General features: G+C 48.0%; 6 protein-coding genes, 1 long non-coding RNA gene and 1 other non-coding gene across 22 annotated transcripts; 4 read left to right on the top strand and 4 right to left on the bottom strand.

Moving 5' to 3' along the window:
- Positions 1–45562: 45562 nt before the first annotated feature.
- On the bottom strand, positions 45563–95241 carry TBX19 (T-box transcription factor 19). 2 transcript variants are annotated; one of them, XM_059674152.1, is made up of 8 exons: positions 95119–95241; positions 58862–59126; positions 57450–57584; positions 54948–55009; positions 53324–53385; positions 51683–51871; positions 49520–49655; positions 45563–46877 (listed from the first exon to the last, which is right to left on the bottom strand). In XM_059674152.1, the coding sequence occupies exons 2-8, from the start codon at positions 59120–59122 to the stop codon at positions 46592–46594; spliced, it is 1131 nt and encodes a 376-aa protein (XP_059530135.1). In that variant the 5' UTR covers positions 59123–59126; positions 95119–95241; the 3' UTR covers positions 45563–46591. The 2 variants fall into 2 exon arrangements, with proteins under 2 accessions (XP_059530135.1, XP_059530136.1); XM_059674153.1 differs by lacking the exon at positions 95119–95241 and adding an exon at positions 66348–66624.
- Positions 76451–95251, bottom strand: SFT2D2 (SFT2 domain containing 2). The gene is made up of 8 exons (XM_059674155.1): positions 95119–95251; positions 89833–89919; positions 89523–89608; positions 86544–86625; positions 85119–85154; positions 84975–85033; positions 82426–82455; positions 76451–80876 (listed from the first exon to the last, which is right to left on the bottom strand). The coding sequence occupies exons 1-8, from the start codon at positions 95179–95181 to the stop codon at positions 80837–80839; spliced, it is 483 nt and encodes a 160-aa protein (XP_059530138.1). The 5' UTR covers positions 95182–95251; the 3' UTR covers positions 76451–80836.
- Positions 95252–100765: 5514 nt separating this feature from the next.
- Positions 100766–119271, bottom strand: TIPRL (TOR signaling pathway regulator). 3 transcript variants are annotated; one of them, XM_059674593.1, is made up of 7 exons: positions 119036–119265; positions 113387–113566; positions 112633–112732; positions 111039–111170; positions 106110–106205; positions 103863–103925; positions 100766–102920 (listed from the first exon to the last, which is right to left on the bottom strand). In XM_059674593.1, exons 1-7 carry the CDS (start codon positions 119239–119241, stop codon positions 102777–102779), a joined length of 921 nt encoding a protein of 306 aa, XP_059530576.1. In that variant the 5' UTR covers positions 119242–119265; the 3' UTR covers positions 100766–102776. The 3 variants fall into 3 exon arrangements, 2 of the variants coding, with proteins under 2 accessions (XP_059530576.1, XP_059530577.1); XR_009449887.1 differs by lacking the exon at positions 100766–102920 and adding an exon at positions 106752–106973 and having other exon boundaries at positions 103901–103925; positions 119036–119271; XM_059674594.1 differs by lacking the exon at positions 113387–113566 and having other exon boundaries at positions 119036–119267.
- Positions 114549–114655, top strand: LOC132221495 (U6 spliceosomal RNA). The gene has a single exon (XR_009450024.1). It is a non-coding gene; the product is annotated as a U6 spliceosomal RNA (small nuclear RNA).
- Positions 119272–128800: 9529 nt separating the features above from the next.
- Positions 128801–164934, top strand: GPR161 (G protein-coupled receptor 161). Of its 6 annotated transcripts, none has more exons than XM_059675542.1 (6): positions 128801–129006; positions 143927–144344; positions 147713–148437; positions 153760–153864; positions 163005–163124; positions 164037–164933. In XM_059675542.1, the coding sequence occupies exons 1-6, from the start codon at positions 129000–129002 to the stop codon at positions 164300–164302; spliced, it is 1641 nt and encodes a 546-aa protein (XP_059531525.1). In that variant the 5' UTR covers positions 128801–128999; the 3' UTR covers positions 164303–164933. The 6 variants fall into 6 exon arrangements, with proteins under 6 accessions (XP_059531525.1, XP_059531528.1, XP_059531527.1 ...); XM_059675545.1 differs by lacking the exon at positions 128801–129006 and adding an exon at positions 129067–129089; XM_059675544.1 differs by lacking the exon at positions 128801–129006 and adding an exon at positions 129077–129213.
- Positions 164935–166306: 1372 nt separating this feature from the next.
- Positions 166307–171992, top strand: LOC132221389 (uncharacterized). Its single transcript, XR_009449965.1, has 2 exons — positions 166307–167840; positions 167929–171992. It is a non-coding gene; the product is annotated as an uncharacterized LOC132221389 (long non-coding RNA).
- Positions 171051–260898, bottom strand: DCAF6 (DDB1 and CUL4 associated factor 6). Of its 7 annotated transcripts, none has more exons than XM_059675692.1 (22): positions 260572–260898; positions 250167–250228; positions 248185–248277; positions 244596–244781; positions 241223–241336; positions 238156–238291; positions 235681–235895; positions 229503–229596; positions 228151–228270; positions 223531–223779; positions 211394–211549; positions 203782–203841; positions 192666–192783; positions 188109–188224; positions 186274–186360; positions 185110–185437; positions 180435–180476; positions 177654–177792; positions 176072–176228; positions 175232–175320; positions 172367–172472; positions 171051–171458 (listed from the first exon to the last, which is right to left on the bottom strand). In XM_059675692.1, exons 1-22 carry the CDS (start codon positions 260666–260668, stop codon positions 171394–171396), a joined length of 2829 nt encoding a protein of 942 aa, XP_059531675.1. In that variant the 5' UTR covers positions 260669–260898; the 3' UTR covers positions 171051–171393. The 7 variants fall into 7 exon arrangements, with proteins under 7 accessions (XP_059531675.1, XP_059531676.1, XP_059531677.1 ...); XM_059675693.1 differs by having other exon boundaries at positions 186274–186357; XM_059675694.1 differs by lacking the exon at positions 180435–180476 and having other exon boundaries at positions 260572–260897.
- Positions 260899–261465: 567 nt separating this feature from the next.
- MPC2 (mitochondrial pyruvate carrier 2) lies at positions 261466–278848 on the top strand. The gene is made up of 5 exons (XM_059675700.1): positions 261466–261828; positions 266741–266781; positions 274061–274145; positions 274665–274776; positions 278529–278848. Exons 1-5 carry the CDS (start codon positions 261720–261722, stop codon positions 278563–278565), a joined length of 384 nt encoding a protein of 127 aa, XP_059531683.1. The 5' UTR covers positions 261466–261719; the 3' UTR covers positions 278566–278848.
- The last annotated feature ends 8558 nt before the right edge of the window (positions 278849–287406 follow it).

The following is a 287406-nucleotide window of genomic DNA, read 5'->3' as shown; positions in this document are numbered from 1 at the left end:
GGCCAGCAGCAAAGCAGGCCTGTCTCCCGTTGGAACTTGGTTTGTTTAAATTGTCCCCCACCCCCTGAAGCCAGAAGATCTGGGCTCTGAGGGGAGGCGCGTGGCCATCCCAGCCACTACGTGAAGGCCACAGGCACATGGATGTTGGCTCGGGCACTTCCGGGGGAGCTGCCTCAGTTCCCAGAGGACGAGGGTCCGGCCGTTTTCACCGGGTGTGGTCACTCTGAGCTTTAGTGATTGAAGCGGAAATCAGTGAGGGGGTCTCCTCAATCCCCAAGAACACGTGCTTCCATTCTGCCCTGTGTGCTGGCCCCTCTCTCCTCTCTCTCTCTCTCTCTCTCTATCTCTCTCTTTCTCTCTCTCTCTCTCTCTCTCTCTCTCTCTCTCTCTCTCTCCTCTCTCTCTCTCTCTCTCTCACACACACACACACACACACACAGGTTACATGCTATCGAACGTGGTGCTTAAAGAAGTCGGCAGGTCGTTACTACTGATGATCTAAGGGAGACTGAGGACCAGAGAGAAGCAGCAGCCTCAAGCCACACCACCAGGTCGCGTCCTCGAGTTCCAGCCCAATGGCTCCTCCCTTCATTACCAGGTTAGTGTGTGCTCTGCTTTGGGTTTTGTTTGCTTGCTCACTTATGTTTAAGACTCTTCAGAAGAAACCCAGGTCAGGGTCTTCTCTCTGAGCAGGTGCAGCTTTGCCCTGCGAAGCCCGGCTCCCCCAGCAGGGCTCTCCTCGAACCCTGTTCCCGGGGACAGTCTCCGCCCACAGGGCCCTGTGATAAGTGTCAGGCATGCTTGCCACACCCAGAGACCCAGAGACGTGCGACTCTCCCCTCTCATGCTCTGAAGCCCAGACGGGCAGCCAGCGTCTGGCACCTGGAGACACCCCGTTGCGGGTGCAGCCGCGGGCGTCAAGGTCATAGGGCGGGGCTGAGCACGTGCACGTGGTCAGTGCTGCAGCCTGCAGGGCGCGTCCGGAGCAGTTGTGACCAGCCATTCTGCTGCGGCCCCGTGGTGCCTGCGGACTGCAGAGGTCTCACTTGGTCTGTATCCCAGGTGCTGTGAGCCAAGCTGCAGACACCCACCTGTTCCAGGGGAAGGAGCGCCACCTGCTGGCCGCGACGCTCCCTGCCCGCAGAAACCATGTTTCCCGAAAACCGCAGTGCTGTCATTTCTCAGCAGCACAGCGCCTGAAGGGCGGCTCCCCCACCGGGAAGGGGGAGGGGCGCCTATGAAACTGGCGCCCATGTCCCAGGTCAGACGGGAACCCGTGACCTCTCCGGGGAAAACCCTGGTGGAGCCCCGCAGCCCAGTCTTTCCCCTGCCTGCTGCTCTGGCCCCTCCCTCGCAAAGAAGCCTTAGCGACTCTGTCTAGCTCCGCGGAGGACCCCGTGGCCAGGGTCCTGCGTGGCCCCATTCGATGCGCACACAGACTTTGCACCCAATAGAGCGCGGACTGGAGCCAGCGGCTCAGAGCCCATTCTCCGCTGCGGGAGGAATTCTGCAGCGAATGGCGCTCTGTGCGCTCTGCTGAGCTCAGCAGCGCGGCCCAGCCAGGCTCTCCCGTCTGCACAGGCTTCGCGCTGCAGCTGCCGATGTGATCTCCCCCATTGGAGCCCACGTCCCAGGAAGGGAGGCTCCATGTCTGAGTCCTGTGTCAGGAGGGCTTCCTGCCGTTAACACCCGGGTGAGCTCCCGCCTGCCTCTCTCCGGGGCCTCAGAAACTGAAGCCACACCCCTGGTCTGTGAAAGCTTCGGCAGTACATACGGTAATTTACAGATACGTGCAATATGTAAATGCACCAAACCAACAGATCATTTACAGACACGTGCAATATGTAAATGCACCAAACCAATAGATAATTTACAGACACGTGCAATATGTAAATGCACCAAACCAATAGATAATTTACAGATACGTGCAATATGTAAATGCACCAAACCAACAGATCATTTACAGACACGTGCAATATGTAAATGCACCAAACCAATAGATCATTTACAGATACGTGCAATATGTAAATGCATTAAACCAATAGGTAATGTACAGATACGTGCAATATGTAAATGCATTAAACCAATAGGTAATGTACAGATACGTGCAATATGTAAATGCACCAAACCAATAGATAATTTACAGATACGTGCAATATGTAAATGCACCAAACCAACAGATAATGACAGATACGTGCAATATGTAAATGCACCAAACCAATAGATCATTTACAGATACGTGCAATATGTAAATGCACCAAACCAACAGATCATTTACAGACACGTGCAATATGTAAATGCACCAAACCAATAGATCATTTACAGATACGTGCAATATGTAAATGCATTAAACCAATAGGTAATGTACAGATACGTGCAATATGTAAATGCACCAAACCAACAGATAATGACAGATACGTGCAATATGTAAATGCACCAAACCAATAGATAATTTACAGATACGTGCAATATGTAAATGCACCAAACCAACAGATAATGACAGATACATGCAATATGTAAATGCATCAAACCAATAGATAATTTACAGATACGTGCAATATGTAAATGCACCAAACCAATAGATAATGTACCGATACGTGCAATATGTAAATGCACCAAACCAATAGATAATTTACAGATACGTGCAATATGTAAATGCACCAAACCAATAGATCATTTACAGACACGTGCAATATGTAAATGCACCAAACCAATAGATCATTTACAGATACGTGCAATATGTAAATGCATTAAACCAATAGGTAATGTACAGATACGTGCAATATGTAAATGCACCAAACCAATAGATAATGTACCGATACGTGCAATATGTAAATGCACCAAACCAATAGATAATGTACCGATACGTGCAATATGTAAATGCACCAAACCAATAGATAATTTACAGATACGTGCAATATGTAAATGCACCAAACCAACAGATAATGACAGATACGTGCAATATGTAAATGCACCAAACCAATAGATCATTTACAGATACGTGCAATATGTAAATGCACCAAACCAACAGATCATTTACAGACACGTGCAATATGTAAATGCACCAAACCAATAGATCATTTACAGATACGTGCAATATGTAAATGCATTAAACCAATAGGTAATGTACAGATACGTGCAATATGTAAATGCACCAAACCAACAGATAATGACAGATACGTGCAATATGTAAATGCACCAAACCAACAGATCATTTACAGATACGTGCAATATGTAAATGCACCAAACCAATAGATAATGTACCGATACGTGCAATATGTAAATGCACCAAACCAATAGATCATTTACAGATACGTGCAATATGTAAATGCACCAAACCAACAGATCATTTACAGACACGTGCAATATGTAAATGCACCAAACCAATAGATCATTTACAGATACGTGCAATATGTAAATGCACCAAACCAATAGATAATGTACCGATACGTGCAATATGTAAATGCACCAAACCAACAGATAATGACAGATACGTGCAATATGTAAATGCACCAAACCAATAGATCATTTACAGATACGTGCAATATGTAAATGCACCAAACCAACAGATCATTTACAGACACGTGCAATATGTAAATGCACCAAACCAATAGATAATTTACAGACACGTGCAATATGTAAATGCACCAAACCAATAGATCATTTACAGATACGTGCAATATGTAAATGCATTAAACCAATAGGTAATGTACAGATACGTGCAATATGTAAATGCACCAAACCAACAGATCATTTACAGACACGTGCAATATGTAAATGCACCAAACCAACATGGTGTACACCTTGAACTTAGACAATGTCATATGTCAATTCTACCTCCAAAAAAAGCTTAAGCTGTCACCACCTACTGGTTCCCTGGGGGTCCCGTTTCTCCAGCTGACTGGGAGGGACACAGGCTCTGGGCCTCCCTTGGTCTCTCCTTTCCTACTCACTGCTCCCCCAAATCACATCAGCTTTCACTAAGAGTTTCTTTCCAATCACTCCAACACACAGATGAGAAAACAAATATGATTTTGCAATTAATAACGTTTCCCCGAGATGTTTCTGGATGGTCACACATTGAAATAAAGGAGGGAGACCTGGGGTGAACTATGCTTGTCTTTGCTCTCGGCTCACCCCCAGCAAAGCCTCTTGGAAGTGTGGCTGCCAGAGACGGGAGAGCGCCAAGTGCCGCATTCCCACCCAGGAGGCTCCACAGCCCACAGAGCCGCACACAGCCTCTGCCTCACTTTCCTCGCCTGTAAAATGGGCATAGTGAACGTGCTCACTGATGGCAAAAGGGCGGACGAACGGAGACAGTAGGTACTTGGGCCTCACACACGGGAAGCACCGAGCTACTCTCGACCCAACATCGAACAGCGGCCCTGAACCAGCCGTCCAGCAGGGCTGCGTTGTGGGCCACGTGTGTAGTTTGACATTTTCCGGGAGCAACATTACAAAACGGTCAGAAGAAACAGGTGGAATCAGTGTTAGTAACATATCCTGTCTAACTGAGGTCCAAATACCATCATTTCAACACGGACTCAACACTAAAATTTAATGAAATACTTTACATTTTCATCATCCTCAGCTTTGAACTCTGGCCTGCGGTCCATGTTGATAGCTCACCTCGGTTCGAACTAACCAGCCTCAGAGCTCAGCAGCCACACGCGTCCAGTGGCCACTCTGTGGGAAGCCAGCCCTCTAGACTCCACCCCGTTCTCCTCACTGTCCTTCCTGGAGTCTCCTGATTGGCGGGACCCAGAGCCTGGGAGGGAGGGAGATGCTCAGACAGCAATCCTGCCGTTCATAAAGCTTCCAGAACCCCCACTCCTTGGGCACATCTGCTGCTGCCCCATCAGCTTCCCCCGTGTCGCTACTGCCTCCAGAGAAGGTTCCATCTGAAAAGGAAAGAAGAAAGCAATGGCACACAAATGTTTGGCTCTGGCCCTGCATGTGCCCTGTAATTTAACGCTAAATCCAGCTCGGTTTGGTTTCCGTGGCAACTGAGAGAACCAGCTCTCTCCAGCTCATCTGTCAGCCTTCTAAATGCAGGGCCCACGACACACTTGTCCCCCAAACATCTGGGCTCTGACCTTCTCAGGAGCCTGAAACCAGGCTGACTGCACAGCGCAGCGATGCAGGCTGGCAGCTTCCGTTAAAGGCTGTGCCGCACACACAGAGCGCAGGAGCGGCAGGATTCCGGAGCTGTCGATCCCAGGCACCCGCCGAAATGGGGAGCCCTTGGTAGCCCCTGGGAAGCCGTGGGAGAGGGAGGCCTGAGGCAGATGTAGTCGCTGCGAAGCCAGGACGCTCAGCGGGTGCGCCTGTTCTGCAGGATGGGCCGGGGTGGCCGCGAGCCCTCACGGCCAGTCTCCCCCCGCTCAGCAAGCAGCTCGCGTGGGACCTGGGGCAGTGGGTTTACTTCTTGGCTCCCACAGTGACGTTGACGCTGAGATGCTTCTTTGCTTCTGGCTCGGAGATGTGGAACCATCTAGAAAACCCTCTGCCAGCCTGGCCGCGGCCCCGGGGACCGTGACCGCGTTCAGGATCCTCCGATAGTGTCAGCCCCTCCCCATCCGGTGCCGCGTTCCGTTGGCTCGGGATCGGGACAGACGTTCCTCCGAAGCCACACGCAGTGATGTCCAGCCCTTTACCGCCCCCGCAACTCCAAATGCGTCACATGACGTCCAGGACACCGGTCTCCCCTCTCCCCCCCCGCCCCCCCCCGGCCTGTGCCCACCCTCACTCTGTCCAGAAACGTCTTTTCAAAGCACACACTGACCTCCTCAAACCCCCGGTTGCCTCTCACGGCTCCTTATGTGGCTGAGGACCCACCTGCCACTGCGGCCTGGCCTTGCACTCGGCCCCCGCCCCCCACAACACGCCCCCTCCCTCCCACCCCAGGCGGGCACAGCCCCCCAGCCAACTCCTCTTCACCCTCAGACCCAGCTTCGCGGCTTCTCCGCCCTGATTTCCCGGCCAGGTGCCGCCTTGCGTTTACGAGCCTGGCTGCTCCCTTGCACACACGTGTCACCGAGCCTGGCTGTTCCCTTGCACACACATGTCACCGAGCCTGGCTGCTCCCTTGCACACACGTGTCACCGAGCCTGGCTGCTCCCTTGCACACACATGTCACCGAGCCTGGCTGTTCCCTTGCACACACGTGTCACCGAGCCTGGCTGTTCCCTTGCACACACGTGTCACCGAGCCTGGCTGTTCCCTTGCACACACGTGTCACCGAGCCTGGCTGTTCCCTTGCACACACGTGTCACTGAGTCACCATGCGGTCTTGCACTTGTTGGCAGGACACGGTAACGTCTAGCTCTCCCCCTGAACTTGACGCTCTGAGGAGCAGGAGGATCCTCTGCTCGCGCCCAGCACTGGATCCTGGGGCCATCAGAGGACGCCACAGAGCGGCTACATGCCTGTCAGTCCCACCCACTGAGTGACAGCCCAGACTCTCAGCCTCCTGGGCTCCTCGGCCTCAGCCGCCCCCCTGCCGATGCCTTCCTGCGGGGCTGCCCTCTGTGCTGTGGGTGTTCGGCGGCATCCCTGGCCGCTGCCACTAGAGCAGCGTCGCCAACCGGTGGTCCGCGGAAGACTGGTGGCCCGCGAGGTCCGAAAGGTTGGCGACCGCCGCCCAGATGACAATAACCTCCTGTCGCCACGTGCAGAAATGCCTCAGACAAAAGCGCCCCCTTGGAAACATGGCTCTACACTAAACTAAACTCCCAGGAGCCGGTCCAGAAACCACACTTTCATCTTCAGCTAAATGTAAACCAGACCCCCAGGAGCACCTTCTCAGGGGTCCTCCAGACGGGCCACGCGATGTCACCTCCGTCACACTCAGCAGTCACAGCTGAGCTGCGACTTCTCTCGCATCAAGACAGAAGTTTGCCTCCAGCAAAGCGCGTCCGACCCCTGCCCGCAACGTCATCTCTGGGGCTGGAGACCGTTCGAGCTCCGCCTTCGGAGTAAAGCTAAGTGTCCTTCTAGTGGAATGTGGTCCCACTCCCTCCCTGAACGGCTGATCTGAGTGCTGCAGAGGCTGGTGGGAAGGTCCCAGTTGCTCTCTCTGCCGTGCTGAGAGATCCCAGTGCTGAGGAGGCTGTGTGGAAACCATCGCGAGGCCGACAGACGCGTGTGTGGACTGCGAAGGACCTGCTCAGTGAATCAGACGCCTTTTCAAATCTAGGAAAGGAAGAGGCACGGAGAGCCCGTCCTCCCTCCAGACACTGAATCTCGAGAATGCACTAGGGCAGCGGTTCTCAACCTGTGGGTCGCGACCCCTTTGGCGGTCGAACGACCCTTTCACAGGGGTCGCCTAAGACCATCCTGCATATCAGATATTTACATTACGATTCATCACAGTAGCAACATTACAGTTATGAAGAAGCAACGAAAACAATTTTATGGCTGGGTCACAACATGAGGAACTGTATTTAAAGGGCCAGAAGGTTGAGAACCACTGCTCTAGGGCCAGGCCCCTCCCTTGGAGTCCTGATCGGTATTAACTTACAACGTGTCTGCTCCTCAGACGAGTCTCGACCTTCAGACCGGAGCTGGCAGACAGCGTGATTGACAGCGACAGCTCTGCAGAGGCAGGAAACCGCTGTGAACCGCGCTCCCCGCTCTCCAACCAACTCAAATGTTGCTCGGTCCTAATAGTGTTACTATGCAGGAGATGTTAATTCTTCTGAAACTAGGGCAGGCAGATCAGAATCTAGAACTGAACAAGGGAGCCAGCCCACGCTGCCTCACATCAAGGATCACAGCATCGTTATTAGCAACACAGGTAAGTGGAAATAGGGCTAGAAAGTAACGTCACCCAGATGAAAGGGACCTTCCCCGTTAAGACAGCGTCGCTTTCACCCGCGTTCTCAGCAGGTCTGAGCAGCTCCCACCATGAGCGGTGAGCACGTGGCTGTCTGCCTGGGGTGGCACCCACGGTGCTGCATCCACAGGACTTTAAAAAATACCTTTTCATCCTCTTGCTGGTCCCTGACATGCCCTTAAAGCAGGGGTGAGGAGCCTCTTTTCTGCCCGGGGCCATTTGGATATTTATAACATCATTTACGGGCCATACAGAATTATCACCTTCAAAATTAGCCTGCTGTATTTGGTCAAATGTTTACCTAGCTCACCCCTAATGCCTTGGCAGGGCCAGACCCAATGCTTTCTCGGGCCAGACGCTCCCACCCCTGCCTTACAGCATGCTGATTCCTTTGGCTTAGGCGTTGGTCTCTGGCAAAATGAACCAGAAAGCAGAGAAAAACGTTTGAAGTGTGTATTGGATATTAACACTCTAGTGTGAATAAGCTGCAGATACTGCAAATGGGTTTTGATAGAAGGAGATACATCAATGAGATACTGATAATATTTATCCATATCCCATAATACTTTGGGAGGAAATATCTACACCTGGCTTAAGACACATTGCAATCCATTCTTTCCACCTGAAAAAGAAAAATGGTTATGTAACAAAATAAAAAGTATATTTCGGCCTGGCTGGTATGGCTCAGCAGTTAGAGCATAGGCCCAAGCACCACAAGGTTGCAGGTCTGATTCTTGGTCAAGGGCATATACCTGGGTTGTGGGTTGGGTTAGATCCCTGCCCTCTGTTGGGGTCATGCGGGAGGCAACCAATCGATATGTCTCTCTCACATTGATGTTTCTCTCTCCTCCCCCACCTCCCTCCCTCTCTTCTCTCTCAAAAAAGCAAGGGAAAATATCCATAGGTGAGGATTTTTAAAAAATATTTTTAAGTATATCCCAGATCATTTTTGAAAGGAAAAAAGCCCTAGCTGGTTTTGCTCAATGGATAGAATGCTGACCTGTGGACTGAAGGGTCCTGGGTTCAATTCCAGTCAAGGGCACATGCCCGGGTTGCAGGCTAGATCCCCAGTAGAGGGCATGCAGGAGGCAGCTGATCAATGATATTCTCCCATCATTGGTGTTTCTATCTCTCCCTCTCCCTTCTCTCTGAAATCAATAAAAACCTATATATATAAAAGGCTAATATGCTAAGTGTCCCTCCTACTGTCTGACCGGTCGCTATGATGTGCACTGACCTACCTTTCCTGAACCCCACACCTGACCCCTCTCCTTATCCTGTCCCCCACCCCCTAGACCTCTCTGGCCCCTTCGCTGCCACCGGTCTAGCTGATGACCGACCTGCCCCAGTCCACTCTCCCGCAGCCTCCACCATCTCCATGAGGACGCGGGTCTGAATCTCTCGCCCCCTTGCTGAAAAGGCTTCCGAGGTTTCTGAAAGATCTCGGGGAAAGAACTCCAAATCCTTAAAATAGTGCAGGAGCAGGAACCCGGTTTCAGACAGACACACACCCACATACCCTTTTCTCATTTACCTTCACCAAAAGGCCACTTCTCCCCCTCAGGCCAGAGCAGCCACTTGTGGGGAAACAGGGGCTGTGAGGGAGGGGCGCCAAGGGGGAGGGGGTTCGCATACAGATTCCCACCTTCAAAATGGGGTTTTGCAGCCAGCGTGCGAGGGAGGCCTTTTCTTAATTCAGAATCGAGACTGGCTGCCTGGACCACCGGGCTCCACACAGTACAGAGAAGGTCCCGCTTGCAAAGGCCATTCGGGGGACAAAACAGAAGCAGGGCAGGGCTGGGGTGACCCGAAAGAGGCGAGGACAGTCCAGGTTCCTGCAGGGCCCGAGGCCCCGTTGTCCCTGATGCCACAAGTACCGGGTCAGCAGAAGCCTCCCCGGCCTCCTAGGAGCCGTCATGAAGAGTTGCGGTGGTGGGAGCTGAATCTAAGCATGTTTGCTCCAAAAGGACTGCTCATTTCCATTCACACTGAGCTTGGAAACTGCAAGTTTTGCTCCTCGGCAGATGGAGTTCCTGAGAAAGACCAAGTTAAATAATGAGCCCCCCACACCCCAAAAATATTGAGGAGGGGAGGGACAGGAAGGTGGGTGATGTGGGGAGGGGAGGAGCCTCAGAGGGGAGGAGAAGGGTCATTGCTGCCGTAGGAGCTGCACTCCGAGTCCTGGAAGCCACGGTCCATCTGCCAGCCCCGTTGGCCACTTCTCGTGCCCATGTCCCCTCACTGGACTCTCACGCCTCCTTCCCCACCCGGTCCCTCTCACCTCAGGCGCTTTCCTATGCGTTCTATTCCTTCTGCCCCTAATGCTGTTCCCTCTTGCCCCCCCCCCCCCACGCCTTCTCAGCCAACTAGACGCTTTGGTCCCTGCCTCCCTGGACTTCCATGGCCCCACCCGCACCGGACCAGAGTCCCCGCCTATGGCCTCGGGGCTCCCATCCCTCTGGTGAGCACGCTGCTGTCAGATTGTCCCAGGATCCTGCCACCCCCACAGAGGACAAGCTCCATGCTGGGAGGACCATCTGCTTTGCTCCCGATTGCAACTCCAGTGTCCAGCACTCCATCGGCGCTCACGTCCTCCTCACCGAATAGAGGAGCTGCCCAGTAAACAAATAAATTAATGAACAATACACTCTGTTCAGAAATGCCCGGGCTGCCTGGTGGGGAAGGCGGCTCCCACGCTGCACGTGGGGCCCGGCAGGATGACAGCGTCGTCGGGGACTGTCATGGCGGAGCCTCCTCAGAGGCTGTGCCTGCACCAGGCAGATGGCTGGCGGGCACCGTCCTGGGCTCCGGGCTCAGAAGACTGTTCTGCGCAGCACGCGTTCCGGGAGCTGGGAGGACAGGCGGGGGTCCCTCTGGGGCCGCGAGCTGGACCAGAGGAGCGCGTTCTCCAAAGCAGGATGCAGGACGGAGCGTGTCTGTGCCGGTGGCTCTGCAGCCTGGCGGCCCCCAAGGCGGAACATCAGTGAGGTGCGACGGCAAGACCTGGTGGGCCTGAGCCAGCTGAGCCAGGGACCCAGGCACAGGGCCCGGGGCAGCTCCAAGAGCAGCCGCACCAGCACCCTCTGCCCAGAGGATGGTCTGTCTGCCTGACTGCCTTCTGACTATAGGCTGTTCTGAGAGCGTGGGGCCCCCAGTCCACGGCCCACAGCACGTTCTGCACAGAGTGGAGGCCTGACGTGAGCCAACAGATAAAGGTGAGTAGAGCCCTAGCGGGTTTGGCTCAGTGGGTAGAGCACTGGCCCTCGGACTGAAGGGTCCTGGGGTCAATTCCAATCCAGGGCACGTACCTCAGTTGCAGGCTCGATCCCTGGCCCTGGTCAGGGTGCACGTCAGAGGCAACCAATGGATGTGTCTCTCTCACATTGATGTTTCTCTCTGTCTCTCCCCCTCCCCTTCCACTCTCTCTAAAAATCAATGGAAAAATATCCTCGGGAGAGGATTAACAAATAAAATAAAAGTGAGTAGACCCCCAGCCTTCATCACTGGGGGCAGGGGGTATTGTTTCCCATCAGCTGCTGCTGCTGCCTAGATGGTATGTGCATGTGTGTGATGTGTGCATGTGTGTGCAGGCATGTGTGTAATGCAGTGCATACGTATATGAATGGGGGTGGGACACAGAACTGAGGCGCCAATGCATCCGGCATTAATGTGTAAGCCGGCATCAGCAGGAACACAGTGCGCACAGGATGTGCAGAGAAAGACCCTCCCGCAGACACAGCCCAGGCTCTGCCTCAGCCGGCACCTGACAGGAGACGGGTTTTGTCCTGGGGTCACCCACACCCCTTCTTAAGATGAAGGTGCCTTTGGAAGAGGAGTGGTTTAAGCTTCTATTACTTTGCGTTACAGAGAGAATTGTGATGGACAATTAAGGTTCTGGAACACCAGACCCCAGGCTGTGAGTGGGGAAAGGATGAGCAAGAGGGAGAGAGGCTGCCAGAGGGGAGCATGGTCCTTTGAGCATCATTTGCGCAGCTTTGCTTGGAGGTCGGGATCCGACCCCCCTCCGCACAGCGCCGCTCCGCAGCCCGAGGCAGTGCTGCACCGGGTCAGCTCCTGAGAGGAGGCAGGTCTCGGGCTCAGGCCTCCGAGGCTGGTGCAGCCTGGCCATTTCCTGGTGTGGAGACCAGAAGCAGCCACCGATGCAGCCACAAAGCACCGGTAGGATGGGGTCTGCCTACCTGCTCCAGAGGGCCCGGGACCCCCCCCCTCCCCCCGGCGGGCCCCGCAGGGAGCCTGCAGGGTGCGGGGTCAGGTTGTGGGAGGGGCGGGAAGGTGGGTGCAGAGAGAGGAATGAAGGATGGAGACTGGGAAACAGAGAGAGGGAGGGAGAGGGCGGGGGGGGGGGGGGGGCAGGTTATGCATCTGGAAAATTACTGCAGTCTCATGGCTTCTGCAGCTTCAAAGCAGGATGAGTCATCAGCTGGTTGCCTAGGCAACGGCTATTTTCCTCCTGCTGCTGATCAATTTCATCTGCACAAATGTCCCATGGAACCGTGAGCTGTGAAGATAATACACCCGAGTCACAGAAAGCCTAGCCAACAGAGGGCTGCCTTGCAAGTGTTCGGAGCCAGACCGCGTGCGCCTGACCCTCCACCTCCCAGACCCCAGCCCCGCCCCACGTCCATGCTGCCAACAGCCAGGCCTTCCAACGCAGCAAGCACACCATTACGTTTCCGCTTCATCCTCACCACCACGGGGTGGTAGCTTCTCTTCCCCTTTCACAGCGGACGGCACGAGGCCGAGGGAGGGCAACGACAGGCCACGCTGTGCGCGCCTGTACCGCAGCCTCAGCTCCCACCCAGGTCTGGGCGCAGAGCCGCCTCCCAGTACCGCCCCTCTGCTCCCCACGCCCCTCCACCTGTCACACTGCCCTTCCGGGGACATGTCCAACCCCATTTTCTCCTTCCAGCAGCCAGATGTCAGTTGGAGCCGGAAGTGTCCTGCGCTGGGCTGTGCTCTCTCGCTCTCCAGGGCTCTTCATGGAAACGACATGGCGTGAGCCTCAGAGCCACCCTGTCTGAAACGCAGGCAGGGAGCCCAGCCCCACGTGAGAAAGAAAAGGTTAAGTGACTTGCCTGCCATTGGTGAGCTCCGCAGAGCTGGGCTGGCACATGGGTGCTCAGATGCTGTGCCCACTCCTGCCCAGCACAGTGGCATGGGCCTGACCACAGCCTGTCGGGCTCTGGGCCCTCCACTCCTCAGAGCTGTGCCCAGAAGCCTCAGGCTGCCAAACACCAACTCGCCTTGTCAGCTCATTCCAGGCGGAGCCTGCCTGCCCTGGGGCCTCAGGGACCACCGTCCGGAACCTGCAACCTAAGACTTCAGAGGGAATCTGGATGTCTGAGTCTGAACGTCACAGCTTAATTTTGAAAATGGTGCCAGATATTTCAACTAATTTTATCCTCACTCTTTTCTGGCCCTGACCCATCAGCCTCAGTGCCCTCCCCACGCACCTCTTGTTCCTTCAAAGAGAAGTGACCTTGCATCTCCCGCCACAAAATAAAAATGCTGTAAGTCGTAGCCTTACGGACATGCTTCTGGGAACGAGTTCACAAAAGGTCCTTGCCAGCTCTTCCTGCAAACAGTGCCAGGTGGGGTGGGAAGGAGGAATCCTAAGAACCAGAATTACGCATTTTCATCAAACTCTTATAGGATGTCGTGGCTGGCCCGCAGCCAACTAGCATATAAAATGAAATATACTGATGATCACCAAAAATGAGGAGTCTTGCCTTAAGCCCACCTGCCTGCCTGAGCCAGGATGGCATCATTTCCTGGTGAACTGCCTGACAGTTTTCCTGCCCCTGTGAAAGCCATGTTTCTCTCCCTGTGTCTGAGCCCACTTGTTTTGTGCACATGTCTGCATGTCTGCGTTAGCGGCAACGGGGCTGAGCAAGGACCTACACGTGCCAGGCATTCTCCTTGTGTAAACTCATTTACACCTCAGCAGCCTTGTAACAGGGGTGTGATTGCTAATATTGTCCTTTTATAGATGAAGAAGCTGCGGCTCAAAGAAGTTAAGAATTTTGCCTAAGACCATACAACTAATAAAAGTAACCCTAGCAATGGGCCTGGAATGGTAATTGGTATAGCCACACAGCCCTGGCCGCTGTGGCTCAGTGGTTGAGTGTCAATCCATGAACCAAGAGGTCACCTTCCGATTCCCAGTCAGGGCACATGCCCGGGTTGGGGGCTCGGTCCCCAGTAGGGGGTGTGTAGGAGGCAGCCCATCGATGATGTTTCTATCTCATTGATGTTTATATCTCTCTATCCCTCTCCCTTCCTCTCTCTCTGGAAATCAATAAAAACATATTTTTAAAATATCCACACATTCACCCAACACCTTTATTTCAGCATGGGACCACTTTTTCCAATGAATCTGATTGGGCGTTAATGCCATGTGACCAGAGAGGGGAAACTATGTTGAACCCTTGAAGACTTTCTTTCCCACTTACGAAATTATGAAAGACAGCGGAGGGTCTGTCTTAATTTTGTTTTAGCCAAAATTAATTCTCACCATTTAACCTCTCAAACGCACCATGTTATGAGTCAGAATTATTTACAAACCAAGTCAGAGACATTTTAGATTTTTTTAATCCATCCATCCCCTCAACAACAGGGGCTGGATGACAGCGATTAGTTCTTTTCTCCAGGAATAAGTCACTACGTTCATTCTAATGATTACACATGAAGCCATATTAGAGTATTCGAACAATGTGCTTATCTTCAATGATTGAGTTTAAGAAAAAAAATTCTGATTGAGTGAGTGAAAATTCAGTCTAATCTTTTTTTTTAAATATATTTTATTGATTTTTTAGAGAGAGGAAGGGAGAGAGATAGAGAGTCAGAAACATCGATGAGAGAGAAACATCGATCAGCTGCCTCCTGCACATCTCCCACTGGGGATGTGCCCGCAACCCAGGTACATGCCCTTGACCGGAATCGAACCTGGGACCCCTCAGTCCGCAGGCCGACGCTCTATCCACTGAGCCAAACCAGTTTCGGCAGTCTAATCTTAGTCAAGCTTTGCATACGAACATGTATCTGAAGAAAATGAGTCCAGGCCACAAAGAAACCACCATGCTGAGGTCTCCTGAATCACTTAAATATGGCCCCCAACTTGCACAGCACCTCTGTGACACTCCAAGGATGGTTCACAGTGGTTTTATGAGGAACAAAATATCCTCAAGTTACTCCATTTTTTCAATATTAAAATTCACGAGTAAAACTGTTTACTTTCTTAGAGCTGTGTGCTTTGCCTTACTCTATGATTGTGGTTAGAAAGTTAAGTATAAATCATGTTTTTGCAACCTAAGACACATTTCTCCATTCATTTTTTTTTTTCAGTATATGTTCCCATTCATTTGTGTGATTAATGTATATAGGCATTTTCCTGAAGGAAATGCAAATTTTATTAACTATAAATGGCATACGTTTGCTATCATTAAAATACTTGAGGCCCGGTGCGTGAAATTCGTGCACGGGGGGGGGAGGGTCCCTCAGCCTGGTCTGCGCCCTCTCACAGTCCAGGACCCCTCAGGGGATGTCTGCCTGCCAACTTGTGGCTGGATGGCCTTCTGCTGCTGCACAGCCTGCTGCTTGAGCTTCAGCAGCTGCTGCACGTGCACGGGCTGGGCCACCACGGTCTGTCCTGCGAACACCATCGAGTGGGTGAGTCAAGCACAGAGGCAGGCTCGCCCTGGGTTCCCTGCGCTTCCCTGAGTCACTGAGTTGTTCAAACTGACTGCCTTCTACAGAGAACGGCACCGGGATCAGGCCTAAGCCGGCAGTCGGACATCCCTCTCGCAGTCCAGGACCCCTGGGGGATGTAGCAGCGCACCAAGCAGCAGGCGTCCAGGGTGAAGCCCAAATCGGGGCCAGGCACCGCGCCGCTCATGCTCATTCCGGCCTACTGCGCCTGCTGCCGCTGCTTGGTAGTGCTGTCATAAAGTCAGGAGAGGCTCCCGCCATGGCAGCTGCACTCGCCAGCCGTGAGCCCAGCTTCTGACTGAGCGGCGCTCCCCCTGTGGGAGTGCACTGACCACCAGGGGCAGCTCCTGCATTGAGTGTCTGCCCCCTGGTGGTCAGTGCACATCATAGCAATCAGTAGTTCTGGTCATTCTGCCGTAAGGGTAGCTTAGGCTTTTGTTATATAGATTAGGATTTTAAACAAGGTCTGGGAAAGCTCGAAGACAAGATAGCAAGTTAGGACAAAAAGAACAAAAAGCCACTGGAAGCTGGGGCCTTGGCTAAGTACTGTGTGGAAGCAGAGGCCATCTGTGGCCGACCAGAGAGAAACGGGGCTGGGAGGTCAGCAAAGCCAGGCCTCGAAAGGCTTTACCTAGGACACATCCAGAAAAATCCACGAGGGAGTGACACGACCCATCTGCAGACGGACTTGAGGAAGATGACTGTCAGCGAGAAGGCAGGAAGGGGTATGGGAAGCCAGGCGGGAAGCATGGCAGGACTCACCCAAGGCCGCACCAGAGCGGGTGGGGAGCAGCGATGAACATGGAGAGGTTAGCGACGCGGAGGCTGCAGAGACTGTCTGATCCTGGAAGGTGAGGAAGCGCAAGTAAGTGACGGCCACCCTTGCAGAGGACAGCTAAGGGGACACGACGCCATTTAAGGGGAAGAAACAGGAGAAGGTGCGCGTTTCCCAAGGACGCAATACACTGAACTTCTGGTGCCTGCACTTCCGAGTGGAGCCACCCAGCGGGGAGCTCAGTGGGACCAGAACATGGGGGAGTCGGCTGGAAATAACCGGTACCCGGCGCTGGAGGCTGCCACTGGCTCCAGAGAAGGTCACTCGCCGTCAGCGCGTGGAGTGAGAAGGGAAACGCCGAGTGTACGTGGGGCGTGAAGAGCTGCCATGAGGAGGTAATGTCAGGAGGGACCGGAGGTAGCTGTGCCTCGGGAGTCGAAGGGAGAGAGACTTTCAGGAGGAAATGGTCCAACGGCCAAAATACGTCAAAATACAGATTCCATTCTGCCCTGTAACGCCTTTAGGGACGCCTACCAAATCTCATACCACACCCACCTCTCTCACCCTCGCCGTCCTCTCTCTCGACCATGCTGCTCTCGAAGATGAGTGCTGTGCGTTTAATCCAGGTCCCTAACTTCTCTGAGCTCCCACGTCCTCATTCACCCCCCAGGATGTCCGGGCATTAAACGAGGCGATGAGCGGAAGGTGCCTGTCGCAGGACCTGGCACAGAGCCATTCTCCAGAAACATCGGTTGTCATCATGACTATTATTTATTACTGTGATGGTGGCTGTCCCTTCCCGCAATGATATTACTTTTCACTGGGGTATTTGCATTCAAGAGGAGACAAAGAGCCTTTAAATCCAAATAGTTCAGTCCCTAAAGGTGGCATCTCCCTCCACCAGGGCCTCTCCCTCCACCAGGGGCCTCTCCCTCCACCAGGGGCATCTGCCTCCACCAGGGGCATCTGCCTCCACCAGGGGCATCTCCCTCCACCAGGGCCTCTCCCTCCACCAGGGGCCTCTCCCTCTACCAGGGGCCTCTCCCTCCACCAGGGGCCTCTCCCTCCACCAGGGGCCTCTGCCTCCGCCAGGGCCAACCCTCTCTGGCTGGTGACTAACTGAGCTTTGCTGGCTCTGCCTGGGTCCAGAGGAGCCCAAGGTCAAGCTCATCTGCAGGCTGTGAGGCCAGCAGAGCAGACTGCTGCAGTGAGTCAGCACAAAATGGCCTGCCAGCTCTCTGCAAGGCGCCGTGACTCAGCACCTGGTGCACCTCCTCACAGCTCTCCTTCCCACACCCTGCTCTCAATTCTGCAGCGGCTGCCTCACCAGGCTCCGGTCATCGCTCCCCAGGTAAACAACTAACATTTACCAAGTGCATATTACATGCCAAGAACTAGACACTGAAGTTTTTGCATGTAATTTCTCATCGAAACCTCAAAATAACCCTATGAGACGGAAATTATTTTCCCCATTGTATAGGTCGGGGAAAATGAGGATGCTCAGAGGAATTAGCTTGTCCACCGCATGACCCGCCTCCCCCACCCGTGTCCTCCCTCCTCCCCCACCCGTGTCCTCCCTCCTCCCCCACCCGTGTCCTCCCTCCTCCCCCACCCGTGTCCTCCCTCCTCCCCCACCCCTGTCCTCCCTCCTCCCCCACCCGTGTCCTCCTTCCTCCCCCACCCGTGTCCTCCCTCCTCCCCCACCCGTGTCCTCCCTCCTCCCCCACCCCTGTCCTCCTTCCTCCCCCACCCCTGTCCTCCCTCCTCCCCCACCCGTGTCCTCCCGCCTCCCCCACCCCTGTCCTCCCTCCTCCCCCACCCGTGTCCTCCTTCCTCCCCCACCCGTGTCCTCCCTCCTCCCCCACCCGTGTCCTCCCTCCTCCCCCACCCGTGTCCTCCTTCCTCCCCCACCCGTGTCCTCCCTCCTCCCCCACCCGTGTCCTCCCTCCTCCCCCACCCGTGTCCTCCTTCCTCCCCCACCCGTGTCCTCCCTCCTCCCCCACCCGTGTCCTCCCTCCTCCCCCACCCGTGTCCTCCTTCCTCCCCCACCCGTGTCCTCCCTCCTCCCCCACCCATGTCCTCCCTCCTCCCCCACCCGTGTCCTCCCGCCTCCCCCACCCCTGTCCTCCCTCCTCCCCCACCCGTGTCCTCCTTCCTCCCCCACCCGTGTCCTCCCTCCTCCCCCACCCGTGTCCTCCCTCCTCCCCCACCCGTGTCCTCCTTCCTCCCCCACCCGTGTCCTCCCTCCTCCCCCACCCGTGTCCTCCCTCCTCCCCCACCCGTGTCCTCCTTCCTCCCCCACCCGTGTCCTCCCTCCTCCCCCACCCGTGTCCTCCCTCCTCCCCCACCCGTGTCCTCCTTCCTCCCCCACCCGTGTCCTCCCTCCTCCCCCACCCATGTCCTCCTTCCTCCCCCACCCGTGTCCTCCCTCCTCCCCCACCCGTGTCCTCCTTCCTCCCCCACCCGTGTCCTCCCTCCTCCCCCACCCATGTCCTCCTTCCTCCCCCACCTGTGTCCTCCCTCCTCCCCCATCCGTGTCCTCCCTCATCCCCCACCTGTGTCCTCCCTCCTCCCCCACCCGTGTCCTCCCTCCTCCCCCACCCGTGTCCTCCCTCCTCCCCGCTGCCTCTCCCCAGGCCTGTAGCTGCCATTCAGAGTCTCCACCCTGAGTCCCACCCACTGCCATCCACCTACAGGAATCCTTCCTAAAACATGAGTCTGACCCTGTCACTCACTGAAATCCTTCAAAGGCCTCCATTAGGCCCCAGTAAAGTCAAGGCTCCCTAAGGTGGCATCGTAGACTTCCCTGCCCTCCCACAGGGTCCGCTCCTTGAAGTCACACCATCCATCAAAGGCTCCTGCGTTCACACCGACATCCTCCACACTCGGTAGGTCCCACGGCCCTGCGCCTGGGGGGGTGGCTATCCGCCTGGAAGACCCCACTCAAAGGTCACTTTCCCTGCGCCATCGCCCACACGTCTCTCCACCCTTCCCTCTGGGTCTCCCAGCCCTTGCCTCTCTGCTCGCTAACCTGTTCCTGATTGTTGGGAGGCCGCTGCCCTGAACAGGCTGGGAGCGCTCCCCCCTTTCTGTTGCTGCTGTTAATCCTCACCAGAGAGTATATTTTCCATCACTTTGCAGAGAGAGTGGAAGGGGCAGAAGGAGGGGATCGAGAGAGAAAGAGAGAGAGAGAGAGAGAGAGAGAGAGAGAGAGAGAGAGAGAGAGAGAGAGAGAGAGAGAGAGAGGGAGAGGGAGAGGAAGAGAGAGAGACATCAACTGGTTGCCTCCTGCATATGCCCCGAATGGGGGTGGGGGTGGGGGTGGGTGGGGGTGGGAGGGGAGAGCGAGAAGGGAACCTGAAACCCAGGTTCGTGGCCTTGGTTGGGAATCGAACCCTTGACCCATCGGTGCACGCTCTGACCACTGAGGCACCGCGGGTCCCTGGGCTTTTTCCCTTTTAGTCCTAGTACCTTCCACAGGGAATTTTATTGAACTTTATTGCACAGATGGATGGGTGAGTCATTTATTTATGCATTTAGTTAATCGGTTAGTTAGTTAGTCAGTCAGTCAGTTAGTTAATCATGGACTCTGAGCCAGGCACGATGCAAGGGCTCTTGAGGCAGAGACGAAGAGAAGAGAGGATTCCTAAGGGGTGAGTCCAGCCGAGGTCTGAGGCTTATGTAACTAAGGGCTTTTATTGCTTTTTTCTTGACTCCCTTCCCAGAAAACAAATTGAATTGCAGAGCCTGCAGAACACTACCTAATTCCATCCTATTTCATCTGGACACGGCTGCCATCCATCTAACGGCCACGCAGCTTACAAGAAAATCCATCGCCAGGCCTGAGCCAGCTCGTGCAAACAACCAGAGGCCGCCGCCAACTCCGCGGGGACCCTAATCCATCGCGATGCTAGCTCGCTAAGTTCTACAAATTCAATTAACTTTCCTGATTAATCATGGATTAATTACCCGCACTGCGCTGACAACAAAGTGTTGAGACAAACGGTGGCGATTTTCCTAGAGACAAGAGCTCATAGCCCTGGGCTGGGCCATTTCATTAGGTCCAAAGTGACACCTTTGCTCTCTGCCTCGCTGAACTGACAACGCGCTTCTCCGCTCCCCAGTTCTTTTCTACACAAGCAGACTGCGTCTCACCAACGTGATGTTGGCACTGGAAGCACCTCTGGGCGAGGACGCCACGTCTCTGGCCCCCGCCAACACCACCCTCACAGGGCTCTCCTGCACACAGGGGACTCCAGAGTTAGGGACCCCAGGAGCTGGGACAGGGGAGCAGTGGGAAGGCGGCGGGCCATGCGCCTGGGCTGGCTGGGCCAGCAGGACCTTGTCCCAGCGAGTCTGCCAGCGGGGCACTTCCTTCCCATTTGTGCAAAGGCCTAGCGGGCGCTGGGTCAGCCCTGCCCCAGGCACGGCTAAGAACGATCCGAAAGAGGAGGACGCACGTTTATTTCAGCCCCTGTCATGTGCCAGATACTGTGCTAAGCTCTTTCCCTGTTACGTCATTTATTCCTTAAAATGCCCTGGGGCAGGTGTTGCTAGCATTTTACAGACAAAGACACTGAAACTCAGTGGGGTTCGCTAATTGGGTTGAGATCACACAGCCAGAAAGTGGCGGAGCCTCTGGTCAGTGGGACACAAACGCCTGGGTGTGTCTTTGGCCACCACGAAATCCTGTCTCGCCCTCATTTGCTAGTTCTGGTGACTGGCATACTCCTTAGCCACTCATAATGTGAGCCTGGGGCAACAGGCTATATTCATTGAGAATTTCCCCTTCTCTACTGCACTGTCCCCTCAAGGTGTCCACCAGCCCCTCCGTCCTGCAGCAGGACTTGTGGGGCGTGGACAGGACTCGTGGGGGTGGACTGGACTCGTGGAGGATGGACGGGACTCGTGGGGGTGAACAGGACTCGTGGGGGTGGACAGGACTCGTGGGGGTGGACAGGACTCATGGAGGATGGGTGGGACTCATGGGGGGTGGACGGGACTCGTGGGGGTGGACAGGACTCATGGGGGTGGACAGGACTCCTGGAGGGTGGACGGGACTCATGGGGGGGTGGACGGGACTCGTGGAGGGTGGACGGGACTCGTGGGGGGTGGACAGGACTCGTGGGGGTGGACAGGATTCATGGAGGGTGGACAAGACTCCTGGAGGATGGACGGGACTCGTGGAGGATGGACAGGACTCGTGGGGGTGGACAGGACTCGTGGGGGGTGGACGGGACTCGTGGAGGATGGGCGGGACTCGTGGAGGGTGGACGGGACTCGTGGAGGATGGACAGGACTCGTGGGGGTGGACAGGACTCGTGGGGGGTGGACGGGACTCGTGGAGGATGGACAGGACTCGTGGGGGGTGGACGGGACTCGTGGAGGATGGACAGGACTCGTGGAGGGTGGACGGGACTCGTGGAGGATGGACAGGACTTGTGGGGGGTGGACGGGACTCGTGGGGGTGGACAGGACTCGTGGAGGGTGGACGGGACTCGTGGAGGATGGGCGGGACTCGTGGGGGGTGGACGGGACTCGTGGAGGATGGACAGGACTCATGGAGGGTGGACGGGACTCGTGGAGGATGGACAGGACTCGTGGGGGGTGGACGGGACTCGTGGGGGTGGACAGGACTCATGGAGGGTGGACGGGACTCGTGGAGGGTGGACGGGACTCGTGGAGGATGGACAGGACTCGTGGGGGTGGACAGGACTCGTGGGGGGTGGACGGGACTCGTGGAGGATGGACAGGACTCGTGGAGGGTGGACGGGACTCGTGGAGGATGGACAGGACTCGTGGAGGGTGGACGGGACTCGTGGGGGTGGACGGGACTCATGGAGGATGGGCGGGACTCGTGGAGGGTGGACGGGACTCGTGGGGGGTGGACAGGACTCATGGAGGATGGGCGGGACTCGTGGAGGGTGGACGGGACTCGTGGGGGGTGGACAGGACTCGTGGGGGGTGGACGGGACTCGTGGGGGTGGACAGGACTCGTGGGGGGTGGACGGGACTCGTGGGAGTGGACAGGACTCGTGGAGGATGGACAGGACTCATGGGGGTGGACGTGACTCTGGGGGTGGACAGGACTCGTGGGGGGTGGACGGGACTCGTGGAGGGTGGACGGGACTCGTGGAGGGTGGACAGGACTCCTGGAGGATGGACGGGACTCATGGGGGTGGACGTGACTCTGGGGGTGGACAGGACTCTTGGGGGGTGGACGGGACTCATGGGGGTGGACGTGACTCTGGGGGTGGACAGGACTCGTGGGGTGTGGACGGGACTCATGGGGGTGGACGTGACTCTGGGGGTGGACAGGACTGGTGGGGGGTGGACGGGACTCATGGGGGTGGACGTGACTCTGGGGGTGGACAGGACTCGTGGGGGGTGGACAGGACTCATGGAGGATGGACGGGACTCATGGGGGTGGACGTGACTCTGGGGGTGGACAGGACTCGTGGGGGGTAGACGGGACTCATGGAGAGTGGACAGGACTCCTGGATGATGGACGGGACTCATGGGGGTGGACGTGACTCTGGGGGTGGACAGGACTCGTGGGGGGTGGACGGGACTCATGGGGGTGGACGGGACTCTGGGGGTGGACAGGACTCGTGGGGGGTGGACGGGACTCGTGGAGGGTGGATGGGACTCGTGGGGGGTGGACGGGACTCGTGGAGGGTGGACGGGACTCGTGGGAGTGGACAGGACTCGTGGGGGTGGACAGGACTCCTGGAGGATGGACATGCCTCTACAAGACTTTCCATGTGAAACAGTTTGAAGGCAGGCTAACTGTCAGAGGGTGGTCAGCAGTTTGTTTTCTCTAGAACATACAGGTTTTGGGGTGAAAAGGAAGAGTTCTTGGCCCCCACGTGTCCCTGGATGCTTCCAACATTATGCTCTGCCTTGACCTGTCTTCCCCCCACCCCCCAGATGCATGGGCCCTGGAGAGGACCTCCCTAGGGTCCTGGCACATTTGGGGAGAGGGATTCATTGTTAGAGCTCCTCATTTAGAGCAGAGCCCTCAGAGCAGCCTGGGTGCCCAGGCTGAGTTGCCAAGGCAACAGCAGCTGCTCCTGACGTCACTGAGGGAAGCCACCCCCGCAGGGAAGCTGGCCCAGCTTCCCACCAAGCCTCGCTGGCCCGTGTCAGGTTTCATTAATCCGGAGCTGAGCTTCTGGAACCCTGAGAGCTGCCCCACCCCTCCCACCGCACCAACACGAGATGAAGGAGCTGCCTTAAGAAGGTCTCTCCTCTCCCTAGTCGCCCCCCAGCCAAACCCTGACAAACACGGGAAGGATGGGGGAGGGTGTCACCATGGTCCCCCCCCCCCTTTACCTGGGATCTGGCTGTGAGATTGGGGAGGGGGAAGTGCGCAGGCCAGAGCAACCAAGAGGCAGGCCAGGAGGTGCCCTTCGGGTGCCAGGAAGACAAGGACAAGCGACACGTGGGGTTCTCGCAGTGGGTCCCGCAGAGGACGAGCAGCGAGGCCCAGCAGGGGGACTCACGGAGGCCTGTAAGGAAATACCAGTGCTTCTTGCAAACATCATCCCTGCACAGGCACCGTCATTCACACTGACGGGAATTGTCCTGACTTAGGAGACTGGCACAACTTGTTCAATTTGGGTCTCCCTACAAATATTTAGGGAGATTTCCAACCCGCAGGGCCCCCCAAAAGGGGCTGGAAACTGATGTCCAGACAAAACCCTTTGATGTGGCCAGTCCACGCCTAGGAGCTCACTCAGGGGAACGCCCCGGAGCTGGCAGACACCTGCGAGGCACCCAGTGCTCCGACGTGCACTTCGGAGCTGTTACTCAGCCGCTGTTCACTTTCAGGCTCGTCACAAAGCCAGCACCTACCGGGCGCGAGAGCTGTGTGTTCGGGGAATGATTTAACGGGGCTCCGGTCAGATGCAGGCCCGGGCTCATTAGCAGAGTCCGCTCAGCTGTCCTCACTCCCTGCCCCGCGCACCTGCAGGGCCAGGAAGGGAAATGAAAGGAGAGCGTAGCTGGCAACTGACGTTCTCAAAATAGGCCACGCTGGGCTGTCAGCTTGTTGTCCCGACCTTGAACTTCCCAAGATTATATGCAGCCCTTTTGGGGGGAAGTGTGTATGGCTTTCATGAGCTTCTCAGAAAATTCAGGTCCATGACAGTCAAAAAAAGGATAAAAAACCACTGAACCAGGCCTGGCCTGTGTGGCTCAGTGGTTGAGCATCAACCTATGAACCAGGAGGTCATGGTTCGATTCCTGGTCAGGCCACATGCCCGGGTTGTGGGCTTGATCCCCAGTAGAGGGCATGCAGGAGGCAGCCGATCCTTGATTCTCTCTCGTCACTGATGTTTCTCTCTCTCTCTCTCCCTATCCCTTCCTCTCTGAAATCAATAAAACATAAGCATGAGTGTGTCCGGCACCATTCACTCTGATCATTGGAACATTGTCGGGCGGGCTGTCCGAAGCAGCCGCTGTGCCGTGACAGCACTTCATCACCAGCTCAGAATCATCCTAGAAGGGAGGCCAGTCACCCGCTTCCCAAATCCTCAGGACACTGGCTTCTCCCTGTCGAACACAATCACTATTATTTTACCCAAAGAGCAATCAGCTTAGCGCAAGTTATCTGCTTTCAGAAAGCTCCACTGCTTGCCAACTTGATTACCTCCCAAGTGTCTTTGGTGTTCCTGACATTTTTTAAAATATATTTTTATTGATTTCAGGGAGGAAGGAGAGGGAGAGATGGAAACATCAATGATGAGAGAGAATCCTCGATCAGCTGCCTCCCGCACGCCCCATGCTGGGGATTGAGCCTGCAACCATGGGCATGGGCCCTGATCGGGAATCGAACCGTGACTTCCTGGTTCATAGGTCGACGCTCAACCATTGAGCCACGCTGGCCAGGCCTGACATTTTTAAATGAAGCAACGTTAGATTTAACGGAAGGCATTTTCAGAAGTTTGCCACAATGTGCGGATGAGTGTGTATCCATAGTAAGTTCACTTCTGTGTTCCCCGCAGTCACTCACTGCTACACTCTCTCAGTCATTCACTGCTGCCTCCTACACTGCTACACATAATATGACTTTTCCTGGGGCAGAACGCCCTGCATCCCTCCACCATCCCATCAGCTCCCATCCGTCCTGCTGGCCCCCAGATCCACAAAGAGCTGTGTCTGAGGCCCCCTGGCCCTGTGTGCAGGGAGAGGACGGGGCCACCAAAACCACTGAGAAGCACTCTGCTGCCCGCTTCCTGGTGCCAGGCACTATGAAAAGCACAGACGCCCACCTGGTCTCCACACGCCCGCCCACCCAGCAGAGAAAAGCCCGCACATGCTCCGGACACATGTGGGCAGCACGAGAACTACCCTGGGGCTTGGTCTTTCAGGTCCAAGTCCTGGGCCTCTCGGCATCTCCACTTTTCCAGGCCCATCGTCTCCTGGCATCTTCCCAGCTGATGGAGGTGAGAAAGGCCACACCCCAAAGCAACTGCAGGCCACTAACAGGGGTTGGAAACGGATATCCAGACAAAACACTGCACGTGAGTGCTTACAGCCGCTTCAGTCATCCTTGGAAGCCACCAAGATGTCCTTCAATAGGTGAGTGGCTAAAGAAATCATAAATAGTCCAGATGGACCTGGAGGGTATAATGCCAAGTGAAATAAGCCAGGCACTGAAAGACAGGTATTATATGATTTCACCCACATGTGGAATCTGATAGGCAAGATAAATTAACAAACAACAACAAAAAAACAACAGCAGCAACAAAGTAAATATATAAATAAATAAATAACCCAGACAATGGAATTATCAGTGGTTAAAAGATGCTATCGAGCCACAAAAAGACACTAAAGAACCTTAAATGCGTGTTACTAAGTGAAAAGAGTCCACCTGAGAGGGCTGCGTGCTGTGTGAGCCCTCCTAATGTGATCCCACTGGTAAGTCTAGTCACCATCTGTCACCGTAATCGTATTACAGTGTTATTGACGATGTTCCCTGTGCTGGGCGCCACATCCCTGTGACATTCATTTTCTAACTGGACGTTGGTGCCTCTTATTCCTCTTCACCTTTTTCACTCATCCTCCACCCCGTTCCCTCTGGCAACCATCAGTTTGCTCTCTGTATCTATGAGTCTGTTTCTATTTAGTTTGGTTGGGTTATGTTTTTTGTTTTTGTTTTTGTCCTTTTAGATTACACATATAAGTGAAATCATGTGGTATTTGTCTTTCTCTGTCTGACTTTATTTCACTTAGCACAATACCCTCTAAGTCCATCCATGTTGTCACAAATGGCAAGGTTTTGTCCTTTTTCATGGCTGAGTCATATTCCATTGTAGGTAGGTAGGTGGGCAGATATCAAATCTTCACCCATTTATCTATCGATGGACACTTAGGTTGGTGCCATATATTAGCTACTGTAAATAATGCGCATGAACACAGGGGTGCCCTTAGGTTTTTATTACCTCCCTTTTATACATCAGGAAGCTGAGCTCTTGGCACTTTGGGGGGCCACTTGCTAGTCTGTAAGCTCAGGGAGCTGGGCCTGCCTTTCACTTTTGGCCCAGCCTCCAGCCAGCCCTCGGCACACAGCTGTTAATCCACTGGATTAGCAGGCCAGGGGTGCACTCTGTGCGATCGACTCCTGATAACATCCATAAAGAGCTCGCTGTTCTGAGGGCATCTCACCCAATAAAAACTTGCGTTACCAGTGGCCTCCTGACACTACCAGCACATTGCAAACTTGGGCTGGTTAGAAATATCGCTCTCTCCACGTCTCCCACGGAACAGAACCAAAAGCAATCGTCTAGGGTCACAGGGGATGGGGCGGGGGGTGCAACAAGCAGTGAGGGCACCTGCCAGCCAGGTCTCCGGAGAGGTGAGCTGTCAGCCTGGGCAGCTGAAAGCATAGTGCACACAATATCTGCTCCTTCAGATGGCCCCGGAGGCCTTGACAGCTGTGAGCAGTGGCCTGCCACATCCTGCAGCCTTGAGCAACAGGGCGGCTTCAGAGCCTTGCCAAGTTCTCGGATCCCTGGGTGCTGCCATCTGCTGGGGGAGGACGCCCCGAGACTCTGATCCCAGGGCAGCAGTCTGACGAAGGACATTAGCCCGGGACTCACACCAGGAGAAACACCAAAAGTTGGGCCCACCACACACTGCAGGGCTCAGAGCTCAGAGCCAGGAGAGCAGGGGCCCCAAGGAGAAAGGCAAAGGTTTGCTGAAGACTGTGGGGCCTGCTGTTCCTCTCAGGAAGCCATTAGTGCTGTGCTAATAAAAATAAAGTGTCATTGAAAGAACATATTTAGAGCGATTGTTCCCTCGGCAGGCTGTAATTCCTGTAACTCCCCGCCAACAGCTTTGAGCGCTGCCCAGAAGCTCCCACGCAAGACACAATCTGTGTGTCACGGCGAGTCCGCAGCACGGGGAGGGGGCCGGCAGCCACCAGCTCAGTGGGGGTTTCTTGCAAGATGAGATTTTAACCCAAAATACAGTTCACGTCTCTCTCTCTCTCAGGAGGAAGTGGAGCTCAGAGGCTTCCGAATCACGAGGAGTGTGGTCTGTCTCAGAGGCAACTGCCCCTCCAGGGCAGCAGGGATGCCCACCAGCTCTTCCCCATCTATTTACAAAATGCACAACTCTGTGTGAACCCTTGACCCCGCGTCTGCCAGGTGCTCATGTCTCCAATATCCCCAGCTTCACAGGACTTCCGATGAGGGGTGCAGGCAGGCAATGAGTGCATTCACTCATTGTTCACCAGTGCTTACTGAGCACCATCAGGTGCTGGAATTAGGCCTGAAGTCTGAACACAGCATCCTCCTGGGTCGGGCCCACTCAGCCACTGTTCTCTATCTTCCCTCCCCCAGCCACACCAAGGGGAGCCCGCCGGTGGCAAGGCAGGGCTGGCCACACACGACAGCCTGGCTGGAGAAGTGTCACCTTCTCAGGCCTGAGCAGCTCTCCAAGAAACCCTGCCCCAGGGGCCCAGTTGTGAGAGGGGCCAGCTGATCCGCGCTGCTGACCAGCCTTAGGCCAGCCGAGCTGTCTGCATCCAGCCTTAGGCCAGCCGAGCTGTCTGCATCCAGCCTTAGGCCAGCCGAGCTGTCTGCATCCAGCCTTAGGCCAGCCGAGCTGTCTGCATCCAGCCTTAGACCAGCCGAGCTGTCGGCTGACCACATTGGACGGCCTGGTGTGCACAGCACAGAGCCCACAGGGCACAGCAGGGCTGCTCCTTCCCTGGCCCTGCCAGCACCACACCAGACAGCAGCTAAGATCGTGGACCCTAAAGCTGGACAGCCTGGTCTCAGGTCCTGCCTGGCCCATTACTGCCTGGGTGACCCTAAGGAATGACTTCACTTCCCTGGGCCTTGGTCTCCTCATCTGTGAAATGGGACAATTGCAGTATCTATCTGTTGAGAGGTGCTTCTAGGACGGATTGCGGTTAAAATTGGGTTAGAACAATACCTGGCACAGGGGACGTGTTCTGTAAGGTCTTGTTGAAGGAAGCAATGCTCCCGACTACCTACCCCTTTCGATCCAAGTTCCCTAAATGGCCTAACACTGTCCTCACTACCTACTCCGCTGACCTTCCAGTTTCATCCCTCACCACCCCCACCCCGGCCAGCAGGCAGGGCCTCAGACACCCTGAGCCAGAGCAGACCTCCATCCCCATCTCCCTCTCTCTCCCTCCCACCTCTGCCTCTATTGGGCTTTTCTCCTGACTGGGAGGTTCTTCCCCATGAGCTCTTGGCTGAACTGCCCGTGACCCTGCTCTCCCAGCCCACACTGCGATCACTGGCCTCTCCGGCCCCATGGCTCCCGGCTTCCACCTCCCTCAAGGCACTTCCTAAGCTACATTCTCATTGCTTGTTTCCCTCCAGCCGGAAAAGCCCAGTGTCTCTCAGGATGCCGCATGGTGCTCACTCCCCGGTAGGTGCTCGATAAATAGCTGATGAAAGATCCATGTAGCCCTGACCGGTTTGGCTCAGTGGATAGAGTGCCGGCCTGCGGACTCAAGGGTCCCAGGTTCAATTCCGGTCAAGGGCATGTACCTTGGTTGTGGGCACATCCCCAGTAGGGGGTGTGCAGGAAGCAGCTGATTGATGTTTCTCTCTCATCGATGTTTCTAACTCTCTGTCCCTCTCCCTTCTGCTCTGTAAAAAATCAATAAAATATATATATATTTTTAAATATCCATATAGCTGCATGATGAATTAGTCATCGGCCATTCACCATTCCAACTCCCAGACACAACCTTTGTTTGGACTCAGCCCTCGGTGGGAAGAGGAAGGCTCTGCTCCGAGGAAATTCCAGTCCCAGATGGACAGGCCTGGTTCACCACGAGGAGGTGGCCAAGGGCGAGCTTGACCCTCATCTTCAAAACTGCAATGTTTTCCCAAAGAACACGGGCCCCGGATCACTGAGGGAGATGGGGTCAGAGACCAGGCCGTCCCTGGCTCGCTGCACAGCCTTCTTGCCCCTATAAAACGAGGGCCTGACCTCCGTTCTCTCTACGAAACCTTCTGGCTAAAACTATGTGAATCTATTCAAATACTGACTGTGACTGGAGTGCAGCCGCAGAATTCCTCCAGGCCAATGTCCCCGGTGGCGCCCCAGCGCCGTTAGGATCAAAAGTCAATGTCGCACCAGCCAACGGGACTGTGTGCTCTGCTCCTGCTGCTCCTACCACCTCCCATCTTCTCGCTCCGTGGAAACTCTCCCCTTCACCCGTACACAGCTCCACTCCCTTCTGATGGCTCTGCATCCACCCTCCTCTCTGCAAATCTGACGCCCTCCCCCTTCCCACAACCAACTCAAGTCCCAACTGCTTCCCACAGCTTTCCCAGCCACACAGGGGCCCGGACCTCCTGGTTGCCTACGAGGACGGGCTGTATGGGTGGCATCCCTGCATGACTCACTGCCTCAGACCCTGCCTCACTGACTCCTACATCTTAGTATCTCCGCCTCATTAGGAATGTGCACCCCGTCTCTTCCTCTCCCACTTTCTTCTCACCCCACCTCGTGCTGTTACCAAAGGATGGTATTTGGTGAACTCAGGCTGAATACGTAACTCACTGACCAGGTCACGCATCTTCTGAGTGCTCGTGGCGCTCAGAGAGCAATGCCAGGTGCAGTGGTGACATTTAGGGGCGCTGGTTTATCAACCACAGAGGAGCTCCCAAAACCAGAACCCTCTTCCCACAAAGGGCCACACAAGATCCACAGTTGGAACTCTCCGCCCCTGTCTCCCCACCTTGCCCCCATGCGCCCTTGCCCTCCACTGATGTCACGGAGAACGAATCAAAGCTGAAAGGAAATGCAAACAGAAGAAGCCATGACGCCGGCCACTCCCCTCGGGCTTCGTGGACACGTCACTTCTCGTGACTAATTGTTACCTGAAATGGACTTTCAGGACTGCTTTCCCTCTTTCTTTCCTTCCTTCCTTCCTTCCTTCCTTCCTTCCTTCCTTCCTTCCTTCCTTCCTTCCTTCATTTCTTTCTCCAAGGTCAGGAATCACGCTGCCCCACCCAATGGCATCTATTCTGAAGTCCCCAGGGCTGCTGTCCACTCCTGTGCATTCCAAGAACAGAAGGACTGAGCATGTACCTCCCTCCCTCCTTCTCCTGCACAGCTTTCTGGCTTGTGTGACACCATCATCAGAGCCACGCTCAACACCGTCACACAAGCCCATCCACAGCCCTCATCGCACTTCCCTGTCACAGGAGAGCCAACACGCCCAGGGCCCTGCTCCCAATGCTGCAGGGCCACACCCAATCCCAGGGCCCTGCTCCCCAAAGTCACCCCGGCCACACCCGTTCTGGGATCACACCTGACTTCTGTGGACAGAGAGGTAAAGGAAAGTGTCCCAGACAGACAAATGGTGGCAGGAGTCAGGAAGGTGGCAGGGAAGGGCCATGACAGAGGGACAGGCAGAAAACTGAACCCCAAAGACCAGGGTGAATGGTCGGTGAGGCTAACAGGAGCCATTTCGAAACCTGTCACTACCTCCCGGGGTGTCATTTCCAGGTCAGGGTTTGCTTTGTGTCATGATGAGGCCAAGGCTGGAATGAGCGCTGAGCCAGCACTTCCTTCCCCTAAACGTGAGATGGTGCCAGATCAGACCCCCTTCGCCCGGAGGGCTGCGCTGCGGTGTCCTCCGGGCGCTCGCGGGCTTTCCCCACAGAACCGCTTTTATAAAAGGTGCCCAGTTACCAAACCACGTGCAAAACCTGGTTTCCACCCAAACGCAGCGGAAACAGTGCACCTTTGCAACAAGAAAAGCCATTTCACCCTGGCTGGTTTGTCTCAGTGGATAGAGCGTCAGCCTGCGGACTCAGGGGTTCCAGGTTCGATTCCGGTCAAGGGCATGTGCCTGGGTTGTGGGCACATCCCCAGTGGGGGGCGTGCAGGAGGCAGCTAAATCGATGTTTCTCTCTCATCGATGTTTCTAACTCACTATCCCTCTCCCTCTCCCTTCCTCTCTGTAAAAAAATCAATGAAATATATTTAAAAAAAGAAAAGCCATTTCATTGAGGGCCAATGAGGAGCTGCAAGGAGTGAACACAAGGAAATGACTCCCAGTAACAACAGAAATAGCCGGGGAGCTACTTGGGGCGTGAGCTTTCCTTCTTCAGCCGCAAGCCTGCCCGCAGGCCTCGCTCCAGCCTCCACGAGCTCTGGGCGGGAGCACCGAGGGTAACGGCATGGCCGGCCCTTCTGTCCCACTCAGGGAAGACAGGAAGGGCAGGTGTCCAGCACGATGCCCGACGAGTCAGTCCACTCCGTATAAAGTCTCTTACATGACTCAAAAGTTGCTCGCGTGTCCTCTCACTGCTTTCCTCTCTTCCTTGAAACGCCCCGTTTTCTGTTTGTTTGCGGGAGGCCTGCTCTGAGCACCCCGCTGGGTCTCCGTGGCGTCCTCAGTGGCGAGTCCCCGGGCTCGGATGCGACGCACCCGCCATCCACACACACGAACGTTGTCGCCCGCCCCCAGACCCCGCGTAACTCTGAGCCCTCCTCACCCCCAGAGCTGCTGTGTTTTACGGCCCCAGACCTGTCCCGGCCACAGTCCCCGTGCTGTGCTCGGACAGACCTGGGATATTTCACTTCACTGGGTCCCTTCCAGCCTGTTATTCCCGGCCGCAGTCCCGCCATCCTTGTCGCTAGGGTCCCCTGAGCCCCTCTCCTCTGCTGCAGTGTCACAGGCTTCCTCCTCCAGTGGAGTCCGGGTAAGAGTCCAGCACAGGACAAAACCAAGGTCAAGGACGGCATCCTCCGCCTCAGCCAGAGACCACCCACAGGCTGGGCAAGGGCCCTGCTTGTTCCAACGGGGCTGCGTACGTCTGACAACAGCGTCCAGACAAACATTATACACTCGCCACCGAGAGGGCACGGAACACACGCTCCCAAACGCCGGGCCGAAATGGCAAGACGCTGGGTCCATAGCAGCCCCTGAGCTTGCAACGTAATTGCCCTTTCTTTTCTTTTTCTTTTTCTTTTTTTAAAAAATATATTCTTATTGGTTTCAGAGAGGAAGGGAGAGGGAGAGAGAGATAGAAACACCAATGATGAGAGAGAATCTTTGATCGGCTGCCTCCTGCACACCCCCTACTGGGGATCAAGCCCGCAACCCTGACATGTGCCCTTGACCGGAATGGAACCCAGGACCCTTCAGTCTCCAGGCAGACGCTCTGTCCACTGAGCCAAACCAGCCAGGGCTGCCCTTTCTTATATTTAGGAAGTGATCACTGCATCCATTTCAAAATGCTCAGAAGCTCGAAGGGGCTCTGCGCCTGCAGCTCTAACTCTTCCGAGTCTCTGCAGCAGCTCTGAGCTCGGTCCATGCGTTTCTCCAGCAGAGCTGGCTGCAGCCTGGCCCAGCCCGGGAGGCCAGCCTCTCAATACCTCTCCCCTCTTCTCCCCCCACCTCTCCCTTCTTCTCCTCCCCTCCCCCCTCTCCCCTCTTCCTTCTGCCTCCCTCCCCTCTCCCCTCTCCCCTCTGAGGAAAAGGGAATTTGCCCCAGACCCTTTCTGAAACACACTGGGGAACAAGTAAACATAAGAGAATCACATGAGAAGACGAATTTGTTCATCTTGAATCAACTTCTCTATAGAGTGAGGATTTCTGGATCCAAACGAGATTTCAAAGGCCTTTTCTGTTACGCCCCGCAGGTTTTAGAAGCCCGCCCTGCCCAAGGCCTTCTCCTGCCCTGCCTTCCCCTGGGTCTCACTTCTAATGTCCTTTCCTTTTCCGAGCTCCTCCTGCAGGCAGCACCCCGAGTGGGAGCGCCCATGGGGGAGCCACACACCAGGTGCCAGACCTGGCCTCGCCCTGACCTGGTTCTGGGCTGTCCTGAGTCACTCTGCAACTTCACGCCACCACCGCAACCCGCCCCAGCCCACCCTCCCTTCACATGGTCCGTCTTCAAGGAACTTGTTGGAGGTGTTAAAGCCAAGGGATGACACGAATCTGAGTCAGAGGCTGCACATTTCCCCAAACTAAAGGGGGAGGATGCATCGCGCAGTGAAAGTAACAAAGGCCCGCAGTATTCTGAGGAAGACCCCGGCCATTCTGTGAGCACAGCCTGAGAGCCGGTGACCCGGGGGGGAGGCCCGCTTTCTCCCAGCCACGTTAGAGTTTTGTGGGAAATGAAATGCCTTTGAAAAAACAATAAAAATGATAAGGCAGTGCTGGTGGGCGTATGGCAAAATTAGCATACTCATTTGCTGCCTGTCACAAATGAGCTGGAACAATCATTTTCAAGGGTCAATAAGAAACTCATAACGTTTGGCCCAATTGTCCACTCCAAGGAAGTTACCCTGAAGGAACAAAGAGAAGAAAAAAAAATATATATGGGCAGAAAGTTGTTCATTGCAGCATAACCATAACAGCCTTGCCCAGTCCCAGGCATATAGTATGCGTTCAAAACTATCTGTTGGAAGTTAAATAAACCCAATGGTCTGGTAATAATTTCATAAATTTGGTACATGAGCAAGATGAAATATTACAGAAGTTAAAATGATAATAGAAAGTCTATAAAAAATATGGGAGAGAGGGCACAGGATAAAATGAAGTAAATATACTACATTTCAAAATGGTCAAATTGATTGCAATAGATTCATGTAGACATAAGGAAAATAAAATGCTAAAATAAAAAGTTATGCAAAATGAGAGGGCTGAAAGCAATATTGATCATCTTATTAAATTCTCTCTAATCCTGTGGCATTTCCTTTGCCATTTCAGAAGAAAAACACGCTGCCTATTAAGGCAAGAGACTGTAAAGACCTGTGGGATTCCCTGTAAGTGATCGGTTTAAAAGCCATTTCCTGTGACTCGGAAGGTTAAACTGCCTGGCAAAGGTGGGGCTGCCCTAGTGGGAGACAGGCAAGCATCACTTAGAACTGCCCAGCTAGCTTCCTCCTGCTTCTTTTTTATTTTTAATATTAACCCCTTCTGTGCTTTTCTAACATATTTTTATTGACTTCAGAAAGGAAGGGAGAGAGAGATAGAAACATCAACGATGAGAAAGAACCACTGATGGGCCTCCTTCTAGCACGCCCCCAGCATGTGCCCTGACCAGGAATCGAACCTTGACCTCTTGGTTCATAGGTCAACGCTCAAACACGGAGCCACACCTGCGGGGGCTGACCCTGCCCATAAAAGGGATGCTGCGTATCTGCTTTGCCCCTGGTTGTCATGCTGTTTCTACAAATACAACCTCATGGGTGGCATATAAAACTGAAACTCATGAACTCACACAGCAGGGAGGTGGCTGCCAGAGGGAGTGGGCTGGGGGAAGGAAGGGGATCCTACTATGAGGTGACAGGAGGAGGCGTGACTTCGGGTGGTGGGCACACAGTTCTATATACAGATTTTGTAAATTAATAACCCACACATGTAACCTATATGTTCCTGTTGACTAATGTCACCCCAATAAATTTTTAAATCATTAAAAAAAATACAGCCGCTCTCTTTCCCTAACGTGTCCCCTGCCTCCTGGGCTAGTTCTGCAAGTGCCGGGCAGGCCTCCTCCTCCTTCCAGCCACAGGAAGGAGTGGCCATGATTGACCCTCCCCAAGCTCCCCAAGGCCGAGCCCCGGGGGGCCGGGAGGCCGAGAGCGGGTAGCCCTTGGGATTGTGGAGCTGGGTGAGTCGGGGCTCTGAGATGCCTTCTTTCACCAAAATACACGCCACAACCACCTGCTAAGCAGGCAACAACCAGGCTCCGTGAAACAGGGAGACTGCCGGGTCCAGAAGGGAAAGTGAGCGCAGATCTAGGAGCCCCGGAGAGTGTGGACCGGAGGAGGGAATTCTCCCCGGCTGGGCCTCGTGCTGCGGGAGGACAGGTGAGGAGGTGATGCAGGTGTGGGAGCCTCGGCTGGGGGAGAGCCAGGCTTCTCTGCCCAAGCCCTAGGAGCTCTGGATGCAGAAGGGCCTGATTCTCCCAAAACGCCCTCAGGGCCGGGTAACTGGGTGACATCCTAGCAACTGCTCTGAAGTCAGACGGAGACTGGGGCCACCTGCTTCCGTCTTCGAGGCTACCTGCAGAGTGTCAGGCGCCTGACAGGCTCCATCTCCTTTCATCTCACAACAGCCCTGCAAATGAGGCATTATTATCCCCCTCAACTCCTCTCCTCCCCCACCCCCCCACTCCCCCACCCCCCCCACCCCCCACCCCACCCCCCCAGCCAGCTTTACTAATGATGCCGCTGCTCATCACAGCAACCCAGGGCCAGAGTTTCAAACGAGGTCCGCCTTTCGCACACCCCGCCCCACTTACCACCAGACCCAGCAGACGCAGAGTCTGCCTGGGAGAAGACTTAGATCCCTGACAGCACCAGCAGTTTGCTCAGAGCCCCAGCAATGAACAGCATGCCCCGCGGCTTTGTGCTCGAGGCTCATCGCTCCCAGACTTCCTGGCGCCTTCACGGTGGGACCGTTTGTGCGGCTCTTCGTGGCTCAGGCCCCTTTGCTTGCACAGTGAGCCTGCGAGGCCTGGTACCAGGACGGGGAGCTACTAAACTACAGTCCAAAACCAGGACCCAGAGGAGACAGTGAGGGGAAACGTGAGGGCAGTGCACCACCATGCAGCTCAATTCTGAACTTGGTTTCTATCCTATCATAGCTCACAGCATCTCCGCCTCTTCACATCATGAGTGAGTATCCAGGACCCAAGTGTGTTAACCTTGAATCGTTTAAGCCAACCTGGACCTCAGTGCCCAAGGAACTGGAATGAGGCAGTTGCTTTGTTCATCCCAGACCCGCTCCTATGCCAGGGTTTTCTGCGGCCCTTTCCCAGTTCCAGATCCTGGCTCCCACCAACTGGGCTGCAGGCACCTGCGCTGTACACCCCTTCAGCCGGCCTCAGCGCTGGGTCCACCAGAAACCACCTGCATGGCCTCCAGGGAGGAGGGAGCCCGCCTACCCCACATCGCGGGGCAGCAGCTGCAAACTGGCCCCGGCAGGACCCCGTCTGGAGTTGATGCTTCTCCAGGCATCTCTCTGTGCAGGTCCCCCGCCAGCCCACCAGGCCCTCCGCACCGACCCTCAGGGGAAGTGAGCACCCCTGAGCAGGTGAGGGTTGCAGTTTGGAGATGCCGTGTCCACTGAGGAGACTGCCCCTGAGGCCGGGCCTCTGCTGGCCCAGGTCAGCTCCACCCAGGGTCCCACACCCCAACCTGGCTGCCCGCGCCCCACAGCGCTCACTGCCCACAGGCCTGCAGAGCAGGAGCCTGGTCTCAAAACCTCCCTGGTCCCTGGGACCGAGGAGCCCCCGCCTGCAACTGGCTCCCAGGTGGCAGCTGCAAATGGGAACAGTGGGTCCCCACGCGGACATGCAGCCTTGGGGTTCCCGGGTGCCTAGAGCAGAGGACACCCACTGGTGTCCCTGTCCGCTGCAAGGCCATGGGTCTCTCCCGCTGTCCTTCTGTGGGCGTGTGCACAGGGTGGTTTATGGCTGGGCCTTAGGGGGTGCCTGGTCCCCTGAGAGCCCGCTGCTGTGACCTACGCACAGTCAGTGACCTTGGGCCACTGGACCTCCAGTGCAGCCCGGTCCGTCCACACCCTGCGAGGCCTGCACAGTGGAGGGAGCCCGTCCCCCTCAAATCACTCCAGCTGCAGCTCTGAATGGCCGCGATCAGCCCCACACGGACTTGAGACACGATGGGGCCCGGGCTTCTCTGGCAACCAGGGCCCTCGGAGCCTGTAGGGAGGGCCAGCCCGCCCAGCATCCGGCCTCAGTGAGAGTAGGTGCCTTAGGGGAGGTTAGGGCTTGGGAGTAAGCAGATCCCTTGTTGCCCCAAGAGCCCGAAACTGTGGCCAAGACTCTCGTGACCTCTTGTGGGGTTCAGATCCTGGCACCCTAATCTGTGCTGAACCCATCAGTGGGCCGTGGGCAGCTGAGGCTCCAGGCCTGGGAAGCCTGGGCCCTGGCACCCACCTGCATGGTGTCCAGCGTGCAGAGGGCTCGCCCCCACCCTCCTCAGGTGCACGCCCTCTGGCGGATAGAAACCTGGGAGCACAGAGAAAATGCAAACTACGAGCAAAGCTGGCATCGGTGCACACATTTACCAGGAAACCCTTCTCACTGTCAGCAAAGGCATGAGTCTGGCTGAGGTCACATGTGAACATAGAATGGCAGAATTTGAATGTAGGGGACTCGTTACCAGCCCACTCTCACTCATCAGCCCAGGAAGGCTTTCTGGAAAAGGAGGGAATTCGGGCAACATGCAAATATCAGAAAGATGAACCTGGAATACATTCTGTGGGTTGAGTGGACCCAGACAGCAAAGAGATGCACCTCACCCATCGCCCCGGCTCCCGAGAGAGGGCACAGGGCACATGTGCATGTCCCCACCGCACTGAGGTCACAGGAGACCTTGAGAGGTGAGGAAGTCAGCAGCCACACACTTGGCAACCCCGGGTTCTTATTCTCTGTGAGCGTACAGCTCTCAACAGCCCTTCAATTCAGGGCTCACAGATGATGGAGAAAGAAAAGAGGTGTCCGTCAGGGCTCCCCTACCCCCGCCCCCCGCGAAGCCCCCCGCCCCAGCTCTGATCTGCCTCCTCTCCTGGCCTTTGTCTCCCCTGCTGCCTCTAGAGCCACATGCACAGCCTTCAGGCAGGTGGGGAAGTGCTCCTGGGCAAGATGGTCGCTTTTGCAAGCGCAGCAGCCTCAGCGGGAACAGGCGGCCTCCTAGAGGACGCGGACAGCACTCAGGAACAGAAACCCTAAGGGAGGAGCAGGCATGTGGGCAGGCGCGGAGGGCAGGGTGGTGGGTGGGCTCACTAAATCTTGAGGACCCGGTCGGCTGGCCTTTGGGAGACAGGGCTCAGATGGTGGGCCCTGGCTAAATGCTCCTTTCCAGGGCCCCTCATCCTTTTCCTGCCTCTGGCATGCAGCTTGCACACACCCCCTCGACGTGGAATTGTCAGCTCCGAATAATCAGGACCAAATAGCACTGTATTCTCCCACTGCTTCAGAAAGGATGCTTGCATTGGAGGGGGGGTGGGGGGTGTTTTGTTTGCCTGTTCTATCCAGAAGGCAGCTTTCATCCAGGTGACGTCTCCGTTATCTCCATGGCTCTCTTTAGAGCTGCCAGTCTTGTGTGGGCAGCTCTTTCTGTAAAAGAAAACTGCAGAATTGCTTTTTTTAAAAAAGTTCTGCATCAGAAGCCAGCCAGCCGGGACGCAGTGGGGCTGAGGGTGAACTGGCGCGTTGCTGCCACCTGGTGTCGGCCTGTGAGGTTGAGCCGAGAAGAGGCAAACTTTCCCAGTAGGTGGCCCAGGGAGAATGCCTGGCAGGCCCTGGGCCTGATGGGGCACAGGGTGGGCTCTGAACTTCAGCTGCCAGGCTCTGATTTAAAGCGGCAGAGCAGACATACCCACAGACAGAAAACCCGAGGCTGGCACCATCCCCCACCCCCACCCCGTCACACCATCACCAGGGCTAAACCCCTGTGCCCAGCACTCTCCACCTCCAGACCTTCCCAGTAGCTCTCAGTCATTGTCTCCTCCTGCCTGAATCCTCCTCCTGTCCCCCCATATCCCCTGGTGAGAAAAGTGGACAGAGGGAGGAAGAGGAAGGGAAACATAGGCAAAGTGATTTTCTCTAAGCTCTTCAACACCCCCACCCCCACCCCCCTACCCCCTTGTCCCTCCACCCCCCACCCCCAGAACAAATGCCTCAACCTTTGAGGGAGAAAAGGCGATCTTAAACCCATCACAGAAACCTCCAGGAGGTACAAGCCACCCAGGAGCTGTGTGCATGGCCTTCCACAAGGAAGGGCTAGCACCAGGAATTCTGGGAATAGTAGGAAAGCAACTACACACGCAGTCTCAGGGGAAAAGCTAAAGCTCATTTAACTCAAATGAGGTCTGAGGGTTGTTTGTGGTCCATCCGCCAGTTTAAAGCCCCAACAGCAGCTGGTGTGTTGGTGTGGGAACGCCCCCACGAGACTGCTTCAAACTTTTCAAAATAACGTTCATCAGCAGGGTCAGGGCCTGGAAGGTTTCTTTTGATTTTTCTACTTAACTGAGAGTTCATGGAGGAAATTGTCTTTCTTATCCAGGGACGAAGATTTTGGTAGTCACAACTTTCAGTGCACATCTGACCTACTGAATATTTCTGTTAATACATAGGAAGGAGACTTGGAGATATGCTGATCAAATGTTATATGACACTAGGGGCCCAGTGAACAAAGATTTGTGCACTGGGGGTGGGCCCCTCAGCCCGACCTGCACCCTCTACAATCTGGGAGTTTCTGTCTGTCTTTGCAATCATATGAGCGAATTGTCTGAGACCCCCAACCTAGTTTGGTTTGTTGCTCACAGAATAATAGAGGCATTTATTTTTTCTTTGCTTCATTGGTGGAGATTTCCTGGAAGTTTTAGGATATCTTCCCTTTAATTTTTCCTAGACACTCTGATTTTACTTATGTCTCTCACCTTTGCTTTCCCTCCATCCCCCACCACAACAGTAACTTGCTCCAGGCTTACTTTGCTCTAGTGTAGGAGATCCGTCTGCCACCAGAACTACTATTCCCAGAATTCCTGGTGCTCCCCGCTCTCTAGGTTTCCCCTTCCTGCTCTGTCTCCATCCCATGGCCTCCCACTCTGCCACATCCCCCAGCCTCCGGCTCTCCTGCTCTGCTCTCTGCCTGGTGCCTGTGTATGCAAATTAACCTACCATCTTTGCCAGGTTAACTTGCATATTCACTCCTGATTGGCTGGTGAGCGTAGTGAAGGGACAGTCAATTTACATGTTTCTCTTTTATTATATAGAATGGGTTGGGGAGGATGGAGAATGTGTTTATTATATGGCAGAATGTCATTCAAAAATAAATCAACAGGCTAAACTTCAGCAGATTTCTCTTATGAGAAGACTAAAGTCCTGAAAATAGTTTCTTTGTTTGTTTGTTTTTGTTTAATATTTATTTTTTTGTTGTTGTCACCCAAGGATATTTTCCCATTGATTTTTAGAGAAAATAGAAGAGAGAGGGAAAGACAGAGAGAAACATCGATGTGAGAGAAACACATTGATTGGTTGCCTCCCATAGGAGCCCCGACTAGGGCCCAGGTGGGGGAGGAGCCTGAACCCAGGACCCTTGGCTTCGCAGGCTGACGCTCTAGCCACTGAACCAAAACGGTTAGGCCAAATAGTTTTTTTAAGTTGACCATATCTACACTAATAAAAGAGAAACATGGTAATTGGCGTACGACGATACCCTTTTCATTGGCTAATCAGGGCTATATGCAAATTAACTGCCAACTAAGATTGGCAGTTAACTGCCAACAAGATGGCGGTTAATTTGCATATGTAGGCACAATGCAGGGAGGCGAAAGGGAAAGCAGGAAGAAGCCCCCTGCCACTGACAGTGATCGGAAACCCAGGGGGGAGCTAAGAGCTGGGGGGCAGGGCAAAGGCAGCCCTGGGGCCGCCTTTGCCCTGCCCCCCAGCCATGATCGGAGAATCAGGCACCTTTGCTGCCCTGGCCAGTGATAGCAGGAAGTAGTGGTGGAGCCAGCGATGGGAGCTGGACACGGTCGAAGCTGGCAGTCCCGGGAGCTAGGGGTCCCTTGCCTGGGCCTAAAGCGGAGCCCACGATCGGGGGGCCGCTGCAGCTGCGGGTCCCCGCTGCCCGGGCCAGACGCCTCAGCCAGAGGCGTTAGGCCTGGGCAGGGGCGGAGCCTGCAACCGCGGAGAGCTGGGGGTCCCCTGCCTAGGCCTGACACCTCTGCCGGAGGCCTCAGGCCTGGTCAAGGGGCCAATACGGTGATTGGTGATCGGAGGGTGATGAGGGTCAACTCCTCTGGCCGAGGCATCAGGCCTGGGCGGGGGGCTGAGCTGGGGATTGGGGGGATATGATGGTCCCCTTGCCCAGGCCTGAAGCCTGGGTCAGAGGCGTCAGGCTTGGGCGGGGGGTGGAGCAAGCGATCAGAGGGAGATGGGGGTCCCCTGCCCAGGCATGATTCCTGGGCCAGAGGCCTCAGGCCTGGGCAGGGGCCAGAGCCAGTGATCGGGGGGAGATGGGGGTCCCCTGTCCAAGCCTGACACCTCTGGCGGAGGCTTCAGGCCTGGGCAAGGGGCCGATCAAGTGATCAGAGGGTGATGGGGGTCTACGCCTCTGGCTGAGGCATCAGGCCTGGGCAAGGGGCAGAGCCAGCAATCGGAGGGGTCTAGGGGTCCCCTGCCCAGGCCTGATGCCTGGGCCAGAGGCATCAGGCCTGGGCTGGGGGCAGAACCAGTGATGGGGGGAAATGAGGGTCCCCTACCCAGGCCTGACACCTCTGTCAGAGGCGTCAGGCCTGGGCAAGGGGCCAATCCTGCGATTGGAGGGTGATGGGGGTCAACGCCTGAGGGCTCCCAGTATGTGAGAGGGGGCAGGCTGGGCTGAGGGACACTCCCCCCCACACACACACACCCAGTGCACGAATTTCGTGCACCGGGCCCCTAGTAAATATAGAATGTACAAACTTGGCTTAATAGCACATGATGCCTAAAACCTGGAGTTTTGTAACAACTTTGAGAGAAGAAAACCCTGAGATCGTAGACAATGTCTCTAGGTCTCAGACCATATCAAGCTCTTGACAGGGAGGCGCTGGGTAGAGCTGGACAGATGGACAGGGCTGTCTGTGCCGAAACTGCTTTTATTGCCCCCAGCGCTCCCGGCCATGCTAAGCAGCAGTGTCCTCCTGCAGACAGTTGTGCTATACAACAGCCCCACCTAGAGGATGCTGGGAAGAGTGCAGCAGTGGATCCAAGCCAGGCAGGTGCGTGTCCCCACAGCTTTGCCACTCTGCTCATCTTGTCAGGAACGTAGTCACTCCCCATGTGCCAAAGCAGCGGGGCTCTGCGCCCCTCGTCAGCCCACACCGTGCGTTCCTGGTGGAGGTTGGCCAACTCATCCCGGCACACCCAGGTGGCTGGTTTCACGTTGGAAACCCCACGTTCCGGGGAGCCCCTGGGCCCCAGAAGCCACCGAGGTCACCGTCCCCGCTTGCCATCCTGTTTCCCAAGGACCCGCTGGCTTCCCAGGGATGAGAAGTTACGGGGGAAGAGGCCAGCAGCTGCCAGGCTGCAAACAGCTTTTCTTGAGATTTGTGTCTTAATAACGAAAGTGTTTTGATGCCGTTGTAATAACCTGGCTATTATTTAACAGGGAAGGGAACAAGGGAAAACTGAACATAGACAGGCCATTTCTACAGCTTTGCCAAAACGCTGCATTTAACACTCTCCACGTCTGTCCCCCACTGGCTGACGGGGGAGGAAACCAGACAAAGGCAATTTAGACGCGTGCCCAGTGAAGGTCGGAGTGACCTGGGAAGGCGCCTACCTGTCTGCCAGTCAAACCTGAGAACAAATGAATGGCCTGGATGGGCGTGGCCACGGCAAGCCCACGAAACTTCCAGACTCTCTTGGCTCCAGGGCGCTGTCTTCTGTGACTCCTGTGGCAGGCGGACCGCTCCCTGCACCCACGTGGCACACGGCCATGGTGGACCCCACACACGGCCGAATAGGCTGCAATTAGCTTGGATGCCGAACCGCATCCGGCTGCAACATGGAACGGAAGCTCTGGTCACTGGCCCTCCTCCCGGCTCTGCTGAGCCCCAGCGGCCCCTTGCAGGACCGGCCTGGGGGAAGAGGGACATTGGGCCTGAGGAATGTAAGTCCCCCCAGTGGGGCCTTCTTCCACGTCCCATCCTCCCACGGGGGCCCCTGAAGATGCTTATTTCGGTGGTACCCCCCGGACCTCCACCTCGCTCCCGCGAGCGACAGGGGAGTTTGATTCTCTGGTAACATTTTCACTCTCCTCAATTACCACCTCCCACCCTTACCCATCCCCGGAGGTGCCCACCGAGGGGCACTAGGGAGTCAGCAGTCCTGCCAGCGCCTGGCTTCGGCCCGGTGGGCAGAGGTGTTTGGAGCTGAAGCTGCCTCACCCACGGGGAGAGGGCTGGTGAGGCCACACAGGCCCACAAGGCCCCTCAAGGGAGACCCTTCAAATAGGCCAGGCCTTAGGGAGAGTGAGAATGTGCACCACCCCCTAAGGGAGCTGCATGGACTCTTCTGTGCAGGTGGGACTTAAGCTCCTCTTCAATGTCATGTGACCCGCCAGAAACCCAGCATGGCGCTGTTTCCCTCTACAATGAGCTGGGTGACGAAGATGCTCCGAAGTTTCTCTAAAACCTCAGAGACTGTCATTTTTTCAAACTGACAAGCAATCAAGGGTTGCTCCTCCCAGTCAGAAATGGGCCGGACTATGGAGAAAACACCAGAAAGCTCACGGCTCCCGCTGCAGGGCTGACACCCACGGGCCTGCACGCAGCTGCTGCACTGCGTTTCAGCATCATCGTAGGCTCCCAGGCCGATGAGGCGCACGCACCCGCAGCCCAGCCCGTGCTTACGTCATCCTCCGGGAGGACCCCATTCATCTGAGCCGGGGAAGTGGACAGGGAATGAAGGCTGCAGGCTCTCGCTGCCCTGGGCCCCGGGCCTCTCCTGTCTGCTCCAGGCTGGGGCAGGGGCAGGACGGGTGAGACTTCAGATAGGTTTCCATAGAGCCATTTGCATTTGCCAGCCCTTTGGTGCATGGCCCCTGCTGTAGGGACTGGCGCACAGTAGAAACTGTGCCCAGCCCGCAGGGGCAACAGGAGGCTACGACAGCCTCAGCTTCTAGCAGAACGAGAAAGGGCCACTTCTTACAACTTACAACGTACCACCTTGCCGAGATGCCGATATATCAGTATCTCAATGGCCTCTAATGGCAGGGCAGAGGGCCTGGGGAAGGAAAGAGTCCTGTCTGTGGGTGTGCTGACCAGGCAGCTTTGCAAAGGGCAGTGTGTGGGTACCTCGTGCCTCATCACCCACACTCAAGGGACCCGGAGCTCTGGCCCCGCAACCTGAGAGCGGTCAGGTGGCTTTCCAGGTCACTGTGTGGTAGGAGTGGCATTATTTCCAAAATGGAATGCCATGTGTTAAAGGGCCCTTTTCTGTAGAAAGAACCAAGGACGCAAGAGGGCCATGTTGGCACGCCCAGACCAAGGCTTGGCATGGGCGGGTTTGTATGGGCTCAGCTGGTGGAACAGTGGTGGGAGCAGCTGACCACTGCCGGGCTCCAAGCAGAACCTTGGGCTCCCTCAGTGGCCACTCTGTCAGGGCAGTGTGACATCAATGCTGGGAGAGCCACTGACCACCGCGTCTGGACACCTCGCTCCTGGGTTATCATCACATCCGGTGGTGGATAGGAGAGGCAAGGGAGAACCAATGAAACAGTGATTTTGCGATTGGCTACAGCAATGACCTTGGCTGGGGCATGGGCTACAGCAATGAGCTTGGCTGAGACAGAGGTTGGGATTTTTATCTGTAATGAGGTTCCTAGAGTATTTATCGTTTTATTTCTCTATTCTAGGCAAGTCTTTTCAAACGACTCCGTGTCCATTGTCTGGAGCCCTTGTTTGAAATGCACATTCCTGGATTCCAGCCCCGTGGTTCTGACCCATAGGTGTGGAGTGTCCCCGGGAATCTGTATCCTAGCAGGTGCTCCAGGTGACCCAAGTGCAGGGAGCCACGGACCAGTACTAGCCCACAGTCTCCGTGTGTCAGCAGGCACTGAGACCTGGCTGTCCAGCGTGACCCAGGCTCCCACACTGACAGGCTACCCTGTCCTGGCCACTTGTCTCTGAGCTCTGCCCCTCACCACTGTCCTTTTGCAAACACACTTCACACCAGTTCAGCTCAACCAAGGTTTATTGGGCACCTACGGTAGGCAAGGCACAGATCCAGGAGCTGTGGGGCACAAAGTCAAGGCTAGGCCTCGCCCCCAAGGGGCTCACAGTCTCTGGGAGAGACACACTCACAGATAAAAGCACAGGCAGAATGAGGTGAGCTCACGCCAGAGGCCAAGCAGGGGCGAGCCAGGGCAGGGCACAGTGGAGTGTGCCTGGGTGGGGCATTGGCTACAGCAATGCCCGGGGCAGGGCAGGGCAGGGCTGGTGCAGGGTGTGGCACTTGGGTGAGGCGGGGAGAGGGGTAGGATGCACAGTGGGACTAGACAGAGGACAGCTCGGGTCAGAGGCACAGCGGTGGGAAAGTCCACTGAACGCACAGAGCACCGAGGCAGTGTCTCCCTCGACTGACACGCGGGTGCTGCCAGGTAGCAGGGAGCTCAGCTGCAGAAGCGGCGAGGCCCGGCCGTAGAGGATCTCCTGGTGGTTACATGTGACTCCGCCCTGCAGGCACTGGTGAGCCATCGAAGGTTACTGAGCAAGGGAGTGCGTGATCTGACCTGCCAGGCTCCCTGCTGGATTGTGTGATTGGCTCTATCTTTGCTACCTGCACGCTGAGTTACAGCCTCTCTTGCTCTCAGAGTAGAAGCCTGGTGGCCACACACCCTCCAGGGCTGCACAAAGCCACAAAGCGGTGGCCTCGGGCAGGCAAACTTGGAGCTCACTTAACAGTAGTGTCATATACTTCTTCACTTAGAAGAAGTGTCGCGTCTACAATCACTTGGGAGTAGGGGCAAGGCACAGGAGGGTATTTGACGAACCGCTATTGCCCGAGCACAGAGAAATCCGCTGCGGAGAAAATGAGATCGCAAACAGAAAGTGGTAGAAAGACCCAGTACATCATCAGCCTCACCCTCGCTGAACAACCTGCCAGTCGGCTTCTGGAGGCGCCCACCCCCTGCAGCCTCACTCACTGGGATCGGGGTTTCTAGGTGCTGGACACACGGAAGGTTCTCTGTGGACCCCTGCCCTCAGACCCTGCCTAGCTGTCCAGCAAGGAGGGAGAATGGCGCCCACCCCCACCTGAGCCACCCCAGCCCGCAAACGGATGCGAGGCCACCGCTGTCCAGGTGGACACGGCGATGCTGGTCAGCGAGGGCTCCCCCAGAACCTCCACCGCCGCCGAAGTGGGCGCCTGGGTGGAGAGGGGCGAAGTCACGGTGGGGTTGCCCAGGAGAAATGCTCCCGGAGACCCGGCATGCACGTCGGGGCCTGGCCCGGCAGGGCCCCCGCCACCGTTGCTGATGGTCCACAGGCACGGGTAGGGGCTGCAGAGACAGAATGAGAGGCAGGATGCGTGATGGCATTCCCGAAACGATCGCCCAACAAGCACATATGATACTGAGAGGCCGTGGGGCTGGAAGGGGCACCTGGCCGTGGCTTTACTGTGGCTCTGACACACTGACCCTGATTCTGCAGAGAAGCCGAGGGGAGTGGCGAGATGAGCAGGGAAGGACAGGATTAGGTGTGCTGAGACCTGAAGTTTGAGGCTGGCCCTGCCACCAACAAGCTGTTCACTTTCCAACACAGCAATTTCCATCTCTGGGCCTCCCTGGCCCAGCCTGTGCGAAGGGCAGGAAGAAAGAAGTCTCCCTGGCCAGGCGGGGCGATGTGGTGCAGTAACCAGGACACGCTGGGGTCAGAAAGCCTGGCACCAAAGGCCACCTCGACCACTGTTAGCTCGTGACCTTGGCCAAATTATGTAATATCTCTGAGCCCCGTCTTCGAGATTGGGGATCATTATGCAGACCTTCCGATGTTGTTGGAGGATTCCGTGACGCCTGGCGCATGGCTCCCAGTAGATGGCAGCTGTTGCAATGAGTCTTACCTCCGGGGCCCCTGGGCCAGCTCTGCCCTGGCACAGAGGCGGACGGGCCCTTCCTGACCCTCTTATTGACAGCGCCTTTTCTCTCACTTGGCTGCACTGAGTCACCCAGCGAGGTCTGTAAACACTGCTGCTGCCTCCCTCCCCACCCCCCTAGCCCGCCCCTCCACCCACCCACCAAGACCCTGGCGTGCCTAGTCTGCCTATGCCTGGGGGTCAGGACTTTCCAAAGCATTCCAGCTGATTGTCACCTTAACTTACAACCAGATGGAAGTGACAGCGAGGGCACCGGCAGCAGGACCCCAGTGCTCCGCGCCTTAGCCAGCGTTTGGACGTGGAGTATGCATCCCGTTAAAGTGCTGCCTGGTTACAGGCGCCTGCCCCAGTGGTGCTCTGACCCCCACAGTCTTTATGGAGGCGGAAAGGGGCTCCCCACCCCGAGGGAAGCAGCGGCAGCAGCCACAGCGCACTCGACCCGATTTCCCTCGCCGCTGGGCCACACACAGCCTGCAGCCCAGGCCCGGACTCTCTCCCCCGGCTCAGCAGCGCTTCCTGGTGGCTCCTGCGCAGGGAAGCCCAGCTCTGGCTGTGTGGCCTTTGGGAGCTTTTAATGCTGCTCTCGGCTTTGGTTTTCCTCGGTCAGTGAAACAGAGCATAATGCCGACCCATGGACACCTCTGAGCGCTGTCCCTGACACCCACAGCACCTAGTAGAGAACGTGGCTGGGACGGCTCCACATCTTCAAGGACATTCTCTCTCACTCCTGCCTCGGCCCAGGCCAGCGCGTTTCCCTGAGACCCTCAGTCGGGCACTACCTGCTTGGACGAAAACGTGAGCCGCAAGGCCAGGCACACTTCCTCGTGGCCACTCTTTCAAGAAAGAAAAACAAAAAGATCTTATTGCTAATCATAGTCTATGTAACTGAAAATATTTAAAGTATTACTTCACATTCTGCAGTGGGGGTAAACAATCATTGAGTTTTTTGTTCTTTGCTTCGTTCTCCGTCTTCTAACTTCCGTGTGTGCCGGCCCCCGCTGAGGGTCTCAATAGGGGCGAGCCACGTGTCACGGTCAGGAGCCGCCGGCGACAGGTGGCAGCTGCCGGGACAGCATGACATGAGACCCTGTGGCCACAGCAGCACCAAGATCACCATTTACAGCAACACGGCAACACCTGGAAGCCTGTGGCAAACGCAGGTCTCGGGCCCGCGGTGCACTGTGACAACATCCCAGCCAAGTCTGACCCGCACGGAGCGTGAGAAGCGCTGCTGTAGACCAAGGCCCGGCATCTAGCCTGCTCTCCACCTGCAAAATCACAGGCCCTCTGACCCCCGCAACCCGCTCCTGTCATTTGAACCCCTTTATGGACTTTCTCCATACCCTGCACACCTCTGTTGAACGTAGCAGCTGACACGGAGATAGAACTTGCTGCTTCCAAAGCATTTTACTGCATTTTCTATCTTGATCTGACTCTAACTCTACAGCAGCTCACATTATTACAGGTAGGACAGCCGAAGCTCAGTAAGGCCAAGAAAGCCGCCCAGGGTCACAGAGACAATAGAGAGAGAGAGCCGGGACTCCAGCCCCACGTCCATCCAACTCCAGGCGCCCTTGCCTTCACCGCCCGCACCGATTTCCAGAGTCAGAACTAACGGGGTCTCTGTGAGCATCACGCGCTGGGTCCTGCCTGCACTGTGGGCCCGGCACCCACTCCCTGCCCCGTGAGGACGGCGGCTGATAAGAACGTGGACCACCAAAGGCCTTGCATCCTCAGTGTGCACTCACCTTCCCCCTTCGACTCCCCTGTGTCCATCGCCTACCTGCGACCACCACAGTTCAGTGTGTCTCCCGGGTGTGAGACACATGACCCGGCCATGAAATCTTTAACCTTAAAAAAAACACTGAGCAGTGCTTTCCCACCAGTTTCCTGCGGGAGTGAAAGGTCCGCCTGTTACTGACCCTCGCTGCCCCGTGGCTGAGAAGTCGGGAATGGCTTAGACCAGGCCCCCCTCGGGAGAGAAGGCACTGGGGTCCCCGTGCCGACGCTCGCCCCCCAGTCAGGGAGCAGCTGCCGGCGTTGTCTTACCTGGGCCCAGGGTTGATGGGGCCGCTGGTGTGCGGGACGGACAGGATGCTGGTGTGGGGCGTGGAGGAGATGGAAGTCCAGCTGTCAGCTCCGGAGAACACTTGCAGGTTGTTGCCGGAGCTTTCTAGCAAGTTCACTTTGGAGAAATAACAACAGTTGAGGGAGCATGCAGACCTACGAAGTGGTGACCAGTGACCTTATCCCGGGGCCATCACAGCCATGGCTTGCCTACAGGTGCCAGTAGCTGTTAGCATTTCTGAGGGAAACAGAAAGGAGGAGAGGCTTGGAATTTTCACATCAGCCGTACGCTACATGCTCATCTCCGCCATACGGGCGAGGCTGAGGGCTGAGTGCCCGCTGAGGTGCAGCTCGGCTAACTCACGTCACACTTACGATGTCACCCCCCTCAGGCCAAGCTCAGGGCCCCCAGGGCCTCAGCTGAGCTGTCTGAGGTCCAGGACCTACTCCTCTCAGCAGCCTCAGGTGGACTTAACCTCTCAGAAACAGTGTCGTCTGTGTCTCTGAATCTCCACCTGCGTACATACTGTCAGTACAAGAGAGAGGAAGGAGGGAGAAGAGGAAGAGAGGAAGGAGGGTGAAAGAGGAGAGAGAGGTTTCCGACCTATCCACCTGGCCAAGTCACTCCTCACCTGATCGGCACGTACAACTTCTTCAGCCTCCGCTCTGCATCTTCTACCTCCCCTCTCTCTACCCTGTTCCTCATCCATTCCCCAGACACCCGGCCCTCGCCCTCCTGGGTCTTCGCTCTCACCACGATCATCCGCGATGCCCTTCACCTCTGCGTGTGTCCCACGTCGCCCATCCTTCACCCCGCCCCCCCGCCCCTCGTTTTCCAGGCAGCCTCCAGATCTCCTGCATTAACCCCTCTGGGCAGATCTGCCCCTTTCCCCTCAGCACCTCGGCCTGTGTGTTTTACAGAATGCTTCTCGAACCCTCCTGTGCGTCGGAGTCACCCGGGACCTGGTTAAAACACAGCCTCTTTCAGAAGGAGAACCTGAGAGCCCACCTTCTAAGAGGTTCCGGGGGACGCTCAGGCCAGGACCACCTTAGTGCTGCCACTGGGTAGTGTGATGAGTGACGGGTGGATTCACGCAGCCCTGAGCCCCTCCAGGGAAGACCTACACCCCAATGGCCTGGAAGAGCCTGGGGATATGCTCTGAGGGCACGTTTCGTGTGCTGACCACGGAAAGAACCGGGAAGTGAGTGAGAACACTGCTCAGTGTCAGGCATTAAGCTCCGCTCTCCCCCCTGCGGCAGCTGTCAAGGTCGCCAGGACGCAGGCAGGGGCACGGGGACGGGTGCTGGTGACCAGGAAAGTCCTCTGCAAACACGGGCTCACGTGTCCCGGCACTGCAGGCTTAACACCTCCTCCACCTCCCAGCCACGGACTTGACTTGTTTGTCTGGTTTCATGTCAGTCTCCCCATCTGAGGATGGAAGCTCCTTGAGGGTCTGACTGGTTCGTGGGCAGAACCGGGAATCCCATTGGCCCCTGATAAATATTTTTGCATAAATAGCTGAATGAGAACTCCATCCTTGGTTCCCTTGCTCCCTCCTTCATAAAAATAGCCAGGCAAGGGGTTGACACAGGCCAGCACAGGCAAGGCAGCAGTCAGTGAGGGTAAAAGCACACATCAGCATCAACGTAAAAAATAATCAGACCACAAATTATCAAGGTTGGCTCTGTGTGCCTTCAACTAACCCTACACAAGCCTGGTGCAGAGTGACCGCCCCCGAGGCCTTCCGGGCAGCGCCTCAGGGCGGGCCCGAGCTCCCAGGACTGAGCCCTGTAACTGCAGAAAAGCCGCGTGCAGGCAGCAAGCGGCTGTCTCAGACGCACCTCCAACCTGGTTTTTGAGGCGAAGCCTGGAATTGCTCCGGGCACCATGCCCTGTGCCATCACACCCATCACAAACCAGGAGACTCGGTGTCGTATGAAAATTACAAAACGCTAGCAACGTCCTATCTAAATCCAACTATTAGTATATAAAAGAAAACTTTAAAATAGCAACATGCAATGATGTTACCTGTGTTCCATGAAAGGGGTTCTTTCATCTTCAGACACTTCTTTTATGGTTTATCCATCTCTCTCCTCCCCCCCCCCCCCCCCCGTGCCTGGGGTTCAGTGAGCAGAGCCACACACCTGAGGGAGAATGGGTCCTGTGCATGTACGCGGACGGGTAGGGGGCCGGCCGGTGCCCGCGGAGGCCAGCGTAGCGCTCACAGCCGTGGTGGGTGTGAGGGGCAGACAGAGGCAGAGGAGGCGCATACTGGAAATTGGCGTTCCCGGCCGAGCACACTCCATCCGGGTTGGAGAAGATCCAGCCGCCCACTAGGACAGAGAGGAAGACACACTGACACCGCCAGTCGGGCTCCCCGCCACCGTGCACAGCTCTGCTTCTGTGTGGACCACACTGGACGTCCGCCGTGGGACAGAGACCACCCCTGCCCCCTTCCACGCGTGGCACAGCTCGCCAGCTTCTCTGGAGATGGACAGCAGGTCCTAGCCAGGTTTGTGGCACTGGAACCATAGCGATTCAGAAGACTGTTGGGATGCATACACTAATGGAAGCTCAACGCGTAAGGTGCTCTGACTTCACTGAGTGAAATCAAAAGTCTGTCTAAGAAGGAGGTGTCAGCTGCAGCTACTGGGACTGTTTGTTGTGGTTACACAGGAGGGGTGACGGCCTCTCTATGCCCCCCACCCCCACGAAGAGGATCCGAAAAGCGAAAAGATGGGGAGCCACTAGCATGCCTGGGCAGCAAGAATCTTGCAGAACATTGTGGGAGGCTGCAGAGTAGTTCATAGAAATTTGTTTGTGAATAATCACCTCAATTGATGCAAAAAGTGCATCTGCATGCTTTCATGATTAAAAAAACAACACTCAGCGAACTAGGAATAAAAGGAAATTGGGCAACATCATGAAGGCCACATCTGACAAGCCCACAGCTTACAACAAGCTCAGTCCAAAACTGAGAGCGTTTCCTCTGAGGTCAGAAGACAGAGACACCCGTTCTTGCCACTTCTATTCACCGTGATACTGGAGGTCCCACCCGGAGCAATTAGGCAAAAACATCAAAATTAAAAAATAAAGAAAAAAGAAAGAAAAGGCACCGAAATTGGAAAGGAAGAAATAAAGTTATCTCTGTTCACAGATGACATGATCTTATAGGAAGAAAACCGTAAAGATTACACACACACACACACACACACACACACACACACACACACAGAGATGTTAGAACTAATAAACAAATTCAGCAAACTTACAGGACATAAAATCAACACAAAAAATCAGTTGCATTTCTATACACTGACAACGTCTGTCTCTACTTTGTCTCCACCTGTGACTGTCTCTGTCTCTGTCTCTCTGTCTCTGTCTCCATCTCTGTCTCTGTCTCTCTGTCTCCATCTCCATCTCTGTCTCTGTCTCTCTGTCTCCATCTCTGTCTCTGTCTCTCCGTCTCCATCTCCATCACTGTCTCTGTCTCTCCGTCTCCATCTCCGTCTCTGTCTCTGTCTCTCTGTCTCCATCTTTGTCTCTCCGTCTCCATCTCCATCTCTGTCTCTGTCTGTCTCCGTCTCCATCTCCGTCTCTGTCTCTGCCTCTCTGGGAACTCCCGCCAGGGCACAGACTTGTCTTGAGAGGAAGAAATAACCCGCTGGGTGGTGACAGGAGGTTTGGGACAGGCCAGCGGTCACCACGGGTGGAGGGCCTGCTGTGGCGGTGTTGGCTCCTGGTGTCGCCCCAGGCGCCTCCCACGCCAAGTTCACCCAACTCACGGTGGGGACAGGCCACGTGCTGGCTCTCGGAGATCGCTTCCGGGATATCTTTCAGGTGGTTCCTGGAAGAGGAACGAAGCGCACCATGGCTGTCCAGCCGACACACACGTCCGCGCCAAGTTGCCCCGAATCTCGGAGAGCACCGCCATTCTTGCAAATCGAACCCCCTGTCCCCGAAGCCGCTGTCTCTCCCACCCCGCTCCCTCCAGGCACTGCATCCACCTGGGCCGCTGCTCTCCGAATCGCAGCTTTACAGGGTTACTCTCGTATTTATAACTCTCCCTGCCTGGTTTGATCCTACTGACTTCTGGCCGTGGGTCCGGCCTGGTAAAATTCAAGCCCTCAGAACAGCTAAGATATGCGGGGGACTTCAAGGCACAACCTCACCTGTGCCGAGCTAGACCCACCCACGATCCTGTGAGGGAAACAAGGTTTAAAAAGGAACCTCAGGGAGGTAAGGGGAAGGCGGCCAGATCAACGTGGGCCATGGCGCAGCTCAGACTCAAGGCAGGACTCTCACTCCAAGCCCTGCATTCTCCTGATTGTACCACGCGACCAGCATTCTGAATCCAGGTTCTGTCATCTCACCAGGCAGGTTTTCTTTAGACCTTTGCTTATCTGAATGGGTTATAAGTATGTCCTCTACATCCTCAAAATTAAGTCAAATATTGACAGGAGAGACCCTGTGGCATCATTACAAACAGCTGTCCATTGACCCAGAGCCTTTGTGATGAGAAGGAGCAGACAGTTGTAGGAGGTATCAAAAAAGACTTGGACTCAGGCAACAAAATCTGACCACTTCCAACGGCATCATGTCAGTGCTCAGGCCTCGCTGACAGAAGTCTATGACAAGTACCATTACTTGTTCATGTTTTTCCTGGAACGGAAAGGAAAGATACGGGGACGGAAGTCCCTGGCCCAGCGTGGTAGAAGCACCACTCACACCCGGAAGTCTTCCTTCTCTCAGACCTGAACAGTGTGGACCGCTCACCTGTACGAGCTGCTCAGAGGAATGACTCACCTTCCCAGGCTAAATGTCGTTTTTGGAAAAATCCAACCTACTGAAACCACAGTCCTTAGGGATACTTGGGGAGGGCAGAGTGAACTGTATAATTCTAAACCACTTAATTATTTTTTAAATGTGGTTGTGCTAACTTCCGGAATCTGTAGTAAGGTAGGTGACAAAGTATTGCCAGTTAGAGGTTCTCCCAGACTTCTATTATAAGGGACAGATAATTATAAGTTGGTTGAGTTTTACGGATCTTGTTAAAAATTAAATTGATTTTTAAAAACATTTCTATTAACGATAAAGCAAGTGCAGCCCAGCCAGTGTAGCTCAGTTGTTGCGTGTTGACCATGAACCAGGAGGTCACGGTTCGATTCCCAGTCAGAGCATATGCCCAGGTTGCAGGCTCGATCCCCCGAGGTGGGGCATACAGGAGGCAGCCGATCAATGATTCCCTCTCATCATTGATGTTTCTCTCCCTCTCACTCTCTCTGAAATAAATAGAAACATTTTTTAAAAAAAGTAAAGCAAGTGCTTTACTAGCTCGTTCTGGAGGAGCATAAGTCCCACCTCTGCAGAAATCAGTGCAGCAGGTTTTACTGAAATGTCTCTACTCACCTTTCCTTGGCATCCAGGAAGGCTTTGGCAAAGGGGTTGTACTTGATTTTGAGAGCCGTTATCTTACGTTCACAAAGATAAGAAGTGTTAGTGAAAGCAGGACAGGCAGGCAGACAGAACCCTCCCTCTTCACCTGGGAATTTCTGCAAAACCAGGCCCATCCCCGCCTCTTCCTCTCCCCCCTCCACATTTCTTTGCTAATGTCTGCACAAAGCCACGATCGACCGCACTGTCTAGCCAGAGCGCTTTATTGTGGCCTGTGGTGAATACAACGGATGCCATGAACGTGAGCAAAGACAGGCCAAAGCCCTGGAAACAAGCAAGCCTTATGTGCTGAGCCCGCACCTTTCCTGGACTTGGTCATTCATTGTTTTCAACCATTACTGAACAGCTCCCGCATGCCAGTTAGGTCTCTAGCCTGGGAACCAAGTGGAAAGTAAGGCCATGTGGTCCGGCCTTGCCAAGAGGAGTCCGGCATCACCTCCCTAATTCTTCAACAGTCGCCCACCCACGGGGTGGGTTAGCACGGGATACAAGCTCTCACTCCTACCCATGGTCATCCGATGCCCCCTGGCCTTAGCCTGCTTCATTTTTCTTCAGTGCCCCCTGACATGCTAAATATACATCGCGTATCAGACATACGATACACATGTGATATACACTGAGTGGCCACATTATTATGACCACCTGATGTTTGTAGGCAAATTAGCTATAATTTCGCGCTGAAGTTGCTAGAGGGTGAGACCATTATAAATAGGGAAGCAGGTTGTTTACCACGACAGTAGAACTGATTTTTTTCTGAAGATATGGGTAAACAACGCGATTTGACAGCCTTTGAACATGGGATGGATATATACACACACACACACACTGAGTGGCCAGATTATTGTGACCACCTGACATTTGTAGGCAAATTAGCCGTATACTGCATCGTATGGGATATGGAAGCCGAAGTCCTGTTCGAACACCTTTGCTGTCTGCAGTTACCAAGATAAAACGTCTCCAACTCACACAGGAACACAAGGATTGGACAGTCGAGCATTGGAAAAAAGTCATGTGGTCCGATGAATCACGTTTCCAGTTGCATCATGCAGATGGCAGAGGGAGAATTTGGCAGAAACAGCATGAAAGCATGCACCCCACATGCATGCATACAACCCTTCAAGCTGGTGGGGGCAGTGTTACGGTTTGGGGCATGTTTTCCTGGCATGATTTGGGCCCTTTAATTCGTGTGGAACAACGTCTGAATAGCACAACATACCTAAGTATCATTGCTGATCAAGTTCATCCTATCACGTTGATGGCGTATCCCAATGGAGACGGCTTCTTCCAACAAGACAATGCGCCATGCCACGGTGCTCGTATTGTGCAGGAGTGGTTTCAAGAACATGAGGGAGACTTTACCTTGCTTAGGTGGCCCCCACAATCACCAGATCTCAATCCAATTGAGCATTTGTGGGATGAAGTTAAAAGAGCTATCAGGCAGCTGGTTCCACAACCATCAAATCTCACAGAACTGGACAGTGCTATTCATCAGGCATGGTGTCAGATTCCTCACATCACCTTTCAACATCTCGTGGAGTCAATGCCAAGAAGAATCGCCACAGTACTGAAGGCAAAAGGTGGCCCAACGAAGTACTGATGGGGTGGTCATGATAATCTGGCCACTCACGTTCAAATATATCCCACGTTCAAAGGCTGTTAAATTGCGTTGTTTACCCATATCTTCAGAAAAAAATCACTTCTACTGTTCGTGGTAAACAACCTGCTTCCCTATTTGTAATGGTCTGGCCCTCCAGCAACTTCAGCGCGAAATTATAGCTAATTTGCCTACAAACGTCAGGTGGTCATAATAATCTGGCCACTCAGTGTATGTTTGGTCCTCCTCTCTCCCCACTGGGATATGTGCCTGAGGACACAGAACACGTATTTTATTCACTGCAGTTTCCCAGCACGTAAAGCATCCAGCAGGTAGTAACACTCAGCAAACAGCTGCTGACTGAACGAATATTGAAAAGAACATGTGCGTCAGCAAAGGCCCAAGACGCGCGGCGCTTCCTGGCGCAGGAGCGGGAGCCCAGGAGAAAGGGAGGCGGCTGCGGAGTCACGTGCGCACGCCCTGTCCTTCTCGTGCTTCCTGCTTTTAAAAGCCCACACAGTAAACGAATCGCACAGTGCACAGTGGAATGAAAGCTAACAGGCAAAAACGTGTTCCTCCCTCCCGCCCGACGACCCTTTCTCCAGACACCCAGCTCCCTGCAGGCCGCGGCCGGCCCTGGGACAGCCCTGGTCCATGTTGGTTCATGGACAGGAGCCGGCGAGAGGGAGCAGCAAGCAGCCACCCGGCCGCTTAACTTCGCCTCCGCCGAGTGTCTGAACCCTGAAAAACCTACCTGTCACCCCAGCTGGGTGATGGCAATAAAAGCACCCCCTCCCTGTCCCACGCCCTCCGGATCTCACACACACACACACACACACACACACACACACACACACCCTGACCTCCTCGTTCTGGTAGGCAGTCACAGCGATGAACTGGGTTTCAGGGAAGGAGCAGTTCATGACCATCCGATGGGCACCTCCCACGCGCACTATGTGAACCTGGGGCTCGTATTTGTGCAGGGAATTCAGCATTATCTGTTGAGATGCAAGAAGAGGAAGACGAGCCATGCAGAGCCTGGGCTCTCGCGGGTAAAGGACCGGCGGTCCCATGGTTCGCCCCAAGCTCAGCACCACCCACTTAGGGCCACACACGGGGCATCCCCGGCCCCCTGAGACGCACCACACCTCTCTGAGCAAGAAGGGGGATTCTCCCAGGAGCTCCCAGGGACCAGGATGTTGGAGCTTAGAGGAGGCTGGGCGTGGGTTTCCAGGGAGTTGTTCTAAAGATTATTCCATTTTCTGCCCAAATCCTGCCTTCCTTCTTTTTCTCTCCCTATTTTCAGCGCAATGATGTGGATTGTGACCCTTAACCGCACTGGTTTCCTTCATGGGAGGACCCAGGATTCAGTGCCCGGATGTGGCTGCACCCACAGGAGCTGCCTGAGGAGTAGGGATGCCGACACCTGCTGGTCATGGAGCACCCACTCCATGCCTCCACCGAGAGGCGCTGGAAAGTGGGAAGCGGTAACCGTTTACTTCCCCATTTCCTGTTTTAACAAGAACGGGAACCTCTGAAAACGGCCAAGACTTGGGGGGCTCCCTCCCCCGGCTGAAACATGACCTCCTGCGTCCCGGGGGCTGAGCAGGAAGAGATGGTGGAGGTGCAGAGAATGCAGGCTAAGAGGCTGGCCACTAGAAATATGGGGGTAACAAGCCTTTCCTCTAATGCCCCCCAAATTCTACATTTCATAAAGTGAGCAACAACCCTACACGGAGCACTGGTATCCGGACTCCGACCAGAGAAAACGGGGGGGGGGGGGAGAAGCCCCCGCGTCTTGTTCACTCGCCCTGAAGACCTTCCCTAGCGGTTTCTTTGGGGAGCTTTTCTGCAAACCCAAAGCTGATTCCATATTCTACTGACAATTATCCTAATGCCCAAGAGGAGGGAGCCATTATTTCATTAGGAGCGGCTTTCGATTAAGGCATCCGTCCACTGCCAACACGCCACTCTCACCAAAATCAAAAGGGGAGAGGGAATAACAAAACCACGCGCGGCTCCCCCTCCCGGGCACCCTGCGAGGCTGTGATTAAGTAAGCGCTCTCTTCACATCAGGAAGTCCATTAAAAACTGAAAGCACCAATTAAGAGCTGTTTATTCCTGTTTACATTTGGACTGGGGGGTGTGGTGGGGGGAGTAATTGGCTTCTGTGGGAGAAGAGGCCGGTGAGGACCCCTCTAATTGACTAAATGCACCCTTGTTTCTTCTCCATGGGTTCGCGGAGCGGCAGGTGGCCAGGCCACCGAGCTCCTACCTGGCCGCCTCCGCTGAGCTTGTTGGTGAGCTTGACCTTGCTGAAGGAGATGGGTGCCTTCATCCAGTGCGCCCCGAAGTTGGGCGAGTCCGGGTGGATGTACACGCAGCTGTGGCTGGCGACCTCGGGCTTGCCCGCCGGCACCCACTCCCCGTTGACGTACTTCCAGCGGTGGCTGTCCGTGGGGACAAAGTCCAGCAGGAGGGAGTACATGGCATTGGGGTCCAGCCCCGTCACACTGATCTTCAGAACAGGGAACATCCGTCTGAAAGAAGAGCAGAAACTGAGCCACAGCAGGGATGTGGGAGTGTTAGGGACACTGCCCCCGTCCAGCCGTCTGTCCACTCTGCGTGCCTTGGGGTGCAGAGAATGCGGGGGGACAAATAAAGAGGAGCCGAGCAGCAGGCCCCGTCCCACAGAGCCCTTTCCACAGGTGCACTCTGCATCTGGGTCACTCTGTATCGGGGTCACTCTAACCCGTGGGCTCCACGGCGAGTCTGAAACCTCCCACCAGGCCTCTGACAGGGGAGCCTGCAGCCCACGGTGCACAGTCAGACGCACGTTCGCACAGAGAGCACCTCCAGTCTTCGCCGCACACGGGGCGCTTTGCACTCACACCCCCAGCAGCCCTCCCCAGTCTCAGAGAACGCGAGCGTGAGGAACAGCGAGAGCACTGCTCGCGAAGACGTGGCTTCACGGTAAAGTGAGGCCAGTTCCTCTCCTGCAGGGCTTCTCAGAGCCTCCACTCCGCTGACGGGCTCCACAACCTCTGAGAAGGGACCGTGGCGTGGTGCACACTCTGGACTCAAAAGACAGTAGCACCATCTTTGCGTGAGCACCTTGAGGGCACCTGCGCCCACGGGATGTTCTGGGACACGCGGATCTGGCTCGAGGCCCCCCTTCCCTCGCCCGCTAGGACACGCAGCACGTTTGCTCTCACCAGCACTTGCAGAGCCCCCTCACCACCTGGCTTCTGACCTTCTGACTCCCTCTGGTTTACTTTTCCTTCACCAAACATTCAAAGTTGCTCCAATCTGTCCTCTAAACACCTGGTTTCCAGGCACACCCCTGCCCCCCACCACACACACACACACACCTGACGGCCCAGGTACTGTCTTATTCGTCAATACGGCTTTTAAAATCTGCAGCCCCACATCGGGACGCTGACCACCCAGAGTCTACAGACACTTGCTGGTCCGTGAACCAGTGTATCCGTGTAGCTGGAAGTTTGCAGAAATGCAGGCCCTCAGACCTCACTCCTGCCCGACTCCATCGGAATCTGCTTTTCCAGAGCCCCCAGGGAGCCATGGGAACACACATTAAACCTCAGAGGTCTGGTTGGCGCTTAAGATGATAACTAAGGAGACATGCAGGGCGTGAGGGGGTGTCTAAGGACTGCTGCTTCTGAAGAGCTGGGAGGAGAATTAAAGGGAAAGTGGGATGGGCCTGCCGCTGCGAGAAGGGGTCCAAGCCGGGCAGGGACGGGCACAGGTGAGGGTGTGCGGAGGCACGGAGCCCGTCCCCTGTGCAGCGGTGCCAGCTCCGAGACAGGCGGGATGGGAGCTGTTACAGGGGCTCCCTGAGCTCCTGGGACATTTTCCTTGGCTCACCCCCCTGCCTCTCCCACCACACTCACACCTGTCCTCCCTCCCCCTCCGAGTCCACAAGGAGAGGAAGTCCCCGAAACATTTCCCTAAATGTGACTGCCTCGTTGGAGATGTATTTACTCCTTTAACTAACGCGTGAAGTGCCTGCCCGAGGCCAGGAGAGCTGAGGGTGGGAATCAGTGCCAACATTGCAGGCCAGCGTCCTGTTCGCCGCCAGGTCCGAGCGGAGCAGTCAGGCCACAAAAGGTGAGCGGGCGTCTGTCCACCATGGAATAACTTTAGCTGCCAGAGCGCCATGGGGAGCACCATGGGGGGTCAGGAGGGGGCTGGAGAGGAAGGATCGCTCTCCGTGGACCCCAGTGGCTCAGGGTGACATCTAAGCTGAGACCTAAATAACGAGACGCCGAATGCCAGAAATGGGTGACATCAGCCATATCACCTGCACACAAAGGAGTCACAGTCCCACGGCCCTGAGGCCCAAATAAGCCTGGACCATTGAGGGAGAAGACCAGTGAGGCTCCGGCAAACGGAAGAAACAATTCCAGTTTCCACTTCCGCCGCTAACAGTCTCTCTGCCCTCTCCTCTCTGCACTGCCTCATGCCAGGCCCCCAGGAAGGCAGCGCGGCCTTTGATAGCAAGGACAGGTGCCGGCTTCTTCTCCTGATGCTCTAAGGCAGTGGTTCTCAACCTTCCTAATGCCGCGACCCTTTCATACAGTTCCTCATGTTGTGACCCCCAACCATAAAATTATTTTCGTTGCTACTTCATAACTGTGATTTTGCTCCTGTTATGAATCGTCATGTAAATATCTGATATGCTATATGTGTTTTCCGATGGTCACAACCCACAGGAAACCTGACCATGAGGGAAGGTCTGGGCCTCCCTGGCCAGCAGGCAAGGGCAGGGGGCACCATTCCCGTTCTCCAGGAGGGACAGTGATGTGACGGTGTGGGGAAGGACGCGGAGAAATCGAGCCCTCAGACCCTGCAGGCAGGAGTGGAAACAGTTCAGCCACTTGGGAAAACAGTCTGGCAGCTCCCTGACCAGTCAAAGGCAGAACAACCACAGGACCCCGCAAGTCCTTTCCTAGGAGCACGTGCCAGAGAGAGGAAAACACGCATCCACACAAAAACACAATGTTCCCAGCGGCCTCTTTCATAAAGAGCAACAGCACGCGTGTCCCTCAGCTGACGCAGGTGGGGGGTGTAAGCACACAGCGGGGTATCAGGTGGCAATAAAAATGCCACAACGTGGATGAACCTGGAGGACGTGTGCTCAGTGAAAGGAGCCGGCCAGAGGGCCATGCATCTTTTGATTCCATTGGCATGACGTGTCCAGAGCCGGCACATCTATACGGAGGGATGGAAAGTAGAGGTTGCCAGGACTGGGGAGAGTGGGGGAGTGAGGGGTGACGGCTACGATGCACGATTTCTTTGGGGGATAGTGAAAATGTTCTAAAATTATTTATGGGACCACATGCACAACTCCGTGAATATAGCAAACACCTGACTTGTCTGCTTTAAGTAGGTGATGGCATGGTGTGGGGACTACCACAATAAAGCTATTAACAAGAGGAAAAGGGGGGGCCCCACACCCTGGCTCTCAGGGGCCACACTGGGAAGTGTGGGATGGCTTATTCTCCTTAGTACTTCATTTGCCAACAATGTTACAATAATTTTTCATCAACAAACAAAAAACTAAGGGATGCTATGTCTTTTTAAGTCTCCATTATGCCAGGAAGGAGTAAATATAAGTCAATTTGCCAAAAGTCTTGTAAGGGGGCTGGAGCGCCCCCTGCCTGGGAGCCAAGTTCAGCGCCTCGGGCCTCACAAGGGCCAGGAGGCATCACGGGCTTACCTTGGGCAGCGCCCGGGGCCAGGCTCATTCTCAGGGGTGAACTGATCTACTCATCAAGCTGATTCCCACCCCAGTTTTCTTTCCAAGGCGCTGGTAACCACAGAGATGCCCAAGAGTTTTGGGGGAGCTGAGAAATGTGTAGATCACTCCCAACTAAGAGAGGAGGAGAGGAGAGAGGGAAGGCTGGAGAGAGGGGGCAGGAGAAGGGGGAGAGAGAGAGAGAGAGAGAGAGAGAGAGAGAGAGAGAGAGAGAGAGAGACACGGGGAGAGTGGGGAGGCAGTGTGGCAGGTGAATGAGGACTCCACAAGCCATGTGTGAGGAACCATGTGTGGCTGGGCTGCCCATGAACCCTATTGCTTTGCCGTGAGGCTAGTTTTCATGTTGTTTCCCTAACAGGGGACTTGGAGGCAGCAGGGCAGAAGGAGGCTGTGAGGAGTGGGGTCTGCTGGGAGAAAGGGGCAGGCACAAGGCAGATGATGCTGTGGGTGGGGGACGGCAGAGGTGGTGAAGGCAAACTCCTCAACGCCCTCCTCCACCTCCCCATAGAACTGGAATTTCGTGGAACAGTCATCAGAGTTCTGGGAGTGTGTGAGTGTGTGTGTGAGTGTGCGTGTGAGTGTGTGTGTGAGTGTATGTGTGAATGTGAGTGTGTGTGTATGTGTGTGTGAGTGTGCATGTGTGTGAATGTGTGTGAATGTGAGTGTGTGTGTATGTGTGTGTGAGTGTGCATGTGTGTGAATGTGTGAGTGTGGGTGTGAGTGTGTGTGTGTGTGTGAGAGTGTGTGTGTTAGGGCAGATTAGACAAATACACGTGCTCCTCATAAATCGCAGCTGTAAACTCGGAGAAGAATGTCTGGGTGGGGGGGTAGGACACTAACCATTTGCCTGCGGGTGTGCAACCTGAATTTTCCGCTCTGCACGGCTCACTGGAACCGTGACCATCAGCCACGGCTGACAGCCGTCATTGCTGGCAAATTCAACTTCGGACCCCAACACCTATTTTATGACAGAAAATGGACGTGCCTGCCTGAAGGCAAATTCAGTCAGCATTAAGTCAAAATGATTTAGCTGGTGGAAGTACACATGACCGGGAGCATTTCCCCAAGGATGTCACAGTCATGAAAACAAGAGGGACAAGGGATCCCACTTATCCGCCTGTGCAGCCTGAAGCCAGCCTTCTCTGCCCCTAAAATAGAAGTCCGAGCTCACAGGCTCGGAGGAAGTGCTGGGGCTGACCTCCAGCGATGATTCAAGGGGCTCTGGGAGGAACTGTCGTTGTTGTCTCTGAAAGACTGGCGATGAATCACTAAAAGTTCTAAATAAAAAAGAAGGAAAGAAGCAGCGAAGGAAAGGGAGAGGATGGATTAAAACGGACAAAGAGAGGGAGGAATGTGGGTGGCAGGATCCCAGGTCCTGGGGACAATTCAGTGGTTTTCGGGAAAAAGCTTCTCTCTTTGCTGCTTCTCACCAATGTCAGAGGTGAGCCTCCGGTTTACGCACGGAAACCGCTCTCCATCGGGAAACGAGTCTTTCCCTTCTCTCACCAGCGAGTGCAGGCGCTCTGCTCTCCGCGAGCTGGTGATTATCATCAGAACAGCCAGGCCCAGTGCACAGGCGCCCAGGACCCCCGCTGAGGCTCTTAGGAAAGTCAGGGAGCCCCCTGCCTGAAGGGCGCAGGTAACCTGAGCAAAGGGCTCGGGCTGGGAGGAAACCCCAGGAATATTCTGCCCCCGGGAGAAGGGCCACCGTCCACCCACCTCGGGCTCAGGGGCTGGTGTGGGAGGGAGACGGAGTGAGGGTTTGGAGGGGACAGGGGCTACGTCCCAGGGAAAGGGTAGAAGGCAGACATTGGAGTAGGCGGTTAGGAGAAAAGCAGACGATGGAGAAGGTAGTGAACAAGGTGACGAAACAAGAACGGCGTGTCTGCAGGAACAGGAAAGCGTTGCTAACCGTCCACCCGGGGAACGGAGGCCCAGTCGCCCCAGACCAATCGCTCCTCACCCACGTCCGCCTCGCAGAGACGCGCCCCGCCTCCACCCGAGGCCTGAAGCAGGCTCTGTCCCCCTGCGCCCCGAGGGTCAGAGCCCTAAGAGACGCCCGGAAAGACTCAGTTCACGGGAGGAGGGACACAGCGAGGAGCCAAGCTGACCATCGTCGCGCTTTTTCTATAAGGAAAGTTCATGTTAGAGGACTTCAACCTTGTGAAGAATTTTACATGTTAAATATGGAGAGAAAAAACCTGATGGGTAGAAAAGGCAGGAGAAAGCGCATGCCAACATGGCGTGTGGTTGAACTGAGTTTTATGACGGCATCAGACTTCTGGGATGAAACATATTCCCAGTTGGTGGCGGTACTTGTTTTATGTTTATAAATGACCCGCTGACAGCCAACTAGAGAGTGTGAGGCTGGGTATTAGCGTAACCACCGCCCAGCAATGCAAAGAAGAAGGGACAAAGTCCTGCCCCTTATCAGGTATCATCAGATGCTTACAACTGTGCCCCCACTCGTCTCTGAGCAGAAGGTAAATCCAGCCCTGGCCAGGTGCTCAGTGGGTTGGAGCAGCATCCTATACACTGAAAAGTTGCAGGTTCGATTCCCCGTCAGGCACATACCTGGGTTGTGGGTTCGATCCATCCCCAGTCAGGGAGGCAATCAATCGATGTTTCTCTCTCTCTCTTTCTCTCTCTCTCTCCTCTCTCTCTCTCCAAACATATCCTCAGGTGAGGATTAAACAAACAAACAAAAACATGTTTTATATCTCTTTCTACCAAAAACAATGTGTAGCTACCTATAAAGAGTAGGAACAATTACAGATATTAAAAGAAATACATCGTACGCCCTACATATGAAATAAAAGGGGGGCCCATTAGAGAGGGAAAATAGAAACATCAAACAAGTTCGACATCCTGGCACTCGCACCAACCGCATGTATTGCCCGGCACACCTGTCTCTGCGAAGCACTTGAATGTCAATGTCACAGGACAGCACTCGGCTGCACGGTTCTCCCGGGGCCGTAGGAACGGTTCCCTCTCTCCTCTGGGCATTTTTCTCAAAAAATGGGAAAGTGAGACCTCGGGATGGAGGCGCTTCACACAGGACAAACGCCTTCCGCAGCGCGGCGGCCCTGGCCGTCCTCTCCTGGGAGCAGAGCTTCTCTCCGGGCGGCTGTCACGGTCCTGCCAGCCTGCCACCAACAACGCCTCCTGCCTCTGTCCTTTCGTGGCCACGTGACCTGCAGGGTGAGTGAGCACCGGCTGGGTGTCGGGAGCCGGTCTGCCCAGGCAGGAGCAGTAAAATTCTCTTTCAAAATACTTCTCTCTCCTACTAACTAAGTGAAAGCTTCTAAAATTACCTGCCAGCCCCTTAGCGGACGAGGTTTAATAGAATCTGAGAAATGCCAACGGAGATCAGGTTCCGTTAATCCCCAATTTGTTGCAATGAGAAAAAAAGAAATATCCCCGCTCAGGCAATACATGCCGGTTTCATTACCTGTGACCCTAACGGCTCACATCACACACACACACACACACACACACACACACACACACACAGCTGAACATGCACCCCAAACACACACCAGGAAGCAGATATACTGATAGCCAAGGATCGAATTTGCCCTTTCGCTCCCAATTTCAACTAGTCGGACATCTCCGGGAAGTTCGTACACTTAAGCAAAAACCGCCCGGCTTCTAACTAAAGTTGCCGTCCACCTTATCTGCACGGTGGGGACTCAGGTCTCCGCCAGGACTCACCGTCCGTCAAAACTGCCATTATTTGCCGACATGTGAGACCCTTTCCCAAACCCCTGGGCCTGCCCTCCTTCAGAGTAATTTCTCCATGAAAATGCAAGCAAGACAGGTGCCCACCCCCCCGCCCATCCCAGACAGGCACTCAGGTGGCCGGAGAAGCGGGGGAGGCTGCTCTTCTCCAGTCCTTAACCAGACCTCAGCACCCCCTCCTCCATGTTCCAGGGGCCTCACCGCCCTCGCCCAGCCCAGCCCAGGGCCGCAGGGAAGTCACCTGCCGTTCTTGGTCACGATCATCTCGTTAGTGACTTCCTTGAACCTCTGCCAGAGAGGGGCGTCCTCCAGGGTGATGCGCAGCTGCTTCTCCGTGGGGTCGCCCTTCTCCCTCCCCGCCTGCAGCTCGCTCTCCACCACGTTGAGCAGGCGGGAGACGGTGCCATCGCCGGTCTTCTGCGCGCCCAGCTCACTCATGGTCACGGCCCCTCAGAGGGAGACCTTGGGCTGAGACGCTCCCTACCTGCCTGCTCCCGCCTCCTCCTGTCACTCGCTGCGAGGACAGTGCAGAGCGGAGAGAAGACGCTGGCCCTCGCCTAAGCCCCTACCTAGCATGACACCCTCCCAGCCTCCAAATTATACACCAACCTGTTAGGCTTTAGTGGGGGGGGGGGGGGTGGAGACAGGGGAGGGGGGAGAAAAGCCCTCTCTTAATCACTCATTGGATCAGGTGGGGGAGAGCCCTCCCTGCCATTGGCTGCTGGCACAGAGGAACCGTTTAAGAAGAGTACTCCATCCAAATTATCCGGCTTTTATCTTGTTGTACCCGGAGAGGCCTAATCAGCGGGTGGAGGACCATTTTCCCGTTAATTAAAATCGTTCCAGGCCCCGACTGCCACAACTGGGCAATCGTGTTTGTGTATAAAGCGTGGCGTGTGGCCCCTATAGGAAGGAGGGCCCGGGGCGATGGGCAAACGTGAGGCCCTGGCAGGCTCTCCTGACACGTCCGGAACCTACGTCCCTGGGCCACCCGCCAGCCCCGACTCAGAGCCTGAATGGAGGCCGAGGGCGCCGCGCCAGGGAACGTGACCACCGCCCAGGTCACAGGTCAGGACAAAGAGCGAAGGACCTCTCTCCCAGGGCGTCCCCGGAGGGTCCCCCCCTCCTGGCGGATCCTACACACCCACTGCTCACCTCCCACCAGCAGAGCTCTGAGCCTGGTCTCTGCCCCCTGCGAGCCAAGCCCGTGGCCCTAATCCCAGGTGGCCGGAGGGAGACAGTCCCTTAGCGTCTCTCTCCCTGGGGCTGCTCTGCCCACAGCGAGGGGAACCGGCACAGACACCAGGGTGCGGAGCAGCTTCGGTCCAGACACCTCTGCGGTGTGTTCTCCTCCGACAGCCACACACTTGCACTCGGGGAGGTGCCCACGCCTCCCGGGAAGATACTAGACACGTCCCTTTGTCTCCCACGCACCAGGCGCAGACTGGGACCCAGGGCTGGGCAGCGCCTCCTCCTCAACCCCCAGTGGACCCTGGGGCTGTGGGCTCTTCTCGCTGCAACAGGAAGTCGGGGGGTCAAAACAGAAGGAGAATAAAAGCAAAAGGGAAGACCAAGTCAGGGCGAGGACCAGGCCGAAAGCGCATTTGGTGCCTGCGAGGTGCCCGGGCCTCCTGGGGGGGATGGAGCAGGCGTGGCTGCACCTTCCCGGGTTTAACGAGAGAGAGGTGACCATGCAGACAACAAGCCACCGACGCGGGGACAGGCTCAGGCCATGGCACAGGGGAGGTGGGGGACATGGGCGCCAGGCAGGTGGGAGGATGGGGTGGGAAGGGTTGGAGGGAAAGGTTCTCTGGGGAGGAGACGCTCCGGTGAGACCACCACGGTGCTGGGCAGCCAGGGAAGTGGGAGGAGGGCAGACAGAGGACCCGGAGAGAACGGGTCAGAGGGGTCAGGAAAGGTCACGAAGGAGCAGCTCAGAGAACGCTGAGCTTCCGGGGAGAAACCACAGGCGGGACAGTGTGCACGGAAGTCTGAGCATCTTAGGGACTGGGCCATCGCTTTCCTCTGAAAGGGAGGGTGGGGGTGCGTCTGGGTGGGACCAGGTGATGGGACGATGTCTTGAAAGTTTATATCAGAAACAGTTCCCTTTGGAGACCCCCAGCCACCAGCCAGGCAGCTGTCCCTCCCCCGCTGCCTCGGAAAGCAAGAGCCTGACTTTCAGAAGAGAGGGGCTTGGAAGCATTTGTCCTCAGAGTCAGGAGTCACTGATGGGGCAGGTGTAAGGGCCACACTGAACACAGAGGGTTAAGGCACAGTCCTGCCCTGGCAGGTAGCGAAATGGTTAGAGCGTCCACCCGCGCACCCAAGGGTCTCGGGTTCAGTGACCAGTAAGGACTAGTACCTAGGTTGTAGGTTCGATCTCCGCCCTGGTTAGGGCACATTGTCTCTCTCACACATATCTCTCTCTCTCTCTCTCTCTCTCTCTCCCCTTTCCCTCCCTCCTTTCCACTCTCTAAAAATCAGTGGAAAAATATCCTTGGGTGAGCCCTGGCCGGTTTGGTTCAGTACATAGAGGTCTGCCTGCGGCCTGAAGGGCCCCAGTTTCAATTCTGGTCAAGGGCACATGCCTGCATTGCCGGCTCGATCCCCAGTAGGGGGCGTGCAGGAGGCAGCCGATCAATGATTCTCTCTAATCATTAATGTTTCTATCTCTCTCTCCCTCTCCCTTCCCCTCTGAAATCAATTTTTAAAATACACACACACACACTCACACACACACACACACACACACACTCACACACACAGTGGCCAGATTATTGTGACCACCTGACGTTTGTAGGCAAATTAGCTATAATTTCGCACTGAAGTTGCTAGAGGGCCAGACCATTATAAACGTCTGAATAGCACAACATGCCTAAGTATCATTGCTGATCAAGTTCATCCTATCATGTTGATGGCGTATCCCACTGGAGAAGGCTTCTTCCAACAAGACAGTGCGCATGCCACGGTGCTCGTATTGTGCAGGAGTGGTTTCAAGAGCATGAGGGAGACTTTACCTTGCTTAGGTGGCCCCCACCATCACCAGATCTCAATCCAATTGAGCATTTGTGGGACGAAGTTAAAAGAGCCATCAGGCAGCTAGTTCCACAACCATCAAATCTCACAGAACTGGACAGTGCTATTCATCAGGCATGGTGTCAGATTCCTCGCATCACCTCTCAACACCTTGTGGAGTCAATGCCAAGAAGAATTGGGGAAGGCCCTCTGTCATGCCTGCCCTTGCTCATAGGCAGGTCATCATCATATCTGTGCCTCCACCTTAGATATGACCACGCAGTCAGGGACCACGCAGTCAGGGACCATCCAACATTTAAGTCAAACCAAAGCAAAAAAAAAGAAATTCTGAGGAAACAGACTATGCAGGCAGCAGAGGAGAACAAGAGAAACCGTAACCACAGTCAGGCCTTTGCAGCAGGCGGGCGGCCGGCGGGCTCTGTTCCGGTTACGGGCTGAGGCCCGCGGCTCCCACAAGCCTCCACGCCATCCACACAGAGCCTCGCTGCTGGCTCTCTCCCTCCAGAGCAGCGGGAGGGACCTCTCCTCTTTTAAGGGATCATACGATTAGGTGAGACCCACCTAAAATGACTCCCTTTTATTAACTAAGTAAACTGACTAGGAATCCTAACTGCATCTGGAAAGTCCTTCTTGCCATAATCCAGGAGTGACACCCCATCACATTCAGAGGCCCTGCCCCCTCAAGGAAGGGGGTGGCACGGGCTTTTCCCCCAGGGGACAGAATCTTGGGGGCCATCTTCGAATCCCGCCCACCAGAGAACATTAAAAACAAACAAGCCAGAAAACAAGAAAAAAGCAGAGGCAACTACAAACTCTAAGGGTTAAAACAAATCGTCCAAGAAAGGAAATATAATCACAGTATACTAGGCCTCAACTAGAAATACAATTGTAACAATGTCAATATTGACTTAACAAAAACTCATGGTATTAGGATGATGAGAAAAGGGGAAGCTTGTGTGGCAGGGGAAAGGGGGTGCTAAATTCACGTCTCCTATGGTAGGAAGAGAGTAAATCATGTCTAACATTGAAAATCAACAAACTTAGCCGCATGCATACACCGTCCAGCAGTCAGGGGAGAAACGGCAGATGTAACAGCATAAAGAGAGGACAGTGATGCCCCTGGCCGGGCACACAGCTGGTTGGACGCCCTCCCATACACCAGGAGGTGGCGGGTTCGATTCCCAGTCCAGGCTCATACCCATGTGGGTTTAATCCCCCCCCCACCTCTCTCTAAAAAATCAATACAATTTTTTAAAATGTTTAAAGAAAGAGAGGACAGTAACTGCTTCTGGGGAGAGGGACAGAGGAATACTGGTTTTTTTTCCTATAAGTTTTTAACCATATGAGTAAATGAAACATTAACAAGATTTATATCTAATTTTTAATTCAACAACATATAAAGATGATTATGTTATCAAATAATGTTATCACTTTACTGTTTGTAAATTATTCCATCTTATGAATGGGTCATGTTTCATTTACCCAAGCTTCCCTTCCTGTATATTTACTATTTTAACAATCAGATAAAAATTCTGTACAGTAAGTATTCGAGGACGGCCATGATTGTTTTCTTACAGTGTCTTTGGAAGTGGTGCTAATTGCCAAGCACACAATATGCTAAGCAGTTTATAGGGATGATCCCACTTAATCCTTATAAGAACCCCATAGGGCTCGTGCTATGATTACATCCACCATTTAGGCGAGACAGCTGAGCTAAAAAGTTGGTTAAGTAATGAGCCCACGGCACTGAGCCACTAAGCTGGAGGCCACGCATAGCCCTGCGTCCTGGGCAGTCAACACCACGACTCCTCCTGCTTCCCGTGCCAGGAGGGGCCGAAGTCTCTGAGTTCTCCCGACATCCTCTGGGTTTATGGCCACAGGAGGGTGTGCTTCCCTGGCACCAACCCCGGCATTCATTCAACCCCATCACGGAGCCGCTCTGTGCTGGCTCGCGGGGCCCAGGAGGGAGAAAAGGGCCAGATGGCTGCAGTGAGGTTTGGGAGGGAAGCTGCCAGCGGGGGCCCAGAACCCGGGGAGCAGGACACCTCTGGGGAGCGGGCGACACCGGAGTGCGGAAAGGGCACAGGACGAACTGCACTCCGGGAAGAGAGATTCCATGAAGAGGCTGGAGGCGCAAAACCACGGAGCGTTGCAATAACCTGGAGGGGTTCAGCCGTGGAACGTGGACGAGAGGAAATTTAAAGGGGTTTGGACCTTCAGTGTTTCCCACAGGCAAACCCTGCTGGTGGCACAGGACCGACAGTGTGGTTAGAACAGGTTTGCCAGAGAAACAGAGCCAGCAGGTGCAACATGTGTCTTCCAGGGCAAGGAAAAGGTAAAGTAGATAAGAGAACTATTGAAGTTAGAATACCAACCCAGCCAGAGTGAAGGTGAGACTCACACGTCCCAAAGGCAGTGCGAGATGACTGCAGCTTCCAGAAGCCGCCTGGGTGATTAGAGCGGCCGCTTCGTTCAGCAAGGAGACGAGCGTGGCATTGTGGGGCGAGGGCGAGCCAGCAGGTGCTGGGGGACGAGGAGGGCATGACAGCCGGGGCAGCTCTTTAGAAGGCGGGACCCACAGGCTGCCGCTGCTGGGGAGAGGGCACACGTGAGGATGCCCTGGGGTCTAGCTGGAAGGCTGGGCAGATGACGGGCATTTCCCAGGACAGAGGAGTGGAGGGTGGCGTCCACGCTCACCACGAGCAGGAACACGCCCCCGCAAGAGCATTCGCAGCTCACAGGCCGCCTGTGAGCACCCTGGACACCGACTGGGATTTGGGAACTGGGGGTCATGCCAGCTCTGACCTCTGGCCCTGACCTTGGGGGATGCGGGGCGCCGTGTTCTGCCTGAGGATGATGCCGTTTTGTCTCCCAGGTCCAGCAGCTGCCCCGCTGCTTTCCGGGGGTGAGCGGAGGGTATTAATTAAGGGGTGCGACCTGGCGGACACCCGATAGCACTGCCCTCCTCGGCGCACGGCACCCGCGTCTCGGACTCAAAGGGCAGAAGTGGAAAGCCACGCAACCTGAGCCCAGGCCTGGAGCGGCCTGGCCATGCCGCCGGCACACACCGCGCAGAGCCCGCGTCTGTACATTCAGTCCCTGCAGAGACCTGACACCTGCTCCCCCGCCCGTGCCCCCAGGAAATTAACGCTCGCCCAGGTACCTGGTCGTAATTAAACCAAACAAAAAGACAGCTGCTCTGCCTTTCTTTTCTAATCACCAACCTGCAGCCGGGGGATTACTAGCTTTGGGGCAATTTAGGGAGGATTACTCTTTCATTAGTGTCTGGGGAGGCAGTTCCAACCCGGTGTCATAAGAGACTCGTCACACACCCTCCCACGCCGACAGCCCATCCCTCTCTGTGTCCGAAAGGTTAACCTATAAAGCCACTGGCAACCCACTATTCGTCACACCCCGAACAGCTGAGTTTTCACCAGAAACATCACCCAGAATGAATTCTGCCCGTGTCTCCGGGGATCTACGAGAACGTCATTCCAAACCCCCCTTCAGTCGCTGACGATGATGATGGGAGGGAACCGCACCGGGGAGGATACCGTCCTCCAGGTTGACGAGGTTAAAAGGCTCCTGACTTCCCCGCAGCTACCCACCCTCATGCAGCTAAGCCAGGGACACACACACGCTGGCCTAGGACCTGAGGCTGGGCACCCAGCCTGGAGACATGAAAAGGCTCGCGCCCATCCAAAGGCACCAAAAGCAAAGACATTTTAAATATTGTGTGGGGACAGACCAACTGCATCTGCAGGCCCGTCAGCCTGCCTGCCTGTGGCCTCCCCTTTATACTTTCATTCATTCAGCAAATAACTGAGGTGCAGAGTCTCCTTTGGGTGGTGTGCTGGGGGGCAGGGCAGTCAGCAGGGGACTTCCAGTCTGGCAAGGACAACACAGAGTGGGGGAGGGTGTGGGGGGCGCCCCCCAAGGAAGCGAGGCTGACGCTGAAATGTGCAGGTGAGGAGGAGTAATCTGGCACAGGGGACAGAGGCAGGTGAAACAGCACATGCGAAGACCACATGGCAAGAGAACACGACCGGAGGCAGGAATGACAGGGCGAAGATGAAAAGGGAGAAGCCAGACCACACCAGGCCCACAGCCCTGTAGGTCTAAGTATGAGACACGGCCTCATCCTGAAGGCAATGGAAGGCACGTGCTGTTAGGATGAAGGGACTGCGGTGGAAGGTGCCAGGACAGGTGTGGAGGCAGCAGCAGACACAGCCATCACCCCAGCCAGCGACGGGCTCTCTCAGCACAGAAACGTCTTGGTTTCGCCCCTGCTCTACAAGGTGAGGCTGAAGGGCCCTCCTTCCATCTTCCCGAGGCTACTGGGTTCTGGGGCTCAGCGGTGTGGTGGCACCAACCTGGGTGTGCGTTCTCCGGACTCCCATGCCCTCCATCACTACAGGGGCCGCTGCTAGCCCTTCGCTGGCTGGTTTTTCTATGTGAAAGGCTCCAATCTCTTCGTCCTGACCCTGTTCAGAGGCCCAGGGGTTCCGTGAACGGTTTCCAGCTCATCACAGGGAGAGGAAAAAACACATTTTTTCTATCTATATGAAATGATCGGTTAACAAAAGGTATGGTGGTAATCGTTTTGCAGTATATGTAAGTCAGAGGTCCTCAAACTTTTTAAACAGGGTCAGCTCACTGTCCCTCAGACATTCTGCACATGCGCACTGCGGGCCCGGGACGAGTCAGCTGCTAAGCAGGACAGGCAGTGGCGGCAAAAACACCCGGCGGGCCGGATAAATGTTTTCAGCGGGCTGCATGTGGCCCGCGGGCCGTAGTTTGAGGACCCCTGATGTAAGTCATTACACTGTACACCTTAAACTTACACAGGGCTACATCAGTTAAAGCTCAGTAAAATGGAGAAAGGAAGGCATTCTGAAAAAAAACTAGTGCAGGGACACTGCACACAGGATGGCGGTGATCTCTGAGAGACACAGGAGGCAATACCGCACAAGCGCACAAGGCAACCTCGAGGTGTTGGCAACATTCTATTTCTTGATGTGGGTGGTGGTGATACCATCACTGAGTTGTACATTCTTTATTGGTTTGTATTTTCTATCTTTGTGTGTTTTATTTTTCAAAAGGTTTAAAATAAGCAAAGTGTAAACAACTGATTGAATGAATAGTTAAACCCAAATTATAATTTCTAGAAGTAGACAAAATCAGTAAGGTTAGAAGCTGAACAACACTATGAGATAATTTGACATAATTGGTATTTATAGAATACTCCACCCAACACATACACAATCTTTTCAAATACACCTGGAACACCCACCAAGACAGACTATATGCTGGGCAATAATAAAACAAGGCCCAATAAATGTTAAAAGATTAAAATCATTTGGAGTATGCTCTCTGACTACAAAAGAATTAAACTAGCCAAAACCGGTTTGGCTCAGTGGATAGAGCGTTGGCCTGTGGACTGAAGGGTCCCAGGTTCGATTCCAGTCAAGGGCATGTACCTGGGTTGCGGGCACATCCCCAGTAGGGGATGTGCGGGAGGCAGCTGGTCGATGTTTCTCTCTCATCGATGTTTCTAACTCTCTATCTCTCTCCCTTCCTCTCTGTGGAAAATCAATAAAATATATCTTAAAAAAAAAAGAATTAAACTATAAATCAATAATAGCTATTTGGAAAATCTCCAAGTGTTTGAAAGTTAAATACACTTACAAATAATCAATAGGTCAAAGAAGAAATCACAGGGAAATGAGAAAATATTTCAAACTGAATTAAAATGAAACACAACATATCAAAATTTGTGAAGTGCAGCTAAAGCAGTGCTTAGAGGGAAATTTATAGTATTATATTAGAAAAGATGAAAGATCTAAAATCAATTATTTAAGCTCCCACCTTAAAAAGCTAGAAGAATCAGTTAAACCCAAAGTAAGTATAAGAAAATAAATAATAAAGGTAAGAAAATAAATCAATTAAATAAAAAACAGATAACCAATCATGAAATGAAAGTGGGTATTTTTTATTGTAAAACTAGAGGCCCAGCGCGCGAAATCACACGAGACTCAGACCCGCCACACGGCCACGGGACCCCAGACCCACCGCGCCACGAGACCCATCAATCACCTCCTGGTGACCCGTCATTTGGTCGTTCCAGTGTTATGGCCACTGGCCTTTTATAATGTAGATACATCACGAAAGTGCACATGTAGGACATTTCAAAAACATACAGTGCAAGGATTTACCAGAGTAAACATCTTGTAAATGTAAATTCCACTTAATAAATAGGACATGACCAGCACCCAGGATCCGCCTGCACACTGTGTCCCTTCCCAATCATTAATCTCCCCATCCCTCCCAAAGTCATCACTATCCTAACTTTATGGAAATAACTTCTTTGCCTGTCACTTTAATTTTACCACCTAAGAATGCATCTTTAAAGTCTAGAATTTAGTTTTATCTGGTTTTTCATCTTCATACAATAACACAGTATTAGATGTTTGTTACCCATTCACGTCTTCGTTAAATACTTGTTCAAATCTTTTTAACTGAGGTTTAAAACAATCAATAAAATTCATAAACCTCAGGCGAAGAGAAGAGACGCAAAGTACCAGTCTCTGCAATGAAAGACGGGACACTACAAATCCTATAGACATGAAAAGAATTTTAAAAAATTATAAACTTTATGCTAATGAATCTAACTTTATGCTAATGGGTATCCCTAGGCCTCTGAAAGAGAGGGCCACATACCAATTCAGCTTAACAAACATCTGGAAGTGCCTACTACGTATGCTACCCACTAAGGATTCATATTAAAGGCGTGGTCTTTCCTACAGTCATACAATCATCATTTGGTGTAGTGACTCCTGGAAATACAAACAAGAATAAGAGGCAACACTAGCTTTATTAAAGATCATAACGTTATCATTTATTAAAGGGGGGAAAAGCACAACAAAAAAAGAATTGTTTTGTGATTCTTTTTGGGGGTGGGGGGTGAAATAGCTTATACCAGCAAAATCCTTTCTCTCTGAAATGAGCGAGTAAAAAGAGCAGAGTCTTTGTTGTATGAAATAGCTCAAAGTAGGAAGAGGAGCACACAAACATTTCTGGATATTAAAAAATTCAGTGATGCCATCAGCAACATTCAAAACTGCTGACTATACAATTACAAAAACGGAACCACGTTTTAACAAAGTGTTTTTAAAAGCTCATCATATTGAACAGGCACAATGTTCTGAAGGCACAGAAATTTCCATGGGTTTCTGAACATCCTCACCCCCACCTTCACAATTTACAAACGCAGCCAAAAATATGAGTTCAGAGGGGGTTTTTTGTGTGTGTGTTTCCTTTCCTTGTTCAAAGTGGCTAAGTCAAGCAAATATACGGAAGGCCAAGTAAACGTGTGTCACAGCAGAAAGGCAAGATGAACTGTAAGCTGATTCTCCTGTAGGACATTCCACAAACGCGAGGTTCGTCCAGGCTTTCGGTCGGTAAGCCTCACTGCCTCCTGCCAGCACGGATGTCCGGCCGCAGCCACACCTGCCCAGGCTCGTCCGCCTGGTCCCAGGACGCCAGGCAAGACGCTCAGTGTGGCAGCCCGTTCACAGCAGGGAGCTTTTGTCTGTGACATTTTCTTGGTTTTGTTTATTAGATGTAGTGACACTACTTTGCTATGAATGCGCACATTAGTATTGTTTATTACACCGATTTTCAACTAGTGAGCCAAAAGAACTTTAAAACGTGCAATACCTGACCGTTTAGTCCAGGCACTGACCTCTTCTCCCTTAGATCGCCAAATAAAAATGACAACAGCCAAAACAACAGTCATCCAGTGGGAACGAACCAAAATTACACGTATTCTTTTTCTTGTCAAATTGTCAAAAAACATGTTTCTTGGCGTGCCGCAGAATTTTAGCAGTTAGTTTGTGCCACGCGATGAAAAGGCTGAAATCGCTGATCACAATGCTATGGACCGACCTTTGGCTTCAAAGAGCCGACCCCTCCCGTCCCATGGACTCACTCTTCCCTGCTCGTAGCTCGTCGGAGCTACAGGATGTTTCGTGCATTTCTGAGCCATGGTCAGCTGGCCAGCTCCTGCTAGGGGGCAGGTAATCTTGTTCTGTCCATGTACTCGGGCTCTGCTGCCCCCACTGGCCTCCTGGGCCTCTCCGGCCCTGGAGCGAGGAGCCTGCGGGCCCTCCGGGAGCGGTGCTGGTGCACGCTGGAGGTCACCCGTGCATCAGGGTAGAACTGGAAAGCGGCCGTAAGGGGAACTAGACACCCTGTATCTTGAGTGAACTGGGATTAAATACCTTGCCCAGCACCTTCCCTCTTTATTCAAATAAAACCCTCAGGATCTCAGAGTTTCATCAAGCTGTGTGTCAGAAGGTACTTTAAACACATAATTTAACCTCCCAATGTTTTCAGTAAGGACTTCCAAACAGGTCTGGACTTCTAAATCTAACTTCTTCTGTTAACGTCTTACCAAGAGACACACGGATATAAATCTGCATTTAACTTCAGTGGAAGGTCTGTTAGCTTTTTAAAAAATAACATCTGTGAAGAAACTACTGCACATCGTACATCAAAAAATACTTGGGTTTTAAAGTCAAAACTGTATCAGCAATCTAGCCACGTGGCTCCATGAGCCTGCACACTGACTCGCTGTGCAGCAGTGATCTGAGGGGACAGGGCTGGCCAGGCTGCCCCACTGAGGGGTCCCCGGCCACAGCACTGCAGCCGTTCCTCATTCCACGTGGTCTCATCACTCAACAGCTGTCACCTGTGGCGCTCCCCAAGCCAGACGCAGCCAGAGCAGCATGCCCACACCCCTCACACCCCTTTTTAAGGTACGCCCCACTTCTCCATTGTATTTACAGCACACACAGCCTGGGGTGGGAGGGTCGGTGGGTAAAGAGCCCACAGTGGCCCCACCAGTGACAGAAGCTCCTCGCACTGGTAAGCACCGTGACAATGCTCAGCTGGGGGCAATTTGCTCTTCCCAGAGACGAGGCGGCCTGCCCAGGAGAGGGGGCCGAGGAGCCAGCGGGCCTGGGCAGCCAGGGCCGGGGCACAGCCACGCCGAGGAGCCGAGCCTAGAGGCAGAGGGAACCGTCTTCGAGAGGGAGACAGGAAGTGGGAGGCAGGCTCTGAGGGCCGTGGAGAGGCCAGGAGCTTGCTGGCCAGCTGCTCCCAACCTCCCAGCACAGCGGCCGCAGGGAGCAGGGCCATGAAGGAAGGGGCGGGGGTCCTGCTGCCCACAGCCGACCTGTGACCTCAGGTGGGCACATCCCGTCTGCAGGTGTCACTTCAGTGGTTCCCTCCACTCCCAAAATGCAATGGTCTCTCCCCCCAGCGGTGAGCATGCAAGGCAGGGGAGCAGGACGACCCCGACAGCCCCGGGTCTGAACCCCAATTCTCCACTCCCCGTCTCTGCCACCCACGAGGCTGCTGTAAACTAGCAGCTGCTTGGTAACGGTTTCCAGCAGATTGGAAATGGATGTCTTCCTCCCACAAAAACAAGTCTGAAGCAAACAAAGCACGGGCAGCAGCCGGAGAAACTTAGGCTTCTGAAAGGTTCTGGAAGGTCCTGGAAGGCAGGCTTACGCCCGCGCTGCCCACGTGTCCTGACTGGAGAAGTCGGAGCAAACTGGCCACAGGCCACAGAGCCGCCGCCCCCTCCTGGTGGGACCCGCACAGACCCCCGAGGCCGCTCCCCTTGAACAATGGAGACAAGACCACCACAGGCGAGTTGCTGTGGATATTAAATGACATCACGCCTGGCAACACCCACCGTGCAGACATGTTGTCCCAGGGCACTGCTTTTAGAAACGTTAACGGCCAGAGACATGCACCCTGTCACCATCCGCGGCCATCGGCGATTTCTGGGGTTAAATAACGTTACCTCGTTTACTGCGACCCCTCCACCATGCTGGGCCCTCTCCTGCCGCTACGGTGCGGATTATTTACTCCCGTTGGTTAAACACGAGCGATCTGAGGGCCAGGGGTCAGGTGACTTGTTCAATGTGGATGTGGCAGAGCTGCACTCACACCCAGACGGGTCTGACCTCAAAGCCCAGTTCACCACCATCGACCCACCCTGGTGCATCTTAAAGGCAGTGCTGTGCCCGTCAAGACCTGGACTCCCCAAGAGGCACCTGGGACCCATAAAAGCCAGAGGGTACGTTCAACCTCCCTTCCCGGCTGAAAGCGGGTGAGGGACCGCAGCCTCGCTCAGGCCCGCTCAGACCGCCCAGCGCAAAAGGAAAGGCTGGCCGGTCTGGGCCGCAGCGGCAGAGGGTCCAGCCACAGCCACAGCCAGGGGACCACCTCGGTGTGGAGGTGCGAGCACGAGCCCGAGTGGGCGGCCGGAGCTGGGCAAGGACAGAAAGGCCCAGTGGAGGTCCTTCAGTGCAAGAATCCGGCGGCCCCGGCAGGACATTCGGATGGTCAGGCAGCCACGGGCTCAAGGACACACAGAGAACAGAGAGGCCAGCGGTCAGGGCGCCTCCCAAAGGGGACAGGGCAGGAGACACCGCAGTGACGGAGATCAGGACTGAGAGGTCACAGGCGTGGAGGGAAGCAGGGACCCAGGCCCTGGAGAACCCCAGGGCCACCCCGGGAAACACGGGGTCCGGAGAGGGGCTGAGGCTGGGCGCCCGCTCGGGCTCAGCTCTGCCACCAGCCGGAGCTTTGGGTAGAACTGGCAACCTCACTGACCCTCAACTGCTCAGCGACGAGGCTTGTGAGGACCAGATAAGACCAGGGACACGCGAGCACGTGGGGAGGGACATCCGGCTGGGCTGGGCCTGCCTGCAGCCCACGGGTCGCCTTCTCCATTGTCTCCAACGCTGGGAATGCCTGGAGGTCAGGGGCCCTGGGGCTGTCTGCCCACCCTCTCCCCGCTGGCTCCACTCCAGAACGGAAATGAATGAAGAAAAAATACAGAGAACAGCAAACGCGTTCCCCTCCCGCCGGCTCTCGTCCCAGAGGAAAAGCAATGTTTTCTCGGGGCTTTGTCCTCAATCCAGCCCCAGGGGGTCACGAGGAAAATAAGCTGGAAACCCAAGAGGAGAGGGTGTGCGCTGACGCTACAGACCATCCCAGCCGGCGGAATGTGCCAGGGCCGACGCTCAGATTCAGAAAGACCACTGTCACCAGAGGCTCCTCCCAAGCCTCCCCTCTCCCCCCTCCGCCCGCCTCCCACGCAGGCTCTGCACGGGCGCAGCGGCCAGGGCGGCGGCTGGCAGTCACGGGGTCCCAGACCCGGAGAACACGCATGCACACACTGCGTGGGGCCTGGGTGTGGTCCCCGAGCTGAGGGACCAATCTATAAAGTCCCTGCGGGCCCAATGCTGTCCCTGGCCGCCGCACCCTGCGTCCCGGGGTGGCGGGGTGTGGGGGGGGGGGCTGCCTCGCCAGCCGGCAATCCTGGCTCCCGCGGCTGCTCTCGGTGTTCGTTTATGAGAATTCGGAGAGTTCAGGGGGGTGTGCGGAAGCGTCCTCTCCGGAAGGCACATGCCCACCCCTCCTGCGGTGCTATAGACACTGGGGCTAGGGACACAGGGCTGCCTCCCAGAGCGTCCGTACACGTTCAGGTCGCGGGAACCCGCTGCCGCAGGAGGAAAGGCAGGTTCCGTGAGCAAGAGGTTCGAAGGTATTTACAAAGCGTCTGCCAGCTTCCTTCCGCAGCGCCGCCCAAAGCTTGGCGAAACCGGCCACCCGTTACTCCAGACAGGCAGAAAAGCACTTCTTCACAGCGTCCCTAGGAGGAAAAACACAGGGGTCAACGGGAGACGGTCACCCGGCTCCTGCCAATTCCTGGCACCCAGAGTAGCACCTTGCAGAGGAGCAAGCACCCAGACTGTGGGGTCGGCCCCCAGGCAGGTCGCTTGCCTTGTTTGAGTTGCAAATGTCTCATCTGTGAAAAGGGGTGTCCCCACTCCCGCTCCTGGCCAGCGGTGGGAATGAGGGCGTTGAATGGAGTAGGAATTTGTTAAATGACAGCCAGCGATCATGACTATCAAAGGAAAAGACAGGAAGGAGGTAGAGACCATCAGGAAGCAAGGGACGCACCAGGAAGGTGCACTTTCTAGCAACCAGAATCACAGAAGGCAGCCACTCGGGGGGTCCTTCATTCTCAGCAAGCAGCCGATGTGCCAAGGGACATCCGCCAGGAGCTCCTAGCACAGGGCACCCTAAGCCAGAGCTCACTGACGCTCCTGGGAACGCAGTGCGAGCCGGCAGACGGCACTCAACCAACCGCGGCCCTACTCGGCCACGTGGGCTCGGGCTTCCCCAGCCCGCCCGCTCCCGGCTGCACCTGTGCCCTGGCCCTGGGAGCCCGCTGCAGGGCAGTGAGGGAGTGCACTCCCGTGCGCTTGAACAGCCAGATGATTCTAGAGGAACGTTTCTTAAGCTCTGCTCTGCCTGTGGCCCCAGGAGGTGCTCTGGGTGAGAAAGGGCCCTCACGGAAGCTCATCCGCACGTCACATTGGGGGTCTGGAAGGAGGGAGCCCTTCACAAAGCCACCGGCCGCCGTGAACGCCAGGGCTTCTAAGTCCTCGTCCAATCACTCCCAGCGTCCACATCACCATCGGCAACAGACCTGGGGGGCGTCAGACATAGTAAGCCTGCTCCCCCTGCTCACACACCGTTTTTCTTTTTCTCAGCACAGCTTGGGAAACACATGTTGGTTAACAAGAGGGGAACGGAAATTAAATGGTGACATGAGAACACGGTCAGAGGCAAAGACCACGGACGGTGCCAATGTACAGAGGTTTGGAGCCAGAACCTTAGAGGTGGAAGGGCCGACCCGCTCTAGTCGTCGATGAGCCCTGAGGCCGGAGGGTGAGCGGGCTGCCAGGGTTGCCAAGGTCACGCTGCTCAGTGGAGCCCCGGCCCTGCTGCCTTCCGGCTACAGGCTCCTCCCTCAATCGCCCCGGGAGGCGCTGCAGGAAGACAGCAGGAGCTCCCCTCCCCCCACCTCTGGCTCCGGGACATGGGCGTGGTACCCACCTTTGAGAAAATCTCAAAGCCGCCAGTTAATGGTGGGCATGTGCCCAGACACGACCGATCACAGTGGAACGTGCAGGCGGCCTGGGGCGATGCCCACCACTGCCTGTATGGGGGCGGGGGTGACCTTAGCTTCCTAATCTATAAACAGGTATGTAACACCGGCCTGCTGGTCTCAAAGGGCTTAGGAAAGATAAAAGAACAAGCAGTCTCTGAAAACACTCCATACTAACAGTCCCATGCACACACATCAACATCCCCCAGCGACAGCTGTTACATCCGCATACAGCCCGTCTTACCTTGCGAACGGTATGTAGGAAAGGCTATACCTACAACGAGAAACAAACACAAGATCAAATTAAATGAAGGGCGCAGATGATTATAGCGGCACAGGCTTCCGAGCTGTAAGAGCTTCTGCAGGGACTTATGGGCCCTCAGGGTGAAGGGTGCACACACACACACACACGCGCACACATACTGTGCACGCACACACATGTGCACGTGCACACATGCTATGCCACCGTATACTGGGGAGGGAAGTGTCATCTGTGTCCAAAGGAGGAGGGCAACAGGCCCAGGCGGAGACAAGCCCTGGGACCTCAGGCTCGTGGGGTGACCCATTGTCCGGCTGAGCCAGCAGGGTCACCTCTACCAGGCAGGTCCAGAAATCCCAATGGCACAGAGCCGTCCGGAGAGAACGCCAAACAAGCCCCAGACCCACCGTCCTCTCGTATTTCATAAATCCGCAACAGAACACCGCTTCCACCACTGGGAGAAACTGTCTGCCCTGCTCCAATTACTTTTGAAACAAGAAAGAACGGAAAAAAATAAAACCCAGTACCAACTACTCTATGGATGAAACGATAAACAAGCTCTGATTCTTCAAACCCAAGTCCAAAGACACCTGGTGGCCCCAGGCAGCCAACCCCCTGCCCGGCAGGGAGCCATGCCCGCCACCCTGAGGAAGACCTGGAGGGGGGGCGCAGACACTGCTCAGCCCTAGGAAGAGCAAACTGTCAGAGAACGCCAGTGCAGCGGGGGTGGCCCTCAGCCCACAGGGCCGGGGACCTCTGAAAACTGGCTTTAGAAGCTCTCTACAGCCGTCCCTCCCCTCCCCCACCTCCCCCGTCGCATCCAAAGTTTCGCTTCCCATGGTTCAGTTATCCATGGTCAACTGTGGTCCAACAATACTAAATGGAAAATTCCAGAAATAACTGAATTTTAAATTGTGTGTTGAGTCCCGTGATGAAATCTCACGCTGTCCGGCTCGGGGCGTGACTCTTCACGCTGTCAGCGCCTCCACGCTTCCGCCCGACAGCCACTAGTTACCAGCTCAGCCGTCGGAGCCGCAGGGCTGGTGTTCGGGTCCCTTACTTCACTTAGTGCCGCCCCGGGTGCCAGAGCAGTGACGGAGTCGGGTCTGCCCCAGGGAAGCCGGGCAGTGCTTCCTGTGGGTGCGGAGGGGCCGGTCCCCGACTTAAGGCACTGACCACCTCAGGGCTTCACGTGAAGGCTGGGCACAGCAGTGCGGTATTTTGTAGCCACAGAGAGAGACCACATTCACATCACTTTTATTATAGTAAACTGTGTGTGTTGTTCTATTTTATTAGTTACGTTGTTAACCACTTGCTGTGCCCGATTTACCGATTATACCTTGTCACAGGTGGGTAGGTGCAGAAAAAGGCCTAGTCTATACTGTATGGAGTTTGGTACTATCCCTGGTTTCAGGCATCCACGGGGGTCTTGGAACAAACATGTCCCCCACGGATAAGGGGACAACTATATAAGAAAGACATATATGTATGTGGGTACACATTTCTGCCCCCAGAAAACATAAACATAAGCGGTCACACCAGGCCCTTTCGGCGCCTGCTACAAAACACGCGTCACGTCAAAATGGGGCCAGCTTTCTCCTCCCCACCTACACTCACCAGGCCTGTCTACCTGTGACTCCCCAAAGGATCGTGAAAATACATTCACCCAAAAGTCCAAAACTGCCCACGGGGGGATGGTGCTAAGCTTGCAGTCTCAAGGTCCACGCCACCAAACCGGAGTGTGCCTGACCCTTGGACGCTCAAACACACTGCACAGTCCTCTAGTCTTTGCATCAGAGCAAAACTTTTCTCCCAAAGTAGATCAGTCACCCCCGCACTGACCTGTCCGGCAAATATCACCCCTGGTCAGCCTCGCGCAGATCTTAGCAACGTCAGAAGCTACAGACGCCACACGTGCCACCCCCACCCACCCTGTCTTTGATGCTGGACCAGACCGAACGGGCCCTGAACCCACAGCCCATGGTGGGTTCAGGTAACCGCGTCTCCAGCAGCCCTTCCACTGGGCTTGGCCCGAGTCCCAGTCCCGGGCCGTGCCCCCCGGCCTCCGGTGCGGATGCTGAAACCGCCCACAGCCACGTGGCTGCCCGTCAGTGGCGCGGCTCGGCTCCTGCTGACAGCTCCCTCTTCGTCCTTCTGTTAAATGAGTCATCCCATCCCAAATGCAATGCTCATTATCTTTCTTACCACTTTCCTTCCTCTTTAATGTCTTTTTGACTCACAGACTATTTTTACCAGCTCTTGTCAGACTTCATCACCCCTGCTCTTACTGGACGCGAGGGGTTAGTAACAGTAACATCTCGAAATCAAGCCTGAGCCCAGCAAACACGCCGCGTTGGGCCAACAGCCTCCCGGGCCCACTCCTGCCACCTGCTGGCAGCGGGCCGTCACAGGCTGCACCGCATGGCGGAGAAGGCTCTGTGCTCCCCGGCCCTCCTCCCGCAGCACGGGAGTGTGTCGCTCTGCGTGTTCATCCCAGGCCGTGGGCAGGGACCGTTAGCAAAAAGGTGACTCACCACGTCAGGGCCAAAGACTGCAAGATGCAGAAGATGAGGGCGAGCCCCTTGTTGTGCCACTGAAAGGAAAACAATAGGTCCCGTGATCAGGGGTGCCGAGCGCAGAAACCAGAGGGGTTCAGGAGTACGCAAATACAAACTTACCCAAAAGGCAGAACACAGGGTGAGCGTGAAACACAACTGCAGGGAGAAAGGAAACAATGTTGAGTTACTACAGTGACAATGACAACACGGGGGAAAAACCATAAAGACTTATTCTTGGCGAACTTACACCAATACTGACCAAGCTGCAGCATTCAGACCCCGTGACGGGCACGGCAGCAAATGCATCCTTCATTTCACAGCATTTCGCCGCCTGAGCACCCACGGTTAGCAGAAAAGTTAAAATCGCCAATAAGGTTCCCAATAGATTAAAAAGAGAAGGCTCCTTTTCTAATTTCCCCAAAAGCTCTGCCCAGCAAACAAAAATCACATTCCTAGTCCCATCCGTCTTTCCACTCAAACTGAAAAGCAGGCTTCACACGTCCCTGTACCCTAACTCCTGCCAAACATCAGTCTTGAGAGTGGAAGAGCCACGCGAGGACAGAGGTTAACACGAGACGCCACGCTCACAGGCGACGAGTCGGGTATCTGTGTCCTTGTCACCTAACACTTTCTCTAGGTCCCTTCTTAGAAAGTTCTTTCTACAAGACCCCTGTCCAGGCCACCTCCATCCAACAGGCCTAGGACGACAGGTGCTAGAGCGGCCATCACGCCTGTCACCGCCTCCTTCCGTAACTGTAACTTCCAAAGAAATAAGTCTAAGTATTTCCTTTGTGTCCAGCACTGGGCCCAGTGCTCTGAAGGGACACGAAATGAACAGCAAACGTGGGCGTGGCCTTAGAAAACTTACGTGTCTGAACAAAGGCAAGTAACACAAACAAATCCAATAAAAGTATGCTGCCAAGCTCCCAAGGTTACACGACTGATAATGGACAGAGAGTGTGGTCTGGGGTGATTCTGATGGTCGCGTGGAAGCGAACGGGCCAAAGAAATGACAGGCATTCTGGGTTAACGGACAGGGAGATAGGACACAACTAAAGGCACTGTCGTCAGAGCAGGGAACAGGGCGATGGCCGCGAGGACGGCCCATGGAAATGAACATGCCCCCAAAGTCACAGGACGATGAAAGCCATCTCGGGGGGGTCACAGGACGATGAAAGCCACCCCTCCCCGAGACTGAAACCACCCCCCCCCCGCCCCCGCCCTGAGAATGAACCTGGTCTCCGAGTGATAACCCCCCACACACCCCCCACACCCCGTATGTCCCAGTACAGCTTCACCCACTACCAGAGCTCACTCACCACCCTATCACTTTGGCTAATTTGACAAGCAGCACCCTCTGGAGGTGCTTTACAGAACTGGCAGCACCTTAACCCATGGAAACACAAAGGGGGGGTGATAATTAGGTGGAGCGTGCTCCCTTCTGCCACAGGGTCACCGGCATCGGGAACTGAGTCAAGAGGAAAGGAAAAGGGTTTAAGAAAAAGATGCCCCAGAGCAGAAAGCCCAGGTGCAAGGCGGACTCACCAGCACCATGATGGTTGCGATCAAACGCGTGGGCTCCACCATTCTCTTCAGCTGTTTCATGGGCCCCATGAGGAAGACAGTGCTGCGGACACACACACAAGCCATCAGCCCAGAACAGTCCACACCGGGCACCGCTGCCTCCTCACCGCCCCCGGGGCGACCGCAACCATGGCAACGACGGCAGTGATGCCTAACGTTTGAAAGCTCTTACTGTGTGCCCAGCACTGCGCTCAAGGGCCTTGTGTGCACTGTCCTCATTTAATCCATCAACACGAAGGGGCCGATCACAGGAACACACGTACCAGACATTCTACAGATGAAGAAACTGCAGCCCAGGAGGGCTGGGCCCATCCACGCCCCCAGCTAGTAAGTGGCGGAGAGGCTACAGGTGCAGGCAGGGCTGACTCTGGGGCCACATTGCTCTCCGTGGGGGACAGGACCCTCTCTGAGAGGTGCCACCTTGCCGCCGTCACAGTCCACCCACGGAAATGAACCGACCAACCAGAAACACTCAAGTAATTTAACCATGTGTACGCCATAAGCGTCTACAGATGCTTTTTTAATTAAATTCAAAATATTGTGGAAGTTCAGCGGTTAAGAAGGAAAAGCCACACCTTACAGGCTTAGGTTATCTGTGTTAACAAGGAGAGCAGGTCATTTTCCTTCCTACTCTCCAGAGAATACTGCTGCTGCTGCTGACGGGAACAGCTCGGAATCGCTGAATGTTCGCTAGACGCCAGCTACCACATACGTGACCTCGTTTCCTCCCCTCAACAGCTCTGGGAGTCGGGTGTTAGTACAATTTTGCAGAGATGAGAAAATGAAGCTCAGAAAGGTGAACTGACTTACCCAAGGCCACACAGCTGGGAGCCCAAGGAGCTGCCATTCAAACCCACATCTTCTAGGTTCCAAAGTGCCGAAAGGCACCCCGTGTGCCTTGTGTGCGAACGGAGCCTGCCTGGTGGCAGGCGAGGGAGAGCGGGCCTCATGCCTACCACACCAGGGCCAGAGCCAGCCTCAACTCATTTCCTGACTCCACAGCAGTGCCCATGTGGCATCGCCCGAGGGGTAGCCTGTTATAGCCAGGCTTTAACACACCGGCCAGCAGATAGCATTCACCACTGAGTGTTCAATAAAAACGGATAGTTTAAGCATAAGTCCACCTCTCTTTGAAATGCCATTTAGTTTCAGTGGAATTCAAGGCTGTGCTCGTGGGTCAAATATTTAGCCAACATTGAACAAGAAGCAATAGCCAAGGCTGGCCTTCAGAGTTAAATGCAGCAAATACACAAACACCTAAGACTACAGGTAAAGCCACAAACTCCTAGACACAGCCTGGAAATAACGACTCGCTCCCCTGACTCTCCCTACACGATGCTGCAGGGCCGGTCCCGCTGGGATTCACTAACAGTGAATCGTCTTCTGGACGAAACAACAGGCCTGTACCTTTTGCTCAGTCTAGACTAGAGACTCTACCTTATAACCTACGCTGTCTGCCCAAAGCACAACTCCCCCGAAGTGAGCATGCGAGGGCTTTAGAGGCACAAGGAGACACGCGCGCAACAGCATTTAATAAACGAAGCTTTAAGGAGGTGGCCAGAGGCAGGCACAATCATTTGTCAGTGTTCCAGCTGGAAACAGCTGGTTTAGGGATGATTAGGGACAAGCAGCCAGGAGGCTTACAGACTTGTGCCGAGGCAGTTAACGAAGCGCCGTGTGCACCACCACATAAATACACGCGGGCATGCAGAGCCCGGTGAAAGGGGGTGCTGATCTAGAGGGGAGGAGGCATCTCTTAGAAGAGGTGACTCTGGAGCCAGGTCTAGTGAGTATCCACCCAACTGCAGGGCCGGGGGGGCGGGGGAGCATGGAGAGGAGCTGCATGGGGGCGGCGTCCCATGCAGAGGCGGCGGCCTGAGCAGAAGAGGCTCGGAGATGTTCGGGAAAGGCCGAAGGTCAGCCTGGCTGGGTGCAGGGGGCGAGGGGAGGGGTAAAGGCAGCCCTCGAGGGCCTGGCCCACACGCAGCTGATGGGCTTGGACTCTACCTGCAGAGAGGGACCTGGAGCCACCGGGAAGCTCAGTGGGCAGTGAGTGGCCGGCAGGGGGCGATGGAGGAGGCAGAGGACAGGACAACGGACTCCTGCAGCTTCAGGTGAGCCAAGGGCAGAGTGAGAGCAGCTGGCGCGCCACCTGCTCCAGGAAGCCCTCCCTGGTCCCTGGTCGGGTCAGGCCAGGTCAGCGCCCTCCCTGAGCATCTCTCCACAGCAGGTTCTGTACCAGTTTCTGTGTCTGCCTGGCCGGCCGTGAGCTCCATTGTGGCAGGAACCAAGCCACACTGCTCCGTGAATGCTCACAGCCCAGCAGGGTAGGATCAAGGCTCCTCGTATGAGGGACAATGGCCACAGGGGCAAAGGGGACGGAGCCTCAAGATGGGGAAGGGGTGGGCCCCCGGGATTCTGGGGAAGGCGAGGAAAGAGGACAGAGTCGGGCCGCGCTCCCCCGGCGGGAGGCAGGACTGGGGCTGTCAGCCCATGGGTGTGGTTGAGATGTCAGAGTGAACAAACTTGACCTGGACAGTCTGTGCAGCCATAGCACGTGGCACGGGCTGATGCCCTGCCCGGACCAGCAGGTCTGACAGGGTCTTGCTCTGAGTAACAAGTTTCACGTGTAGTGAAATCACGGCCTCGGCGCTGGCGGCAGGAAGACAAGAACAGCGCAGAGGGCTGTGTCGTAACCTCACAGACACCACGTCCCCTCGCGTGTAAAATCCCAGGATCACATGCTCCTGTCTCCCCCAGGGGTATTTCCAAGGTAAACTTTGAAATATAATTGTATCTGGAAGGGACAGGACATGGAGGATGTGCTCTGACTGCCTCTTTCCTTCCCCACCCACACAACCACGGAGGCACCTCCTCAGCGCCCGCGCAGGCACAGCCCTCTCCCATCTAGTAACTGGCGGAGGGAGATTAAAAACTTACCTCCCGATCGAAGCGATGTTACCAAAGGTATAAAACACGGCGAAGAGGTACAGCCCCTTCTTCGGCACCCAGAGCAGAAACGTGCCCTGCAAGACCAAGCAGAGGGGCCTGCATCTGTGCCACAGCCACAACCAGGGCCCCCGAGAAACCTGCCCCCCCCAGTCCCCTCCCGCCCCACCCTCCTCCAGCTCCTCTTACCCATGCATTTCTGTGAAAAGCAACAGAGAAAAGGAGGTGGGTGACCCAGAAAGACCAAGCTTAGGAGGGCAGGGGCAAAGGCAATGGGGGGGGGGGGGGGGGCGGGTCTCACCAGCAGAGAGCAGAGAATTCCTGCAACAAAACACGCAATGAAGCCTTTGATTCTGGTATTCCAGCTCAGTGAGGATGTGTCAGCCACCTGCAGTTTGAAAAACAGGTCACATACAGCACCCGAGACAAAGGACGCCCGCAGTTAGGTTAGTGTGTGAATCTGCACGGAGGGCGGCGGGAGCACAGAATCCCACACGCTCGTAGCTGCAGAGCCCGAGTCGTGGGACCAGCTCCTTCTCCATCCACGAGCCTCCTGTCCTGCAGCGGTGAGAGGCCGGACACCTCCAGAAGTGGGGGCTCTGTCTCCAGCCCCACCCACTTCCAACAGCAAGCAGGACAGCAGACCCTCAGGGAGCCAAGCCTCCCGGCAGCCCGGGCAGGCCCAGGCCCACACGGGAAAGGCATGTGCCCTGCCAGGCGGGGCCCAGGAGACGGGAAAAGCCAGGGACGGCACCCAGCGGCTGTGTCCACCGGGCATCGTCTCCTGCGTCCATTCACGCTCAGCAGTTGCTGCTCCGCCAGCACCTCTGAGACTTGGGGGGTAAGGCTCCCCTCCTCAGGACGCTCATTAAGTCATTGATGCTGTCAGTGTTGTTGTCCAGGGCTGGCACCAGTCATGTCCCTCAAGTGGGAGGCAGAGCCTAGTTAATTAGTTACTCGCGGCCCATCCTGACTCTCTGCCACCAAGATTAATCCCTCCCAAGAGCGAAGGTCAGGGGAGGCCACGGTTTCCAGAACAACTGCCACAACAGGGAGCGGGAGTAGCTCCCCAGCGTTTTCTCCCTGTGCCAAAGGCGTCAGCCAAGTGTCCGCCCCAGAGATCTTCCTAGTCTGTCCACCTGACAAGTGGCCCGGCAGCTCCAAGCTGGCACAGGCAGCTGCCACTGAGACCAAAGGCCTGGCCTGCACAGCCAAGGCAGGCGGCCGGGCCGGGTCTATGCACCCAGGATCGCGCATGTGGCCCCACAGTCTCCACCTGGCAACGCGGTGGAAGCTGATGACCACGTTGCCACCGGCTGACGGAGGAAGGGAGGTGGTGGCAGAGGCTGCCAGGGTCACTGGACTGGCAACTCCCTTGGCCTTGGGTGTTCCCAGCTCAGGACCTGTTTTCAACCCTGTCTCCAGCTTCCTGTCCAGACTGACGCTGGAGGAAAGCCAGCGGCTCCCCCAGGTGTGGCAGGCCTTGCTCCGGAACGGCTCCCTCCGCCCAGGACACAGGTATTTAGGGCAGTTATTACAGGGGTCCTGCTTCCCCATGTGTTCACACGCATTGAAAGTGAGCTAATGACACTGCAATACCACACACACACACACACACACACACACACACACACAGCATCTGCAAGAGCGTGTGGCAACACAGGACCCTGCTCAGAGAGGCGCGCGCAGGGCTGGTAACGTGCAGTGGGAGAAGGGCGTTAGGACAGAGACACGCCACCTGGTGCAATGACAGGAAAACCTCTCCTCCCAAATGAGTCAAGTGATGCTCTGCTCTCCGGGTGCACCGGCGCCCAGACAACCAGGCGGGACCCCCTCTGACTAACCTGCCCAACTCCCACCAAGAACAGAATAAAATCAAAAACCACAATTCCTCCTACTCATGCAAGCACCAAAGAACTCACCTTGCCAAAGTGGAAAATGACATCGGGCTGCGTGTGGGAGAGAAGTGCGGTACAGGGTTGGGCTGGACCGGTTACCGGAACACTGTTTGCACCAACAGGGATATTTTATTTTATTTTTTAATATTTTTGTTGATTTCAGAGAGGAAGGGAGAAGGAGAGCTAGATAGAAACATCAATGATGAGAGAGAATCATTGATCAGCCGCCTCCTGCCCGCCCCTCCGCTGGGGATGGCTCCCTGAGCGAGAATCGGACCGTGACCTCCTGGTTCATAGGTCAACGCTCAACCACTGAGCCACACCAGCCGGGCCAACAGGGATATTTTAAAAGATTCAAACTTTTCTTTCTTTTTTTATTTTTTTAAAATATATTTTATTGATTTTTTTACAGAGAGGAAGGGAGAGAGATAGTCAGAAACCTCAATGAGAGAGAAACATTGATCAGCTGCCTCCTGCACACCCCCCACTGGGGATGTGCCCGCAACCAAGGTACATGCCCCTGACCGGAATCGAACCTGGGACCTTTCAGTCCAAAGGCCGACGCTCTATCCACTGAGCCAAACCGGTTAGGGCTCTTTCTTTTTTTAAAGAGGATAAACCATAAGGTTAAGTATCAAACTTGAATTGACCCTGGCATGAAGGATATGGTCTCAACAGCCGGACAAGATTCCAGCCCTTGTAGAAATCAAAAGCACTGGCAACAGGAGGCAGCCTGTTTCCACCTTCAGAAGGAAAGTGATACGTTGGTTCGACCAGTCTCTCAAGCTGAATTCCATCCAAATGCCAGCCCACTTACCAAAGGGGGCATGACTTTTCACCACTGTTTTCCACTCTGTGTGGCTGCAAGTTCTTGGTCAAGGGCAAGGAGGAAGCTGCGGCCCACTTCTTCTAACTGGACTCAGGGAAAGCTAATCACTTTTATGAAAATAGACTCAGGTGGTGTAAAATGTCTCTCTGAACTCACGGTTGCTGGGAACTGGGCGAACATTTTTGGAAATCAGAGCCGCTAAAACAGTACACGGATAGAATTTGGAGGCAATCAGTCACGCACGGTCTGGCTGGCAGGTACGCACAAAGGTGCCTTTGACTCCGGGATGTGGACAGAAGAGCAGCTCTTGCCAAAAAGAAGTAAAACTAAGACGTGTTCGGGAAGCAGGGCTGGTAACGAGAAGGTGAGAAAGGAACACTGCCTCGTTCCTGCGCTGTCCGGCCAGGGACCATTCAGACCTTCCTTGTCCCTGGAATCCTTTGCAGGGACATAAAACCTATACTTTTACAAGAAGTCCACTGACACGAAACACTGAAGGTGTAGTTAGGACGATGCAGCGTCAGAAAACTCATCGTGAGACCACTTGTGTTGAGACATGGCCAAGCAATTTTTATAACCCTAGTTTCCTACCTAGGAGAACAGAACTAGTCATCCTTCTGTGGTCTGCATTAAAAGAAGAAAAGTTTTTAGAAGCCAGTGTGGCTCAGTTAGTTGAGCATGGACCCATGCACCGAAAGGTCGCTTGTTGGATTCCTGGTCAAGGCCGCATGCCTGGGTTGCCAGTTCAATCCCCAGTAGGGGGCATGCAAGAGGCAGCCCATGGATGTTTCTCTCCCTCTCCCTTCATCTCTCTTTAAAAACAATAAAAACGTACTTTTAAAAATAAAAGCACTTGCTTCTGGTGACTTCTGACAGCTTATATGCTGACTTGGCAGAGACTGTAAGGCCACCTGTTCAACTTACCACATAAGACAGACATTCCACCACAGAAAACCCTGCAGCCGTGGAGCCTTTGAGCCCTGGGAAATGGAGACAATCAAGCCAGGACCGACATTTTAAAGGAGACCCTTACCGAACAAGAAAGAATAGAGCCTGCCCTAACCCGATTGGCTCAGTGGATAGAGCGTCGGCCTGCGGCCTGAAGGGTCCCAGGTTTGATTCCGGTCAAGGGCATGTACCTTGGTTGTGGGTACATCCCTAGTAGGGGGCATGCAGGAGGCATCTGATCGATGTTTCTAACTCTCTATCCCTCTTCCTTCCTCTCTGTAAAAAAATCAATAAAATATATTTTTTAAAAAAAGAATAGAGCCAACAATAACTCTGAAAATGATCTGGCCGGTTCTGAAACGTTTCCCAGGAGTTCGGATGGTGGCGGGGGCATTCAATGATATAAACCGGAATCTACGTTCCAAAAGAGGAAACTGACAGCAGTATTTTGGAACAAGAGAGAAGCACTTACTCTTTTTTAAACGAGATTTAACACAGGCCTGAGCTTCCAACTTACAGCCCTTCACTGTGTCCAACATGCACAGTCACCATTTTAGGTAAAATTCAGCATTTAGTTTTCAATCACTCACTCTCGAGGGTCTGTCCATTGCTTCATGATGATTTTCTAAATATATAACATTGGCATCATCCCACTGTCAACACTCCCTCCCCCAGAGTCTTCGGGAAGAGAAAAGGTCACCCTGGAGAAGCCCGCTGCTCACAAAAGCTGCTGACAGCCCACAGGGCATAGAGCTGGATAAGCAGGACTGTCGGCCAATGAAGTTTTCTTCTGCCCTGTCCCGTCTGAGGTTTCCCCGAAGAGAGAAACCCGGAACAAAGAACTCAGGAAATTACCCCTGAGACTTGGCCAATTAATAAAGGCAACAACTTGAAAAGAAAGAGGGAGCTGTTTTGAAATGAGGGGGGGGGGGGGCGGGGGAGTTAAATCTCAATTCCTACAACACCCGATTCCTATGGTGTTACTTCAAGGTGAAGTGTGCAGTCCTGAGATTTCACGGAGGCTGGAGGTACTGGCATCGCACACAACGCAGTACCATCAGCAGGTGGAAGAAGCGTGGGAGGAAACCATGGGAGACGCCGATTAAAGTGACAGCAAATATGTTTGGCGTTGGAAGGAGATGGGAAAACCGAGGCCCATGCAATACACGCCAAAAAGTAAAGACATGATATTTTGTTACCCAGAAAGGAAAACAACAAAAGCAGAAACACCTGAGAGAGGAAATACACAGTCTGTGAGGCTCTAGCGCCGGGGCCTTCGTGCCCAGCTCAGCTCTCCCGAGGGGCCCGCGGTCCGCGTGCAGACTGCGTGGGCAGAGAAGCAAGCTGGTCCCGGCCCCCGGGAGTCCCCGGTTTCGCGCTGGAGACAGTTACACAACACTCGGAGGTGCACAGGGCCGGGTGGGAGTGTCATCCACAACCTCAGCCGGGCAGGAAGGCGGCCAGGAGCCCCCAGGTGCGGCCACGGCCCCGCCGCGCGGAGCAGGGAGCCCCGCCCTGCAGGTGCCCGGCCCAGCAGCACCCCAATGTCCCCAGGCCGGGTCTCCAGGGCTGGGGCCAACCCGTCCCCGAGAGGCCGCCTCCTCCCGCAGACGATTCTGGGTTCAGCTCAGCGCCGCCCTCTGCGCGGGGCGGGGGGCGTGAGGGGCGCAGGACCCAAGTAAACAGACGCGCGCGGCTAGAGCCCAGCGCCCGGGCCAGCCTTGGGGCGCGCAGAGTGGGGCGCAGGGTCTGCACGGAAAGGGGGAGGGCGGCAGAGCTGCTTTCCAGGACATCCTGGAAGTCCTGCTCCTTCCCACCGTCAGCGGCCCGCCCCCCCCCCCCCCGCGCCGCTCGGCCCCCCACCCCAGGCGCCCGCGAGCCTGCGCCACGGCCGGGCGGGGGGCACACTCACCTCGGCCAGGCCGCCCCGGTCCTCGGCGTCCTGCCCACTCAGCACCTTCTTCAGCTTGTCCATCCCGGGCCGCTCCGCGCCGCAGCCCCTCGGCCGCCGCCTGTTGCGCTGCTCCGTCCTCGGCTCTTCCGGGTGCGCGCCCCGCCCAGGTGCCCGCCCACCTGGCCGCCACCGGCGCAGGCGCCCGGCGAGCCCCCCGCCCACCTCCAGCCGCCCGCCGCCCGCCGCCCGTCGCCCGCTGCCCGCCGGCGCCCCGCCCGCTGTTACGAGCGTGTTTTGGTCCAGGGCGTCGGGAGGGGCTGGAAGAGTGGGAATCGAGGGCCACCGAGCCTGCTACACGTCAATCCACGTCCCCGCCTTCCCGCCGCCCTCCCCGCCTCGGGGGTTCAGCGAGCCGACGCCGAGTGCCCCCGGGGCGGGGCTGCGGGAACCCACAGGCGAGCCGGCCCCTGCGCACGTTCCCAAGCCGGTGGGTTCGGACTGGTGACCATGCTGTGCCCAGTCCACGTTCTGATTGCACCTACAATCTGTTCAAAATCCGCGGGACCACCTGGAGTAAGCTCAGTCTGTAGCGAGCTTTGTGGAAACGTTGAAAGACGCTAATTCCCAGTGGAAATGCACCGAGTGCGATTTGGGCGAAATCGGGTAGGATTTGGGTTTGAGGAATGTTAGTTTGTTGGTTCCTTTCACCGACTTCAAACTGGAGCCCCGCGCTAATGAATACATGTCGGAGATTCCCTAACCGCAGGACAGGGGCTCACAGGCTGCTCGCTGGGTAATGTCTGCAAAGCTAACTTCAAAATCAAATCGCTTTAAAAAGCAAATCCACAGACAGGTCCCCTGGAGCGTCCACTAGCGTCTCCCGCCGCCCCCGGACACACGGAGACCGCCGGGACAGAAACGATGTTACCAATGTCAACACAAGGTGGCTGCCACCGATCAATGCCAACAGGAGTCCTCAGGCTGAGGAGCCCTTAAGAGAACCGGTTCCCAGGTAAAGTTTGCTAACCCAGGAGACACTGACCCGGACAAATTCTAAGTGCACGCCTCTGAGACTAAAGGGAGGCTGGCTTTTATAAAGTTCCCTCCCTCGTTAATAATTGGTCCATTGCTATGCAAATGAGGAACCCAGATTTACAATCTGATTGGTGAGAGTAACTGTCCCGGTTATAGAGCTGCTCTGATTGGTCAGGAAATATGTAAATAAGGGCAGAGCTGCACAGTTCCGATTGGACAGGGCAGGTCTCAGCCCATTGGTTGAAAGGCGATTCCAGGAACTCCTTTATAAAGGTGGGTTCAGCTGGCAGGAGCATAGCGCAGGAGGCTGGCAGCCTTGTCTGGCTTTTTCCTGAGAAGCAGGTTGTGTGAGAGGCTGTTGGCAATGGCTGCTAGACTCTGGTTATAAATTTGTGCCCAGTTAGCCACCAGGAGTGGTTCTTGGTGGATGTATTTCCTCTTGAGGTGCACACCAAGAACTTGGGCCTTTTGGAAATTCCTTAAAAACAACCAGGCAAAGGGGGTTACACAGGACCCCATTCAAGTCCGTCAAAAGGTTGTATTTACATCCTTATGAGACTTCATCTTCATGGACATTCAAACATGCCTTGCTTCTATAATTTTAGTTCACACCTCAGAACTTGAGTAACAAATGCTTTTGCCTGGATGCCCTTTTACCCACCTTGTTCCTCTCAGTAAATTCCTACACATCTTTCCAACGTGAGGACACCGTGGCAAGTCCACCCACCGTGGGGTTAGGAGACCCGGGTTTTATAACTCTAGCACCAACTCTTACTGCTAGTTGTGTGGCATTGAGCAAGTTACGTAACCTTTCTGATCCTTATTTTTCCCATCTGTAAAAGGGACACAAATTACCACCTCGGTAAGTTATTATGGGAAGGAAACATAGCAGTGTATGGAGAGCCTGGGACATGGCAGGCATTCAGTTAGCATCTAGTGCAGTGGTTCCCACACTTATTTGGCCTACCGCCCCCTTTCCAGAAAAAATATTACTCAGCGCCCCCTGGAAATTAATTTTTTTTTAAATTTTAATAGCAATTAAACAGAAAGATATATGTATTAATGTTTCTACCTTTCTCGTAAAATATAGTAAAGAAAGGTGTAAATTAGAAACATTGAAGTTTGAAATTATGAAACTATTCATTGAACTCAGAATAGAAAGGTAATACAACAAAGTTAAAACAAATGCACCTGTGGCCATCACCGCCCCCCGGATCGCTGCAGCGCCCACCAGGGGGCGGTAGCGCCCACTTTGGGAATCACTGATCTAGTGGAAGCCAGTGTCACTCTGCTTCCTTCTCTGAAGCCTTCTCTAAGCCAGCCCACACTGACATGGCAGGGGGCAGCAGAATCTCACAGAACAATATACCATTTCCCATTTGTTCCAAGTGTCTATTTTCTCATTTCTCTACATGCTTTAATTGACGATTGCAGAGGTACTCACAGATTGATGCAGTATCTGCAATTCACACAGAGGGTGAGGAATATTCTGCAATATTGAACAATTCATATTACTCTTAATGTGTAAATATGTAGGTCTAGGCATCAAATACATGAAACATGATATGATTCTAAGATATTGAACACTAGAATCACAAAGAGCTTTTTAATAAAAATACTTAATAAGATTTCATTACATTTTCAGAGTCAAGTAGAAAATTTCAACTTAAAAAATAAATAACCCTGGCCAGGCTACGGGTTCAATCCCGTTGGGCGCGAATGGAAGGCAACTGATCTATGTTTCTCTCTCACATCAATGACTCTTTCTCCCTCTCTCCCTTCTTCTCTCTAATACCAATAAATAAATAAAGCATGTAATCAAACCCCCCCCCAAAATTCAACTTTATTCAAATACCTGAAATTTAATTTTAAAAAATTTGTGAATTAATTATAAATTAGATTTCTTCCCTTTAACTTTTGCAGATTATTTTGAATGCTTTTAAATAACTGTTGAAAACACAAAAGATGTCATTTTTAAATTGAATTTATATTTTTATATTTTAATTTTGTGATCATTGAATTTAGGTGTTTGAATATCATTTTTTTAAAATTGATTTTAGAGAGAGGGCAAGAGAGAAATATCGATGTGAGAAACATCAGTCGGGTGCCTCCCACATGTGCCCTGACCAGGGATCAAACACACCTTGGGTATGTGCCCTGGCAGGGAATCAAACCCACCACCTTTGGGTGTATGGGATGACACTCCAACCGAGTCAGACTGGCCAGGGCTGAATATCATCTTTGACATTTAGCCAATCTGCAGTCTCATAAAAGCCATAACTACAGGTATTTGTCAATATAGGAGGGTCATACATAATTTAACAATTATTTAGCTTGATGTGTAGCTATTAACTATTTAGACACATGGCTAATGGACTTCCATTTGCACTGTTTCCCAGGCCCCACAAATCATAGGGCAACCCTGCCTGTAAGTGGTGAGTCAAAGGCCTAAGGGAAATGCTAGATGGCTTCAACCTTGTAAGAACACAAGAATGTCCTATTTTACAATAGGAGAGAAACAAGCTGCTCCCAGAGCGTCAGCTCAGGAGCTTCACGTCCAATAGCGATGACGTTACCTAAAGCAGCAGGTGGCAGGCACTGCAGCCCCGTGTCTACAGCAAGGCCCTCAATGCAGACTCAGCCTGAACCCACGGGAGAGGTGTCTGTGTCCAGGGGGATTGGGCCGCCTGGGTCTTCCCCAGGGAAACCTGGGTACAGCCTCCTTCCCCTTGAAGGTCTCTAGACCCTCTCCAAGCAGCCTCCCTGCCTCCACTGACTCAGCCTCACAGGCATCCGTTTCTTCCGCGTTAATTGAGCACCTATTACACACCGTGCACAATGCCTGGTGCTTGACACAAATGCAGAATTAACCATTATCCCTGCCTTCAAGGAACTTGAGAGACCAAGCTCCTGTCCTGCTGGAAAGAGGGAAGGAATACTGCGAGTTGATTGCAGGTCCCTGAAGAAAGAGGGAGTGAGGCCGAGTATTGGAATTTGCACGGAGCCCAATTTCACTAGTTCTGTCACTATCCAAGTAGCTATGTGAAGTCTGAGGAACATCATACGGGAATATCTTAGACCTAACTTTCTCCCCCGACCCCTTTGTTCTCAGGGTTGCTGATTCCTCCTTCTAATCAATCTCTTATTCACTCTGAACACATGCATGGAGTACTACGTGCCAGTGAAGAGAGACGCCGTTCCCGCTCTCCAAGTGCCCACTTCCGCCATGAGACTGGTGGCCCTTGTTAGTTAGTGCTAGGCTGGTGGTGGCGCAGGGTTTCTCAGGTGACTCTGATGCCTCAGTCTAAGGCAGGCTGTGTGCCTGGGCCTTGGAGGGGTGCCTCTCTCAACACTCCTGCCCCGTCCCCCGTGGCAGCCAAACTGCCGGAAATCTGCTATTGTTCTTGTGTGTGAATTCCGTGCCCTCCCTCAGGGTAGCACATCTATTTGTTATCCCGGAAGGACCCTGGGCCCAGGGTTTTCTGCCCCTGCTCCAAGGTCAGGGGTATTTGCTTGGCCTCCTCTAGCAGTGACTGTCAGAGCATTTCCGACTTCTGCCCCAGAGCCTGAAGGGTTTGCCTTTATTTCCGCCCCCCCCCCCCCAAAATCAAGGGTTTTTCCCTGGGTCTGAGGGTAATGTGATGTGTTGGTCCTCCCCACCAGCAGCCTAAGACTTGAATCCCTCAAGGAAAGGGTCTGGGGGAAGCGGGCAGGGTTTCATACCTATGCCTCCTGCCTCCTGCCTGCCTGAGCCACTAACAGGAGTTCCCCCCTTCCCGCCCCAGCATCTGATGAGCGCCTGGTGTAGACCCTTGAGAAGAACTCTGTTTCTTATTTGAGACTCCCAGCTCTTCCCAACTGATGGCTAGCCCGTACGCAGCCTTTAAAAAACCTGTTAACATTTTAGCTTTTTATTCCTTACCTGCTTGTAAAGTGGCCACCTGTCTCACGTTCTTCTTGAGACAAAGCAATTTGTATGTCCCATCTCATCAGAGGGCTCGTCACTCTTTGGGATTCAGTTTACTCTGCCGTGCAAACCCAGCTCTCTCTGATACACCCAAAGAACACTGGCATTCTGTAGCTTCCACAGACTTTTCTCCTTGTTAAATTCGAAGTGACATTCTCTTGAGGCTTTCTACATTCTCTTAGAACCTCTACTAATAGTCATTTATTCTCTTAAATCAGTGTTACTTCCATCACTGCACTTATTAAAATCTGTAATTATTTTTACTTTGTCTCTTCCATTAGACTTTAACCCCATGAAGACATAAACTCTATCTCTTACTGCAATCCCTTCTAGCACCATATGGGACACTCAAAACTACATGGGGGGAAAAAAAAAACTACATGGAAGGAGGACCTACATAATACTTTCAACAATAAAAATTTAAAAAAAACTACAGAAATATGCATACAACAGGTATTCACATTTTCAAGAAGAGAAAACATTAACCCAACACACAGTAAACACTGGCTAGTTGCAACATCCAGAGAGTACTGGGGTACAGAGGGAGAGAGAAAGAACCCAAAAGCTAAACTGGGATTATATCAGATTTTCCTTTATAATCAGTCTGGAGATTCTGGCCATGATGTTGACCAAATTCATAACAAAAAGCACAAACAAGAAAGGTATACCAAACCATTCTTTAATTAAGCTTTAAGAAAAACTTAAGTCAATGAAATAGCAAAACAGATCAATAATTCCTTATTGTTTATTCTCCTCTTACAAAAAGACACTTGGGACAAATGAATACAGAATGGCATATGTCTTATTCAGCAATGGGCAAATACAGGTTTTCTTGGTATTCTCCATAGGAATAAACTCGTGAATTTTCAGAAGTACATTTTCCTATGCACCACTCATCTTCTATAAAACAAGGTCAGTTCTTTTAATTCCCTGCAATGTTTAACAATGAAGCAAAATAAGCAATCTAAGACTGACTCAAGGAGCAAGACATCTGAATCAAGTTTTAAAAGATATATATGATACTGCCCAGAAATTTCAACTAGTGAATATTCTTATAGGTTTTTCATTTCTTACAATTTGCATGAAAAAAAGAGGCTATTCTGTTCAAATCTGCATGGCAAATAAAATAACACAGAAAGCTGAGTACAGTATGATTACTTTCCTGGCCTAAGAGAAAACATTAAATTCAGGCATATTTAATGCACAGTGAACATGCCATGTGTTTTTGTAAAGTTAACAAAATCTTGATTTCCTATATGTCACAGGTGATGCAACAGACGGCAAATACCAAAACCATTTGAGACCAAAATTGGGTAATACAATTAGCAAAACAACAATACACACAAGAGTGCACCAGAGTTCGAACAAGGAATGAATATCCAATTGTATTGTTCACTAAAACTTATCATCAGGCTAATAATACCTGAAGAGCTTTGCTAACACTTTTATTTAAATATTCTTATTTAATGATTTATCCATCAAGTAGAAATATGTACAACAGTTATTTCAAACCAGGAAAAACGGGGATGATATTTTTTCCCCTGACCTATAAAAAAGTCATTTTAAAAATCCATTTTAAGTGATTCCTTACTTGGTGCTTTATAACCACTTTCCACTTTAGGAAGATCATTTAGAAAGGCAGGAACGAATATACAATGTTTAAAAGGTCAAATGGACTTTAAATGTACTTTTGAGTACTTTCTGGACTACCCAGCTCTTGTACTAATTACACTTTACTGGATTCCCTGTAATGTTAACAATATGAATCTTAAAATCGGAAAACTGGCTTTGATATTTAAAAATTAGCCCCCTCCATAGCTACCTCTCAAATATTTTAAGCAGAAAATTAATCTGGTTGTTAAGGGTTGATGTGATATGTGCGAACCACAATCCATATGGATTCTTTAAACTTTTAGGACTAATACCAACCTCAATATTCAATGGATTTACCCACTCTGAGGCTGCGTGGAAGATGGAAGTGAAAATGTCAGTACTAGCAGAAGCGCATAGGAAATAGCACCCGAAGATGGAAAGACAGCTCTGCATTCTGCTATTAATGCCAAACCAGGCTCGTGTGTTTCCATGGGCTCCATAGCTTACGTTCTCCAAAAGACTAGGTTATTTGGTTCTATGTCTGAAATTTTCTTTAAACTTCAAGAGTCAATTTAAATTTAGAGAGGAAATGTACATTTCTTTAATATTGGGGTGAAGATCATTAAAGTATGAGGTCAATTTCCTGGGAGGCAAGTCAGGACTGTGCAGCAGTGGGAAAACACCACAAAGCCCAGGGTGCAAGGGGACAACATGCACACAGCAGCCCCGAGTCGCATGCGACCTAGGGATTTAGAGCGACCGCCTCCCAGGGGAGGACAGTGTTTCCTAATGGATACAGAGTACGCCCACTGCTCATGACACAGACACCTCACTACTGATGACATCCCCGTGACAAGTTAGAAATGCAAGTGAACTCCAGGAAACAAATCTGGACTATGAACGTGAGGACAGTACAAACAGTAGTTGGGTGGAATCTCCCTGCAGCAATCTTTTTCTTTCCTTTAAAGTCTACAGGAAATCTGCACATAGACAAGGCAATTACTTCTCATAATAAAAAAACTTCATCCACATCGTCAAAGTCTCCATCGGATTCCACGCTGAGTAGCTGGTGTGTCACATTCTATTCCACAGGCGCATTTGCTTGTGAGTCTGTGGGTTTCTGATCAATTTTTTCTGGAAATAATAGCTTCTCACAGACTGTCTCCTTGATCGGTAAATGCTGTGACATTTCATTAGGTTCCGTGAAGAGGGAAGGTGGGACATGCTGGGAAACACGTAAATTATATCAGCAACGATTCGGTTATTGCACTGACACTTTTTAGAAAGCTGGCCATAAAGCATGCTGGTTTTAAGGTGAAGTACGGAACTGTAGGTAAGGAGCACCACCCAGTACCTGGTAATAACAGGTACTTTGTTCCTGACGCTTCGGCTCTGTTACTTAATGACACAAAGATCACGGGGATATGGTATTTACAACGCTGCCATAAATGTCCTAAGAATTCAATACCTCTTTTCTTTCTACTGAATCTTTTTTATTTCTCTTTGAATTTAGTACCACTTAGTCCAGTCCCCTTTCTCTGTGGCTACTGTACCGGGAAGGCACTAGCCTTCACTTAGAGTGCAGTGTGCGCAGTAACTTCTCTAACCGTGTACACTCTGGGCCCAGACAGAGGTACGCACAAAGGGTGAAAAAACAATGTCAAGTCTGCAGGAAGGTATCACATTTTCAGCAACTTATTGTAGAATTGTAAATCCCAAGGAAGCCCTTTACAAGTCCCAGGGGAGCAAAAATAGAGAGAAATTCTGCCAAAAAGAACAAGTCATGGTGTGAAATTACCACACTTGAGGGGAAAAGAGCCTGGGTAGGAAGACATCACAGGGTGGCAAGTGGAAAGAACATCCAGGTGGTGCCAATCAGCGGGAGGTGTGACTCCAGGTAATTCCCACCTGTGGATCTCAGCTTTTCCAGATTAAATGTGGAAATCAGATGAGATGATGACTATAGTACCCAGCAACTCTAACTGTTCTTGTATTTGAGGTAAGCTCACAGTTCTATCGAGTAGGAGCCACCCTATTGAGCCCTTTGGGTGAATGAATAGGTTTAAGGATGCAGATTTGGGTGGTTGGGTGGGTGGGGTGGGGTGAGGGATATGTATCTAAAAAGAAAAAAATTCTACATCTGAAAACTGATATTAAAATGCCGTACCATTAAATTAGCAATTCTGCTCTCTCGTGATGTATATTCTCGTAACATGTAGGTCTTGTCGGCCTAGGTTTAAAAATAAAAAAGTTGCAACAAGTTTACTTATATTTATTTTATAATCCTTTCTATCAAGCAAAGCTGCTTACATTTTAGTACAGGTTGTGATGGTGGCATGAACTCCAATGAGACTACCTTATTCTCCAGTGAGAGAACAGCTATTTAACTCTTACCAAGAATTCTGAATTGTTCATTCCAATCCCTATAAATCATAGTAACATCAGACACAAAAATATAAGCAGATTTAGTAATTACCATGTAAGAGAAACACAAGCAAGATTTTACCTTGAAAGTAAATATGTATATAAGTGAGAAATGCAAGAGATTTTCCTGTCACTCAAGTTCAGAACTACAGCTTTTCCTTAAGCTACAATATTATCATTACCTACATAACTGCAGCTACTTTTATGTTCCAGAAAAAAACATCTCCAGTCAAGGCACATACAAGAATCAACCAATGAATGCATAAATAAGTGAACAACAAATCGAGATGTCTCTCTCTCTCTCTCTCTCTCTCTCTCAAACCAATTAATCAACAAAAAAAATTTTTAAGTTTTTTAAAGTTAGGTTTTAAAGCAGCAATTTATCATAATTTGTTTTTAGAGGCATTTTTCTTTTTTTTTTTTCTTTTTTCTTTTTTAAATATATTTTATTGATTTTTTACAGAGAGGAAGGGAGAGAGATAGAGAGCTAGAAACATCGATGAGAGAGACATCGATCAGCTGCCTCCTGCACATCTCCTACTGGGGATGTGCCCGCAACCCAGGTACATGCCCTTGACCGGAATCGAACCTGGGACCTTTCAGTCCGCAAGCCGACGCTCTATCCACTGAGCCAAACCGGTTTTGGCGAGGCATTTTTCAATAAAAGAAAACCACAAGATTAAACTCCGTAAGGTTTCAGTCTTTCATATCAAAAAAGACAGATTAGTGTTCATTGTAAACAATCCAATAATAAAGTATAAATCATCAGCATCACAGCTCCTATAGATAACTATCCTTAACGTTTAGAAATCTCTGCACATCTTTCCAAAGCAGTTAAATATAACTCTCTTGCATTAATTTTAATGACTAAATATTTTTCTATTATATGGATACAAAGTAAAAATTTTAATCAATGTCCATTCAATGGGCAGTAAGTGTCCTCCTTCCCTCCTGTTTGAATTACAAACAACATTGCCATATACATACTGATTCATATTTGTGGGTTATTGTATATTAGAATCTTTTTTAGGGTAATTCCATAAAAACTCAATATTGTTGAGTTAAAACATAAGCATTTTAAAATTTAGATTGATTTCACCCTTTCTGAAGGAAAACAATGCAGCCTATTTTTAGTATCCTGTTACCGCTTTTAAACAGAAAAGGCCCATCAGAGCCCCCGTATTATTTCCGGGGGAAAGCCTTCCCGAAGTCAGGATGTGGGAAACGACCAATGCAATCCCATCCCAGGGCTCAGATCCCCGCTCTGCCACCACTAGCTGTCCCATGTGGTTGATATTAAAGTCAGTCAGTCGTTTTTTACCTCGGCTGCGTCAGCTAAGAGACAGAGATCACACAGCACAGGTTTCACTGGGTTGTTAGGAGAGGTAACCATTACCTGACAGCCCTGACACTGGCAGTCTCGTCTCTAATTCATCACCCCACAAATCTGAAGTTAAAAATTCATTCACAAAGGCAGGCCATGGGGAAGCTACTGGAAGAGTTTTCATGACTCAGTTTAAGCCTCCCCCCTCCTTTTAAAAAAAAATAAACTTTGTTAATAGTTCCTTGAGATGGAGCACAAGCTTTCAAACTTTAGAAGAACTTTCCAGTATCAGGACATTATGTAAACCAGCGGTCGCCAACCTTTCGGACCTCACAGACCACCAGTGGTCCTCGGACCACCGGTTGGCGACCGCTGATGTAAACAATACATACTATAAACAAAGGTAAGAGTTCAAGGACAGTTTTCTTAAACACAGATAAGTACAAACAATTTTTTAAGAAGCATCAGACCCCAGTAGGGAGTGTCTTGTCGAACGAAGTTTCAGCTGCCAGAACTTTTGGAAAAGACGGAATGTTTCAGTAACCACGGTTATGAAGCATGCCATAGACTATAAAGCACTGTTCAATTTCAAATTCTCACACAGACATGAAACAACACAAAGAGGCCCAATATCAATTAGTACACTCGTCAAATGAGATTAGATACCTCGTGGTAAAGTCTCGTGTCATTCATTCTGATAAGCACTCCATCAATTCTCAAGAAAAACCGCAAAAGCAGGAAAAAGCTGGAAGGCATTACTCTCTGAAAGAAAAAAAGTGCATTAATATTTTAATGACAATTAAATATTGTTACTGTGCTAAAAGAAAATGAATTTGTTAAAGCATGGGAGGAGGGCTGAATTAGCATTATATAGGAATCTCTGAACTAGAGGTTCTTTGTTGTAGCACCAACTAAGGCTCAAAACTTTGTGTATATTATTTAACATCCTGGTTTCAGTTTCATACCATAAAAATATTTTTTTTCTAGGTCAAAAAATATTTATCTTAAAAAGACAGCACAGCTCTGGCCAGTGCTGCTCGGTTAGGACATCGGCCTGAGCACAGAAGTATCTCAGGTTCAATTCCTGGTCAAGGGCATATATATACCTGGGTTGCAGGTTGCATCCCTGGTCCCGATGTTTCTCTCTCACTCCCACCCACTTTCCCTCCCTTCTACTCTCTAAAATCAATGGGGAAAAATATCCTCAGATGATGATTAAAAAAAAAAAAAAATTGGAAAAAAACAGACAACACATACCTAAATAATGAGAAAATTGTAATGTTCACTTTAAAAAATGGTAGTACTTACAGTAAATGGTAACACCAGTAATACCAAAATGAAAGAAGAACCTAGTTCTTTGTTGCTGCTCATCTTTTATTCACTTTATGTAAAATAAAGACTCGAGACCTGAACTGGAATGCTCTAACGCAGTGCAGCTGATTAGGTACTGTGTCCTACTGCCAAAGCCAAGTTCATCAGGTCATCATTCCCGTCCCTGACATCTTCCATCTGTGGCACATCTATAAATGTCTGTTTCCCAAATACAACCGGGAAGCCACAGTTAGTGGAGAGCGAAAAGGTAGATTCTGGTGGCAAGGAGAGAGGGGTGTGGGGTCCTCAGGTCATCAAAAACAATATGTTTGACCATTTACTAAATAGATTTTTACTGCCTACCAAGTTCAAATTCTTATTACAGCAGGTATTGGATTTATATAGATGCAAGGATACAATCCCAGTGTTCAAGGAGTTTATCAAAGAGGAAAACAGACATATCCAATGTGGTGGCTGCTGTACAGAGGTATGCACAAGGTTTGAAAAGCACTCAGAGGAGCCCACCCAGGGTGGCTCAGTGGTTGAGCATCAACCTATGAACCAGGAGGCCACGGTTCCATTCCTGGTCAGGGCACATCCCTGGGTTGCAGCCTGATCACCAGTAGGGGGTATGCAGGAAGCAGCCAATCCATGATTCTCTCTTATCATTGATGTTTCAATGGGGAAAATTCTATCCCTCTCCCTTCCTCTCTGAAATCAATTATATATATATATTTTTTAATATTTTATATATATATATATATTTTTTTTTCTTTTTTCTTTTTTAAGTGCTCAGAGGAAGTACCTGAGTCCACTGACAAAAGTCAGCAAGAGTGATACCTGAGTGGAAGGAAAGCTGGCTGGGAGTTCTGGCTGTAGAGGAGGCGGCAGGTACCAAGTACATGAAACAGGAAGCTACATTCAGGGAACTGCCTGGAGTTCCATATAAGCACAGGGCAACATTAACCAAGAATAAAGAATAACAAGATAACCCCATGATGGTAGTGGCTTAACTGCCTAAGAGTCCCCAGCCACAGGTCAAGCTCTTTCCTGCCCTTGACCTTTCCCCACCCTGTTCCCTGACCTGGAGTGTTCTCCTGGCCAGCACTTCCTGTCCTTCAGAGCTCAATGCAAAAGTGGCTTCTACATAAGGGCCTTTCCTACACTGCATGTCATCGCAGATTCCCCTTGTTATTCCCTCTCACAGTACTCATTACAAATGAACAGGTCTATAACTGTATCCATTTATGTGTTTACTTGCTTAAAGCCTCTATTTGACTATAGGTTCCATGGTGGTGGGAATACTGGCTTCGTTCAGTACCAGATCCCCGCTGCCTAGAAAAAGAGCCAGCACACAGCAGGTGGCCCTTAGCTGTGGGCTGAACAAAAGAGGCCAGATGCTCGCTGCTGGGAAAAGGGCTGAGTCAGATGCACTGGGGTGGGCTAAACAGCAAGGGACCCAAAGGAAGACGCAGTAACACAGAGCAGGAGGCAGCACTGACTACGACAATATGTCACAGCAAGTCAACCTGAAAACACATCATTACCCAGCAGCGCGCTAGTTAAAATGTATGGGAAAGAATGACTTACAATATTTCTTCCAATTCAAAATTAGTAAACATGACACAACACGGAAGCAAGCTGAAGTACCGTTTCTGCACTGCACAGTGGGGAGACCAGGAATTAGAGGCCTGTGTGCTAGTCCCAATCCTACCACAATCCACGTATATTTTAAGACAATGGCTCCCTCCTAAGGGCATCTGGAAAGCTGTGGTGAGCAACAATGATGAGCAACCAGCACCAACATTCAGGAGTTAAGGACCAGAGACGGTCGCTGTTCTGCAGTGCACAGCACGACTCTATACAACAAAGTCCAACCCTGCATCCCACAGACTTCCACATCTCTCACCTGGCATCTACTAAACTTAGAACCTAATTCCATTTTACATATAAATAAAAAACTCACTCAATTATCCATAAAGGCAATGGCCTTGTAAACTAAGGAGAGATTATACTTCGTTTTGTTTGGAATTTTATTATTTCACTTTGAAAAATGCATCAATGGAATGCCAGCCTGTGTTCTCTGAGTCACTGACTGTCAGCCTGCATCTGTAACTGTCACACCCACAGTGACTCAATATGCACACACAAGCACCTGGCAACTTCACTATGTCATTTAGTGGTCATATTATGCACTTACCTAGTGAAATACATCTCATTTTATTCCAAGTCAATTTCTTTTAAATTATAATTAGGACATTATGTTAATTTACTGAAAAGTAGTACCTTACCTATGAATTTCATTTCAGGTAGTAAATGGGAGAAGGTACTTACAGTATTTGGTTAAAGAAAAAAAAAATGGAGTGATGGGTCTGATGAGATGGCAGAGCAGTAACTTAGAGCAAGTCACTGAATCACCCAGGTTTTAATAACCTCTATATTAAAAGCGGGGCGTGAGGAACGACCTCAGGCTCTCTCTGTAAAGTCCCCCGGACGGCATTTCTAACAAGGGCCCCCGCACCAGCACTGCGGAGTCGTCGGCGCCCTCCTCCATGAGACGTGTCCTACCCCCGACTCTCTGGCACCACATCCCTGCATCCTCCAGACATCTCTACTTCTCAGCTAGTCTCTGCTTCCATACAAGGGAACGTCATTGGTCCACACTCATACCTCCAAGTGCACTAAGTGAGAAGAAAAACGTCTCACGGTGATGATTACTCTTCGGTCTGAGACTTACTATTTGCTCTGGTATACACATGTTCCATTTATGCCCACACCCTCTCCAACACTTTCACCCACACAAACACGTGTGCTCCCCACATGCCTACCCACTTGCATACATCACAGACATAGCCACCCACTTGGGTACAAGTGCTCAACCAGATATGCACATCATAATGAACACTCAACACCGCCAGCTCTGTGAGTGGGTAGACAAATGGAAAGGTACATGACTGAATGAGTCAGCATGAAGAAATCTAAATGACAAAGATAAATTGGGGGAGAATTATGGGTGAATAGGGAGTGGGATGCTCAGAAAACAGTGATGTAATGCTAGAATAATAGAGATATTGGTTCAAAATTAGTTACCCCAACTTAGATAAACTAGTCTTTTGGGAAGTCATTTATAAAATACAGAGGCTAAACTAAATGATTCTGTAAAAATTCATTACAATTCCAAAATCCTAGGATTCTACAGAAATCTTGACTTTAAAGCAAATTACTGCTGTTTTTGATTTATTGTTTTCATTCTTAACTAGAGACCCAGTGCATGAATTCGTGCACGGGTGGGTTCCTCGGCCTGGTTGGCAATCCGACTTGGGGGGGGGGGCCCCCCCGCGGGAGGTTAGCCATGAGAGGTTGGCTGTGGGGGCGCACTGACCACTAGAGGGCAGCTCCTGCATTGAGCATCTGTGCCCTGGTGGTCAATGCACGTCATAGCTACCAGCTGATCGTCCAGTCTAATGGTCGCTTAGGCTTTTATATGGAGAGATTATTGTTTAAATCACCATACTCACCATGATTGTGCTTTGAGAACAATGTTTGATGCTAGGGCCCATCTTTGACAGACCTTATGGTAAGTGCTATAATGGAGCGGTTAAAAATAATGTATTTTTGGAGTATGGACAAGGGATATTTAACTCTGCTGTGGAGGGCCTCATAGAGGAGGTGACATTTTAGCTAGGTGTTAAAGAATAAGGCATTTAATAAAAAGTTGTGATTTCTCTGGAAAATGTTAAGAAACCCAATTACAACCTAATATAAACAAATATGAGTAACTGTGGCGGCCTGCTTGTTTTCTTTTTACGCATGTTTCACTAGCGGCATTGGTAATGGAAGCAGTCCGTCCTCCAAGGAACTGATACTTGTCATTCCTGTTTTCACTTGGATGCTGGAAGCTGAGTGTAGTTTATGGGGCACTGAGTCCTGACACATGGTCATTTCCTTACATAGTATCCACCTTGCTGTCTGCTCAGTCTCTCCACATTGTTTTTAGTTCAAAATGTGAAAATTAAGTCATAGTTTTCATTCAAATTACATAATAAGCAAACAAAGTACAAAGTGACCAGGCAGGTCTTTAAAAAATGCTTTGCTAAAGCCTTAAAAATATATTAAGATTTTGTGAATTTTATAACAGACATTAATTAGTAAGATGTACTCTAGACTCAAATGAAACTGTACATGATATCATATTAAGACGGTATAATTCAAAGTGAGTCTTACATTTCTGACCAATGGTAGAAACAGAAGAAAGAAATTTTAAACAAAAATCACAATACTCACAATTTTCACACTTAGGCTTGAAACTCCATGATCATGAAGTTCATCCTCAAACAGGAGAACTTCTTCAAAAAACTTAATCTGCTCTCTGGCTTTCAATTTCTCTGTATCTATATGATCTGTTGTAGGCACAACCTGAAAGAAAAATGTCAGAAGGAGCACATAAAAGTCTTTCCGAGGAGCTGGAGACATAGGAAAGTCGCTAATGCTACTCCACAGCCTCCAGGAGGCTTTTCCTAAGTCAGCCCACAGTCATCACCATCATTACTGCATCGGATTAAAACAAGTTCCCGAAATTTCCTCACTCCTGGCAACCATGTGCCAGAGGGCCCCAGAGCTCTTCAATCAGGAGAGAGGAGAAAAGACGTGAACTTATGAAGCATTGTAAGGGTCTGACGAACTTTGCTCCCCATGAGACTGCAAAGGAGGGATTTTTGTCTGTTCTCTGTGTACCCAGGGCTCCTAGGGTTACTGCCCAGCACATAGTAAGAGCTCAAGAATGAATGAATGAATGAATGAATGAATGAATGAATGAATGCATGGTTTCTCAAAAACTGTGTTTTTGTCTTGGAAGCAGCACAAAATAGTTAACGCTTGGGATACAGAAGTGGCAGCAAGTGAAGACAAGAATTAAGTTGCTGCCACGAACTTCCAGCTTCCCAAGATTCTAACAATCTCCGCAGAGACCAGGAGCCCCCACACAACCCTAACGCCTTACATTTCTGCCTAAATACCCACACATGATATGGGGTCTCCAATAACTACTTTTAATGAAAATAGTTACAGTGAAATACATTTTGTTCTCTATGACAAAATGTGATACTTACAAACAGCAACCTAAGCCAAATTTTCCTCATTTCAGTCACACTGTAAGATTTCAAAATAAATAATAGGCAAACAAAGCAAATAAATAATAAGTAAATAAAGCTCCCAATAGGAGACCTACCTATTCCACCTTCTTGGTGTATTTATCATGGAGTAATCCACCCTAAGCAGGGCTTACATGATGCACTTTAACATTCACATAGCGCTTTAGAATCTACGGGGAGCTTTCCCATGGATGACCTCGCATCAAAATTCTGCTGTGAGGCAGACATATGTTTACCCAATTTACTGATGAGACTAAGACTCAGATAAATAGATTAAGTAACTCCCCTAAGATCATACCAGTTCCCACATAGTACAGGCAGGACAGAAGTCCTATTTGCCCACATCTCTATTCAACTGTACAACTTGGAGCTGTTGCTATCAGGTCTGCCTAAAGCAGCGGTTCCAAACGGTGGTCCATGGACCACTGGTGGTCCGTGAGGTCTGAAAGGTTGGCGACCACTGGTCTAAAGCACAGGCCTGAACACCCCTCGATAGTGACAACATTAAGGCAGTAGTTCACTGCCCCCAACCACATGTAATTAAAATCCCTCCACTTTATTTCCTGCTGATAATCAATAAGCAAAATCCCTCATATTAGGTTCTGAAGCCCCCACGACAGAAATAAACATGTGAAAGTAGTAGTAAAACATAAGCCATTACTAGAAAGTTCTAATGCCAAGACTGTCCAAGACAACTAATGACTCATAAAAGCAAAAATAACAGTTACCTTTAACTTGTGGGATTCTCCAAGTAATGTTCCCTTATAATCTGTTGTAAAGGTCCAATCGTATGGTTTAATAACTTCCTTGGAGTGCTCACCCTCGTTCCTCAAATACCAAAATAAGAAGGATCAGATTTAGTGACGCAGCATGCAGATCATCTGCATTCATTATCACACCAAATTACATTCCACACATGATGTAAAACCTCCTACTAATACACACGCTTGTCAGAATTCACTAACACAAGGCCTTCTTCCTTCCTCACACTTATTGCTGTTTAACTTGACCTGTGCTGAGTAGTCTTCCCAATTAGTCGCTACACTGCCTGAGGACCTTTTTTAAAGCCCATCCTCCTTCATATTCTCCAAGGTGCCTAGTACATAACAGGCACAAAGTAAATAATTGCTGCTTTGACTACCAAAGAAAATAAATTTTTCTTAATTTCAAAGGTCCTCAAATTTTCAATGCAAATCACAGCATTTTTCTTGAAAAACAGGAACATTCAAGTACACAGTGTACTCTTCACTAAAGAACACTAAACGCTCAAAAAAGAAACTCCACAGAGCTCAGCTCAAATGTTACGCAATTAACTCAAGAAGCATTTAAGAGGTGGCATAACTAATCTCCATGTTATAGATGAGAAAGATTAATTTTAGAATAATCCAACTACCAAGTTTAATAATAATACTAGCCCCCCATTCTAATATCGTTTCTTTCAACTCTCTTCTCGGTTTCACCCACAACTGCCCGGACTCTCACCTGCTCTCCTGCCACTCCTCCGCACAGGCCACTTTAAGCATTCCTTGGTAGTTATTCACACATCTCAAAGCATCTGTAGCATTGAACTCAATCCCAAAGCCAGAACCATGCTGGATTCTTAAAACGTTGTCTCCAAACATCATCTCGGGGAGGGATGGCATATGCAATTCATCAGCTAACCTATGCACAACCAGAAGTCAGGCAGGATTATTTTATATCACTGTTGACACTTTGGTTTCCTTCTCATCCCTACATTACTGAGTAAGTTAATTAACATGATATATTTTGTAGAGTCTATAAATGCTTCCATCATCTATTCTCTCTATGTATATCTTTTTTTTTAACCTTAACCTGAGGGGAGATTTTATGTATATTTTCGAGAGACAGGAAGGAGGGGTAGAGAGAGAGAAACATCCATCAGTTGCCTCCCGTATGTGCCCATCTGGGGAGAGAACCCGAAACCTTTGTGGTGCACACAATGCTCCAACCAACTAAGCGACCGGCCAGGGCTGTGGGCTTGGCAGTGGGCTAAAAAACAGGTAACAAATAGAGAAGTAAATACATAATATATTATCTGTAGTGGTAAGCGACATAAAGATAATGGTGGGGGCCTGTTTTAGGTAGGATGATCAGAGATTGCTTCTGAGATAGAATTTGAGCCTCAAAACTACCTTGTGAGCTGAGAAACGCTGAGTTTAGGTACCTAATGACAGATTACAGAGCTAGTAAGTAGTAACACCAGGCCTCCTCCATTATGCCAGCTGCTTTATAAATACTTGAGCCTTGTCCTGCCTCACCCAGCCAGCATGGCTCAGTAGTGGAGAGTCAACCTGTGAACCAGGAGGTCACAGTTCAATTCCTAGTCAGGGCACGTGCCTGGGTTGCAGGCTCAATCCCTATCCCCAGTGTGGGGCATGCAGGAGGCAGTCAATCAATGATTCTCTCTCATCATTGATATTTCTATCTCTCTTTCTCTCTCCCTTCCTCTCTGAAATCAATAAAAGTATATTTAAAATAAATAAATACTTGCCCCTCATTTGGCCAACCTCATTAGAAAACAAAGTTATATTTGACACACTATGAAGCCAGGATCACAAATTATTAATCCACAGATGTGTTTTGATTTGCCTGAACAATATTTGAAATAGTTGCCAACAATGACGTGCTTGCTTCAGCAGCACATATACTAAAATTGGAGCAATACAGAGAAGATTAGCATGTCCCCTGCACAAGGATGATATGCAAATTCGTGAAGCGTTCCATATTAACAAAACAAAACAACAATGACTGAGAGATAGTTGTCAACACAAATTGAGAGTCTTTTTAGGAATCTGGACTCGTGGTTTCTCTTTTTTGAAAAAAAAAGGAAGACTGGCAGTGCTGGGCCTGGCAATCCACACAGCACTGACAGGCTGAGGCGGAGTAGAGGCTGCCCCCTTTTAACTGGGACCCTGGTGGTGCACTAGTCCCCTTAACCCTTAAGAAAGTTGAGTTTATAAAGGTTTTTAAGTGGAAGCTACTCACTTCTGAAAAAAGCAGCTATATATATAAATCACTATGCCCAGGACCCATCATCACCTCAGTCAAAACCAGGACTTTCAATTTAGGGATGTAAGTTCAGCTTCTCAACCAAAGGCAATTATCTATGGGCTGGCAGGAACCCTTCAATGTTAGCCTGAGAACTCTTGCTGAATTGAATCATGGCCAAATAAGTATACTCTGACCTCTCTTTTCATAAGTCTGAATGACAGCCAAAGGAAGCACAGACCAAGAGAGGTGGCAGGAAAGAGCAGTGTGAGGTGGAGAGGGTGGAAATGTTAAATGACAGCAAGGAAGCAGCGAGCAGAAAGCAGAGATGGAGAAATCCTATATAATAAAAGCCTAATATGTAAATCGATCGAATGGCAGAACCGGTCACTATGACCACCAGGGGATAGATGCTCAACGCAGGAAGCAGTGCTGAGGAGCAGTGAGCCAGGCTCATGGCTGGCAAGTGCAGTGGTGGTGCCGGGAACCTCTCCCACCTCCACTGCAAGTGGGCGGTAAGGAGCGAGGGGTCCCAGACTGCAAGAGCCCGGGACTGCGAGAGGGATGTCTGACTGCCAGCTTAGGCCCGACCCCCCCCCCCCGGGGGGCCCGGACTGTGAGAGGGCGCAGGCGGGGCTGAGGGACCCACCCCCCCAACCCTCCCACCCTTCCTACCCCCCCCCAACCCCCCAGTGCATGAATCTTGTGCACTGGGCTTCTAGTAACAGTAATAAGAGTAGAGACTTGTATATAGTTACTGTTGGGGCCACAAGAACTACTGCTCATTTTCTGAGATAATTCCTGTGTTTGATTTTCTCCTCACATACTATTAAATTCCCACCACTTAAGGCAACTTGGGTCTCTGTTCCTTGTTACCTAAAAGCAGAGGTTCTATGGAAGCGAATTTTCCAGTTACCCTATGTACCAAATTTATTTTGTGGAAAATTTTCAAAATGTAATATAGACTTTTCTGTGTTCTTAAACAGAAAACAGAAAATATTATTTAACCTTTTCTTAATTATCAGAGATCATCACATTTAACATTCTTGTAAGATACTATGCTCAAGTAAAATGGAGTGTGTACACCCCTAGTAGTCCTATGAAATATTCCTGTTACATGTAAAAGAATCACTGTCACTAACTTACACAGCCTCAAATGTTCTAAATTCAGACTATCTTAAACACTGGCCAAACATAGTATCTTAATACCATTTCTTTCTCTTTTTTTAATTCATTTGTATTGATTTCAGAGAGGGAGGGAGAGAGAAACATCAGTGATGAGAGAGAATCATTGATCGCTGCCTCCTGCATGGCCCCTACCACGGGATTGAACCTGAAACCCAGGCATGTGTCCTGACCAGGAATCCAAATATGACCTCTGGGTCATAGGTCGACACTCAACCACTGAGCCACACAGGCTGGGCTTAATGCCATTTCTAAGGCCAACCTTCACTCTTAACAAATAGGTATTACCATTAATAAGGCAGGGAAGATAGGAGGCCTCTATGGGATTTAGATGTCTTAAATCATTAAAGAAAGCGTCCTTAATCCAATACTTCCCCTAATCCATTTATTTAGCACCCTAGAGGTTTTAACACCCGGGGTGATGCATCACAGAAAATTTAGACTGGGTGAAGGTCTAGCCTTTCTTTTGTCATAAGGAAGGACTAAGTATACTCTGGCAGATCTATTTTAGAAATAACAAATACAGAGATTAAAGACCTAGGATTTGAGTGCCTTTAAAACTCACCATGCAACCAGCCCCTCTTAGAGAGTCTGTAAGTACATTACACAGTAAACACAACTAGAGGCGACTGCTTTATAGATGCACAAGTTTACCTCTATGGCTCCAGGTTTCAATTATAAGGTGACGATTCCCAAACCAAAACCCACGGACAAGCCCTAGCCAGTTTGGCTTAGTGGATAGAGTGCTGGCCTGTGGACTGAAGGGTCCCAGGTTTGATTCTGGTCAAGAGCACATTCCTGTGCAGGAAGCAGCCAATCAATGATTCTCTCTCATCATTGGTGTTTCTATATCTCGCTTTCTCTCCCTTCCTCTCTGAAATCAATAAAAAACATTAAAAACAAAACAAAACACGGACAAGCCTTTTTTTTAATTGATTTTTAGAGAGAGAGGAAGGGAGAAGGGAGAGAGAAACATCAATGTGGGAGCAAAGTACCCATTGGCAGTCCCCCTACCAGAGATCAAGCCCGCAACTCAGCATCTGCCCTGACTGGAATCAAACTGGCAATTTTTTTTGGTGCAGGGGACCATGCCCAACCAACTGAGCCACACAGGCCAGGACCATGGACAAGTCTTTTTTAAGCTCCAGGATCAATACTATATCCAAATGCCTACTACATCTCCACTTTATGACCCACACACAACTTACATTCCAACTAAGGGAGCTCGCCCTCCATCTGACACCTGTCCCTGCTCCGCTCCCTCCCCTTGTTCCTGGCAGTGATTTCCATGCAACAGCCCCAGCCAGAAATCTGGTCTCAGGGTAGTCCTCCTTCTCCCTTCCTCCCCTATCCAATGGTCACCAAACCCAGGGACTTCATCTTCTAAGAAGTCTCCAATCCATCCTCCTTGTCACCTCCAGAGAAATCTTTCAGAGCAGCGATTTTCAACCTTTTTCATCTCATGGCACATGTATACTAATTACTAAAATTTTCCGGCACACCAAAATATATGTTTTACCAATCTGACAAAAAATATGTATTTTTGCCTTTCCGCCCGGCCACTTCCCTGCCTCAATCTTAAAAGGCCAGTGCTCCCCAGGGTTCCATCTCATGACCTTTTCCTTCTCTCCTAGAAGACTTTTAGATGATTTTCACTCACTCCCAAGGCTCCAGGTTTCAATTATAAGGTGACGATTCCCAAACCAAAACCCACGGACAAGCCTTTTTTTAATTTTAATTGATTTTTAGAGAGAAAGGATTCCGTCACACCGCAGGGCTACGATTGTGTTGGTGGTTGTCATTTTTTTTTATTTGAGAATCTAAGGGCATGCCCCGACTAAATAGTCAGGTATTGCATGTTTTAAAAATTCCTGCGGCACCCTGGTTGAAAAATCCCTGTTTCAGAGTCTACAGCTGATCATGCCGCTCCTCTGTACAAAAGTGCTCCCTGTGGTGGTCACATAAAATTCAGAACTCCTCAGCCTGTGGCTCAAAAGCTCTCTGGGCGATGTCTCCACCGCAGGGCCGGCTCCCCTTCTCACTCCTGCCCCTGGGGACCCCCAAGGGCCCACCACACAGAAGCGGTTCCTCCAACAAGTCAGGGCTCTCCCTCTCCCTCTCCTGGACCTACGCACCCTCCCCATCCCACCAACTTCATGGAGATGCTGGTCGGGCATCCGGCTGCCCGCGGCCTCTCCGCCTAACGCAGCTCACCGCACCCCGCGTCTCTGAGCCCGCGATTCTCCCAAGACCCTGCCTCCCTCCCGGATGTCTCACCATCCGTCTCTCCAGCGCCCGGCGCACCTGACGTGCTGAAAACCAAGCAAGCATATCGCCCCCATTAGTGACGCCCAGAAAGCAGGGCTGAGCCCCCCAGGAAGCAAGCATATCGCCCCCATTAGTGACGCCCAGAAGCAGGGCAGAGCCCCCCAGGAAGCAAGCATATCGCCCCCATTAGTGACGCCCAGAAAGCAGGGCTGAGCCCCCCAGGAAGCAAGCATATCGCCCCCATTAGTGACGCCCAGAAAGCAGGGCTGAGCCCCCCAGGAAGCAAGCATATCGCCCCCATTAGTGACGCCCAGAAGCAGGGCAGAGCCCCCCAGGAAGCAAGCATATCGCCCCCATTAGTGACGCCCAGAAAGCAGGGCTGAGCCCCCAGGAAGGAGAGGTGCAAAGGTGACCGGGGCAGGGACGTGGGGCAGGTAGGGATCCTCCGAAACAGCCCTGCGCCACCCAAACCGGGTCGAGTGACAGATTCGCGCAGGCGAACCCAACCGAGGGTCGGGAGGGTGATGCGGTGATTGACCGGGGCTGTCAGCCAGGGGGCGGCCTCGGCCTGGCCTCCGCCCTAGCGGAGGGTGGGGGCTGCGCGGGGCCGCCCTGCTCTCGCCCAGCCCAGCCCCAGCCCCGCGCCCCGCTCCGGGCCCGGAGCCTCACTTCTCCACATCCGCCGACTTCATGATGTGGGTCTTGGTCGCCGTCAGCGTCCAGGGCCCGAAGGAGAAGTCCCGGTGGCTGCTCTGGAAGCCGTGGATCATCATGGCCGCGGCGGGGGCGGCGCGGAGCGGGCAGGAGCGGCGGCAGCGGACACCGGTTTCCCCGCCTCTGCGGCCCGGCCCCCTCGGCTTCCGAGCCGTTACCATGCCCCGCCCCGCCCCGCCCCGCCGCCGACCCGACGCCCGCCCTTCTTTCCGCCCTCTTCTCCGCCCTGCGCTTTTTGCTTCCGGGACCAGGAGCCAACGTTGCGTGACCCACGTTACTTCACGACGCACCGGAAAAGGGGCGGAGGAGAAACAGGTGAGGGGCTGGGCTTCGCCCGCGCGGGGCGTGGTCAGCGTCGTGCGGCCCCCGGAACTCCTTGGGTGACGTCATCGAGGGGCGTTTACTGAACGGGAACCTCGGGCTTGGTCAGCGGTGGGAAGGGCAGACTGATGGACCCGCTGGGCCAAGGCAGGGGTTGGGAGGGTCCAGAGATGGTTGGCGGGGGAAGCCGGAGAGACAGGCGGACCCCTCGGGAGAACAGTAGGCAGGCAGACACTCCTGCTCCGACGGGGAAGGTAAACAGGAAGAGGGAAGGTGCCATCCAGGCTTGAAGATCCAGCCACAGAGCTGAGGACCAAGAGCGGATTTGTGCAGCACCGCAGCCGCAGAGTCGCTGTGCAGGCAGGGCACGTGTCAGAGCATCCAGCAAAGGCTCCGTCACAGAGGAGCGGGGAAGAACTAGACCCTGAGCTGGGAATGCACTTCCCTTTTTCTCATGCTTATGGTTAGATCAAGTTCCACCTCCACCCGCACCCTCCCCCCCCCCTCTTTAAAAAACCCTGGGGGTGCCCTGGCCGGGTAGCTCAGTTGGTTAGGCCGTTGTCCTGATACGCCAAGGTGGCGGGTTCATACAACAATCAACAAATGAATGCATAAATGAGTGGAACAACAAATTGATGTTTCTCTCTCTCTCCCTCACCAATAAATACATTTTTAAAAAGAAAAGAAAAACCTTGGTGGAGTCTCTGTTCCTTACAATCAAAGAGCTCTGTGGAAACAATGGGCTACTTTCAACATCTCCTTGAGTTGCCCTATCCACAACCCTTCATCCCCCAAATATGCACATAAAATATATAATGTAGGCCAGGTTCTGTGGAGGGGGGGGAGGTGACAGAATAAGAATTCATGCTGTGGGGAATTTAAAAGGGGGGAGGGGCATGCTAGGGATGAGAATTATAAATATTTTAGCAGTGTAATAGGGTAGGGAGAAAGGGTCTAGAAGACCCATAGGATTTGAAGAGCTGAGAGAAGAGCAGAATTGATTGCATCCAAATTTATTTTTAAAAAGGAAACATTGCCTACTCTCAACTTGTGGCATGATTTGGAGATAAAAGCAACCCATTAGTAAAGGAGAAATAAAAGCCAGCCATTGCAAACTCTCAGAGACTTTCAGAGAAATATATGAGCTGACAAGTTCCTGAACAAATATACTTTCACAATATAGTTTTATACACTTCCAAAACATATATTTTTACTCATTGGTATATTTTCTTAACAATATACATGGTGAAAAATCCTTCCAGAGCAGTTTATGCCACTTTAACTCTTTTTTGTTGTTGTTAAATCCTCACTCAAGGATATTTTTTCATTGATTTTTTTTTTTAGAGAGAGTGGAAGGGAGAGGGAGCGAAAGAGAAAAATATCGATGTGAGAGAGAGCCCCGACGATTGAGCCTACAAGAGCCTGCAATTGAGGTACATGCCTTTGACTAGAATCAAACCTGGGACCCTTCAGGCCACAGGCTGACACTCTATCCACTGAGCCAAACTAGCTAGAGCTAACTCTTTTTTATTTAATAATATAATCCATAGTATGGCTATTCTAGTTTATTCAACCTTTCCTCTGTGGATGTATGTTCTCTTTGTTTATATTTTTTGCCACAACAGATAATGTTTCAATAAATATTCTTGCATATGTATAGTCTGTATTTGGTGTTTTTCTTTCCATGGGGTAGATTCCTAGGAGTAGGATTTCTGGGTCAAAGGGCATAGATTTATTTTAACTTAACAGATATTGTCAGATTGCTTTTCCAAGTGGCTATATACAGTATATGCAGGGTAGGGCAAAAGTTGGTTTACAGTTTGTATGGAAATAATACAATAATTAATAAATAATAATACAAAAACAAACTGTTTCTAGTACTCACAACTGTAAACCTACTTTTGCCCCACCCTGTATACACTTTCACCAGCAGTAAGTGAGTGTTGAAGACCTTAGTTCCAAATGCTGGTGTGAAGAAAACCCACCTCCAGAAACATCCATTAGTAGGTGTTGGGAGGGACCCAGGATTCTGAGTTTTTTCAAGGATCCCCATGTAATTTGCTAGAAAGAAAGATTGGGGAGTCACAGGTTGACCTTGCTGCAGGATTTACCAAGAGGGGGAGCAAGGGTCAGGGATCAGGAAAGCCATCTGATGGGTCTCCCTTCTACTAATGGGCTCAAATGTAAACTTCTCACATTATCACCAAGTAACATTATAAGTAACAGAGACACCCCAACAAGACAGGAAAAAGAAAATGTTAATAATTCAACCATAAATTTATGTCTCAGTATCTGTCCATCCCGTTGGTAATATTTATCCTTTAATAAATTTTTGTTGTTACCACAGTTACATGGTAGAACACTGCCATCTGTGATGGAACATTTTAAATTCAGTTAAGTCTATAGCTTATGGATAGCATATGGCCATCATTCAAACAGTAATTGGAACAATTCTTTCAGCAATATTATTTTCCTGCAAAAATTTATTTTTTATATCAATCAAAAATACTTAAATGTTCTAATTTTGGGGGTAGATAAACAAATTATTGTATTATGTTGGATAAAGGTATTAGAGGTACTTATTTGCTAAAAGCAACTATTGAATATGCCATGTTTTATAATCCCAGGTTGGCATTTCTTCATTCTTGTCTTTCCTATTCTTCCCTCCCTCCCTCCCTAATCTTTCCCAATCCTCTTTCCCTCCCAATCTTCTTCTCCCTCTCTCCCCCTTCATCTGTCTCCCCTTTCTCCCTCTCCCCCATTTCCTCTTCCTCTTCCCCCCTCTCTTTTGCACCTGATCCATCTCCCAGGCCCACCAAGTCATCCACTGGAACTGCTGCAGCTCCAACATTGGCCACTAGGGGCCCTCTACTACCCTAGCCTGAGAGGAGAGAAAAAGTCTTCTATCCAACTTTCTTAACAGAAATACCGTTAATTCTCATGGGTATTTTCAAAAGAATATCCCAAAGCAAACCAAAGGAAAATGAGAAGAAATAAAGAAAAGATGTTCCCAACAGCAAACAGTCGTTTCCAAGGTTAAGAGGACTAAGCCCGCCCAGCTTCTCCCTGAGGAAGCTCTCCGGGGAGCCACTCCCTGCCAATAGCTCAGCTCCCACCTGCTGCATTATTCCCCGTGGCTCCAGCCGGGGAGGGTGGGGGGACTAAGGACATTGGGATGCCACTTGTCCTCGCAAGTCACAGCCCCGGTTTGTTCCCTTAGCGCTGCCCACCCCTTCATTAGAGCCATTTGGGAGTGAATTTGGTTCCTGCCGGGATCCAGAGTGTCACATATCCTTTTGTGACACGCTGCAGGCAGTTTTCCTCAGCTTATTTATTTATTTGTTTGTTTATTTATTTTGGATTTTGCTCAGGGTGATTTTTCATGAAATTATTTATTTTTAATTGTGTAGTCAAATTTATCTTTTCTATTATTGTTACTTCTGGATGTGGTTTCTAGTTAGGAAAAAAATTTTTTCCCACTTTCAGGCATAAAGGAATTTAATCTTTTTTTTTTCCTTCTAGAATTTCTCTGGGTTTCCTTTTGATATTTAGATCTCTGACACATTTGGGATTTGTCTTTTGCACAAATTCTTAAATCACCTCCTGGGCACAACTTTGATTGGTTTGGGATACGCCATTTTCTGGGAGGAGTCAGGAAATGATGGTGAAATGATCATAATCACTTATTAGGACATTACAGTTCAAGATAGATCCTAATAATAGTAATAATAATAAAATCAATAAGAACAGCTAACTTTAACTAGAGCTTGCTAAATTCTAGGCAGGTGTCAAGCATTATGTCATTTAATCCTCATAATTAGTGTTAAAAACAAAATTCAACTGAGTAAATTTGAAGATCTCATTGGCTTTATTAAGTGACTCGTGAACCAGGGTTGTACACATGGAAGATTTTTTTAAAAATATATTTTATTGATTTTTTACAGAGAGGAAGGGAGCGGGATAGAGAGTTAGAAACATCAGTGAAAGAGAAACATTGATCAGCTGCCTCCTGCACGCCTCCTACCGGGGATGTGCCCGCAACCAAGGTATATGCCCTTGACCAGAATCGAACCTGGGACCATTCAGTCCCCAGGCCGGCGGCTCTATCCACTGAGCCAAACTGGTTAGGGCGGAAGATTTTTTTAAATATTTTTACTAGAGGCCTGGTGCACGAAATTCGTGGAGGTGGGGGGGGATGTCCCTCAGCCTAGCTTGCACCCTCTCCAATCTGGGACCGCTCCAGGGATGTCCGACTGCCGGTTTAGGCCTGATCCCACAGGGACATCTCACAATCCAGGACTGCTGGCCCTAATCATCCACCTGCTTGCTTGCCTGATTGCCCCTAACCACTTCTGCCTGCCAGCCTGATTGCCCCCTAACCGCTTTCCTGCTGGCCTAATTGATGCCTAACTGCTCCCCTGCCAACATGATCATCCCCAACTGCCTTCCCCTGCCGGGCTGAGGGGAGTGGGGGACTGAGGCTGGATGAGGCTGGGCTGATGGGCGCCGCCATCTTGTGAGGTTGTGGCAGTCAATTAGCATTTTCTCTCTTTATTAGATAGGATTTTTTTTTTGTCTAAAGTTTTACATATCTCCTTTTTCCCCAATTGACACCCCTCCTTAGCCATTCCCACCCCGAGCAAAACCTAGTGTCTGTGTCCATTGGTTATGCTAATATGCATGCATACAAGTCCTTTGGTTGCTCTCTAACCCCCTCTCCCCTACCATTTGTCTTTAGATCGATCTATTCTTGTTCATAAAATTATGTTGATCATTATATCCCACATATGAGGGAGATCATGTGATATTTGTCTTTCTCTGGCTTATTTTGCTTAGTATAATGTTGATTTTCATAGGAAGAAGAGTGGGCAAGGGAGTTATTCACAAAGAAAACACAGGTCACGTGGGGACGCAGACATCTTTTCTTTAGGGAGATGAGAACAGGAGGGATTTTATCGTTCAGATTGCCTCTTCTTTCTATGGGGGATGGAGAGCCCATGGAACAGATTATCTTGTTGGTGGTTGGCCAGAGAGAGTCCAGACTGGTTGATTAAGACTGTTTCTGGGAGAATGTGACAGAGTCCCCTAACCTGGTAAATCTGACGCCATGAGTGCCACTGATCACAGTGATAAGATTTTCCAAAATGATGAATTCTTTTTTTTGTGTTGTTAATCCTTACCTGAGGGTATTCATTGAATTTTAGGAAGAGTGGAAGAGAGAGGGAAAGACAGAGAAACATCAATGTGAGAGAAACACATTGGTTGCCTCCTGCAGGAGCCCTGACCAGGGCCCGGGCCGGGGAGGAGCTTGCAACCGAGGTACGTGCCCTTGACCGAAATCAAACCCGGGACCCTTTGGTCCACAGGTGGACGCTCTATCCTCTGAGCCAAACCGGCTAGGGCAAAAAATGATGAACAACGCTTGATGAGTTTTGAACAAATCAAAACACATGTTTTCCTCAGTTTACACAGGAATGGTATTCCTGGACAAACTGGTGTGTAACATAACCATGCCAAAGAATTTCAGTTTTGGGGATCTTTCAAAAGTCACGTATGTTAATAATGTGGGCAACTTTCCCAACTCGACACCATACCCAGAAGTAATAACAATAGCAGAGTGGAATTGCTCTTAGTCTTGGACTGTCCCCTGCACTGCACAATGTCTGGCATCCGTGTCCCTACCCACTAAATGCCAGGAGTGTCATCTAATCATTATGACAACCCCAAAGCACCCCCAGGGTTCCAGAATGTCATACTCAGAAACACTGAATTAGATGCTTTCTGTTCCAAATAACAGAAATAAACCCATATACGCTTAATAGACAACTATTTATTGGCTTTCATAACTGATTAGTCCAGGGGTACAACTTCAGGGAAGGTTTCATCCAGGGCCACACAGTTTAGCCAGCATCTAATTTTCCCTATTTCTCACCTCCCTCCCCTTTTCTGTACTCCGTTTCCTAAATTTTGGCTCCACCCAGTATTCTCGGCAAAATGTCCTTGAGGCTTTGCTCTGACCAGTCTCCATCTCTGAACTGACCACGTGGCTGAAAAAGATGGGAACTGCTGACAATCCGAGCCCACCTCCAGAACTGGGGGGACATCGCTGCTATGGAAACCTCATAGCTGACCCCCAGATGGAAGCAATGTTTTTCCAAAAGGGAACTATGGATGCTGAACAGACAGCAACTATCCACAGTTTCTGCAGACAGTGTCTATGGGAATGGGTCCTGAAACTCAGCATTTTAACAAACCTCCCTAGAGTTTCTCTTCATTGTAAAACAGCTTTTATGGAGACATCATTTAAATCCCAACAAAGGTTCTAGTGTCGCCACACCTTCCACGGTACTTGTCATTGCCCTCTTTATTATGGCCATCAATTGAGGGTGTGAAGTAAAACTGTTTTATATATATATATATATATATATATATATATATATATATATATATATATATATATACATACACATACACACATATATATATTTTATTGATTTTTTACAGAGAGGAAGGGAGAGGGATAGATTTAGAAACATCGATGAGAGAGAAACATCAACCAGCTGCCTCTTGCACACCCCCTACTGGGGATGTGCCCGCAACCAAGGTACATGCCCTTGACTGGAATGGAATCCGGGACCCTTCAGTGCGCAGGCCGACACTCTATCCACTGAGCCAAACCGGTTAGGGCGTAAAATTGTTTTTGTTTTACCGATTGATTGATTGATTGATTGATTGATTTTTAGAGAAAGAGGAAGTGAGAGAGAAAACAGGGAATTGTTGGTTGTTCTGCTTATTCATGCATTCATTGGTTGCTTCTTGTATGTGCCCTGATCAGGGATCGAACCTGCAACCTTGGTTCATCGGACGATGCTCTAACCAACAGAGCTACCAGGTCAGGGCTGAAAGTGTTGTTTTGATATGCATTTCCCTAATGACCAGTGATGTCCAACAGTTTGTTCTGTGCTTAGTGGCCATTGGTACATCTTCTTGGGAGAAATGTCTGCTCAGATCCTGTGCCCATTTTTAAGGTGGGTTGTTTATCTTTTTATTATTGAGTTGTAGGAGTTCTTTATATATTCTGGATGCAAGTCCCTTATCAGATAGGTGAATTGCACATATTTTATCCCAGGTTGTGAGTTGTCTTTTCATTTTCTTCATGGTGTCCTTGGAAGCTTTAAAGCTTTTAATTTTAATAAAAATCCAAGATATCCAGCTTCTCTTTAATTACTTGTGCCTTTGGTGTTGTATCTAAGAAAGTCCAAGAGATCCTCATAGATCCAAAAGTTTGAGAGCCAGAGGCCTTTGAAGACATGCTTTTATTTATTTCCTTTTTTCTTTAATGTATTTAAAATGTTTTATTGGGTCAGGCCCTGGGCCTATAGTGGTGAATAAAACAGACAGGGTTGCTGCCATGGAATTATGTCTACCCCTGGAGGCATACTAAAAACAGATAAACAGAAAAAATATGTCATAACGGGATAGATTTCTCTTTTTTTATTAAATCTTTATTGTTCAGATTATTACATTTGTTCCTCTTTTTTCCCCCCATAACTCCCCTCCTTCCAGTTCCCACCCCACCCTCCGCCCTCACTCCCCACCCACTGTCCTCATCCATAGGTGCATGATTTTTTTCCAGTCTCTTCCCGCATCTCCCACACCCCTTTCCCCGCCAAGAATAGTCAGTCCATTCCCTTTCTATGTCCCTGATTCTATTATGATCACCAGTTTATTCTGTTCATCAGATTATTTATTCACTTGATTCTTAGATTCACTATGGAAAAGAACAGAGAGCTCCGAGAGCAGAGGGTGACGCATGCCTTTCAGATGGGTGGGGATAGACTTCTCCGAGGCGGCACTGACACTCAGATGTGAAGGGGCTGAAGGATCCAGCCGCGAGGATGGGGGAATAATATTCCTTCTGGAACAGACAGCAAACTTCCTGATTTTGCTTTGACTAGTTTTATTTGGATTGAGAAGATATTTTGTACCAAAGATGTCTCATCATATGTCGATTCCTCATGAGCATTTAGGGTTCACTTGGGCAAAACCTCTCATTATTTTAGTACAGAAGTCTTTTTGGGGGGGGCGGGGGGGGGTCTCCCAAGGGGAATAGCTTATGAAATTGATCTGGGAAAGGAGAATTATTTTATATCTTTCCCTAACTTTTTTGGAAAAAAAAATTCTTTCTCAAATCAATGTTGTTTTTCACACAACTGTCACCTGTATAGCGATATATAGTGAAATCGTTACTTAAATAATTTTTGTTTTCTCTTCATTTGACTGAATATTGTTCGTGGCTCAATATTAGCTCTAGAGGAAATAAAAACCAATCTTAAGAGCAATTGAAAAGATGCACTTGTTGGCAGCAATTTCTATCCTAGAATGAACAGCAAGTTCTGAGCTCTTGAGTGATGGGAAGAAAAACCTTTGTGATAAATAATATATTTGATAATGAGCAGCAGGAGAAACAAATGTTTTCATTTGAAGAGTTCACAATGGAATAAAGTATGGGATGGGCAGTTTTTGCATCATGGGTGCATATGGAGCCCAAAGAGCCATAACTGTAGATTTTCATTCTCGCCATGTCAGTGTATGCCATATATTTTCAGACCTTTCTCTAATTCCAATTTTCAAAGGGCTCGGCTCTCGGGTTCTATGGCGCTAGGGGATTTACGTACATTATCTCAATTCATCTTTTAAAGCCTACAGATAGGCAGGCAGGAGTGTGCCTAGATTATGTCCGACAAAGCCGAGGTTCAGAAAGGTTAAATAACTTCCCCCAAGGTCCCAAGTCTTTGCCAGTGTGGGTATCAGTGCAAATGAAAAATTCATAATAACTAGGGATTTCAGAATAAAAGTATAAACTACTCTGGAGAGCAGACTGCTGGGATCCTTCAGCACCTGGCTCGCTGGTGACCTGGACTCAGAGGAGCTTCAGCCCCGTTTCTGACCAATGAAGCACGTGTCCCACAGGAACGGTAAGCCTTTCAGTCACTCTCTCTCCCCCGCCCCCCATGCGTCCCTGAAGACAAGCGGGGTGCTTGGCAGGTGCTGGATAGTCAATTATTGTTCTAAATGCCGCCTCAGTGGCCTAATAATAACAAGAAAGCGGTTCCCACAGTGCCAGTGTGTAGACAAGGGAATAATCAATGCATTTATCAAAGTAGATGGATTTCTGGGGAATTTGAATCCTGCTCCAGGGAAAGCATTCATTTTCGCTGGAGTTTGAACTTAACTTCCCACCCGATTCTTTGCTGCCCGGTCTCTTGCTCTCTTCTTCCCTCCCTCCCTCCCTCCCTTTTTAAAGCAGTTTTACTGTTTGCTTGCACTTTGCGTCCTCTGGGTAAGTTTGCTGCATAGAAAACGCAGGAGAGGGGACATAACCCTTCTAAGGAGGCTCCGTTCTGTCCCGCGACCTGGCAGCGCCAGTCCGTGTGCATCGCGCTTTTGGCTCAGAGGGGAGAGCAGGCGGGTAAACATCCACCCCGTCACCCCCAAGCGGTGCGGGTCCCCTCCGCAGGCTCGCGGTGGCTCCTGTGATAGTCCGGGCCGGGACAGTGCCTGGCACCAGGCAGACACTCACAAGTTGGCCGGATGAATGAAAGGTGAGCAGGGAAGGATGCCAGGAGTCTAGGCGAGGCTGGAGGAGGCGACGGGGCTGCGCGGAGCCTCCCGGAAGAATCCGAAAGTATGAGTGTGATGCCGGGAGAAATGGAGAGGGGACGTCCCGGCAGTGGAAGCGGGACGGAGGGACGGGACCGGGAAGGCCGGGGCCTCGGGGTTTACGGGCGCCGAGTGGGGCGAGCCGAGAGGTAAGGGCGAGACAAAGAGCCGCCGCCAAGGCCGATGTTGGGAAGAAATGGAAAAGCGGTGGCGGGGGGAGGGCGGACGCGCAGGAAGGGGCGTGAGGACCTGGAGGGGCAGCGCCGGGGGGCGGGGGGAGGCGCGGGCGGCGCGAAGTTCCCGGCCTGCGCCCCGCGGGTCCGCGTGCTGGCGGCCGGGCGGGAGGAGCGAGCGGGATCGGGGCTGAAACCCGAAACCTCGGGTCCCGCGCGGCCGGGAGGAAGGAAGCGGCGGCGGCCAGGCGGGCGGTGGCCGGTCGGGCCCTGCGCTGCCGCGGCGGCGACCCCTCGGTGAGCAGGCGGGGCGCGGAGCCGGGCGCGGGCGGGATGGAGCGCGGCCGAGGGGGGGGGGGGGCGCAGGGCGGGGGCGGGGCCGAGGCCGGGCCCGGGGGTCCCCGCGCCCCTCCCCACGCCTCCCCGCCCCGCGGAGGTAGGGCTGTCCCCTCGGCCGCACCCGCCAGGCGGTGGGAGCCCGAGTTCTTTGTGGAGGATCTGGGGGGCGCGCCCCTCCCGGCAGCCTGGGCTGCCCAGTGGCCCTGCTCGCAGCCTCGCCCTGCGTCTCCGGCGCCGCCTAAGCCGCTGCCAGGACCCCGGAGAGGGAGGACGGCGGTGCGTGCCCGGGACCGGCTCATTGGGGTCGTGCGCCCCCAGGCCGAGGGGCTCAGGCCCCGCTCGGGGACAGGCGTGGGGGCAGAGCGGCCTCGCCCTGCGCGGGAGCCGCGAGGACCAGGTGAGCAGCATCCTCCGCGGGGTTCAGGGCGCTGTCTCGCCACGCCTGGCGGGGGGCGCGCCCAGAAGTCGCCGGCTGCCCTGGCGCCGCGGGGTGGCGCCTCCGCCCCTCCGATCTGTGAGAGGGAGAGCCGGCTAGCTTTTGGGGGGCTTGGCCGGCCTGCTGCTCCCCTGGGTCAGAGCTTAACCCCCTGCCACCTTTGGCGAACGCCCGCGGGGTGAGAGCCCGCGGGAGGGCCGGGCCGTCCGGTGTGCTTCTGCGACTTGACTTCTGCGCTCCAGCCACCACGCAGCCCAGCCGGGCGCTGGCAGCACTTGGGGCCACAGCTCTGGGCTGTGCTTGTACCTTTGATCAGTTTGGGGAAGTGCTTTCAAGATCAGGTCATTTGACGGAGGTGGTGTGGTTTTGGAAGGAAAGGACCTCGGTTCCTGGATGAGTTCAGTGAGAATAAGGGTACATTACGTGGGCCGGCCGGTGTCCGGGGCCAGCGGGTGTCCGCGAGCTGGAGGCTGGGAGGACCGGCCGCACAGCGCTTGCCTCCCTTCCAGCCGGCCTCCTCCCCTGGACAATCCTGGGAGAGATTAGCACCCCTGAGAATCACCTCCCCGCAGCCCCCCAGTGAGACAGGTGGGGAGAGGCCGGAAGCAGGAGGAGGGGTGGGAGGGACCGAGGCCGCACAGTCCAGACTCTTCACCCAACTCTCTTTACCTGGGACTCCCCACCCCTTTGGGCACTTCCTCCAGAGCACCCTCTCTGTCCTAGGCCACACCCCTCTTATTTTATACTTGAAGATGCTTACAAGCACTTTCATACACGTGTTTGTTTCCTTCACCTGACAGCCCTGTGGAGGGTGTAGAGGCTGTAGCCCCTTTTACAGTATAGACGAGGACACTGAGCCTGGAGAGATGAAGTTCTCTGTCCAGAAGATTGGGAGCCAGCATGGAAGTCCGGTCTTCTGACGTGGCTCCATCACAGGGGGGGCCCAGGACTCAGGACCGGTCCCTGTCCTGCTCCACCACCCCGCAGGGAGATTAGGCCCCTCATATAGAGGCCTGCCGAGCCCCTCATTTAGAAGCGAAATCCTAGGCCTCAGGTCCTCCAGTCCTCCCCTTTTGTTGCGACCCTGTGCCGTTGGAGTCGGAGAGACGAAGGGGGCTGTGTGGTCGGAGGGGCTGAGCTCTTTGGGTTTGAGGAAGGCAGAAATGGGCTGAACTGAAACGGGCCTAAATGTCAGCCACAGGAAGTTCCGTTCTGTGTAGTGTAAACTCTGTGCTGGCCGGGGGTGGTCAGGAGGCTGCCTGCAGGAGGAGGGCTGTGTGTGTGTGTGTGTGTGTGTGTATGGTGGGGGGGGGGGCGGGAGGGACATGCCTTCCCCTAAAGGGACGGGGGCAGGTGCAGGTGCCACAGGCTCCAGCACAGTGTTGCCTGCCCTCAGGGGGAGCTTATATTTTAAAATAGATTTTTATTGATTTCATAGACGAAGGGAGAGGGAGAGAGAGAGAGAGAGAAACATCAATGATGGGTGAGAATCATTTATCAGCTGCCTCCTGCACGCCCCCCACTGGGAATCGAGCCTGCAACCTGGGCAGGTGCCCTTGACCGGAATCGAACCCGGGACCCTTCAGATAGAGCAGGCTGGTGCTCTATCCACTGAACCAAATTGGCTAGGGTGGGAGCTGTACATTTTTTATGGGGGGAAAAGCTCCACGTTTTTTAAAGATGACAACTAATTCAAAATGTTTTTCATAACGTGCAGACTGCCAGCTTGCACCCTCTGCATTAGCCCTTAGGAGGCATTGCTGTCCTGTGAGACACAATGAAACACACCTGAGGTGAGAAGCGGTATTTTCTCTTCTGATGTTTTTCTTTGAGAACAACAACCACAGAAAACCCTCAGCAAAACTGGAGGTAGCTGTTTGCTCTCTCTGGAAATTGGTGGAAGGACTGACTTTCTGACTCAGTTGTACCATCAAGTTTTCCCTCCAGTTTTTCATTGAATTGTCTGTGATTCCATCAATTTGTGAGGCTCTTACTAAATTCTGGAGTTTAATTCTTTTCTTGTTAGTAAGTCAAATATCTTGCCTTTTGTGTTTTCTCCATCTTTGTTTATTGTACCTTTGTGCAGGAGTATTTAACTTTTAGGTGGTTAAGTCTGTATTGATTTTTTTTTTTTTGGCGGCTTTAAGTTTTCTTGATTAGGAAATCCTCTCCATCTCAATATTAAATTTTCCCTTCTCCATTTTTTCTTTGCTATTGTTTATTTAAATACTAGAGGACTGGTGCACAAAAATTTGTGCACTCAGGGGGGTCCCTCAGCCCGGCCTGTGCCCTCTCGCAGTTTGGGACCCCTCGGGTGATGTCCACCTGCTGGCTTAGGCCCACTCTCCTGGGGGATCGGGCCTAAGCTGGCAGTCAGACATCCCTCTGGCAGCCCGGGAGCCCTTGGGGGATGTCTACTTGCCAGCAGGGAGCAGGCCTAAGCTGCAGTCGGACATCCTTAGTGCTGTTTAGGAGGTGGGAGAGGCTCCCACTACCACCACCACTGTACTGGCAGCCATCAGCCTGGCTTGTGGCTTAGCAGAGCTCCCCCAGTGGGAATGCACTGAACACCAGGGGGCAGCTCCTGCATTGAGCGTCTGCCCCCTGGTGGTCAGTGTGTGTCATAGTGACCAGTCATTCTGCTGTCAGGGTCAATTTGCATATTACCTTTTTATTATATAGGATAGAGGCCTAGTGCATGGATGGGGGCTGGCTGGTTTGCCCTGAAGGTTGTCCTGGATCAGGGTGGGGGTTCTGCTGGGGTGCCTGGCCAGCCTGGGTGAGGAGCTGATTGGTGTTTTCAGGCTGGCCAAGCCCCCCAACAGGGACCCTCACCCCATGGGGGTGTGGCCAGCCTGGGTGAGGGGCTGAGGGCTGTTTTCAGGCTGGCCACAGCCTCTTCAGGGTGGGAGGGTCCCGCTGGGGTGCCTGGCCAGCTTGGGTGAGAGGCTGATGGCCATTTTCAGGCTGGTCACACCCCCTTCAGGGTGGGGGTCCCCACTGGGGTGTCTGGCCAGCCTGGGTGAGGGGCTGAGGGCTGTTTGCAGGCTGGTCACACCCCCTTCAGGGTAGGGGTCCCCACTGGGGTGCCTGGCCAGCCTGGGTGAGAGGCTGATGGCCGTTTTCAGGCTGGCCACAGCCCTGGGCTGGAAGCAGGTATCTGGGATTTATTCATCTTCTATAATTGAAACTTTGTAGCCTTGAGCAGAGATCAGGGCCGCAGGGCAGGTGGGAAGCTTGGCTTCCTCCATCACCGGGGGCAACCTAAGCCTCCTGCTAGCTCCAGTTCCGTGGCTGCCACCGTCTTAGTTGGGTTAATTTGCATATTTGCCCCTGATTGGCTTGTGGGCATGGCTTGTGGGTGTAGCAGAGGTACGGTCAATTTGCATGTTTCTCTTCTATTAGATTAGATATTTTAAATTACTCTTTTTCTTACTTTTTTTCAGTTTCTCTCCTCCTTGGCACCAGGCTTGACTTGGTCAGGGAGCCCCTTTAGCCAATGTGGTATGCATAATTTCTTTCATTTTCATAGTGACATTTTTTATCAAGTTTTTTTTTCAGTTCTGCATCCTTTCTTCAATTTAATGTTTAAAGAAATGGCAGGAAGGTCATCTGTTACATAAACAAAATGAGCAAAGAAACATCTACCTGAGTAACAGGAAATCCACAGAAAAACCTTGCGATAACAGAAGTAATTACCAGGCCAGGCTGGGCTGCAATACAAAGAAAATTCTCACTTAATTCTAATTCCAGTCTGATTCACCAAGTCTTAAGGATGAGCTCTTCTGCAGGTGGGAGAAGAGGCAGGAGGGACATCTGGACGATGAAAGCAACGTCATGTGCAAAGTCAAGGACTTGGAGGATGGAGAGCGATCCGGGGTAGCCGAAGTGGAGGGTCCTGCGAGAGAATTCGTCCTGTGGGTGCCAGAGAACGACATGGCACGATCAGGCTTGCGTAGGGGACTGGCAGCCTGGCAGCAGATTGGAGTGGGGGCGAGATCAAAGATAAGACGAGATCGAAACGTCTGGTGGTCCTTGGGGGAAGGTGGGGGTGTTCTGAGCTGGGGCAGTGGCAGGGAGGATGAAGTTTTGAGTGAGAAGTCAGTGATGCGCTCAGTGTCTGGGATAGGAATGGAACCAACCAACGCCTACATACATGATTTTACTGCGAAGGTCAGTATGGAAATCCAAGGCTCACGCATCTACCCGGTCGCACTGAAAGTGCAGTCCGGGCCTTCCACGGCAGGAATCCTGGTAGGAGGAGCCTAGGGCATCCACATTTCCGACGTGAGTGAGTGGGTGGTGTTCTTTCGATGGTAGAGAGAAATGCGAAGAACAGCATGCTGAGATGGTGGATTCCATCAGCACATGTTGTACCCCAGCTGCCTGGGCGTGACATCTGGGAGAAGACATCCACCGGGGCTATGCAGCTGGAGCTCCAAAGAGTTGTCTAGGTCAGTGGTCGGCAAACTCATTAGTCAACAGAGCCAAATATCAACAGTACAACGACTGAAATTTCTTTTGAGAGCCAGATTTTTTAAACTTAAACTACATAGGTAGGTACACTGTTATTAACTTAATTAGGGTTCTCCTAAGGCTTAGGAAGAGCCACACTCAAGGGGCCAAAGAGCCGCATGTGGCTCGCGAGCCGCAGTTTGCCGACCACGGGTCTAGGTTATTGATGGAGATTTTGGGATCATCTTTGTTTAAGTGGGTACAGAGAGGGAGCTTAAAGAGAGAGAGAGAGATGCGATATTAAATCCGTCTCTATTTTCAGTTACAGTTTACATTTGATATTATTTTGTATTCATTTTTTAAAAATATTTTTTATTAATTTTTTACAGAGAGGAAGGGAGAGGGATAGAGAGTTAGAAACATCGATGAGAGAGAAACATTGATCAGCTGCCTCCTGCACACCCACTACTGGGGGATGTGTCCGCAAGCAAGGTACATGCCATTGACCGGAATCGAACCTGGAACCCTTCAGTCTGCAGGCCTACGCTCTATCCACTGAGCCAAACCAGTCAGAGCTGTATTCGTTTTGGGTGTGTGCATATATGCATAGTGGTTAGACAATTGTGTAGGTTACACAGTGGAAATAGGATTCTTTTCTTTTTTGCAAGAGATACGAAATCCAGTTGAAATTGACTTGAGCAGAAAGGGAAGCTCTTGGCTCATGCGCTGAGCTGCTCAGGAGTCTGTTTGGCTTCAGGCAGGGCTCCAGGTTGAGATCATTTCAGCGGGTCTCCTTTTCTTACCTCCTCTGTCTCAGGCTGTCCCCCAGGAAGCTGTCCTTCTCCCATCTATCCCCGCAACAGTCTCCTTGTGTCTCATAAGCTGACTGGGTGGTGGGAGTTGGGATATGATTGACAAGGCGCCAAGTCCTGTGTCACATCCACGAAGGCACAGGAACTCACACTATGGAAAGAGGGGCTCTACAGAGGAAGCTCAGGGCAGCTACCAGAGCGAGGGGAGGGGATGTAGAGGAGCAGACGGTTTGTTTCCAGATGGGAAAGGGGGGAGTGCCCCAGGAGGGAGCAGTAACACTTACAAGGTGGGATGATTACAGGTAAATGGGGCTTGTTCGGGAGCGAAGGAGGGAGCCGCAGGGGCGAGCAGGGTCGGGGGGCCCAGGTGACGGGGGTCGCAGGCAGAAACGGAAGCAGCCGAAGGCGCCCCGGCTATGGAGAGCTCAAGGAGAGGCCGCTGGATTCGGCTAGGAGGTCCTTGGCAACCTTGCCCACAGCAGAGATCAGCACTTGTTATAAACTTTGACTGAGACTATCTTCTAGTCTAGAGGGTCCTTTTCTTACCTGCCGTGCGCACTCCCACCCAGCCCTGGGGATGGCCAAGTGAGGGCAGAGAGGTGGTGATGGAATCAGGAAATCTGGGCTGTCAGTAAGTAGGTGCATGGCTGTAAGTAACTCCCTCCCCGCTTGGGCTTCAGTTTCATCTGCAAAGTAGCACGACTCGAATGAACTTCTCAAGGTCTCTCTTAGGTTTCAAATGTTGGGGAGTCATGAATATGATCACACATTTTAAAAAATGTTCTCTCTACTGAATATCAGATCTAAGTAGATATTAATGAGCAGGGGATATGAAATATTCATTTTCTCTGCATACAAAGTGCTGTTGGGAGATCGACGGGGACAGCGAGGAAGAATTTCTAAGCCATCTGGAGGGGAAAGCATCTCACCTGAAGTAAAACTCGTGCTAGAACACGCGTGTCTGAAAGGATAAGTAAAATAGAAAAGGAAAAGGGTGGCTAGAAAGTGGTGCTCAGGGTCATCCCGGGGGTGGAAGGTTCCAGAAAGGAGTCTTCAGAATTTTGCCTTTAAGGGGGACTTGAACTAGATGTTATTCACACGAGCGGGCACAGGGAGGTAAGAGGCTTGGGCAAGGCTGAGGCCCGCGATCGCCACCTTCCCCAGGCTCCGTGAGTCCGCCTGCCTGTCGTGTCCCTTCCACTGGAGAAAATGCTTAATGACAGCAAGGAAGGGAAGGATAATGAGGAGGCTGTTTTAATCCAGGGAGACATCGTGTAGCCTGGGCCAGGCTGGCGGTGGTGGAGAGAGCGAGACACAGGTGAGTTCTAGATAATTTCAATAGTACAGCCAGCGGGCTGCTGAGGGGCCAGCGAGGGGCCGTGAGAGGAAGTGAGGCGCCAGGAGGCCCCAGCGTTGAGGGTCCGAGCAGCGGGAGCGATGGGGCAGCATGTGAATGAGATGGAGGAGCGGTGGAAGGAGGTCTGAGAGGCCAACGATTGGAAGCCGGTTTGGACACCTTAGGCTTGCGCACCAGTGACGTCCGAGTGCCGTGCTGAGCCGCTGCGGGCCGGGCCGGGCCGGTCCGGTCGGAACTCCGGAGTGGCCTTGGCCTCGCTGCTGCCCCAGCAGGGGCTCCGCGCCACGCCCTCGGTCCAGCCGCCCGGGACCCAGCGCCGGGCGCTGGCAGCAGCAGCCGGGAGACTGGGGAGCGCCGGGCGGCTCTGGCCTGGGCTGGCCCAGCTCCGCCTGCGGGACCTGCGGGGATCCTGGATCCCGGATCCCGGGCCAGCGCTGGAGGCTTTGCCGAGCCTCCTCGGGAGGAGCTGGCGGTTCCGCTTCCCTCCCGCCCAGGCAGCCACCAGGTCCAGACGGTGCCGGGCCTGGGAGGTCTTGCTCCTCCTTCGATGGCTGAAGCCGCCTCCTCGCGCTGTGGTCAAGCCATCGCTGGCTTTTCTCCTCTTTCCGGAAGCTTCTCTCGGGCCGGGACTCTGCCCGGGCGACTTGGCTTCACCGAGACGTCAGCTGCTGTTTGTGGAGTTTCTGGGAGGCTCGCGGGACCCTCCCCTGTCCGTGTTGACCGGGAACGAGGGCGATGATGGCAGCTCTCAGTGCTGCTGGCCGACGCCTGGGAGAGCGGCCAGTGGCCTTTGAAGAAATTCAGCTGACAGCCCGTGGCCCCGAGTCCACCTTGGCTCAGGCCTGAGTGCTCCTCTCACCCCAGCACAGGAAGCGCGTCAGCAGAGGCGTGTGGTGAACAGAGAGATGCGTTTGGGTTCAGTATGTGATCCAGGAGGGTGCAGCCCCCTTACGAGCTGTATTCGGGGGCCCAGCCGTGGACTAGGCCCTCGCGAGGAATGATCCGTGCCCGACCCGGCCTGAGCGTCCTACCTGTTCCAGCAGGGCTTTCTCTAGGGCTGTGGTTCTCCACCTTCTGGCCCTTAAATACAGCTCCTCATGTTGTGAGCCAACCATAACATTATTTTCGTTGCTACTTCATAACTGTAATGTTGCTACTGTGATGAATCGTCATGTAAATATCTGATATGCAGGATGGTCTTAGGCGACCCCTGTGAAAGGGTCGTTCGACCGCCAAAGGGGCCGCGACCCACAGGTTGAGAACCGCTGCTCTAGGAGCCTTCTGTGGTTCAGCTCTGTCCGTGGGTGAGCAGCTGTGAGGATCACCCCGCCTTCATCTCACGGCCCCCAAACCCTGTGGGGGAGAGAAGTTAGAGAGCAGGTACCCTGGGACATTTTTTTTCAATTTTTAAAATTATGGTAAAATACATATAAAATGTAGCATTTTAGCCATTTTTAGGTGCACAGTTCAGTGGTTCTTGGTACACTTCATAGAGTGCAACCATCCCCACCGTCCGTGTCCAGGGCTCGTTTCATCTTGCAAAACTGAAAAATAGCTTCCGTTCCCTTCACTCCCCAGCCGGGCAGCCTTTCTGCTTCTCTGTGCTGTTGACTATTCTAAGTGCCTCATGACCAGTGAATCCTACAGCATTTGTGTTTTTGTGGCTGGCTTATGCCACTCGGCATAATGTCCTCGGGATTCATCCGTGCTGCAGCGTGTGTCCGAATTCCTCTCCTTTTGAAGGCTGAATAGCATTCCGTTATTTGGATGGATCGCATTTGGCCAATCCGGTCACTGGTTGATGGACGCTTGGGCTGCTTCCACATTTTGGCTGTTGTGAATAATGCTATGAAGGTGGGGGTACAATATGTCTTCAAGACCTTGCTTTCAGTTATTTGGGGTACATACCAGAAATCGAACCGCTGAATCAGATGGTAATTCTGTTTAATTTTTTGAGGAATGACCATCTGTTTTCTACATTGGCTGCTCCATTTTACATTCCCACCAACAGCGCACAAAAGTTCCAATTTCTCCACATTCTCACCAATACTTGTCATTTTCTGTTTTCTTCTTCCTTTTTTTTTTTTTTGATAGTTGCCATCCTAATGGCTGTGAGGTGGTATCTTGTAATTTTGATTTGCTTTTCCTAATGATTAGTGACCTTGAGCATCTTTTCATGTGCTTATCAGCCATGGCTTGTTGTTTTGTTGTTGAGTTTTAGTTCTTGATATGTTCTGAATATTAATTCCTAATTGGACATCTGATTTGCAAATATTTTCTCCCATTCTGAAAGTTGCCTTTTTACTCTATGTCAATAGTATCTTTTGATGCACAAAATTTTTAAATTTTCATGAAGTGCCATTTATCTATTTTTTTCTTTGTTTGCTTTTGGTGGCATATCCAAGAACTCATTGCCAGGTCCAGCGTGTGACTTGGTATATTTTGAGTTATTCTCAAGCCCCCATCTCCCGCCCCCCTCCATTTGTTGGTTTGTTTCTTTCTCTCCTGCCATGAAGTTGTTAGACCAACAGGTCAATAAAATAGTTAGACTTACGGCATCTTCATCCGTTCTACAAGCAGGGAGAGGACAGGCAGGAGCAACGCAAATTAGAGATGGGAGCACACAGCACCGCTGGCTGGAGCGGAAGGAACATGAAGGGGTTGGCGGTGAGCGTGTGGAGGAGGCCACGGCACGTAGAGTCTCACCTGCTCTGGGGATGGGTGGATTGAAGGCGCATGGCGTTCTACAGCCAGAGAACCAAATTGTGGAACTACTACTACCTGCTCTCTCGAACCAGGCACTCAACCTTTCTGAGCCTCAGTTTCTCCATTTTATTATTTAACAAACACTTGTGCAGATATTAACCCAATGATTCCTCCCACCAGCCCTATGAGGAATGTTCTCTGAGGAGGAATATTCCCTCCATTTACAAGTGCAAAGCTGACGCCCAGAGAGGCTGAGTAATGTGTCAAGGTCCAGAGCCTGTAAGCAGTGGAGCCGGGATTTGAACCCGGGCCCTTTAGTTCCTGAGTTCATGCTCTGCCTGAAGTGTGGACAGGAGCAATTCCTACCCCTAACCGTCACACACAAGGTCAAACGAGATGATGTTTATGAAGGTACGTTGTGTGCTGCACAGTGTTTTGCAAATACTGACAACAGTTACTAATAATGAAGCGGCACTCAAAGGTGTGGGGAGAGGAACGGATCACAGGCCGAGCCTTGGGGAGTGTCTGTGCTGAAAGCAGGAGCTTGTCTTGGGGAGACATTAGACAAGAGTCAGCGTTGATGTCCTTGCGGATGCGGTACCGTCAGTGGCAGGATCTGGAGGAACGCTGGCCTCTGGGCTTCCAGCCCCTGCACAGGGCGCAGGGCAGCCGGGTGCTCACACTGAGGCTATGTGCAGAGGGACCACAGCCTGGCGTCTCCCACTGGCAAACCGAGAACTCAGACGGACCACGAGGCCACTGGGCTCTGACTCTCACCTCCTTTCCCTTCTCTGGTGCATGCAGCTCAGCCCTGCTCCCCGTCAGAAGTGAGAGGCTTCGAACCAAGACTTTCCTAGGTTGTGATGCCTTCATGGGGACAAGAGCAAAGCACTGTGCACTGTCCCAGACCCTGGGTTGGCTGGCCGTCGGTCTTTAGCTCAGCGTTCTCGGGAGTGCCAGGGTGGGATGGGGGAGGGGAGAGAGGGCACCCAGGGTCCTGTGATCTCTTTCTGGCACCGAGCGAGCTGTGTGGCCCGGTTTGTGGGTGGAGTGGGGGCAGGGGTTCGCTCTTTATCTTAGTGCAAAACAGGGTGGTTATTAGAACCTTCTTCCCAGCTCCACCCCCCGCCCCCCAAGCTGGTGAGTGATGTGCATAAAGTGCTTTGAGGTGCTGAGATGAAGAGCCCCAGAGCGAGACCAAAACAGCATCACAGTGACCTCACCTGGGCCCTTTGAAGTGGTGCTGAGGAGTATTTCCTCGCCCCAGGGCTGTTTACTCCGCTATGCACCTCCCTGTTGGCCCCTGAGCTGGTTCCTCAAACCCAGGTCCTTTGGCTTCTACACTTAACCCCCAGGCCTCACTGTGGATCTGACACATGCAGGCGACGGCTATGAGCAGGAAGAGTCTCCTGTAAGTCAAGGAAAACCCAAGAGTTCTAGGTCAGATAGGAGGCAAGCCCCAAAGTATCTGACTGACACAGTTAAATAAGAGGGGAGAAATCCACCCTTATCTTGTAGTCATTCTGTCCTCACACACCAGGCTTTTCTAGGAGTATTTCTAGGGAATTCATCACCATGCAAACCAATTTATTAAACAATGGATACCGGTCTCAGTATTCCATAGTGTTGTCTTTCGTTTGGTTTTTTAACCCACACAATGGTATTCATCTCATTTGAGGGGCAGGTTTGGCTTTGATGACTCGAGGCTACTAGCAGTCCTTTCTCCAGCGGACAGCTCGCTCCCTGGGGGTGATTGGTCAAGAAGACTGGAGGCAGTTCCAGAGGAGGGGCCGCAGTACATTGAGGCGGGACAGTGCTGGCATGCCCAGCCTTCCCTGGGAGGGAAGGATTTCTGATGCTCGCATGAAACCGCAACCGAGTTCCAATCATGTTGTTTCTCCAAGCTGGAGCTGGGGATTATCTGGTCAGGGCAGGACGGAGTGAGTGTGGGAGTGGAACACCCTTGTGTCTGGCAACAGAACTGGCCAGGAGAGTGGAAATGTGAGTCACTCTTGAATTTGCTTCGTTCGATGGGCCCTGGCTTGTCAGGCCCCCGGCTCGCTGGCTGCCTGCCTGGGCGCCTTCACGGCCGGGGCATTCCAAACCCTCTCTTGTTCTTTAAAAGTACGGCCCCGGGGATTGCTGGGGCTTGTGCCCTCCCCACTCCAGGCTCCTGGCAGGGGCTGGGGTGTGGGTTTCCCTGGGGGACAGGTCTTTGTCCCACCTCCCCCTCGGCCTCCTGCGAGGACCCCAGGACTGCGGCTGTGATCTCACAGCTCACCGGTGTGCCTGCTAGAGCAGCCGCTGGAGAGCAGCCAGGCCCAGGCGTACTTCATTCCTTCTTTACAATAAAGTTTTGCACCCAATTTTTATCCTTTTCGTGCTTACTTTATAATGTTAACAATCCTGTTTGACTTAACAATGACATGGTTTTGAAGGTTAGTCATTCATCAACTCATAATTCTTGAGTTACGAACTGTGTGCCAGGCACTTGTCCAGGTGCTGGGGAAACAGCCACGACCAAGGAAGGCTTCTGGACCAAGACGAACTTAGGCTATGTTTACTCTAATCACACCTCTAAGAGCTTCCATTTTTCTTAGTGTTTTCATTTTATTTTGCTTTAAAAGCTCCTATCCATTTTTTGTCCCACCTATTCACGAATTCATTGGTTGATTCTTGTATGTGCCCTGACGGGGATCGAACCTGCAACCTTGGCGTATCATGACTATGGTCTAGCCATGTGAGCTACCCAGCCAGGGCTCTCAAAGTCTGTTTTCTTAGCCACTGTGTTATCACGTGTGCAGTTAAGAGTAACAGGCTTATGTAGGGCCTTATTTTGAGACACCAATTAATCATTTACATATAAGAGTTAACAAAGTCTACAACTCACAAAATAAAGACAAAACCCACAATGACCTCCCAAAGACAGACATACGAGGCTTATCTATAAAGTGTAGTCGTGGCACAAAGCTGGAGTAACCTAGCACATTGCATCACTGAATCAAAATTCAGAATACTTTAGCAGCCTGGACACACCGGCCAAATGCACAAAATAAAATTTAATAGAAGTAATGTTTTGTGTTTAGGCTTAAAAACATTAATTTCATAGTTTCAGTTTTGGGGGTGCCTACCTTCACAGAAATTCGGATGTGTGTAAGCGTGGGGTTTTAGTTGAGCTCACACTTACATAAGCTCAGTAAGCCCGACAGGCTGATACACTTGCTAAAGGAAAACACTTCTTTGAGATTATCCTGATCATGGAGGAAATTGCCCCTTTGTCCTCAACACTCACCCACCACATCCAGGATGGGGTGTGCAGGATTGGGGACCACAAGTCGAGAGGGTCACAGACATCCATGAGCAGGTCCCCAGCAGGCGTCTGAGTTAGGGGCAGCCTGGACGGCATCTTGGGATCTGGGAGACGTTATCTGGAGAAGGGAAAGAAGTAACTTGTGATGTGTTCCGAGGCTGTCAAATGCAGGAGAGACTAGGATGATTGGGTCCTGCTCAAGCGAGCGGGCATGGGGCCCGTGGTCATGACCCACAGCGGCCAGGCCCCATCTGAAGGGAATCTTTGTAACTAGAACTGCTGGTGAGGCCAGGCCTGCCTCCCATACCAGCAGCTCCTGTGGCCAGAGGTGTTTGGTGGAGATGTGGGTGTGGGTCAGCCCAGCGGCCCGGCTGTGAGAGGTGGTCGGCACCGGCTCTTCCTGTCTGGCTCATGCAAAGCAATCTCTCCTTTCTTTCTGGTGTCTTCTGTTGGTGAGGAACCAGAGCAGGTGGGGAAGTGATCGTGGGATTCTTTGGCTGATTGTAGCAGACACACATTTTTGGAGAGACATCCACGGGCAGCCTTGAATGCTAACATGTGTCAATGTTGAGTTTTAGCCAAATCCTGAGCCAGTTTCCTGAGCGCAGGAACCGCGCCTCACCGAGAATGAAGCCCTTGGGCCCAGACCCCTACCTGGTCCTCCACTTCCTACTGATACTCAGTGCCCGGGTCCTTGTCCGGCCGGAGCGATGGCAACGTCTCCGTGCGAAGTGCAGTTGCTTCTGCCCCGCTCAGGGGCCTCAGGATAGCGCCCACAGGAGTCCTGCTGCCAGCCTTCAGTGCACACGGGTCAGCAGGAGGAAGTGGGGGGAGCAGCACCCGGACCTGGTGCTGTGAGTCCCAGGTGGAGCCTGAGAGGCTGCCTGTCAGGGACGCTCCCGGGGCGAGGCTGCTGCGGGGTCAGGGAGTGGCAGGAGCCGCCCGCAGTGTGCCCCGTAAGCCACTTGTACCAGAACCACCTGCTCCAGCCCGTTTCACATGCAGATTCTCCTAGGTGCACCTCTGGTCTCTGGGACCAGCATCTAGCAGGTGACCCTTGGAGCTGACACTCAGGGTGACTCGGTGCATTCAGGGTCGGAACTGCTGGCCTTGCGGGACGGATGGGTCATCTAGAATGGAGGGGTGCCTCGTTCACTGGCTGAGTCTCTGGACGAGCTGGGGGCCTGGGGCCCCTGCTGCTCTCTGTGGAGGTCAGGTGATCTGATCCGATGACCTTCTCCTGTCCCCCGTCTTGTCTTGCCCTGTCCCTCCAGTCATCCAGCATGCTGCGCCCACCCCACGCCCAGGCGCACTGACCATGAGCCTCAACTCCTCTCTGGGCCACTGGAAGGAGCTGAGCAACCGCACGGGGGCGGCGGCTGGTGAAGGGGGCGCCATCGTCACCGAGTTCATCGCCATCGTGGTCATCACCATTTTCGTCTGCCTGGGCAACCTGGTCATCGTGGTCACCTTGTACAAGAAGTCCTACCTCCTCACCCTCAGCAACAAGTTCGTCTTCAGCCTGACGCTGTCCAACTTCCTGCTGTCCGTGCTGGTGCTGCCCTTCGTGGTGACCAGCTCCATTCGGCGGGAATGGATCTTCGGGGTGGTCTGGTGCAACTTCTCCGCCCTCCTGTACCTGCTCATCAGCTCGGCCAGCATGCTCACCCTCGGGGTCATTGCCATCGACCGGTAAGCTTGCCGCAGGAGGGAGGGTGGGGGAGTTAGGAAGCTGTGCAGAGGGACCCGGAGCGGTCACCTGGCCCTGGGACTGTCACGCTGAGTTCCTTGGGAGGATGCCGGGCTCTGTGGGGCCAGGGGAGAAAGCAGAGTCTGCCTTCGCTTCCGTCCCTTCAGCCAGAGGACCTCGGGTCTGACCTCGTCTCTCTTGCGTGGAGCTTTATTTCTCATTTATTATATAGGTGTTTGTTCTCGCATTCTGTTTAGTGTCATTGAACATGGAGCCCTTTCCAGCATTACGTCCCTGCCCCTGCCCAGGCCAAGAGGGAGAGGCTGCACCCTGGGAGGGCTGGCAGTGGGCATTGGAGCCCAGTGCCCATGTGTATGTGATCTGTAATATTTGTATATGTTTATATATAATTCTCTCTGTAGTTTTTTTAAAAGAGGTTCCATGGCTTTGAAAAAAACAGTCATAGAGACCCCCGATTCTTAGCGTACAGATGAGAACAGCAGCTGCGGAAGGTGCCGTGGCAGAGGAGGGATTGGACCTGCTGTTCGCTGCCTGTTGCTTTGACCTGAGCTGGCCAGAGCTGGGTTTGGGGTGGGGACGCAAAGAGGAAACACTGTCCCCTGTCCACAGTGCAGGGACCTCACCAACCTCCCCTCCAGGTGGAAGGAGAGCCGGGGAAGGCAGACAACCCAGGGACGGAGATGCAGGCGCCTGAGAGGTGCCCCTGCCCTGCAGGCTGGTGGCCCTCCTCGTGGTGTGGTGGCCCTCCTCGTGGTGTGGTGGCCCTCCTCGTGGTGTGGTGGCCCTCCTCGTGGTGTGGTGGCCCAGTGAGGAGGGCCCTGCGGGTACCCTTGCTGCATCCGACAGGCGCCCTCCGTTCCCGCTGTGTGCTGTCTGAGGGGGCGCGTGGCTTCCGTGGCGAGTTCCCCCCTGGATTCAGCTTGGTGATTTGCATTTTGCTGATGGTCAGCTCATTCATCCCAGGCGAGGGGGGACTTCCTCGGGGCAGGAGGGTAGACTCAGGTTCAGCGTGACGTACAGAATTGGGGAAGAAGCGGTCAGGGAAGCACAGAGGGGACGAGCCCGTGACACTGTCCGTGGCTGACACAGTCCCCGGGTTCCCTTGGGACCACCAGGGTTTTAGTGACAAATGGTCGCTGGATTGTCCATCCAGGGCACAGGCCAGGCCCAAGGCCAGAGTCCTGGCGGCTGTCCGCACGGGGGAAGACGTTGAGGGAAGGGAGCCGGCGGTCATTCACGCCGGATGGAACTCCAGCTCTCAGCCGCGTTCCAATCAGAGAAAGTACTAGTAGCTGGAGCCACGGCCTGTCAGTTCCGGTGAGGAAAGCCACGCTCAGCGTGAGTTACTGTGCTCCCCGGGGCGGGGAGCCTCCTGTTAAAGCCAGGGTCATATCAAGGTCACTGCTCTCGTGCAGGGGAGCTGAGTGTTGGAGCCCATATGTGCCCGGCGGCCTTTCAGCAACAGGTGACATCAGGAAGCCTCAGGGGACAAGGCCTGTTTGGGCTCCGGGCGAAGCGTGAGTTGTTGGAGAGCAGACGGAGGCCTCCAGAAGACAGCTGAGGGTACAGGGAGCAAAGGGACCCTCCCCCCACCCCCACTCCGCCTGCGTCCCCTGCGGGGGAAGCTGCCCTTTCTCCATTTTCCTCTGAACCTGCCTGAATGAGGCTTAAATTTCAAACATGAAGTTTCAAATCTATGAAATCCATCTTTTGTGGCAGACACGGAAATGATAGAGGGGCAGATTTGTGCATTTCCATGTATGTAAATTCCCCCCCATCCCCCCACCCTCCCGAAACCAAATAACCGCTGGCAGGTGTGGGGCACATGGCAGTGCTCTGGCCGGCTGGGGGGGCTCCTCGGGCTGGGCATGCCCATGGGGCTCGGACGCAGCTGGGAGAACTCACTGTCTCGGCTGGACTTGCTCCTGCCAGAACCTTAGTCCACGAGGGATATAAACACCATTTGTCACAATGAAGCCCAAAAAGTGCTAACACTAACAGCGTCTTGAGAATAGCCAGAGGCCGTGCTGCAAAGGAAGGTTATTCATCGAGATTGTTTTTGCGATGTCCAGGCGGGTTGGTCAGAGGAGCCAGGACAGCTGGCATTCTCTAGGCCAGTGGTGGCGAACCTTTTGAGCTCGGCGTGTCAGCATTTTGAAAAACCCTAACTTAACTCTGGTCCCGTGTCACATATAGAAATGTTTTGATATTTGCAACCATAGTAAAACAAAGATTTATATTTTTGATGTTTATTTTATATATTTAAATGCCATTTAACAAAGAAAAATCAACCAAAACAATGAGTTCGCGTGTCAGAGGTGACATAGGTTCGCCATCACTGCTGTAGGCGGCACCCCCACCCCTGCTGCCTGGCCACCCTGGGGCCTGAGGCCAGGGGCCGCATGTGTTTCAGAAACAAAGAAACTAGCCTTGGTTCTTTTTGATTGTGAAGGAAATGTTCTCAGAAGTGCCCTCGGCAAAGTCCCCTCACATTTCCTTTGCCAGGATGATGGGACCCAGGCCAGCGTCTCCACCCGTCACCGGGCAAGGTGGCCGCCAGAACGGCCTGGCTCGTTCCCCAGGACTCGGGCTGCTGTGGTCACAGCAGCTTTACGGGAGCACGAACAAGAGGGCGTCCCGTCCTCAAGAAGGAAGGGGAGCAGTGGGTGGCCAGGCAGAGACAAGCCGGGCCCCCACTGCCCTTTGAAGGGTGGCGCGGGGCAGGCCCGGCCCTCGCGGGCACACTCCGTCCTCCCACAGATCGGTGGCGAGGCTCAGTGGCTCCGTGTCGCAGATGGGAGAACAGAGCTCTGGGAGGTTGAGTCGGCTTCCCCGGGCCACACAGCCAGCAGACGGCAGAGCCACCGTGGAGCCAGGCGCCCCTGCTCGGAGCCCTGTTTCTCTCTCTGCTGCACGCACGGCCTTGTGAGTTGTAAACCCAGGCGCCAGGGTAACAGATGGCTGTGCCCGGGGCACATGCACGATTCTGTCCACACCGCAGTCCTGCACACGGAAACGCCATGTCCAGGCCAGATGTGAGACCGGCAGCCTTGGGCTGACCTCGGAGCTGGGTCCCCAGTGACTCAAGACGGTCCTGGTGGATGAGGTGGCTTCACAGGTGATATGTGAGGCTCGTAGCCACAGTCCTTGCGCACGTCCTGCCTGCACCAGGCGGCGCCTGCGTGGCCACCCCTCCCCTGCGTGCATTGCCCTCGGGGAAGTCCTCTCCCAGCCAGCATGTCCCTCGGTCACGATCTGGGTGGGGAGGTGCTCTCCGCCCGGAAAGCAGCGCGTGCCCAGCCTGGTGTTTTCTCTGTTTTGATCCTCTCTCGCCTCCCGTCCTTCCCAGCTACTACGCTGTCCTGTACCCCATGGTGTACCCCATGAAGATTACGGGGAACCGAGCCGTGATGGCTCTTGTCTACATCTGGCTCCACTCGCTCATCGGCTGCCTGCCGCCTCTCTTTGGTTGGTCTTCCGTGGAGTTTGACGAGTTCAAGTGGATGTGCGTGGCGGCGTGGCACCGGGAGCCCGGCTACACGGCCTTCTGGCAGATCTGGTGCGCCCTGTTCCCCTTCCTGGTCATGCTCGTGTGCTACGGCTTCATCTTCCGCGTGGCCAGGGTCAAGGCCCGCAAGGTGCACTGTGGCACGGTGGTCCTGGGGCAGGAGGACGCCCAGGGGACCGGGCGCAAGAACTCCAGCACCTCCACCTCCTCCTCGGGCAGTCGGAGGAACGCCTTCCAGGGCGTCGTCTACTCCGCCAACCAGTGCAAAGCCCTCATCACCATCCTGGTGGTGCTGGGCGCCTTCATGGTCACCTGGGGCCCCTACATGGTGGTCATCACCTGCGAGGCCCTCTGGGGCAAGAACTGCGTCTCCCCGAGCCTGGAGACCTGGGCCACGTGGCTGAGCTTCTCCAGCGCCGTCTGCCACCCCCTCATTTACGGACTCTGGAACAAGACGGTTCGCAGGGAGCTGCTGGGCATGTGCTTCGGGGACCGGTATTACCGGGAGCCCTTCGTCCAGCGGCAGAGGACGTCCAGGCTCTTCAGCATTTCCAACAGGATCACAGGTAACGAGGGAACTGGTCGGGAACGGGACGCTCTCGCCGCCCTGGCGTGGTGCTGGCCGAGGTCTCACACGGGCTGTGGCCTCCAGGCTCCAAGTACAGGTTTCCTTTGGGGGAGGAGCACCCAGAGGGCCCACTGTGATGCCCGCAGCTTTCCTGAGCGGAGCAGCGCACGGCAGGGGGCGCCAGAGTTCAGAAATCTGCTTGCTGTCCGCCCCCCTCCCCTCCCCGGCCACTGTCCTGGCCTGGAGGGAACAGCTCCCCTGCCCGAGAAGAAGGAACCCAGCACCACCAGCTGCCTTCCCTCGGCCAAGCTCTTCCTTCCAACTTCTGTACAGCAGCGGCCGCCCCCTCACCGCTCATCCTGAGATGTCCTTGGCCGTTCGTCCCAGGTCACGGGTGTCCTAGGTCGTCCCTCATAATGCAGCCCCCCCCCCCACACACACACACACTGAAATGCCACTCTGTCCCTGCGAGGCCCTCAGCCGGACAACTGACTCAGGACAAACAAGGTTCTGGACACCATCTGTCCTCTTTGATGGGACCCACAGGAAGACTCCAGTCAGGGACAGACCTTTATAGGCCTTTTTATTTTAAATAATTTAGCCTTGGGAGGGTTGGAAAAGCCCAGCCTCCCCTAGAGTGACCATAGTGCCTAACCACAGGCGTCACCAACCCCGACAGTGACACCGGCACCGACGACAGACGTGGTTCAGATGCCGCCGGTTTTCCGCTCACGTCTCTTCCGCTCCCACTTCGCCATCAGTCTCCCTTTGTCTTCTTCACGTCTGTGTTCTGTCCTTGTCTCCATGACATGGACACTTCTGTGCAGCGCTGGTCAGGGTTTGGTAGCAGTCCCTCAGTGTGTGATCTCGGGATCAGAAGGAGGTTATAGGCTTTTGGCGGGAACGCCAGGGGTCACGTGCCCCTTAGTGATCATGTCAGGGGCACGTGTGGCCCTGTGCCTTATTGCCATGGCACCCTTCATCTCTTGGGCGATGTCTTCGTCAGCTCGAGCGCCTGTAAGGAAACACCACGGCCTGGTGGCTTACACAGCAGACATTTCTGTTCTCACAGTTCAGGAGGCTGGGAGTCGGGGACCGGGTGCCAGACGGCAGGGTGCTGGTGCGGTTCTCGCCCGGCTGTCTCCTTGCCGTGTGCGCTCATGGGGCAGGGGTGGGAGAGAACAAGCTCTCCGGTCTCTTCTTATGAGAATCCCACCCCAGCGACCTCATCTGATCACCTCCCAAAGGCCCATCTCCAAATGCCCTCACACCGGGGGTGAGGGCTTCCGTGTGTGAATTGGGGTGAGGGGCAGACTCTCACTCCCTACAGGGAAGGTGGTGCCGGCCAGGTTCCTCCACCTACCGCCACTATTTGTCTGTCATTAGTAAGCACATCAGAGGAGAGGCTTGGAGGCTACTGTTAAACGTCCTGTTGCTCCTTCCACTGCCGCCTGTTTTTCCCATGGTTGGGGGGGGTGGGGGGGGGCGCGGATCTTGCCTCCTGCAGTTACTCCTCTGTTGTCCTCATGGAGAAGCAGCTGGGTTTTAGGGTCATGTGTGAGGGGGTCCTCACCGGGACGAGCTATGGGAAGAGAGATTTTGAGGGCACTTACCAGGTGCTGGTGGAAAGAGCCCACACGCACCTGCAGTTCTCAGCTCTTGCTGGATGACTGTGGGCAACTCACACCACTCAAATTGCGTCTTCCTCTTCATGAAACAGGCAGGGCGGGGCGACAGAACCCTCCTAATGATCACGAGTGCTCACGGTAGTGATGCCAGGAGAGCCGTTCCCTGAGGCAGTTACATAAGCCAACATCACTGGCTTATTTCCTGGGTTGATGGAGAGAGGAAGGCATTCTGGGACTTTTTATTTTGACCAAAGGAGAAACGAAATCTCCCCATATATCAGCCACCGGAATGCCCACCCAGGACACTTGCGAGATCATGTTTGCAAGTGTGACTTGTGAGCCACAAGTACCTCCAGGGTTTGTTTTTATTTCAGTGGTTAGTGTATTTGTTCAGATTTTGTAAAATCACTTATCTTCTAGGCAAAAAAAAATTTTTTTAATGTTTTTTTATGAAGTTAAGAATGAGGAAGGGGGAACAAATGAGGAAAGCGAATGGAGGAGGAGCGGGTAGACAGAACGAAAGGAAACGTCTGCTTTTCAGGCCAAGATTCTCCATGCAAGTCACTGGTGATTACCCTGGAAGAGCTGGGGAGGCTGTGAGAACGGGCGGAAAACACCAGCTGTGGTTGGGTTGGCAAGTTGAAGGCAGCTGGCGGTCTCCTGCTCATTGAGGGAGGAGCAGTCTTGTGGGGGGACTTTGGGTTGAGGAGTGTGTGGGACAGAAGATGTTCGCCTTCTCCAGGAATGGGAGCTGGGGGGTCCCTGTTGCCTCTTCCCCGCAGGTTCCCAGGCCGGGGCCAGCAGCACAGCAAGAGCCTGGGAACAGCAGGATACGGTGCCCGGCAGCTCGGCACCCCGCCCCGTCCATGCTGGGAATGACTCTGATGGGGAAACCTGGCCTCCGCCTCCCTCTCTGGCCCCTCTGGCCAAGCCAAGGCTGAGCACACCCTGGTCTAGTGCCCTCTGTGGGGCACAACTTGGATCTGCAGGAGGCTCCTCAGCCCCTGTCCCAAGCCTGCTTCGGGGCCCCCCTCCCCCTAGACAGTGCACCCCTACTAGTTGTCATCAAGGGCCAAGGAGGACAAGACCCATCCCGAAGCCAGCAGGAAACAACGCGGAGGCCCTGTCTTGCCCTTGTGCATCTCCATGTGGCTGGGCACCTGCAAAGCTGTAACCTACGGACGAGGACATGGAGTTACTTTTCCTGACGGCGCCTATGAGCAGAGGCAGAGTGGAATTCCAGAAATAGCTGGAGCTCCCAGCTGACTCTGGGAAGCCAGGAGTTTCATAAACACGTTGTCATGTCTGTTTCATACATAGATTTCAGCCACAATGAATGCATTTTGGTTTTCTCATTCTGTTGCCCCTAGGAAGGGTCAAAAGTTAGGTTCTCCCTGGGGTGCCAGCTGCCGCTGAGCCACCCAAGTATCTTCTGCTTGTGAAGAGCCCATTAGCAGGCTCCCCTGGGCTCCCCTGGGAAATTGGAGGGTGGCCTGGACCTCAGGGGAGGGCAGCCTATCCAAGTGCCACTCGCCTGATGCTCGCAGCTCCTGAAACCGGGGATAGTGCCTTCTCGGTGTCCTCCGGGGACCAGGACACTGGCCCCTGTGGACGCAGAGGACACGCTTGCTCCTGGGCCTCTTGGAAAGGCCTGGGCTGCAGGGAGGGAGGGGCGCCCTGGAGCCTTTGAATTCTCCCACCTGCTTTTCCACGTTCCGTTCCTGGTGCCACCTAGAGTCTTCGGGTCACTTCACAATGTCCACCTCACCGCGAATGGCCTCTCGCAGGCACTAGTGGCTTCCAGCTGCCCCCGGCTTCTGACCGGCCCCTGGGGCCTCTTGCTTTGTGCCTTTAAAATAACATGTAAAAGGGTTGGATTGGGCCCAGCCCAGTAGGTTGGCTATTTCACGTGAAGAATCTCGGGGTGACTGCACCCGCTCTGGTGGGGAATGCTGGGTGAACGGACTGGAGGGGACCTGGCTGCGCGGCTCCCAGACCTTCCAGCCCAGCCACGCTCGTCTGGCTCCGGGGAGTCCCCCTGTGGGGACCGGGGCTCGTTCCTGGCTTTCACCGCAGCCTCAGAGACGGTGTCCAAACCCACTGTGGCCTCAGCCTTCCCCGTTGGCAGTGAACGGTCCCCGGCCTCCTTCCCAAGAGAGGCTTCCTGCTGAGACACAGTCTTGTTCTGGGGTCAAGACCCTGGAGGGGCGGGTCGTGTGGGGTCTCGTCCCAGCCGGCCACACCAACCCTGGGCAAGAGTGCAACTCCCGGATGTCATGCCCTCCCCTCCACCATGGCATGTCCTCCTTGGCTCCAGAGAACGGAGGAGGGTGTGTGTCTGTCCTCGCAGGAAACCAGGTGAAGCCCTGGCCGGTGTGGCTCAGTGGTCGGAGGGCTGGCCCATGCCCTGAGGGGTTGCAGGTTCGGTTCCCAGTCAAGGGCATGAACCTGGATTGCAGGTTCGATCTCCAGCCCCAGTCAGACCCCATGCAGGAGGCAACCAATCAATGTCTCTCTCTCACATTGATGTTTCTCTCTACCTGCCACCCCCTGAAAATCCATGGAAAAGGTATCCTCAGGTGAGGATTAAAAAAGAAAAAAGAAAAGCCAGGTGAAAGGTAGAGACCGGAGTTTCCGCCTTCTGGGTTTGTGGGAGCACAGCGGTGGCCCCTCACAGTAGGTCCTTCCGTCTACCAGGCCGTAGAGCTTCCTCGTCACATCAGAGTGTGACTTGTGAGCTCAGGTTTTCATTCCTAAGAGCTCCTTTTTGGTGCCTCCCTGGTCACCACAGCCTCTTGTCTATGGATTTGTTGTTTTCTCAACTTTCAGAGAAAATTCGAACGTTTTTGTTTTCTTAAGCTCCCTGCCTTGTCTCCTCTGAGACCCACTGTTCTTCTTTCCTTGATATCCCCCCGTCTCTGTCTGTCTAGTGCTTTGCTCACAGGCCTGTGGTCTGCGCCTTCCCTTTGTGGTTCCTAACGAGCCCCTGGTGGGAGGCGTCTGGGCTGCAGGTCCGGCCGAGCCGATGCACCGTGTCCAGCTCTCAGGGTCCACGCGGCTCTGTCTGGGGTCTCCAAGGCCAGGCTCGGGGCCTGTCCCCCGCTCTCCTGCTGACACTGGGGCCACTGCTTCCTGTAGAGACGTCTGTCGAGCCCACCTGACTGTAGAGGCGCCCGGGGCCTCCCCTTCCTGGGCTTTGGGGGCGCAGGGTGAGAACCAGCCCAGCTCTCTCCGGGTCACACCCACTGCCTCTCCCACCCTCCTTCCAGCGGACAAGCATTCTCTCCTGCTCGGGGGTGCAAACCTTTTTAAAAAGTCCTTTTTGGCATTCAGGTGGGATTTCAGGGGGTAATGTACACCCAGGTTCCACGTTTAACCGGAAAGTCACCCCGGACAGGTCACCTCCCATCCCCTCTCCCACCTGCCTTGTAGGTTTGAGTTGTCACGGGAGGTCCCCTCTGGGGACCCAGTCAACTATGTCACAATGCAGACTCCCTGGGCGGGCACAGGGCACAGTGGGGAAGGGCGGCCGCCACGGCTTCCAGTCTGTCAATGGCTTGAGAGCGTGTTCTGCAGGAGAACAGAGGGGACAGGAGAGTGGGAGGTGAGGCGGAGGGACTGAAATGGGGGTCAAGGCCGGGGGCGGGGGGGCGGACGCGGTTTGTGCAGTCAGTGCCCACTTTGCCTTTCAGACCTGGGCCTGTCCCCACACCTCACGGCGCTCATGGCAGGCGGACAGCCCCTGGGGCACAGCAGCAGCACGGGGGACACGGGCTTCAGCTGCTCCCAGGACTCAGGTAAGCCTGCGGCGGGTGCCTCCCGCGTGTACCCGCCGCGGTGTGGGCACTGGTGGCCGCGCATCTCCTGTGCCGGGTGGAAGGAGCGGGCGTGGGGGGTGGCGGGGGGTGGCGGGGGAGCCAGAGGCAGGGCTCCCCGTCGTGGCTTTTAGCTCGGCAGAGCCTCTGTGCCTCGGTTTCCTTCTCTATAAAGCAGGGACCTCATCCCCGGCCCATGCAGGCTGGGAGGCTGCGAGTCAGGTGGCCTGAGGTCAGTCTTGCTAACCATTGGGTTTCCCCATTTGTGAATGCGGGACGGCAATCGCTGTATCGAGGGCAGCCCCGACGAGGGGTCACTACCGTGACATGCCCTGCGCCTCTGTCCCCGGAAGAGACACCTCGCCACAGATCCTCCCCGTCTTCCCCGGGGCCGTGCACCCCAGGGCTCGGTGCGGTTAGGGTCGCCCCGGGCTGCTGGCGGGAAGCAGGTGCCACATCTGTCCCTGCCAGCGTGTTCTCTGGCTCTCACCAGGCCCTGGGGCGGGGGGCCAGGGGCAGAGGCTGGCAGTGTCCCCACCAGTCCAGGGCTCCACGTGGCTGGAGAAGCAGCAGGCGTTTCCGCCCAGGGCTCTGGCCTGAGGGGCGCCGCGTGGAGTCCTGGGCGGTGCAGCAGCCGCCGGGCTCTGTGCTGCCATCGCCGCTGCCGGCAGCTGTAGATCTCTGCCTTGACCGAGGTTTCTTCTCTGAGCCGGTGTCGTGGGGCTCTGGGGGCAGGCACAGCGGGCGCCGAGACAGGCCTTCTGTCGCAGAACCTTCCCTGAGCACGTTCCCTCGCCTGACAACCCAGAGGGCAAGCCCCCGGCCACACCATCCCTTGTAGCCCCGAGTCCCTTGTGTGATTTGAGGGAAGGGAAGGTCTCTGCCCCCTTCTCAGACAGCCAGCAGAGGTCCCGAGACTCTGTGACATTCATTCATTCAACAAATATCTGCCAAGCTCCTACCTTGGCCAGACACTGTACTAGGCTCCAGAGAACCGTGGTGAGCCGCCCTCCTGGAGCTTTCAGCCTGGTGGGGAGGCGGACGGCCGTGCACTTTGAGTGGGTGAGTTGTGGTGTGGGGACTATTCCTCAGTAACTCTGCTGCCAAAAGATTGTGAGAGGCTTCTGGTCAAGATGGCAGGGTAGGCAAACACTCCCCTCCCTCCTCCCACAACCACACGAAAATTACAACTAAAGTGTAAAAAAGAAATTACAACTAAAGTGTAGAGCAGCCATCATGAAGAAACAGCTGGACCAGCCGAACAGACTCCCGGAACTGAGGACACACAGAAGAGCCACGGTGAGACCGGCAGGAGGGGCGGAGACGTGGAGAGGCAGGTCCCACGCCCACACGCAGTGGTTAAGGACCAGGAGGCATGTCTCCGTGGCAGAGATGCCCACTGAGGCGTGAGGGGCCTCAGCCCCGTGCTGGGCTCCTAGCTCAGAGCATCCGTCCCGGGAAGAGGAGCCCCCACAATGTCAGGCTGTGAAATCAGCAGGGACTCAACCTGGCGACATGGAAGGCTGCTGTAGACGCAGGCGTCCCCTTCAAGGACCTGAGGTCACGAACGCTTGCTCTGAGCTCCAGCAAAGGGAAGCAGTTCAGAAAGCACCGGAGACACCAGAGAAACAAAATGGTCTGGTTTCTGGGCGAGGTCTGGAGGGGCAGCTCTCTCTGGGACAAACGTGCCAGCAGGTGCCATTGTTCCTTTGTTGAGCCCTCACCCCACCCAGCTTACAGGCAAAGGCACCAAGTCTGAGTCTCCATCAACCTGGCTCACACCCCTCACCACCCCAGGAGGCTCTCTGAGACCCATCCCACACACCGTGCGCACCACCCACACCTCTTCCGGTGGCTGTCCTCACAAGCAGCCGGGCTCTGCCCATGCTGCAGACCTTCCTAAAACCTCTCAAAGGTCCACAAACTCCCAGAAAGCAGCATCGGGCCACTGCGTGCCTGTACCTCTGGCTCAGTGGCCCCAAGTCAGCAAGCGTGGCAGCCAGCCTCAGTTTGCGGCGTAGCCCCTCTCAGGTAGCTACCAGCTGCAGACCACTTTGTAGCTCCTACCAGGTGGCCCCAGGCCAGGCACGGACAGGGCCAACCTCGGCCTACACTGGAGTCCTCCCAAGAGGCCTCAGAATCAACACACCCTGTGGTCAGCTTTGGACCACACCAGAGTACCACCCAACCACTTCCACAGATGACACACCCAAAGGGTGGACTCAGCTGGGACCAGAGTCCCACTAAAGTGAATCCAACCCCATGGGGTCAGCCCTGCACAATAGCTCATCCGCTGTGGTCATGGAGTCAGCCCGAGGCCAGTCCCACCCACTAACATGCCAACAGCAATCAAGGCTCAACTACAGCAGGAGAGTATGCACAGCCTACTCAAGGGACACCCCTGGAGCACCTGGCTCAGGTGACCAATGAGGCTGCACCATTGGGCCTCTCAGGACACCTACTACCTAAGGTTATCCTGCAAACACTGGGAGATATAGCAGCCTTAGCTAATATATAGAAACAAGCACAGGGAGGCAGCCAAAATGGGGAGACAAAGAAACAGGTCCCAAAGAACAGGGCAAAACTCCAGAAAAGGAATGAAATGAAATGGAGGCAAAAAATCTCCCAGGTACAGAATTCAAAACACTGGTTAAAAGGACGCTCAGTAATTCAGGGGAAGATTAGATGAACTCAGTGGGAACTCTAACAAAGATGTTGAAAAACATAAAATAGAACCAGTCAGCCAGAAATCGGTGGCATTTTTAAACACCAATAATCTCTCGGAAAGAGAAACTAAAAACACCAATCCCTTTTACCATTGCAACAACAAAAAAATTAAGATACTTAGGAATAAACTTAACCAAGGAGGTAAAAGACCCTTACTCGGAAAACTACAGGATATTGAAAAAAAAGATAGAAAAAGATATAAAGAAGTGGAATAATATACCATGTTCATGGATTGATAGACTTAACATCAATAAAATAGCCATAGTACCAAAAGCAATCTGTAGATTCAATGCAGTCCCCATAAAATACCAACGGCTTATTTCACAAATCTAGAATAGACACTCCAAACATTTATATGGACAAAAAAAGACCCTGAATAGCTGCAGCAATCTGGAGAAAGAACAACAAAGGTGGAGGGATCACATTACCAGATATCAAGTCATATTACAAAGCCACCATAATCAAAACAGCCTGGTACTGGCACAAGAACAGGCATATAGATCAATGGGACAGAACAGGAAGCCCAGAAATTGACCCAAGCCATATGCTCTATTAATATTTGACAATGAAGACAAGAGCATACAATGGAGTAAATACAGTATCTTTAATAAATGGTGTTGGGAAAATTGAACAGGTACATGCAAAAAAGAAAAAGAAAGAAAGAAAGAAAGAAACAAACAAACAAACAAACAAACAAACAAACTAGACCACCAACTTACACTGTACACAAGGGTAAAGTCAAAATGGGTAATGGACTTGACTTAAATGTAAGTTGTGAAATCATAAAAATTCTTGGAGAAAATGTAGGCAGCAAAATATCAGACATCTCACGTAGAATTTTCACAGATACATCGCCTAGGATAAGAGAAACAAAGGACAAAAAGAAAAATGGGACTGTACCAAACTGAAAAGCTTCTGTACAGCAGAGGAAACCAGCATCAAAATGAAAGGGAACCCACGGTACAGGAGACTGTGTTTTGCCAATGATACATCTGATAAGGGGCTAATTTCCAAAATATATAGAGTACTCACACAACTCAACAAAAGGAACACAAACAATCCAATTTAAAAAATGGGCAGATGTAATAATCTGAACAATAAAGATTTAATTTAAAAAAAAATAAAAATAAAAAATGGGCAGAAGACTTGAATAGACAATTTTCCAAAGAGGACATACAAATGGCTAAGAGACATATGAAAACGTCAGTAATCATGAGAGAAATGTAAATTAAAACCACAATGAGACATCACCTCCCACCTACCGGAATGACTATCAACAACAAACTAACAAGTGCTGGGGAGCATGTGGAGAAAAGGGAACCCCAGTGCACTGCTGGTGGGAATGCAGGCTGGTACAACCACTATGCGAAACAGTGTGGAGTTTCCTCAAAAAATTAAAAAATGGAACTGCCATTTGACCCAGTGATCCCACTTCTAAGAATATATCCTAAGAAACCCAAAACACCAATCAGAAAGAATGTATGAACCCCTGTGTTCATAGCAGCACAGTTTACAATAGCTGAGATCTGGAAACAGCCCAAGTGCCCATCAGTAGATGAGTGGATAAAAAAGCTGTGGTACATTTACACAATGGAATACTATGCAACTATAAAAAAGAAGGATCTATTACCCTTTGAGACAGCGTGGAATGACCCAGAAAGTATTATGCTAAGTAAAATAAGCCAGCCAGAGAGAGAAGTATCACATGATCTCACATGTGGAATCAAGTGAGCAAAATAAACTGATGAACAAAATAGAACCAGAGATATGGAAGCATGGAACAAATTGATATATTTCAGAGGGAAGGGCGGAAGAGATTAGCTAAAGAACTTACATGCAGATATGCAGGACTCATGGACACAGACACTAGGGCAGTGAAGGTCTGCAGAGGAGGAGGGACCCGGGTGGAGAGGTCAATGGAGGAAAAAAGCGGACATCTGCAATACTTTCAACAATAAAGATTTTTTAAAAGAACCAGTCAAAAATGAAGAATATAATAGCTGAAATGAAGAATATATTAGAGGGAATAACACCAGATTAGAGGAAGCAAAGGATTGAATCAGTAATCTGGACAACAAAGTAGCAGAAAACACCTACTCAGAATAGCAGAAAGAAATAATTTATTTTTAACTAATTAATTTATTTTTAAATACTTTTTAAATTGATTTTAGAGAGGGAGGGCGAGGGAGAGAGAGATAGAAACATCAATGATGAGAATCATTGATCAGCTGCCTCCCTTCTGCCCCCTACTGGGGATTGAGCTCATAACACCAGGCATGTGCTCTGACCAGGAATTGAACTGTGACCTCCTGGTTCATAGGTTGATGCACAACCACTGATCCACACTGGCCAGGCAGAAATAACTTTTTAAAAAGAGGAAAATTTAAGGTACCTCTGGGACAACATCAAGTGTAACATTTGCATCATAAGGGTACTAGAAGAAGAAAGAGAGAGAGAGATCAAGGAATTGAAAATCTATCTGATGAAATAATGACTGAAAACTCCTTAACCTGGTGAAGGAAATTGACATACAAGTCCATGAAGTGCCAAGAGTCCCAAACAAGATGAATCCAAGGAGGCCCTCCCCAAGACACATCATAATTAAAATGGCAAAGGTTAAAAACAAAGAACCTTAAAAGCAGCAGGAGAAAAGCAGTTAGTTACCTACAAGGGAGCTCCCATAAGATTGTCAGCTGATTTCTCAACAGAAACACTACAGGCCAGAGGGAGTGGCATGAGAAATTTTCAAAGTGATGAAAAGGGAGGACCTACAACCCAGATCACTCTACCCAGCAAAGCTATCATTTAGAATTGAAAGTCAGATAAAGAGCTTCACAGACAAGAAAAGCTAAAGGGGTCCATCACCATCAAACTAATATTATAAGAAATGTTAAGAGGACTTCTTTAAGCAAAAGGAGAAAAAAGATAAAAACATGAATAATAAAAAATATGAATAATAAAATGGCAATAACTACATTACCTATCAATAATTACTTTAAATGTAAATGGATCACACAATCTATAAGCGTAAACTCAAATGGATTAAAGGCTTAAATGTAAGGTCTGAAACCATAAAGCTAGAAGAAAAATAGTCAGTAAAAACTTTAACATTGCTCATAGTAATATCTTTTTGAATATGTCTCCTCTAGCAGGGGAAACAAAATAAGTAAATAAACAAATGAGACTACATAAAATTAAACAGGTTTTGCACAGCCTGGCTAACGGGGAAAATATTCAGCAATGACACATCTGATAAGAGGTTAATAAGTAAAATATATAAGGAACTCATATAACTTACAAAAAAACAAACAACAACTACAAAAAAAATCCAATTAAAAACTGGATAGAGGACCTGAATAGACATTTCTCCAAAGAGGACATACAAATGACCAACAGACTTATGAGAAGACGCTCAACATTACTAATCATCAGAGAAATGCCAATTAAAACCCTAATGAGGTGTCACCTCACACCTGTCAGAATGGGTAGCATCAATAAATCAACAAACAAGTGTTGGGGAGGATGTGGACAAAAGGGAAGCCTCGTGCACTCTTGCTGGGATTATACATTGTTGCAGCCACTATGGAAAACAGTATGGAGGTTTCTCAAAAATTAAAAATAGAACTACCATATGAACCAGCAATTCCACTTCTGAGTATCCTATCTAATAAAAGAGAAACATGGTAATTAGCCATACCTCTGCTACCCTTCCCATTGGCTAATCAGGGTGATATGCAAATTAACTGCCAGCCAAGATGGCGGCCGGCAGCCAGGCAGCTTGAAACAAACATGAGGCTTGCTTGCTTCAGTGACGGAGGAAGCCAACGTTCCCCGCCTGCCGCTGCCGGCCTCTGAGCTTGCAGTTTGAAACATTGTTACAAATATAGAAGCTAAACAAAACCCCAGAAACCTGCTTTCAGCCAGCCGGGATCTCAGAGCTGGAGTTGAAACAGTGTTTCAATTATAGAACCCAAACAAACCAGATACCTGCTTTCAGCAGCCGAGGCCTCAGAGCTGGAGCCAAGCCTCAGAGCTAAAGCTGGCCCAGAATAAAAAAAAAAAAGAAAAAAAGGAGCGGTTGGGAGCTTCAGTCACACGCCAGCCTGAAAACAGCCCTCAGCCCCTCACCCAGACTGGCCAGGCACCCTAGTGGGGACCCCCACCCTGAAGGGTGTGTGACCAGCTGCAAACAGCCATCAGCCCCTCACCCAGGCTGGCCAGGCACCCAAGCGGGACCCCCACCCTGATCCAGGACACCCTTCAGGGCAAACCAGCCAGCCCCCCACCCGTGCACCAGGCCTTTATCCTATATAGTAAAAGGGTAATATGCCTCCCAGCACCGGGATCAGCAGAGCCGCGAGGCCTCCTGGCACCAGGATCAGCGTGACAGGGGGCAGTGCCCCAACCCCCTGATCGACCCTACTCTGTGCGTGACAGGGTATGGAGCCCCAACCCCCCTGATCAGCCCTGCTCTGTGAGTGACAGGGAGCAGCGCCCCAACCCCCTGATTGGCCCTGCTCTGTGTGTGACGGGGTGGCGCCGCAACCTCCCCATTGACCCTGCCTTGAGTGTGACAGGGGGTGGTGCCCCAACCCCCCAATCGGCCCTACCGTGAGCGTGACTGAGGGTGGCATTGCAACCTCCCGATCTGCTCTGCTCTGTGCATGACAGGGGGCGGCACCCCAACTCCCCAATCAGCCCTGCTCTGAGCCCGACCAGGGGCTGCACCTAGGGATTGGGCCTGCCCTCTGCCACCTGGGAGCAGGCCTAAGCCAGCAGGTCGTTATCTCCTGAGGGGTCCCAGACTGTGAGAGGGCACAAGTGGGGCTGAGGGACACCCCGCCTTCTCCCCGAGTGCACAAATTTTTGTGCACTGGGCCTCTAGTATGTACATAAAAAACAACCAAAAACATTAACTTGAAAATATATATGTACCCCCATTTTCATTGCAGCATTATTTACAATTGCCAAGATATGGGCGCAGCCTAAGTATCCACTGATAGACGATTGGATAAAGATGTGGTACATATATATACAATGGAATATTACTCAGCCAAAGAAGAGAATGAAATCTTATCCTTTGTGATGACATGGATAGTCCTGGAGGGAACTGTGCTAAGTGAAATCAGTCAGACAGAGAAAAACAAATAGCATATGATTTCACCTATATGGAATCTAAAAAAACAACCAACCAACGCAAAAACAAACTCAGAGGGGCAGAGGACAAACTGGTGGTTTCTAGATGGGAGGGGGGTTGGACTGGGTGAAAAAGGTGAGGAGGTTAAGAAGTACAAATCGGCAGTCATAGCACTAGTTGGGGCTGTGGTGTGCAGCAAGAGGACATCCTATGTAATAAAAGCCTAATATGCAAATCGACCCAACGGCAGAACGACTGGTCCTTTGATGTGCACTGACCACCAGGGGGCAGGCGCTCAATGCAGGAGCTGACCCCTGGTGGTCAGTGTGCTCCTCAAGGGGGAGTGCCACTCAGCCAGAAGCCAGGCTCACGGATGGCGAGTGCAGCAGTGGTGGCGAGAGCCTCTCCGCCTTGTTGGGGGAGTGGGGGGGGGGTGCGGGCCTAAGCCGGCAGTTGGACATCCCCGGAGGGGTCCCAGACTGCAAGAGGGCGCAGGCCGGGCTGTGGGACCGCCCCCACCCCCACCCACTCCCCAGTGCACGAATGTTGTGCACCAGGCCTCTCGTAGTAATATTGCAGTAACTGTGAGTGAGGACAGGTAGGTGCAAGACTTATTGTAAGTTATGTAAATGTGTGCTGACTGTGCCATACACTTAAAACTAATGTAACGTTGAATGTAAACTGTAATTGAAAAATAAAACAATTTTTTAAATGTTTACTTAGTGCAACATATTTTAACCACAAAGTGTTTACAGCCTATTTTTCTTCTGGTTTTATGCTTTCAGGCCTTACATTTAAGCTGTTAATCCACTTTGAGTTTATTCTTGTAGATTGTGTAATCCATTTACATTTAAAGTAATTATTGATAGAAATTCAAACTGTAAGAGGAATCACTCAGAACACAAGGCTCTTTTACTGGAGCGGTCTCTCCCACACAGCCCTTCTCCCCTCCCCCAGCCCAGGGCCGGCCCACTGGACACTGCGTGTGCCCGCTGTGGCCTGGAACCCCAGCTCTGCATAGCACTGCTGTAACTTATGTGTCAGAAGAGGCCCCATGGCTGGCTGCCAAGTCCCTGAAATAGGATGGCACAGTGTTCACTTCTTGGGCACATGCTGCAGAGCAGCTCTTGCACTGGATTGTGGGTTGGAATAAATGGGGGAGAGGGATGCAAGGGGGTTGAGAGCGGCGGGCGAGGAGGAGGTGGCGAGGAGGACTTGGGACGGCCGTTCCATGTGTGCAACCTGCCCTTGGTCTTAGGGACCGACGTGATGCTGCTTGAAGACTACACGTCCGATGACCAGCCTCCCCTCCACTCCACTTGCCCACCCAAGAGGAGGAGCTCGGTGACGTTCGAGGATGAAGTAGAAAAGATCAAAGGTTGGTGTCTGTGGCTGACAGCTTCTGGACAACACAGGGAAAGGGAGTGGTCTTAGGAGAACTCCTGGCTCATCCGTCCTCACCCAGCACACCAGGGCTCCCACCTTTGCCTCCCCCTCCCAACCCCGTGCCACTCCCAACCCTGCAGTCTCCCTCAAGTCCTTGGGCTTTCCAGCCATTGGATCTGGAAGCGTTTAAGCTGGGCCAGCAGGGGCTGTCGCACTCTCCGTAGACACACAGGTGCTCAGACTGACTCCATCCTCCCAGATGAGTGCAGGGAGGCCGAGCCCAGGGCCCCTCCACTCTCCCCCCCGAGAGTGGGTGGAAGTCACCTGCTCAGAACATGTGAGGAGTAGGGGGTGCGCTGTTCCCTCGACATGTCAGGAGGAAAGTAGGCAGTGAGGTTCACAGTAAGAGGCGGGGAGCAGACCCACACCCCTCCCTCTTCTATTAGTTGTCGGGTCCTGTCCTGGGTGGGGCGCCTGGACCGCGGCATCCTGCCGACCCTGAGGCTGTCCTGACTCTGGGGAATCTGGGCCAGTTCAGAGATGAGACGTCCCTCCTGGCTCAGCACTCAGCCCGTGGAAGTCTAGAACCACCCACATCACACACCCCAGGGAGCCGAATGGCCAAAGACCTCTTCCAAAGATGTAAAATGTGAATGTGGTTAATAGAAAACATTGATCAAGCCTTTTCTGTGAGCCGGGCCTAGGCTAAGCATCTTGGAGAGAATCGTTTAATCACAGAAACCCCATGGAGAAAGAGGTGCACCATGACCCTCCCTCTGCAGAGGATGTGAGGTTAGCTAACTCCTTCTAGTTTTCCCAGGCCCTAGGCGGGAACCAGACTGGGAAATGCGCGCCCTCCACAGGGGTCTGGCCCCTCGCTGACCTTGCTCTGTCTTTCCCTCAGAAGCTGCCAAGAACCCCATCCTCCACGTGAAGGCCGACGTGCACACCTCTTTGGACAGTTACGCAGACAGCCTGGCCAAAGCCATCGAGGCGGAAGCCAAAATCAACCTATTTGGGGAGGAGGCCTTGCCTGGGGTCTTGATGGTGGCGCGGACCATCCCAGGGGCCGGCTTTGGGGGCAGCGGAGGCACCCGAGCCCCCGGGAGCCAGAGGCTCCCACTGCAGAGCATCGAGGAGGGGAACGTTCCAGCTGCGGAACAGAAATGAGGGCCTCGGGCTGGCCTGGGCCCCAGATGGAGGCCCCCAGCCCACCCAGCCGGGGCCCTGGGAACTCGGGTAGGAACGGCACCTGGGGTGCAGCCACCAGAAAAAACACCGAGAACTGCGTCCAGGCCAGGAACTCCGTGTCTGCGAGCCCACCCGTGGGCTCCTCCTAGATCCCAGTGATGGGACCAGACGCATCAAAAGCACAAAGCAGAGAAAATGGAGGTGTGGCTTGGCTTTCTGTCTGGGTGGTGGGGCACCGGTGGGGCCTACAGACCAGCTGGGGGAACCCCAGGGCAGGTCATGTTCTTTTGTTCACATCTGCTACTCGCTGTCCCCGCAGAGAGGCTCAGGAGGGGGGCTCTTCCAGTGCACTGGGACGGAGGACACCCCAGGTTTCTGCAGGGTTGAAGCAGGCCATGTGGGGTCCCTAGAGAAGCCAGGAGCAGGGCCCCCACGCAGTTCCAGGCCTCGGTGCTGGTTATGACCTGGCATCGGTGGAGCCACCTGCTGGTGCTCACGGGGGCAGCCCAGGCCACCTCCCTCTTCACTGATTCTTTGCTGTTTCGAAAGAAGGGAGAGAGAAGCCCCTATAACGACAGGAGGAAGGAGCGGGAGGCTTCATTTCCAAGAATCAAACTGTTCGCAGCAGCAGGGGAGACACTGTTGTCGCTGGAGGAACTCCCTTCACGGAGGACTCCGGACTCCAGTGTAAAGTTTGATGGACAGGAGATAAGGCAGAATGGAAACCACGCGGCCGGCCGGCAGGAGCCAGCACCCGCACGCCCGCCCAGCTCCACCTCTTCTTCCTCACGTCACCTGCACTTCCTAGCACCTCTCTGTGCAGCCGGGGAGATGGGGTGAGGGAGGGGGCCGTCGGAGTGAATGGTCTCCAAGATCATTTCCAGCTGCGATCTCTGATGTTCACTGTAAGGAGAGATAGGAAGAGAACAGGGACCCACGGACCCAGGTTGGCACAGCCTCTGCGTGACTGCGGACAGACTGCGGGCCCGGCGTGCGGGCTCCCCGGCTTGTCTGCTCAGAATGCGGCCCGCGAGGGGCCAGCGTGGAGGAGACGCCTCCCGGGGGGCAGTGGGTTCACGTGCTTACACCTCGCCCCAACCCTTGGAGCTGGTCCTCAGTCTGCAGTTTGCCAAGACCTTTGCCGAGACCTGGGAGCGTGCACCTTCGTGGTGATTAGCTTAGGGCCAGCTGTCGGTTCTGGGTGGGAGGGAAGGAGCAGAGGCATCTTCACCTGCGGGTTCTGCGAAGGAGACGGGCAAGTCAGGCTGCTCTCGCTCCGTGGCATTCCTCAGTCAGAGCGCTGTACTCTCCTTTCTCTCATCTCCCTAGCGCTTGTTGGTTGTAAAGGGACCTTATTCCTGACCACCGGCCTGACCACCGTCAGCGCTTCGTTGGCGTGACCTAGGGCTCGCTGGTGAGGCCTTTCTGATGCAGCACATCTGGCTGGGAGCCCGGGGGGTGGAGTGCGTGTCCCTGGGCTGCACTGGGCGGGCTCGAGGGAGAGTCCCGAGACCCCCAGGTCCGCACTGGCTGGTCGCAGACTAGCTGGGATTTACTAGGATTGAATCTAAACTTATCTGGAAATGCCGCACATCACAGAAGGACTCACTGTTTCCTTTTTTTCTACTGAGGCCCATTCATTTATTCATCTCCGGGCCCCCCACGTCACCTGTGCAGAGCACCGAGCTCGGCCCGTGAGCAAAGGCATGAACGTGTTTACACACTCATTTAGGGACGGACCTGGGGGATACGGATGCTGGTAAACATGCCGAGTAATGATTGTGGAGAGAACTGTGGGCTCCGGGGGAGGTGACTGTTCCATGTAGCTCCGTGGAGGTGGCAGTGTGAGCTAAGCCTCGGAGGGTACCTGGCAGCTAGAACCGTATTTTGCATAATTGAGAATTCAGTTGCGGATGAAGCCTGGGAGGAGGAGGACGGGAGGAGGGAGCAGGGAGCTGGGTGGGTGGAGAGGGGTGGGAAGGCCCCTCCGTTAGTGCAGGTTGGAACCAGGCCCATCGCTTTATTCCTCTGTGCAGTGGCTACATGGACAGTGGCAGGTGGGACTGTTGGCCACTTGTCCACAGCCTCTGTCCTGCGCCTCTGGTTTTGACAGGACCGAGTTTAGGGCTGTTGCCATCTCTGCTCCCTTCATTGAGATCGCCACTTGATGGTCCCTCTCCTGTGCCCGCCCAGATTCCAGGCTTGGGGCTGTTATGACCCAGAGGCACTGGGATCCCCACCCCCCAGCACTGGGCTTCCTGGCCTGGGAAGACTGGAGTTCAGCACCTTCGCCACCAGGTGGCAGCAGTGGGGAGCGCTAAGGAAACCCTGGAAGGCTTGCCTCAGCAGAGCTCTGGCTTTGAACTTGTCTCCACCTTGGTCCTCAGCCTTGGAAGGACCACCCAGCTTGCTCACACGTGTGACCCCTTTTGGGGCGGCAGGTTCTGCTCCTGCTCAGCTATGAGATCTTAAGCAACTGCCAAGAGGCAGGGCTGAGGACCAAGACCAGGGCCACCTGGTGCTAACGCGTTTCTCATCTCAGGAGCTGCTGTGGCTTCTGTCCACCTGAGCGACCAGTGAGACTAATCAGTATTTGCAGTCGGCCAGGGAGCGGGGGCGGAGGGGGTGGCAGGAGGGAAGAAGCGTGCTCCGCGCAGCAAGAGATCTTAGCCTGTTAGGGTTTGCTGAGACACCTGCACATGAGGCGTGTCTGGACGGAGCCCAGGATACTCTCTGGTGTCCAGCTCTGGCCCCACTGTCCTGTCTGGGAGGAACTGAGGGTGCGTGGCTATGAGGGCAAGCCCAGAACTGGCAGGTGCTGAGCGCCTACTGTGTGCCTGACGGTGGAGAATTCTGTGCCTGTTGTGCGGCTTCTGTTAGGCCCCTGAAGGCTCTCATTCCATGTCCGTGTCAGTGCACGTGAGCTACATGGGAACAGTGCGGACTTGGCTGAGTTCTGGGTTCAGACCCACGCGGCTGCTGAGTAGTTGGGTGTTGTTGGCCAGTTCGGTTTTCTGCATCGGTTTTCTCATCTGTGAGGTTTCATAACCTGTTTCTCATGGGGACGTAGAATGCAGGCCCCCCCACGGGAGGTTATGTGGATTAAAGCTCCCGGCACCACATGTGGGACACTGGTGCTGAGCCACTGGGGTCTTGTCCATGACTAGGCGGGTGTCCTATTCTTGTCTCATAGGGACCCCTCAGGAGCTGTTATCCTAGGTCAGAGGTGTTGAGGCTTCTGCAGTGGGAATGGTCCTGTTTGCTGAGCAGCACAAGACCGGGGATGAAAGGGAAGTGGTGAGGAAGGGGAGCGCGAGAGGAGGGGGAAGGTGTCTGCCGTTGGGAGCTGCAGAGGTCTGAGGAGCCCCGTGTCTGTCCAAGGTGATGGCCTGGGGCCTGGTGCAGACCCCGTGTCACGGCACCAGCTCGACCTCCCGGCCCAGAAGAGACTCCCCGGAGGAGACGCGGCCTGGGCCCTGCGGCCAGCTCCGCCCCGCGGGACAGTGACTGCGTGGCGGTGGCTCTTGGGTTCAGAGTCTCCGATCCTCCACCCTGGGGAAGTCAGTGCAGGGACAGGAGTCCATGCTGCTACCCAGCGCATGCAGAACCCCAAGGTGAACCCTGGGGGGCCGGAGGAAAATCACCGTTTTCACCTGAAGCAAAGGTAAATGGCTGAGTCGTGTATGGACAAGAGGCGGCGGAGTGGACACTCCTGGGTTGGGGACAGACACAGAATCCAGGGGGACCGAGGAAGTGAAGTGTCCATGGTCTCAAGGTGCATGACACCAGCGTCAGGGCCCAGGGCCGGGTCTTGGCCACGTGACTGAGGAAGGAGTCAGCTGTGCAGCTCGAGGACCAGGGACAGTGAAGTCATTACCAGGAGGCAGGCCGGCGGGCTTTCTGTGGAGGAAGAGCTGGTAACAGTGAGTGCCTGGAGGCTGAACACCTGCTTGCCGGGCCTGCAGAAGCCACAGACGCGGGGGACGTGGCTGGACCCCCGGAAGGATTCGTAGCACAGACGCACTCGCCTGCAGGCCAGAGGGGCACCATTTTGCTCCGCATTATTTTAGGACCCGACACACAGAGCTGTTCATTTCCCCCAGGAAGCTGCTCCTGAGCAGTAGGAACAGCTTAGGAACTCCAGGCCACTTGCTGTTCCTTTTGACACCACCGTTTTGCAATGTCACCAATCAGGCCAGTCGGCCCCTCCCGGGGCAGGGACCCTCCTGGGGCCCGGGCAGGCAGGGCCACCCCAGGGCAGTGGGAGGAGCCGCTGGCGTGGGCGCAGGGGTCCAGCTGTGGACCTGCGGAGGGGAGTCCTGGGCTGTGTTCTGGCGATGGAACCCTGGATGCAAACGTGGTTAAAAACCAACCTTCAAACAAAGCAAGGACAGGCTAGTCCGGAAACACGTTTCACTTGAAATGTTTGTTTTGTTTTTTTAAAACAAGACAATGTTTAGGGTTATTATAAATCAGTATTTATAAACAAGTGAAAGTGCATTTAGCATAGCTGTGTTCACCTGATGAAATGGTTTTGGCACATGTACAGATGTGGAAATTGTGAATTTGTACTTGGACTTGTGGACTGTGGGTTTTGGGTGTTCCCCCTTTACCCCATATCCCCGTTTCCCACAGCCCCTTTCCTTTCTCCCTTCCCCCATCCCAAGGGCTAAAAAGAGGACGGAGACTGAGCAGGAAGGATCAACTATTGCAGAATTAGGGGGGCGGGGGGTGTGATCCATACCAGTCACCTGGGTACATCCGTCCACTTGTTTTCAAAATACCAAGACAGTGAGATTCATGGAATATTGTCCAATACAGAACAAATACTCCTAACCCAGACTTTATAGGGGCCCTCCACATGTTCATCCCATAACCAAGCTCAAGGGGGTGTGGTGATCATCAGTGACTCAAAACCACCTCAGGGCATAAAACCCAGCACCTCCACCTGAGCCCTCACTGGCCACAACTGAAGGCAGTTCCTTTTGCTGAGTGTGTGGGTGAGCTCCGGGTCCAGCTGCCTAACGTCCTGCCCCCAGCATGCATTGCGCCATGGCCGGGACCTATTAACTCTGCCCGGAACATGTCCTCTTTCTGCCCCTGGACTGTGGTCTGGTCCGCCCTGTGCCTATGTAACACACCAAACTCTACAAAATCACCTCAAGTAGGAGAACTAATTCCTTTGACAAATACCATTAAAAAATAATAGCCCAGCCATTGTGGCTCAGTGGTTGAGTGTCGACCTATGAACCAGGAGGTCATGGTTCGATTCCCACTCAAGGCACATGCCCAAGGTTGTGAGCTCGATCCCCAGTAGGAGGTGTGCAGGAGGCAGCCAATCAATGATGTTCCTCTCATTGATGTTCCTCTATCCCTCGCCCTTCTCTAAAAATCAATGAAAAAATCACTTAAAAAATCACAGCTTTATAGCAGTTTTGGGTTCTGAGCAAAACTGAGCAGAAAGGTCAGGCCCCATATACTTCTGCCCCCCCCCCTCCCCCCCGTCCCATCCTGCCCAGAGGGTACACAGACCATTTTGATTTTCGGTTGCTTTTCCTGCCAGTTACTCCTGAACCAATGGAGTCCTCCAGTAGCCTCTGTCCTGCCAGCTTTCCAACACTCTAAGAATCCCTGCTTCTGCTTCATTTCAGTGAGAAATGATGTCCTGGACGTGCTGACAGTAGCGTTTTCAGTTGCTCTGTAAAGCCCCTCATCCTCCGGGTGTCATGGGGCCTAGCTCAGCCCCTGGGACATGGGTGTGCACATCCTATCACCTCCACTTCACGGGAGATGGAGCAGGAGCCCAGACAAGTCAGGTGGCCCCAGGTCACACAGCTAATTGGGAACCAGACACTAAGATCCTGGCACTTTCCAGAAGTCATCTGTAGCCAAGGCAGCTGCCCTGTTTGGCCAAAACTCTAATTCCTTCCCTTCACCCACTTACCTCGTTCTCTAACGTGGAGACGCGGGTGCATCCAGGGCAAGGGCCGGGTGTGCAAGTCCCGCTCCAGTGACTGAGCCAACTGAAGGGGCTTTTCTTCTCTCCACAAGCCAACCTGCCGTCGCAGCAGGGCGCCGGGTGTGCAGCCACCTGGGGAGGGCGGCCCCCGTCTCCACGCTGGAGAGGGATGCTCTGCTTGGCTACACCTCTGAGCCTCGTGGGCCAGCCGAAGAACAGGATGACAATTTAAAAGTGGGCCGGGAGGGTGACTGAAGGGTTAAGTCTACAGGAACAGATTCAGGTCATAACCTGTAAGATACAGGCCGGGGAGTTGATGGCTGGAGTGGAGGTGGACACTGGAGTTAAGGAAGGCCAGGATGTAGAAGACAGGATGGTCACAGCTTTCAGCTGAAATCTAGCTGCAGTCAGGAGGACCGGACGCCAGGGCCCCCAGAACTAGCCTGTGCTCCTACAGCATGGGAACCCCGGACACCCTGACTCCTGTCTGTGGGTAACACGGTCTCAGTGACCATTAAGATGAGGACTGGTGGTGAAGATGAAGTACTTTGGAATGAGACATGAATAATTCTCTTCTCTGTGATTCTATCACACACAAGTCAAAACAGAAAAGATGATTACAACTAGAGAAGACTAGAGAAGCAGTCTTACGTGACAGGAAAGACTGGAAAATAGGGGCCAGGGTAACAAGGCATCAAATACAATGTCAAATTCAGGAGATCTTACACAACCAGCTTCTTTAATTAGAAAGCAACAAACATGCAAATGGCAAGTGTAGAAATTTATTTGAACCAACATTGTCTCTACCATGAGAACTGCTCTTCAACGTTGATCCAAGCTCCCCCGTGTGGAGACTGGCAGTATTGCACTTTCGTTGCTAGCACGCCTCATACATGGCAACTAGGGTTTATAACATTCTGCTAGTTTTATTTCACACACTCTCCCAAGTTCATGCACACAATCACTCCACACCAATGTCAGGTTATCCCCCGCAAAAGGGAAAACTCCAAAAACCATAACCTTAAAATTGCACTGAAGCTCTGTAAAGAAAAAAATATAAGTGTCTTATACAAATATCAAAACATCCCAAGTGCTGGCCACTCAGAGTTGATTATTCCTCATCCTCGGTTTCATTCTCCTGACCGGAGCCTTCTGATCGGTCACCCTCCAACCGGTCTGGAAAACAGATATGAGACTCACTAAAAGAAATACTTTTAGGGTTATGATTAAGATAATCTTCAATGCCTTTTATTTAAAGCTGCTTAAAATGTATAGAACTCAACACACCATTATGTAAAATTCAGTTCACCACTGTGTACATACCTAATTTTTGCCTCTACTGGGAAATTTTATAAAATAAAGGAAACAACACTATTAACTTTGAAAATGGATGTCATTGTAAACACACATTTTTTAAAGCCCTACAGATGACTTTACCATGTATCAGTGGTGTGGCTGGGTAAGTCATTACAGAAAGCCTGCTGAGAAGGGCTGGAGCTCCATGAGGGTGGTCACTGTTGTCATGAACTGACAGGTGATGCTCAGCATATGGGACATTTCACTCATGAGGTCAGTGAACAGTGACGAACACTTGTTTGGTGAATATATGGATACTATAATGGATACTGGAACTTTTTCTTGTTATGAACACAGCCTTTGAATTCCTTCCTGAATAGTAGTTATAATATATGCATTTCGTGTTATCTGTGACACTGAGCCTCAGTTTATCACTTAAGACAAGACAATGATGAAGAAAACAGAGAGGTGCCTGTTCAGCCTTCCTACCATGCTACCTCTCTTTTGTCTGGGCTCTGCCGACTGGGAGCGAATGGACCGCTGAAGGCGTTTATGATGACAAGGCCTGTGCAGGAGCCTCCACTCAGAGGAGAAGCAGAGTGGGTATGTTTTCAGGGGACTGTCTTTCATTGTGATGCTTTCCAATAATCAGGTTTATGAGGACATGAGTTTCTGTGCTAATGGGCTGCCTCCATTTCATGACATAAGGAAGTTATGTATATAAATGCTAAGTAATACCATGTTGTTCAGACATAATCCCAATTGGAACAGAGGCTGACAGTTCTTACCGGCCCGGATGTGGTTCAGGGAGGCCAGCATGCGGAGCATGAAGGAGGCGGGCACTGTGATGGTGTTCCTCGTCTCCTCCAGCATGAGCTCATTCCGAGTGATCACCTGGGGCAAGTGAAACCACCGTCAGAGACCGCAGAGCGCCCGCGCCCCCCTGAAGATTAGGAGAACGGCACGAACAAGAGCGGCCTTCGCTCCCCATGTGCATGCAGTCACGGTTCCCTGTTAAAGCTTCTCAAGGCCAAATAGTGACTTTGACTTGCATGTGGGGAGTAAGATGAGGGAAGAGGCCTCATGCAGTTGGCAGGAAGACAAAAGTCAACTCTAGCTGCTAAAACATCCAAGGATTCAATTTATCTTTACTTGTTCCCCAGAGCAGTCTACGCTGTGCCTGCTCCTCATTTTCGCAGAGAGGAGAACTGGTACCTTTGGGACAAACTAGTGTTCAATTAATGTCCCTGGGTCACGTGGATCCTTTGAGAGTTGTTACCTTCGCCGAGGCAAAGTAATCTTGAAAAATAAACCTTTGGCTTCACAGGGGAGTTTTACCAAACATTCAAGGAAGAACTAAAACCTATCCTCCTCAGACTACTACAAAAAATTCAAGAGGAAGGAACACTTCCAAGCTCATTCTATGAAGCCAGCATCACCCTAATACCAAAACCAGGTAAAGACAACACAATGAAAGAGAATTACAGGCCAATATCCCTCATGAACATACATGCCAAAATCCTCAACAAAATCTTAGCAAATCGGATCCAGCAGTACATCAGAAAGATCATACACCATGACCAAGTAGGATTTACCCCAGGGATGCAAGGATGGTACAATATCCGCAAATCAATAAACGTGATACATCACATAAACAAATTGAAAGAAAAAAATCACATGGTCATATCAATTGATGCAGAAAAAGCATTTGACAAAATTCAACACCCATTTTTGATAAAAACTCTCAGTAAGGCAGGAGTAGAAGGATCATACCTCAACATAATAAAAGCCATATATGACAGGCCCACAGCCAACATCATACTCAACGGACAAAAACTAACACCATTTCCCCTAAGAACAGGAACAAGACAGGGATGCCCACTCTCACCACTCCTGTTCGACATAGTACTGGAAGTATTAGCCATTGCAATTAGACAACAAGAAGAAATAAAAGGCATCCAAATTGGAAAAGAGGAAGTAAAACTGTCCTTATTTGCAGACGACATGATATTATACATACAAAACCCTAGAGACTCCATCAAAAAACTACTAGACTTAATACATGAATTTGGCAATGTAGCAGGATACAAAATTAACCCCAAGAAATCTGAGGCATTTCTATACACCAATAGTGAACTTTCAGAAAGAGAGATTATAAAAACAATCCCATTTACCATCGCACCAAAAAAAATAAGCTACCTAGGAATAAACTTAACTAAAGAGGTAAAAGACCTCTGCTCAGAAAACTACAGGACGTTGAAAAAAGATATAGAGGAAGACATAAACAGATGGAAGAACATACCATGTTCATGGATTGGTAGAATCAACATCATTAAAATAAATAAATAAATAAATAAAAATAAACCTTTGGACAAGAGCTACAAATGACTTGTATCGGAAGTACCAAGGAAAGGACTAACTGAATATCCATGGCTCCGAGGGACCCAATGTAAATTATGGGCAAAGGAAAGAAGGAAGAGGAAAAACAGAGAGTGTGGGAAGGAAGAAAGGGAAGCCTGAGGAGGAGAAAGATGCCATCTGGCCAACAGTCCCCAGTGAAATGACAACTCTTTACAGTCCCAAATGAGCTTTTCAGTCTGAGCAACTTTCCCTCGCACTGTAGGTTCTGCACACGGATGTTTCCTTTACCTTCTAACAACCTGGACCCGGCTGGCTCCGTGTCTCCAGCGCTCCTTTGCTCCTGTCTGCCTGGTGAACGCAGTCCTGGTGACTTCTATAGCCTCCGTGAACATGTCCCCACCCCCATCGACTCCATTCACAGCAGTTTTTCTTTTCTACAGGCTTCCAAACGCTGTGCATACCCCTCAGACACTGACTCCACTACACTGTGGCTGTCTGTCTTCCCTCTTATCCATGCGCTCAGAGCGCAGGGCTGACACACCGTGTTGTGTGAATGTCTATTAAATGAGTGAAAGCACCCATGGGAACTGTGCGGAGCTGTCAGCCTCGCTCTGAGGTGCTGCTTGACCACTGACCAACATTTTTAAGTGACAGACCCTTATTTACCTATTTGTGCCCTCATCTACCCATAGGAGTTCAGCAATCAGTAGCTGATTAATGCAATGGACCCTAATTATTATAAGAAATCTATAGAAATCAACAAATGAAAACCCTGGTTGAAGCTGGGGGGAGGGGAGGAGTCACAGAAATCAGCTTTCTCATCCTAATTTCATAAAAGACCTAGCCCTTCACTGAACTTGGTTGGAAAATTACTAATTTAACAAGAAGCTGAGAGACCTTAAAATAGAATAAAGGAAAAGATTCTCATCACTTGTGCTGCTACCTCTTGGCCATGATGATGAAGACGCTGCAGTGAAACCATTTCCTCAAAAGGACAGAGTGTTTTTAATGATTCTTTACTGCAGTAAGCACACAGTTAACCTATTTTTTAAACTACAAAACACTTAATCTGCTATTACTAATACTCAGTCTTCTAATTAGCAAAATACTAGTTCAATTTTTACCTCTAGGCATGGTTTTATCTTCATTTTTCTTTTTCTTAAAACTGACTTCCTTACCTGCATGAAATTGTTTTATGTTACCAACTAAGGAGGAGCTGCTTTGATATTTCTTAAGAAATCATTTGAGGAACAAGGGAAACTATGGTCTAATAAGTATAATAAACATCTTACTTCATCAGCAAGTTTTCGGTTAAAAATCCTTGACTCCTCCAGTGGTGACCAGATCTTGATGTCATAATCTATGCCAGACGAGGCTAGAACTAGAAACAAAAAGTACATGTTAACCTAAACTCAGAACACATGCATTTATTCAAGTTATGCACACAGACACGTGTGTGTATATATGTCTACAGTATGTGTTTGTAGGTACAGACTCGGGCACATGTGCCTGTACAGCAGGGCCTCGAATACTAGTAAAGTCGTTCTGTTCAACGTTGTTTCACTGTGCCACTGATGAGATGCTGAAGGAACTTAATCTTGTTTATAACAATTAGCTTGTGATAAAATCGGTTTTGTTACACAGTTTCACTTAAAGTTGCAGATCCTATCTATGACGTTCAGTGAGGACTTCCTGTGTGTACATCACAGCAAAAGTGAGCTGCAGTGGAAACTGTACTGATACATGTGTTAACTGAGAACATTATTTTGAAGATTTCTTAAAAGTCACTCTAGAATATAATTTTAATTCCAATTCCCAATGGAAGGCAAGAGCATGCCAGTGAGTCTTGAAGATTCAGTTTGGGTAAGTAATGAGAAGTTCAATCAGCCGAACCTCTTACAGCTAATACAGCTTAGAAGAAATATTAGGAGAACACTCTTTGACCTACTTCACCATACTTTCTGCCCAAAGTGTGTTATAAGTGTGTTTTGGTTTTAAACCCAAGCAGAGCTAGGAGTGACTCCTGTGGCTGCCTACAGATAATTCGGATTATTTGTATATTAACTAGACCATTACTGGGGTTGGTGAGCCACACTGATTTCTACCCCTTGCCTTATGCAAGGTCCTCTTACTTGGATCAAATGGATGTGGCTGCAGGCAATTCACCACGTGATTGTCAGCCTCCAGAAGCATTAAATGCTCAGCGGTGTGACGATCCCAGATAAATATATGGCCGCAGTCAGAACCACTCATCACAAAGTTAGCACCCCAGAAATTGGCTTCTTTTATCTAAGGGTTTAAGAAAAGGAAGTTATAAGGAAATTCAAATCAAAGTTATTAAAATAAAGACGTATTCTATTCTTGTGTTAAAAAAGTAATTGGCTTAGAAAATAAAATACAAATTGAAGAGCGTCCTGGTCTTCTAGTATCTTCAAATCATGACAGATTTGCCAGCAAAGGGAACCCGGCCCTCAGTAATGAAGACTCCCCTACGAGGACAGGGATATGTTTCTGTTCGATACTGTGTTTATAGTGCCTGTAACGGTTCTTAGCACACAGTAGGTGCTGAATTAATTAACTGCTAAATGAATGAATAAAATTTCTGAGTTTTGGACAGTATAACAAAAAGTACCAATCTTTTTCTTAGTAATTTGAAGTTCTCATAATTAAGAAGGAAAGATATAAACACATTTACTTTTATGAACCAATGAGACAAAGGAATATGACAGTTGGAGTGGTGATATTTTTTTCAATGGATGCACACTAATAAACCATCAAAATCTTTGTGCTTCAGATTGGATTTTCCAGTCATTTTATCTGCAGCTGCCACTTTGCTATTTTGGGGAGAGGAAAAGAGGGGAGCCAGTTCTGTTCTTACTTGGAGCTGTCATTTTACTTGCTTATCTTCTTTTTTTCTCATTCCAGCCCCTAATTATTTTCCTCCAAAATTTTAACTAGCAAAATGCAAGAAATGTAAATTGGTTACTTCTATTAATAATAGTATTTTTTGAATGATTAAATTGATCACTGATTTCTATAGAGAGCTTATTATTTCCCTAAAGTAAGAAAGCAGTTTAAAACTGATTCTATAGATATGTTTTGAGAACTCAGTGAATATGAGAACAGCACTTTCTAGACATACATAGTTCAGAATCACAGTTATGACACACTAGCCACCTCCCAATATTCCCTTAGTAGGTGACGGACGTAGCAGTGGGTGCACAGACGTGGGGATGGTAAAAACTGGAAATGACCTTAGAGATCATCAGATCTATTCTGTTCAATTCACAGATGAGGAACTTCAAGTCCAGGGAGCTAAAACCAATCTTGACTTGTCCATCTTAACGGGGTGATGATGAAAGCAACCTATATTTCTCAATGAATCTGAGTTTCACATATCCAAACCCTTCTTTCCAAAACAACCTACTAGGAAGGTACACAGCAAGTGTGAGAGAGCAAAGAAGAAGCAATGGTTACCTGTATAAGCTAAAAATTTAAACTCTACAATAATTCCTGGGTAGAGTAGTTTCCTTATAAAAACTACTGGCCTTTCCTGACATACCACAGGACTAGACGTGTTTGGGTCTGGAGATAACTGTGAAGGTGCCAGCTATACTGGAGCCACACTGGCAACACAGGAGGATAACTGTTATGCAAAAACATTCATGCTATGAAAGTGCACGTTCTGCAAAGAATGCCAAGAGCACTTGGTACCATTGTCCTGGAGTTGCGATGGCCCTTATAAACCATCTTCACTAGTGGCCTTCTAATGTTCAGAGTGTCCAGTTCTTCCATTTCCTTCCTTTCTTTCCTCCGTCTGAAGAACTCCTGAATGCGGGCAACAGCAGAGCGTCTATGAGTTACATATGAAAAAGAAGAGAACAGAAATAAATGAGAAACACTCATGAACTACTGTGGAATGCAATGATACACATTAAGTCAGTAAGTCAGAAAATATGTAGACTAAACATTATCTCAGTAAGACGCCCCTACAGAAAGCATCAAAGGCAGACATGACAGTGGGACTCCATGAGACTAGTTGAGTTACGAGAACAAGATGTTTTAGTGAACACATCACTTAGAGATTTGGTCCTGGCTAGGATGGTAAAGGGAGTAGCATGCGGCACACTGGGGTTTAAAGGGCTGTTTTATAAAAATGTAATACAGACAAATTCATGTGCAGTTTACCACAAATAAAACAAGTCCTAGTTCATGCCATTTTTTCTCTCCACATTAGGAAATGTAAAGGCATAAATAGAAACCAAAAGAAATTAAGGGTAACATGTAATAGCAATAGATAAACATATGTTTTGAGATTTTGTTTAAAGATGTTCACAGCAAAGAACAGACGAGTTAAGAAAAAGAGAATAAATATTAACATATGTGCAATAAAAAAAAACCTTCCCGGAGTATCTAAGCTATATGGACTCCATGGTGGAGTACAGATTCGGGGCAACTGAGGCGGACTTTACTCTCCTAAGAGCTCAGCTGATGACACAGCTGGAGACTAAAGAATAATGGGCTCTTAAGACTGATTTACTTATTAGAAGAAATTTGTCCTAACACATGATACTACTTAATAAGTTTCTTAGTCTGAATATGTTATTTAAAACACTGTATTTCAAAATGTAATAGACCAAAAATCCACAATATGTAAAAAGTCTATTAAGTCAGTAAGAAAAACGAACATCATAACAGAAAAATATGCAAAGAAAAAAATTTTTCTACATAAGTAGAAAAATTACAGAAGAAATGAATGGTTAATAAATATATAAAAAGATGTCCAGCCTTACTAATAATGAGATAATGATAAAACAATCTGATCTCTATGTCTATTAGATGAACAAGACTTCTGTGGGTGGCAAGAGTGCAGGAAACAGGCACTGCTGCTGGGAGTTTAAAGCGGTTCTCGAGGTAAAAAGAGAGTGCGCTCTCTATTGTAAGTTCTCCACTGAACACACATACATACACCTGAAGAACACGAAGCAGCAAATATTCCTTAAAAGCCTACTGTTCACAAAGTTGTTCTTGAGAATATTAGTTACCAATTCTTTTATGATTTGTTATACTAACTTGGCATATGATTTAAAATTCATAAAAGACATTCATATGTATGAAAAATTTCAGAAATAAACTCTTGGGCAGCCACTAAAAGAAGTAAAATAAAAGTATAATTGATATGCCAAGAAAGGAAAGAAAATGGACACATATAAAATGCTGAGTTAAAATCACAAAAGGCAGAAAATGAGTGGGAGACAACAACAGGAATGAGGAACAAGGGCAGGGAGGGACTGCCTGTCCTTAGAAACTTCCCAGACCATCTCTCTGGAAGAAAGCAGCACCTGAGGCAGAGCAGAATGAGTCTAAATTACCTCGGAGGGAGGTATGGGTCACATTTCTGCTTATCGAGGTTCACCAGTTCATAATAATCTCCACTGCAATGGTTAAATGTGACTCATTTAAAGCAACATGGTATTTTTTAGTTGCAATAGTCATTGTGAGAGCAGAAATTGGCTTTGAGTACTTGGGATAAAAGGTATAAACCAGAAATTCCAAAAGCCTTGAAACAAATTCCATCTTACTGTTATTTAACTAGAAAGTGATAATTGGCAACAGACCAATTTGCTAAAAGTTACTTCAAACATACCTTAATGTGAATACAGCCTAGAAACACCAGCATAAAAGCAAAAACAATTTCGAGACACTAACGGGATTTCTTAGACATCAACAATAGTTTTTGGCTTATTTCCACCATGGTTGTACTCCTGATTGTGGCTATATATTGTGTCTCATATTCCACTTTGTTTCAGAAATGAATGGTAAATAATAGGCATGTGCCACCAGAATGAGGTACTGGGTTGACTTAGTACACCAGGCTTTGTGTAGATAAGTAATGGTTCCGAGGTTCACTTTAATGTCATATTTTAAAATGTACCCCCGTGTTAGTCTTCAGATTGCAGAAGTATTTGAGAATTGTGTATTATCTTGATGTGTGGCCTTATTAAGTTATTAAGGTATTTTTACATATACAGCTTTCTTTTTAAAAACTCAGAATCTTTATACACAGAATTAGACTCAAGTCCATTTTTTAGTTAATGATCTCAAGGAAAATGAGATAAAATGACTGAAGTTGCTAATTGTTATCCCAATCAGCTTTTAAAAATACCCTAAGTTGCATTTCTCTACAACATAGTCAAAGCAAATCACCAACATTGAAAGTACATCATTTCAGGTTGTAGTCGCTTTAGCATACGACACACTTGATGTGAGCATCCGTTAGGTGTGCACACAGGACATTTCCTTTCATTCTATCCCCATGCAGTCATGCAGCTAAGTCAGTTCGTGAAAAGCAACCTGCTTGACGATGCTTAGCACTGAAGAGTTCAGTACGTTCCAGGAGTATTAACTGTTAATAGGAAAGGTGGTTAGCAGTGGAAAAGGACGACCTGGCAAATTCATCATAAAGAAAAAGAATGAAGGAACATACTGAATTACCTCATTATTCTATCACCTATTGTTGTTCCTCTGATAATAAATCTAGTGAAGGGAACACAATAAAGTCACTCACAGACCTCCAAGAACCAGGTATGTAAAGCATCAAGGTCACCACTTTCATCACCAAACATCTCAACCTGAAAAAACCTGTGCTTCCCTTTGTGCTTTAGGGTATTATGTGAGAATCTGTCATTCAACTAAATGGTTGAATGAATGGTTGAGGAAATGAAGGAAGCAGAACACTCACTGAAGGCAGATTAGAAGAAAGACCCTGCACTTAACCCCTTGTCTTTTAAACAGGTTAGAACCCAGCCCTGTTCCAGGGCCCTGCCAGGACTCAGATCTCCCATACCATCCCCTAGGCACCTGGGGGACCTCTCAGGGCTGAGCTGCTCTTTTGGGAAATAACTAATTAAGCCGAGTTGACTCACTGTCCTAACCAGAAGACTATATAACAAGGGAGCGAAGAACAACAGAGCTTTTAATGCTGTAGGAACCCTTTTTCTTCTCTATGATTATCCTTTTTTTCTCTGCAATTTTCTTTAATAAAGAATAAACCTGAATCATTAGAAATACTAAAAGTGATTATATGATGACTAAATAGCTGATGGCAAATTTACAGTATGTGAATAATTTTGGCTTCCAGCAGGTAACTGGAACCAAATTTCTATGCAAATAAATACTTTTAAAAAATCATTAACAGGCAATATGTGGTTAATGTCTTGAATTTTGGAGTCTGTAACCACAACCTATTCGCAGGAAGCTTACTGAGATGCCGCCGGGTTCGGAGCAGAGCACTCCTGGACTTTGCAGGACCAAGAGCTACTAGCTAGGCCTCCGCCCTCTACTCTAAGATGGATTAGGCACCTTGAAAACACTTTACATAAAAGCCCTACTTACCATTCACCCCACTCCCAGGCATGTGTGTCTATTTCTAAATCCAGTACGTAAAATCACTAAGGGACACACACACTACTTTTACATAGTGTTTTATCAATGTCATTTTTATTTCTTCCTTCACTTTAGTTTCCATTTACTCTTCTATGTCCCTGCCCCAGACCAAGTTCACAGGGACCTAATATGTGGGGAATCATAGACTTTTCATTGTTCTAAACTCTGGGTATCTGCCAGTCAAGGTGTTTTACCACAGACTCTGGCCTGGTTTCTCTATCAGGCCGACTGGCTACAGAGGGAAGAGCAGCAAACTATGGCTCTTGGACCTAACCCTCCAGCTAAGAACAGTTTCGCATTTGTAAATGGTGACATTTTAAATGGTTATATAAGTACCTACATAACAGCCTCCACTTTGCCTCTTGGCCAGCAAAGCCTAGAAGATTCACTCTCTGGCCTTTTAGGGAAAGTCTGTCGACCTCTGCTACAGAGTCCAGTTCTGTTTACACCGAGACTAGCTGTAGTTAATAAGAGCATTCCATTTTAAAATAGCCATGTTAGTTGTTAAGGTCTTTATTTTCTAAGACATTTCCTTCTCATGCTTAATCTCAGCCCAAAGTAAAAACCAAGGTTGTACTTATTTAACCAAATTTTAAGAATACAAATCTTTAAAGAGAAATCATTATTCTGCATTGCAAAGAACTGTTTTGATATTTTTATTAAATGTTTGTCCAAAATGGCTTGGCTATAAACTTTTTAGGTTTCATTTTTAAAAATTAAATTTGGGCCCTGGCCAGTGTGGCTCAGTTGGTTGGAGCATCATCTCATACAGTGAAAGGTTTCAAGTTCGATTCCCATTCAGGGCATGTATGGGAGACAACCAATTGATGTTTCTCTCTCACATCAATGTCTCTCTCTCTTTTTCCCTCTCCCTTCCCCCTTCCTTTCTCTCTCTCTCAAAAAAAAAAAAAAAAGAAGAAGAAGTATGTCCTCGGGTGAAGATTAAAATATATATAATTTGGGACAAAAGAAATTATGAGCTCTACTATGTAATTCTTTATAAAAATTTAAGTACAGACCTAAACACACACTTTCACCATTTTCCATTTTTGGACCATTTCTCTACCCTAACCAAACTGATCTTGACCAGCTTCTCTTTAAGACATGCATACTTTAATTGGGCATTTTATCCACATGTGAAATGTATCCTGAGACCCCAAGAACTGAATGTTTTATAACAGAGCTTTGGGAGTCTTTGTCCCTTCAGAAATAAATTCTCAAAAATCATATGCCTACTTACAAGCTGGTAAATGATTCTTTTCCATGTTCCTAAGAAGCAAAGGGTCTTAAACTTTCTCACTTTAGAATAAAGTCAACACAGCTATTCCTGTGCATGCAGAAGTTAAACAGGCAGCAGTCTCAGGATGCAGAGCCCGTAGAAAGGGCAGGGATAGTAAAAGTACATTTTATACCGGCAGCTCAAGACTGAAGATGGTGCTACGGAAGTTAGGAGCCTTAAAAACTACTTAGATGAAAGTCAGAAGGAAGATTTTTCACCATTACAAATTTTTGGTAAATAGCTAGGAAAGAATAATGTAAATATCAAAGAAAAATTGATGAAACTGTGAAGCAGTGATTATAAACAGTTTGGCATCACATTCATATGTACATCTTTGTAGAGCACTGTATTTAATTTCATAAGTTTATTAAAACTGTTTTCCATGTTCTTCTAAGTGGCTTGTGTACTATCCTCTTGTTCTTCAATTGAGTTTCTCTAAGAGTAAGGATTTTATCCTTCAGTGACTCTTCAGTTAAGTTTACTACCATGTCCTATAGAATAAAACAAAATAACACAGGGGACAAACTAAGGTTAAGTACCTAAATGAGTACACAGACTATCACATAAGTTCATCAGAAAAAGCAGGAAAGCAAGGGCAGACCCAGAGGCGGTCTCAGATCGGGATGCGGGGAGGAGAGCATGAATTCAAGAGTGCACGCACTGCACACACGACTCCTCCTTTTTACTGATGTCATACTACTGTGTTTAAAAAAATGTGCCTTTGGTCTAGAATACAGAAAACCCGTGCTTAATACCTCAGAATTAGCACGCTTGGTATAAAAAAGTGTGGCAATTAGCCTGGACAGAAGATGCTAAATAATTATGATTTTCTGCAAGTGTCTAGTATCTATTAAAAATACAATTTCTTATTTAAGCAAACAAATCTGGAAAGTGATATGGTATGTTTTACTTAAATGTGGATAGTTAAATTTTGTTTTTCATTATGACCTTAGTATAGTTTTTGTTACCTATGTACAGATAAAAACAAGGACATGTGTCCCTTATACCACAGAGGCCTTAAACGTACAGACTTAAACACAACTCTCACTCTCCACCCTAGGTTTTAGAAACCATCAATTTGATTTTCTAAATGTGCTATGCCTCCTAACCTTGTGGGACTCCCTCTGGGTATGGAAAGTGTTAGTTGTCTAAAATATATAGTAAGAACGCTGAAGACTAATGTGTGCAGGTAGAGGCATATGATTAATCTCCAAGTACAAATATAGGGAAAAGTACCTGACCATGTTAGGAATTCAATTCTTTTTTTAAAATATATTTTTTACTCAAGGCCTGGTGCATGAATTCATGCACCAGTAAGGTCCCTCAGCCTGTGGGATTGGGCCAAAACTGGCTCTCCGACATCCCCAGAGGGGTCCTGGATTGTGAGAGGGTGCAGGCCAGGCCGAGGGACCCCACCAGTGCACGATCAGGGTTGGGGAGGGATGCGGGAGGTTGGCCAGCCGGGGAGGGTTCCAGGGCGTGTCCAGCCCATCTCGTTCAGTCCCGATTGGCTGGACTCCAGCAGCAAGCTAACCTACTGGTCAGAGCATATGCCCCCTGGTGGTCAGTGAATGTCATAGCGACTGGTCGACCAGTTGACTGTCTGCCCCCGGGTGGTCAGTGCACATCATAGCAAGCGGTTGAGTGGCCTTAGCATATCATTAGCATATTATGCTTTGATTGGTTGAATGGACAACCAGATGACCAGACACTTAACATAATAGGCTTTTATTATATAGGATTGACTTCAGAAAGGAAGGGAGAGGGAGAGCGAGATAGAAACATCAATCATTGATTGGCTGCCTCCTGCATGCCCCACACTTGGGATCAAGCCCGAAACATGGGCATGTGCCCTGACCAGGAATCAAACCGTGACCTCCTGGTTCACAGGTCAATGCTCAACCACTGAGCTACGCTGGCTGGGTAGCAATTCAATTCTTTATCATGGTTACAATATTTGTTATTTGGTGCAATTTTTCAGTGTCTAAATTAAGTTACTAAAATTTAGTAGAAATCAGAGAAAAACAATGTTCTCAAAACAAGAACTGCTATCACACTACCTTATCCAGTGTCAACAGAAAAGCAGATAAACTGAAGAGTAAAAAGTATCCAAAAACCTGCTAAAGGCCAGGATGTCCACAGGGCAATATGATGGCTAAATATACCCGACTTCACGACTAAGTGCTGGGTGTTACCAACGTTCCTCTCTCCCATCTGCAAGCTGAGGAGCAGCCTGTGTCAGAGAAACAGCGGGAGACTGCGCTTCCTCTTCATGCACACTCTGCTCAGAGAAGGTATCATGTGAAATGATTTCGTTTGAAAAGCTCCGTAAGTTTACATCCTTAGAGAAAGCAACTGCCCAAAATGGAGACTCTTTTATGTGACTTCAAAGAAAGCCTGTGAATTATACTTTTTACGGTTCATTTTAATTAAAAATTTACCAACCTGTCACCAGGTCCTGCTCGATACCTGGCACCGGGGATCAGGACTGGGTCATCGTCACTGTCATCGGTGTCCTGGAGAGCAGAGTCTGTGGCTGATGTTTCCTCGGGCGGCACGGGCCCCACAGCTTCCGTCTGTGTCTTGGGCTCAGCATCAGGGCTGCTGAGATGGGCAGTGCTGTCAGCACTGGTTTGATCCGAAGTCCCTGGTTCCCAGCCTTTCTCAGACAAAGCGGTGTCTTCTGGAACCCCACAAGGACTATCAGGATTGAAGTCGTTCCTTTCTCCTGAGCTGGAATCTGACGGCTCAGATGAGAACTTGTCTGAATGTGCTGTTGGAAAATAAAGTAGTAACAGGTGGTCACGTCGGCAACGTTGACTATTTCACCTAACTTCAAAGCTGACACAGACATTTCCTAATATAAAGTGTATATGTATGTATGTGTGTGTGTGTGTGTGTGTGTGTGTGTGTATGTATATATATATATCGTTCACTATGATGCACACTGACCACCAGGGGGCAGTTGCTCAACACAGGAGCTGACCCCTGGTGGTCAGTGTGCTCCCACAGCGGGAGTGCCACTCAGCTGACTGACGGGTGCCAGACACCCGGCTCATAGCTGGTGAGTGCAGCTGTTGCAGCTCAAGCCTCTCCCACAGACACTACCTGTGCCCGCCCCTCCCCCATCAGAACCAGGACCGGGATCGGGACTGGCATCGGGACTGACTGGGTGCAAACCTGTGGCCGCTTCTCAGTCATGGGCATGCCAGTATCGCCCTAGGACGGGCGTGTGGAGACCACAGTGGAGGAGCGCAAGCCTACTGAGCGGCTGCAGTGGCAGGCACAGCGGGGCCGGGATGAGCGGGAGCAGCACAGCGCCTGGCCAGGGCTCAGGCTCCTCCCCGGCCAGCTGCTGCTTCACACACTACTACATCCCTCGGGGGATATTGGACTGTCGGTTTTGGCCCGATCCCTGCAGGCCATGCTGAGGGACCCCACCGGTGCATGAATCCGTGCACCGGGCCTCTAGTTATATTATAATTACTTTCTAATATAAACTAAAATATTCCCTAAACTGAGAGGAAAATTCCATAACACATCTATTTGGAAATTACTTCTGACTCTAGGAGACTAACACTTGAAGCAACTAGAGAGAAGACAGCTCACCTGTGTCTGCTTGGCTCTGAACTGTGCTTTCTGCAGATGCACCTTCCTGGGATGTGTTCACATCCTCTGAGGATTCTTCAGGAGCTTCTGGGAAATAAACCAAATGATCATTAAATCCACATTGTTTTTTGGGGTTTTTTTAATCCTCACCTGAGGATATTTTTTTTCATTGATTTTCAGAGGAAGAGTGGAAGGGAGGGAGGAGAGAGGGAGAGAGAAAGAAAGACATTGACATGAGAGAGAGACATCGATTAGTTGCCTCCCACATGGCGCCCTGACTGGAGCTGGGGATCAAACTTGCAATCAAAGTATGTGCCCTTGACTGGGAATCAAACCCATGACCATTTTGTGTGTAGGCTGATGCTCTAACCACTGAACAAAACTGGCCAGGGCCCAAACTGTTTTTAGGAAAATAAGCTCCAACTTAATAATCCAGCTCTCTTATGTATAAGTAGTTCTTAACCCTTTGGGGGCCAAGGAAACTTTAGATACTCAGATGAACTTCCCCTCAGTATGACACAAATACAGACACGCACAAATACAAACACCCTCGAGGGGTGCCCAGCTGTGCCCTCAGCCTCTTCCAGAGGTGCTAGACCTTTGGGAACTAACTCTATGGGAGAATATCTGGTGACAATGATGCCTCACAGCCAAGATGACCTGATCTTGCTTGTTTCTAATCGTCACAAAAGCTGAACTTAATACAGAGTATTTTTCAGCCCCTCAAACATTTGGCATAACCTGAACTATCATGAACCAATAGTGCAGTTGAGCCTACTTTAAATTCTGTTTTGTCCATTAAAAACACTTACAGATCTCTTTTTTATTCCTAACTGGACATCTGCTTACCTAACTGGACAGTTGTCTTACATATATTTAATTCTTGTAAACTCTGTTACACTGAAATATCTGTTCACTTCTTAAGAAACAGAATTCATTTATTCCTTCATTCATCAAATATTTATTGAGAATCGACTGTTTCAAGCTCTTTGCTAGACTCTTTCATATAAGCCTGCAAACTGTCCCCTCAGACGGTCGTTTGACTGGGAGTTCAACCGCTTGCTATGACGTGCACTGACTACCAGGGGGTGGCGCGGAACATGGCAGGCATCATCAACGTGGCGCTGGCAGCAGGCAACAGTGGAGGCACTGCCGGCCTTGATGGGCCCTGGCGAGAGCAGGACCGCGGCAAGATGGTGGAGCAGGTGAGGGGGCGGTGCCAGGCCAAGGCAGGGTGCCAGGTAGGGCTGCAGGGCTGTGAGCGGGAGCTGGGGCTGTGAGGGTTGGGGCGCGAGCGGGGGCCCAATCTCCGCAGGCCACCCTGAGGGACCCCACCCGTGCATGAATTCGTGCACTGGGCCTCTAGTATTACATAAAAATATTCTAGGAAAGTGTTCTGAAAAAGTCCCTAAATGGCACTTCCTGTATGAAACAAGATTCACTGATAACTCGTTTAGATCACATTCCTTCTTTTCCTCCATAAAACACATACACACTGAAAAAAATCAAGTCAGATACTCTGAATTCCACTGCTTGGTATAAAAACGGCAGGTGATCCAAACTGGCAGTGACAGTGCACACACTGTCAGTGCGGTGACCACGTTTCCTGGCCATTTGTCCACAGAGGGAAACTGGGTTGCACTGTGATGCCCCATGTGAAATGCTGACAGTTCCTTCCTGGTGAACCTGTTACCTATTTATCAACAGTAAGAGCTAGACTAGAGGAAAAAGTAATTCATTAAAAACAGGAAACCAAGGGCACCATTGAGGGATCAGAAAAATGGGTGGACGTCCATCACTGGGGACTGTGATGACAAAGCACGGCCACAGCTCACCTGTCTCGCTATCTCCTGCTGGAGGCGGCTCCGAGCTCTGTGGGGCCAGGGACTCCTCCTGGCCCTCCGGTTTGCTGTGGGTCCCGTTCCCTCTAGAACTGGAGGATGTGCTGCTCCTGTCATGAAAACAAAGCGAGTGGTCCCACCAGTAAGTGAATAATAAACAAAAATTCAGGCTCAAATAAAATGTAGGGTGTATTATTTTAATAGTACTTATAAAATATCACTTTTGATAATCAAGGTGACTACTCTAACCTCCTTATCTTAAAAAGGAGACCTAGAAATACAAAAGGACCGCTTCCACACTGTTTTAATGCTTCTATGATCAGCTTCACATTTCTACCCAGCTCTCTCTTGAATTTTATAACTTAATTACATTGTCTCCCTTCTTATCCTCACTCAGGATGGTTCACCCTAATCCTTACCGATTCTATAGATTTTGATCATATGCCTGATTAGACTTCGTTGTTCTAGCCTACTTTTTATTTTTTTCCCTAGGCTACTTTTAAATTAATACTTTAAAAAGGCCTAGACATTTCTTTGGTCTTTGCACTGCCCTCTGCAGACCACTTCCAGTTTGGACTGTTGTTCAATATGGCAGGTGACTGGGCACCAGTTTGTAGAAGCCCAAGACATTTTCTGGGTTAGTTTTACTACCCACCTGATGATGGCCATAATTCTGTTAGCATATTTGGTGAGAGCAGAATGCTAGACCAATTTAAATAAACAACTTCAGTGAATTTCTGTGACAGCCAGTCATGGCATCACATATTATAGGGAGGGAAATGAAGTGGGAAAGAAAATAGAGGAAAATGTATCTGACTCCAATTAAAATTAAATTAACAGAAATGCGACAATTTCTCAAATTTAGAATAAATGTGAACAAGGAAATGAAACTTAAGAGTTACGATAACTTAAAAACCATTAATTATAGACAAGTAGCAGTGACTCAGTAAACAATACAAACTATCATGAAATTTTTGGCCAAAATTTTATAAAAAATGCTTTTAGGCTCATTTATTTTATAAAAAATGCTTTTAGGCAAAAGTCAATTTATTTTTTTTAAAAAAGGCATCCATGTATAATATGGAATTAAAAAAAGAAAAGAATGTATATCCATCTGGGTATATTCCCAGAGAAAAATGTCAGAAAAAACAGGCAATGGCATAAGTGTCATTTCAGAAGCATTATTGTCAGTGATTCTTTTGTGTTTTTCTGTAAATTCTGAATTCTTTTTTGCAATTAATATGTATTTCTTTTTAACCAGAAAAAAGTATATAGTCACTTGGGTAAAGAGAAACTAATGTATTTCACTGAGAAAACTATGACACAGGCATAAATAAAATGCTCATGTATAATAGTTATGATGATTAAAACATCATGGCACTGATGTAGGAATTGAGAGCCATTAGTGGAAAAGACAAAATAACCAAGTAAGTAAATTTAGCATATGTTAATATGGCATTTTAAATCACAGAGAAATGAAGAGATTGCTCAATAAATGGGACTGGGACAAAGGAACAACCATGTGGAAAAATTAAGCTATAGCTCTATAGCACACTTTATGGAGAAATAAGTTATTGAAGGGCTATACATATAATTTTTGATATAAAATCATAGAAATTAAGAGGAAAACAAGAAAGCTTTCTCCCTAATCCTGGGAAGGACAGGCTTTTCTAGGCATGAGCTCACAGGCTGTAACCGTAGAGCAAAACCACCATAAAACTGAGACACAACCAAGTGGGGGAAATACCTGCAACAAAGGAAAGTCAATGGTATCACCCCACTCATTCCCGTCAGAAATAAACACCTTTCATAATTCAAGAAGAAAAAGACAAATCCCGCACAAGGAAACTGCCACGGATCTGAAAGGCAGTTTACAAAAGATGGTACTTGAGCTAAGGATTCTTTAGGGCTCGTCAATGTGCTGAGTGCTACGGACTTTTTCTGCGTGGTCGCACTAACTCTACAAGCACCTCTGAAGTGGGTTCTATTAAATATGCCCATTTTCAGGTGAGAAAACTGGAGTCCAAGCTCTTAGTCCATGGGCTCTACTGCCTCATTTGTCCTCAAAGAAACTAGACTAAGAGTAGGACGCTGTGTGGCAGAGATGAAAAAGACTGCATCCTTTCTTGAATTTTTTTTTTACAATGAATATTGAATACTCTCATAATCAGATAAAAAGCTAATTACTTCTTTGATAAAGAAATAAGAAACTGGTGAGTAAGAGAATATAATTCACGGTCAGTTTTTAGAGACGGAAAAGTTCAAAAGAAGAGGGACTGAACCTTTTTTTCTTAAAAAAAAAAAAAAAAGTGCTCAGATGAGATTCTTTATAAGAAACCAGCCCTTCTGTCCAGAATCATGAGAATAGAAAAGGCAGAATAAGGATGATAATCTTCTGTGATCTTAAATTATATATTAAGAGAAAGGGCCAGAGATATCCTAATTTTAAAAAGCAGAGGTCAAACGCTAGGGCTCATAGAGAAATTCTATTGACTGCACCTTCAAATACATATCCAGAATCCAGTCTCCTCTCACTACCTCCCCTGTGCCATCTGCCCAAGGCACCACTGCCTCTCACCTCGCTAGTGCCACAGCCTGCTCTCTGGTCTCCCATCACTACCGATGGCCTAGGTCTACACAGCAACCGGATGTCCTCGGTCTTTCCAATGTCCTCCTCGCTGACTCGGCTGACCTTTTCTGCCACTGCTCTCTCCGTTGGTCACTCCACTCTGGCTATATGCTTCTCTTACAGATCCTGACACACAGTAGGTCTGCTCCTGCAGAGCCTTGTGCTGGCTTTCTCTCTGCTCGTCCCCAGGCTGTGCACAGCTCACTCCCCATCCTCCCAATGATGCCGTCCACCCTGTCAACCAACCGCATCTGCTCTCTTTTCTTCCAGAGCACTTAGTACTCTAATGTATTATACAGTTCACTTATTTATTATGTATATTGTCTGTCTCCTCCACCTAGAATGTGAGTTCCTACAGGACAGAGGTTTTTTTCCCCCTATTTTTTTCACTGATGCACTCCCCATGTCTATAATAGTGTCTGGAACATAGGAAGTATTCTATAATATTTGAATATACTACTTAATCAAAGATTTTAATGTAAAGTACATACATACATAAACACAAATAGAAGCCAGTGAATTGGAATACATAAATATTAACATTATCATATGAACATATAATTAATTATATATTAATAAATATATAACTACATTATATATTATTTATGCATATTATATATACTAACATATGTAACATAATAATTATATGGATATGCGATTAAGTATGTTAATATATTAATTATGTCAAATAATTAATATATTGGTTATTAAATGATTAATATAATTACTATATATAATATGTAGTTATGTTAATACATAATTAATGGTATATTAGGAAAGATCAAGTTACTTTTATATTAATCAATATTAAATAGCAATAGTAATAAGTCTAAATAAAAATGTTGGAGGCACTCTGAAGCAGAAGGCCATGAGACAGTGGGAAAGAATATAAGAAGCCTACATAACTGATTTTTTTTTTAAAGAGTAAGATTTAACTAGGTTAATGGGAATAAACATAATCAGAAATATCATTAAAGAGAACCTATACAATCATTAAATAAATATAAAGCTCAATCTTACTAGTAATCAAGTAAATAGAAACAAATGTTATTTTAAAATCAAATATACAAGTTAAAAATAAATGAATATATTGAACATTGGTCCAGAGACAGCAAAATGTGTACTTTCATATGCTGCTAGTAAAACAGAATGATACAAGATTCTTTTGAAAGTAATTTGGCAATATCTTTGACCTATATATAGTTCATTTCTGGAAACATATCTCAAATCAGTATTCTTAAAGGTAGGAAAAAAGCCTGTAAACAAAGATATTCATTTTAGTCTTATTTAGTTAAATAAAAAAGAGGATAAACAAATTCACTGCCCAATTAAAGAGAAATGATTAAGTGCACTATAGTACATCTATTTGATGGGCTATATACAGGTAGTAGAATAACATTTATGAAAGCTAAGTAGTAACGTGAATATTCATTATACAGTTAAGTCAAATAAATGCAGGGGAGAATTGAGTACATTCAACACGATTAAAATTATGACTTAAAACTCAAAACAAAAATCACACACACACACACACACACACACACACACACACACACACACACACACACACAAAGGACCAAGACTACAAAAAGCTCCAAAATGCTAAGTTTATTATTTTTACACAAATGGTCTATAGGTGATTAATTCTTTTTATCTTTGGCATTTTCTATCAAAAGGAATATCCCAGAACTAGCAACATCAGCATCACCTGGGAAGTTTCTAGAAATGCAAATTCTCGGATCCCTCCTCATTCTGAATAAACTCTGAGTAGGGCCCAGGCCTCTGTTTTAACGAGCTCTCCAAGTGATTCTGAAGCACACATTATAGCAAAGCAAGGCACAAAGATGATGAAGTGCTGCAAATAGTATCTAACAAAATCCTACAAAATGGCTAAGAACATCTTTACAAAAATATGAACTTACCATTCATCTGTAAAGTTCAGTTTTATTGTGCTTGTAGTTGTTCCTTCTGTGCTGTAGTGCAAACTTAAAACTGGTTCACCTGTCCCTGGTTTGGGGCTCAGCTTTTCATTATTGTTATCTGAAAATTGTGTTTAAAACATTTGAAAAAGTCTCTGAAACCAATAAAAGATGACATTTCCTAACATTTATAAAACTTAAATTAGGTTGTCCTCATCATAATTCTCACATCTGTTATGGTTCTCACTTAAGTTCAAGGGCAAGTGTCATAGAAACACTCATATTTCAAAGCCGCACTGCATCCTGTTCTAGCCTTGTGTACATGACTCCCTTGGATTCAGATGGAAATCAGACACATTTGAGAACCACATTTCATCATTAGGGACTCAAAGAATATTAACATGCAATGACATAAATTATAAACTGGCACTTTTATTTAACAGAATGCTCACGATTTTCTACTTTAGTTGCTATAGCATCAATAGGAACTACCACGGGCTCCTTCAGAAACAGTGAGAGGATCCAAGGGCTCCAAAAGGAAATTGTTTCAAATTCATAGACATAAACTGGGGGAGGAGGGAGAAAACCTCCGGTGCTTTGTAACCTTCTAAAACTCTCTGTTATTAGAATGTATGTTTTGGTATTTCGTCTCCTCCTCCTGGCTATTTTGTAAGGAATTTGATCACTAAATTAGAGAAATGGGAATTTCCCCCTTAAGAATCTATAGGTGATTTCCATGACATACTTCTATTACAAAGAACAAAATATTTATAAAATGGCAAATAAAATCAAGAAACCCTACAGAAATTGATATAGACCACTTCAAAGCCACCCTCCCAAGTATGGATATTCAAGTGCAAAATTAAATAGGGCTTTAAACTTTTTCCATTTTATGATGAATAGCAGCTTAGGGGAGCATTAAAATACATAGGGAATACAAATTGCTATGTAATCAAACATGTACCATTTCTGCCAGTGCCTGCGGAAAGAAAACTCTCCTGTGATATAATTGTTTTCTTGATACCAGTTCGAGGAGTGATATAACAGTATAAAAATGAGCTTTGTCTTATAAGATAACAACAAAAACTTTAACAACTGAACAAACCCAAACTACTCAGGCTCCGTGGTCCTGAGGTCCACTTTATAATAAAGGACTTCTGTCTTTTCGAATTCTGCTGGAAGACACTAGCACACTTAAGAGAGAATCTCAGAGACTCTCTGTCTAGCTTTCATAATGAGAGAGAACAAGTCAAAAGACTTCTAAACAGAAGTGGAGGAAGGAAAGAGATTCTCTCCAAGAGCTGAGAAATCAAGCTGATAACACTATCTTTACCTTTGTCTCATGAGAAGTCCTCTCTGATAACATCAATTCTATTTGAAAATTAACATGTAAATGAATTCTAAAGCTGAATTCCCAAATGATAAAATCACTGTACTACTTGTGCTATGACTTCTGTCCTTGATATAAACAGCACTGGAAATAAATTAACAATCCCTTACAACGTCAAAGATTCGTTATCACACTATTTTATAGGAGGTATTTTGCCAAATGACATTTTGATAAAATAATGAAGAGACCTTTAGCTTACATAAAATTACCAAGAATGGGACTTTTAAAACATCTCTCCTGCCCTTGACGATCTCTGAAAATTTTGATGTTTGTTAGTCACTTGTCCACACAGTTTTCCTTTACTCTCTAGTTCTGTTGCTGAAATTTTGGTCTCACTGCTGCCAAAGGCATGGTCTTTAGGCATCTGGAGTTGGTGAGGACAGCGGAAGACTACTCTCAGGAAAACTAAGCGGCAGAATGGGGCTGGTTCTTTCATTATCTCACAACATTTTATAAAGTGCTTTTCTGTTTGTTTTCATTTTAAAGTAAAGAAGGAATAAAAAGAAAACCCATGCAGGTGTGAGAGAACTGCAGAACTAAATTTCCTAGATCCACCTTAGTTAGGAAGCCTTGTGAAATTTAAATGCTACATCAAAGCTTTCCTTTAGAGTTAGAAGGAGTTTTAGATTCGCATGCTACCACTAGGAATATAGTAAGCAGAGAGCTATCAAGAGGTCAGAATGGTGCAAAAATACCGTATTTAAATAGACAGGACCCACCACCACCCCAAAGCAAAAAGCTCTCCGAGACGGCCACTGTTAACTAAAACCTTCTTCCTGAGGGTATCTACTATAGAATTACCCTCTACTCTCTCATGAACATAATCTATCTACTGTAAGTCATGTCAAACACAGTAGTACTCATTTAATTTATAAAATGACTACAGTTGACGTAAGTTGTTGGGAACTCAGCAGTCTGTGTAAAATTGTCCCCTCACTATCTAGGCAGAATGCACTCCTCTGTCAGCTACAAAACTTCAGACCCCCGAATCCAGGCATCTCCCTGTAGACACACGTAGTCAGGGTGTCTCTGGGCTGAAACACTACGCAGCATAGAACCCAGTTTCTCCAAGCGAGGTATGAGTGGGAGGGTCTCTCTGAGGCCCTTGCCTGTTCCATCCTGCTCTTCCCAGTTCAATGCTCCTCAGCTTGATCATTACAATCTATCAGGTTGAGTTTTCTCAGAAATAGAGTTCCCTGGCCTACTAGTAAATTCATTCATAATTTCTTTCTGATAAAGTGCATATTTTAAGCTACAAATGTCTAAGAAAAATCTGCTTTAAAGAACAAAAATATTACATTTGTTTTATATCTACTGCATTTGAAAAAAATATTTATAACCATTTTAGTTTTCCCTAATTTGCTCTATTTGTTAGAAGTTGGATCAGCACGTTCTAAAAATGTTATTACTGAAAGCCTTGCTTACATAATGCAGATACATACTACTTAAGACTTCTGCTAAACAGGTAGAGATTTAATTTAAGAGACATAAGGTTAGAGCTTCACCTCAACACACAAACGACACTATACAAGGCACCAGCATGACAGTAAGTAAACACACTGACTACTCATGTCTCGGGAAAAAGATGTATTCTTTTTTCAACCTTTGTAGCACCTGTCACCATCTCCACTTTCCAGATGATGAACTTTTCTCCAGTTACCTAGTTTCCTGCAATATGAAGTTCCTACTTATTAAACTGATGTGGAAATAGCTTGACTACAAAGCAGAAGATAGAAGTGCTTGAATAAATAACTATTTTGATTCAGAAATATCAACTGTTACTGCTGTTATTCCTCAGAGGGCTGTGTAACCCATTAATTCAGCAACACCACTATAACTGATCAACGTCCTGGTAGCCACGCTGTGACTCTGGCGCCAGAGCACTGGACAACTGAAGCATCTTCTTCTGGGACACTTAGAGACCTCACTGTTTCTTACTCCTCTAAAGACACCAGAGGAGAATAAGTAACTAGAGTGCACTCAGCACAAAGGCAGTGCAGTGGGGAAGTCACTCTGACCTTGTCTGACACTGCTAAGTCTTCAAGAGCCATTCTATATTGCTTAGTGACTAGTTATGAAAAACAACCTATGACGTTAGTAGCTCAGCATGCTCTCAATCAAGGCAAATGACACCTAATTAAAATACATGCTTCAGAAGCACAATAATCCTATATAATAAAAGGTTAATATGCAAATTGACCAATCACTATGACATGCACTGACCACCAGAAGCTCAATGCAGGAGCTGCCCCCTGGTGGTCAGTGCACTCCCACAGGGGGAGCGCTGTTCAGCAAGAAGCCGGGCTCACAGGTGGCAAGTGCAGCAGCGGTGGCGGGAGTCTCTCCTGCCTCTGTGGCAGTCAGACATCCCCCGAGGGCTCCTGGACGAGATGGCGCAGGCCAGGCTGAGTGACCCCCACACCCCATGTGCATGAATTCCATGCACTGGGCCTCTAGTAACCACATAAAAATCAAGACAGTGTATGTCCTGGAAAGACTTCATTTTTCAGGGTTAGAGGTGAATAGTCAATATCATAAGATTCTTGACAAATTTAAAGATCTCTTCCAGAAATGGTACAAAAGCCCTTTTGTCAGGCGAATGCATTGGCTCAGAAAGAAATTTCAATATGGGCTGGAATATAATTTGAAAGTAACTTATTTCAACTTTAATTGTTTAATTAGGTATCTTCCAAGCCTTTCACAAAAGAACCACAAATTAACTTTTTTTTGGTAATGCATGTTTTCAAACCATTTAATCTGTGCATTTCTACTATGAGATTATATTCACTTGTGGTTCTAAACACACATGCTCAAAGACATACCAAAAAAAATTAAGTGTGCTAACAGTAGTACAAAATATACTATTTAGAAACTAGGTTTGTATATCCTGTTTATTCCACATCCTAAATATTTCTTCAATCGCTTCACCTCTCTCCTACTTTACTTCTATCACTGGGTCAGAATCTATTACCAGGAGAACCTCCTACATGAGTTAGTCTCTAGACAATTCTCCCTACGTGTGTGGAACAAACCAGATCAGGCTACACTCCATAATACACACCCTCCATTAGCTTCCTGATAGTCTTAATATAAAATCCCAAACCTGAAAATGTCCAAAAGATCCTTCCCCATCTGGGTCCTCGCCCTCTCTTGATAGCATGGCAAGCTCCGACCACATCGGTTGCTTCCAGTCATCAAATGTGGTTACCAGTTATCTCAGGCCCTACCCATGCTGTCCCTGCTCCCTTCACCTGACTTAGCCTGACCCTCTTTCAGGACTCAGCTGCTAGGCCCCTACCAGAAGACTCTTTCTTCCTTGTTCCCCATTGAACTCTGCTATTTTCTCTTTATGACACTCATCACACTTACATTTATTTGTTCATCATCTGTCTTAATGATCACAGATGATGAGCAAAGCATAGTCGTAATGATTACAGATGCTGGAGCCAAGCTGTTTGGGTCTAAATCACATCCCTAACACTTAGACCCACTTCCTGTGTGTGACCTTAGGCACACTTAGACTAGTTTCTTAACCTCTCTTTGCTTCAGTTTCTTCATCTGGAAATGGGGATAATAACACTCCCTACTGTATGAGGTTGTAGTGAGGATTAAGTAAAGTAACCATACAAAAATTCCTCAAAGTAATATCTGGCACACAAAAAATGCTATAGAAGTATCTATGTTGTCGTTATTATTACAGTTAATTGACTCTCTTATTGTTAATAATAGTGTTATTGTTCATCAACTCTATATTCCAAGCTCATGAAGCATTAGCTTTATTCACTCGTGCGTCCTAGTGCCGAGCCCAGTACTTGCCACGGATAGACAGGCATTTAAATATCAGCTGAATTAATGAAATAGACATTTACAAACATGGCCCACCACTTATTGCACTTGTCTTTACATATTTCTTGGCATTTTGGTTTCTTCTCCAGTAAGATGAAGGTAGTATTAGCATTTATCTCATTAAATGAGAACAAATGCGATAATGTATATAAAATTATGAACACATTCAAAAACAAAAAATGTCAGAATTTTTATCACAGACAATTCTGAGTTAAAAACAATTTAACTGGAGATATACTGACTTGGTTAGCAGGCAAGTGGAGCAATAAGCATGTGCAGGAAAACTAAATAGGGCTTAACTTCCAAGAGCACACACACAGGGAGCCTGCTCTCTGAAAGTCCATGTCTCACCACTTCATGTGACAAAAGACCTACTTTAGGACCCGCTTTCACCAAACCAAACGAAATCCAAAGAGGGTTTTTGCTTTATGAAGAGACACACTGGCATTTGGTTTGCATGAGCCATGACAGAGGCAGCGTGCACCTGAGCAGCAAGGGGCTCCATGGTCCCGGAACCACTCGGAGCCACACTGGGCATCTCTGGCACCAAGCCGCCAGAGCTCTGCACTGTCTGTGGGCATCTGGGCTTTATCTCCATTGATTAGTGCTTCCCTGCTTTTACAATATGTTGGTGTTATTTTAGGTTTTATGTATTATTTGGTATGATTTGGTCTGGAAACGCTACAAAACTTTTCCATATTAATGGTAATTGCATCATATTTTATGCCATTTCGGTTTACGAAGACTTCATAGGAACCTCTTCTTTCAGAGAGCAGGGACCTGTGTATCTCTACCTGGGCGTACCAGACTTAGGAGCTGGGGAGAAGGGCCTGAGTTACTTCATTCTAAGCACCTAAGTGATGATTAGTTCTGAGGAATACAGAAAATCTAGAGTGAAGTCTGATTTTACTATTTTTCTCTACAATAAAAATATAGTATCTATAGATAAATTCCAGTGTGATGAACACTGAACTTATATTTACCATTAACACAGCAGGCTTCAATTATTAGATATTTATTTAATGAAGATGAGAATTGTCAGAGTGAATCTAGTGGCTATCTAAAATATAATTTGATGCAATCTAGTCAAGATGATATTACTAAAATAAAATTTCAATTTGGTGACAGGTCCAATTTCCCAATCTACCTAATAAAACTAGTAAATCTGTTTCACTGGTCTCTGATCATTCAAGTCTCTTTCTGTAAGTAAATATTTATTAACATCAAAAGAAGTCTGGCCCGGCCAGCGTACTTCAGTGGTTGAGTGTCAAGCTATGAACCAGGAGGTCATGGTTTGATTCCTGGTCAAGGCACATGCCTGGATTGTGGCTTGATCCCCAGTGTGGGGCACCCAGGAGACAGCCAATCAATGATTATCTCTTAATCATTGATGTTTCTATCGCTCTCTCCCTCTCCCTTCCTCACTGAAATCAATAAAAATATCTTTTTAAAAAAGAAGTCTGCTTATGTAAAATAGTACCTAGTGGATAGTTAACATTTATATTTTTAAGCCTGTGAATTAGCATTCGTATCTCTTTAAACCTGGAATAGAAAGTGTCTGCCTATAGGCTTAAATTGTACACTTCATAGCATCATTGACTTCCGCTGAGGGATAGTCACCGGGATGAATACAAAACCACGTGCTTTAGTCATGGCTGAAATGTAAAACTCAGGCAAGTTATTTTCCTATACCCTCTCAAAAGTTAAATGTGAAGATCACAGTTTTCTTTTGCTGCTATTGTTGTTTTAATAGAACAAGGACAAATTGCTGGCCTAAATATTTTTAAGAGGAAAATTTTGTTAGCTTTAATAATATAAATAGGCAAGATAAATAATGTCAGAAAAGGACTTTTTTCCATAGACATAATTAGAGATATAATTAAATAAAAACTACTCATTAAGGCATACTATTCAAACTAAACAAAACACACAACAGATATCATTGTTACCAAATGGATTTTCTAATTAGCCCAGAAGGGCTGTCAGTGTGTGTACACACAACCCTAACTTCGGAGAATACTAGAATATATTTTACAACAGGATTGAAACAATCTGCATGTTGTACACTTATTTTCTTACCATTTTGTTTCTTAAAAAAGTATTTTGATAAAAGAAAATAAGAACTATGGAGAAAGTATGACTCTCAATATTTAGACTAAATATATTTTTGTTTCTAAAATGTTGTACTTTTGTTAAAAATTCAAGATAAATAAGCAAAAACAGTAATTGCAAACAACCAGTTCAATAATGTTTTCATAATTAATGAAAGAAAAACATTTTTTTCAGTGAAGTAAGCCATTAAAATTTAAAAAATTTTCATTAATAACATTTTTATCCTTGGTAATAACCTCAAATAAAGAAATATATTTATTACCATGGAAAATTAAATTAAAACATGTAAAAGCACCTGGGGTTAATTATCAATTAAAAATACATTAGTGCTTCATTAAAAGTATGGCAATCTAAAATATGCTTAAACAACCATTAGTTAGAGATATATTCAGAAAGAAAACTTATTAAATCTACAACTTGTTCCATTCTACAGTTTTGAAACTCACCCCTTCCCCCTGCCCCCCGCAAATATTACATTTCCTATATCTTTTCATTCCTAATTGAGCTTACTGAAAGAGTCACCTACAGACCAATGGCTCTACTTAAAAAAAAAAATCTTTCTCCTCAAACCACTGCTCTTGGCTCCATGCCACCACCTCACTGGAACTGCAATGCCAAAGCAATCGATAACCAGCCAACTGCCAACGCCAGTGCTTCCCATGGCACCACTGACCAGATGCCCTTGACTTTGGAAATGGCACCCTTTCTGCCCCTCCTGTCTCTCTGATCACTCCTGCCCATCTCCGAGCTAGATTCTTTCTCTGCTTGCTCCTGCTTAGACTCCTCTTTTCACTCACCCTCTTATCCTCAACAGTCTCATCACTCCCACATGGAAAGTGGCGATTCCTAGTTTTTATCTCCTCCTCAGACCTCTCTGGTGACATCCAGAATCACATACCCATCCAACTGTCTATGAGATTGCTCCATGTGGAGATCCCAAGATACTTCAAACTCAACATATGGAGAAAACTGCATGTCTCTTTTCCCTTATAAGGAGCTGCTCCCCTGAAATCTCTATCTTGGCTGATGGGATCACTATTTATCACCCTCTAAGACACCTGGATACTGTTCCTTTTTTAACTAAGCCGATCTCAAAGTCCTGTTAATTCTGTTTCTTAAATATTTAAGAAATCTGTCGATTCTCATTTCCCACTATCACTGCCTCAGACTAGACGCCTCACCGCCTCTCACCTGGACTGATGCAACAGCCTCTTGGTCTTGCTGTTGCCAATTTTACTCCCTTATCAGTCATTTAGAATGCTGCCAAAATGATCTTTCTAGTACATAAATCTGGTCATGTTTCTCCCAAGCTGAAATAATTTCTATAGCATTTCACTGCTTAAAGCATTAATTCATGTATTCACTCATCTAATAACTCATTGTGAATGTATAACAGATGTGGTGCTACACACTGAGTATATTGTGAATAAAACAACATTTACAGAACATGCAGAAGCATGAAACAATCCCTAAAGTGTGTGATTACAAATGTTGACAAATGCAATGAAGAAAAATAGATCAAAGAGAAAGGGGAGAACTGAACGGTCCTGTCAGTTTTGAGAAAGTGCTATCTAAGTGTGGTTTGCTAAGTGGCTGAAGGGAACGCATTTTTGGTAGAGGGGAAAAGAAGGAATCTGAGAGGGAAAGAAGCACTGAAAGCAGCGTATTTGGCAAGAACTTAATAAGGGTGAGGAAGAGTTACCTAAGATAAGGCTGGGGAGACAAGGGCCAGGTCATGTAGGGGCTCTGTAAGGACTCAGGTTGCTTTGAAGGACATAGGAACCAATTACAAAGTGTGAGGCAGATGAATGATGTGATTAGATTTACCTTTTTAAAAGTCCATTCTGGCTGTTGGGAGAGAACAGACTGTAGCCTGAGGGTCACCTGCATTAGTCCAGGTGAGAAAGACAGTGGGGGAAAGCTTAACTCTTACAGCAAAAGTTATCTGCAGGTAGTATAAGCCTGGGATGTGGAAGTCCCAGTACTTTAAAGGATGTAAAAGGCATTTAATGGCCCAAGATTTAATTACTTGGCTCGACTGTCCATCATTAGCACATTTCTGCTCAGAGGACTTATTACAAAGTTGCACTGATGATGGTCTATCATGGGTACAGCTTCTGGCAGACCTACTCAATATCTGACATTTCATACAACACCTCTACTTGTTTGACCAAAAGACATACATTGTCAACAACCCCCGAAACATCTTGATTTCTGCCTCCAAAACAGTCTACCAAAGTAAATGGCATTGATGCAAAAATCTGAGCATTGTCCTTTGTCTCTTTCCATCATATCCCATATCATATGTAAATTAAGTACCAACGTAAATTGAATATGATATTTAATATAATTCCATGGAAATTATTCCATGTGATTTTATAGACTATGAAGCTGGCTACAAACTCTCTGGTAGTAACATACTCTTCACATTCAGATATACTTACCAAAAAAATTACTTGATTAGAGAGCAGTTTTAAACAGTAGTAAAATATAAAATGTAATGCCACTATAATTGTATTTATCCTCAAAGTAATTATTCTTCATTGTTAATACCACTACAATAAATATATAAAATTAAAGTATGCTTAATTTCTTAGTTTTTAAATTAATTTACCAATTCATTTATTCATTCTCAAGAACCGAAAAACTGCCCGGCCAGCATGGCTCAGTGTTTGAGAGTCCATCTATGACTCAGGAGGTCAAGATCCGATTCCCGGTCAGGGCACATGCCCAGGTTTGGGCTTGATCCCCAGTGTGGGGTGTGCAGGAGGCAGCCAATTAATAATTCTCTCTCATCGATGTTTCTGTTTCTCTCTCTCTCTTTCTCTCTCTCCCCCCTTCCTCTCTGAAATCAATAAAAAGATATTTTTTAAAAAATAAAAATCAGAACAGAAAAAACTGTAGCATAAAACCTACTTGTATAAACAATAATTTAAGATTAGAAGTACGGGAGTTTTCCAATTTGCTTTAAAATTAGTTTCTGAATATTTCTCCAAGGAGATAATTAAAATTAGATTTCCCACCAAACAGGTTCTTCAGCAATATTCCACTTTCCCAATACTGCTTGTGAGTGAGGCATCCTGCGTATGGAAACACTGAGCCAAGTAAGCTTACAGCTTTCGAGCTCAGTTTTTTATGACTTTTTGAAAAATGTTTGTAATGACTATCTCATCAGGCTCTGCGCCAGGCTCTGAGGCTGACTCTGCACCTCTCCTGCTTCCAAAGTGCAGGCAGGAGGTGGAAGTCCTTTCCTTTCTGACTGTGGCTTTCGAGCCTCAGGACTGTAACTCATAACTGTATTCCTTACAGTTACAGCTATCCAGAGCTTACCCACCAGAAAAGTGAGACATAAAGCCAAGTATCATGACTATAGCAATGTAGTAATATAGAGTACTACCATGTTTAAATAACCTTTTCTAAATTACCCACTAGGTAATATGCTAACCTCACATCCACAGTTCTACACAATTTTATGATAGATACCTAGAATAAAAAATGGATATACTTTATATCCATTATAGTACTGGTACAGGAAGAGAATTCAATTTGGAATAAAGGGCCAAAGGTAGAAATTAACATAGTTTACATAGAACATAATTTGTATAGGTCAAGAAGGCCCCTTGCACAGTACCACCTAGGGCAATTTAGCCCACAAATACTGACTCTTAAACCGTAATGGAAATGGAACACTCTGGAAAAGGGGAGAGGTTGGCCTATGCACTGCAATAGAACTATGGATGGCGGGCATAGCACATCTCCTGTTGCACGCACCCTGTTGCTCGTCAAGTGACATGGATCCGAGCTGTTTGTTAACCACAGAAGAAGGAGAATCTGAAACAAAAATGAGATTTCCACTTAAAAGTAAGCAGCAGACAACTGCACAGCAAGGTCATGATCATATCTAAGCTTAAGAAACAAATGACCAGGGTGGGGACAGAAGTAAGACTGCGGTGTGTTCCCCAGGCAGTGAGTAAGCAGGGCATGTGCTTGGGATATGTTATTCCAGGCAAGCAGGTAGCAACTTTGAGAATGAGCTGAGAAAGTACCCTTCTACTTCCATGCATATACCTTTAATCAAACTCACGCAGCGCAGGCAGAAGGGGCACGGGAGATAAAACAGAAATGGCTAACTCTTCCACTAAACAGTAGACTTCTTGTCCTTCTTAACCCCTTTGCCAGCTCCTTAAGGTGAGTTTATTCTGGATTGGAGGATTCAAGCATGAAATGAGGTGCTCACTACACTTTGCTAGATGTTGCTTGTTATACCCTGAGCTGAAAAGGAAGCTCAAGTGAAGATGTTAGACAAGAAAATGTTTATGAAAGAAATATTCAGTGAGGGCATTACCAATACAGAAATAGGTAACTTTAAAACTCTGGGATGTATTGTGCATAATACATCTGTACTCTGTAAAATCAGGCTTCTTTGGGTGCCTGGTGGGGAAAGAAAGACAGGCAAGAAGGCGGCTTAATGGTCTGGCTTCATGCTGCTGTTCACCTTGGCTCCAAAAAGAGTATTTTATTTTTTTCTTTAATACATTGAATTTCCATGGAAGAATTTACTTTATAAATGAGCTCTACTGTTTGCAAAACACTGGTACAGAGGGGAGGCAGCATGATAAAATGGGAAGAGCAGTTGTCTGGAGTTAGTCATTTTTCATTCTATTCTGATTCTGATAATGAGCTCTGTGACATAGAACAAATCACAACAATTTTAGGCCTAAGCTTCTCCTTTCCTCCTGGCCATCCTGGGGACTTAGTAACTGAGCAAGGCACTGGGGAATAGTGGGAGGTGGCACTATTCCTGGCTTGGGTTCCAGTGTTGCAGGGGAGCTGCAGGAAAAGGAAAAATGTGGATAATAAGAACAGCTTTCCCTTAAATGTGAGAATGGTTCCCAGTTTCTAATCTCATGAGCTCCAGTACTTAGCAAGTTCTGTTAAAAAAACTAAGATCTAGCATTGTGGCTGATCAGTCCCCGTTCATGATGGCATCTGATGCCCCCTAAAGTAGATCTTCTGAGTTAAGAGTGTCCTTAACATGATAGCAAAGTTTTCCAATATATCCTGGATTCTCAGCAACTTCATATCACTTGACTATCTGTACATTTAAAAGTCTGAATCCTGCTGCTAGGACCACTTGTATCAACTTTAAATTGTCCACCTTCTGACATAATCGGTTTGCTCAATACGTTTTTGTATTGCTAGATTTTGACAGAGCATGGCCACCATTTGAATAACAGCTTTACTTATCCTTACTTATCACCTCTCCGTCAGAACATTCTGTTCAACAAATCTGTACCACACACACAAAAAAGGAAGTAGGAATGACAGAACTTCAATCGGTTCCCTAACTCTTCATGCTTTCCTCTCCTTTACAAGACTGCTTCTCATTTATCCATTGCAGAGTTGGATACAATCCTGTTGTTTTTGAAGAAGAGATAAGTTGATTTTTATAGAAAAACAAAATTATATTCTTTGAAGAAAAACATAATAAAAATGAGAGTCAATGAAATAAATATTGGAAAATCCTCCTAGAATGTCTCCTATGAAATATTTTCCATCCCTTTGGATACATTTTATTGTGCTCTCATTTCATGATGAAGATCCTTATAAACCCTCCAAGCAATCTTTTTACAAATCTTTAATTTTTCCATAAACTTAAAGAACATACAAATGTTATGAAGTGTGTCTTATTTAATTATTAAAATAAAATTTAGGAAGAAATAAATTTCTAAAAAAACCCCACCAACTTTGATAAAGGATCTAGAATGCTGTCATTTCCATAAAATTGTATATTTTTAAACTGTTAAAAGGATTTAGAATATGAACAAAGTTTATGTTAAGACAGATACTATTAAACTAAAAGGGTTTCCTTTTGGTCTCCCAGTCTGCCATGGATATTGCATATATTCAGGGAGCTTTTGTTGTTCCTCCCATCTTGAAGACCAGCATTTAATAAGCAATCCTTCTTGTCCATTGCTTCCCTTCTATTTGTAATCCTAGTGCCCTGCAGCTATTTTTGGAAGGGTCATTTGCATATCATGTAAACATTTGAAGTGATATGTTTTTATACCACTAGGTATTCATAAATACCATACGCATGACTTCTACTTAGAAATATTTCTAAAAAATAACTCAATAACCATCAGAATAGCTTATATTTCAAAAATCTGCTTATTAGCTCAATGCTGCTTGCTTTAGTTTCCGTACTCTACTCCATCTCTCTGTGCGACACCTTCTGAAAGGCACCATCACAAAATAATTATCTAACCATATGGTGCAGCAGTAATTTACTACAAAGCACAATATGGCCTGTCAGCTTATTGGAAGGGTCTAGACTAGAATGATATTATTATTTTTAAGGTCAAGATAAACTTTAAGCAAAAGCTCATTCAATAATAACTCAAGTGTCTCATGCCAATTACTATATGTTTCTGAAAAGTTTGTGCTTTGGTCTTGAGAAAGTTCTTTAGCCCTTTGACGTCAGAATCTTCTCAACTATAGAAAAAAAATAATGAACTTAAGTCTGACAGGTAAATAACAGGGACTCTTCAGCCAGCCAGGCTCCCTGGGTTCAAATCTGGCTTTTCTCCTCAGTACTGTAATGCTGAGCAAGTTATTTAACTCCTCTAAGTCTCAGCTTCCCCATCTGTAAAATGGACATGGTAGCTACCACACATGATTCTTAGAAGATTTAATGAGATAATCCACATAAACTACTTAGGTAGCTCACAGAAAAGGGTTAATTCATGGTATTATCACTTGCCTGTGTTTCAGAAACATAGTATTAAATGAAAACTGATGACAGGAAGCTGTTCTGAAAACTATGTAGCATAGCCTCATATGTAAAGTTCTAGGAGAATCATCACTGCTTTGCTTGGATTCTCATTCGAGGTCGTTATGGAGTGCTTGCAGGGCTAGGTCAATATTATATCAAATTTACTGTGGCCTATGCTATAAACACTAAAACGTGGATGGAGTGCATCCACCTGAGAAGCGCCACACGTGACTGTGATCACGGACACTGGGGATCTGGTGTTGGAAAGAGCCTGTTTGCCTGGGATCGGGTAAGTGCTGATTTTTTCCAATATGGCTCAGTTTTGAAAAGCTTTTTTTTGAAAATAATCACCAATGTTCTATACCCTTTGGGGGGGTATAAAAATTACGTTTTTCCAGTCAGCAAAACCGTGCCATAAAGTGAAAAAACAGTTCCTACCTGACCCTCTCTAGGCTGGCTGCCTGCTCCAGTGGGGCTCTGTGGTGGTCGGGCCAGTACCAGCAGACTCCACAGGGTGCTGTCACTCTGAGCAGGAGCCAGCAACCCATGACTCCAGGGGACCTGAAATGGAAAAAAAGAGCTGGGTTTAAGATCAGCCATATGCTGAAGGCCTTTGCCATAGCTGTTTGCGGCATTCGTCTGAGAAATACACACACAGCTCATTCAAAGCCCCAGATGCTATCAGCCTTATGGGGCCCTGGTAAAAGCTTGTTTGAGGTAGCAAGTGAAACATACTATGATTAGGATAGTACATTATTATGTATGCTATTCTACTTAGGAGTTTAAAAGCTTTTTTATACTATCTAACCCATCCTTATGCTTTCTCTGTAAATTATGGCCAGTCACAATATCTAAATACAGCAATAATTGGGAAACTGAGGCATAAAGCAGCCAAATGACCTGCCCAAGGTCATCTAGTCATTGAGCCAGGGACAAGATCTCAGCCAAGTCTAATACTCAGACAGTAATCTGATGAAGAAAAATTCATTTCTGTATGATTACAAAAAAAAAATCATTGAAAGGCTAGAAATGAGTTATGGTGTATTTCCAAAAAGTGTAGGAAAAATGCTGTTTTTTAAAACACTAAATAAAGTAAAAACATATCCTGACTGAAAAATGAAATGTTTGAAAATTAGCCATGTAGACTTGTCATTTATAGGTGTCAAAATTCTTTAAGAGTCGTGATTTCAAAATGCACTTCAGGGAGCAGCAGTGACTTGGGGGAGGCATGAGGGGCAAACAGGTGAGTAATCTTCCTTATCTTCCTTTATGCTGAAATCACAATGGGGTCACTTGTGTGTATTTTGTCTTAGAACTTCTATATGAGACTGGTACAAGGGTTCACAGTTGAAAAGAAAAAAAAAAAGAGAAAAAAAATCACTGTTTAAACATCTTTTAACATCTATCTTCCAGAGCTCATTTTAAACAGCAATTTTGAAACTGAAGGTGATACCATTTGGTGCCTTCGAATGATGTTTTAGTTTTTACTTGCCAAGAAATACAGGCAACTAAATAAATATATTCTATCTGGGATTATCATTAACTAGCGTGAGGCCCCATCCCATTAAAACGTAGATTAGTTTTACCAAGTGATTTAATCCCACTCTCCTATAGAAATTAGGTACATTCATCTTACACTTAGATTCATCTTACACTTAGCCCTTCACAAAAGATTCTCACCAGTCCTATCTTTTAAAAAGAGAATAAACTGTTTGCTAGACAATGTAATAATTCAGAAATTATACAGTTGTGAAAATTGTTTGGTTTCCATATTATATTAATGTCTCTTTTGAGTATCTTATATCGGTAAGATTTAAATAGGTGAGAAGACAATAGAAATATCATTTACTGACAGTATTATTACTCACTGATACTCTAAATATATCAAGGTATAATGAGAAAATACAGATTTTATATATGAGAATTTCATATTGCTTATTGTTATTAAGTTAAAATCTAGATACTTTCTCTACTGATAGAAGTATTTAGTAGTAACATCTAGCGTGAAGGAATGGACTACTTAATGCCCATAATATACATACAAAAAATTGTATTTAATCACTAAGTATAACAAAATGTTTTAATAATAGTTTTTCAAATAAAACCTATCTCCCTGTTTACTTTATTTCTATAATTTATGTGTTCTATAATAAAGAATGTTGTATTTCCCCCCTCATATCAGAATTTAATAACTGAATAAAATATATAGATTTTATTAGTTGTCCTGTAGAATAAATGACAACCCATAGTTTAATGGTTCTTGTAATTACCAAACAGTATTCCTGTGACATGTGGAAAGAGCACTGTTGAGGAGCCCAGGGCATGTGCAGAGTAGACAAATGCTATGTCAAAAGCATTTGAAATAGATGAAGACCCCACCTTTAAGTGAGGGGAGCGGCACACCTGGAGTGGCAACACCAAGGGTCTCTGATACTGTGCATGTGGTCAGCCTCGGGGCCCAAGTACTTTGTTTAATAACAAAGAAAAGATAACACGTTTTTGAACTTCATAACTGAAAAGGTGTCTACTCAGCTTCAGCTTCTTAAAATTTCCACAAATATACTGGTTACCAAACTAGATACTATTTACTAAAAATGATACTTAAGAGTTGGGAAAATAGCATCTAATTTCACAGAGACTGTATAACCACCCTAAAGTTTTCTGATTTGAAAAAGAACCTTCTTCCATTCAAATTGCTTTCCTGCTGCCCTAACCGGTTTGGCTCAGTGGATAGAGCGCCATCTTGTGGACTCAAGGGTCACAGGTTCGATTCCGGTCAAGGGCATGTACCTTGGTTGTGGGCACATCCCCAATAGGGAGTATGCAGGAGGCAGCTGATCGATGTTTCTCTCTCATCGATGTTTCTAGCTCTCTGTCCCTCACCCTTCCTCTCTGTAGAAAATCAAAACATACATTAAAAAAACACACCAAAAAAAACAACAAATTGCTTTCCTGCTAATGTAGACAGCTTTGTTTTATACTCCACTTAAGTTTCCGTATTTTTAAGACACACACACACACACACACACACACACACACAGACATTTGTCTTCTTATTGACCTCTGTGTTGCCTATTTTTTACTTCTGAAATAATTTAGCTAAAGGCTTATACAAGCACAAAGTCATAGCAAATGTGGTTTTTTTTAATATATTTTATTGATTTTTTACAGAGAGGAAAGGAGAGAGACAGAGAGTTAGAAACATCGATGAGAGAGAAACATCGACCAGCCGCCCCCTGCACATCTCCCACTGGGGATGTGCCCGCAACCCAGGCACATGCCCCCGACCGGAATCGAACCTGGGACCCTCCAGTCCGCAGGCCGAAGCTCTATCCAATGAGCCAAACCGGTTTCGGCCATAGCAAATGTTTTATTAAATGCCATGATTGTAACCTAATCAAATTTTTTTGTTAGTTTCAAGTATAGGAAAAGTTCCTCTATAGTAAAAACAAAATAAATCAGAGACATCTTTGCCTGACTGCAATAAAAATCAGGTCCAGAATTTGTTCAAAACAGCACACCTATATTACAGTTATTTAAATCTGTTTTATTCCACCATGGCATTATATAATGTGCTTCTGTTATCAGAGTGCTTACTGGAACAAATAAACAGAGTAAAAGTTGTCCAATTCTACCAATATGCAAATTAACTCCAAGTAATAAAATCAGAGTTCTCAAAGCAATTAATGCCCAAACTCACCACCCCTTATGGTAGTAAACTAAAGTATAATAATCTCTTAGTATGAGAATGCAGACACACTTTAGTTCCTAAGCAGAGATTTATGGAACCTAATACCTACAATATAGGATACGCACTACCTGTGATCCATCTGGAAAGAGCTGACAAATTATTTTATGCTCTATCTTTCATCAATTCTCTCAACAAATGCTTATTGAGCACCAAAAGCTTTCTTGCCATAAAAGAACTGGGCCAGTAAAATACTCCAAGAAAAAGAGAGGTACAGATAATTACTATCTCAGAGTTTTAGAGCATCAGAACAGGACCATAAAACTGTGGAGTACATCTGCTGTCCTACATATCAGAAAGCTGATTATGTGTAGAAGAGGTAAGTAAGTAGATACTGAAAATGTTCAAATAATTACAGAAGGGGATGACTGAGTCAGTATGCTAGTATGGCCAAACAATACTATAATTCTAAAATCCAGCATAACTACATTTATATGGGAATAGGAATACTGGTTAAGTTTTAAAGAAAAAAAAAAAAAAAAAAAAAAAAGAGGAGCAGCTAGGAGTCATATACATAGATAGCATTTAAAGGTATAGGAAATTTCAATAGAAATATCAATGGAAGCTCAAAATTCAATAGATAATTATTAGAAAGTAGTTCATTGACTATAAAAGCAAAAATATAGCCCCTCTCCAAATACAAATAAAACAATGCATTATTTTATATTCCCTTCTGGCAAATACTGCTGCCAATGTGTCCCTCTAGCTATGGGATGACCACCACCATGCTAGGCAAGAAAGAGGAGAAGCTGCAAGCGCATCAGCTTTTGTTTCCAAGGGGAAGGGAAGCGCCTTACTACACAGTAGCAGTGTTAAACACCAACTCCACCAGCTACTTAAGGACACTGTATGCTAATAACCTGCAGCATGAGGGTCTTGGGCGGGGCCCTCATGGGAAGCCTGACCGGAAGTGGAAGGCGCAGCCAGCTCCTGCTGCCTCTGCTGCTCAGCCTTCTTAAGCCTCAGTTGGTACAGCCGCTTACGGAGCAAAGCTATCTCAGGCCCCCTTAAAAATTCTGACACAGATAGGAAAAGAAAGGTGAAAAAATAGTAATAAAATAGAAAATAGCAAGGATCTGATTATACATTAGATTATATAAGAAAATAGTAATTTGATTATACAAGAGAGAAGGATATAAATTAAACACATGTATCATGGAGGAATACTAAAAACAAATTACTCATGTAAAAAGAAATTACCAGTCATTAAGAGATAAAGTATACACTCTTATAAACCCTAATGCTTCTGTTTAACTTGATGATTTAGATACATATAGTTCTCTAAGAATATTTAATTAAACAGAATGAAAATAAAGTCCTCCAGGTTAAAACATTTTAAAACAAACATTCCTTTCCTCACTCCTCACTAATTTCATTTCTTTTTACAACAAAATGATATTAAGAAATGAAAAACTAAAAAGTATCAGTTATCTCATCTAATCTATATACAAATGCTACTAATTTTATTCAAATAATAATTAAAATCCAATTAAAATGATGAAAAAGTTAGACATTTGGAAACAATTCTTGGAATGTATTAGTGGCGAGCTCTTTAAAAAGTGAAAATTCCATAATTTTCAGCTAAAATATTTCTTTTTATGTTAGAATTGTCACTTGCTTTTTCTTTTTTAATGCTCAAATATATGTACATAATCTTTAATATTTTCTTAAACTTTCTCTGAAGCCTTGGTCATAGATTAAAAAAAATGGTACACAAAATTCTGCAGATACTGAGTGCCTACTATGTGTGAAGCACTGCTTTAGGCTCTGGAATTAAATGAAATGGTGAACAAAATAGTCTCTATGCATGTGGAGTTTATGTTCTGAGAAGAAAACAGACATCATTGAACACACACGTATATAGCACACATGTGTCTGTGGGATAATGCGATGATTGAGCAGGACAAGGAATGGGGGACAGAGTGTGGCAGGGCTGTTTTGTGTCTGGTCATGAGGAAGGGCTTCTCTCACAAGGTGGTTTTTGAACAAAGACCTCAAGGATGCACTGTGTGGAGGAAGGGCACTCCCAGTGGAGGGAACAGCAAGTGCAAATGCTTGCAGGAGAGTGCATTGGGATGTGGGATTACCTTACAGGCAATAGAAGCACAGTTTTGCTGATGGCCTAGGTAACAGGAAAAAGAGAATGCCATTTATTGCAACACTGAAGAACAGAGAAGGAGCAAGCGGTATAAGAAGAAAGAAAAGAAATGACATATCCAAGTGGAGAAGCTGAGTAGGGACTGAATATGGCAGTCTAGAATTCCTCAAGTTATCTGGATGTCACTGGTGATGTGACTAGAGAGTAAGTGATGACAGAGAAGTCTATGAAATGAACTCTGGGACACTCCAGTGTTTAAGAGGAGGAGTGAGAAAGAGAAGCCTGCAAGGAGCACAGGGAACTGAATGAGGGACTTCTGTAGGCTGAGTGACGGGATGTGTTAAGAGTTTGGAGTAAGCAGTTGTGTCAAAGCTGCTGATATAATAAAAAAGATACTGAGAACTTCCCATTGGATTTTGCACTTTGGAATCACTGCCAACTTTGACTAGAGGTATTTCAGTGAAATCACAGGGACCAAACTACTGGAACAGCTTCAAGACAAAGGGGAGGTAATGATGTAGAATCAAGGCACATATGCCTGGCAAGTGTAGCTCAGTGATTGACCCGAGCCAGGAGCTCATGGTTCAATTCCCAGTCAGGGTACATGCCCGGATTACAGGCTCGGTCTCCAGTGGGGGGCATGCAGGAAGCAGCTGATCAATGATTCTCTCTCATCACTGATGTTTCTATCTCTCCCTCACTCTCCCTTCCTTTCTGAAATCAATAAAAATACATTTTTTTAAAAAAAGGCACATACACTCCAAGTCTTGCTAATGGGGAACAAAGCGGCTGAATGGTTTGTGTTAGTTTGGTAGATAATCCCTATGTTTGTATGCTAACGGACAATGCTGAATTAGGAGCAGAAAGAAAGATGATGCATGGGAAGAAGTGGCAAACACAGGAAGGATACCCTTGAGTCCACCAAAGGGGATGGGCTGCCCTGAGAAGAGGAGGAACTGGTATTGGACAGATAGATGCATAAAACTTCACCTACCAGAACCAAAGGGCCGGCGGGGCACACGGCTAAGAGTCAATAGTTGAAGATTTGATGGTGGGAGCACACACAATTTCTTGTGACACTGGCTGCAAATTATATAAATTGCCAAACAGCATTCAGCCTCTTGTACATACATTATGAGACTGCAAACACTAGTGTATTACTTTGGGAATTCATTATGCCAGAGATACTAACCTCTCATTACTATGTCATCTATGTATAGAGAGTTTTACTCAATTAGCCAATTGGCAGCTATTTCACAAGCCATTCAAGTACCATCATAGTCTCTCACTGCTAGTTCTTCCTAGAGAATTCTGCAGTACAGAAGAAGATAGTATTCATTGAGAAATGAACTGTATGCTCAATAGATAGTGCTTTCCTTTTAGGTAGGCACATATACCTTACTAGAGAGGCCAGTGCCTGAAATTTGTGCACTAGAGGTAGAGGGTAGGGGTCCCTCAGCCCGGCCTGTGCCCTCTCACAGTCTGGGACCCCTCAGGTAATGTCTGGCTGCTGGCTTAGGCCCGATCACCCTGGGCCTAAGATGGCAGTCAGACATCCCTCTCACAGTCCAGGACTCCTTGGTCCTTACCACCTGCCTGCTTGCTGTTCCTTAGCACTGCCATGGAGGCAGGAAAGGATCCCACCACCACTACTGCGCTTGCCAGAAGTGAGTCCGGCTTCTGGCTGAGCGGCGCTCTCCCTGTGGGAGTGCAATGACCACCAGGGGGCAGCTCCTGAGCGTCTGTCCCCTAGTGGTCAGTGAGCATCATAGCGACCAGTTGTTCCACCGGTCACTCTGCTGTTCCGTCAATTTGCATATTAGGGTTTTATTATATAGGATTGACTGTCAGCATAATAACAATGCTTTTTACAGTATAAAATAGAGCATCATTATAAAGCCATAAAGTCTACCTTTTTATACTTCAAAAGAAATTGTCATAAGAAGTGAGATTATATCTGTCAAATTTTGCTATGAAAACACAAAAAAAATCACCAAAAAATTCACCCAATTTCATGGTTGTTTCCAACCCTCTCTTTTGTACTGCCAAATGTTTTGTGGGAATATAAGAGTCTCCATCCTAGCCCACTGGGTGATGCAGCAAAGAAACAGCAGCCCTAGGAGCAAGCAGTGATGCTTTCTAACCTGGAAAATCAAGATTCAGCCAATGCTTCCAGCGCTCTAGGAAGAAGAATTTGTTTGCCTGCTTTTAAGGTTGGCTGTATGGTGGCTCTTCCCCCCCTTGGGTTAAAAAAAATGAGCCTAGAAAAAGAAGTCAACACATAGCTAACTAGGAAAAGCAAATAATAAATTAAAAATTTCAACCACACATACAAATAGTTCTGCTAGTGGGTTTGACATATTAAAGGCAGGTAAAATACACACATATTACACCCTTGTAAAAATGCACACACAAACATATATAATTTATAATGCAAATAAATGCTTAGAATTAGTTTTGCTAAGATAAGCCAAAATAGAAAGTGATTATAATGAATACCTTTGGGTTGAATTAAAAAATAGTAAGAAACAAAAAACCCTCAACAATGTGTCAGGAAATGCTAAAGGAAAAATTTGTACTTCCATCTCTAAAACTACTAACTCTCTATTCTTGTGTTCTTCTCAAAGACTCCAGGCTAGTCTCCTTAATGCTTTAATTCCCACTGAGACAGGAGAACAAAGGCGGGCTTGGTTAACCCATGTCCTGCTTCTCCAATACACAGGGTCTTTGGTCATGGACACTGGGCTATGTTTATATCTGACTCCATGGTGCTTTCTCTGCCTGCTCTCCATGTGTGTCTTGTCCAGGTGGTCCTTGTGCATTCTTTATCCTAGAACTGGTCGCTCCTTTACTTACGGCTTCCAAGTAGCCTCTTCTTTAGTTTCCCCAAAGTGGCTGTTAACCTAACATTTCCACTTGTTTATAATCTACTAGAGGCCCAGTGCACAAAAATTTGTGCACTCGGGGGGGAGGGGGGTCCCTCAGCCCGGCCTGTGCCCTCTTGCAGTCTGGGACCCCTCGGGAGATAACGACCTGCTGGCTTAGGCCTGCTCCCAGGTGGCAGAGGACAGGCCCAATCCCTAGGTGCAGCCCCTGGTCGAGCTCAGAGCAGGGCCGATTGGGGAGTTGGGGTGCCGCCCCGTCATGCACAGAGCAGGGCGGATCAGGAGGTTGCGATGCCACCCTCAGTCACGCTCAGGGTAGGGCTGATTGGGGGGTTGGGGCACTGCCCCCTGTCACACTCAAGGCAGGGTCGATGGGGAGGTTGTGGCCCCACCCCCTGTCACGCACACAGCAGGGCCCATCAGGGGGGTTGGGGCTCCATACCCTGTCATGCACAGAGCAGGGCTCATCAGGGGGTTGGGGAGCTCCCCCGTCACACACAGAGCAGGGCCCATCAGGGGTTTGGGGAGCTCCCCCCTGTCACGCACAGAGCAGGGCCCATCAGGGGGTTGAGGAGCTCCCCCCTGTCACTCACAGAGTAGGGCCGATAGGGGAGTTGGGGCACCACCCCCTGTCATACACAGAGCAGGGCGGATCAGCGGGTTGAGGCGCCGCCCTCTATCACCCACAGAGCAGGGCCAATCAGGGGGTTGGGGCGCCGCCACTGTCACACTCAGGGCAGGGTCGATGGGGAGGTTATGGCTCTACCCCATCACACACAGAGCAGGGCCCATAGGGGGGACGGGGGGGGGGGGGTGTTGGGGCAGTATCACCCACAGAGCAGGGCCAATCAGGGGGTTGGGGCGCCGCACTCTCACACTCAGGGCAGGGCCGATGGGGAGGTTATGGCTCTACCCCATCACACACAGAGCAGGGCCCGTGGCGGGGGGGGGGGGGGGGTGGTGCTGCACCCTGTCACACACAGAGCAGGGCCAATCAGGGGGTTTGGGTGCTGCCCCCTGTCATGCTGATCCCAGTGCCGGCAGGCCTCGCTGCTCCGCTGATCCCGGTGCTGGGAGGCATATTACCCTTTTACTATATAGGGTAGAGGCCTGGTGCACGGGTGGGTGCCGGCTGGTTTGCCCTGAAGGGTGTCCTGGATCAGGGTGGGGGTCCCCACTGGGGTGCCTGGCCAGCCTGGGTGAGGGGATGATGGCTGTTTGTAGCTGGTCACACACCCTTCAGGGTGGGGGTCCCCACTGGGGTGCCTGGCCAGTCTGGGTGAGGGGCTGAGGGCTGTTTTCAGGCTGGGGGTGACTGAAGCTCCCAACCGCTCCTTTTTTCCTTTTTTTTTAAAATTCTGGGCCAGCTTTAGCTTGGCTCCGCTGCTGAAAGTAGGTTTCTGGCCTTTGCTTACAATGTTGCGATTCTGCTGGCTGAAGTCCAGCGGTATTCGTTACAATGTTCCTTAAACTGCTGGCTCAGAAGCCTGCAGCTGCAGGCGGGGAACGTTGGTTTCCTCCGTCACTGAGGCAAGCAAGCCTCATGTTAGTTTCAAGCTGCCTGGCTGCCGGCCGCCATCTTGGCTGACAGTTAATTTGCATATCTCGTGATTAGCCAATGAAAAGGGTAGTGGTCGTACGCCAATTACCATGTTTCTCTTTTATTAGTGTAGATAAATGGCCTTACCTAGTCTGAGTAAACCCCGATCCCCTTTAAGTAAACTGAAATCTGGATGTTTGGGCTTTAAAATGTTTGCTCTGATAATAGAGTTCTTATCTCCCCAGACATTTTTTCTACGGAGCTCAATGCAGCTATAATGATTCTGCATAGACCTAAATAGATTTGTAAATCTGAGTAGACACAGTAGTTTGTAAACAAGCAGGAATCCACACATAGTCCATATCATATACTATCTTAACAAAATGAAATCCTCCTGGTTTAAGTGATCCATTTAATTCAAAACAGGGGTCCTTGCTGTCACTCCTTTCTCAAAGGGAGCCTCCCAAACTGAATTTTGTATGTACTGAGATACCCATCCAATCCAAAACCACCTTTTCTAATCATACTCTGTGATTTAGATTAAAATAAAACAGAAGGAACAAAGCTGTAATGTGCTGGAATGATGGCCTCATGTACCACTCCCTCATTACCACGGGAAAAATTGCAAATAACACACAAAATGAAGACATTTTCAGGCTTAGTTTAGAAATGACTAAAAGTGATGTCTGATTGGCATTACCAAGAAAAGAAGAAAAACCTTATAATTACCTTGAAATACATAAAACTGTGGAGACTTCATTTTAACCTACATAGTTTCAACTCATATTCAGACCTTTCTGGTTTTTAACTAATCATATAACCAGTCTTCTGTTAAATAGTCGAGAAAAGACCACATGTAATATAAGAATCAAAATGTCTGATTAAATTCTGGGTTATGTATATAGAATATGGTTTCAAATGGCCTGACTACTTGAAATAAAATTCAAGTACACAAAGAATAAAGAAGTCAAACAAAAAGTACTACCAGCTGATTTCAAATTACACTTGAGTATATTTATTTTCCTAATTAATCACGGTCTACTCAGGTCCCCTAGACCAGTGGTTCTCAACCTTCCTAATGCCACATCCCTTTAATACAGTTCCTCATGTTATGGTGACCCCCAACCATAAAATTATTTTCGTTGCTACTTCATAACTGTAATTTTGCTAGTGTTATGAATTGTAATGTAAATATCTGATATTCAGGATGTATTTTCATTGTTACAAATTGAACATAATTAAAGCATAGTGACTAATCACAAAAATATGTAATTATATGTGTTTTCCGATGGTCTTAGGTGACCCCTGTGAAAGGGTCGTTTGACCCCCAAAGGTGTCGCAACCCACAGGTTGAGAACCGCTGCCCTAGATACACTCTTCCTTGGTAATGCATTTGGTATGTTCACCTCACTCATGGCTTCATTTTGTTTTTTCCTACTTATATTTCTGTTTGTCCTAATTCTATCATTTATAAAAATGATTTTAAAAAGTATTTCTGTAAATTACCTTAAAATATTTTTGAACAAAGTAGGAAAGAATGTAGTCTTATATGTTCTGAATAGTTGAGGGCAAACAGTGGATCCAAAAATGATGACTGGATACCCATTCACAGCATCTCCCCTAGATGACATCACATTGGGGAGCCTATGGGAAACATCCAGAATGAATGGAGTGGGCTGAAACTATACAGACTAAAATAGAGCTAAGTATACCCTATCTATAAATATATAAAAGGCTAATATGCTAAATGTCCGACCATCCAACCGGTCGCTATGATACGCACTGACCACCAGGAGGGCAGACGCTCAATGCAGGAGCTGCCGAGCTGCAGTGACTTGGCAGCAGTGGTTCTCGGGTGACACACCCTGAAACCAGAGAGGAGGGAGCCCGATTCCTCATGGGCTGCATGATTCCATCTTTGGCCGTGGGCTATTTTGTTGCTGGGGCACTGTCAGCCCAAATCTGGTTACTGCACACTCACATTTGCGTTCCACACCCTGTACGACAGCAACTTTGCAGAGTGCCCTCTCGCACTCCGGGACCCCTCAGGGGATGTTGGAGAGCCTGTTTCGGCCCGATCCCCACAGGCCAGGCCAAGGGACCCCACCTGCTGGAGGGACCCCTGCTCACTCTGCAGATGCCTGAGAGGGACCATGGAAGGTTGGCTCCAGGGCATGTCCGGCCCGTCTAACCCAGTCCCGCCCCACGGGCCACGTTCTAATTAATTTCCTTTCAATGTGCACGAATCCGTGCACTGGGTCACTAGTATAGCTATTCTAGCTTAAAGATAACAATCTTAACAGTACCGTTAGAGAATGACTATTTTTTGAGGGGGAGGCTTACAAAGAACAAGATAGATAATGTCTCTCTGTATTTATGAGAATATATTCTAGTAAGAGACAATAAGTCATATCAATCAAAAGTGAGCAAGAAAATTACAAAATTTTATAAGAACTTTTCAGGAAATAAGCAGAGCTATTTGTAAGGGAGAATAAACTTTTAGCGAGGTAGGAAAAAAAGATAAATCTAGGTAGGGGAGTTATGAAAGACCTCCCTTGGGAGACATTTGAGCTGAGACCCAAGAAACAAGGGGTTGACTCTATGATTAAGTCAGGGGAAGAGCTTCTCAGCTCGGGTACTTACTGTTCTCCAACTCTAAGTACAGAGGCTTAATCAGAAAGAAAGTGGCACATTTGGGAAACTGAAAGGAAACCAGGACAGCCAGAGCGCAGTGATCATCAGGGACTGAGAAAGTGGTGTGAGATAAAGCTGGAGCGGGAGGCAAGGGCCAGGCCAAGTCAGTTCCTACACGTCCATAGTAAGGAGTTTGATTTCCTTCTTTTGTAGTTGTATTTCCAATTGCAATTAGAAATCTTTGAGGGTTATTTTTTGTGTGTTTTTTTGTTTGCTTTTTGTTAATTCTCACCTGAGGATATTTTTTCCATTGCATTATAGAGAGAATGGAAGGGAGGGAGGAAAAGGGAGAGAGAGAGAAATATCAGTGTGAGAGGGACACGTCGATTGGTTGCCTCCTCATACACCCTAACCGGGGGCAGGAGCAAACCTGCAACCCAGGTACCTGCCCTTGACCAGGAATCAAACCTGTGACCCTTCGGTGTGCAGGCTGATTCTCTAACAACTGAACCACACAGGCCAGGTCTCTTTGAGGGATTTTAAACAGCTAAGTTATATAATCTGAGTTTACATTTTAAAAAACTTTAAAAATACAAGCTGCTGCCTGGAGAATAAATGATAAGGGAGCAAGAGCAGCTGCAGGGAGAGCAATCAGCAGACAAGAAAGGTGGTGAGAGGGAAAGAAGTAGAACCAACAGGGCTTGATAGTGGATTGGGCCTGGGTCACGAGGGGAAGTGATCAGGAACAAGTCATAGGCTGTTAAAACAAGCAAATGGGCAGTGGTATTATAATTTACTAAGATATAAAACAATTAAGATGGAATAGATTAGGGGACTGGAAGGGTGGGAGGCTAAATTAAGTTTTAGTCCGGACACATTAAACTAAAGATGTCCAAAGACAGTCAGAAAGCAGTGTCCCATAAGTCACTGCACGGAAGAGTCTAGGGATCATCAACTTGGAAGAAATATTAAAAGCTATGGAACTGACATAGTCGCCCAGGGATAGATCACCGATAGCGAAAAGGATCCAGACTATGGGGTTCTACAGAAGAAGAAACATCAGCAGTGATCACTGAAAACCACCGAGAGTTGGTAGTCTGGGTACAGAGGCAAAAGTGGTGTCAAAAGGCCAAGAAAGGAAAGTTTCAAGAAAGAAAGGAGCAGCAGACTTAAATGCAACTGGGTCAAAAGTTTGAGTAAGGTACTAACAGAGAAGTAGACTTTAAATTTGTCAAAATGGAAGTCACTGGTGACTCCGACAAAGGTTTCTGTGGAAAAGGGGGCTGAAAGGCAGATTGGAATTAGTGGATAAATAAATGGGAGATGGTAAGAAAGTAGAAATAATATGTGTGAGTGACTCTTTTGAAGACTCTGATTTAAAAGAAGCAAAGTTCTAAGGCTGGAGGGGAATCGGTATAATTAAGAGAATTTTAAAGACAGTGGATAATAAGAGAGCATGCTTGAGGCCGAAAGGAACAATTCAGGAGAAAAGGCAATAATGATGCAGGAGAGGGAGCAAAGTCCTGGAGGTGCTGGGAAGGGACGGGAGTGCCCTTTCATAGGAGCAGACACACTTCTCCCATCACATCAATGGTTGTGCCGATGCAGGAAGGTGGTCAACTGGGGGTGGGATGAGGGCGGGGGGGGGGGGGAGGGCGGTGAAAAGTCTGAGAGACAGGAAGGTGTAGAATGAGCACAGTGTCTAAGGACTACCCTGACAGTGTGGTCATGACCTTCCTCACTATCACTCAGGAACTCAGCTCAGTCTAAGAGAGAGCAAATAATTAGGTTCAATCGGAGAAGGAATTTTGCCAGGCAAGTTTTCACATTCTCAATGTCCCTTTCCTTCACCCCAGCAAAAGTGACAGGAAATGCAAGGGACATGAAGGAAGAGAATCAACATTTATAGAAAGAGGTATCCGCAGCAAGGCAAGGAGCACACGTCTCATTTTCTTTATTTCTATGCAGGACAGTAAGAGAAATCATGGCTTGAAGATGACGCTCCCACCCACTCCATGGACAAATCTCACCATCACAAACCTTAGTTCTGGACTTAAAAGTCCTTAAGAGATTGGGAAACAAAGGAAGACATTAAGTCCTTATTGTTAAAATGTTGGGCTCTGGGATAATGAAAGGCTGTGTCAAAACAATTACAGACATAATCCTTAGATATTACATCTAACATCAAACACTTTCCTCAATAGCAAAACTATCTTGATAACACAGAAAATATTCCAATTTTTCATGGTGTAGTCAACCAAAATTCTTTCAATAATCTATCAGTTAAAAATATTTCCTTACTTTCTTTGAAAAATATATAGGCAAACTGCAAAGTGATCACATGATCATCACAAAGTTTTTCTATTTCAGTGAGTCACATGACTGCAGTATTTAATATTAAATTTAGCAATTTGAAATGCAGTATTAAGATGTGTTAAATAACTATAACAAAAAAAATAACTCTATACTAAGTACCTTTCTCAGCAATAACTGTAATGAGTTGAGATGCACTGGAATGTGAACGTGACCTAAGAAGTCTTCTTGTTAAGTTTTTCCTGATAACTTATAAATGATTACAATACTGAAGAATATTTCCAAGAATGCTATCGCTTTAAAAATTCTTGTTTTTACCAATTTTACCTGCTTTGAAAAGCAAACTTTTAACTGATTCTGTCCCTTGTTCCCAAACTCTCCAAAATATTTTATTTCCCCATAAGTTGGAATGCTATGTTGATTAGAGAATGAAAAACCGGATTTTATAGCTTAGCTTTATCTTACTACTATAGATAAATTGAGCACAGTGTTAACAGTTACATAATTGATTCTGGCTTCCATTCCCATAACCTAAAATGAATTAATAAAAATGGGAAATATTGATTTAAAAAGTGCTTAATTTAAAAACACCCCATGTCTAGTGATCTGGCATCCAATTCCAGAGAACAAGAATACAGTGACAGCTTGGCAGTTAGGCTGTTAGGAAATTTTATCAGTTTCAGCTTAGGCCTGCCAGCTGTACCTCCAGGTGCTAATATTTTGGTTATATGTCAAGTAAAATTGTTCCTTGAGGAAAAAACCCAAGGAAAAACATCTTACTGGTTATTATAATTACATGTATACAGTTAAGATGCCAAGTAACTACAGACATAGCTGCTGACAATTACTGTTATAAATAGTACAGGCCACAGTTTGAGGGAAAAATAAATTGAACACAAGGAGTTATAATACTGAGGAAATAGTATTTTAACAGAATTTAGAAGTTAATTTTCCCCCTAATATCAAGCACCAAAAAGACAATTGTTTAAACAACTCTTTTTTAAGTAAATATAGAAGAAATAATTCTTTTAGTTAATTGTACTGTATATGTTGCTGACAACAGACCACATCAAATGCACCATACAGAATTATTAAAAGTGCTTCGTGATTTGAGAAAAAAATAAGAAAAAATATAAATACAATGGAAACAATAATCAGTGTTATATTTTTACCATTACTTTAATACAGACTTACAACCAAATAGGTTTAGAAAGATTTTGGTCTATAATGGCCTATAAAAATAATCTTTAAGAAAGGTGCATTAAACTATCTCCTGGTACCCATATTTTTATAAAACTCTCTTATGTGAATGGAAGATTTCTGCTACTTATTAAAATTCATGCAGGTTAGGCACACTTGAATTTCATGTTTTGGTTATATGTTCACATATTATGTGTCATTTAGATTATTTGCTCCAGCAGGAACCAGTCAATGTGACTTAATGTCTTTCCAAACAGCCCCTAGAGAATGATCATGATCAGAAACCATCAGACGACCCACCGCCTATTTAAAGAGTAACATCCTCACCAGACTGATGGTGTGTGTGCTGTCCAGACGCCTCGGCAGACAACCTGTGCTCACTGTCTGGAGAGGACAGCAGAGAAGTAGAAGGTGGGCTTCCTGGAGGAGATGCTGTGGAGTGGACCATGGAGGATGTGGAAGGTTGTAGAAACTGCTCAGCTGAAGTGTCTACTTCCATCACAGTGTCACTCGCTTCCAAACTAGTGCCTGACGGGACCGTAGGAAGAGTCGAAACATCTGACTGACTCGTCCCACCTTTAAAAAGCACATGTTAATGCAAGTTCGAATACTAAATGCTTTCCAAAACCAACCACTCAGAAGAGGTATGTTCAGGCGCACTTCACACACACACATGTACACACACACACACATACACAGAAATATATAATATACAGGAAATCAAAAACACCCACTGGTAGTTTGGTCCATTTGACTAGGCTAGTCAATAGGGGTAAACATCTATCTATAGCACATTCTCATTAAAAATAATCATTCTTTTAAGAAAATGATCCATATGGCAGCTTCATTTAGACAAAGCTAAATAACTTGTGAGATGCCTAGAAACATGCCTAGTCCCTCAAATTTAAAGGTGATGATTCCTTGTGGAATCTAATGAACAAAATGAATTAACCAACAAAATAAGACCCAAGGCAGGGAGGCATAGAACAGACTGACATACCTTGATATGGGGTTGGGGAGACGAGAAGAAATAAACCAAAGAACTTATATACTTATATGCATAAGACATGGACATGGGCAATAGGGTAGTGAAGATCTGGGGGAGAAAATAGGTGGTGGAAGGGGGGGGGAAGGGAGGTAATGGGAGATATAATACTGTGAACAATAAAAAATATATTAAAAATAAATATTGATCCTGGGTTTCGGCACCAAAAAATAAGAATAAATTTAAAATAAATAAATAAGGTAATAATTACGATGCAATAGCTGGATAATAGAAAAATGGATTTATACTGAGCTATTTCCACTCTATAACATCATGTCCTTGGTAAAACATTTAATAAAAATTTTATTAGCAAGAGTAAAACAACAAATAGGCCAGAATAGGATTAAGTTCTTCATTCCCATTTCATTAGCCATAATGTTTTAACCACTAAACTAACATGATGAAGGCATGATTTTGAAAGGCTTAAGTGTCCATTATGTGCTGTGCTAGGCTTCCTGCTATCTGCAAAGAAATAATTAGTACTCAATAAATATTAAAAATTTTCCTGATTTTGCTTCAAATCTAGATTTTATTAAAAATGGAGTGGACAGAGGAGAAACCAAGAAGACGGCATAGGTAAACACCGGAAATTGCTGACTCCCACAACAACTTCAAAAATACAACTAAAAGACAAAACAGACATCATCCAGAGCCACAGGAAGGCTGACTGGGTGGAAATTCTACAACTAGAAGGAAAGAGAAAAGCACACTGAGACTCAGAGGAGCTGCGGAAGTAAAGTGCAGAGGTACGGATGCGCACGTGGAAAGGGCTGGCAACTGAGGATGCGGCTGTCTTTTTTAATTGGGAGGGAGTCACAAGCTCCCGACTGCTCTGAACTCCAGTTCTGGGAAGTCTCTGGGGACCCAGACTCATACAGACAGAAACTGGACTGTCTGGCAGTAGGCAGAACTTGGAACTCGAGGGCGGCTTTCTCTTAGAAGTGCTTGCAGTGATTACCAGGACACTGAGTCGCAGGGCCCCTTAGGCCAGGGCTGAGGATCAGCCATAGCTGCTTGCTCCGCCCTGTTGATTCCCTGAGACCCTGCCCCACCCAAGCTGCGGCAGAGGCTTTTGCATATGAATGCTCTGGCCCTTTGCAATCTGAAAATTACCTAACAAACTGCAGCTGGGCCAGACAGACCCAGAACTTCCAAGAGAAGGCCCAAGGCCCCACAGCAGCTTGTATTGCTTCACAGCTGGGCCTCATCTGGGCACCTCCAAACCCCAAAAAAGGAAGGGGAATCTGCAGATCTCTTTGTAGCTCCTGCTGGGTAGCCTCGGGCAGAGGCTAAATTAGCACCTCCTTAGATCCAAGAGCCAGTGTACCCAGTGGTCAGAGTGGGACCATCCAGATTACAACTCCTCAGCTCCGTAAGGGACACACTCAGGGGGCAGACTCAGTGAGCACCAAAGCCCCACTGAAGAAAGTCTTGCCCCAGAAGAGTGTCTTCAGCACAGAAGTTCTCCCACCGTAGACACAGCTGATTCTCACAGCCAATTGGCCTGGAGGTCAATTCCTCCCAGTGATACCTACAACAATCAAGGCTTAATTATAACAAGACTGTGCACAAAGCCCACAAAGGGGTGCACCAAGAGTGTCCACCTCAGGTAATTGGGGAGGCTGAGCCACTGGGCCCTATAGGACACCTAGCACACAAAGCCACTCTACCAACACAGGGAAGCATAAAAAATGCGGAGACAAAGAAACAGGTCACAAATGACAGAAATGGAAGAAAGCAAAATACTGGATATAGAGTTCAAAACCACAGTTATAAGGTTTTTCAAGAATTTTCTAGAAACCGCCGATAAATTTCGTGAGACCCTGGAGAATATAAAAAAAGACCAAATAAAAATTAAGCATACACTGACTGAAATAAAGAATAATATACAGAGATCCAACAGCAGACAAGAGGGTCCCAAGAATCAAGTCAAAGATTTGAAATATGAAGAAGCAAAAAATACCCAACCAGAAAAGCAAAAAGAAAAAAGAATCCAAAAATATGAAGATAGTGTAAGGAGCCTCTGGGACAACTTCAAGCGCACCAACATCTGAATTATAAGGGTGCCAGAAGAAGAGAGAGAGCAAGATATTGAAAACTTGGGAAAAAATGGACACATATGTAATACCCTTTGTAATACTTTAAGCAATAAAAAAAAAAAATATTAAAAAAAAAAGATATTGAAAACTTATCTGAAGAAATAATGACAGAAAAATTCCCCTAACTGGTGAAAGAAATAGACTTACAAGTCCAGGATGCACAGAGAACCCCAAACAAAGGAATCCAAAGAGGACCACACCAAGACACATCATAATTAAAATGCCAAGGGCAAAAGACAAAGAGAGAATCTTAAAAGCAGCAAGAGAAAGAAAGTCAGTTACCTACAAGGGAGTACCCATACGACTGTCAGCTGATTTCTCAACAGAAACTATGCATGCCAGAAGGGAGTGGCAAGAAATATTCAAAGTGATGAATGCCAAGAACCTACAACCAAGAGTACTTTATCCAGCAAAGCTATCATTCAGAATTAAAGGTCAGATAAAGAGCTTCACAGATAAGAAAAAGCTAAAGGAGTTCATCACCACCAAACCAGTACTATATGAAATGCTGAAAGGTATTCTTTAAGAAGAGGAAGAAAAAAAGGTAAAGATACAAATTTTGAACAGCAAATACATAACTATCAACAAGTGAATCTAAAAATCAAGTGAATAAAAAATCTGATGAACAGAGTAAACTGGTGAATATAATAGAACCAGGGGCATAGAAAGGGAGTGGACTGACAATTCTTGGGGGGGAAAGGGTGTGGGGGTGCAGGAAGAGACTGGACAAAAATCATACACCTATGGATGAGGACTGTGGGAGGGGTAAGGGCAGAGAGTGGGGTGGGAACTGGGTGGAGGAGAGCTATGGGGGGAAAAAAGAGGAACAACTGTAATAATCTGAACAATAAAGATTTAATCTAAAAAAAATGGAGTGGACAAATCAAGTTCATGCTTTGTAAGATACAACTACCACAGAATGTCAAGTTTTTTCTTTTAATCACCATGATTTAAATATTTCTTAAATTTAAGCAGAAATTTGGTAACTCTTCAGCAAATCCACAGTCCAAGGAATTTTTTAAAAAATATTTTTTTATTGATTTTGGAGAGGAAGGGAAAGGAAGAGAAAGATAGAAACATCAATGATAAGAGAGAATCATTGATTGGCTGCCTCCTGCATGCCCCCTACTGGGGATCGAGCGCACAACCTGGGCATGTGCCCTTGACCAGAATCAAACCCGGGACCCTTCAGTCCATTGGCCCATGTTCTATCCACTGAGCCAAACCAGCTAGGGCCCAAGGAATTTTTTTAAAAGTTAATTGATATGCACGATTTAACAAAATCCACTTATAGATGAAATTCAATAGAAATCTTTAGTTTGGGGATTTAAAATATTTTGGTGTTAACTTTTTATATGCTCACTTTTGATAGAGACAAGTAACTTGCCAAAGACCACAAAGCTGGGAAGTAGTGAACAAAGATATGAAAACAGGTCAGCTGACACCAGAAACATAATTAATAACCAATTATATAAGTAACCAGAAGCAGAAAGTATTCAATTATATAAAACTTATTTATCTACAGGGTTTTATATATTTCTACTCTAATAAAAAAAGGACTTAAGTGGGGACTATCAGCTGCTCTTACTTTTTTTTGAGAAAAGCAAAAAATAAGGACTAGAACTAGTGGAAACTGAAGGGACCAGTTGTACCTAATGCCCTCTCCCTCTCCTGCTTCACACAACAGTAAGAACCTTGCGTTACTTTAGGTCTAAAACATGGTGGAAATCGGATGGCAAAAATAAACCCCACTCAGTAGTTGTTACCAGCTTTGTGATGCCCGTAATTAATAAGAGCGCCCACCTGTGGGTCGAGATCTTCCTCGTCCTCTATTGCTTTGTGCAACCTCACTTGCTTCTTCAAACCACCTTGATAACATGTCAGACATTCTCTGCATCAACGACACATTGGGACTTTGCTCTCCTATGAAAACACAGGTCATATCAGTGAACTAGTAATAAGTCAGCATCTTTCATTAATGCAAAAACCCAGATTTGAGGGCCTTAAAATGAACATAACTTAAAAAAATCAAATTGCCCAAATAAATTCTATGAATGTACACAGATCCACAAGAGCCATCATCACATTTCACATTAAAGTTTAAATGAGTGGCTCTCCATGTGTGTTTGAGTTCCTCAAGAACAGGATTTAGCTCCTATATCTTTGCCTAGTCTTAGGGTCCCCCCACCCCTACCCAACCCACCTCTTTAGTTCTAAAAGTGCACAGCTAGGAAGGTCTTGTGCATTGTACACTGTTCAGATTAAAAGAAAAGTTTGCCCTCTTACTTAAATTTTCTTAAACTGAATTTGTTTTCATCATTTACTGTAAGCAAATTCTACATACTTGAAATTGACTGAAACTAGAAGTGTTTTGTCTCTTCCCTCCCTGCTTTTCCTCCCTCAAATACACAAGTTTTCTTGAGCATTTTCAAATTAAGTATGACATCAAAACTGACAATTCATTTCTATTCTACAATCATATAATTAAAAATGGAAATCATTTGTTCTTGAATTTTCTGTGAAAATAGAATTTATCTTATACTTCATTGCCTTCAGATTATATAGCTTTATATTTAGGTATTATAAGATAAAACAAAAGATAATATACTGGGAAATATGCCTTTAATCTTGAAAGATTTCAGAAGTCATTAGAGTAGCATTTTGGCTGAAGACCCACTTATTAAAATTAATTCTATTTTAAAGTGCCATCTTAAAGCTTCCAAGGTAGTTTCTCGCACTTGTCAAAGGCACCTGAGAGAAGGGTAAAAAAATTTATGTGCTATTATAAAACTCTCTGGTTGGAAACTGAGGGTTCTCATTCCATTTATATCTAAGAGAAAGGCAAAAATTAAGAAGTGTGATGACACCTGATGTTTTATGAGGCACGAGCATTCTTATACTTTCAGTGGGAATGTAAAGGGGTGCTTTTTGGGTGGGTAATTTGATAACCATCAAAGTTAAAACACACTAATCCAGTGGACCCGCCATCCCACTTGTGGGAATTTAGCTGCGACCCACTTGCATAGGTGTGCTAAGAGACATAACAGTATTCTTGCTGCAATATCACTTATAACAGTGAAAACAATGGAAACAAGTGAAAATACTCATTTTTAAATACCATAGAAGAACAAAAAAGCTGACCAAAGTATAGTTACCATCTCGCTCTCGTTCACTCTCCGGCCTGGCTCGGGGTCCAGTATCTGACCAGTCACCACGAAGCCTCAAGCGCTTCACCGGAGGCTGCCGTAACTAAAAGGTGAGGAGAACACTTGTTTGCTCACCTCTAGAGCACACTTCAAATCTAGTAGCTTCTCTCCATCCCCCTACTTTCTGTACTGAGGACGCACATAGACTGAAAGTGAGAGACGCCAAGGAAATCTTGCAAAGGAAGCCAAGGGCCCTCGGGTAGAGGCCTGCTTAGCTGCCTGTGAGCAGATGTGCTAGGGCAGAGAAGCAGGGAGAGCAGAGGAGTATGAGAACCGATGATGCAGGTCTTGAAACCACTCTACTAAGGACCTCAGTCTGGCTCTGCAAGAAGTGGGAGTCCCTTGGAGAGCTGATCAGAAGAGCAGCATGACCCAATGAGAGGACTGTGGGAAGAGTGGCAGGGGGACTGGTCAGAAAGCCCCATAATAACAGAGTAGAGAGATGCTGACATCTTGCACCAAGTAGCAGTGGTAGCCAGGGTGGTGAGTAGTGCTACAGATTTGGGATGTATATTTTAGAGACAAACTATGGGAACCAGGAAAAAATGAGAGATTGGATTCAATGCAGCAGTTCAATAATGAAGTGGGGCAGGTCTCACCCCAATAAATTCAATTTAAAAATTAGAGGAAAAGGAAAAGAGAGAAAAGACAATAAAAAGAAAAAATAATAATAAAGGAAAATGAGAAGTGAGAAACAATTGAACAAGACAAAAGAATCCTATATAATAAAGAGCTAATATGCAAATGGACATCATGCCCTCGCACCCTCGTGCTGGGGACCTGAGGCCAGGCCAGGGGACCTGAGGCTGCATCCCCCTGCCCGGCAGGGCTTGATGGGGGACCTGAGGCTGCGCCCCCAATCCAGCACCGGGCCGGGGGACCTGAGGCTTCACCAGAGGACCTGAGGTCATGCTCCCCACCCGGTACCAGGCCGGGGGACCTGAGGCTGCAGCCCCACAAGTGCTGGGCCAGAGGACCTGAGGCTGCACCCATCCTGCGGGGACTGACAGGGGTGTGGCTGGCTGGGTCTGTGTCTCGCACGATTTCGAGGTGAGCGTGGGTAGGCGGGGACTTGACTCTGGGTCCCGAGGCGTGCCCCTGACTCTGACAGTAGGAAGATTTTCATATACGTTTTACTAATTTTCTTTCATCTCTAACACTTCTATTACAGAGAAAGGACAAATAGCAATAAAATATTTCCTCTAATTAATTCCCTTTTAATGTGCACAAATTTCGTGCACCGGGCCACTAGTCTATATATATATATATATATATATATATATATATATATATATACGCCTAAGCAACTAGTTGACAGGTCGCTATGACGCACACTGACCACCAAGGGGCAGACACTCAACACAGGAACTGCCCCCTGGTGGTCAGTGTGCTCCCACAATGGGAGCAGTGCTCAGCTGACTGGGATGAGTGTGAGCAGCTCCTCCCTGTCCGCCTGCTACTTTGCACACTACTACATCCCTTGGAAGATGCCGGATGCCAGTTTCAGCCCAATCCCCACAGACCATGCTGAAGGACCCCACTGGTGCACAAATCTAGTATACTAAATAAAAAAGGGGAAAAAATTATTACAGGATATGAAGAAATAAAAAAGGCCTTCACAAATAAGAAAATATAAAAGAAGCATAAAAAAAAAATCACATGTATCATATATTGAACTTTTACTCATATTTTAAACCCCTACTTAAGCTTGTCTCATGTTTCCAATGAAAGTCAATTATTCCCTCCTTTGGTCTACTTATATAGAACATAATCCTATCTAATAAAACAGAAACATGGTAATTGGCGTACGACCGCTACCCTTTTCATTGGCTAATCAGCGAGATACGCAAATTAGTCGACAGCCAAGATGGCGGCTAATTTGCATATGTCAGCCCCAAGCCTCAGACTGAGGCTTAAGGCTGGGGCCTGGGCTGAGCCATCCAGCAATCACTGATGGCGGCAGCGGAGGGGAACCAGGTGGAGCCAGCCAGCTATGCTTGATGGCAGCAGCGGCAGGAAGCTGGGGGTGCTCGGGCCCAAACCTAAAGCCTCCGCCAGAGGCTTTAGGCTTGGGCCAGTCCAGCCAGCCAGGGATCCTTGATGGCAGTTGCAGCGGGGAACCTGGGCGGAGCCAGCCAGCAATCGGTGGCGGCGGGTTGCTGGGGGTGCCCCAGTCCAGGCCTAAAGCCTTGGCCAGAGGCTTTAGGCTTGGGCCGGGGAGGAGCCAGCCAGCGATTGTTGATGGCGGCGGCTGCAGGGAGCTGGGGGTGCCCCGGCCCAGGCCTAAACCCTCAGCCTGAGGCGTTAGGCCTGGGTCAGGGAGGAGCCAGCCAGAGATCGTTGATGGTGGGGAGCATGGGGGGTACGACCCAGGCCTAATGCCTCAGCCAGAGGCTTTAGGCTTGGACTGGGGCGGAGCCAGCCAGCGATCATTGAGCCAGCAATCATTGATGGTGGCCCAGGCCTAACACCTTGGCCTGAGGCTTTAAGCTTGGGCCAAGGAGGAGCCAGCCAGCACTGTGATCGGCGTGAAAGGGGGCAGCGCCCAACCCCCCTGATCACCCTGTGGCTCTGTGTGTGACAGGGGGAGGGGCCACAACCTCCCTATCCGCCCTGCTCTGTTCCTGACAGGGGAAGGCGCCCCAACCCCCTGATTAGCCCTGCTCTGTGCCTGATGTGGGGAGCTCCCCAAACCCCTAATCGCCCTGCAGCTCTGTGTGTGACAGGGTGCGGCGCCCCAACCCCCTAATCGGCCCTGCTCTGTGTGTGACAGGATGCGGCGCCCCAACACCCCCCCCCCCACGGGCCCTGCTCTGTGTGTGACGGGGTAGAGCCATAACCTCCCCATCGACCCTGCCCTGAGTGTGACAGTGGAGGCGCCCCAACCCCATGATCGGCCCTGCTCTGTGGGTGATAGAGAGCGACGCCCCAACCGCCCCCCCACGGGCCCTGCTCTGTGTGTGACAGGGTAGAGCCATAACCTCCCCATCGGCCCTGCCCTGAGTGTGACAGGATGCGGCACCCCAACCCCCTGATCCGCCCTGCTCTGTGTGTGACAGGGGGCTGTGCCCCAACTCCCCTATCGGCCCTACTCTGTGAGTGACAGGGTACGGACCCCCAAGCCCCCTGATGGGCCCTGCTCTGTGAGTGACAGGGGGCAGCACCCCAACCCCGATTGGCCCTGCTCTGTGCATGACAGGGGGAGCTCCCCAACCTCCTGATGGGTCCTGCTCTGTGCGTGACAGGGTACGGAGCCCCAAGCCCCCTGATGGGCCCTGCTCTGTGAGTGACAATGGGTGGCGCCGCAACCTCCCCATCGACCCTGCCTTGAGTGTGACAGGGGGCGGTGCCCCAACCCCCCAATCAGCCCTACTCTGAGCGTGACTGAGGGTGGCATCGCAACCTCCCGATCCGCCCTGCTCTGTCCATGACAGGGGCGGCGCCCCAACTCCCCAATCAGCCCTGCTCTGAGCCCAACCAGGGGCTGTACCTAGAGATTGGGCCTGCCCTCTGCCACCCGGGAGCAGGCCGAAGCCAGCAGGTCATTATCTCCCGAGGGGTCCCAGACTGGGAGAGGGCACAGGCCGGGCTGAGGGACCCCCCTTTCCCCCGAGCGCACAAATTTTTGTGCACCGGGCCTCTAGTTATTACATATTATTCTATTAAGTCTTTCTTTTCCTTCCTGTTCGTTCGTTCATCCATTCATTCATTCATATATCTACATCTACTAAACTGTAAATTCCTGAGAGGCCATGTCCTTGTCACAGTCATCCTTGATTTTCTAAAGTCTAATATAGGACTTAGTGGATAGTAGGTACCCAGTAAATATCTGATAAATTAAGTTTGTCTAACCCCAGTGGTCAAGGATGTAAAACACTGAAAGAAAAGATGGTGGGTTGAAGATGGCAACAGATTTTTAATTTCTTCTTCTATGTATACTTTGTTAGGTTGATTACAATAAGCATGATTTATTTTTATAATTTTAATACATTTTCAGAATTATTTTTCCTAATTTAGTTAACTCAACAAAGTATACTGAGAAAAACACATTCAGAAAAAAGCCAAAACCAATTGCTCATGACTGACTCTGCCTCTTTTGTTCTGACAATACAAACATCTTTGGCTAAGTATTCTGTGGTATAAAAGCTAGTGGTATAAAAGCCACTTAAAATGTTTCTGTATTTCCAACTCTTTGTTTTTTCTTTAAAAAAATGTTTTTATTGACTTTAGGAGGAATGGAGAGGGTCAGAGAGATAAACATTGATGAGAAAGAAACATCAATTGGCTGAAATAGTCACAAACTTTGACTATAACTTACTCAAGTACTTATCTCAAGAGGAAATTATACAGCAATGAAAAAAATGTCAGAGCAGATTTCATGCTTTCAATCAGACCAATAAACTTAGTTTTCATGCATCATCATGCCCTCTTCCTTGTCAATTTCCTGACTCACTTAAATCTACTGCCACATTTAAAATCCCAAGATATATTTATAGAGTAATACTATTTGTTTTCTAATTTCACAGCACTCTAAGCCTATCCTATATAATAAAAGGGTAATATACAAATTGACTGAATGGCTGAACGACCAGTCTTTATGATGCACACTGACCACCAGGGGGCAGACGCTCAACACAGGAGCTGCCCCCTGGTGGTCAGTGAACTCCCACAGTGGGAGAGCTGCTCAGCCACAAGCCCACAAGCCAGGCTGATGGCTGGCGAGTGCAATGGCAGCAGCGGGAGCCTTTCCTGCCGCCTCCGCGGCATCAGTCGGATATCCCCCAAGGGCTCCCGGACTGCAAAAGGGCACAGGTTGGGCTGAGGGAACCCCCCGCTGCCCGAGTGCACAAAAGTCATACACCAGGCATCTAGTAATTTTAATAATTGAATTCAGTTTAGCATCTCACAGCAATTACAAAGTTGTGTTCTTTAGTACCTTTAAAATGTGTTCAGTAAAAGGAGTTGGGCCAATACTAAAAAGGCCACTAATAATTAACAAAAAGCAACAATTTCAAAAGCCAGAGTACAGTGATCAAACATAGGACATTATAAAAATAAAAAAGCCAAAGTGAAAACCATGAGAGGGAAAGAAGCTTATAGGTGAAAACAAACATTTTCCTACTGTTGTGAAATGTCAAGGATATATTATTTGTTTTTTTCCTTTCATAAGTAAGAAAATGGTTAACCCAATTCTGTGTGTGTGTGTGTGTGTGTGTGCGCGCGTGTGTGTGTATATATGCTTTAATTTACCTTTTCTCACTCCCTCATATGTATTTTGTGACATGTACTAGGGATAATGTTATCCTATATAATAAAAAGCTAATTGACTGAATGGTGGAACACCTGGTCGCTATGACCTACACTGACCACCAGGGGGCAGACGCTAAATGCAGGAGCTGCCCCTGGTGGTCAGTGCGCCCCCACAGGGGTAGTGCTGCTCAGCCAGAAGCCGGGCTCATGGCTAGAGAGTGCAGTGGCAGTAGCGGGAGCCTCTTCTGCATCCGGGGAAGCGCTAAGAATCCCTTGGGGGATATCTGCCATCTTAGGCCCACTCCCCTGCAGGCCTAAGTCAGCAGGCAAACATCCCCTGAGGGGTCCCAGACTGTGAGAGGGTGCAGGCCGGGCTGAGGGACCCCTCTCCCCCATGCATGATTGTTGTGCATTGGACTTCTAAGTAGGTTATAATTGTGAAAGAGAGGCAGTCTTTGGAGCAGAGGGGACTGCTGGCCACATATGAATAGTAAACGGTAACAGGTAAAACTCCTATTAGTGCATAAACATAAACATTTAGTCTCCTGGAAATCTGTACATCACATTTTTTATTTTAACTGCCTTTTCTGTAACTGTTAGACCTGTGGCTATTTCTTACTGCTACTGTGCAACCTCATAGTTAATGAAGCATTTTGTTATTAAATATTTTATCTTTAAAAATATTTTACAATACTTCTTTCTAGAGCCTTTCCTTAATTATTAGCTCCTGCTCTTTCATGTATGTTTTGTATCCTTGTTTCCTAGACTGTAAGTGCCTTGAAAATTAGCTCTATTTTTTGAAGCCCTTTAGGCCCCAGAAGTCACTGAATTAATATTTTCTGAGTAAAATAAAGAAGATGTTTTTGAATAAACTTACCTCTTCCCTTCTCTCTTCTGCGGAAGGAGTTCGAAGTTCTCGTGCGGTGTCATCTTTGGGGTCAAAAAGGTAGATATAATCTGAAGAGTAGCTAACGAGAATCTCCTGACCGTCTTCACTGTAACACAGAGACGTCACCCTGCAGGACTTGTTGTTAAGATGAGAAGGGAGAAAACGGGCAACCATTCCAGCAGTCCCCCGGCCTGCATAATTTCCTAAAATAAGAAAACAGGAAGGTGTTTAAAATTCATGTGTTTGAAGAAAAACACTTTAAAAACTCTTAATCTGCACGAGGAGATACGTGATTTAATGTAGCAATAGAAATCAAAGCTATCATTCTATTTCTAGAAGAGGCTCTTTTTTCAATAACCAGCTTTTATAACAAAATAAAAAAGAATGCAATAAAAAGGAAATGTACCTTTTAAAAAAATTCATGATCATCTGGAATTCCAGATTATAATATTTTATTGGAAATATGAGTTATTTAACCAATTAAATAATTTATGATTATAGTCATACTATATCATCTTCTAAAAATTCTCCCCAAATTAATATACTTATAATACAAATAGGAAAGCTGCTATTTATTAGTATACTAGCTAAAAGAATGCAGTATCCCTTTAAACTGATTTACCTTCTACTTTTTATGTTTTTTAAAAATTTAACTGTTGTGAAATTTTTTTCTTCTAAGACTGCAGAGTGGCAATACTATGCCAGCTTTAATTCATTGTAATAGTCATGAGTACAATGTAATATGACAGAGAGGGTACAATGGGCACTTTGTGTCCTGGGGGACTCAGGAATGCTCAATTCTAAGAATCTAAGTTATACACCGAGTTGTACAATCCTGCACAATGAGGTTTTACGCCCAAAATGTCAACTGGGTCCCACCTGTTGAGAAACAATAATGAAGCCTGTAATTTCATATTTAATACTGTTTCCCTAAATGTGCATATTCAAATAGACAAGACTCCTCAATCGAGAAAAAAATAATCTTCTCTAGCCTTTCCATTTCAATAACCATTTTTAATGGACATAAATTGACAATGAGATTGACACTGTGTTCATTTCTGGCCAGGTCCACTTTTATTTTTAGCAATATAATTTATGTGAATATATATTTGATATTTGGGTATGTGAGTGTTTAAGTATTCCTGGCTTCCTTTACTGAGAAAATACTAATGGAGGTTGGCTTTGAATTGGGAATTTAAGAAGTGGTTTGATCCCATAATGGATGAGGAGTTTGAGATGAGTTGAAGGCAGATTCAAGTTCAGTGCTGTAGCATCACTGGTAACAGCACTTTAAATCAGCTAAGCAGGCATAAACATATCTATCCATTCACACACACCCACGTCACTGTTCTTTCCTGACTTTTCTCTCCACCATGCTTACCGTTATCCTCTTAATTTAAAAAATGGCAAAGAGAAATTAGGAAAACCAAGTGTTGTGGGCTGAATAGTGTTCCCCCTCCACACACACACAAATTCATGTCCACCAGAAGCTCAGAATGTGACCCTGTTTGGAAATAACGTCTTTGCAGGTGTAATTAGTACAATGAGGTCATATTGGCTTAGGGTCGTCCTAAACCCAGTATGACCAGTGTTCTCAGAAGAGAGAAATATGGACACAGACACACCCAGGGCAGAAGGCAGGTAAATATGGAAACAGATTAAATACATTTAAAAGCCAAGGGATGCTAAGGATTGCCAGCAACAACCATAAGGAAGCAAGGAGAGCCCTGGCTGGGTAGCTCAGTTGGTTAGAACACTGTCCCCATAAGCCAAGGTTGCAGGTTCAATTCCTGGTCAGGGCACATACAAGAATCAACCAATGAATGCATAAATGAGTGGAACAAATTGATCTTCCTTTCCTTCTTCCTCCCTTCCTCCTCCTCACCCCCTTTCTCTTTCTTTCTAAAATCAATTTTAAAACTTTAAAATAAAAAAAACAGCAAGGAGAGAAGCACATAATAGATTTTCTCTGAGAGCCTCCAGCACAAAATGACCCTGCAAAACCCTCTTTAGCCTCTGAATTATGAGATAATAAATTTGTTATTTTAAGCCACCTAGTATACAGCCCTAGGAAACTAATATAGTTAGCCCTCGATATCTGCGGATTTCAAACCTACACATTCAACCACCCGTGAAGGAAAACAGTACTTTCCACTGGTGGAGGGCTGACCATAAGCACTTTTCTAAGCCATTTTGTAAAGGACTTGGGCATCCAAGGGCTCCTGGAGCCGTCCCCTGGAGATAGTGAAGGACAACTATACATCAAGTGCTTTTTAAAGTGATAAACTGCAAAAGTACCACCCCAATAGGATCATAAAAACTTAGTGAAACGCTGTTTTTATAATACATAATGTTTAAAAACATTCTACATACTAAATTGTAATAAAATTTTTAAAATGTAAATGTCTTATTTATTTTCTGAATTGACAGAATCTTGTATTTCTTTAATATATATCTTTGTACCTGTAGCTCTTGTGCCCAGCATTCTCCGATCATATATTCGGACTGAGCTATCAGAACAACCCACAGCAAGGTAATATGGTATTGGTGGACAAATCGCTACAGAAGTAGCAGCACGTCGGCAGTTAATTAGAATATCCTACAAAAGATAAAATAGCAGCAGTTACATAGAGCTTTACAGTAGAGATGATACTATATTGAAAAAGGTTCTCTTCAATTAGAAGAAAATAAACTTTTTCAGAAATCCTAATTCAATAAGTATGACATTGAAAGGGGAAAAACGTGGTTTCCTTTCATTTTTCAGATTTCTTTCTATCAATAAGTTTCTAACACATTCAGCTTATGTGAAAGGAAAATAAATACATGCAGTCAATATTCCTCCTCAGCAGTTTATCACTCTAAGAAAAACTGTTTTCTTTATAGTTTGCTATATAACTCCAAAACTGACCTCTAATACAAATTTTATGCTTTCCTTATAGACCAAACAAAGTAAGAAAACATATATGGAAAACTACATTTAATTAGAGATTTAAAAACAACCAATAATTGAATAATGCAAAATAAATTCTGAAGAGGAAAAAAATAAAAATTGTTCCCAGATATAAGACTCAAACATCAGCTAAATCAACAGTAGCTACAAAAGAGCTGGTAATAATTCAAGTAACTCATCATTAATGATGGTTTAAATCCTTTCTCAAAACTAGCTGCACTTCAGATAATAATATAATACAACTTGAGTTATTTCTCAGAAATGCCCCCTAAATATCTTGATGCCAATGACTAATGAACATCTTTAGAAATGTAAAATACTCACATTTGTAATGGAACCACATTAGAAATGCTGCTGTTTTGGTCCACTGGACAGTAAAGATGGAGGTATAATCTGCCTTTATCTATGACAAGTACTAATTATTTTAAATGGTACTGACATTATTTTAGTTCTGTTACTACTAAAATAGAACAAAGTGTTATTAACTGATTTTAAACTTTTATACTTTTTTTAAAATCTATTTTATTGATTTTTTACAGAGAAGAAGGGAGAGAGATAGAGAGTTAGAAACATCGATGAGAGAGAAACATCGATCAGCTGCCTCCTGCACATCTCCTACTGGGGATGTGCCTGCAACCCAGGTACATGCCCTTGACCGGAATCAAACCTGGGACCCTTCAGTCCACAGGCCAACGCTCTATCCACTGAGCCAAACCGGTTTCGGCTAAACTTTTATACTTTTAACTTATAGAATCTTTCTCCTTGCCAGCTCAAATACAAAGTACAACCTCTCTTTCTCCCCCGCCCCCCTCTCTCTCTCACACACACACACCCTATAAAAGACAGATTTTACTATAATGTCACTATTTATCTCTCTATAAGCATTAAAAAATGTAAGAGTTATGACCCAGAACACATATCCTTAAGGTGTTCTGTTAATTTTATACTATTTTGTCTGTGATGCGAGCTCCTCACTCTTCTCATTATAGCTGTGTATTTAGAATACATTCACCTTGTGTTTTATTTATTTAATTATTGGCCTCAAAACATTATTCCTATTACACAGAATTTGTTCACCTAATGCCTTCTATAATTCTGTTTTAGTAGTTAAGGATTACTTTAGGTGCCAGTTTTTCTTCGTACTTTGGCCTCTATTCATTTTTATATATAAAGGAATAAAAAGTTTTATTAAGGTAAATTTTAATAATGTTTTTTTCACTTATTAGCTTTGCTTTCATCTTTATTTTTACCAGGTTTTTGGTTATAAAAGCACAATTAAATCTTATGTGCACACTAAAATATGTCTTAAAAGAATTTGCCATAACAAATTTTAGTATCTACCATTTACTGAGAAACGGGAATACCAAATACCCTAGTAAACAATCTGATATTTTAGACTTATTCTGCCTTTTATATATTAGTTCAATGCTTTCCTAGTTGTGTGTATGTGTGTACATATATATATATATAACATAAAAACGGACTTAAAAATCGTACATTTGAAATTTCTTAATTTCTATTTTTTTCTTTTTCAATATAGAAAATAATCTCTCCAACCCCCCAAGAATGTTAATAATAGTAACTGGTTTAATTAGCAAGCACTTAACCAGTAATTCTTCTTTAGGGGAGGTGGACACTTTCAGTAAAAATATATTTAGCCATACTTTCTTATTTCATTTAGTACTTCAAAATGATCTGAGAAAAAAGCCACTGTTTCTAAATAACATTTGGGGTTAACTGTCTGGGGCCATTACGTGATTTCTCAGGCCTTTTTCAAGTTTAAAATAGTATTAAAAGTACAAAATTGATAATGAAGCTATGCCTATAGAGAAGTGTGCTAAATCTGAATGAACACACTGATAGAATGGTATCTTGTTATTTTAAAAAAAGAGAACATATAATTGTTGGTTTAAAAGCCAGGGTAAAAGCAAAGAGAAGACACTAAACTACCACACACTTTCATCATGGCTATTGGTGAGCCAAAATTATCTCCATAGGTGGGATATATTGATAAATGCTCTAGTTTTTATAACACTAGAGCATATACTGAACAATTCTCATATATATATTATTTAAAATATACAATAAAAATACAAGTTCCCTAACTTCACTACTAACATTTTAATGTAAAAAACTTGATTATAAAATATATGCTATTGAAGATTTTTGCAAAACAACTGACCCATTATCTCGATAATCCAGAGATAACTTAACTATTCAATTTTTTTTTTTAATCCTCACCTGAGGATATTTTTAACTTTGATTTTCTAGAGCGAGTGGGAGGAAGGGAAGGAGGGAGGGAGGGAAAGAGTGAGGGAAGGAGGGGAGAGAGGGAGGGACAGGAGAGAGAAACATCAGTGTGAGAGAGGCATAGATTGGTTGCCATACACATATGCCCGGACCCTCAGGGATCGAACCTGCAACCCAGGTACATGCCCTTGAACAGGAATCAAACCCACAACCTTGGAGTGCATGGGCTGGTGCTCTAACCACTGAAAAACACCAGCCAGGGCTTACTGTTTCAATTTTAATTATACTCTTAAATATTTCGCATCATTTATACAAAAAGTTGATTCTTACATCTTTGCAATCTTCTTTTGTGCAGCTAGTTTTGATGCGCGTATCAAACCACCTAACAGTTCCGTCTTCACCACAAGAGAGGAAAGTATGCGGGTCATTGGGTACAGTCATAATCTGAAGATGAGAGCAAAAGTCCAGGTATTCTTATTGCACACTTAAACAGATGGCTTTGAGAAGCATTCCTACTGTTTTATAAAATGATTAAGGCAAAAGCAACTAAGTCAAAACAGTAAATTACATATAGAAATATGCAAGAAGTAATAAATTAATATGACTCATTACTTTGAAGTTTGAAACAAATGTTCCTGAAGATAGAAAGTTCTTTAAAATTATAAACTTCTAACAGCTTTGACAAGAAAAATTTTTCCCTAGGAAACTTGTTCAAACTATTCAAAGCCTAATTTTTATTATTTCTGGATATAAACTTGTAATTGTACTATAAACACATTACAGTTTTCTTCTATGATAATGTTTAAGGAAACTATAAGATGCTGAATTGATTAAAGCATTTAAATTGACGTCTCAAAAATTTTGACAAAATTTCATGATTAAGACACTCAACAAGCTAGGAAAGGGAGGAAATTACCTCAACATAAACACCATATATGAGAAGCTCATGGCTAACATCATATTCAACTAGAGGCTCGGTGCATGAATTCGTGCATGGGTAGGGTCCAGCCCGCCTGCCCCAATTGGGGCAATATGGCCTAGCCGGCTGTGGGGAGGGGATGCAGGAGGTTGGCCGGCCAGCCCTGCCCCCTGGTCGAACTCCTGGTCAAGGGGACAATTTGCATATTAGCCTTTTATTATATAGGATGGTGAAAAACTGAAAGCTTTCCCTTTCAGATCAGGGACAAGACATGAATGCCCACTCTCATTACTTCTATTCAATACAGTATTCAAAGTTCTAGCTAAATCAAGAAAAAAGAAATAAAAGTAATCGAAATTGAAAAGGAAGCAAAATGATCTCCGATTGAAGATGACATGGTCTTATATGTATACTATTCTAAAGATTCCACACCAAAAAAACCCCCCATCCTATCTAATAAAAGAGAAACATGGTAATTAGCCAAACCTCTGCTACCCTTCCCATTGGCTAATCAGGGTGATATGCAAATTAACTGCCAGCCAAGATGGCGGCCGGCAGCCAGGCAGCTTAAAGCGAACATGAGGCTTGTTTGCTCCACTGATGGAGGAAGCCAATGTTCCCTGCCTGCCGCTGCCGGCCTCTGAGCTTGCAGTTTGAAACATTGTTACAAATATAGAAGCTAAACAAAACCCTAGAAACCTGCTTTCAGCCAGCCGGGATCTCAGAGCTGGAGCTGAAACAGTGTTTCGATTATAGAACCCAAACAAACCAGATACCTGCTTTTAGCAGCCGAGGCCTCAGAGCTGGAGCCAAGCCTCAGAGCTAAACCTGGCCCAGAATTAAAAAAAAAAGAAAAAGAAAAAAAGGAGCGGTTGGGAGCTTCAGTCACCTGCCAGCCTGAAAACAGCCCTCAGCCCTACACCCAGACTGGCCAGGCACCCCAGTGGGAACCCCCACCCTGAAGGGGGTGTGACCAGCTGCAAACAGCCATCATCCCCTCACCCAGGCTGGCCAGGCACCCAAGCGGGACCCCCACCCTGATCCAGGACACTCTTCAGGGCAAACCAGCCGGCCCCCACCCGTGCACCAGGCCTCTACCCTATATAGGAAAAGGGTAATATGCCTCCCAGCACTGGGATCAGTGGAGCCATGAGGCCTCCCGGCACTGGGATCAGCATGACAGGGGGCAGCGCCCAAACCCCCTGATCGCCCTGTGGCTCTGTGTGTGACAGGGGGTGGGGCCACAACATCCCTATCCGCCCTGCTCTGTTCATGACAGGGGAAGGCGCCCCAACCCCCTGATCAGCCCTGCTCTGTGCCTGATAGGGGGGAGCTCCCTAATGCCCTTATCGCCCTGCGGCTGTGTGTGTGACAGGGTGGGGCGCCCCAACCCCCTGATCCGCCCTGCTCTGTGTGTGACAGGGGGCAGCACCCCAACCCCTTGATTGGCCCTGCTCTGTGCATGACAGGGGGCGGCACCCCAACTCCCCAATCAGCCCTGCTCTGAGCCCGACCAGGGGCTGCACCTAGGGATTGGGCCTGCCCTCTGCCACCCTGGAGCAGGCCTAAGCCAGCAGGTCGTTATCTCCTGAGGGGTCCCAGACTGCGAGGGCACAGGCCGGGCTAAGGGACCCCCCCTCCACCCCGAGTGCACAAATTTTTGTGCATCGGGCCTCTAGTTAAAACTAATAAATGAATACAGCAAAGTTGCAGGTTAACAAATCAACACAAAAATCAATTGTGCTTCTTCTAAGCACTAACAATAAACAATCTGGAAATGAAATTAAGAAAACAACCTCATTATATTACAAGCAAAAAGAGTAAAATACTTAGGAATAAACTTATTCAAGGAGGTGAAAGTCTTGTATACAAAAAACTACAAAGCATGCTGAAAGAAATTAAAGAAGAAACACACAAATGAAAAGACATCTATGTTCATGAATTGGAAGACTTAATATTGTTTAAATGTCCATTCTACTCAAGGTGAACTAGATTTAATGCAATTTCTATCAAAATCCCTGTGGCATTTTTTTTTTACAGAACCAGGAAAAAAAATCTTAAAATTCATATGGAACCTCAAAGGACACAAAATAGCCAACACAATCGGGACAAAGAAAAACGAAGCTGGAGTCCTCATTCTTGCTGCTTTCAAAAAGTATTACAAAGCTATTGTAGTTAAAACATTACCAGTATTATAGTCCTGACAAAAAGACTTTATGCAAGACAGTGATAAAGTGTATAAGAGGTGAAAGCCCAGTAGAGAGCCCTGAAGCACAATACAGAAACATCTTTTAAAGGCTGACGCCTGTTTGCCAAGAGTATGGTTGCTCGCATAATTACTACTACTCACAGCTTATTTCTTATTACTATTACTCATAGCTTATTTCTTAACTTTATTCCCAAGCCTATCAAGACCCATTCTCTCAAATACTTCACTGAAATCTAGATATTCTGTCAAAAATTTCTTTGCCTACAAATTCACAAAGGAGTGTATATACACATACACAAATCTACGCATACTAGAGGCCCAATGCATGAAATTCGTGCAAGAGTAGGCCTTCCTTCCCCCGGCTGCTGGCACCATCTTTCCTCTGGCACCCAGGACCCAGGCTTCCCTCCAGTCCCCGGATTTGTCCAGAAGGATGTCCAGAATGACATCCAGTCTAATTAGCATATTACCCTTTTATTATTACAGATCTACTACATACATACATGCACCATACACACACTTACACAAAAACATACACATATGTATTACATATATAATTATAATTAATGCTGCACCTCATAGGTAGTTCCATAATGGCACGTAAATTGGCATTGTCTGTTAGTTTCTGCATCTTGCTCAACATTGGTATAATATATTACTCCATCTCCAGAGCAGGAGATAATCTGCTTATCATTTGTGCATGGTAAGAACTTTGCGCTGAAGATATTTGCTCGGTGCCCTGAACGAATTGTCGTCAAAACCTGAAACATACAAAGAAGGTAATTCTTGGCAATGTATTATTTCCTAGAAATAAACATTCATATTTAACATAAGCATAGCCAGGAATAAATTCTCATTAACATTTTTATCTCAATGAATATTACCATTTGATTTGAACTATTATAATTAGGGAAAAAAGAAATCAAAATCACTCATATTTTCTTTTTTCCCTCTGAGATGTGAAGAATTTTGATGACCATTTTGGATAGAACACTTCACTATCAAGGCAGTTATCTGTTACTTTTAGGACTATTTTAAAAGCTATTTGTTATTTTTAGGACTATTTAATCAAGCATCTTTTCATTGTCTTCAGTGGGAGGATTGATCCAAATAAACTAGCCCATAATTTTTAGAAAACAAAACTTCTCTTTTTAATATATTTGAGATTTATTACATATATGATTAAGATATACCACTAATAAGAAACACCTCTAATCTCTTAACTCTATAGGTAGTGTTTTGAAACTTTCATTAGCCATAAATTAATCTTCCCATGAATTCAAAGAATCTAAAACTAGAGTGAAACTATTTAACTCATGATCAAAAAACTGTTTTCCTATGTAATGAATCATTAGTCTTTTACAATAAAAATATTCCTTGTGCCCTGGCCGGATGGCTCAGAGGATTGAGGGTCGGCCTGTGGACCTCAGAGTCGCGAGTTCGATTCCGGTCCAGGGCACATGCCCGGGTTGGGGGCTCGATCCCCAGTGGGGAGCGAGCAGAAGGTAGCCTAACAATGATCCTCTCTCATCGATGTTTCTATCTTTCTCTCTCCCTTCCTCTCTGAAATCAATAAAAAGGTATTTAAAAAAAAATATTCCTTGTATGATACCAAATTTGGAACTATTAAAACCACTATGTGAAAAAGATAGTCTCCCTATACCTAAAATCTCTGAAAGTATTACCTGATTAATCATTTCTCAAATTGGAAATGAGGATAGGTAATGAGCAATTGCTTTTCAAATAAATATAATCTACTAGGAACCATGCATAAAGCAAATATCATTTTTAACACTAGAAAGACTGAAATTCAGTATATACGTATATTGCCCAAAAGCAGTCAAAATGACTGCATTGTGAAAGAATAATATCGGAGCACTCTTCACTTATGTTCCTTAGCTTTTCCAATAACTCACTTCTATTCGACATTTCTTTCATGAATTTAGGGCGCAAAAGAAGTAAAATAAACAACTTATTAGAACAAGTATCACTGCATAAAGATTCAAATAACAAGTACTAGTTTAGCTTATTGAGCAACTGCAACTTATCAAGTATCGACAATTTATCATGTACTTGTATGTTATCATGTGACGGTAATCGAAAAAAAATGAAAACTGTTATTTCAATACAGAGCCGAACTGGTCATATAAGAAATTTACTCAATTCAATAATAAGAGTCATAATTTCCCAAGCAGTCAAAATGACTGCTTTTGGGCAATATAGGTATAACATATATATATATATACCGGAAATGAAGGAGGGGGAGGTAACTACAATTATTAATAAACGCATTTATATGTTGTACAAAAAGTCACAAAATTCTAAGACATTGTGTCCTTATATACATAATTGTTTTTCTAATTGAAATTAAAAAGCAGTCAAAATGACTTCCTTGGGCAATCTAGTGTTAAAAAAGCAATTAAAAGAGGAACACCTGATCTTTTAAAAATTATGCCATTGGGCTTTTTAAAATATATATGTATCTTTTTATTTCAGAGAGAAAGGGAAAGGGGGAGAGAGGTAGAAACATCAATGATGGGAAAGAATCATTAATCGGCTGCATCCTGCATGCCCCCTACTGGGGATCTAGCCCAAAACCTGGGCATGTGCCCTTGACCAGATTCGAACCCAGGGCCCTTCAGTCCGCAGGCCGATGCTCTATCCACTGAGGCAAACCAGCTAGGGCCCAGTGGTCATTTTCACAAAATAACTAAAAGCAGGGATTTGCAGAGATATTTATACACTTACGTTCACGGCAACATTATTTACAACAGACAAAAGCAACCCAAGTGTCCACTGATAGATGAATGGATAAATAAAATGTGGTCTATCCACACAATGGAATATTATTCAGCTTTAAAAAGGATGGAAAATCTGACACATGCTGTAATGTGGGTGAACATTGAGAAAATTATGCTGAGTAAAATTAGCCAGTCACAACAGGACAAATGCTGCATAAACATATGTGAATTTCATTAACATCAAACTACGGCCAGCAGCACCAGCGGTTGTACCTAGAAGTAGATGCAGTACTTAGTCAAATTCAGAGAGAAAGAAAGTAGAATATTGGTTGTGGGCTGGGGGGAGGGTGCTGGGAGGGGAACTCCGGTTTCATGGGCAGAGTCTGAGTTCTGCAAGATGAAGAGTTCTGTAGCTGGATGGGAGTGATGGTATCACAATAGGTGAATGTATATAACGTCACTGAGCTGAACTCCTAAAAATGGTTAATTTTATGTTATGTGCATTTTATCACAATTTAAAAAAATACAAAGCTCTGCATTTTTTAAAGAAATTTCATTGGTACCTAGATGAGTGCTTTGTGTATTGTAAGCACTGAAGTTCTAATGATGAGGAATTTCTCCACTGTAAGAAAAAGGTTGTCCTAGTAATTACAGGCCTACGAGAAGTAGAGCTTGAAAACATCAAGTTTCCCTCTGGTAAGCCAGCACAATTAAGCAAAGCTGTCTTGAAATAAAATTGTGACCTATCTTTTCCCTCAAGGACAGCCTCAATGTGAACCTCTTTTTAGGCTGAAGGACCACAAACATTTATTTAAATATCTTAACTGTTTGTAGGAATAAAAAATACATAACTATTTATTCTGTAAGATTGATACTATTAAAAAAGGGTGCCCATCTACCATGTTCTCACTGACATAAAAATAGCTGCACATTCCTTCTATATAAGAAGTCAGAGGAAGAGCCAGGAAGAACCAGAACACAATCCTAGTTCATAGCCCAGTTTACTGAACTGAAGAAACGAGTCACTAGAACCTAGCGACTGTTTTTAAACTGATAAAATCCCGTTTCTTACACTGCTTGGTTGAAAATTAGTTTCTCTGAGCAGAAAGGAAAAAAAATCACATTGCCTCCCTGGCCCCCAAAGAATGGTTTATTGAGATAGTATCACTTTGGCAATTTTATCCACTTGGATAACATGAAGCATGCTTAAGTATTCTAGAGTCAAAAAGCAGAAGGAAACCTAACGTTTTCCAAAGGAAAGTAGGGACCTGGCTGTAATAACTTATAAATTATATAACAAATGTGAGCAAAGTAAGAATATTCTATTACAAATGCCCAGTCCATGATTATTTACATTTTCTTGATTTCTAGTTTCTTGATTTTTCTCTCTCTCATGAAATTGTAGATTTTATAAACCACTTACCTTTCTGCTGTAAGGATTACTAATTACTAACTTGGTGTCATCTGAGCCAGATAAAATATACTCTCCAGTCTCATTCCAACAGATTGTATTAACCTAAAAAGAAAGCAAAAAAGGGGTTGCAGCAAACTGAACATAAAAACAAGTATGAATCTTTTACTTAACTGATGGTTCAAAATTTGTATCACTAATGAGGTTGTGTATACGGAAAATAGTATTTATCAATTTACTTCCTGAAAGTACATGCTGACTACTATTTAGCAAACACAATATTCTGAATATTCACAATGAAATGTCGTCTCTCTTAAATTTTATTATTTAAATTATTTTAACAAATTCATTTCATATCCAGAGACATAAAACTGGGTCACATAAAAAGCAAATAGAAAAACTTACTACAAAGCTGCAGTGATCAAGGCTGTGTGGTGCTGTCATAACCATAAGCACACATCAACAGAATGGAACTGATGGTCAGAAATAAACCCTTACATCCATGGTCAAGTAATTTTTATCAAGGAGTCTAAGACTACTCAATGGAGAAAGAACAGTTTTTTCAACAAATGATGCTGGGACAACTGGATATACACAAGCAAAAGAATGAATTTAGACCCCTACTTCACACCATATATAAAAACTAACTGAAAATGATCAAACATTTAAATGTAATAGCCAAAACGATGAAACTCTTAGAAGAAAACAGGTGTAAATCTTCACGAAAACTAAAACCACAATGAGTTACTATTTCACACCTATTAGGATGGCTATAATAATTTTAAAAAAACACACAGAAAGTAAGAGTTGGTGAGGATATCAAGAAATTGGAGGTCTTATACATTGCTGGAAAGAATGCAAAACAGTACAGCTCTTTGGAAAAAAGTTTGGCAGCACCTCAAAACTGACACAGAGTTGTGCTGTGACCCATTAATTCCACAACAAGGTCTATATGCAAGAGAAAAGAAAACATGTCACACAAAAACTTGTACACCAAAGTCCATGGGTGCATCATTCATAAAAGCCCAAAGGGAAACCAACCCAAATATCATAAACAAAATGGGACTGCCTGTTTGCTTATAACAAAATATCTGCGCAATGAAATATTATTCAGCCACATTACCCATATTGTGACATGGACAAACCCTGAAAACGTTAATGATAGTGAAAGAAGCAAGTCTGAAAAGCCACATATGTTATTCTATTTACATAAAAAGTCCAGAAGAGGCATATCTACAGAGACAGAAAGTAAACTAGTGAAGGCCAACAGCTAGGTGGGGAGGGCATGGGAACGACTGATAAATGGTACAAACTTATACTTCAGATGCTGAAAATATACTAGAATTAGATAGTGGTGACGGCGGTACCACATTATGATTATATTTTAAAAACCACTGAATTATAGGGGAGATAAATGGTGATGGAAGGAGACTTGACTTGGGATGGCGAACACACAATACAATATACAGTGTATTAGAGAATTGTACACCTGAAACCTATATAATTTTATTAACCAATGTCACCCCAATACAGTCAATAAAATAGATACATAAATAATATAAAAAATAAAAATAAAATGCTGAATTACACATTAAGATGGGTGAATTTTATGGTATATGAACTATATCTAAATTTCAAAAAAAGAATTAGACTTCCACTTTTAGTCAAGATGGAGTAACATGGACCATCTCTACTTTAAAAAAAAACACCTAACATATACTTTTCCAAATTCAAAATCACTTTAATGTAAAACTTTATTCTCCCAGTTTATTAGCCAGTCACAATCTCTTCAGGGAAAACTGGGGAATTTTTTTTTAAGATTTTAAAATTGATTTTTAGAGAGAGGAGGGAGAAGGAGAGAGAGAGAGAAACATCAATGGGCTGCTTCCTTCGTGAACCAGCAATCTTTCAGAGTGCAAGACTGGGGCATTTTATCAAACATTTAAATACTCAGTTTGAAAGTCCTTCACGGTTGAAAAACAACGATTACTTACACAGCCATCATGCACATTCAGGGTTGCTTCAAGTTTTAATCTTTGGATAAATTCTCTTCTTCCTGTTTCAAAAGAAAAAAAGAACTAAATATATCCTACCATTTATTGCTGCGGAAAGTAGAACACTGAAGTTAAGAGCCTAGGATCTGGCATAAGTAGATTCAAGCTCTAATTTCAACTCTTCCACTTATAAGCTAAGTGAAATTGGGCAAATTAACCTCATCCTATGCCAGTGATGGTGAACCTTTTGAGCTCGGCGTGTCAGCATTTTGAAAAACCCTAACTTAACTCTGGTGCCGTGTCACATATGGAAATTTTTTCATCTTTGCAACCATAGTAAAACAAAGACTTATATTTTTGATATTTATTTTATATATTTAAATGCCATTTAACAACGAAAAATCAACCAAAGAAATGAGTTCGCGTGTCACCTCTGACATGCGTGTCATAGGTTCGCCATCACTGTCCTATGCCCTAGTTTCCTCATTAGAGTACCTACCTACCTCTTATACAGAGTGTCCCAAAATTCACACAAGAAGTAATTTTGATGGAAAAAACAGGTTTATAATGAAAAATTGTAAATTTTTTATTGATTCATAAAGGATACAGTATAGGGTTATGTATGGAATAGCATGTCAGGTAAATGGCTCCACGGCTTTGCTGGCACATGCGCACTCTTTTATTATTGCCTGAGCAGCCGCATTTTCGAAGAAGAATGGTCCTATGGTGCCTCCAGCCCCAAATCCGCACCAAACGGTGACACGTTGTGGATGCGTTTGTTTCTCAACAATCACTCATGGATTTTCTGAACCCCAAATGAGACAATTTTGTCGATTAACCAAGCCATCAAGATGAAAATGAGCCTCATCGAAATTCAGCCACATTTATGCAAAACGGTCATGGAAAATTTCAACAAAAGAGTGCGTATGTGCCAGCAAAGCCGTGGAGGCCATTTACCCGACATGCTATTCCATACATAACCCTATACTGTATACTTTATGAATCAATAAAAAATTTACAATTTTTCATTATAAACCTGTGATTTCTATCAAAATTACTTCTTGCATGTATTTTGGGACACCCTTTAGTTATTGTAAGGATTGAGTGATTTCAAGGGCATAAAGCGCTTACTTAGCACAGTGTCTGGACCACAGCAAACACTCAAGGTTCCCTTCATTCACTCATTCATCCAACAAATACATTCAATACTTAGTGTACTTACTCTGTTGCAAGTAGTATTCTAGGAGCTAGGAATATGGTGGTAAAACAAAAAAGAAAAAGAGCCCTGTCCTCTAGTGAGGGATGAAAGACAGTAACAATATGGCACTTGGTGAAGGTGCTACATGGAAAAGTAAAGCAGAGAAAGGGGTGAGAGAGGCCTGGAGGTGGAGGACGGGTTTTCAATTTAAATAGGGTGGCGCACAGTGCTTGTTAGATGCCACCTCTACTTAAACACATCTCCATTTGAGAAATGCTGAAGTATTTCAAAGCTCATTTTACAATGATGAAATGTGGCAGCAAAAAATAAAGTCAATCTAAATGTCCATCGACAGCAGAACAGTTAAAATACTACAAAAATAGAATATGTTCCTTCTTTGAAAAAGAGAAATATGTTTCCCTTTAAGACATGAATCATCTTTACCAAAGATGGACCAAAAAGCTTCATGTTTATTCAGAAACTGTAATGAAAGGAAGCTGAGTATGTGACAAAGAGTGATAATTAGCTAAGTAATCAGGCTGATGAAATCTCGGATAAAATTAAATTTGACTATGCTCTCTGTATACTGTCACAGGGACAGATTTCTTTATTATGTTTTCTCACCATTCTACATAAAGATCAGCATCTTCTTTGAAGCCAAATTGTTTTCTTTCTCCTTCCATATAACAGGCAAGATGGCTAGAGGATGAACATATGGATTAAAAAATAATTTCTTTTTGTGTGTGGGTTCCAAAACTCTTTGGAATAAAACAATGGACAGAAATTCAGTAAGGTATTTTCCTTTAACTTTTCAAATCTGATTTTCAGTTATAAAACATTACTAATAGCAAATTTTTAAAAAATATTTTTTTTTATTGATTTCGGAGAGGAAGGGAGAGAGCGATAGAAACATCAATGAGAGAGAATCATTGATTGGCTGCCTCCTGCACGCCCCACCCTGGGGATTGATTCCAAAACTTGGGCATGTGCCCTGAAGAGAATTGAACTGTGACCTCCTGGTTCATAGGTTGACACTCAACCACTGAGCCACACCAGCTGGGCGCAAATAAATAACTTTTTTTAAAAATTCTTCTTTCTTTGACCAATGGCAGGCTTGGTAATTCTACTGAGTAACTAATTCACAGTTAAGAAATAAAGTACTCAAATCAACAACATGACAACAATTCATTAAAATGTTTTTATAAATGTACTAGAAACTTTTCCAAACTTTAAAAATCTGGTTTTGAAAAAACAGCTCTAGCCATTTCTGTCTACAGAAAATAATGATGGCACCTGAGACAGAAGACAAAGTGAGTTCCAGCAGGAATGCTCATCTACGAAATCTGTGCATAAGACACACGCTGAAGCACAACAGTTAAGTAGATAGCTCCTGAGTATTTTTTAACATGACTTTGGAGATCAAAATGGTTGTACTACACACATCCCATAAAACGTGCTTCTAGAAGTAACAATGTCAACGCCCTCTACCCTTTCAGCAATTAAATGCGCTTTCAATAAATGGGAACTGAAAACCACCAGAAAATAAGAACTGTAAGTTAAAGAAACTGAATGCCCTCAAATAAAAGTAAAAATAAACTCATGCCTGCAGAGTCTGGCCTACTTGCAAGCTAACAAGCTACCTGCCATTTCATGGGAGCTGGCAGAAGAAAAGGACTCGCAAGCCAAAAGCAAATACTTTACTACTCATGGCCCAGCAAACGGTATGGGCTTCAGGTTTACCCTTTACTCCTCAGCCCCCAATTCCCTCTGGGCAATGCGGAGCAATCTGGGTGCACCACTGTGCAAGCACTGGATCTGAATCACAGCCAGAGACCTCTGAACTGCAGGGACCCAAATCTTGTATCAAATAAACCTGCCTGATAAAAGGACACATTGCCTTCATTATGCCGGACAATAAATAAATCTGCCCTCTGCCCCAGAGGGAGACACTATGTAAACATTCTTGGAAAGATAGTCCAGAACAAAGCAGCCAGTGCCTCTGCTCACAAGATGTGCAGAAATGTAACAAGCCATGGAAAACTCTTCCAACAATTACACTCTTGTTATGGGTGAATTTACTTATCACTGTGGCTTCCTACTCCAGTCTTTCTGCAAGCCAAACTGGCTTATTATCCCATTTCCATCTCAACATTCCACTCAGTATTAATAGATTATAAACGCCATAAACAAGAGGAACAAATGCCTAGAGCAGCGCCTAGCACAAAGCAGGCACTCAATCTGTATTTGCTGAATCAATGGATAAATGAATGGGATCAAAGTCTTCACTCTGTTCTATGTGTTTCACTCAATAATTTGGGAGGAACATCTTTCAATGACAATAAATATTGAGCTATTGCTCATTTTAATGGCTGTGAAACTTATTAAATAGCGTTGTAACTTACTTATCTGCATAACTAACTCTCTTTTTAGAATATGACATGCTTGAGACCAGAAAGGTCAGAACTGGGTTTAAATACCTAACTTGGAACATACTACACATACTCTGGGCAAAACCTAACCTCTAAGAGCCTCAGTTTTCACACTGGTAAAAGTTTTACATCTGATGGGAATAATACCATCAACTTTATAGGTTTAATGCTGAGAGTAAACAATTAGCATATGGAAAACTCACAGATGTGCCTGATATACTGTAGACACTCAAGATTAGTAGTCTCCCTATGCACATGTGGGATTGTTCTAAATTAATATTGTCTGAAAAGAGAATGATTTAAAAAAAAGACTTTATTAAAGGAGCTGAGGTAACTTCAAGTGGTTAATAGAAAAGAATAAGGCGAGTGATACTGAGAAGGAAAGCGCCTTAACAGAAATGTTCACTTTTCTTGATCCTATTGTCCCTTTCAACAACTTTTTAATGCCAAATTTCCCATCATCTACATTTGCTGCCCTCCCTAGCTCATGGTCAGGTCTTCCTTTTCTGACATTGTCCCTTTGGTCGCTTCCTCTTTACTGGTTTTGCTCTTGGAAATCATGGGTTATCAGTGAATCCAATGGTCTTTTCTCAAGACATACTTTTCATGACCTCCTTATCTGTCACTACTGACTGCTGTCTTCTTGAAGTAACAACCCCCATGGCGTCATACCACATAACTGGAAATGAAAATCAAAGGGTGACAAAACTCTGGAGAGACAGAACAAAATATAGGAAACAACAGAACAAAATATGTGTACATTTGTACACTGTAAAAAATAAAATTATAAGACACTGCTGAGGGAAAAGAAAGAACACCTAAAAAAATAGAAAGAAAAGCCATGGTCATGGCCAATTGATTTTCAACAAAGGGAAAAGGACTGCCTTTTTCCAAATGGCGCTGAATCAATGCACGTTCATAGGCAAAGAACTGAAACTTGACCCTTACCTCATAGCATAAATAATTCAAAATTGTTCATAAACCTAAATGTAAGAGTTAAAAATAGAAAACTTTTAGGAAAAAAGCATAGTAGAAATCATTTTGATCTTGGATTAGGTGGAGAGTCTTAAATAGGACACCAAAAGTATGAATTACAAAAGACACTGTTAAGAAAAATAAAGGACAAGACAAAGTGGGAGAAATATCTGCAAAATGCATATCCGATTAAGGACCTGCATCAAGAATATGTAAAGAATTCTTAAATTATTAAGAAGGTAAATCTGAACATTTAACCAAAGTGTATGGGTGGCAAATAAACCTCAAAGCTGAAACTCATTAGTGGATATTCAACATTTTCAATATGATAAAGAACCTAAATTAAAATGTACCCCACCTAGTAAGGCTAAATCCCACTCATAGAACCTTTTATTTCAGTGTGTGTGTGTATCTCAAATTGCCATGTATGTGTATATTCACTGTGGATTGTGATCAAAACATTTGCTAACACTGACCTAATACCTAACTGTAACACAAGTTCTGCGCTACTAAAAGCTCTTATCCCTCCTAAAGGCATTCATCCAGGGAAGGATGGAGTCCTCAGCAGAGCGATCCTATCCTGCTATCTACATTTATGACTGAAAATATGTCTCTGTTAGTCTTATATTCAAGAATTAGCATATTCTATTTGATATATTTTCATATTTGACATCTTCACTACTAAAGTCAGACATTTTCCAATTTTCAGAGATTTCAAGACTAAAGAAAAAGGAGGCAAAGTCAGAATTTACTGACGTTCAAATAATGTAACTTGGCAACACATTATGGATTTGGTAAATCTGAATGTAGATATAATTCAGGATGTGCCAAAATGGGGGACATCTGTAATACTCTCAAAAATAAAAATTAATTAAAAGAGTACAGTGGGGCCTTGACTTAAGAGTTTAATTTGTTTTGAGACCGAGCTCGTTAAGGAGCTCCTTAACTCAAATTACTCTATCAACTCAACACAAAAAATCGGCCAAGAGACAGCTGGTATGTCAAAAAACTCGTTAGTCGGGACACTCGTAAGTCAAGGACCCACTGTAAATGGAAAATTATCCGTTTCAATACATACTGACTTTAATAATATTCAGACATTGTCTTCCTAATCCCCTTACAAAAAATGTTCAATCTCCACTATAAAGTTGTCACAGGCTGCCTACTATATACCTCTCATCCCCAAATTCCTCCATTGAAATCCTGACGCCCAAAGTGATAGTATAAGGAGGTGGGATCTCTGGGAGGTGAGTGGAATTGGTTTAGGGCTTTTCTAAGAGACCCCAGAGAAGAAGCCAGCCCTTCAGCCATCTGAGGTTATGGTGAAAAGATGGCTATGCACCAGGAAGCAGGCCTCACCAGACAGAATCTGACCATGTGGACACCTGATCTCAGCCTTCCAGCCTCCAAATTTGTTATAAATCAATTTCTCTTGTTTATAAGCCACCCAGTTTATGGCATTTCGTTACAGTAGCCCACACTGACCAAGACCCTACTTAATCATAACTTAAACACTTTATATTAAATATTTTAAGTATTTTAGCGAACGGCTCCTTCAAAAAGTTCCTTAAAATTACTTTTGTCAATTACCATCCTTTAGAGGAGTTAGAAAGTGGTAATTCAAGTAGTAGACAAGTCTGTCTAAAATGAAAGATATATGGAAAGAGGATATGTACAGAAATGAGTTTCTTTTATAAGCAATGCTTATCTTTTTTTTAAATTTTTATTTTTATTTTTTTATTTTAGTAAATCTTTATTGTTCATATTATTACATTTGTTCCTCTTTTTTCCCCCCATAGCTCCCCTCCACCCAGGTCCCACCCCACCCTCTGCCCTTACCCCCCCACTGTCCTCATCCCTAGGTGCACAATTTTTGTCCAGTCTCTTCCCGCATCTCCCACACCCCTTTCCCCATCAAGAATAGTGAGTCCATTCCCTTTCTATGTCCCTGATTCTATTATAATCACCAGTTCATTCTGTTCATCAGATTATTTATTCACTTGATTCTTAGATTCACTTGTTGATAGATGCATATTTGTTGCTCATAATTAGTATCTTTACCTTTTTCTTCTTCCTCTTCTTAAAGGATACCTTTCAGCATTTCATATAATACTGGTTTGGTGTTGATGAACTCCTTTAGCTTTTCCTTATCTGTGAAGCTCTTTATCTGACCTTCAATTCTGAATGATAGCTTTGCTGGATAAAGTAATCTTGGCTGTAGGTTCTTGGCATTCATCACTTTGAATATTTCTTGCCACTCCCTTCTGGCCTGCAAAGTTTCTGTTGAGAAATCAGCTGACAGTCGTATGCGTATTCCCTTGTAGGTAACTGAGTTTCTTTCTCTTGCTGCTTTTAAGATTCTCTCTTTGTCTTTTGCTCTTGGCATTTAAATTATGATGTGTCTTGGTGTGGTCCTCTTTGGATTCCTTTTGTTTGGAGTTCTCTGTGCTTCCTGGACTTGTAAGTCTATTTCTTTCACCAGGTAGGGGAAGTTTTCTGTCATTATTTCTTCAAATAGGTTTTCAGTATCTTGCTCTCTCTCATCTTCTGGCACCCCTATAATTCTGATGTTGGTACGCCTGAAGCTGTCCCAGAGGCTCCTTACACTATCTTCGTATTTTCGGATTCTTTTTTCATTTTGCTTTTCTGGTTGGGTGTTTTTTGCTTCTTCGCATTTCAAATCTTTGCCTTGATTCTTGCGCTCCTCTGGTCTGCTGTTAGGAGTCTGTATAATATTCGTTATTTCAGTCCGTGTATGCTTAATTTCTAGTTGGTTCTTTATCATAACATCGAGGGTCTCATTAGATTTCTTGAGGATCTCACTACATTTATCGGCGGCTTCTAGACAGTTCTTAAGAGACCTTAAAAGTGTGGTTCTGAACTCAATATCCTCCATTAATAGTTTTGTCCTGTTTCTTTGTCTCCACATTTTTTATGCTTTCTTGGTGCACCCCCTAGTGGTCTTTGTGCGCAGTCTTGTTGTAGTTAAGCCTTGATTGTTGTAGTTAATACTAGGGGGATTTGACCTCCAGGCCAACTGGTTGTGAGAATCAGCTGTGTCTGCAATGGGAAAACTTCTGTCCTCTAAGGAGGTACTAATCTAGCCTTTGCCTGAGGCTATCCGGCAAATGGCTCTGCGCAGGGTTTGGGTGGGGCGGGTCGCACGGGATCAACAGAGCAGGCGGAGGGAGCAGTTATGGCTGCTCTCAGTCCCGTCCCCAGAGGCTCTGCCTCTCAGAGTCCCAGCAACCGCTGCAAACCTCGGAGAGAAAGCTGCCCTCGCATTCCGACCGATGCTAGACAGTCCCGCTTCTCCCGTTTGAGTCTGGGTCCCTCGAGACTCGCCCAGAACTGGAGCTCAGAATCTGAGACTCCCTCCCGATTGAAATGGACAACTGCACCCTCAGCTACCAGCCCGCTCCGCGCGCACCTCCACACCTTTGTATTTTCCGCACTGCGCCTCCTCTGAGTCTCGTACGCTGTTCTCTTTCCTTCTAGTTGAAGAATTTCCCCTCAGCCAGCTTTCCCGTGGTTCTGGGTGATGTCCGTTCCGTCTTTTACTTGTATTTGTGAAGTGGTTGCTCGAGGCAGCTAACTCCGGTGTTTACCTATGCCGCCATCTTGTTTTTTTCCAGCAATGCTTATCTTTACAAAACTATATATACACTAAAATGTGTGGCTAAAAAGTTGTAACAATCACTGAATTCCAAAGCACCACCCTATGTGGACAGAGCATATACAACATTGAGAAAATCTGAATACGTAAACTTATAGGTGTCTCTAACTCGGGACTTTGACAATTAGTGTTTAAAAAAATAAATCCCACACTGAAATTTTTATCAGGCTCATAGAGAAGACAATCCCTGGCCTACTGTCATTCAATCCAGGCTCTATTGGTTTAGGTGAGTTTGGGGGCTATTGGCATAATATACTTCTTCTCTTAAATAACGTATGACAAATTATTCTCTTCATTCCTACAATGTAAAAGTACATTTTGTGAACTGTAATTTTCTTTCATGAGAGGAAAATAGATAACCAAATTTAAATAAAATAAACAACAAAACTTGAATACTACCATTGAAAAGATATGTTCTATGGTGAAATAATTTGAAATGCAAATGTCACAAGAAAAACCTGTCAATTCATTCTATCCCAATTTCACTGTTATTTAGTGGTAACTGATCAGAAATACAAATAATGGAAATAAACTAGAAATGTAATTAACCTACAATACTATAGATAATCAAAACGTTTAAATGTTGAAATCTCAAAAATGGGATCTAGCCCAGACAGTGTGGTTTAGTGGCTGACCCTCGACCTATGAAGCAGGAGGAAACAGTTCTATTCCCTAACTTCAACACAAACTCCACTCCATTAGGGAGTTAGAATAGGAAGGGGGAAAAATATAGGGTTTTAATTTTAATGGACTCTATCGTAGATAGAGCTGAAGCAGAAGAAAACAATAATATATAAACTTATATGTTTCTATAGAAAGAACAGATCTATTTTTACTGCCATGTTAAGATCTCTGAGATGTAGTGTAGAAAACCAAAGTTGCAAGGCAATGTTTATGCTGGACACACACACACACACACACACACACACACACACACACACATACTATAGCATCTCTATGTATACATATGTGCTGGTAAGAATGAAAAGAAAAAGGTCTGGACAAATATTCAGGAAACAGATAATACTGTTAGCTCCAAGGATGTGTGTGTGAAATTGGAATGGGAAGGATCACAGGGATTTTTGCTTCGTTTTTATTGTTTTTACAAGGCGAATGTATTCATAAGTCACTTGAGATGCTATAAAAAACCCAACAAAAACCAAGGATAAGAAAAAAATGCTTCCAACTTTTCTGTTGACTTGAAGTCGAAAACAAATTACATCAAAAAAGACTCAGCCAGTAAAAGTGACAAAGTTGGAAAGAAATTTAAATGTTATCCTCAAATAAAAATAAAGAAGAAAGAGGAATGATAAGATTGCACAAGAAGAAAACAACAACAAAAAGACCCACACTCAGGATGCCCACTTTGAAGAGGGCGGACTTTTTGGTTAGCTCGGCGTGACCCAGAATCCCCGCAAAACCACTGGACCCGAAACGGAAAAGGTGGAAGACAGTCCCTCCAGCGCTGGGGCTGTTTTTAGAAAGCTGAACTAAGAAACAGAAAATGCCAAGTGCGCTTTGCAGGGGTGGGAAAGGGAGCACGAAACCCTACACCTCCTCCGGGCGGCCAGACCCGGCCGAGCGGCGGGGCCGAGCGCTCGCGGGCGGCACAGCTCGGCGACTACTTTCGGGCTCGGAGCCGGGGGTCCCCGCGGAGCCCGTTCGAGCGGGACACCCGAGGGTGGGCGCCGCGTCGCAGCCGACACCTGAACCCGCCGAGGCCGCAGGGCGGGGGTGGCAGCCGAAAGCCCCGTCCTCGGCTGAGCGGGGCGGCGCTGGAGAAGAGCAGGAGCGCCAACTTTTGCTCCAAACGCTCCGGGAGGCCCGGCGGGTCGTGCCCCGAGTCCCACTCCAGAAGCCGCCCCGACCCCTTTCCTGGCCGGTACCGTCCGCCCCCGGTCCGGCCCCGCGAGGAAAAGCCGGCCAGGGCGGCGGCTGGCAGCACGCAAGGGGGCTTGGCCGCGGAGGGCAGGGCTCGGGGTCCGTCTGTCGGAGTCCACCCAGCGCCCCCCGAGTCTCAGGGGCGCCCCGGTCGAGGCGCCGTCCGGCCGCCAACAGCCCCGACCGCGGCCCCCTCCCCCACCCCTGGGCGGCACCCAGCGCCTCCGCCCCGCGGCCCCCGCTCACCCAGGTAGCGGCTCCGCAGCCGGGCCGGGTCCTCCAGCCCGAGGGACCTTTTCCTCACGTCCCACAACAGGTGTGGGCAGGAGCCACCCCGAGACATGGCTCCGCCGCCGGGTGGGAGGGGAGCCCACCGCGCGGGGAGGGGCCGGGAGAGGGGACGTGCGATCAGCCCCCGAGCCGCACCAGCACCATCCGCGCGCCGGGCCTCGCGGGCGGCCGCAGCGACTCAGAAGGCGGCGGCGCTTTCGCCCCCGAAGCCCGGGCGCGCCGCGGCCGGAGCTCGGCTCATACTCTCCCCAGACTGGCCCGAACGTCCAGATCGGCAACAGCCCCGCCCTCGGCCTCCCGCAGGGGGCGGGGGAGGAGGCGGAGGCGGCCGCGGCTCCGCCCTCTCCCCGCTCTCGACCCCTCCCTGCAGGCATTCTCGCGAGATGACGACGATGGGGGGACGGGAGCCGCTCGGTCCGGTCGCACGAGGAAAAGCCGCCTTCACCCTAGAAAAGCAGGTTCAGGCCCCTGCAGCCAAATCCTCCATCCTGCAAGGATAACTGAGGAAGCTGAGATCTGAAGTTTCTCGCTCACGAGTTCCATCCCAAAGGAAACAAGAGGGTCGTGCGCCGTCATCTTTAGTTGGGGCACGGCAGGCCCGACAGCCCATTTTAACTATGGGCCTCCTTCATCAACATGAAAGGGGCTCAGGGCAACTTCACTTTCCCTTCTCCAACATGGCCTCGAGGGCAGGAAGGAGAAATAGGAGGTTCGCGCTGGGCCACGCCCACTCCGCGGGGCGGGCCAATCACCGTGGACAGCTCCGCTCGCGCACGCGCGCTGCGCCGGGCTCCCGAGGGATCTCGGAGGCGATTCTGACCCCGGTTGCCATGCCTCCCCTCCTAGTGGGCGGCGGGCGGGCCGAGGGCCGACCCAGGGCGGGCCGTCGCAGAGCCTCCGCCTCCTCGGCCTTCTCCGGGCCCGGGCCCCAGGGTGATTCGCAAGCCGGGACAGGCTGAGCGGCGGCGGGGAGAGCACCCGAGGGGAGCGTAGGACGCGAGGCCCTGAGGCCGGGAGAGTGACAGGCTGCCCTTCGTCGTCAGCCGGGGACGAGTACGCGGCCACCCTCGCGCCCGCCCGGCCACGACCCCTCGTCCGCAGAGATGTCAGCCGCCGGCGTCCGGGGCCTGAGGGCCACCTACCACCGGGTCCTCGATAGAGTGGAGCTCATGCTGCCTGAGAAATTGAGGCCGCTGTACAACCACCCGGCAGGTAATGGCTCCCGCCGAGACCTTGCCTCCGGGGCCCGCGGACACCTCCGTCGCCGGAGGCGTCACCTACACCCTCGAGTGAACGCGTCTACTTTCTCGCCTTTCCCTGCTGTTCCCTTTTGCCTCGTCCACCATCTTTCACCAGCCTTGACGACCTGTGTCGCACCCCCTCCCTTAGGCGCGACTCCAACCCGGTCGGGCTTCTGGACTGGGTCCTGCCTGCCCCATTCCCACCGGCCCGAGCGCCGTGGCCCCGGAGCGTTTGGCGGAAAGGTCGCACCGCCTCCTCGTCCGGCTGGCAGAGCCGAGCTTCGGAGCCTGTCATTCCCCGGCCCGCGGGTCTAGCTTAAGTCCGTCCTTCGTGAAATGCCTGGGTGAGCCACCCCTGCACCGTTTTGCGTGGGCACACCTGGATTGCATCCAGATGTGCCCCGTACTGCAGGCGTGACCTTGGGCGAAACCCTAGATCTTGTGGTCTTTGTAAAATGGTCAAGGTGAGAGTTAAATATAACATGCATGTTTGTTCATTCGTGCTCAGTAAATGTTTGCGCGCTCTCTTGTCCTGTTGGAACACAGTGTTCTTGTGGTTGAAAAAATACATATATTTCGTTAGAAAACGGGAAGATCCCAGGCCCTCCCACTCTGTATTTATGATCCGGAATTCTCTACCCAAGGGGCAGCAATAACACTTAGTTATCTGGGAACGAAAAGCAGATCTCTTTCAAGCCTAAGAGTTTGCAAAGGAGAAAAATCTGCTATAAACAAATATTGAAGTGCAACCCTCAAAGGAGCCCTTTTAGCTGACTCCCCTCTGCACTTGGCCTCATTAGGAGAGATGACTGTCCCCCCCCCCCCGCCCCCCCCCCCCCCAGCCCAAGTGGCTCTCTCGAGTCTGAACTGGTTATCACTAAATCTGATTTCCAGTTTGGTAATGGAATGAACTGTATTTGGGGATTATATGAGTGTAATGTTGTTTACTGCAGTACATATTGCACACATTATAAAATTGATCTTCAAGGAAAGGTGTTTATTGCTGAAGTTTATTTAGTTTGCCTTTTAGTTCTTTTAATACTCAAATGTTTAGAATTGTGCTGTGTTTTGTGGCAAAGTTATCAGGAGGGAGGTTGGGCAATGCTTCTGTAATAATCTGGGCTTTAGAGTCAACTGAATTCTCTAGTCAGTTCTGACCCTGTCCACTTTGTGTCTGGGCTGTAGGACAAGGACACGTAGAGCAGGAGCAATTTTAAACGACGTTACTAACAGGGTCGTTTTATAGTGATCTTTTCCAAGGCCTTGGCTTTAACCACCCACCTTCCTTGCTTATAATACGTTATTCAACTCTCAGAATGAAGAGGAGTACCTTTCATTTGTAGATTGTACATTTCATCTGGGTATTCCTGAATTAGATGAGTTGTGATCCCTTGTCTGTACAGTGGAAGGAGCATAAGCTTAGGAGCCAGACAGGCCAGGTTTGAATCTTAACTGTGTGACCTTGGCCTTAAATCCCCAAAGCCTTAATTTTTTTAATCTATAAAATAGGGAAAATAATTATCACCATTTAAGGATTGTTATGAAAGTTAAATGACAATGTCAGTAAAACATGTAGCAGAGTGTTTGCACTTAGACTTTCAAGGAATGTTTGTCCTCTCCCACCTAAGCTTTTAACCAGTAGGCAGAGAAAGAATTCCTATCACTGCAAAATGATTTATGATTAGAAAGTTGTAGGCACACCAGTGTAGAAATGGAGAAGCATGAAAAACATAACTGTCAATGTACTAGTATTGAATAAAATCTAAGGAAACACTGATTATGTTCCAAGAGTTACTCGATTGAATCTTTAAGCTTATGTGTACTATTTTGCATAATAGTATGTTGTTGAATCATCATCCACATTGAAATATTAAGCCTTCAGTTAGAAACTTTATGTTTTACATTGGGACATACTGAGCACGTCAGCTCAATATTTGTGTTTGTGTATGTTTGCCTGTTTGTAAAGTTACTCTGTTCCAAGAAGGAAATCTTTTCTTAGGGGAGAATCATACATACAATAAAGACATAGTTTCTTGGTAAAATTTATTTGTTTATTTATTTTTATTTTTTGTTAATGCTTACTCAAGGATATTTTCCCATTGATTTTTAGAGAGCCGACAAGTGGAGAGACAGAGAGAGAAATATCAGTGTGAGAGATACACATGGATTGGTTGCCTCCCAGACACGTCCAAATCAGGGCCAGGGTTCTAGCCTGCAACTGAGGTATGTGCCCTTGACCAGAATCGAACCTGGTACCTTTCAGTCCGAGAGCTGACACTCTATCCGCTGAGCCAAACCCGGTAGGGCTAAAATTTATATATTTCATGAACAGTGATTCCGCTCAGATAACAAATTAGGAGGTAAATTTATGTCATTTTATCAACAGGTTCATCAAGGCAGCTAGATTGGTTAATTTGTTGGAAAATGTCTGTCTGTTACAGAGTTGGTTGTGATATTCCCTTGCAGAATTTCATAGAATTTTCTTCTATGAAAATATGAACTCTAAAAAAGTTTCACTTTAAAAATAAGACAAACCCATAACAATACAAAAGAAAATGACCATTATATTATCCTCTGTATTTTCTGTTATGCCTGAAAATAGTTTATAGTTTTAAATGTATATATACTTTTTGAATACTTGTTTGATATTTTCAGATTGCCAGCATTTGAAGCCTTTTTCAACTTCCAGAAGTGGACTTCTATGAAACAAGATGAAAATATATTAATTAACTTTTATTTAATTATCTAAAAGAATGTACTTTTATATCTGATGGGGACACATTTCCCTCATTTTGGACTCCAAATTAAATATATGAGATGATTTTTATTCAGTATATTTCACCCGATCTAGTTTTTTCATACCTCATAATGAATATTAGCTATGTAACCTATTAGTTTATACTTCTGCTTATCTTGATCTTAACGTATTATAATCACTTCAGGCATAATAATTATTTGTCTCATATTTTTAATGAATTGCTGTTTTAATGAACAGCTGTGAGAATATTTGTGCCATTCTGTAGAATATAAACCTGGTTTCCCAGGCCTGGAATGACACTCAGGTCTAATGTGACATTGTGTTGTCACTGTGTGAGCATATCTATTTTTAAATGTTTCGTTTTATCAAAACTTTGCTTTATAAATTTGAAGTAAGTTGGGATATTTTCTCATTACCATGTTCACTATTGGTTAATTGCTTTTTTCAGGAAGACAGCCTCTGTACTTGAATTCTTACACATTTAAATTTGGCTTGTTTATTCTTAAGGTAGAAAATGATTAGCTAAGATAAATTGGATGAGTGAGCTAAAATTAGTTTTCTTTGAAATTTTTGTATGATCACAGAGTGATAGCCATTTTCCCTTTTTTTTAAATAATGAAGAAAACACTGCTGATTTGCATTTATGGATATCCAACTCTGATTATTTATTTGCTACTGATATTTTTAAATTCAGTACTTATGTAGGGTTTGTTGTTAAACTAATGTAGGGTTTGTTGTGTAGTTTTAAATTATTCACTAAAATATTCATACTGCTCCTAGTCCAGGCTCTAGTAACTAGTCATATTTGAAGTTTTTTTGTTTGGTTTGGTTGGCGGGACAGGGACAGTTAGTTAATATTTTAAGACTATCACCTAGCTCGGAGCATTTATTAGTTACCAGGAAAACCTACTGAAAAGCCTGCCTCTTCATTAACCCTGAAGTATCAACCACTTAAGCTGGTCAAGAACCAGAATCTATAGAGGCATTGCTCAGGAAACAGTCTTTGGGTAGCACAAGAGGAAACATGAGTTTTGAAATAGGAAGAGAGGAGTCTGCTGAAAAATTCAAAGCCAGAGACTACAACATGGACTGAATTACCCTTAGTGATGAAGCCAGGCTTCATGCAGGGATAAAAGATGAACTTAGTAATTGATCCTGCCTATGACCAGAGACTTTGTCTACAACAAATAAAAATGAACCACGTGTGATGATAGGAATTCCAGAAGCTCAAGCTAACTAAAATAACCAGACAGCTTGCAAGATTGACTTATGGGATCAGTACATCATGGCATCAGACTCATGGGAAGCATTTTCAGGAGCCAAATGGGGGAGTGGCATGGTCTAAGACAGCGGTTCTCAACCTGTGGGTCGCGACCCCTTTGGAGGTCAAACGACCCTTTCACAGGGGTCGCCTAAGACCATCAGAAAACACATATCTAATTACATATTGTTTTTGTGATTAATACTATGCTTTAATTATGTTCAATCTGTAACAATGAAAATACATCCTGCATATCAGATATTTACATTCCCATTCATAACAGTAGCAAAATAACAGTTATGAAGTAGCAACGAAAATAACTTTATGGTTGGGGTCACCACAACATGAGGAACTGTATTAAAGGGTCGCGGCATTAGGAAGGTTGAGAACCACTGGTCTAAGAGAAGAGTAACTAGTGAGTGAAGTCTAAAGCAACCCTGATGTAAAGGGATCCTGATGTCCCTGAAGATGAGTAAATACCAAACTCTAGCCTTGGGTATGAAACATCATCAAGGCAAATCTGTAATTTCCCCAACTTGAAGTTATCCATGAGTGAACTAGCATTAAGTTCCATGTTTTCCAAAACCATCTCCTTTACACTTCAGCTAATTTTTAACAGGTCACAAAAATACAAATAATTGATAGGGAGATCAAAAAAACTTGTATGAAAGATTGATATTGTGGCGACTTTTTAAAGTTAGCTTATATACAAAATATGCAGAAAACATAGTAAAAAATTAGAAACGGAAAAATGATTAGAAATATATTGATAAATCTTTAGGCTTTTGAAATGTGATAGCTATTAAAAGACATGTAAGGAATGGTTGAATAATTGATTTATTCCTAAATTTTTTGTTGTTTCAGGTCCCAAAACAGTTTTTTTCTGGGCTCCAATTATGAAATGGGTAAGTTTTGAGTTTTTATAGAAGCTACTGAAAAAAATTATCTGATAACTTACTAATTTGAAGTAACTTTTATGAAGGATGTACTTTGAAATGTTCATGGTATGCCACTAAATGATGTCATGCAAAGATTCTCAGATGTATCATTTTCACTAGTTTTTTCTGAACTCCATTGATTAGGAAGCCTGGGAACATTTTTGTTATCAAAACACAATTGTGAGCCCTTGAAACATGAAACTTCATTCTAAAGTTTTATGACTAAGAAAAACATTAAACTAGTTAGAGCCCTCCTCCCTAAATTAACTGTTACTGTTAATTTAGTAAGAGAACTAAAGATACACCAAACAGAGGCAAAGAAAGGTAGTCTCAAAAAGTAGTGGGATTTATTTAAGGATGTATGTTAACATTTGGTTAGTGATAGAGTCTAGGACTTCTGACTCCAAATGCTGCTGTCAGCAATGGTGAACAAATGTCTATTCCAGTCCCTGCTTTCAGTTCTTTTGGGTTATGCTAGAAGTGGAATTATTAGATCATATGGTAATTCTATATGTAATATTTTTTAAAAGACATTTTTATTGATTTTTAGAGAGAGAAGAAGGGAGAGGGATAGAGAGATAGAAACATCAATGAGAGAGGAAGTCATTGATTGGATGCCTCCTGCATGGCCCCCACTGGGAATGGAGCCTGGGTTGCCCCACTGGCAACCCAGGCATGTGCCCTGACCGGGAATCAAACCAGCAACCTCTTGGTTCTTGGGTCGACACTCAACTGCTGAGCCACACCAGCAGCACTTTATTTAAATTGTGAGGACCTGCCATTTTACATACTCAGCTATAAAATGGCAAGATTAGATGAGCGATTGGGAGCTGTATTTTAGAGAGAACTAGAGAGCAGTTATTTTTTATATTTATATATTGAGAAAAGATCCCAGTTTTTTTTTAAAGTTTCAATGTATGACCTTTGGTGATTATGCTCACACTGTAAGCATTCAAATATAGTGATATGCCGCCAAAATACCGAGACTAATGGAAGGTATATTATTATTTCCTTCTTCTCCTCTCCCTACCACACTTAAAATTATATAGTAATAACTTATCTATAAAGTGGAATTAATTACTGAAGTATTGTTTCTATACCATTATTAAAAGAATAAGAATGATTTAATCTATTTACCACAAATTTGGTGTCCTCTTTGACCTCAAATTTGCCACAGTTTGGGAGTTTATTTATTTTATTAATAGCTTTTGTGTTTCTTTGATCTGTTCCACCAGTGTTTTGAAACACTGACAGTATCAGATACGCCTGAGTGCCTTCTGTCTCCTTTAAAAAATCTATTTTAAGTTCGTGTTGAAATCAACATAGTCTCCTGATGACTGCATAGCAATAGAAACTTCTGTGTCTTGTTCGCTGGTGCGGAGACTTCTTTTGCTGGTTATTTACTTTATGTACAATGTGTGTTCTTCTCCCAGAGCATTTGGTAATTAATCTGTGGTAGTCTGTGCATGACATAAAAATTGCTGCTGCCAGCCATATGTGTTCTGTCTGAAGAATTTCAGACTATACTTCTTCAGGCATTTAACTATGGTGGAGACCTTAGTCACTTTAATTGAAACCAAATAATCATAAAAATTATACCTTAAATATTTTATTTTAACTCAAATAATATAAATATGTATTCGTTTGCCAGTCATCTACTATGAGGCCAAAGCTTTTATTTATGTATGGATCACTGATTTTGAGTTCCACATCTTCTATCTTGGATGAATTATATCATAGTGCATCCCATATAATTTCCAGCTTAGTTTTCTTTAAAGCAGAACAAGGTCATAGATATTTTCATAATAGTATGACAACAGAAGCCTGCTAGATTTGTATGGCTTTCCCTCAAATTTTTGTATATCTGTCTCATGCCAAATTTGACAGTAAGTTTTAAAACTTGCCGTTATTCAGTCTTTTCAAAATAGTTGCTTGCGTTTTCATAGAAAGAGCAACCCACTTTGTAGTTCCCCTGTTTACCCTATAGTCCGGTGATGGCGAACCTATGACACGCGTGTCAGAGGTGACAGACGAACTCATTTTTTTGGTTGATTTTTCTTCGTTAAATGGCATTTAAATATATAAAATAAATACCAAAAATATAAGTCTTTGTTTTACTATGGTTGCAAAGATCAAAAAATTCCTATATGTGACACGGCACCAGAGTTAAGTTAGGGTTTTTCAAAATGCTGACATGCCGAGCTCAAAAGGTTCGCCATTACTGCTATAGTCTGTTAAATTATGTAGCAAGTAAAACTGGCATAGACAGGTTTAAGGACAAACACAGTGGCTTGATAAAAATACAACTCAACTAATGTAATACAGAATAAGCAGCCCACTAGCCATGAGTATTTAGCGTGTCATGGACGTCTGTTGGCCTGTTTACAGAAGGAATGGAGATCACTGACCAGACTGGGGAGCTTATTATGTGAAGAGCAACTAAGAGAGCTTCTTTATTTTTGTTCAAAATCTTTTTGTATGGACTGAGTTATATTAATTCTCAAACAATATGCCATTTGGTATAGCTTTATTTTCTACTTTCTCCTTTCCTTAGGAATAAATCAACTTTCAGATAAACCACACATATTGTTAATACCTGTCTGTTTGTTCTTTCAGCCGGAACTACTTCTATAGATTAATTCACAGTTTAGAATCTTGAGGTCTTTGCTACTATGAGCATTTTGGAATTGGAATATTCAATAGTGGTATTTCATTTTTTTAAACATTCCTCTAAAAGTGTTATATGACCTTTAATAAATGAAAAGATATTGAAGCCCTAGCTGGTTGCTCAGTGGTTAGAGCAGCGGCCCAAGGACTAAAGGGTCCTGGGCTCGATTCCGGTCAAGGGAACATACCTCAGTTGCAGGCTCAATTCCCAACCCCAGTCTGCGCATGTGCAGGAGGCAACCAATCGATGTCTGTCTATCACATCAAAGTTTCTCTGTCTTTCCCCAACCCTTCTACTCGCTCTAAAATAATGGAAAATAATATCCTCAGGTGAGGATTATCTATCTATATAATCTATACTAGAGGCCCACTGCACAAAATTTGTATACAGGTAGGGTCCCTAGGCCTAGCGGCAATCAGAGTTGATGTGTGGTGTGACCAGCGGGGTGATCGGGGCCCCTGCTCGCACCCACCTCGGCTGGCCTGGCACCGCCCGGTTGGCCCCATCCCTTGCCGCCACCGCTGGTTGCCTCCCTCTGTGGGGCGACCGGCCGGGTGAAAAGGGGGCCTCCACTTGTACCTGCCTTGGCTGGCCTGGCACCACCCGCTTGCTGGCCCTGCACCCTGCCGCCACCGGTCAGGGCCTGCAGGCTGGAGGCCGCTTCTGCATTGAGTGTCTGCCCCTTGGTGGTCAGTGTACATCAAAGCGACCGGTCATTCCGCTGATCATTCTGCTGTTTGTTCAATTTGCATATTAGGGTTTTATATAGGTAGATAATAAAAGCCTAAACAACCTTTATGGCAGAACAACCAGAATGACCGATCACTATGGTGCGCACTGACCACCAGGGGGCAGACACTAAACGTAGGAGCTGGCCCCTGGTGGTCAGTGCGCTGAGCCAGAAGCTGGGTTCACAGCTGGTGAGTGCAGCGGCGGTGGTGGGAGCCTCTCCTGCCCCCACGGTAGCGTTAAGCAGCAGCAAGCCGAGTGGTAAGGAGCCAGCAGGTGGATGGTAAGGAGCGAGGGGTCCTGGACTGTGAGAGGTGCGAGAGGGATGTCCGCCTGCCGGCTTAGGCCCGATCCCACAGGGGGGTCCTGGACTGCAAGAGGGTGCAGGCCAGGCTGAGGGAATCCCCCCCACCCCCGAGTGCATGAATGTCATGCACTGGGCCTCTAGTGTGTGTGTGTGTGTGTGTGTGTGTGTGTGTGTGTGTGTGTGTGTATTAGAAGGAAGAAAGGAGAGAGAAAGAAAGAGGAAAGGAAGAGAGTTAGTTTTATACTGTCTATTAGAGGCCCGGTACACAAATTCATGCACCAGTGGAGTCCCTTGGCCTAGCTTGCAGGATTGGGCCAAAACTGGCTCTCCAACATCCCCCAAGGGGTCCCTGATTACGAGAGGGTGCAGGCCAGGCTGAGGGATCCCACCGGTGCACAACTGGGGCCCGGGAGGGATGCGGGAGGGCTCCAGGGTGTCCTGCCTATCTTGCTCAGTCCCGATTGGCCAGACCCCAGCAGCAAGCTAACCTACCAGTCGGAGCGTCTACCCCCTGATGGTCAGTGCACGTCATAGCGAGTGGTTGAGCATCCTTAGCATATCATTAGCATATTACTCTTTAATTGGTTGAACGGATGACCAGACACTTAGCATATTAGGCTTTTATTATATAGGACAAGCTAACCTACCGGTCGGAGTGTCTATCCCCTGGTGATCAGTGCACGTCATAGCGAGTGTTTGAGCAGCTTTAGCATATCATTAGCACTTTGATTGGTTGAACAGATGACCAGACACTTAGCATATTAGGCTTTTATTATATAGGATGAGCATCCCATCCAGTGGAGATAATCAGATGCCTGAAAGCATCACAAACCTGGGCTTCAGACATTTGAAAAGCGTTTTTAAATTTGTTTACTGGTGCCAAACCTTCTGTATTAGGATCTTAAAATACATTATCTCATATTTAATCTTCACCAAAAAATATCAGAGATATAAATAGTATCAGCATTTTTCAGAGAAGGGTACTGAGGTTCAGAGAACTGGCTGCACATGTTGTTGTAGTGGCAGACTCAGGATTGGAAGTTCCAGGTCTGTTTGACTCAAATCTATGATCTTAAGCCAGCCGTGGGCAAACTATGGCCCGCGGGCCGGATTCGGCCCGTTTGAAATGAATAAAACTATTGAAAAAAAAGACCGCACCCTTTTATGTAATGATGGTTACTTTGAATTTATATTAGTTCACACAAACACTCCATCCATGCTTTTGTTCCGGCCCTCCAGTCCAGTTTAAGAACCCATTGTGGCCCTCGAGTCAAAAAGTTTGCCCACCCCTGTCTTAAGCACTAACATGACTGCCATTACACAAGTCACTGTGGATCTACCTATGGTCAGGGAGTATCCTATCTAATAAAACCGAAACATGGTAATTGGCATACGACCGCTACCCTTCCCATTGGCTAATCAGCGAGATATGCAAATTAACTGACAGCCAAGATGGCGGTAACCGCCAACAAAGATGGCAGTTAATTTGCATACTCACAATGATGAGAGGCAAAAGGGGAAGGACTGAAGAATGGTGATCGGCAACCCAGGCGGCAGGCAAGAGTTGGGGGGTGGGCAACGGCTGCCTTTCCCCACCGCCCAGCGGGTGATCACCATGGGAAAGCTGGGGTTGCCAGCTGGCCTGTGGCCCTGATCGCCATGGCAATTGGAGGGCGGGAGGGCTGGGCGCAGGCCAAGCAGCAACCCCAGACCCCCGCCATGGTGATCGGAGGGCGGGAGGGCTGTGTTGCAGGCCAGGCAAGCAACCACGGACCCCCACCATGGCAATTGAAGGGCGGGAGGGCGGGGTGCAGGCCAGGCCCCAACCCCGGACCTCCACCATGGCGATGGGAGGGCGGCATCAACCCCAGACCCCTGCCATGGCAATTGAAGGGCGGGAGGGCCTGCGTTCCTCGATCGCCATGGCGATCGGAGGGCGGAAGGGCTGTGTTGCAGGCCAGGCTGCAACCCCAGACCCCCTCCATGGCGATTGGAGGGTGGGAGGGCCTGAGCGCAGGCCAGGCAGCAACCCTGGACCCCCGCCATGGCGATCGGAGGGCAGGAGGGCCGGAGCGCAGGCCAGGCAGCAGCCGCGGACCCCCACCATGGCGATCGAAGGGCGGGAGGGCGGGGCGCAGGCCAGGCCGCAACCGGACTCCCGGAACCTCTCTTAAAGGTTCTCTTAAGGCAGTTGGCGAGGGACCTCGGAGAGCCCCAGGGGGCCCTGGTGCCAGCAAAACTGAGACCTGGGGCGGCTCTCCCCAGAAGGTGCAGAGAACAGCCACCGAAGCCCGCCCCCACCCCAGCGCAAGGCATGGCACGCTGGGCCCACCCACGCTGGGCCCACCCACCCCCTCCCAGAGGCCCTTGGCTTGCTCATGCAGCCCTGGTCACATCACTGGAGCAGCTATAAGGCACAGAAAGCACCATGGACAGCCGCTTGCTCCCACTTGTATTTGCTAAGACAAGGCCGGAGGGTGTGAGGGTCGGCTCACATCTCCTTCTCCCTCCTTTTGCTCTTCCTCTGGCTGCTTAGCTTGCCCAGCTTCCTATCCAGGCTCCTCTGCAGCTGGGCCCACTTGGCAGGGTCCAGGGACCGGTCCTTGGCCCCACTGCCAGCCTGCAGCACTCCCACCCAGCTGATTCTCTGCGGGGCGTGGGCGCGGGCCCTCTCCCCACAGCCACAGGCAGTGGCTGAGGCAGTAGCGGTGGCTGCAGTGTGGGCAGAGCAGTCCCGGATTATGAGAGGGATGTCCGACTACTGGTTTAGGCCCAATCCCTGTAAACTGGCAGGACATTTTTCGAGGGGTCCCAAATTGGAGAGGGTGCAGGCCAGGCTGAGGAACACACCCTCCCCCGTGCACGAATTTCGTGCACCGGGCCACTAGTTTTATATAATCTTGTGGTATACTCTAAGCACTCTCTGAATGAATGAAGTACAGAATAAAGATGAAAAGGAACATGGGCCTTCTGCCCTTGATCCTGAGACTATGAGTGCATAATTCCATCAAAACCAGTGTCAAAAACACAGCAGAGAAGAAATGACCATCTGTCCTCTGACATTACATTACTGTCTAACCAGGACACTAAAATTCTAACAGCTTTTCTGATACTTATACTTTTAAAAAATAAATAAATAAATAACATTGACAAAAAACTGAAAGGAGGAATCTATACAAATTACCTTAGTTTTCAGGCATCCTCCATGTCAATGGTTCCTGACATGTATAAAGAATATATAAATTCACATGTGAAAAAAGTGTCATTTGTGGAACAAATATATATATATACAACACACACACACACTACTGATTTTCAAATATATCAGGTTGCTTAATGTGGTTAACAAAACACAGATTAATTCTGAAAATATTCCGAATTCACTGTAGCTTTTGTCATGATACACATTTTCTTAAGGCATGGATACTAAAATTGCCGCTATTATCATGTGGAGATCTCTGAAACAGTTCTGTGTTTTATTTAAAGTGAAGAACCATTACTTGACAGTTAGGATGCTTTTTCTTTTTTTCTGTGTATTTCAGGGGTTGGTGTGTGCTGGATTGGCTGACATGGCCAGACCTGCAGAAAAACTCAGCACAGCTCAGTCTGCTGTTCTGATGGCTACAGGTAAATTAAAGAATACCCTTCATGTTCCATATAGGACAGTCAATATTTGTATATTGTTTTACCTCAATTTATTTAACAATTTAATGTTTAGAACACATTATACACACACACACATGCGCGCGCGCGCGCGCGCATGCACACACACAAAGGAATTCAGGGGTCATCTCTAGGAAGTTATTAGATGGAGAAGGCAGAGGAGGGTTGCAGTGAATAGGTATCTGCATGGGTTTTTATTTTTCACGTTTTGTCATCAGCATAATTTTATGTCGGAAAAACATTCCAGTAAATATTCATTTGCCCTATAAATATTTCCTCCCTTTGATGTAAGAACTGAGTATTTTATGTAACAATGAATTATAGCAGTTTAATTAAAGACTTAGAGTCTAGTTTTTCTTTATCCTCTGTCCTACATTATGTTGTCATAGTCTTATTTAGAAGTATTTTACTATAATATTAAATGTTCAGATAAGATATTGCAACAGTACCTATACTTTAAAAAAATGTATTATATTTCAACAGGGCTTATTTGGTCAAGATACTCACTTGTAATTATTCCAAAAAACTGGAGTCTGTTTGCTGTTAATTTCTTTGTCGGGGCAGCAGGAGCCTCTCAGCTCTTTCGTATTTGGAGGTAAGCCCACCAAGGGTATAAAACGTGTCTCAGAAGCCACACAGGTAGCAATACTTTTTTTTGGTAAAATTCATCCTATACTAATAAAAGAGAAAAATGGTAATTGGCATACAACTGATACCTTTTTCATTGGCTAATCAGCGAGATATGCAAATTAACTGTCAGCCAAGATGGCGGCTGGCAGCCAGGCAGCTGAGAATAGGAGGCTTGGTTGCCCCAGCGATGGAGAAAGTCAAGGATCCCCGCAGCTGCAGGGCTCTGAGCTCCTGAAGCAACAACTCCAAAAGATACAATGTTTTAATTATAGAAGCTAAAAGATGGCGGCTTATTTGCATACTCAGGCTCCAAGCAGAGCGAAGCCAAACAGCCCTGAAGCAGCAGGGCAGAGAGGCCTCAGGGCCTGGGATCAGCGGAGCCGAGAGGCCTCCCGGCCCCAGTGATCAGCGGAGCCGAGAGGCCTCCCAGCCCCGGTGATCAGCGGATCCGAGAGGCCTCCCGGCCCCGGTGATCAGCGGATCCGAGAGGCCTCCCGGCCCCGGTGATCAGCGGAGTCGAGAGGCCTCCCAGCCCCGGTGATCAGCGGAGCCGAGAGGCCTCCCAGCCCCTGTGATCAGCGGAGTCCAGAGGCCTCCTGGCCGGTGATCAGCCGAGAGGCCTCCCAGCCCCGGTGATCAGCAGAGTCGGAGGCCCCGCGATCAGCGGAGCCGAGAGGCCTCCCGCCCCGGTGATCAGCGGAGCCGAGAGGCCTACCGGCCCCGGTGATCATCGGAGTTGGAGGCCCCGCGATCAGCGGAGCCGAGAGGCCTCCCGCCCCGGTGATCAGCGGAGCCGAGAGGCCTCCCGGCCCCCCGGTGATCAGCGGAGCCGAGAGGCCTCCCGGCCCCCCGGTGATCAGCGGAGCCGAGAGGCCTCCCGGCCCCGGTGATCAGCGGAGCCGACCCAGAGGCCTCCCGGCCCCGGTGATCAGCGGAGCCGAGAGGCCTCCCAGCCCCGGTGATCAGCGGAGTCGGAGGCCCCGCGATCAGCGGAGCCGAGAGGCCTCCCGCCCCGGTGATCAGCAGAGTCCAGAGGCCTCCCGGCCTGGTGTTCAGCCGAGAGGCCTCCCAGCCCCGGTGATCAGCGGAGTCCAGAGGCCTCCCGGCCCGGTGATCAGCCGAGAGGCCTCCCAGCCCCGGTGATCAGCGGAGTCCAGAGGCCTCCCAGCCCGGTGATCAGCGGAGTCCATAGGCCTCCCAGCCCCGGTGATCAGCGGAGTCCAGAGGCCTCCCGGCCCGGTGATCAGCCGAGAGGCCTCCCAGCACCGGTGATCAGCCGAGAGGCCTCCCAGCCCCGGTGATCAGCGGAGTCCAGAGGCCTCCCGGCCTGGTGTTCAGCCGAGAGGCCTCCCAGCCCCGGTGATCAGCGGAGTCCAGAGGCCTCCCGGCCCGGTGATCAGCGGAGTCCATAGGCCTCCCATCCCCGGTGATCAGCGGAGTCCAGAGGCCTCCCGGCCCGGTGATCTGCCGAGAGGCCTCCCAGCCCCGGTGATCAGCCGAGAGGCCTCCCAGCCCCGGTGATCAGCGGAGTCCGGAGGCCTCCCAGCCCGGTGATCAGCGGAGTCCATAGGCCTCCCAGCCCCGGTGATCAGCGGAGTCCAGAGGCCTCCCGGCCCAGTGATCAGCCGAGAGGCCTCCCAGCCCCGGTGATCAGCGGAGTCCAGAGGCCTCCCGGCCCCGTGATCAGCGGAGTCGGAGGCCCCGCGATCAGCAGAGCAGAGAGGCCTCCCGCCCTGGTGATCAGAGGAGCTGAGAGGCCTCCGGCCCCGCGTTCAGGGGAGCCAAGAGGCCTCCCGGCCCGGTGATCAGCGGAGCCGAGAGGCCTCCGGGCCAGGGATCAGGGGAGCCGAGAGGCGTCCTGGCCCTGGGATCAGCGGAGCAGCGAGGCTTCCCAGCACCGGGATCAGTGTGACAGGGTGCGGAGCCCCAACCCTCTGATCGGCCCTGCTCTGTGCATGACAGGAGTGGCGCTGCAACCTCCCTATGGACCCTGCCTTGAGTGTGACAGGGGGTGGTGCCCCAACCCCCCAATCGGCCATACCCTGAGCATGACTGAGGGTGGCATGGCAACCTCCCAATCCGCCCTGCTCTGTGCATGACAGGAGGCGGGGCCCCAACTCCCCAATGGGCCCTGCTCTGAGCCCGACCAGGGGTTACACCTAGGATTAGGCCTGCCCTCTGCCACCCGGGAGCAGGCCTAAACCAGCAGGTCCTTATCTCCTGATGGGTCCCAGACTGTGAGAGGGCACAGGCCAGGCTGAGGGACCTCCTCTCCCAACCCCGAGTGCACAAATTTTTGTGCACCGGGCCTCTAGTCTATAATATTAAGATGGGATGTGTAAGAAGCAAAAATTTAGCACTTCTAGAAAAGTCGGGTTTTAAGCTAAAAAATGTTAAGCAGTATGTTACCTAGGTTTTAAATTTGTATAGTATCTAGATATATAGCTCTTTCATATAATCTATTTCATTAAGATAACAAATATACTTTATGATATATTAAGTAATTTTCTGAATGAACCTTTTATCACTCTCGATCATATATAATAAAGTAGAACTGAAACATTATGTAGTTATGTAGTATTGGGAATGATGTTCAGTGAGGCTTCTGGTTTCATTGGAAAATGTTCCATGAGCTTTGGAAATTTTTTAAACTGTTTACTCTGTCAGTAACATTATTGGTCACTGATCAATTAATATCCTGCAATGAGCTCATCCAAGATGAAGGCTCTGGCTTTGTTTGGACCATAGAACCTTTCTAAATTACAAAACTGTCATGAATAATAGCTTTCTTTAGCTAAAAAATAAAAATTAAAAAAATTTGAATGATCTCAATAAAGAGAAATATTAAGTTATAATTTACATTCCTTTCAGAAGGCATTCTATGCCATAGAGTATAGCACATTTTATTTCATTCATCTTTACCACTCCTAGGTTAATGAGTATCTTTATAATTTAATCTTCTCATAATCATCTAGCATATAATGGATGGGTGAATAAACAACTCACTCATTGTAGAGTATGCCTCACAATCATTTTTAAGACTTATTTAATATAAACTTTAATTTGTACAGTGATTTTATTTACAGAGTATTTTCCTCATATACCATCCCATTTTAACATTAACTCATGATAATAGAGCTAAGATAATGCAAAATGCCATATTATTTTTAATATCAGAAACTAAAATACCATTAGACAAAAGAATTTTTGGCACCTTTTGGTACAATAGCAGATTGAGAGATTTTGTTAGAAATGCAGACATTGGGCTCTGGAGCATTTAGGAAAACACTATTGAATATTTGAATTGGGACCTTTTGAGAGACCTGGGAGGTATGCTTAGCGTCATGGAGTAAGTTGCTTCCTGTGCGTGTCCTGTCCTCCACTCTGCTAAGCTGAGGAAGAGTCAGTGAAACAGTCCACACATTTTGTCATGCTCTTGTATAGTTTAAGAATTAAAATAGTCATTAAAATAATACTTCTGAACAGGAAGTTAAGTTATTTAAACTTTTTGGCAGCTGGAAGCCAGATGCAAATAATGTCTGGGTCACTTTCCCTTGTGCCTATTTCTACCCACAAGGCCTTGGGAAGATTGTAGTTACAACTAGATAGCCTCTCGGCTAGTGAGAGGGAAGAGATGGAATATGCTTCTCATTCCCTTCTTATCGTATACTTATCTATTGTGATTCATGATTATTTTTCTTTCTGTTTTCTCCATAGATATAACCAAGAACTAAAAGCTAACGCAAACAAGTAAAAGAGTTCCTGATCATCCCAACAACCTAGCTGTAGCCATAACCACTGGGACCTAGTTTGATTTATTATTTGTTATTGGTAAGGTGATGCTCTCTATGCTAATAATTGGGACGCATTTTAAAATTCTAACTTAAATAGAAACTAGTACTCAATTCAGCATAAAAATAAAGCAAATTTTTAATAACAGTGTCTCTCTACATATGACTTAAGGAACTTATCTATGGGTATTAGTAACATTTTTTTCCCACTCTCTTCCTGTAATAAATCGTACTTGCTCATTCATACCTCTGGCCTCCTCCTGTTCTAGTTCACCAAAGTATGTGTGTTTAAGAGTGCACACGTTCAAGCGAGTCGAAAGATAGTTGAAAGGTCAAGTAATCTATTTTCAGTGAAGGATGGTGAAGTAGCTAAAAGTGGAAGGAAATAGAGCTAAAGAGGGTGAGATGGGTAGAATGGCTAGCAAAATGACTTAAAACTATTTTAAGAGATTTTAACTTGAAAATTATATTTTGCATATTGTGTGAAATTCTTTTAGAGCTATCAGAGTAATGAAGGATTTCTAAACGTTCGGCTTTCTGTAAATGTCTGGGACCTTCACCCCCATTATGAGGAAAGACTGGGCATAGATTGCTGCATACTAGAAATAATTAACAGTCTGTTGGATGTGAGCTCCAATTTGGCATATGGAGTTTTTTTCTAAAAATTGTAGTAAAGCCAGTCTAGTTAGAACTGCAGTCAGAGGAATCAGCAAGCAAATTATTTCTAAATATGAAGAAGCGAGTAACAAAAGAACTTGTTGAATAATAACAACTTCATATATCCCTGCACAACTTCATATATCCCTTCACTTTAGTCCACCTTTGAGAAGGAATTTGACATTGGCACTGCTTCCTTTTTATAAGCTACACTGTTAAATTTGTTTGGCATGTGTGTGTGTGTTTCCTAGAGTTAAGCATTTAGGAAAAACATCTATTATGAAATATGGCAAAACACAAAAATAATTAAAATATATTTTGAAATGGTGTTTCAGATTTTTTTTTTTCATTTAATCCTGCTTTTATGTGAGCTCCTTTGAGCCCCACAGGCCAATCAGATTACTTGTAGCATTTAGATGCAGTCATAGGCAATTCTCTTGGTTCTCAGAAGTTCCACTGATAGACAGATCATCTCATATTTCCTTTCTTGCCCCAAACTCTGATCCATCTATTATTGAATCTTACAAATTAAATGACTAATACGTGTCCGATCAAAAATTCTCACTGCCACTTGAAACACATGGTCCAGTGGTCAGTTTCACAGCTATTTTTAAAAACTTAGGAAGAAGAATTGATATACTAGAAGTCCTTACTACCAATGTAAGTAGTGTACGCTATAAAAATACCTTTTGTAATGGTACAGATCACTTGATCAGACTAGTTGAGTTGAATTCTATAGCAGAATGTTCTACTGAGCCCTTGCTGGTGACTTCATGAGGTGTGTTTTCTCAGTGTGGGCCTGACAGACCTGCAGCCAGGTCTTCCCCACATCAACAGACCTTGGTCTGAGCTTTAGTCTTTTCATGAGTGAAATGGGGACAATAACCGTACTTACTGTTTAGGATTGTGGTAAAGATGAATCGAGATAATGTTTTAACACAGTGCCTGGCCCCTGATGGGTGTTAAATAGAAAGTTTCAGAAAATGGTAAGCTTATTGTTGAAGATCAACTCGAAAAGTACTTTGTTACACAAAGGAATTTTAATGTAGCTGCAAAACATATACCGTGTGAACCTATTTGCACACCTTCTGAGGTAATAACTGCTGGAACTCCTGAAACTTTCACAGGTTCAGGCAGAAAATAAGTGCTTGGGCTGGGGGACAGAGCCAGGGTGGGGAATGCTCAATAGGAGCCAGATTCTTACCCTCATCATCTTTGTGGTTAGGCGTTGGTCTCAAGGAAACATTGGTCCTAAGTACGTCAATGCTGTTTCTCCATAGTAAACAGATTGTTCTTTCCTTTATTAAAATGATGATGAAAAGTTGAATCTTAACAGGATTGACCTCAAAGCCCAGGTTCCTCTATAAAGCGAAACTGTTGCTACAGGAGTTTGTTTCTATAATGACAGAAGCAGAAAGCACTAGTACTCAGACTGGCTTTGCCCCTAAGGAGTCTGTTTAATTACAGGAGATGTGAGTCCAGTTATGTTAAGACTGGTTTCCACACACGGAAAATTCACTTGAGAAACAAATGAGCCCCCCTTTTCCTTCCCTTAAGACAACTGTGTTTTACAACATTTTGAAATACAGTAAATTTAAGTACAGGGTTGGGCTTTATTTGAGGATGTTTGCTTGCTTTTCCAGTTCAGCGTTTCTAAATTCCAGTTTTACATGTGTCAGTAGGTGTAATTGTAGTTGTGCTATACATATGAACTGTTAGAAAGTCAAACCATGATTTCAGCTGTTAGAAACTGTCACACTCTTAAAACATTTCGCCAGTGTCACATTGAGTTAAGAAACTCCATTCCAGTGCCACAGAACCAGGGACTGCAGGTTCTCTTAGGGGTGAATTTGGTTAAAAGCATCCACATGACCAGTCAGAAAAGTCAGAAATTTTCCACACAAAAGGCCCTGAAAATAAGTACTGAATGCACTGTAACTGGTAAATGCTATTGGCCTGGTAAAAGCCATAATCATTACTGACCAAAACGTCGTGTTTGCTTACTCAAGAGCTACTTGCCTTTGTGATGGTCACCTACCAACTGCCTCATTTCACTGACCCTTAACCCACATGTCTAGACCAGAGAACCTGAGAGCCGGTCCAGGTCTGAGCACTAGGCCCCTGGGCTGTCGGGGGAGGGGAGGCAGGGCAGTGCCAGCCAATCAGAAGCATAGTCAGTGCACATGAAACAATGAGCTGCTGATGAGGGTGTGGCCAGGAAAACGGCTTTTAGACAAAACTGTCATTTTACTGGTCAGCTATCGACAGACATGGTACTTCCGCAGTCTTCAGAATAATGCCACCCAGGCCCCTTTCCTGGCTGCTACTCTCCTGAAAGATCTAGTCTCTAATCTAGGCTCTGGCCTTCCTCAGCCTTGGAGGAGGAGGAGGAGGTATGTGGACTGGGAGTCTCAGCAGGAAGACTGGCTGAGGGTGACCCTCTGGGAAGATGACAGGTGTTGGAGCTGAAAGTGGGAAGGCCTTGGGCTAGGAGTCAAGGTTCCACTTCTATCTGTGTCTGTCTTAAGTAAAGTTAGAAGCTTGAGGGCATGTGTTGCCTATGCTATTTATCCTGGATGTGCCATTGTTCTGACCTGTCTTTACCTCTCTTTGAAACTTTTCACATGATATCCCCCTCAGTCATCAAATGGCAAATGCCTACCCTGTGAAGGGAGCGCTAGGAAGATGCTATGGAGGAAACAGGTGTAGAACCCGATCTGTACAAGAGAAACTTACAATGCAGAGGAAGACGCAGAGATCAATAGATAATTAAGGATATTTAAACAGAAAATAAGGCACATGAATTTATAGCTAAGTGCGTAAGAGCTCAGAGGAAAAGCTGCCTTGGCTGGAGTGGTCTGGCGAGGTTTCCTGAGCAGTAACATGATTCCTTTATGTTCAGATCACCTCCTTTTTTGGACTCATAAAAACTTTATTTTACATATTAATGTAAAATTGGGTGAAAACTGAAATCTGTTAGAAGTTTCTAGAAGAGCTATTTACAGAAACAATAATGGATATAATTGATCTTTAACTTCATGTTTACTTTTGGATACTGCTGAGTTCTCTTTATGCAGAAAAACTGTGCACACACTTCTCCATCCCGGAAACTCTGTTGGCACAACTTTAGGGCCTTGCTCACCTGCTCACTCTTTCACTCTTTCAGGATCCTCATTCTTAGGTGCATCCGTGTTTTCTCAGATCCCACTCTGTTCACGCTCTGTCCTTGACTGTGAATGAGTTGGCCAAATGATTGATGAGGGTACCATCAGCACGCACCGAGAGTGCTCTAAAATTAAATATGTATTGTTTCTGGGCCATAAACATCCCCCAAGTGTCGTAAAACACACAAATGGGATGTAGTGCAGTACAGTAGAAAGCACATAGACTTCCAAATCCGAAGACCTAGCTTTCCAACCGTGTGACCTAATACAATGGGTCTGCGCTTCAGGGTCTGTCTGTGCGGGTGGGGAGAGAGCCATTCAGCCAGAGTAGGCCGCCTCAGTGCTGTTTTGAGGATTAAATGAGGCAAACTATATAAAATGCTTCACACGAAAAGGTCTTAATAAATTACAGTTGCCACATGGAATGTGCCACATCACTATTTTCTGATGTAATCATCTTATGGGTGTTCTTAAGAAAAACTCTCAGGTACTCACTTTAGAGGTCTTTGCCTCTTCAGCCCATAACAAATAATTTTGTTATTCTAGTTTCCCATCTTCATTTGTCTTCATAATCTCCAAATGCATCTACTTTTCTTGCCTAGTAATCATAAACTCAGAAAAAGCTGTCCAGGTTCTCAGGTCACCTTTTAAACCCATGGAATCTTAGCAATCATTTAACTTATCTTTCCACTAATCACCTCTACAGCCTTGTAGTCAAACGATAGCCTCCCACAAGAAAACCCAATACTTCCTAAGACTTCCCAGTTCAAACTTTCTAAGTTTGCCTCCCAGTGACTGGTAGCCATCGGTACTAGTCAATCCTAGAGAAAAATCGAACCCACTCTCCACACAGTGTTAAAACTAAAGCAAAACAGTCCATACTGTGCATGTGAGGAGGGTGTGGTATTGCCGAGACTGAAGGGGCTGCTAGTAGGGATGCTAGATAAAATGCAGTACTTGAGAGGGTATTTTTATACTAAATTATTATTTATGTAAAATTCACATTTAATTAGATGTCATATATTTCTATTTTTATTTGCTGATTCTGGGAGTCTTGCAAGTGGTAGGTAATGAGCAGGGCAGGAGGGGAAGAATGGAACCCTGCCCTGCTCAGTTCTGCTCAGGCTGTCTCGGTTCTGTGGCCCCTCGGCATCTCTGTGGAAACTTCTTCAGAGCATCATTTCCTACAGAAACTACTGGCAGGGGTCCTCAAACTATGGCCCGCGGGCCACATGCACATACAAATATTGTATTTGTTCCCGTTTTGTTTTTTTACTTCAAAGTAAGATATGTGCAGTGTGCATAGGAATTTGTTCATAGTTTTTTTTTAAACTATAGTCCGGCCCTCCAACGGTCTGAGGGACAGTGAACTGGCCCCCTGTTTAAAAAGTTGAGGACCCCTGGTTTAAGGTCACAAAGTTTGATATGTTAGCTCCCCCCACCAAGGAAAAAAACACCAACTTTCCTTTCCCTCTTCAACCCTCCCACGAACCTTATTCTTGCTTAGCCAAAAGCAGTCCCTACTGGAGGGAGAAAGTAGGGGAGTTCTTCTGTTGAATGTGGGGACCCACATTAGACTTTGCACAGGGCACTTTGTTTCCTAACTTTCACATTTCAGTTCAAATATGTGAAGAAAAGTGATGTTTTCACCTAAATGTCATCATATCCTGACAACATTCCCAAACTCTTCCATCGTCCTTTATGTTTGATAGTCAATGAACTTCAGATAAAATGAACAGAACTAACCCAATGCTCTGGACCAGATTTGAATACTGCTTATGTGCCTTAATATTGCAGCAAAGTGGCCAATAAACGTACGAAACAGTGCTTAATTTCATTAGTACCACCAGGGAAACAAAACCACAGATACCTGTCAAGATGGCTAAAATGGAAAAAGACTGACATTACCAAGTGCTAGCTGGGATAGAGGGCTCTGAATTCATATCTCAGGATAAATTGGTCCAACTCTTGAGAAAACTGGCAGGCTCTACTGAAGTTCAATATCCTTTGCCCCAGCAATTCCACTCAGGTGTATGCCCAAGTGAAATGCATACATACGTTCATCAAAACACATGTATAAAAAAGTTCTCTTTTTTCTTAAAGCTTAATGTATTTAAAATAAAAAAATGCTTAAACTTATGATTATGGTGTTATTTCCTCAATTACCTTTTTCAATAAAGCAATTCTTGACATTCTCTCTTCCCCCGCCCCCCCGAAACTGGAAGACAGTATAGTGCTTTTCATTTTGTCAGCTTTTTCTTATATGTTACTGTGTGCTTGTCACTTAGTCCTCACCAATCTGTAAGGCAGGTGTCATCTTCACTTTACTGACGAGGAAACTGAGTCTCAGGGAAGTTCTTCACACAGTAAAATATATGTAGAGCTGGGGCTTAGTAGCCTCAAACCCTGTTTTTTTTCTTCATTAAGCTGCTTCCCTTAGCTCTAGGGTTCTTCATTTCATTTGGGCACAGAGCCATTTGTCCATCAATTTCTGCCTCTTCTCATCCATCCAGTGAAATGCACATTTGTGTAAGTGTTCACATTCATGCACACAGTGTTGTGTTTTTCAGGTATATCATCATGAATTTCCTTCAAGCCCATCCATGCTCTCTGCAGGAGAGCCAATTGGGAAATGTGCTGAGCAGTGGTAAAAGCGAACCAGCTCATTGGCGTTTTAAGGACGTGTAAACTCAAACCAATGTAATTTCTTAGTTTTTCATACAAAGCATTTCATTTTTTATGTACATGTTGAAGTGTCCAATTCTTTGGGGGGTTTTTGTCTTAGTTGTGTGGTGGTATTACCACAAATACTGAGTTTACTTCATTTCCTGACTAATATTAAAACATTAGATGATTCCCTGCCTGGTATAGAAAAATAGATGCTTTATTCAGCCTCCCAATCTGCTGCCCATCACTCTTGAGCATCTCTTCTCTGCATCAGCTCTTCAGAGTGTCAAGGTGGACTGCTGAGTGAGCCAACTGACAAGAATATTATATGTTCCATACTTGAGAGATTCGTCAGAAATAGATTCTAGGAACAGGACACAGACTTTTTGCTTCCTCACCATTTTGACATTTGTTCTCTATTTCAGTAGTTGTTACTATTCCAATATCACAAAAGTTTCTGCCTAGCAACTCTGTCCTCTTAGGGTTTCTGGTTGGGCCTCAGATGAGTCTCGAGTCCTGGGCGCATGTTCCATGGCCCTGAAGAGACCAGATGTCTCCACAGATGACTTAGCCACCAACCACTCCTGGAACCTAATAATGCCTCAAGAATGTTCTTAACAGCATTAATCCTGACATCTCAAGACTAGAAACAATTCTTAGGTCAGTAGTAGAATAGATAAATACTTTATGTTATAATGCAGTGGAGGAATACTATACAGCACTGAAAATGAACAAGTATTCATGCATGCACAACATTGATGATGAGTATCACAAACTCTAGAGAAAAAAACAAAGGAATATATCCAGTCTAATCCTATTTATATAACATTTTAAAAACGTATAGTCTATAGTGTTAGAATTCAGGGGAGAAGTTACCTTTGGGAACAAGTGAGGTAGTGACTGAGAGATGATGTGAAAGGAGCTTCTGTAGTGCTTGGAATGGACCCGTTTTTGAAATGAGTAGGGATGACATGGTTCTGTTCACTTTAAAATAATTCAAGCGATATACTTGTGAATTGTGCATTCTCTGCACATCTTATGCTTCAATATGAGGGTTTTTTAAAAGCATTGACTTTGCAGTAAATCTAGTTTTTCACACCATATGCTTATGCATTTGATTCTAAATACAGCACTTCGCATTTATTCTTCTGAAATTTGACTATTTTAGTCAGTTAAGATATTTGGAAATCCTGACTGTGTCATTCAATACATTAGCTCTCCTTCCAGTTTTATCTTCGTTTCCTTCCCAGGCACGACCAGGAAGGGTCCTCTGAGTGGACAGTAGAACACACAAACCAATACCCTCCAGGTCTGATTGTTAACCAGACAACTACATTTCTATCCTCTTATAATTTTGTATCTTACCCACAAGGATGTAAGAAATTTAGCTAAATGCCTTGTTAAAGTCAAGTTACATAGCATTCTGTATTTAAGAGTTTAATAACTCTTCAAAAAAGGAAGTTAGGCTAATTTGCTCTTGGCTCTGAATCCATTTTGACCCCTTTTAATCAACCTCTTGCTGATCTAAGTGCTGACGTATTGTCGGGTGAGAACGAGGCTGCTCACAGATATTCTAGCTCTTTCCCACTGCACGCACAGTAGGCTAGCACTTCCACACCTGCTTGAAATTAGACATGTCTGCATAGGTTGCTTTGGTCAATGTCACGTAAATGGCAGTGAAATATCACTTCTGGAAGAACACTTTAGGAATGAGTCTGCCCCACTGAATCTTTTCCCCCACTGTCTTGGCAGCCAGAATGTCCCAGGTTGGGTCCCAAAGTGAAGGCAACAATAGAGCAGAGCCTGAGCCAACTTGCAATGGACATGTAACATGAGCAAAAGATGAACAAGGAATAAGCCTTTGTTATTTCAAGTCACTGGGATTTTGTAATTACTTGTTAGTGAAGCAAAACCTAACCTATACTGACTGGCTTGATACATCATGTTTACCAGTCTGTTTTCTGGAGTCCGCGGATAGCCTCATATTTCAAAATTCAGAACATCTCCAGTTTTTCAGCCCATCTTTTGTTCTCCATTATTTTTTGAGATTACAGACACTATATCTGTCAGTGTTTACAATATCTGTGGATATAGGTTATCTGGGGCTGACTACTTGAATTTATTTTAAATGACTGGGGGCTTTATCACCACTTTCTTACCTTGGACTTCAATTCTTTCTCAGCAATATTTGTTATACTTTTCAATTCTCCATAGTGGAGAAGGCAGAAATAAAAGAATTGTGTAGTACATCCTATTTAAGCTTTGCCCTTATTCTGCTTTTATTAATAACCTTGCTTTCAATAAAACCTAAAAAAG

This window comes from Myotis daubentonii, chromosome 18 (assembly GCF_963259705.1).
Source record: "Myotis daubentonii chromosome 18, mMyoDau2.1, whole genome shotgun sequence".
Lineage (NCBI taxonomy): Eukaryota > Metazoa > Chordata > Mammalia > Chiroptera > Vespertilionidae > Myotis > Myotis daubentonii.
This window is presented reverse-complemented; position numbering and strand designations above follow the sequence as displayed.

Coding starts and splice junctions, on each gene's coding strand:
- MPC2 (XM_059675700.1), top strand. CDS start 261,720: ATGTCAGCCGCCGGCGTCCGGGGCCTGAGGGCCACCTACCACCGGGTC. Junction 261,829..266,740: donor GCTGTACAACCACCCGGCAG/GTAATGGCTCCC, acceptor TTGTTGTTTCAG/GTCCCAAAACAGTTTTTTTC. Junction 274,777..278,528: donor CAGCTCTTTCGTATTTGGAG/GTAAGCCCACCA, acceptor TTTTCTCCATAG/ATATAACCAAGAACTAAAAG.
- TBX19 (XM_059674153.1), bottom strand. CDS start 66,544: ATGAGTGAGCTGGGCGCGCAGAAGACCGGCGATGGCACCGTCTCCCGC. Junction 51,872..53,323: donor GCACGTGGCCTGTCCCCACC/GTGAGTTGGGTG, acceptor TCTCTGTCCTAG/TGGGCGGCTGGATCTTCTCC. Junction 46,878..49,519: donor CCCATCAACCCTGGGCCCAG/GTAAGACAACGC, acceptor CTGTCTCTGCAG/CCCCTACCCGTGCCTGTGGA.
- TIPRL (XM_059674593.1), bottom strand. CDS start 119,241: ATGGTAACGGCTCGGAAGCCGAGGGGGCCGGGCCGCAGAGGCGGGGAA. Junction 113,567..119,035: donor AAGTCGGCGGATGTGGAGAA/GTGAGGCTCCGG, acceptor GGTTGTGCATAG/GTTAGCTGATGAATTGCATA. Junction 112,733..113,386: donor GAGGAGTGGCAGGAGAGCAG/GTGAGAGTCCGG, acceptor TTGGTATTTGAG/GAACGAGGGTGAGCACTCCA.
- DCAF6 (XM_059675692.1), bottom strand. CDS start 260,668: ATGTCTCGGGGTGGCTCCTGCCCACACCTGTTGTGGGACGTGAGGAAA. Junction 211,550..223,530: donor GCACACACACCATCAGTCTG/GTGAGGATGTTA, acceptor TATCTGTGTCAG/AATTTTTAAGGGGGCCTGAG. Junction 186,361..188,108: donor AGCAGGAGATAGCGAGACAG/GTGAGCTGTGGC, acceptor TTTATTTCCCAG/AAGCTCCTGAAGAATCCTCA.
- SFT2D2 (XM_059674155.1), bottom strand. CDS start 95,181: ATGGACAAGCTGAAGAAGGTGCTGAGTGGGCAGGACGCCGAGGACCGG. Junction 89,920..95,118: donor ACCGGGGCGGCCTGGCCGAG/GTGAGTGTGCCC, acceptor TTCAAACTGCAG/GTGGCTGACACATCCTCACT. Junction 89,609..89,832: donor GAATTCTCTGCTCTCTGCTG/GTGAGACCCGCC, acceptor TTGGTCTTGCAG/GGCACGTTTCTGCTCTGGGT.
- GPR161 (XM_059675542.1), top strand. Junction 148,438..153,759: donor CATTTCCAACAGGATCACAG/GTAACGAGGGAA, acceptor TTTGCCTTTCAG/ACCTGGGCCTGTCCCCACAC. Junction 153,865..163,004: donor CAGCTGCTCCCAGGACTCAG/GTAAGCCTGCGG, acceptor CCTTGGTCTTAG/GGACCGACGTGATGCTGCTT.